At 39.0% G+C, this 233,200-nt stretch overlaps 3 protein-coding genes across 9 annotated transcripts in view; 1 reads left to right on the top strand and 2 right to left on the bottom strand.

Annotated features, from left to right (window-relative positions):
* The window catches only part of LOC308391642 (putative flavin-containing monoamine oxidase A), a gene marked incomplete at both ends in the record, with an annotated part of 52,427 nt that extends 51,433 nt beyond the window's left edge, over window positions 1-994 (bottom strand). Inside the window, 2 exons of the mRNA XM_080874300.1 lie at window positions 674-761; window positions 877-994. Of these exons, the coding sequence (XP_080730426.1) occupies window positions 674-761; window positions 877-994 (206 nt within the window). The remainder of the gene's footprint in view (window positions 1-673; window positions 762-876) is intronic.
* A 5,618-nt stretch (window positions 995-6,612) lies between these two features.
* Window positions 6,613-31,546, top strand: vsig8a (V-set and immunoglobulin domain containing 8a; the record flags this gene model as incomplete). Its single annotated transcript, XM_080862284.1, has 7 exons — window positions 6,613-6,715; window positions 10,309-10,484; window positions 12,910-13,114; window positions 14,927-15,079; window positions 15,739-15,861; window positions 18,050-18,191; window positions 28,651-31,546. 7 exons carry the CDS (start codon window positions 6,613-6,615, stop codon window positions 28,865-28,867), a joined length of 1,119 nt encoding a protein of 372 aa, XP_080718410.1. The 3' UTR covers window positions 28,868-31,546.
* On the bottom strand, window positions 29,254-226,130 carry vav2 (vav 2 guanine nucleotide exchange factor). 7 transcript variants are annotated; one of them, XM_080861482.1, is made up of 29 exons: window positions 224,807-226,130; window positions 169,101-169,217; window positions 89,896-89,954; window positions 80,290-80,358; window positions 72,083-72,188; window positions 69,792-69,890; window positions 67,097-67,165; window positions 65,333-65,433; window positions 53,583-53,682; window positions 51,432-51,527; window positions 48,093-48,161; window positions 47,872-47,958; window positions 47,193-47,281; window positions 46,965-47,097; window positions 46,564-46,578; window positions 46,157-46,266; window positions 45,907-46,008; window positions 44,364-44,452; window positions 43,714-43,727; window positions 43,542-43,560; window positions 41,743-41,870; window positions 40,002-40,073; window positions 39,806-39,861; window positions 39,415-39,531; window positions 38,767-38,854; window positions 38,509-38,632; window positions 34,742-34,831; window positions 34,116-34,270; window positions 29,254-31,946 (listed from the first exon to the last, which is right to left on the bottom strand). In XM_080861482.1, exons 1-29 carry the CDS (start codon window positions 225,008-225,010, stop codon window positions 31,899-31,901), a joined length of 2,625 nt encoding a protein of 874 aa, XP_080717608.1. In that variant the 5' UTR covers window positions 225,011-226,130; the 3' UTR covers window positions 29,254-31,898. The 7 variants fall into 7 exon arrangements, with proteins under 7 accessions (XP_080717608.1, XP_080717609.1, XP_080717612.1 ...); XM_080861483.1 differs by having other exon boundaries at window positions 47,193-47,278; XM_080861486.1 differs by lacking the exon at window positions 34,742-34,831 and adding an exon at window positions 37,714-37,755 and having other exon boundaries at window positions 224,807-226,129.
* Between the last annotated feature and the right edge of the window lie 7,070 nt (window positions 226,131-233,200).

Genomic DNA, 233,200 nt, shown 5'->3' with positions numbered 1-233,200 from the left:
AGGGGTGTTTATTTGTAGATAGATAGATAAATGTAGTAATTGTTGTTCTAGATAAATGTTCAGTAGTAAACTGTAAGAATACTGCTAAGAAATCCTGCAATACACACTTTGCGACTAGTTTCTCTGAGACTTTAACCCTGTAATCTCAGTATTACATTGCATTACATAAACAGTATCAAGTAACCTCATTCACATCAACCAATCCTATCCAAGGGTTTTCTTATAAGTGGGCATCTGCCAGTACCTTAGCTGCCTGTGTTAACAACATCATAATCTAAATGCTCTGTCTGTACCGTAAAGATAATGTTTCCGTAAGCAATGCATTCACATATATTCACATATATTATTCTTTACATGATCATGGGAAGCTGGAGTCAGTCCCAGCTCTCATTCAGCCAGCATTTGTCATTGTCTGTGCTGTCAGGTGTCAGTGATAATCATTGTACAACTAGGCCATTCAACAATAGGCAACAATCTGTTGCAATCATTGTGGATAAATTTCATTTGTTTAGCTAAGGTCTTTTCTGGGTAATCTTCCAAATCCCAGTGACTCAGTCGAAACGTCTCCCCTTTTTCCAGAATAACACATTTGCATTTGAGTCATGTTTACTGTAATTCTACTCCATTTCTGTTTCTACCTTCAGTATTAATGTATTTATTTGATCAACATTACCTTCCTACCCATTGCCCTCCAAGGTCCCAGCAATCAACACCACTGGCTGCTGGTAACTTGGCAGTCACTGTGCGCCCTCCCACCCGATCTGCATGACACAACAGTCATAATTCTGTTATAACAGAGCAATAATTTTTGCTTCATTATATAATTCTGCATTACAAGTTACCAGTTGCCTTTAAATAGCATGAAATTTTACAAACCTTTCCCTTCCAGAATCAGTATTTTCATACTGGCGTCCCTTTTTTTAAGCCAATGAGCTGCACTCAGTCCAGAAAGTCCAGCACCAACAACTATAACGTCCCAAATTTCCGCAGTCATAGTTACTTTCTTTAGTGCCAACTTAGCGTGTGCCGGTAAACTGAGGATTCAGACACTCAAATCCAGCCTGTATTCCCTTTTCTTCTCTGTATCAATTAGGTTATCTTATCTTGCAAAGCCTGGGCGGCTTTCATAATAGTGCACTTTGGAACTGTGAACAAGTGAGCTTGTGACCTAGTTGGCAAAGAATCGGCTGTGCAAATTCCAGCAAATAAAGCCAAGAGAGGCGTTTGATTCTTGAACAGTAGAGACATTGTCAGATATAACATCTTTGTAAGACCATGGAAAAATTGAGGCAAATTTTCAAATATGAATCTTGGAACATTCAAACATACATACATATATACATACAGAGAATGGAGTAATCAGTTGTAAGTCAGAAGGAGAATTGGCACTATAGAGCAAGAGCAATATTATGCAAATAAAATGTAACTTTGAACTTGGAGAAGAATAGATAAGAAGACTGGAAAAGACTTCACCCAGTTGCTGGAGACAAAACTGAAGGGAGAGAGTCCCACAAACAAGCAGCAGCTGAAAGCAGCTGCAATGAAGTCCAAGCAGAACATTCCAAAGGAGGAAGCAGAGTAATATTTGGGGATGTCCATGGGTTCTAGACTTCAGGCAGACACAGACTGAGAAGGATTTTCATCCAGTTATTAAAAATAATCCTTGTGTTAGTTTGACCAATTAGTTTGGAGTCTCTGAAAATGGGGGCCTGAGTATAAAAATAGATAATGCAGTGCATTTGTTAAAACCCTTGAATTAAACATGAAAGTTGATACTTCAATTACATCTTGATTGTTGGATTTAAAATCCACTGTGCTGGTGTACAAAGGCAAAATCACAAAAACTGAGTCATTGTCCAAAAACCTGCAGCTCTAACTGTATTATCTCCATATAAATGTGTACAGGCTTTGAAGCCATTCTCAGTGTGAAAAATAAATGAGTAAAGAAAATTCAGTCAGGTCGAGGGCACAACGGTGTACTCTGCAACTTTTACGGTTTGTTATGAAATAAAACCTGATTCTTTCTGAGTCTCTTTTCTTAGTTAAAATGACAAGGACGTTCAGATCATTATGCAATAAAAAGGACTGCTTAAAAATGACTTCTGAGGCACAGCAAGTGAAAACCATACCAACAAGTGTGTGGAACAAGAAGGGCTTGCATGCCTGTACAAACAATGAAAATTCCTCTTGTTCTGGTTTGGATCTTATGTCTTTGAGTCCATCTGTCTCCATTTGTGCCAAACCTCATATGGAGGTGTTCAGAGTTTCTAATTACTTAGCCAAAACCAAAAATCTGGCACATCGTTTGCTCTTATTTTCATGGCAGTTCTTTATTTTCCTTTTAATTTTATTTTGTGGTTAGAATGATCACTGCTGTCTTAAAGCAAGTTCTCAGAAGACTGGAACAATGAGCAAATAAATGAACAGTTCTAATGGCTTTATTCCACACGTTTTTATTTCAGTTGTTTTCATTCCAAGACAACAAAATTACCCAGACAATAAAAAGACCCAGAACAAACAGTTATTTGTACCTACAGCAGATGACAAGCATTTGTTTAGAGATGTTTTTGTGTCCCTAACAAATGTAAATTAAGGTTCCTCTTTGCCTCTTTTCACTCCCTTACCAAACAGCTTAACAAAAGACAGGATGTCCTCATCACTTCACATAATAATATTGCAGAATAACTTTAACTATGTACACTGATGTTCTAAAATCTTTTTTGTTTTTGGGTTTGTTTTTTTTTGTTTTTTAAATTTTTCAGCCATCTGTCCAGACAAAAATTCCTCTTAACTAAAACTGACCCCTTTTCAAAATAGTTAGCAGTGTGTGAAGAAAAATTGCAGATTAGTTTGACACTGTGTAGCATTTTCAAATTAATGGCTCAAACAAAAACAAAGGATCAAGGGTTGCATGGCCTTTGATAGGGCAGCGTTTAATTTGATGAATTGATAGACATCAGAGATGCTGTCAATGGCTTTTTCTTGATGTTGTTACTGTTCGCTTATTCATGTTTTATAATTAGTTCAAATAGTTTGACAACTGAAACAGAAAAAAGTAACCAACTTTATTTTAATATAGCGTCACAGTGTAGATGACACTAGAGCAGGAGGAAACTGAACAGAGATGTAATATGGTGAATGTTTAATCGCTCATCTTGTTTTTTTGATCATTAACTACCTGACAGTAACTTTGGATATGTGAGGGTCAAGTGAAGAATGCCTCAATCACACAGGTCTAGTGACCACTGGTTGATGAGAAAAAATATGTATTCCCCAAATGGTTATAGTTCATTTAATGAAGATTATGTGTGAGTTTAAAAAGGAAGATCTGCAATCATTCATCTTTCCCCCTTTTTATTCCATAATTGCGTTGCACATGTGCAATGACAATAAAAGGCTAGTCTATTCCTGGGTGTTTGGCTCCTAGTCTACTCTTTACTTCATTACTCCTTTCCCTTCCTGTCAAACTTAATACTGTCAACACTTGTCCAATCATCTTCTTGCCTGCCTTGTTTGAGTCAATCAGCCTCCACTCTGTGTTTTAAATCTGTCCTCTTCTTCATTCTCCTTTACAGGCTTCGTGCAACCCATGTCCACGTCAGTCAGAGCTCCATTCAAGAATCCATCTTCATCTTCACCACCACGAGCAACTAGAATCCTATAACCACTGGCATTACATTTTGTCATAATGGGTCATCAGAGTCTAATTGCTAAATACATCAATTTTCTCCAATCGAGAGACTTCCGGTTTTGACGAGCATGGGGTAGTCACACTTTCCCTTAGCTCCCACAACTTTTAGTTATTTGAGCGAGCCCGCCTAACTTATTTTTTGAGGCAGATATCTTGATGGTTTGGTGAAGCCGTCGGAACATTTGATGCCCTGCCATGTCGCCTAAACATGCGAAGTCGAATGGCAAAACAACCGAATGCGTGGCTGCTAGCGTTCCTGCGAATAACAGCACTGCTAGTGGAGCACCATTCGGCTTTACTGGTGGAACTAAAAGTCAGCTTTTTTGACGATGTGAATAAAAAGCTGGACGGACTACAGAAGGCATCGGACAACCATGGTGAGCGCCTAGAATCTTTGGAGGAAAGCGCCAAAACGCTCGACCAGCGCCTTGCTAAAGTGGAGGATACCTGTGAGACACTACAGGTCACTAATGAAAAGCTGAAGGCTAAGTTATCGGACATGGAGTCGAGAAACAGACACTGCAATGTCCGCCTTATCGGCCTTGAGGAAGGGATTGAGGGTCCACAACCCTCACAGTTGTTGCAATTTTCTCCAATCATGTTCAATTCTTTCAAATGATCTCTCCTTACATGTTCCTTAAGTATTTACAGATGAGTTGGATTCTTCCATCCAAACTATAGGCTACCTACAGCTAACCACCAAAGCAATCACAAGGTTTTTGATTGGGCATCCTCATTGCAACCAATTTCACTTAGCTGCTAAATAGCAGCTGTTGAATAGCTGATGACACTGTACAGCTCTTGTGGTGGGCTTGTAGATAAACACTATTTCATAAGGATTTGGTCAGATGATGACAAAGGTTTCTACGGAATAATATAGGAAGACTAGTGTGGATGCAAATTTTGTGCAACTTATTGCAAACATTTTCTACAACTTTTTGTAGAGATTTAGACATTAATATCTCATAGACCTTATCATTTCCTTTTAAACTTTACATGTTTAAGTGTCCAGTGAACTGTACCCTACCAATCAAAACCATCAGTCAGATTAAATTTCCAGTAATTTCTATTGCAGCAGTACCAATGCAACATCTCACCAACCAAATAACGGTGTACTAGGGAACTGCTCTGTATCTATCTGGAAACTATTCTGCATAAATAGCATATTATCATACTGGTACTTACTGAGTGATATGCAATGCTGAATCTAATCTAACTTCATTGTGTCCAGGTAGATTCCAGAGGAAGTCCTGAACAGGTTTCGTAAAAGGTTCACATTAAAGTAATTTAGAAAAGGGGAGCAGTGACAGTTTCATGCTTTTAAAGCCCTTAAATGTAATTTCTTCCCACAAAATCCAACCTATTTCTAGACAAGTAATTCCTTTTTTAAAGCAGTTACTCAGAAAACTTTACAGTGCATTTTCAAAGTTTGAAATGAGTGGGTGTGCAAGGTCAAAGAGAAGGTAAGCTGGGCTTTAGATGCTTTTTCTCATAGTGTGCTTTATCGAATAGTGGCCATGGATAAAATGACTTTTTAAAACAGGCACAGAGCATTTAAAATAGCTGAAAGAAAATCATATATACATTTTAAAGAAATGTTATATATGTGTCCCCCTAAGACCTGAACTCTTTCATGGCATGTATTTGTAATTTCTCTTTGCTATTTGGGCTGATTGGGACCAAAACAAAGAATTGCCTGATTTTTTTTTTTTTTTTACCTCATTTTTGTTTCTGAGAAAAATGAGATCCACATATGTGGACATTGATTTTAAATTTCGACAGAACAGTAGCAGTATAATGTGCTCGTAAGTGGATATCAGGGCCTTGTAAAGCAACATTTAATATTTTGGTCTAGACAACCCAAAATGTGATGTCCACATATGTGGACGCCAGGTCCTTCGAGGGTATAGTACAGTTCACATAAAGCACTTTATCCTCTGCCTCTAATGTGTTTTCTTCATGTGTCTGCTGAAGAGTACCCCACCTTTTCTTGTAGCAGACACGTGAGCTTTGCAGGGTTTTTTTAAGGAAAGAAAAAAGAAAGCAAATAATAAAAAACAGTTTTTCATCACTTTAGACGTCAGGTACTCTTTTTTTAATAGCTTTTCATTTGAAACCATGGACATTTGACAAATGGTAGGTGTTTAGGTAGTGTATACAATAAATAAGGTGTACAGTAATTGTGTGTTTCCAGGAAGTTCTTTTTTGGGTGGTGGTGGTGGTGAGGTGGGGGGGTATAAAAACAAACCAAAAAAATCAATAAAAACACATTTTAATGGGTAATAGGAGAGTGAACAGAGACAGACAACTTGGACAAAAAACACACAAAGCTTATTGTAGACAAAGCAGCAATTTGTGGCAGGTGATTTGCTTTCAGTGGAGTTCAGCTCTCTTCAAATTAGCACCCTGAGTTTCCCAGCCATTGTTTGCTCCTTCAGTTTCCCTTGTTTACAGAGAGATTGTATTGCATTGTTATTCAGCTGCCTGGACACTGATTTCCTCAAGGACATTTTGATTGGTTTTCTAAAATTGTACATAATTTGTATTCATTAACTTGTGATTACAAAAGGAAGAATGGAGGGTGTTGAAAGCAATATTAACAGCTGAATAGCAATATCAAGGTAACCTTTTGTTAAAGTGGTCACTATCCAATCAGAAAGCTTTATGGTAATAAGAAAGGGCTACAGGAGGAGCTCACATTAAAGCAAGAGCAACAGGTATCACACTGCTGTTGTTCCTTTGTATTCCACAGATAGATGCGTGTGTGTGTGTAGCACCTCCATTCAGGTAATATCAGTATAAAGTATCTATATGAATACTTAATTTTTTTTTTTTTACATGTGACGTATAAACTATATATTTGAGGACACTGTACTCATTATTTTGACCAGCTACTAGCGACTATTTTAAAAAGGAACAGTATGTTTAAACTAAGCCGCTCTCAGTTGAGAACAGGATTTTACCTCAGCTGCCCGCCCTGGCTCTCTGTGTTCTTGTTATGGGCTGCAGTTTTCTTGAGCCCAGGTAAGTACACAGACTGAATTACATGAATCTACCTATGCATGTATAAATGGTAAATATGGTGTATTTATCTACTGCATAATACTGTTTTAGAAAAACTAACATTAAGTAAGGCATATTTTTATGGACAGTAATTGAGACCTTCACATCTATTCTCTATTGAAGTCTGCTGAGACATAGAGCTCAGTGGTGTTAGTTTTCCATGTTACCATGGCGCCCGGGCTGTCCAATCAGAGATTACGTTTGGAGATGATTGTTGACTCCCTAATGTTCCTGGGACTCACATATGTGCAACGTTTGTGTGTGTGTGTGTGTGTGTTTTTCCTTTTTTAGGGTGCGGCTCTTATACTGGGCAGCTCTTCTTATTTTGACTGAGAAGTATATTTAAAGTTTATTTTATTTTACTATAGACAAACAGAATTATCTGAAATGTAGTTTATGTACTTTTTCCCACTAAGCACTTACACTTGTGGTCAGAAGTTCACATACACTCATTATGGGTATGAATATCATGGTAATTTGTTTTGGCTTTTTAATGATTTATTTGAACTCTTCTATTTCTGGGTTGTAATGATTATATAGCATGCACCTTTAAGAATTTGTGTTGAGGGGGGGGGATTTCTGTAGCCCACACAGGGTCAAACGTACACATACAGGGTCAAATATATTCATACATTCACTTAAATCTTTTATTAAGTGGTGCTGAAGGCTCTAAAGTGTACTTTAACTAGCAAGGCCAAGCCCTACTAACTTCTCAGTAGTGATCATTATTGACAATGACTGGTGGTTTCTCTTTGCCTACATAAAACATGTTTGGCATCACTCATTGGACTGACAAATATCATGAATTATGAGAAAGTCCAAGGAACTCAATTAAGATCTGAATTTACAGAAATTTGGAAGGTCTCTTGGAGACATTTCTAAACAATTACAGATTCCAGGATCATCAGTTCAAACAATTGTACATAAGTACGAGGTATACAAGTGTGTCATCCAGGGGTGACGCAGCATGAACTGGAAGCTGCTGGAACGCCACTGTCATTTGGCCAGAATGATAAGGTGTGTTTGAAGGAGTAAAGGTGGGGCTTTTAAACCTAAAAACACTATACCAGCTGTCAAGCATGCTGCATCATGCTCTTGGGCTGTTTTGCTGCCAGTGCCATACAATACAGAAAGGGGATGGAGTAATGAAAAATAACCATCTTCAGATTCTTCAACTCAAATCAACAGATGATTGAAACTTCGACAGAAGCATGACAATGTTCCCACACACACATCAAAACTGATTTTGAAATGGATAAAGCAGGCTGAAATCAAGCTTCTGGAACAGCTTTGCCAAAGCCCCGACCTTAACCCTATTGAATATTTGTGGACTATGATTAAAAGCAAAGTCCATTTAAGTTGCCAGGAAACAAACATAAATAGACTACAGATTCTAGATAAAATCACAGATAAATTTTTGGGATTTCATCTAGAAAAAGGGGGGGTTTTTTGCGGGTTTTTGTTTGTTTGTTTGTTTTCACCTTTTGCAGCTAATTCAAAATGTTTGCATACCACAAAAGCCAGTTTTTCTTGTTGAGCTTGAAAATGCTGGCCTTGTGACAGAGCCAATACAATGATGCAAAGCTCTTTGAGATTAGTTTTGCCAAGAACAGCATAGAGTTACTTATTCTCTGAATCTCATTTTTCTTCTGGAGGGCTGCTTTAAAAAAAAATGTAACCAGTGTTAAATATTTCTTAATTTAATTTGTCCAAGTGCTTTTCATATCCCTTTGTGATATTTGGCTAAAACAATTATGTTTTCGTACTCAGCCTTCCTTTAACAAAATATCCTGAATCATTAGATGTGGAGACTGTAAACTGTGGCCCAGTAAGTGTGAAAATAGGATATTTATCACTGACAACAAAAATAAGGATTAGATTAGAATCAGTATGTGTGTAATTAATTTATTTTTACTTACAACTGGCACGGCTGTAATTAAACAGCTAGCCGAAATTTCTTAATTCTTTATTTATTGCAAAACAATAGACATGGAGGAGGCTCTGATGAGAAATCAATCAAATACAGTTGATACACGAGATGATAAAATAATAAGAATATGTAAACATATCTATGTAAACCTTTGGGAATGTAGATATTACTAAGAATAGGGTTTGTTGCAAAGATTCCACAGGAGATGGATAGAGGATGTAGTATGTAAGTTTTGTTCTAGATTGTCAAATATAGATATTATAGATGTTCTGCATTGTTTTTTTTCCCTGTTAAAATTGTTAATATGTCTCTTGGGCAGGTGGAGGGATGGGGAGTAGTGGCAGCCTTGAAAGACAGAGAGTGACCTGGTGTCTTTCCAAAGTTGTGTAGCTGCTGCACAGAATGAAGTAGGGTGATCAGAGCTAACTAGCATATTTTGTACACAATATGGTAATATTTCTGATATGAATCTAGATATAACCTTTTTTTTTTTTTCAAGTGAGTTCTGTGAAGTACTTGGTGTTTGATTCCACAAGTTGGCACCTGATGATGATGATGATGATGATGATGATGATGATGATGATGAAGCTCAGTTCTCATTTAGTTTTTAGGGGTTTTTTGTGTTTTTTTTTTTGAGGAACAGATGTTTATTAGTTCTCAAGATGCAGAAGCAAGATCCGGGACGATAACTGCAAAATTAAGTTTTGACTGGATGGATGATTTGAGTTGCAGATATTCCAGAAAATGTCTGCTTCTCATGCCATTGCCTCTTGATGAAGTAGGAGAATGAGAGCAGGATATTAATTTGAGAAATATGTTGCAGATGTGTGATACATTTTCCATACAGTGTACATCAAATGTTAGAGTAGAAATAGATGGTGCAACCTGTCAGTTATTGTTGCTGTTAATGTTTTGAAACAATGCTGTTTGGGTGTCTGACGGGAGCATGATTGATCTGAAACTAAGATGTCTTTACAGACTCTTTGATCTCTGACTTATCTGATGATTTAAGACGTCTCCATGATGAAAATGATTAAAAACATAGTGCTTCTTGTCCTCTTTTGTTTTTGTTTGATTGTTTTGCGTTTTTGTTTTTTGTTTTTTGTTTGTTTTTTTTGGGGGGGGGGGGGGTTGTCTGTTTAATTCTTGTTGTCTTTTAATTCTTGTTGTCTTGTTTTTCTTGTAGTATTTAGGAATTATACGGTTGGCAGCAGGACGAGTTGAGATAACTGAATATAATTTATTTTTAGAAGATATTGATGTTTTAACAATTGGAATTCAGCCTGTGATGAATAGTGGTAGATTGATCCAATGCTCAAGGTCATCATTTATTATTTTAAGTAGTGGAGTGAAACTGAGTCCAACCAGCATTGACAGCCAAAGGAAGGCATTGATGCCTGAGTATGTGATGTGACCTGTGCATTATGGGATTGGTAGTGTATTGTCTGCTACATTCCAACTGTGACTGTATAGGAGGAGAGAAGATTTATTTCAGTAAATTGAGTAATCAGAGATTTTTTTTGGGGGGGGGGGGATTCAGAAAGCTCTATCGTCTAATGCACTACCTTATGATGTTTATTTAATGTTTGCATTCCTTTGACGCAAGTGTTCTGAATGTTTTAAGATCTGGGATACACGCAAGGCTTGCAGGTGACATCCAAGGGCCCACAGACCATCCGTAAGGCAGAGGGAGAGAGTGTGACCTTGGGATGCAGCTACAAACCAAGCCCTCGTGACACTGGGGAACTTGACATTGAATGGTCTGTGATCAGTCCAGACACCACACAGAAAGATCAAATGGTAAGAAGTAATGTGAGATCGACCCAGACAATGCTATCTATAAAATGCATACAGGATGAATTTATTAAATTGCAGTATTCAGAAGTTTAGTTATTTTATGCCATTTCAAATGTTTGGAAACATTTGGTAATATTTTGGGTCTATGTACCAGTTATTTTTGAGAATATGTTCTTTGGGACAGATTGTTCCAGTTAAAAAAATCTACAGTTAAATAGTTCCACTGTTTGCTTATTATTCGTTAACTCTTTCAGATTTTATTCTTTCATGTTAAAGTTGAGTCATGCCTATATTTTCGCATGTCAATCTGACCGGCTGCAGCACTCAATAAAAAAGACTGGCATGCCCTTCACTGAAGCACATTGAATGTTGTCTCCATTTTCCCATTAAATTATTAGTAAGTCACAAATGCATTTCCAATAATAGCATCTGAAATTGTTAGCAAATGATTTGAACACGAAGGTCCATGAAATGAAAGAGTTCAACATCTCTCCCCATATTCAAACAAAGGTTCTGAATACAGCTAAGCGAGCTTATTAATGTTGCTGTTCCTGTTACTCATCACCACAGCAGATCATCTGTTTGAATCTCTTCCTGCCCTCTACAACCTTACCAGCCACTTGCAAATCTTCTCTCACCACACCCATAAACCTCCTCTTTGGCCTTTTTCTTTTCCTGTCACATGACAGCTCCCGCTTCAACATGCTTATCCCAGCATACCGGGTCTCGTTCCTCTTCACATTTCCAAACCAGCTCAATCTTGCCTCTCTTACTCCGTCCCGCATCTGTCAATCTCACCTGAGCTGTTGCTCTGATATACTCGCTCTTAATCCTGCTTATCATTTTCAGTCCCAATGCAAATCTTTGCAATCTTTAACTCAGCTGTCACCATCTCTGATCCACATAGGAGAGCTGTGTTAACTACCATCTTGTACACCATCCCTTTTGGTAGCCTTTTGTCATTAATCACTCTATTCACCACAAACTGCATGCACCCCTAATTAGGTGTCAAAAAAACCACTTCGCAAAACAATCCCTAAATCTTTTAATGTATTCGGATTTCACATCGTCTTTTTCTATTCTAAATCTCATGTGGTGCACAGTCTAAACTAATGTTCGTTCAAGGAGACTGGAGAGTTGATGAACTCTCACTACCTTTTAATTTCACAGGAATTAGTTGTTTATCCCATTTGCCTTTTAAATTAAACAAGTCATTAGTGTTTAAGACTCGGGAGAACGTTTTTTTCCCCCTTTCATCTCTCCCTATGCAAAGTCGATGCAACGATTGACTAGATCTACTATGTATAATGTACCAATATTAAACACATTGTAAAATTGTGGTCTAAGTCAAAATTGAATGTGATATATTGTAGTTTAACGTATAAAGTAGTAGAGGCTTTGCTCCTAATTGTAAACTAGTAGACCTATTTATGCACATTTCCAGCTTCATGTCTTTATTCTTGTTCTTTACTAGGGGGTGGTTTTTGCATAATTCACAGTTCAAAATAATCATCATTTATCCTCTTCTGGGCTTTGGTACTGATTTTAGTTCTGTCTAAAAAAAGCAGTTTTAGTTTCTGTCTCTTTGAGCCCATTCTTCCTTTTTGCCAGCTTTCTTCTGACTGCCTGACAAAGGTTTGAACAGCTGGCAGATGGAGCTGGATCTAGAACTGTGACTGAAATGATGGATATCTTTTTTGACTGACATCATACATAGCCAAGAGTAGAAAAAATGTGGAGCACATATTGCATGACTTTTGTGTGTGTGTCTTATAGAGGGTACTTTTACTCAGTGACCTCATCACTTTTGCCATGTTTAGTGAAAAAAAAGGAAACATCTGAAAATAAGGAACAAACAATAGGTCCTCTGTAAAGAACTTACAACCAGCTAATGAGCACACAACTCTAATATCTGACCAAAAAGTGTATATAGATATGTTCATGTGTGATCAAACAATTTTTCATTTACAAGTCTTGCAAATGGGAAAAATCCTGTCATCCATATAAAACCAAAACCTGAAAGCATTAATTTTGATTTGTTTCTCTTTTTGATGATGTGCAGATACACTACACTTGGTTCTTGGTTAAATGAGGAAAAAAAATCTAACTGCATTTCCATTTCTTACTAACTAGTTATTATGCCTTTTGGTGCTTGGCAGGTTTTTTTTTTTTTGGTTTTTTTTGCTGCTCCCTGCTGTTGCTGGAAATGAGACTGATGAGTGTTGTGAAACTGAGCCACAGTAAACGTGCTTTAAAAGTAAAACACTGAACTAAAAGAGATTTTTAGAGACCCTCTGAGGCCCAGATTTGGTGGTAATTCAACCAACCACTCATGGTACATTTAATTTAAGAAGACTGCATGTAACATTAACACCATTTCAGTCAATTGCTGAATTACGCTTATATTTGTCTTTATTTTTTCCATCAGCTTGTATCCTATACCAGTGGCACTAAGTACTTCTTTGGTAACCATGCATTTGAAAAAGAGCTCAGCTTTGCTGCTGGTGATCCCTCGATGGGTGACGCTTCACTGTCGATTGCTCTGCTGTCACCTGCTCACACCGCTACCTACCAATGTAAAGTGAAGAAAGCACCTGGAGTGGACATGCACAAGATGTCACTGGTGGTAATGGGTAAGACCAGGCTTTAGGTTGCGTCTCGCTGCATTATTTATGTCCATCACCTTTCCAAAATGCAGTGTTCTTGGTGTTTAGTACTTCAGGAGGCACCTTTTCTATTTAAGACTTGTCATGTCATAGTGTGATTGAGGATGGAGAATGCTAGTGATATGGTGCAACAGAGGCAGGTGATCCTCTGCAGTGACCCCCTAAAGGGAGCAACCAAAAGAAGTAGTAGTAAGAAAAAATTATTCATCTGATGACAAGTGAGTCCCTAAATTTGTGTTAAATGGGCCGATTTGATCTAGTGCTTCAACCATTTAATCTGCAATAAAGTTTCCCTGCTTTGTTAGAACATGCATTTTACTCCTTTTTATAACGCATTACAAAACCGATCGCTTAGAACTCATCATTTTTTAGAGTCCAGTAATCAATTGCGGGATAGTGAATACTTGCATGATTGAATTACACAATCTGAAATGAAGGTTCACTTACTAGCTTTCTCTGGACATCAGTCTTCATCAGTAGATGGAGTTTGCTGAGAATAGGCCGGTGTGTTTGCAATTTTACAAATGGAAATGAATGAACTGAAGGAAGATGGCTTTGTCTAAAACTAATGACACTTCACTAAGAGCCATTTGTCAGTGTACTGAATCTTAAAGTTTGCCAGTTGGGAAAAGGAACTTACTTAGTCAATCTCATCTATTTTGAAGACTGAGCAGTAACTGCGGTGGAGGACAGTCACCTCGCTGCCAGACTTACAGTTGAGTATGGTATTAAATAATGTGTCTCATAATGGAGCAGGTAATTGATACAGTCCAACTCCCTCAGAAGTCCTGTAGAATCTACATCCAAAAGTCTAAACTGAGAGTGTACACCGTATTGTACAACTGTACTGATGAAACATTCTTCAAAAAATACAAGTTTGCAAGCAATCTCGCAGCTAGGTCTCGGGATAGGAAGGAAAAAACATCATTATTGTTTTGCAGTAATGTTTCAATTTAATAAAACATTTTTTTGGGTTTAAAATGACCTGAAGAACATAATCTATCCAACCTGGGACCAAATTACCCACCTATATCTACCACAGCCTGAGTTATTTCTCCAATATTTTCCAAGAAGCATTTAAGTGTTCTAAAATTCGAGATAACATCACCTCCCTCCTCAATGAAACATACACATTGTTAAATAAATATCCATACCACACTCTTATATGTCAGTAGATAACCCATAGCTATTTTCTTGCTGACAGCAACACAAGGCAGTCCTGAGAGCCAGCAATTCATTTTATAGATTAGACTCCTTGTGCGATCGTGTATAGCATAAGTCGTTTGAAAAAAAAATATCTGGAGAAATTGGGGGACAGATTTTTGTAAATCTTCTTTCACTATCTAAATTGTGCAAATGTGCAACATGCTCAGAGTATTGTGTAACATTTTCAGTCTCACCCTAATGGGTAGCAATTTCGACCCTCTCACATCTCTTCACAACAAGATGGCATTGGTGTCTAAATTGTTCAGCCTTGCCATCATTAGCCATCAAGCTTTAACTCCATAAGGATTTGAAACATTAATTTGTCTTGGAGATGTGCTTTTTTAGGGTGATTCATAGATTTTATAGCATATCTGAGTTGGAAAACAAAAACAAGAAAACCCTCTGTATTGTTTGTATATGTGGCAAAACTCAGTCAAAAAGGTTCCCCCTTTTTCATCCTAAAGCTATAAAGCTGTGCTGTTTTATTTCTTTTTCTTTTCCCTTTCCTTTGAAGGGGAAAGAAATAGAATGGAAATGGCAATGGAAAATTATCCATTTGTTGTATGATTTCAGCGAAGCCGTCTGTACCTAAGTGCTGGGTGGAGGGAGGGGAACTGATTGGCAATCCTGTGTCTCTGCACTGCGAGTCTGCAAAAGGCTCCACTCCTTTAAAATACACATGGAGGAGAGAAAGAGCTGGCTCGATCGCTGATGGAGCCGCACAGAGTAAGTGTGACCTCTGCTGATGTCACAATGATACTGCACATCAAAGAGAATACGTGCATGCTCGAGAGTCTATGTATGTGTATATGCGTGTGTTGGAGGTTTGGAGGGGTGGGGGGCAGGTGCCTTGGGACTGAGGCACTGTATCATTTGATGCTGTGTGAGCAAAAACTCAATGAAAATCATTTTCTTTGTGAGCGTCTATTATTTGCTAACTTTGTCACCTTTTTTCCAAAAAAAAATACATTTTTTTTCATTGATTGCTTACATGGCAAAAGTCCTGGGTGGCAATATTTGATAATAACATAAACCCTGAAGTTTTTAAAGCAAGACTATTATAATGGTAGCATTTTACCATGTTACTTGCATTTCTCCACATTAGTTCTCACTCTACAACTAGAAACATTTCCCTGTTCTTCCCAAACATATTTACTGCAAACTACATTGATCAGTGCCTTATATAAGCAGGGAACAACAAACACACTGCTTGCATGCATACGTAATGAATATCTGCTCCAAACCTGCATACTAATGAGCTTCATGTTTTTAGTTTTTTCATGTAGAGATGGCAGTTTGATCAATTTTCATTTGAGCGCCTTATAATGTACAGTATGTATACCCTGAATTAATCTATGCTTGTTGGCACGTGCTCATTTACCCAGACAGTGTGACCGGAGAGCTGAAAATCAGCAACCACTCAGAGAGCTTTGCAGGGATCTACCTTTGTGAAGCAAACAATGCTGTTGGAGTAGAAAGCTGCACGCTGAACCTGAAAGCCAACAAACGTAAGAAAGCACGCTCACACAGACTGCTTGTGTTCACATGCATGACGGATGACGCACACATCAGATCATGAAAGACGTGGATGTTCGAGTTCATCCTCTTAAATCTCCTCTCTTTGTAGCTGTGCCAAAATCTCCTCTTTGCTGTGCTTTTCACACACTGTAACATTAGTGTGACATTCCTTTTATGCTGTCTAACGATGATGGGAGAGGGACGCTTTCCTTGACAAGAAAAACATTTATTCGCTGAAAGTTTTAGCCTTCTGTTTTTCATCGCTAACTTTTTCTGGTGTTAAATCACACAAGTGTAAAGTTATGATAATTCTGCTGCCAGCAGGTCTGCAGACCCTGTTGGCTGTGTACACCGTAAAATATGTGGACTAATTAAATACAAGCAGAAACGCTAACCAATTTTAAGTGAGATGCCTTAAATGAGGGCAATCTATGTACAGTAATACATCTAAACAAGACAGATATGAGGGGTGTAGCAGAGCAGTCTCACAGGCAATGAATCTGTTGACAGTGAGTGCACCAGTGGGAAGTACAGTCTGTGTTACAGCCTGCCAGTACAGATGAGATCATCATTTAGTTTAAGACTCACACAACCATCTGCATCCGTTGGATCCATAGCACGAGTTTCTCTTTGGGCCTTATGATCTTTGGAGCAGGCTCCAATGCATCTCGTCAGGTCCAGAGCCCCTTGAATAAGTGCTTAGATGTTAAGCTTCGAGCAGTGAATCATTCATAGTCATTCATTTTTATTCCAAGTGCAGGCTTCTGTCCTACACAAGAAGTGTCAACCCTTAGGCTCGTGGCCCTCAACCAAGGATTTGCAGCATAATTAGTGGCATATTATGGAATAAATGCAGGTAGAAACAGTATAAAACTAGCAGTTTTTAACTGCCAGGAAATATATTATTATACATTCATGCTTTTACATCCAAGTCTCAGGAAACCTACATGTAGTTTTCATTGGACTATTGGCAATGGGGATATAATTTAAAGCACAACTGTGTTCTCCAGTAAACTTGAGATCAAAAATTTCCTGATCTGATAACAGCACTCAAAATCTGACAGGCATTGATGTCCCAGCATGATCTGACAATGTTTCAGTGTGCAATAATGAAACATCCATGATATGGCTTTGAGGTGTTTTGGGCCCATTGTCCTGCTGCAATATGAATCCTTCTCCACAAAGAGTGCCAACCACAGGCTGATGCATGCCACGTAGCATATCTCTATGAAAACTGGAGTGGTACTTCTTCTTGGTCAGGGTGAAAGTAAAATCACCCTACTATCATTCACTGTGAGCTTGATACACTGCAGTATCATTCTTTCCCCTGTTTGTCTCCTTTCACACACCTGTCTGCTAACACTACAAATCTCAAGCATCCACCATAAAATCCGGATATATTTCATCCCACACCAGGAGTTGTTTCTCCTCCTGAGAGGTGGACTGCTACTTAATGTATTGATCTTTGGATGGTGTGCTTACTTTCGGTGTGCCTGATCATGCTTTGAATACAACTGTTGCACTTTCTGCAAAGGATTCTTGAGTACCATGCACCGTCACCTTAGAAACCTTCCGCTTATCCATTATTTGCCACAGAGAGAGAGCCCTTCTGTGTTTAGAATAATAATTTGACTTGACTTTTTCTTAGCTATGCTAAAATACTGCTACAGTTAAACAGAGTCAGCAATATTCTGCTGGAAACCCAAGGGATTGCCATGTTTATAACAGGTGAGCGATGGCTGTAAGTTAATTTACTTGAAAAAGCTTCTCATGAGTATATCAAGTATATCAGCCAAGCACTTTGCATGTGTTAGTGTGTGAAAGGAGAGATGTGTTGGAAAGCATTTTGTAGAGCAGGAGTGATATGCAAGTTCAAACCATTTACTCAAGAAAATCAGAAATTCATAAACCATTTTCAAGTACAGACAGACACAGACAGAGTGAGGCCCATAAGTAATTGGATAACATCACAGTTTAGCCTCTGGTGTACAGAGGCACAGTTCAAATCAATCAAGATGTGACTGAACTGTAGACTTTCCGCTTGGAAAGGGGTTTAACAAAAGTATGACAATTAACTGTTTAGGAATTACAGTTTTTATACTTTTATTTCTTTGGAACAAGATGTTAAAACAGAACTTCAGGATGAATAATTTTATGTTCTTCATACTTATTTTGCAGCTCCAAACAGAGCTGCTGTGATAGTTGGCACCATTGTTGGTTCCCTGCTCCTCATCTTTATCTTCCTGGTCTTTGTTGTGCTTCTGTACTGGAAGTTGAGCAGCAGACGTCGCTATGAGAAGGAATTTTCCAATGACATCAGGTACAGTGCAGATGCAGCAGTGCATTTTAAGATGATGATGATGGGCAGATAACTTACTTTCCTAAACTTCAGCTTCTATTAGTGCTGAATTTTACCAGCGTGCTGTGAACATTTGGATAGTACATTGTGTGATGTACGTTTTGTTTTTTTTTTAATCAAAACCATGACACCAACGGCAGAGCTTTAACAGGCAGAGAGGCAATTAAACTGTAAGATATTAAACAACACACATCAAAGCCATTCAGATAAGAATAGAATATAAATCCCAGATATCAATTAAAACCAAACAAGAAACATGCAAATACAACAAAAGTATAGGGGGGGAAAATGACATGACACTCCATGTGGTAACATATCTCTTCTCCACCAGAGCTTTTTTAAAAAAAAAAAAATGTTATGATTCTTTTTTTTGTAATTTAAGTGTTTATCGAAGTTATGCATAAAATAAAATGTACAGTATTTGATGGCTTCCTTTGTTCTAAGACTCATAGACAGTAGTCTGGATGACCGCCATCACTTCAAGTACTTTTCCTTCACGCAGATATGAAAACAAGAGAAAGAAAAGGAACAAACAGAACACAACACACAAACAAAGAAACATGTGTACAGATAGATACAGTTTGTAACTATATACATCCAGAGACATGGCAATTGAAAAGCCAACACACTCAGTAGCAGATGGTGACATAGCATTAGTACATGTTATTATAGAAAACAAACAAAATAAACAAACATTTAAACAACCATTCCTTCAATGATGAATATCAGCGATATCAGGCCTTATAGAACTCGTATATAGCGGAGCCATTTTCCCCAGTGTTTTACAAATTTCTCATACTCAAAATTCACTAAAAAAGCAATCTTTTCCATCTTATAAATCTCAAAAGTTACATCAAAGTTACATCAGTCCAGCTATTTAATGTTGCTGGATCCTGTGTTAGCCACCTTTTGGTCAGTGCCTTTTTACTTGCAGCTAGCAGCACACCAAGTAAGTATTTATCTATACCCTTTATATCTGAGGGTACATACCCTAAAAATATGGAGTTGAAATCAAAGGGTAAATATGTACTAAATATGTTTTGCATCACTTTATGGACTTCTCTCCAGTAGTTCTTAATATTCTTACAATCCCAAAATATATGATAGTGGTGTGCTGTTTCGTAGCCACAGTTTCTCCAACATTCACAACTTCCATCATCATAATTCCTTCCACATATGTGATTTTGTACTTTTCCAATATAAAGAACAAATGTTTTGGCATTCCTCTTCTGTAATTGCCAGACCTCCATCTTTCTTCTATCTTTCCTTTATATACTTTGTTGAATAATTGCTGAGATCATGAAGACTTTTGTATATTTGTGAGATTACACCTTTCTTAATATCGGACTTATAAGCATTTACAAAGAGTTGGATAAATGCCCTCGCTGGCTATTTGGTTTTTAATGTTTCGAGTATAGAACTTTCTTAACTGTAAGTATCTATAGTGATCTTGGTTTTCTAAATGAAACGTTTGCTTTAAAGTTTGGAAACTCATAATTTCATCTTCCTTTACAATATCACATATCGATGTAATTCCTTTATCTATCCAGTTTTTAAAACTAGGGTCTATTTGATTTGGTGTGAATTCCGAATCATATGCACACCATTTTAATATTTTTATATCCTTCTCCAGCTTATTTTCCTTTACCACCATTTTCCAAACCCCTAGTGTGGCCTTTACCCAAGGATTTCTTATTTTGGAAATGGAGTCCTGTAGATTTCTATCTGCTAGAACTGCCTGCATATGCATATTGGTTATTGTTTTGCATTCAATTTCCTTCCATGCCGCTACATATGAGGGATCGCACCAGTGCAACACTGCCCTGATCATTGCTGAAGTATAGTATTTTTTTAAACATGGTAGGCCCCAGCCGCCGTACTCTTTGGGCAGTTGCAATGTTTTGTATCGTATTCTGGGTCATTTCCCTTGTCATATAAATCTAGAGATCGTTTTATCCCATTCAATAGAATCTTTTTGATTGATCTGGAGTGGGAGGGTCTGAAACAAATATAAACATCTTGGTAAAACATTAATTTTGATGGTTTCTATTCTAGAGCTTATGCTCAGACATGGGATATGATTCCATTTTGTAAGGTCGTCTTTGACTCTTTGATATAAATGGTTGTAATTTTTGTCATATAGTTTTTTTTTGTATCTTTAGTAAGTGTTACCTTCAGGTATTTAATTGAGTCTGTGTTTCATTTCAGTGGATGTGCTTGTTTGAGCTTTTCAGATGGACTATAATTGTAGGGAAGGGCCTCAGTTTTACTTAGATTCAATTTATATCCTGTTATTCGGCCAGTGTTTTTAAGACAGTTCATTACCTCCGGCAGAGACTCCTCAGGTGTTTTTAGGAATAAGAGAACATCATCGGCATAGCATGCTACTTTATGTTCCACCTCATTTATTGTAACACCCACGATTTTTCTGTTTTGCCTTATATATTGGGCTAGTGGCTCCAGAAATATAGCAAAGAGAAGAGGAGACCAGGCACAGCCTTGTCTCACTCCCCTCTCCAATGTTAGAGGTTGACCATTAATCCTAAACCTTGCAGTCGGGTTATCATACAATGCAAAATGTTATGATTCAATTCCTGTTCTCCACATTCATCACTACAATGCCGATTTTTTTTTCCCAACACCTTAAATTAAGGTGTACACATGCTGACCTTATAACTTTTAAAACATACAGAACGGCAGGGGATACCACAAGTGTCTGGAGCAGTTTCTCAGATCTGTCTTTGAAATATCCTCCACGCTACACCATTAAATTTTTATTTATTTTTTTAAATAGCAAACTTTAATGCTCAATCTTTTGCAATTTTGTATTTGTGATTTAGTAGCTTAGGGGACTACATATTCAATTGTGTTCTGCAGCCTTTTGTAATTATAATTTAGAGAGCTTTAATTTTGGAAGGAATGTCAGACTTCCTATTTGATATAGAGAAAGCCTGACAAAGTGCAAGGTAATGTGATTTAAAAGTACTGTTTTACTACTAAAATAAAAACAGAGAAACATGTGGAACATGGTTGCATTTTTCAAGCAAAAGCTTTTAAAATAATATTCTTTGCTTCATGGAGGATCAGTACATAAGATCACCGACTTCTGCACCCTAATTATAGCTTAGGGTAAAGACTAGAAACAAAAATTTTATTCCATTGATTGCCTTTTTTTTGTGGCAGATCATAAATGGATAGCTATTGAAAGAAAAAAAATGTTATAGCAGTGAGTACTGGTGTATATAATGTTTAAATCCCCAGTACGCCAAACACAATTTGTCTGTAAGCACACAGATATTTTACTGAGTGAGAGAAAAATCAGGCACAGTCCACTAGATGTGGTGTGACAGCTTCTTTTCTGTTCTTATATTTGAGACAGGTGGCCCAGCTTGCGCCCAGCTTTGCGAATGCCAGTTTTAAGGGGAATTTTGGTAGATGTGAATTCTTTCTAACACAAAAGGATGTATTTTAGCCCAAAGTCTGATCAAGGTTTATGTAAACATATGTGTTATTTTAGATATCACCACTGTTAGAGGTTATATTTTGTAGGTAATATACAATCCACAGAATTGCATTAAGGTTTGGACAGTCAAAACACAAAAATTGTCTTCAGCAAATCCCAAGGTCTCCAGTGGGGGTAAGATCCAGACTCCATGGTGGTAAAATCCATGTATGAAAATAATGCTTTCTGAATCACTCATTCACAATTTCACCTCAGCGAATCCAAATTCGGGGGGGTAAAACAAACCACAACTTGACGTAGAACTGTTTTCATGGGTGACAGTCGTGCGTTTGGCCCATTTCTGCACAACCTGCTGGATTTCTTTACTTTTTTGCTTTTATCTTACCTGATAGCCTAAAGGCTTTCGGGTAGAAAGCCCCGAAGGCTAACTTCCCCCGCTATTAGCGTCAGTCAATCCTACCTCCAAATACATCATTTCACTGGCTTGAAAAGATTTTGTAAAACTTTGCCATCCTCTGTAACTCTCTGCAGATTTCAAAAGCAGAGGATGTTCAAAGTGCATAATGTAAGGCAGTATTAAACACTGGCATGTAAACCATCTAAAAGCACTTTTAAAGAAAAGCAAATTATTTAAAGAAAAATAAAATGTGTCCCACAAATATTGAAATAAATATGCAGAGAATGGAGTTCAATACATCCATCCATTTTTTGCTTATCCATTCAGTGTCATTCATACTCCTGTTTAGAATCATCTAACCCTATTGACTGCATGTATTTAGATAGTGGGAAGAAGCCTGAGTACTCAGAGAGAGCCAGTGCAGATACAGGAAAAAATGTGAACTCCACACAGAAAGGCCTCAGCCAGATGGTGGATTCAAACCCAGAACCTTATTGCTGTGAGGCAACAGCCTGGAAAATGCTTGCTAAGATTTTTCTCAGCATATTGTCCAATATATTGAAGGATACGCTAATTTCCCTGTCTACAACATTTTAGTGGGATTCAAATCTGGACTTAAACCCGGCCATTCCATAACCCTCCATTCCTTCTTTCTAAGACCTTCCTTGGTGGACTTCTTAGCCTGTTTTGGATCATTATCCTAAGGTCCAGCTCCAGCTTTTGGACAGATGGCCTCACATCATCTTTAAGCAGTCTTTGATGATGCAGAATTCATGGCTAAATCAATGACTGCAAGCTGTCTGTTCCCTGAGGCAACAGAACAACTCCAAATCATAACAGCAACATGCTTCACAGTTTGTACAAAGTCCCTTTCCAGAAAAGCTGCCTTTGGTCTGCGTCAAACATGTCTGCTGTTTAAAATACTTTGGAGCTATTTTTAAATCCCATGAAAGACTCACAGGCATCAACAATGTCTTTACGCAAGGCCTTAGAGAGCTCTTCAGATCTTGGCACGATGACACCATATACCTCAGCAGCAGAGAGAACACCATGCCCTTGATGTCAGAGGTTTAAATAAGACAGGTAACTCTCTTCTAACGCGTTTACATTTCAAATACATCAACCATGCACAGGATGTATGTATTTTTTCACATTATTACCTATGTAATTCCTGTTACATTTTCTTGGGGGGGTTTTTTTGTACTTTGGCAGGAATGTTCAAAAAAGGCTTTGATGTCACTTCTGGTAGGCCAGACCATACAGTTTTCAACAGTATGGTTGGAAATGGGGGCAAGTTTTGAAAGTTTTAATCCAAATCTTGTTTGTTGTCGCTACCTCTAATTTTCCCATTAATTACATTTTTTAACCTATAGTAGACCTCTGCAAATTGCGAATCCTCTCATTTTTTAGCCTTTTTTTGTGAAAATATTTTCATGGTTTAAAAATCCACATGTGAGAAAATCCAATTTGTTCATTTCTGGGTCATTATTTTTAGTGGAGTTTTCTCCCCTGCCCCTGGAACAGTGAAAACTGTGTAACTAGTTAAAAAGGGCATGTGGGACACCAAGCGCAGTGCTACTCTAGGGGCAACGTTCTGCAGATGACCTCATGTTCTGACATCTCTGAAAGGATTTCTCCTGTTGCAAATAAACATTGTCTCACCAAAAAGACAAAAAAAAAGAAAGAAAGAAAGAAATGTTGGAGTTGTGGTTCATATGCAGTTGAAAACAGCCCACATGCTTTCAAAGTAGACATTGAAACGAGTGCAGTGTCAGTGTGGGAGGACAGTGTTGTGCACAGGAGACAGAAGCACTTCAAGCCACAATACTTATACACGGTTTTCCATATCTGTGACATACTGAGGTTCAACACGTTTCACATGAACAAGTCATCAGAGAGAAATGCTAATAGATGGAAAATGGCAAAGCTCTAATAACTTGAGTGATGACAACTATAGTTAATGTCAAATCCACTGGGTACTTGAGTTTTCTGGATAAAAAGTAAAGAAAGCAGCTTGAAAAGTTCAGATTAGTCACAGGGAGAATCATATGAATTAAAATAGTGACTCAGCTCTCCATCATGGCCAAAACATGGGAGATGTAGCATTTCACACTGAATCAAAGCACTGGGAGCACTGCTGCTGGACAGATACTTATGACTACAGTGATCCTATAACTGAGGATGAAATTGGTAGATTGAACAGTGTGACTTAAACTTGAAAGCAACAGTTGCTTATTTAGACATCAAGCAAATATCACGCAAAACCGTCATGCATTTGGAGTCAATCTACCTGACAAAAATACACGTCAACCTATTTATCGGCCTGCAGGGGGCTGAAGCCTGTCCAAGTTGACTCATTTGATCCAGGCTTAACATAAATAATCCTAGATGAAATAATCCAGGCTTCAGTGTGTAAAGCAGTGTTACATTAATTACAGCAGCTATAAAGAAGTCATTTTAAAAAGAAACAAACCCTTTGTATAAAGATTTTTTTTTTTAAAACATCAAAAAATATTATAATTATACATTATTATGCAGGAAGAATGAAAATGAATAGAAGCACAGAAGAAAACAATAGGTATGAATCCATTAATAACTTGCAGCTAATTCTGTATGCAGGTTAACAGTTTTCAAATCAGCCTTTATATAAATTATGAGCGAAATGGTTTCACTAGTAGAATAAAGTAGGTGTGGGAATACCTTGGAAATAAGATACTAATTAGAGTTTAATTAAACTAGTACACATTCAGGTCAGGGCAGTTTTTTTTCCCCTCATAGGATGCTACACCCAACACACACAAGAGCCAAACTTGCCCAATTTTTCCATTTCTGCTAAACCAGGATAAGTTTATTCCCTTTACCGACAAAAACATGAGTCCTTGGCTGGCACAGGAGAGAAGAAAATTCCGAATTCGATAGGTGTAGGATGTTTTCTTTGACAGAAAAGCAGATTCCAGCTGGTATTTCAAAGTTACATAAATGCAGAATGCAAAGTAGCTAAGCTTGGAAGCTGGCAGTGTTGACGAGGAGAGATTGTATGCTTCTGTATGCTGTTGTCAGTGTTTGCTGGTTGAAACCACCACCAGAGTGAATGTTATGCTTTAGTAGAAGAGGAGAAAGTTAAAGCAAGGTCTGCTGTGAAAGTAGGGACCCCTGGGAAGAGCCTCCAAACAGGCAAAAACAACAAAGATCTCTGCTTTTACCTACAGGGAAACATTATTTTGCTCGGTAAATAGTGTATGTCCAGTGTGTGTGTGTGTGTGTGTGTGTGTGTGTGTGTGTGTGTGTGTGTGTGTGTGTGTGTGTGTGTGTGTGTAACAAATATATAGAAGGCAACTAAAAAATAAGACTGCTATTTTTCATAAATACCACAATGTGTTTAAAGTGGGCTGTACTAAAACACTTTACATTTTTATCCCATTATTTCTTCCAAAATGTTTTCATTCCTTTTATTTTTGATGAATGCAGAGATATAACTGTTCATATCCTTCACAATAAGCATAACCCAAACCACTGACAGTAATGTAGGTTACATTACTACTTTAGCCACTAACCTTATAAGCCTAAACAAATGTTGAGGAGATTAAAAAGCTAGTATTTGCAGCATTGCCTCTTATATATTTTAACGCTGATATTTCAAACTGAAACAACACACTGAGCTTGCCAGTGTTTCCAAATAGAAATAAATCAATTTAGGATCCCAGCACAAAAACTGTTCAGTAATAATGCTAACAGCCCTCCTTTCCAGAGCACTGCATTTGCTAAATCCAATGGCAATATTATTGTTCTGTTCTGATAAGAGAGGAGCCTTCATGTGCAGTGTTTTGTTCTTTGTAGCTGCTGCTACACTGGAGCTGGTTAATCTATGGCTCGATGTGCTTGCTCTTGTAAAACTACTGACATACTAAACATATTGGAATATGACAATTCTGATATGTTAAAAGCCTTCAAGGTTAAATACAAAAGCTGTAGAACATTCCAACATAGACATCTATAGTTTTTCGTTCCATGTTGGTTTTTGAGCTATGATATGCAGACTGCTCCAAAGTCTACACTTGCTGTTCTATCCATCTGTTTTGAAAGTACAGCCAGACCAACAACTTGTGTTGATTTGTTTTGGGCCAGCAAAAAAGCCAGTATTTAATGATTCTAGTGGAGTATTGGTTTGGACTTTATTATTGTTCACAGGTGGTCCTTTCTGAAGGAAATAATGTCTGAAAGTTCATTTGATGCAGTGGCTTTCCCCTTTGAACGTAAAGTTAGTGAGAATTTGGTTGGATGGGGGCATATTCGCCCAAATAATAAGCTTATCTTGAAAATAAAGCTAGATTCATACTATGAAAGCTTAGCAGTTAAAGTGGATCTACAATCCATGCATCCATTCATTCTCTGCCAATTCTCTAATTCAGTGTTGCAGGAGGGCTGGAGCCTATATCAGCTGCCGCTGGGTAAGAAGCAAGGCAAGGCAAGGCAAGTTTATTTGTATAGCACAATTTAACAACAAGGTGATTCAAAGTGCTTTACAGAGACATTAGAAACAAGAACAAATAAAAAGCATGATTTAAAATTGATTAAAACAAGCAAATAAACTAACTAACTAATTAACAAACAAACAAACAACAGTATATAAAATCAAAACAGATAAAATCAGAACAGTAGATAAAATCAGTAGTTAAATGTAAGTTTTGAAATTTAAGCTTAAAGTGTGGATTTGGTGCTTTATTCAAATGCAGCTGAGAACAGGTGAGTCTTCAACCTGGATTTAAATAAACTGAGTGTTTCAGCTGATCTGAGGCTTTCTGGGAGTTTGTTCCAGATATAAGGAGCATAAAAGCTGAATGCAGCTTCTCCGTGTCTGGTTCTGACTCTGGGAACTGATAAAAGACCGGATCCAGATGACCTGAGGGATCTGGATGGTTCATACTGGGTCAGGAGGTCATTGATGTATTTTGGTCCTAAACCATTCAGAGCTTTATAGGCCAGCATCAGAACTTTAAAGTCTATCCTCTGACGGACAGGCAGCCAGTGTAAGGACCTCAGAGCTGGACTGATGTGGTCCACTTTTTTGGTCTTAGTGAGGACTCGAGCAGCAGAGTTCTGAATGAGCTGTAGTTGTCTGACTGATTTTTTAGGTAGACCTGTAAAGATGCTGTTACAGTAATCAAGCCTACTAAAGATGAATGCATGGACTAGTTTTTCCAGGTCCTGTTGAGACATCACATCTTTTATCCTTGATATATTCTTGAGGTGATAGTAAGCTGACTTTGTTATTGTCTTAATGTGTTTTTCTAAGTTTAGGTCTGCATCCATCACTACACCCAAATTTCTCGCCTGGTTTGTGGTTTTTAGATGTATAGATTGAAGTTCTCTGGTGACCTGTAATCGTTTTTCTTTGGCGCCAAAGACTATTACCTCAGTTTTGTTTTTGTTTAGCTGGAGAAAATTGTGGCACAACCAGTCATTGATTTCCTCAATGCATTTACCAAGAGCCTGTACAGGGCCTCGGTCTCCTGGTGACATTGTGATATATATTTGTGTGTCATCTGCATAGCTGTGATAGTTTATTTTGTTGTTGTTTATAATCTGTGCCAGTGGGAGCATGTAGATGTTAAACAGAAGGGGTCCCAAGATGGAACCTTGGGGAACTCCACATGTGATACTTGTCTGCTCAGATGTGAAGTTACCTATTGATACAAAGTATTTCCTGTTTTCTACGTATGTTTTGAACCAGTTTAGTACAGTTCCTGAAAGACCTGACCAGTTCTCCAGTCGTTTGAGTAATATGTTGTGGTCAACTGTATCAAATGCTGCACTGAGATCCAGTAAAACTAAGACTGACATTTTTCCACTGTCTGTATTCAGACATATGTCATTGAACACTTTGGTCAGAGCGGTTTCAGTGCTGTGATTCTGTCTAAAACCTGACTGGAAGGCATCGTAGCAGTTATTCTGTTTTAAGAAGTAACTGAGCTGTTGAGAAACTGCTTTTTCAATGATCTTACTTAAAAACGGGAGATTTGAGATCGGCCTGTAGTTGTTCATTTGTGTCTTGTCAAGATTGTCCTTTTTCAGTATAGGTTTGATTACAGCAGTTTTTAGTGATTCTGGAAACACACCTGATAATAAAGAAAAGTTGACGATCTGTAACAGGTCTGACTCTAAAGTCTTTGAGACCTTTTTGAAAAAACTTGTTGGCAGGACATCTAAACAGCAGGAGGAGGAGTTCAGTTGACCTAAGATGTCCTCCAGGGGACAAGCAGGGGAAAGGCACTCTGAAGTCAGAGTACCCAGAGAGAACCTCCCCTATACAGCCAGAAAATATTTTACAAACAGTATTTTTTGTAAAAGCCAGATTGCTTATTTGTTGCCAGTTAGAGGACTCTTATAACTCTCTTCTGTTTTGGACTAATTACAGTAACAAACCAAACATGTTAAACTGTAACTTCAAATAGATTTTAGTATTTCAGTTCAAATAATCACCCGTTTTTGCCCAGCTTCTGCATTTACTGTCTGTAGAGATGCTCCTTTAACTCCCTCTATTCCACTTTTATGTCAAACAGGGAGGACGCGCCACCTCCTGACAGCCGCCCCGTCAGCCGTCACACAAGCCAGAGCGCCAGTCAGCTCCCACAGGTCACTTACTGCCCGGTTGATGGCACTGAGGTGATGTCGTTGAATGAGGGACTCAGCCACACTCCTTCCAGCACCAGCCATGGACACAGGCCGGTCAAACACACACCAGCAGAGTATAACAGCAAATATGGATATGCAGTGTGACACTCAGAGCGAGCTCAATTAAAGAGAAGTTTCAGGACAGTTTGAAAACTTGAAACTGAAAATGTGCAATAGTGGCAGTCCTGCCGAGACTTTAATTAACTAAATTCAAAGCTATGCACTGTGAGCAGTCTATGATAACATTGTTCAATGTGATTGCTTTAAGATAATCTTAGTAAAAGGAAGTTCTGTTATTTGATTGGCTTGGATATATTAGATTGTATCCTTCAACATTTAGGTGGATGTCTATAAAGCAGATCATCAAAATATGTAGCTATAAAAAAGCATTAATTCAAGAAATTCACTCTACTGTGGAATTTGGAGATTGACGTTTGGGTGTTTTGTGACGCAATTTTGCAATAAAAAAATGAAAAGAATCCAGTCTCAAATTTAAACCAAAAGAAATATTTATTCATGATAGATCTCATTTGGAAATACTCAACCATCCAAAAAATGTACACGAGTAAGTACTTATTTTTTTCTGAGGATGAACTGACAGGAGTTGAAATATTAATAGCCACATGCAATGGGTTCTTGTCCACTACAAAAAACAAAACCAAAACAAAAGAAAAAAGTGACTACAGCTGATGTCCCCCAAACCCCTTATTCCAGACAAAAAGGAGGCTTCCTGTGTGTCCCCGTTACACAGTGGTAGGACTTTGTGTTTTCCAGGGCATTTGGCCTTTGGAACAATTCACATCTTAGACGGTTACATGTTTAGAATCTAAACATTTTGGCATCCTCTGCTCCATAAGCCTTTGTGAACCAGCCAGAGCTGATGTGCTCAGTGTTTGCACTTTACTTCCAAAGGTTTTTGTTAAGTTGGTTCAAGCTGTAATGACTGACTTGTGTTTTTGACCTATTTGCAGCAAGAAAGCAGTCTTCATTATAAACATCTACATACATTCAAATTTTAGCAAAGCCTTTTTTATTGGTTGTGTGCTGAATCAATACAATACCAAGCATGACCTCATTCACTGCTGCTGCTATTTTTAGATCACCCTGTGTGGGTCCTGTTCTATCCCCTTCCACTCTAACTCACACTAGGTCTCCCACATTGTGTCAAAATGGCAACCATTCAGCTTAAGAGTGCGCAGCCCCATGATGTCAGGAACGCATATGGCTGAACTGATGTGCTGCCTCTGGGCTTGAAAACTGCTAACTCCTAACTGCAATCTGCCCAGCGACGGAGACCTAACTCTTACCACCAGTGATGGCTGGGAAGTTGGGTTAGTTGGATACAGTCACATCCCTACTTTCTGCACAATTTGAGATCCATGGTAAAACTACAGAAGCAGACATTGTGAGAATAAAATTAATAAAAGCAGCAGCACTTTAAGTGGCCCACGGGTGCACAAGTACATGACCCTGAAGGAGTCCTTGATGTTTAGCGACAGAGTCAACTGCCTTTCAATGTCCGCATATATCAACATGGTAATTTTTTGGAAAATGAGAAGACTGAAGTGAAAGCCTTTCATTAAACTGTAGATCGTGTTCCATAACAACTGAACCCTTTAAAAGAAAGAATTGCCAAGGTCAAATATTTCAAAAACTATTAATACCTGTAAAATACTAGATTCAGAAAGCTGCCTGGTACATTTGTGCTGTCAATAGAAAAACTGATGCCAGCACACTGTGGTGTAAATAGCTATAAATCGTGTATGGCAGGAAGAAATGAGTGGAAATAAATGGAAACACTAAGCACCGCAACCCTAGAAAATCACAAAGCGATTAAGTACATCTTCTGTGGTTTAACGTCTATAGCACACACAGTTTTTCTTCAGATTAAAACACTGATATTAGTCTGCACAACACGAAAATAATTTTCACACAGGAACATTTAAATTAAGGGGGATACAATCCCATCACCTGATCAACTCTTTAGAAAACAGTAAGGCAAGGTAGAAAAATCACAAATCAATTAAATCCTGTGCAGACACTGAAATACAGCTAAATTTGGCTTTAAATAATAATAATGATAATAAAAAAAATTCTTGGTCCAGTTTAAAAAAAAAAGAAAGAAAAGAAGCATGATTCTGTGCAAGAAAAATCACATGAAAGTTTTCCCTTTCGTATCCATCTGACTGACGACTGACTTGTAGACTGTGTATGGCATTGTGTTGGCTATAAAAAAAAAAGAAAAAGAAAAACACATCCAGTGAGTTCATCCAGCGGCCATTTAGGACATAAATGCCTCACCCTCTTGTTTTCGGGGGCTCAAGCTCCTCTTTTAGTGAAGTATTTTTGAGCATGGCAATGTTCTTGAGTGGCTGAAGTTGAGGTTCAGTAAGCAACACCCATTCTTCAAAGGCACCATACTGTACATTGGTCTGTGTGTGCGTGCGTGTGCGTGTTTATGTGGGCCACATGTGAGCACATGCATACATGGAGAAGTAAAATCAGTCAACAAAGTCGATTCCCTCCACTGGTGTCAGCCCACAAGGCATCACCATGACAACTAAGGCAAAATCTTTCAACATAAAAAAACACAGCATCTTTTTCTTTTTTTTTTCTTATTTTAGGTTTTCGGATCAGATTCTTTGCTTAAAATCAACTCCCCACAATAATCATTAGTAATGATGATAATCTCTATTCAATAAATTATCTATACTGTACAATTATTTCACCTCGCGTAGACCTGCAAAAAAAGGGGGGCCTTTTTTTTTTTTTTTTCAAAGTAAAGCTATCAGCAGTCAGTTTCTGCTGTGTCCTCAGTCCTCAGTAAAGTCTCTGCAGAGCACACAGAGGCTGACAGACAGCAAGCCATTTTTTCCTTTTTTCCCCTGTACAGAAATTAAACAGGACATCCAGCAAAGACAAAAGCTGATGCATAATTGAAGATAAACAGAGTAGAAACACTCGCTGAAAAATGAGTATCCAGCAAAACAACAAAAAAAGTTCTTTGTTGGTTTTTTTGTTTTGTTTTTTTTCCCCTTGTGTTATTTTCCTGGAGAGACTGAGTAATTTTCTCTGAGAACAGTAGATAGAAGATGGTTCCTGATTTAAAGGGAGCCAGACCAGCAACATCTGAGCCTTACTGCACTCCTTCTTCATCCACATAAGTTGAAGGAAACCATCCAATCTGTAACATGAAACAGTAATTATCAGACACACACAGTATTTTACATCAACCAGTATAAACAAAAGATGTTAATTGGGTTCATTTATATGCTTTTTTTGTTTTGTTTACATGCTGTGAATCCATTGGATGTGCACCACGACTACATTAGGCCGAGAGCTCTCGGAGCTCTTTCCTCTATATTATTTTGGCAGAAGATGTGCGCTATTTTCCGATAACTGCACAGCTCAGCAGCAGCCTTGCCTCTGTTCTGAAAAAATACTTGAAGGCTACTTCAAATGCTACTTCAGCTGTTGCTAGGCTACGACTTCTCCTACTTGTTAGAATTGTAAAGCATGTACTGAACTAACAGAGATAATAGAAACACAAAGGTTGTATTTACAGCAACACAAAGACATCCATTAATACCTGTTGAGGTCTGTATCTGGGTATGTTTTGTCAAAAGAAAATCTCATCCTGAGTCTCTTAATTTTCCTGAATTGGACTGGGTGTTAAAATGCTGAAATGAGGTAGTTGAAAGTAGCAGATGTCTTAATTTAAAAAGAGAAGCAATAATATTTTATGTGCTCAAGTTAAGTCGTGATTCAATTACTAGCATGTGCACTGTCCATAAACACAGATCAGCACCATGCATATTGGCTGAATTAATCGCTGTGATGCCTGTGGTGCTCCACATGAATGTTAGGGTTGGCGTGATATGTGAAGATTTCAAAATAGTCATTTTTAATTCAACAGCAGGGGAATGAAAATATATTTGCAGGGACCACCGCATTTCATGTGCACACGTGGATTAAAACAATTCATATTTTGCCGTATTCTAGTTTGAAACCAGACAGAACCAGCTAGCCAGGAAGCTACATTAAAACAAAAAAGCTAATAGAAACCTTTCAGCTGTAAAATGAACAAGTACTAGTAAATGATCAAAGTACAGAACCCATAATATGTAATGGGTCTTTGTGGAGAAACCACCAACCAAATGATAATCTACTTGCTGGACACAGAGTCATGTCGACACAGAACTGGGAAGTCAAGCTTTTCTTGGGTTTAACACAGCAAAGGAAGGACAATGAATACTCATCAGTTGCACTAGGTTATTCACCTAGGTCAAATCTTATTCTTATAAATATCAAGAATGTAAAAACAGACATAAATTAAACAGCAGCTCTGATGTCGTCACTAATAGCCACTACATTCAGCAAATCATCCAATTACGGTGGGTATTTCTTCATAATGTAGAAATAAATAGCATCTAATTTTGGTGAGCTTGATGTCTTTCTCATACACAGCAGCAATCAAGACACTTCAGCTCACTTCATGAAAACTTAGAGGCTTTGCAGACCAGATTTGCAACCAGCTAAAGTAGTTGACCTGGTTATCATAGTATATGATACACAGATTTCAATGTATTTGCTGTACACACTGCATTAGCAAATACTTTTTTTTTTGCTGAGTTCTACCAGGTGTAGATGTGCTTTTTTTTTTTTAAGTCGGCACGTTTCGGCTTTCATCAACTGAATACAGATTACCTTTTTTACCACTTCTGTTCCATCAAGGTCATACATCACAGAGAGACCAAACCAAAGAAACTGCGTGTGCAGGCAGATGGTTTCATAGGAGAAAGTTAAAAGCGTATTTCCATCAATCCACACGAGGGAATAAAAGTAAGGTGGGGAAAACACAGATAAAAATCAAAACTAGACTCTGGCATTTTTACACCAGGCTGTACAGCAGACTGTGGTAAGGTTTAGCTTTACAACCGCTCAAGTTGTGTAGATCCTCTGGCTCCAAAGCACAACTCTAAATTTACAGCCTAATAGGGAACGTTCCTAAAATAAAATGCTGACATCACATTCCCTTTTACCGCCATCCTATTAAACTGGCACATTTCCCAGCAGCTAGTTTTTGTCTTTCAACCACATCTTTTTGTTTTGTTTTTTCTTTTTCCCCCGGTATCACTGGTTAAATTGTCAAATGTATCAATGCACTTTTGGGGACATGCTTTCCCTGAATTTCTCTTTTGCAGATCTCTAACTTAATAAAGCTAACTGGATACATTTTTGATCAAACTCAAAATATTACAACATTAAGGTATTTAATCCAGTGGTGGCTTTTATGCCTTGGGTCTGATCAATTTCCCATCCACAAATAAACACTTTACTCATAGTTACTTACTCTTCCATTGGCTTCTCCTTTCCACCAGCCCTGGTCTCCACCGATCTTGCTGTAGATTTTGACAATGTCGCCTTCTCGCAGTGACAGCTCTCTCATGTCTCGCGCTGCAAAGTTATACCTGGCCACTGCTGTGCTGACCACTCGAGGTGTAAACACTGAAAATTGATAACAATAGGAGTTGAGCCATAGTTAATTAACTTAATGGCACACCGCTGAATTCGCAACAAGAGTTATTATTTACTGGTATTGATGAATATTCATGTTTATGTATGAGGGTGACGGTTGTAAGACGAGGTCACACTGAACATAATGGTAATAATTAGTTGTGAAGAATGTACAGAGGCGAGATGGTCCGGTCAGTTTTCAGCGTGACACGCTGTAGCCACAAAATGACAAATGAGCAGGACAACTTGTTTCATCACTGGAGAGGAAATTGGTTTTCTTTTCTTGATTTAATGAGGAAATGTCATCCTGAGAAGAACTACAGTGTTCTTGTTAATGAAAAGAGTGCCACAGAGAAGAAGTAATGAGGTCGAGGTACATAGGCTTATTATGTAATTACAAGAGATGCGGCGCGAGGACACAAGAGAGGCAGCGGGGGAAAGGAAAGGATAAGTAGATAGTACCTGACCAAAAGGGGGCTTGGCTCTGAGAGGAGGAGAAGTTGAGGCCCTGTGGACTGAGGAAGGAGAAGTTGTAGGATGCACAGGTGGCTGCTGAGAGGAGGACAGAGAGAGAGCGAGACAAGGGAGGAAGTAAAGCTGGAAAATGTTTGAGGTGAACACATGCAGAGGCGAAGCCAAAGAAGCAGAAAGATAAAAAGATTTTGGATTGAAGCTTTGTGTGCCTGTGCGTTCGGTTCTCATTATATTTAATCTTAACCATGAAGGTGTTGCAATTTGACTGCTTTAAGAGTGTGAATTTATTTACAAAGTCTCAAACAGAAGCAGCGTGGGAACTCTGTTGTTTTTTAGAAAGAGTCTGTTCTGTTCCTATTAGTGACATTATTATTCAGTATTACACCAACCTGCAGAATAAATTTTGGTGTTATGTTTATTTAACTGTACAATTTACATTATATTATATTAAGAAAAACATATAATGTCACTAATAGGCATTACGATGACAGCCCAACTGAAGGTTGGATTAACAAGACTTCATCATTTGTGACAACTGATCAAATGCTGCTTTCCATTTTTATGCAGACGGCACTGTTATCTATTATTTACAGTAGTGAAAGCCTTTAAATAGCTGCAGTCTGCGTTTCATGTTGTTCCCATTTAACTCAACTTAAATGGAGGAAAATCCAAGGTCATGCTATTTTCAAATTAAGAGAAAGATAAAAGCTGCTAAAAGGGCTGAAAGTGAAATTATCACAAGATATTAGTATTTAGTATTATGCATTGAATTTTTTTATTTAAAAAGGAGACAGAGAGCTAAAACTTACATTAAGATTCTTTATTTTTTCCCTCCAGGCAATGAATACGCTGCTCTTTATGAACACACTCAAGAAACACCTAAAGAAGCTGGACACTATACCAATGTTCCTCATGTTTTACTACCATTTTATGTTAAACTACCATCCAATTGGTTGTTTTTTGCTTTTTTTTTTAAAATATAAAGACATAGTTTTACAGCCTCTAATTTCTAATATTTTAAAGACAGAGGTGTTGATTATGCTGCTCTTTTTTCTGGAATAACCACTTTTAAAGGATTGAAAAATTAGTACTCTTGTTCACTGTGATATCTCTTGGAGATACACTGAAATTTATTTGAAATTGGACCTTTTTTGTTCTTGATGTATAATTGCACATGATCTTGATTTTGTGCTTACTCACTTGCACTTTGTGTCACTTGTGTGTATAAAATCTCTGCAGCTCTCCATGCCAGGTCACACTTTATTTGATTTGATTTTTTCTCAAACTTATTTTTCTCGAATAGATATTTACCTGAAGGTCTACAAAAAGCTAATAATACAGAGTGTGACAAAGCTCAAATAATCTCAAACAGCTTTTTTGATATTGAGATCACTCAAATGGCCTGCACAGCCACCAGATCCGTCACAGCCACCAGATCAGTCACCCTTTGGGATATTCTGGGACAGGAAATTCCCATTGTGAATATGCATTTGAGAAATCTGGAGCAACTTTGAACCAAAAAGGAGGGGCCAACCTGGAACTATGTAGCAAAGGAGTTAGCACTGGCCACTAAATCTATAGAAAACTGACTGTCTTCCTCTTATCTCTGGATTTTCCTGGACTTGGAACAGAATTCCTTTTTTGTGGAATATTAGACAGAGGGACCTAAAATTGTTACAACTTGTTGAAAGGATCAAGAAAACAGTAGTAGTAGTAAAAGGTGACATCTTATGAAGCTCCACTGAAATTCACATGAAGCCTGAGCTTTTTGTTCTTAATATGTCATTACGTACGATATCGATGTCGTGGGGCCTGTGTGTCACGTGTGGTTAATGTAGGGTCCTATTATTACAGGGCCTTTACGTTACAAAGCGCCTTAAGGGGGGCTGTTGTCATGATTTGGCACTACAGAAATAAAACTGAAGTAGTTGTGCTATTTATTTTATATAAAATAAAATAATTATTTTATATAAAATAAATAGGGCAGCTATATAATATAATATATATTTTCCAGCTGCTTCAATTGTTGTTGATTTGACTTATCAGAAAATGTCTGTGTGAACTCCATAATAGAGTTTTCCAGATCGAAAAGTAAAAGTACGTGCTTGGAAACAGTCAAGGATAAAACAGAGGAAAACCATTATTAGCAAAAACTCCAGTTGTCTCCATCCGTGTACAACTTCAGCCAAAACAGGAGGAGAAATGATTTCACTATACTGGCCAGTTGGGTCTTTGTGAAGAGCGAACAAAGTGAGGCCAGTGTAGGACAGAAGCTAGCGCAAAGACACAGCCAGTATTCATATAGTGTAATGGCCACGAAGGGCAGCCAATTCAGTCATTCCAAAGGCTGGAGTTAGCTGACTTTCTCTTTGTCACTCTCTTTATCATTTCACACTGCTGCCCTCCTACTCTGCCCAGCTGCCCCTCTGGCCTCCATCTTTTTTTTGTCTGTATGAGTCATGAGAGTCACTGGCCTTGGGAAAAACAGAGGACAGGGGAAGACAAAGAGAGTGGGAGGAAGTGTGTCTCATTTATTTTACCCCCTTCTTACAGTATCCACAGCCACAGTGTCATGAAATTGAATTTGTACTGGACCAGTGTATTTTGGTAACAGAGAGTGAAAAAGGTATTTTCATAATCGTGCATTGAAGCAGGTAGACATTATTTGACATGCAATGCTCCTTCAGTCTCCATGCAAAAACACTGACACTAGCATTTGAAGATGTCTGTGCATGTCTCGTTAGAGCTTTGGGTGGTTCCACTCAGCTTCCAGTGGGCATTACCCAGAGCTCATTAATGGAAATGAGGTCTGTAACATGAGTCAAGTGGTAGAAAAGTTAAAGCCACAAGTCATAGTGTATTTAAGAGTCAAGTCCAAAGCCAACCACATGTGATTTTATATGGGAGAGACATGGCACTAAAAAGAATCCTGAATAGAAATATCTGAATAAATCTTGTACCTACTACTCCCTCCAAAGGGCCAACCGTCTGCTTTATAATAGCTGAAACAGAACAGACAGAAGTGATTCCAAAATCTATACAAGTTTTTTTTCTTGGCTTACTGCATCCATAATGTAAATTAGTCTCGTATTTGTTCAAATGCCCTTGCGGGATCAACCAGATATGTTGATTCTGTTGGCACACTGGATTGAAGTGGAATTTAACTCTTGAAGGTGCTGTAGAAAACTTTATAAAACTTAAATATCATGAGGCAAAGTCACCTTTTTTTTATTAGATTTTTCTGGTTATTTATGCAGCTTTTTATTAACGTTGCGGCCGTCTCCTTATTCATTTAGAGAGGGGCTTAGTGTTAGCCTGAATAAACTCCCAGGTGCTGTTACGAAGATGCCTGCCAAGGAGTGAAACTTGCTTCTAAAAGAATGATGGATATTTTATCTGAAGATGTTCTCAAAACTTAGCTTCATCAGAACCACACTGATAAGCATCGTGGTCACTTAATCTATACTATGAAGCCACATATTAAGTTACTTGGATTAAGTTATCATTAACACGGAAGGACAAACATTAGGGTCTCTTTCACAACCGATAAACATCAAACCTTGCTCTGCCAAAACGCTTACTGACTATCATTTATCAGCTGGCTGTACTTAGCTGTTCATTGCTCAAGGATCTAATATGATTTTCTGGTACTAACAGATTGTGTTGTTTGCAGAGTTTGGCTGCTATGCGGTATCAGAATGGCTGCAGAAGTGGAAAGTAAAGTATTGGAACAGAGAAAAATTCAAAAGGTTTACCTGGTGAGCGTGTGTTGGCCCGCGTAAGCGAGCGTTCTCTCGACTTGTAGGGGTATTTCAGTGTGGTATCTAACAACTTGAAGCTTTCTTTCAGCGAATGAGACTGATAGTACTCCACAAGCTCCTGTAAAGTAACAGGATACAAAAAGGTGAACTTTTCTGCTTTCACATTGACAACAAGCTCCTATGGGTGTTTCTGTGTTGGCAGTTCATTAAATGACCTTTTTTCTTTTTTTTAAACAGTTTAATATGACTTACCAACAGACTTTCAAACTTCTTTGCCTCGGTGATGTGTATCCAGCTGTCTTTTTCAATGACTTTGATGTGCTTTACTTCATCGTTGAATCTGTAAAGAGAAATCACCAAGAACAGATGTTGTTTTTCCACTGTTATCGATTTTCTTTATCCATATCTTGCATATTACTGTTGAGCCTGTATTCTCCTGTGCCCTTAACTTAATGTGTTCTGCTGCTCCACACATTTCTTTTTCAGTATATCTGATTGAATAAGATGGAAATTAAGTATTTTTTCTTAAAGTTAAGACTTCTTAACAGATTTGTTTACTTAATTATATCGAGCCTGGTCCCCACAGTCACTCATCACCTGAGTTAGACACAAATGTGTAAATGTGCATTCCCTTTCTCAACCCATCATTATATGACAACTCCAGTAAAGAACTCGTGGATTTTTTTTCCTCTTGAGAATGCATCGTCTCATTGAAAAGGCACAAAAAAGGAAGGATTAAAAAAAAAAAAAAAAGCAATTACTGAGTAGTAATTAGCTGGAGCTAAAAGATGCACAGAAAAAGCTGACTAGGGCTCCCTGTGAGAATATTTATTCCCCATGAGATATGGATAAAAACCTTCCCTTGACATTTTCCTCCCCTGTAAGATCTGAAATACTCACTTGATGCTGATGGCGAACCTCTCCGCCTCAGCTGTCCTCTCTCTGATAAGGTAGGTCCCACTGCAGTGGGATTTTAAAAGGTTGTCTGCCTGCTGCCGCTCCATGTTTCCTGCAAACCTACAGAAAAAACAAAATTTAGAGGTCACTGTTTTTTTTGTTTTAAGTTGTTTCATCAAATGACACTCTAAAAGCTTTAAAAACACTTAACTTCAATCACCCATGTAGTAATTAATCTTTTGGTTAGGGTCAGCTTGCTTTCAATTGAACCACTGCTTTGAGATAACGCTACAGTTTAACATTAACAGATCTGCACTAATTACAGGATATTGACCTTGGGCTAATGGTACCTTATAGTGCACAGGCCCATTAAATGCACAGTTATGGGTCTTACCAAGGATATCCATAGTAGTCTGCATCCCTTGAGGACGACCGGCATGACTGGAAGGGCTGTCGCACATAACAGACACCGTTCATTAAAGAACACAGCACAGGACTAACTGACATGCACATGCATAAACTCGTCCACTCTCAAATCATACACGCTGTAATCAGTCACAACCCACTTTACAGGTGTATGGGTGCATTACCTTTGGGTCCAAACAAGGCTTTACATAGGAACTGGGGAAAAAGCCGCTCTTTTGTGTCTGTATCAGCTTTCCCTGTAAGACAAACACAAGGTAAGTTTATTTCTAGATGTGAAACAAAACTGTGCTTACTTCAGGCAAAGAAATACTTTAGAACATCTGTGGAAAAAAAAGGGAAAATGGGTAATATGTAGTTTAGTGTAGATACAGAAAATTTGGAAATCCTAAGACACACTGAAAAATTTGTAGGGTTTATAGAGGAAAAACTAAAACTAAGAACTATATTTCCTCCTTGCAAGTAATCATTGTTAAGTAAGACTATATTAATAAACCAATATCTGAAGCAGAGATTCTTTAGTTTATTGTGTATAATGTGAAACAGTGTTACGTTGGTGCCTCCTAGTGGTGCCAGTTTATCTGCACTGGATTCGTTTTGTCAAAATTTAAAGTAAAACATTTCTGAAAGACGATGTATTCACTTGGAGCTAAATAAATATTACACGCTATGCATCATATTTTCGGTGCTAGATGTTGTATGTACAAACTTTCCCCATCAAAGTCAGACAGAGGATGAAATGACTCCATCTTATGCCTGCAGCAATCGATTTTAAACTCTGCACACCTGCTGACATCACACTGAGAGATTAAACTGCCATGCTGTAGAGGGATAGCCTACTGTTATAGCTAAGATCAATTAATGTCATCAGAAAGTTGCCCAGAGTCACTTCAGGAAAAGCCAGCCTGATATTAGAGTCGGTGATTCAGCAGGAATGCCAACAGTTCCTGGAGCAAACAGTGTCACAGTTCCTATCATCCAGACTAATTCACTGCAGAGGATCCTCCAGGTCTGCACGTACACCTCTTCTAATGTTCAGCTAAAAGTGATTTATTTCCATTGGTGAAGGTGCAAAGAAGTCTTTAACTTCCTCTAAGATTTTAGAACAATTTTAGGCAAGCGTGGCTCAGTTTATCATTCAAACACTCTTTAAAGTATCCTGTGGTATTTTAGTGAGACGCACAAGCCAAAGCGCTATTAATTTAAACTGACAAGGTGACAAGGGGACTCTGTTTACAAGATGTGCGCTGGAATATGATGATGATTTGCAACTACAAGAAAAATTATCTTTTTTTGTAGCATGGGGGGAAAGAAAGCACTTAGGGATTTGCCTACTCCACAGCAATTTGAATTAAAGGCATTTTGGGGTATGTTACTGTACTTGTTCACCACCAGAGGGATAAGATTGATAGTGCTTTCTGCAGCCTGGTTAGAAAACATGAAAAGAAATGACGGAAATGGCTCCAAAGGCAACAAAACGCTCAGTAATTAACACATATATCTTGTTTGTTCAATCAATACAAAAAAAACCTGTGTGTGTAAAAACTAATCTACAGTTTTACAGGAGGTTGTGTGCTTAGACTTTAGCTTTGCTGATTATAAGACTCCACCAAAGTCATTGCAATTGTCCAATAAAACAAGGTTTTTGTCCAGATCCAATAATAGCGATCCTATATGCTAACTATTTCAATCTGGAAGTGCCGGTATTTGAACAGAGACAGAACCTTGACTTATGTTCTACACTTTCTATCTCACAGGTAAAAAAAAAAATTGAATTTAACATGAGAATCACTGATTCATTTCAAATCCACTATGTGAGGTGCTGTGCCAACATCAGCTGTCTTACATAACAAGCTGCGTGTGTCAAAGTGAGGGATGGATTGATTTAAAAATGATTGACTACTCTACCTCCCACCATGTGATATCCGGGTCTCCCTTCAGAAGCTCGATAAAATCTCCTGTTTGGAAACAGAGAGGGGTCTTCCCCGGAGGCACCGGTGTGCCATGGTAGTTCTTCACTGCCACCATCTTAGGACCTGCAATAACAGTCAGTGTCCAGTACATTACCGCTTCCAGCTTCTCACTAATAAAAAAGTCCACTGACATTGAGAAAACAAAAGCTGTAGAAGAGTTGTGAAAGAAACGATCAGATTCTGCAAGTGTATCTCTACTGTACTTCTGCATACTCTACTAATGCATTTATATTGTGAAAAGGTTACTTTTTTGTAATATAATAGAGAAAGGTAAACTTTTACATATTATATTTTCATTAGCTGGATTGGAGTATTGATGCTTATTGACAGACTTATTGGCATATTTAATTTTGGGTTTGCACTAGTTACTATTCAAACTATATAAATAATGTGTATCTCGCGTTCTACTTCGGTACATGCAACCACAGTCACAGGCAAGACTCCTAGCTTGACAGTTGTCCAAATGATAGTCGACTCCCTCCACGAGGACGTAACACCACACAAGGTCATTGCAAAAAAGCCTGGCTGTTCAGTGCTGTATCAAAGCATATCAATGAAAAGATGAACCGGCCGGGAAGAGTGCCTTCACAAGAGTGTCAAGTCCACTCAAGAAGAGCTTCACACCAAGTGGACCGAGGCTGGAGTCAGAGCATCAAAAGCCACCACACGTAGACCTCTTCAGGATCAAAGCTACAACTGTTAAATTCCTAAAATCATGCCACTCCTGAAACAATGGAAAACATCAGATGCATCTTACAAGTACCTGGTTTAAAGAGAAAAAGAAGTGGACTGTTGCTCAGTGGTCCAGGTTTTCTTTTGATTTCAATTAGAATCAAGGTTCTAGAGTTTGGGTGAAGGATGGAGAGGCACACAATCAAAAGTGTTTGTGAAAACCTCATGCTAGAATTCAATCTTTGATTATTTAGGGTGCCATGCCATCTGCTGGTGTTGATGGTTGCTGCTCTACTCTGTACTATCACGTAAAAATTCAATGCAACCACCTACTAGAGCGCTTCAGGTTTCCACCTGACAAAAAGTATGGAGCATATTTCCTTTTTCACCAGGAACTAGGAACTCCCACCGCGCCAAAGCTAGTATTTATTGGTTTGCTGACTGTGATATGCTGGGTTTGACTACCCAGGCAACTGACGTGACCTGAAACCCCACAGAGAATCTCATCTTCCTCAATCAACAAACTGAGGAAGATGAGACACCTGAAGCCAACTATTAAAGGAATCTGGGCTTCCCTAACAGCTAAGCAGTGACACAACCTGATCACCACCAGACTACGCCAGACTGATGTAGCAATTCATGGTAAAAAAGCCTCAACCAAGTGCTACCTTAACAGAAATTGTTCATTTCTGTATTATACGTCGTTTTTTTTGATTGATCACAAATAATTTAATAATTTCAGATGCTGGAATTCTGATAATTTTTTAAAGCCACAAAAAAATCGGTATTAAACTATAATCTAGCTCGAAATAGTTCACTTGTGATGTGAACATGTGATGATACAGAATACATTAAAGTTTACCTTTTTAAATCCAATTATAGGAAAACAAAATAAAACCTTTTCACAAAATTCAAATTTTTTTAGAGGGATTAGTATAGGGTTAGTATTGTTGCTGCAATGGCGCTATCCACTAGATGGCAATAGAGAGCCGTGCTATTTAAGCACAGCTACAGCCAAAACAAAGTTGACAGCTGACAGAATATTCAAATGTTAGCTCTTACCAGGTGATAATCCAGGCTCCTACACAACAGAGACAAATATCTGATTATTGATATTGTTAATAAGTAAGCAAAAAACATCACCTTTTATCCTTTTGTGGTAATTATTCAACAAAGAAAGATGGTGACAATTAGAGAAAGCTGTTGTATATTGAGTGAAAAAGAAACTACTCACCAAGTCAAGAGGATCTGAAAAGAGGAAATATTGAAGATTGTCAAAGAAGATTCACAAGAAAATATTTCACCAAGTGGATCCATCAGCACTTGACATCAGCATGCCAAAATGTACAGCATAGCTTCATGCAGACCATTTTTTTAAGCTGACTAACAGCAATGTAGTATGACTGGTTTCCTGTGAGCGTTAAACAGCAGATAAAACTGAAAGCATCAAACTATATTGTTACAGTCCTGCTCTGTGGTCCTTATTATACACACACTAACTTATTTTAAGAATTTATTTGATTAATTATGACCTTCGACTATCAAAGAACTTGATTGGTTCATACTGAACCTCACTCAGCAGTTATTAAATTGGCTCAAATTTGAGAAAATAGGCCACAATGATTTTCTGAATTCATGTTGAGTAAATATGTTGTCAGATACTGCTGCTAAATCCACTGACACAATAAAAAAGCCTGCCTCCCTTTTACTGCTGCATAAAGAGGCCTACAAGCAGGACAGGGGTCATCAAATTACAGCAGTCATCATTGCATGTCCGTGACATATGTCACACAGTTTTTATTGATCTATTTTTATCATTTGCTCACTACTTGACCCTCACAAAGTCATCTGAATAACATCTTCTATTAAAGAGGAAATACCTACTTATTTTACAAATGGTGATCACTTCTAGACACTCTTTGTGAGCTCCTGTTCCACAGCGAGAGCAGTAGTAGCCCTGATAGAAGATGCCCCTTGAGGACAGGCGCGCGCACACACACACACACACACGCACACAGAGAAACATGCACTTTAGTAATGCAAACAGGAAGTGGCTGAGACACAAATTAACCTCCTGTAAGAACAACACACAAGGGGACCTGCTGCTTGTTCCTATAATTGTTCCAACTGCGAATCCACATCCTCCATCATTCCCGTTCTGTAATTCTTTAAAAATCACCAAATCAACTGGCTCAGTTTAAACCGTGTACTCCTGAAGTTTATTTGTTACGGGTACTGTAACACTGCATGCATCGCACGCTGCCAAGTTGAATAGTAAGTGCCATAAATCACGATGGGATCTGCTGGGACTGCAGCAGTAATTAGCATCTAGCAGGAAGAGAGAACGCTGGTCCCTGCTGCCATCGGCTCTGTGAATTTAGGTCAGCAAAGCCACGCAATTTGTGGGTCAATACACAGAGTGGGGTTTAGCCGGCTGACTCTAATAGAGGTGAAAGTGGTGATTCAGTGACACGGGCTATCCCACTGCAGACGAGCAGCATTCTCACATGAGAGAAGGTGTACTCAGGAACACTGTGGGTGGTGCGGGGCCGGGAAATGTTTAAAAATAACATCCGTCAGCCGCAGTCACACTTACTAGAATATTTTCCAAGGAATGCTTTCACACTAATGACGGGTTATGCGAGCCAAAAACATATTCCCTCTGTGATTTAAGTCTGTTTGTTTGTTCACTACCAAATGCTACTTAAATTATTTATTTTTATATTTGTACTGCTGTAGTGTATACTCCACTCCAAGGGTATTTTTTTTCTCCTCTGTTTGTGGTGTACAGAGTCAAAATTACAAAAATTGTGTTGTTGTCCAAATACTTACCTAACTGTAATAACTTTTGTGTGCTTTTATGAAAAAGTGAAGCCAACGTGGGAGTAGTTGCAAAAGGTCTCCTGGCAGCAGTGCTTCTTTGCCAAAAAGACCATCAGCTCCCTGGTTTTGTGTTCTCAGTAAACACTTCCCTGATCATTTTATTGGGCTCAGTTGCTATTTTCATGACACTCTGAATAAAACATTAAGTCTATTTTGTAAATTATAAGTCAGGGAATCAGAGAGGAGGATTATCCAGGATGCTCGTTGGTTAACAAACTGTCAATCACAAGTGATTAGCCACAGAATGTCCTCTGTTTCTGCTCATCTGCTGACACATGTGGTTTCAAAACACCAAGATGGTGACAGTGAAAACATTGAACTTCCTTTTTTGTGCATCATAATTTATTAATAATTCTGCCGTTGCATATTTTGGACATACAGTGTCTCTGCTTCATAAAGTTTGTCTGGATAAGTAACACATAAAAATGCTGTTGCTACCAAATGCTGACATAACAGTCACTAGAGAGTCTGGAATAAGGATGTATTCGGTGTGCATTATTAACGGCACTAAAGATACCAGCGCTGGGGTTGTCAGGGTCATTACCTCAAGAGCATCTTGCAGGCTCGACAGTTGGTATTCTTATCAAATGTGTGCATTTCAAAGTTGTGCTGATTAGCTGTGGCTCTCTCTGGCTTGATGTTGGACCTAGATAAGTAAATAATATGGAATTAAATAAACCAGTTAAACTGAGGATACCTAGGATTCTTTATTTTTTCCCATGCTACTGAAAAATAACATGGCAAAGACAATTAGTCTCACATAAAATACATTTTATCCAACTAGTCATACTCACATGGCCATATCAAATTGCTCCATCCACTTCCTCTTTGTTTCCTCAGTTTTGCAAAAGAACTGGAAGCCCTGCTTCCCTTGCAGATGGATCAGGTAGAAACCATAAGACCACTGGTGAGAAAAAGTGAGTGTTGAACAGATGGCAGAAAAAGGTTTGTGGATGGCAGACCGAGATAAGAAAGAGGCATGTGATATCAGCAGTTCCAACAAATATATGGTCAAATCAAGTCAGACCTAAAAGATCATCAACATGCTTTAGCAATTAATTGGATAAGACGCTGGTCACAGACTCAGACTGTGCATATGCAATCAAGGTATTACATCCCAAAAATCACCACAGCCAAAACAAAAACAAAAAAAAAGCCACTATGAGAAGATGTGTTAAATAAGGGGATCATTTGAGCTTACCATTTTTCCACAGGACTGGTAAGCATGCAAAAAGAAAGACACCAGAGAAAGACCCAGTTACACATGCAAACATGTACGCACGCATGCAGATCCAAAAACAAAAAAGCCATGTTAGACCGGATGCCCAGTGCACTGCAGTACGTTTTCATGAATCCTAAATGATCTTCATTGCATTTACATGATTTTACAAGCACGAATGAACACAATGCACGTTTGACACAACAGTGTATTACCCCATCTGAAATCACATCAGAAATTACCATCAGCAAGCTCCTTCAGCTCAAGGGCAACATTTGTAATGATTACACATGCCGCTTCATCGCCTACACCGGCCGGGCCACCTTTACAAAGATCTCACTGACGAAATTGCTCTGTCTCATTTCAAACCGTGATGTTCTTACCTTTTTCATGTCTCTGTTGTTCGTCGGGTCATCCGACATTTTATGATTTTGCAGCTCAATAATCTCTTTGAGCTCATAGCTATAGCCTTTCCTCTTGCAGACAATGACCACTTTATCAAAGAGGAATATATACCTGAAGACAATCATACATTTTTATTGAATATTGGCAGCGATAAAATGTTGCTAAAGGTTATTATAGTTTAGTTTTACTATAGAACTTGGACTCACCGGTCCTGTTTTGTTCGGTTCGTAGAGGAGCACACCTTCAGTTCTCCATCTATCTTTGGCCTCCCGTACTCCTCCAGCTTCACCTGCTGCTTAGGTTGCAAAAAACAAACAAACAAACAAACATAAAAAGCAGCCTACTAAACCAATGGATTCTGCAATTTTTAATAAATAATTTTGCTAGACTTTTAATTTCAGAGAGAATTAATATCCACGATAAACGATGATTCTCCATCCTCCCTTTGACTTTTTTCCAAAGTCATACCCAGTGGCTACATGTATAAATTATTCAGAGCACTTTTACTGTACGTATTACTGTATATGTGGCACATGTACAAACCAAAGCTGAATACTGACTTGGCATATCAGCAAGGAACAACAAAAGAAGTTGTGATAGAGAGATAGAAAAACGAGAAAAAAGGTTGGTGCTACACAAAATATTAAAGTGAGCAGTTTGCAGTTTACATAAATGAGTTATTAAGGGAATTATCATGGCTGAGGATCATGGAAGCACTTTGAAAGATAGAGGTGTTCTGAGGAGAGACTAATCATTCTGTCGAACTTCAAAAACACCTGTTGATAACATGCCAGTGTGTTGGCATGTATATATTAAAGAACAACCTTTAAAATGTTCTTAGCTGCTCAAAAGATAACAAGTGCAAGGAAAGTGTGGAGTACTTACAAGATTTTCTATTGAACTTTGGAATTCGCTGATTTTTTTCAGTGTCTCATTGTCTCTCTTGACTTCATTGATGTACATGGCCAGGTCCTGGAAGAGCCAGACATTCTTTCAGGCATCTGCTATTTCAAGCTGTATTTACAACACTTGAGCAACACAGTGGCTGTATGTAATTATGTAGCTTTAGCTAAGAGGGTGATTCTGCAAGATTTTTAAACACACACCTGCATAGCCTCCAGAGCCTCCTTCAGTTGTTGTCTCTCGGGTCGGTCAGTTGAGTGACTCAAAAGTTCCTACGGAGAGATTATTTTGTTAGAAAAATGTTCTTGTACTTTGAGAAACTGTAAAAACCAAACTCCAATGGTGTGTCTGTTTGTCTTGGCAAAATTTGACAACTGCACACTGCAGATCTGAAATCATTAACAACACATTAAAAAGTACACTTTAAAACTTGAGTGCAAGCGGAGAGAGCAACCAGCCAAGTTCAGCTTGTTTTTTGCTTTACTAGCCCCTCCCCCTCCCCCAGCCCCAGATTTCTGTTTTGTTTTTGTTTTTTATGCAAAGAACTAAGATAATAATGTACACAATTAGACTGCATTGCAATTTTGTTTTAGAGCTGCTTTCGAGCTGTGTACAATACAATCTTATGACTGGTTCAGATTTTGAATTCTGTCTGATTATTATCTAAAAAAAATAATCAAAACTAAGCCTGAGGCAGTAAAGTTTCTGCCAAATGCATTTTTCTGCATCTAACATCAACAATTTTAACTTGCCTTTCTGGCCAGTATTACTCCAGTTTAACAAGTTACTTTGTTTCTTTGGTGTCTTTAAGTTAATCAAATGTGAAAGGTAAATATGCAAGTTTTCTTGCTTGCACTTAGGGGTAAAGATTTGCCTGTGGTTTGGTAGGCTGGTCAGCATATATGCTGGTTAGCTTGATAAAGTAGAGATTGGTCAAAGTTATGTTGTAAAACAACCTGCTACTCATAAAGGGGTTTACTGTTCAGGTGCTAGGAAATAACACCGTATTTAATAGTGACCTCCACATTAATGCCAGCAGAGCTTGGTGACCTCTGAACACTAATCATTCGATCATGTATTGCTAAATGTTTGTGTAATTTTTTCCCAAAAGTTTACTGAATTTTAAACAAAAATATGATGACGTGAAGACTGCAGCGACACTTAAAGTATTAGGAAACAACTTTATTATGTGACCAAGTGGTTCTGGCTGATTGGTTAATTGGGTAAGCCACAGCCCAAACAGGTTCTGGACTGAATCACTACAGATTAATCGTTTTGAGTAATTGAATCTCAAAATTACACAGAAAAATGCCTTAGTAAATATAAAAATAAAGTAAGTACAGGAACTTTTTAAACAAAAACACAAATATGAGTATGGCAATCTGTGCAATACCAGTTGGAGAAGGGAAACCCAGAAAGATTCAGCGTTTATTAATGGCATGGCAACTTGCCTTTACAGCAGCCCCTGTTACTGCTCCATAACCCAGTGTGAAACAAGGGAGTCAGTTAGTTTTCATATTTAAAAATTTTTTTAAGTTTCTGTTTATTTCATTAAGCACTACAGTGATGTTTTCATGGTAGATTTCACTGCTGGCAGGTACCAGCATGGAGTTAAAAAGAAGTAAACCATCTCTGTTTGAGGTTAGCAGTATGAAGAGACATTAGCTGCTAGCTGCATAACCAACAATAATTTCCAAACTATCAGCAACTGCTAGGATTACTTAATGTGCATGTGAGGTTGTGGGAAAATAAAAGAATAAAACACTGTAAGCATAAGGTGAAAAACAAGTCCGGATGTAAATTAGGAAATAACCATAGTACTTCATTTAACTCATACTAACATACCCATAACATAACCATGGATCATCCGTCTGATATTTTGAAGCTATTATGCTATTACACGGACGAGATCCCCTGTTTTTAGGTCTTCCAATTTCAAACTAATAATGAGCTTCAATATACGGGGCATTTTCCTCACTGGCTTTTCATGCCTACTTCAAATATTATCAGCAAGTGATTGACAAACAAAACCAAGAAAAAAGTGCTTTCATCTGGGCTCCACCTGTAACTTGTATTATCTAAGTAACCTTCTGCTCCTTTAAAGAAAGAGGTGCATTACATTTGCAAAAGAAAAACAGTTGTACTGCAAAACATATACAGCAAAATGTATAGCACAAGATCATGTTTTAAGTTTTAATTGTTGAATTTGCTCTATGAAGTTCAACTATCATAAAAGAATGAAGAAAAGAGCCATGCACAGTATCATCAAATAGGGTTCACACTCTTGAGATGATATCTATATAACAACAACTGTAGATGTACCCTTCAGCAGGACTGAACACGCACATACCCAAACCAAAACAAGCCTTGTCAGTCTGACATGCCCTGAGGCCTCAGTGTGCAGCAGTGTTTTACTGCAAAGCTGCAGGAAGCAGTGAAATGGGGTGTATTTAATCTGATTATTGCACGGTTGATTTGACCTCAGTGGCTCAGTGCCACTCCTGCAGGGGTTCGATTCAAACTAATACAGATGCCACGGCGCTCTCTGTGTGGACCTACAATCATAGCACCTGACATTTTTGAATTAAAGGACACAGAAAACTCAACATAAACGATTAGTGAATAATGTGCAAAGGCAGACACATCAATGAGGTGTATTAAGTTAAAGTCCACAAAGCAATATGTGTTGCCTCAGTGACACTTCAAATAACAGCTTTTTAAAAGGGCAGAAAAGAGTTTGTAAAATAGGTTAATGTGACAAGGGTACAAGTCTGGAAAATCATAACAACACTGACCAAATCCAGACAGCTGACATTGCCATTAGACACGGAATAAAAGAGAGAGGTGTTATGCATCATTTGAAATCAGAGCAGAGATGAACCATAGCCTCCCTGACGAAGTCTCAAGAAGAAAATCTTACAGTGAGGATCTGCTTTTCGGGATGGAAAGCTATTAACTTTCTGAAATATATACAGCACAAATCATTGAACTCTGAGTGTCAAAAATGTCACATACAAAGTTCTTTGAAGTGGGTGCAGCATATACTGTATTTCAAGGATTTAGCAGCGTCTGAAGCACGTGCTGATGAGTGGTGATTTGACTTCGAGTTAGACTGTGATGCCAGATTTGGTCAAATCAAAAGAAACCTGCGTATTCCTTATTTAGCTTAGCTTAAGTGTAGAGTCAATTGCGCCGAGAGTGAAAGAAACAACATGTTTACTGAAATCAGAAAACACCTTTTTCATGTCTCTGTTGTTCGTCAGGTCATCTGACATTTTATGATTTCTTATGGAAGAGACGCATCTTTTCCCTGCAGAAGACGGGGTTTTTGCACCTCAAACTATATCTGAAAGTTAGCAACATACACTGGCTGTGCCACAGAGACATAGCAGCACAGATGTTTGAGATAAACTTTTGAAAGGTAAGAAGTTAAAAATAAAGCACGTGTGTATGATATCACACGGCTATTTAGCCAAAATCTTAATGACATTTGAATGAAACTGTGTAAACACATAAACAGGTTTTACAGATTTGGATTTTACCTTTAGTAGGAGGTGATACTTCAGCACCCTCTGCATGGGAACTACCAAAAGATCTTGGAGCTTGAACTTTCCTTCTTGCACTTTCATTGTACATTCCTGTGGAAGAGTGACACAAGCAGTGGCACAGTTATTACATGTTGCATAATACAGCATTGTAGATTTCCTACAAACAAGTATTCATTTGTTGTTTAAGAATACACTGTTGTGTTGCTGCTGTTGCTTCCACACATTCACAGGGCACTCCTTTAGCAATGAGGCCGGTTTATTCTTTCAGGGCACAAAAACTCTGGTTGTGCCAGCTATTTGTGACACAATTACGCAGCATACTGAGAGAGGACATCCTCTGACAAATGAGTGCATATCCCTAAATTCTCTCTCGGCTCCATAAGAAGCGCTCTTTTGTTAGTATTATCCTATAAGGTTCCCTCACAGTGGTGTCTGTGTACATCTTTGTTCACTCGGTTTCTTTAAGTGTGCAATATCAGCAAAGCTTATCCTGTTTTACAAACAGTACTTTTCTATACTGAGCCAATAACAGGCTGACTTAGCCTTTTACAAAGCTCCTTTATTTTGAATGGGGTATCTCAGTTACTACTACCCTGTGTAGCTATATGTATTGCCTTTTGTGCTCATCAGCTCTAGGGCCCACTTGTCCTCCCATTCTAACTGCAAATGTGCTTTAATCCCGCTCTATCCTGCATTCCTTTTCTAAGGATTTTCAGTCTGTATAACATCACAAAATCATAGCAGCATACTGAGGGGGAGATCTTGTTGTATACATAGATTCTAAAAATGTCCCAGATTTACACAGTAAAGGTTCCTTTTCTCTTGTTTCATCTTTTCCTGTGCACAAGGAAATTTAACAGTACAACCAAGATCCACCACAACCCCTGTTTGGTTAATATTCCGTTTTGTTCAGTATAACAAAATGTTCTGAATTTTTTAAGGCTCTAGGGGCAAATATGCAAATTACATCTGACTTCATTATAGGTTCTGCCTAACAAAGGCAAAGCTTGGCCCCACTGATGAATTTATTTAAGTCATTATTTAGTCATTGTCATTGTTTATTCAACAGTAAATTTTACTTTTGAGTTGGGCTTTGATTGAAACGGTCATATTCTAAAGCAGCTTATTTTGTTGGTACAACTCTTCAGAGCATGTACTGCAAGTCTGGATTGATATAAAATTTTAGATTTGAGTATACTTTCTAAAAGAAATACTGCATCACTTTGTCCTTTTTCTGTAGTTGGCACACAATGAATTTGGTAGTAATGCAATACACCGAAATATGTTTCTCTTCTCCTGTGGTGTTTGCACATGGTGCATGGGCAAAACACTAGCTAGAATGCCATATCAAAACAGGTGGACAAATATCCAGCTGCTGTAATATAATAATGTATCTCCACACACTGGTGCCAGGAGTCAGCAGGAACATTTAACAATTTGTAAATATAATTTTGCTGACTATCACACTCTGGAACCCGGTGAGCTTTTTTGACATGGTGCATTAACCTGTGGAAGCAGCCATTAGAAGACAGGCACATTGTGGTCATAAATGGATGGACATGATCAGCAAAAATACTCAGGTAGGCTGTGTTTTTTTTTTAAATGACACTCAATTGGTACTGTAAGGGGTCCAAAGTGTGCCAAGAAAATGTTCCCCACACCATTAGTCCACCACCACTAGCCTTAGCTGTTGGCACAAACAGGATAAATCCATGCCATCTTCTTTTTGAAGCGAAATTCTGATCCTGTCATTAAAGTGTCACAGCAGAAATCCAGACTCACCAGAGCAGCACATGGTGTGGTCATCTGATTTAAGGTTGGTCACATTTTGGATTCAGAGAAGATGTTGCATACCTTGGTTGTAACATGCTTTTTTCAGTTACTGTTGCCTTATTATCAGCTAGAAAACAATCTGGCCATGATCTCTGCCCTCTGGCATGAAGAAGGTATGTTCACCCTGACAAATGCTACTCACCACATATTTTTACTTTTTTGTGTCATTGTCTGCAAACTTTGGAGATGGATGAGTGGTAAAATCCTAGCAGAGCATCAGTTTTTAAAATACTCAGACCAGATAATTTGGTACAAATACAACACCTTCTGAGTACGACATTCATTTTAAACGTGTGTAGAGATGAATGTTACCTCTACTTTAATCCTGACATCTTCCCGTGTGGCTATTAGCTCGTCCAGTTTCTTCTGGGCATTCTCCATGTGGCTGCAGTACTGACCATAGATCAGCAACCTGGGGATGTGAAAAACTAATTAATCCAGTTACTCTGTTACAACTCATCCTCATTAAGGAATCCACAGAAGAAATATGAGGAGACTGTATAAAAATGTTTACAGCTGATACTCTCAAAAGAAATAGTACAAGGACACAAACATTTACAAGTCCCAGAATAATCTTGAATACAACAAAAGCAACTTTTTGAAATGTTAGGCTTTCTTATTAAAGCTTTTTTATTTTTAAGATCATGACTACATCCACTCACAAATGTCCCACTGTGCCCTTAGAAATGCTGGAGGTCCAAATAATAAAACATTAATGTTTTTAGGAGACAGTTGAGATTATAATTTGCATATTTTTGCTCGTCCTCAGTGAGGCAAAGAGCAAGTGGGCCCATAAACCTCCGTGTGGTGTTTGCAGTCTAAAAATAAGAATTAATAAGGACTAATAAGTCTTGTGTTAACATCTAAAATTACGAGATTTATAATATCTTTGTTAAAACACAGGTAAAAAATGTCTACAATTAGCTGTAAAGTAGAATCTTTTGGTAGTATATGGACCTTCAGGCAATGTATTCATTTTAAGTTTATTAATATAATTTGGGAAGTCACGTTAAGAGTCATTTAACACTAACGGGTACAGATAAATGCATGTGTGAATAAATGTATTATAATTAATGTATTATAATTAAAAATATATTCACATCCAAGGGAAATATTTGAAGGGGTGGCATGCTCTTGCCAATAAGCTATAATCATAGCGTACTAATGAAAGTCAGGGCTTTATATCAGTTGGTTTGCAGAGCTCCTCTTATCAGTGTGTGAGGGGAAAACAATCTTTTAATTTTGAGTAGTGAGGATATGAGAGCTGAGTTCATTAGATATTACAATGGGACACTGACATAGATCTACGGGTTCAGCTGGGAGGGAGTTCAAAGTCATCTTGCCTGGAGGATGCCACTGCACGTGGCAAACATTCTTTGCACTTACTCAGTCAAAGTAGGGCACTGGCACAGGCTGGTATAGTGCAACCCACCCGCACAGCTTGGTAGAGTTGGCACATAGGCCTCTTAATCTGAATCTTAAGCGAGCGAGGCGGTGTAGAGAGCTGGCACCCTGAAGTCTAATCAAGCCTCTGATAGCTTTGAATAACAGGCACTAAAAACAGACCATCCAGGGAACTTTGGTAATGATGCAATCAGGAAACAAAACTGGTTATGCATAGTGACACATATTATGTATTTATTTTATATTTAACTTAAGGTTAACCATTTCTATTCATGTTTTTTAATCAATAAGGATACAAATCTTTGGAATGACAAGTCTGTTTAAATTGTCATTAATGGGTATTTCAAAAATTCTGCATGCAGTGTTCCCAAAACACAAATTTCAAATATTAGAGCAAAAGTCTCTTTTAAAATGATTAATTGCTCTCTTCCAGTGGCTCTAAAAAAAATTCATGGCTACAAAACTGTTTTTCAGTTATGCAACTTATGCCAGATGTGAAACACTGAACATCTTCACCTTAAAAGCAGCATTTCTGTCAAACCCATTCACCATGTGATTATCCTCTGCTCTGCAGAGATCAACAAGAGGTGATCACTGGAGTTTTAACTGGAGCTCAGACAGAGGTTTGAATAAGGCCCCCTCCTGCAGGCTCCAGCTATGGTTAAGCCCAGGGGCCTGTTCTTCGTACCGCGCTAAGTGAGTTAGCTGGATGAGATTGTTGACGATTTCGCGTGATCCTGGATCGTTCGGTTCCCCGAAGCCCATCCGGGACTTGCTGTCATAGCAACAGAGCCGTAAGCGTAAACCTGCTGGGGAGCAGGTTTACTTTATGTAAACAGGATTAGATCGCGGCCACGCAGGTATGTCCGCGTCATTCATACGAAAGCAACAGCGATATTCCACCACTGTTTCACCATAAATAAATATTATCAATGTAACTAAAGATAATGCAGCACCTGATCCTTTTATTGATGTCACACAGATACATACAGGTCATTCCCTAAAAAAGGGAAATGTACTATTAACATTCTATTACATGTATGTGATTATTACAGATGTAATTCATATTTCAGAGTAGTAATTGTAAATTACTTCGTGTAATCAAGATGAGAGACCACGGCTATAAAAGCGAAGGTGGATTTGGGAAGCCTGTCGCAGTCATATCCTGTCCGTTTACGCGAGCAACCCATTGCGGAAGGTGCAAGATTGATAAGGAGAGTCCTCAGAATTCAGCGTATATTGCGGGACAGACAGGATCCTTTAGCTCAGCGCGACAGTGTGCTCATAGAGAGATATCGATTTTCCCGTGAGGGTATTATTCACTTAACCAACTTGTTGACGAGGGGGTGCAGGACCACCACCTGTCTTTTTTTTTGCGCTGCCCCTTTTCTTGGTTGCTGTTATAAACAAACAAACAGATTATTCCAGGGTCTCTTTCCAAGAGACGACAAGCAATATAAGTGATAAATATTACCATTCTGTAGAATATTCTTATATTTCACTTTTACTTGTTCCCATGTTCTAGTGGGTCCTGTTGTGGCTCTAATGTGAAAGGGGATATAATATAACATATTATAATATAATATAATGTAATATAATATTGGATAATATGGTGTGATATGATAAATCTACCCTACTGCCTACTGGTGTTGGCCAGAGGGGCCGATGGCGCAATATGGCAGCCTGGCTTCTGTCAGTCTGCCCCAGGGCAGCTGTGGCTACAACCGTAGCTGCCTCCACCAGTGTGTGAATGTGAGAGTGAATGAATAGTGGCATTGTAAAGCGCTTTGGGTGCCTTGAAAAGCGCTATATAAATCCACTCCATTATTATTGTTATTATTGAATTACTTACGAGTTTGATTTGTCAGCAACTTTCTGCCAGCCCTCTCTCCTTGCTTTTGCAGCCTTTGCAGTGTTCCCTTGCGTTTTAATTAAACTCTGAAACTCCTGAAATCCCTCACTCAAGAGTTCTTGCTCTGCTGCCGAAAAATACCGAGCGCGCTCCTTCGACATTTTCGCCGACCAATCAAAGGGTTGCCGATCAATGTTTCTACTATCGATGCGTAGCCCCTGTTGGGCCACCCAGTGATCTCACATTACTTCATCCAGCTATACTAATCGTCAACAACAGGTGTGTTCGGGGAACCGGAATAGCGAGCTCAGAGTTAGCGCGATGATTTGGTCTTGGATGTTTCATTTGATCTTGGATGTAGTAAGCGACGTACGAAGCACAGGGCCCAGGGCTAACAAGCCCCTGATTAAGATGTGATCCACACTCTGGGAGACAGCTCTCCTCAGCTCTGGCTCCTCTTTGACGACACAGTGATTGAGATTAATGGTGGCCTTGATCAATTTTAAGACTGTGCGATATAGTGAGGACATAATGGTACGTGCCAGGTCACAAATCTTATAGTGAGCTATCAGCTCCTAATGGGACATGAAGGAGTTTGTAATAGCAGCATACGAAATGATGCGATTTAACTTCAGTATGGAAATTATAAGAAATGTTAAAAAACTTGGTGAAGATGAACAAAATGAAGAACAATGGTGGCTCTTTAAGTTATGCAGCAAGCAAATGTGGCTACACTGTCCTAAAGGCTAGAGCAGGGGTAGGCAACCTTTCTAATGGCGAGCGCCATTTAAAATTTCCTCAGAGGTCAGTGTGCCATATGATTGCATTAGCAATAAATTTAATAACGCTCTATATGAACAGTTACACACTATATAGAACCACTTTATAGAATGATATTTGTTTGCAGATGTTGGCAGCTATCAGCGAATAGTTATCAGCTATTTTGAAACAAAAAAAGACTTTTTATCCATAACAGTAAATGAACTGTACAACAGAAAATACAAATGCTATTTATGGTCTCCTCACAAGAATGATAAGAAAAATAAACTGACACACATGTTAATGTGATCTCTGGTCTCCCACTCAGAGACACAGGTCTCCAAGTGTCCAGCATTCAGACCTGAGGACACTCATGTGAGAGAAAATCTGCTCACACAGATATGTAGAGCCAAATACTGTCAATAAGGCCTCTGCAATGTTCTGAAGACAGTTAAACTTGTCAGGTAGTGATGTCCAGCAGGTGAAAATGAAAGCTCCATGAACACGCACAGCTGTGGATTCCAGCTGCTTCGATGTTGCATTAACTGGCATTAACCCAGCCAGTTAATGCGAGACAAACCCAGCTGCTCATTAAAGCTTTCTGGTTTGATCAGAAAAGAAAACATTGGTCCATACACCTGAAAGTCCCAAAAATGCATTGTGTCTCGAGTCTACGGATGTATCCGTGTATTTCCGTGGTGCTGATGCTGTGCTGAGCGGAAAGCTCCTGAAGCTTTGAAGTGTCAGAATGTGGAAAGCTAGCAACGTCCCTCTCACCAGTAGGTGAGTTAGTAAGTAAGTTATTTTTTTTAGCCAATTACAAGTGGAATCTGGTAGTTGGGGCTGTTAGCTAAGATACCGTCAACTAATGTGTCTATGCGAGCTGATTTGCACCGCTGGCCCGGCCATTAATTTTTTGATGCACCTTCTCAGATTAATTCACTGTGTGTCGTGCCCAGGGCTGGACTGGGACAAAAAAAACAAAAAAAAAACAGCCCAGGCATTTTGACTAAAGACCGGCCCACCAGGTATTAAAGCCATAAAGCCTTTGAATGAAAACAAACGCTGTCTTGTTGGTATACAGGGAGTGCAGAATTATTAGGCAAATGAGTATTTTGTCCACATCATCCTCTTCATGTATGTTGTCTTACTCCAAGCTGTATAGGCTCGAAAGCCTACTACCAATTAAACATTTTAGGTGATGTGTAACTCTGTAATGAGAAGGGGTGTGGTCTAATGACATCAACACCCTATAGGGCTTTGGAGCGTGATGTCACGGGGGTGGGCGTGGAAAGGATTTTGGCCCGATCCGCCATTTTGGGGGTCTAAGTAAGGAGCGAAAGCATAGCCATGGTTCGTACTTGCTGTGTGGTCGGCTGCAATGTTCGATCTTACGACCGGCACGGGAATAAGTTTCGATTGTCTTTTTATGCTTTCCCAACCTGGAAGCAACATGAAGGAGCTCATGTATCGGATATTACCAAACGAAGGCGTCTAGCCTGGATAGAAGCCATGAGACGAGCTGATATCAAGTTCTGTTACGTCTCCAGATATATCAGCTGGTGTGCTCAAGACATTTTCATTCCGGTAAGTTCTAAATATGTTCACATCACACTTTATAGCTGAATAATATAATCGTTGGTGGTCTCGGAAGTTATAGAAATTGCGATCAAACATAGAATGGAGTGACTTGACTTGACTTGCACACACAGATATCCCCCTAAAATAGCTAAAACTAAAAACAAACTAAAAACTACTTCCAAAAACATTCAGCTTTGATATTAATGAGTTTTTTGGGTTCATTGAGAACATGGTTGTTGTTCAATAATAAAATTATTCCTCAGAAATACAACTTGCCTAATAATTCTGCACTCCCTGTAAGTATGATTTCTATACATTTTACATAAGATAAAAACTTTGGTTGTAAGCTTCAGATAATTATTTAATAACAGCCAGACATTTTAAGTGAGAATGAGAAAGTATTTCTTTGTGCCCCCCTCTCCCTGTTAATGCCCTACCTGCCCCCCTGGCAAAACTTTGCTAGACCCGCCCCTGCACAGTTACCAGCTGTCAGCTACTTAGAAAAAGATCCTGGTGTTATTTGTCTCTCAGAAACAGTTCAGAACTTCCCTTCAACTCATTCATGTCACCTAAAAGGTAAACCTGTTTCTCCATCACCTGTTCAGCTGAGGCACGTGTGCCTAGGGTTGCCGACCCCTGGGCTAGAGCTTGCTTCTTTCTCATTTTTCATTTTTCAATCCATGGCCTTAACCCTCTCAAGGCAGGCGTTGCCGATTTGCAACAGTTAAAAACTAACAACCTGATTACCCCACATACATATTTTATGAGTTTTTTTTTACTCAGAAGTACCACTGCGGGACTTGGTTGTGCATTAGCAACAAAAAGTTTAATTTGAGCCTGAGAGGGTTAATAAACAAACTATTCAATGAACAAATTATGTTTCTCTCAGAACAATAACAAGAACTAAGTGAATGAAAGTGAATTAATGAAAGACTGATTTATTTTCTCGTGTGAGTCAATTTAACAGAAGGCCATTCTTCAGTGTGTGGAAGTCATTGAGACTATTTTAGTTACGAGCTTTTGCTTCTGCTGCACTTTTATTTTATCTAGGCCACCTGTCCATTGCCAAGTTGCTTGAGTTTAATCTCAGTGCACCTACTAGCCCTCCAAAACCCTAGCTTCACATCACGTTCATATTTCTAGGGTTGAGTGCTCTTTAGGGTAGTGTAGCGTTCTTTGGTACAAATGTAATTATACAAAGCTTTAATGAAGTTTATGGAACTCAAACAATTTTTAAAGCTTATTTTAACAGGTAACAAGGAACAGTGTCAAATGACCCATATGGAAAAGATATATATAAATCTTATAAAGTTTGTATCTGTCTTGTGTGAAACTTGTATGAAAAGCATATAAGAGTGAAGACAGATATAAGATCCCTTGAAAAATTATATAATGAAACTTGTATGGTTTGGATACTTACTAAAACAATATATGAAAGTAATGAGAAAGTGGCCACTTTCATGAGTAAATCACATATAAGTTTTTACTATTTCTTTTCCATATGGGGAGGTACAATATTTTTGCTATTTTACAATTACATTGCTATATTTCATCAGCCTGTTTGTGTTCAGTATCATGAAAAGGCAACCAGTTACATTCTGTATGTATATAAAATAAAATATAGGGTGCTGTTATACAATAAATGAAAAAAAAATGTCTATATCTATTTTTATGACCAAAATATCACCCCAACAATCACTAAATCTCACAAAAACTATATTTGGATACAACAAAATAGCAAGCTTTTTATCTAAACTGTGAGAGGCCAATTGAAAGTGTTGTCATCTTCTTAAACCGAGATCGTGAAACCAAACTGCTAGTGACACACAAGTACACTGAAGCATCCATGCAGTCTTCTCACCCAGCCAGCTCTAATTAGTCTGTGATGTGGTGATAAATACGCTCAATGCTTAACCACGGCTCTTAAGAAATTGCTGAAAACTGGTGACAATTCATTACTAACAGTTTACTAACAGTTTTCGACATTCAAGCACAAGAATTTGTGCTTGAATGTTTACACACTGATGAATACTGTGTTGTGGTTGTTTGTTTTCCTTCTGTACAGATTTGAGGAAAAACCCGATCACCTTCTTTTAGTTGCTCCCTTTAGGGGTTGCTACAGCATATTATTTGCCTTCATTTCACCCTAACCATAGCATCCTCTTCTGTCACACCAACCCTCTCCATGAATCTTCTATGCAGTTTTCCTCTTTTCCTCCTACCTGGCAGCTCCATAGTCAACATCCTTTGCCCATTATCCCTCCATCCCTCCACTGTACATGTCTGACCATCTCAGCCTTGTCTCTCTAACTTTGTCTCCTAACTGCTCAAACTGAGCTGTTCCTCTTATGTACTATTGATGAACTGCATGCTTCATTTGGCAAACATTTTATGGCTGGCTGCCCTGCCTGATGCTACCCTCCCCATTTAACTGGGCTTGTGAAGTACATAGGACTATGATTTTTTTTTTTTTTTTTTTTTTTGGGGGGGGGGGGGGGGGGGGATGATATCAGATATAACATCAACAACTTTTATAAAGCTGATTACAGCGAGGGAAACAAGAAGAAGAAATCATCCCAGTGGTCAACCACAAAGTCTGCAGTGTGAATAGTTACCTTCCACTGAAAAATAACGATATTTCTATTCATTAAATGATCGTTTGGTAAGTTTCCCGCTATGCCATTAGCATACCTGCAGGATGCAGTAGCCCACGCAAGGAAAAGGAAAAAGATAGATAAATAAACAGGAGTTTGCAAGTGCAGGAAGAAACTTCATGTTTTTATTCTTTTAAGTGCCGGTGATATTGCCCTGCTGTGCTGGCCTCTTCTGACGCCATCGTGCATGTTATCTCACAGGAAATGCAATTTTGAGTAGATGTGCTCTGAGCCTTCACCCCCCACCCTTGTGGAGCCCTGCGAGGCGAGTCAGGCAAGTGAGGAAACCTCCCAGCAAAGCAGAAGTGACAGGCTGTGGAACTAGCTAATATTCTCTGACACATGGCATTGGGACCCTCTCACCTCTACTCAACATATCCAGCACACAGCAAATGGAGGAGAACACAGAGCAAAGACCTCCACTAAAGAGCCTCATAGCATGGCCATGATTAGGCACTGCATGGATATCAGGGAGTCAGATTACTCCGGAAATGAGTTGGGGAATGTTGCAAATGAGTGCATCAACAAGAGGGCACTTAGATGCCCATTTAGTTTATAGAGCTTCCTCTGAGTGTACTTTTCCATTCTGCCTGGTTCTGACTGTTTAAGAATTGAGCATATAAACCAGTGACATTTTCAGCATGGCATTCAGACCAATACAAAAAAAAAAGCTTTTCATCTTTGGCACCAACGTGAGGCAAAAAAAACGATACAAGCACATTGTTGTAAAGGTCACAGGGACTTACAAGCATAGATAACCAAATTTATTATGCAAAGCCAGGTCCTTAGAAAATTGCCAAGATGAATGAAGAGAGCGTTGCTGTGTGAATAAAAATCCCCTGGTCACTGTTGTCTATCGCCATGGCGAGACAAGACACCACTGTGGCTCATAATGAGGACGGTCTACATGTCAATCATAGTGAGAAAGTCAAGGCTTCTGACGTAAAGGTTCCTCAAATCAAATGAATGGTCTTAAAATAACCCAGCATCTCTTTTGTGACAAATGTTGGTAATGGTAAATAGCAATGAATCGTATGTAATTAGGAAATCTGTATATAAATGGAGCGAAGCAGAAGCAGAAGTTTAAAAACCATTTACCAAACAACATGCAGATTGTATAGTGCTGTGAATAGGCATTTGTCCCCTGTCTGGTTTCTTTTTTAAACCTGAGTAAATAGAAAATGCAGTTTTAAAATGATGATCTTATGTATCAAGGGGAAAAAATCTATCCCAAAGGTTTACTTTTTCACATAGGGAAATAATAATTGGTTGTTTTTGAGGGTTTTTTTTAGACATTTAGACATGGACTTGCTGGGATGTTTCAGATCATTGTCCAGCTGCATAACCCAAATGCTCTTGAACTGAAAGCCTCTCCTTAAGAATTTTCTGGTAGAGACAGAATTCCTGGTTCCATCAGCTTCACAAGTCATCCAAGTCCTGAAGCAGCAAAGCAGCCGCCTGCCATCACACCACCACCACCACCACGTTGACACGATGTTGTTTTTATGAAATGCTGTGTTAGGTTTATGCCAGATGTAACAAGACGACATTACTTTTTCACAAAGGGCCAGGTAGATTTAGATATTTTTTTCCTTGTTCACTTAAATTAGTTAAATTTGTTACATACAAACAAATTTAAAAAAGAAATCAGCAAGGGGGCAAATACATCTCCAACCTATCTTGGCAAAAGGGTGCCTCTCCCTAAGCCTGGTTCTGCCAGAGGTTTCTTCTGGTTAAAAGGGAGTTTTTGCTTCCCACCGTTGCCAAGTGCTTGCTCAAAAGGGTTCGTCTAATTGTTGGGGTTTTCGCTGTATTATTGCAGGGTCTTTACCCTACAAAATAAGGTCCTTCGCTTTGACTTGGTTTTATATAAATAAAATGTGTTTATATAGTGATCCAGTTTAAATAACATTGAACTAAATTTAATTTTTACAGCATTGTATGTGCCCCTTTAATGCCATTCTGTTTGTTCAAAAGAGTGGAAATCTTAGTGTAGAGCAACATTTGATTTTAGTGTCATGGAGCTCTTTGCTTCAACACAACATTGTCCATCATACAGCATAGCGCGTACAGACAGGTTGATTTCTTCCCAGTCTTGTGTGAAATAAATTGACTCGCCTGTCCAATGTTCCATCCAACACTTTTACAATAAACTGTAATTCTGACTGTGAGACTTATCATCTTACAGTGACCAGTGTTACAGGCACTTTAATGGGTAGGACAAGATTCTTCTTCTTCCTGTATATTATTATATAGTATATTATCCAGTATTGATACAGATGGAAAAAAAAAAAAATATATATATATATATATATATATATATATATATATATATATATATATATATATAAAAACAAGAAGCTTAAACCACATTTCCTCAGTAAACAATACAATTGGTGTAACTACAGATGTTTCCAATGAGACTTCCCTTCCTGTACTTTTAAAACAGCTCTACGTGCCTCCACAGACGTCTGATCACGTGACAACCTCCCCTTGTCCTTTAGTGACCTATGGCCAGATTAAGTTTTCCAACCATTGCTGAATCAGACCAGGGAGTAAGATGAGCTTAATGAGGATGGAGAAACAGTAAGACTGTGGTTGCATGTATGAGGCTGAGGGAGACAGTATGTGCCTGTCTCTGTCATTTAACAGAAATACAGTCCCTTATGTCAAACCGATTTTATGTTACATGGTCTCTTAAGGCTTAAAGAAGAGGCCCGAAAAAAGCCTATTACCTATGCAAACTGATGTCACCCAGAGAAGTGCTGTGAATGTTTTCGGTTAAAAGCATCAGAGAGGAGGGAAAAGTATCTGTGCTATCACTGTGCAGAGGAATAGAAAATGTACTTATGGACGCAGGGACAGGTAACACATGCGGTGCATTGTGTGACTCGCTTTCACGCCGTAATGGCTGTGTTATTCGCAAGAGCGCCACATCCATAGCACTGTATGGAATCATAAATGAGACCAGAAGCTATCATCATTACCATTAGCTATGAAGCAGTCGCCTTAGCGGGGATCATTGCTCCCCTCAGGGATGCAAATTATCCACACGTTGCTCCACAGCTGGGCGAGATTGAGATCATCTGAGAGAAAATCCAGTTTGCCAATAACCCCCAGCTTTAACTGTTCACTGGGTTTCATAATCTCCACACTGCTGGAAACACCTTCTCATCAAGTCATTTCCGTATTCATTTGTAAAACATTATTTATTAAACCAAGTGAAACAATGAGATATTTGGCAACAGCTCTGAATACTGACTGAGACCTATTTTCAGAAACAGAGAAAATTATTTTTACTGCCCTTGGGAATTTGTTTATGATTTGCTTCAAACAGATATTCATTTATTAAGATATTTGTTAAATGTTTAGGCAGTTTTCAGCTCTGTTGTTTTTAAATGTGAATATATATCCTGAGCACCTGACAGTAGAAATCACAGAACAGCTAATACGTGGGTAAAATAGATAGATGGTGGTGGAATAAGTGGAAAGACTAATATAAAGGAATATAATTTGGACAAGCTAATGCAATGCTTTGAGTATACACTCTGATGGACAACAATGGTGTACATGCTCTCTCAGCTTTTTCATTAAACCGGTTCATTTTAATCGACTTCTTCCTTGAACACTAATCCCTTCAATCCACTGATCCGTGGATCCTCAACGTGATGCTGCTTCCTAAATTTGAAAGTAAAGGAAGAAAATGCCACAGCTTCTAAACTATAAGTGGATTTTAACACCCCATGCACAGAACACAGAAAAGCACAGGACGTCTATGAACAAACACAACACAGCAATGTCCGGATACCAACCTTTCTTTGAAGTCGAGAAAGATCTTCCCCAGGCCGCTTCCTCCACTGACCATGTTCATTTCAATGGCTCGCAAGAGAGCAAAGTGGACTTTGATCACATCCTAAAGGAAAAATAACAATAAAAAGTAGAATTTCATCATCACCCCCAGCATGAAATATTGACACAAGGCTGGACGGATCCATGGTTTCACGTTGTTTATGATCCTACAATCCAAATGTTGTAGCTGAAATTGAGACTCATCAGACCGGACAACTTTTCCAGTCTTGTACTATAGAAAATGTAGTGAGGCTGTGCAAATTGTAGCTTTATTACAGTAACTGATCTTTTTTCAAGGTTCATTGTATTCGGAGGTGCTCCTCAGCATTCATTGGTTATTACGAGTGGCTATTTGAGTTACTGTTGCCTTGCTCAGCTTGAAGCAGCCTGGACATTCTCTTCTGACCTCTGGTATGAACAAGGCGCTTTCTCACAGGCAACTGCTGCTCACTGGATATTTTCTCTTTTTCAGAATATTCTCTGTAAACCCTAGAGATGGTTGTGTGTGGAAAAAAGCCCACCAAATAAGCAGTGTCTAAAATACCAAGACCAACCAGTCCAGCAGCTAATAGCCATACCACATTGAAAGTCCATTAAATCACCTTTCAGCCCTTGGTGCTCTACTTAAACTTCGGCAGGTCTTGACCGTGTCTACATGCCTTAATGTGCTGGGTTGCTGCCATCTGAGTGGCTAATTAGATATTTGCATTAATGCTCTGTCTGATTTTCAGCTATTTGGTCCTATGTGAAGCACTTCAAAGTGCAACCAGGATGAAAGGTACAAATAAAGTTTAATTAACTGATACAAGAACTCATCTTGAAACATTTAGTACACATTGTTGCCCTCTCTATTAAACTCTAATTAGTTCAGATTGCTAAGTGAAGATATAGTTGAGAAGTTGTATTTTTAGGAGAGACTGAGAACACACTCCTTCTGAATGTGATCATCTTTGCTATTTAGGTTATGTTGCCTAATTGCCAGAAAGCTGTGCGTCTATGTGGCTTCTATGTCCCAGAAAAAGAGAACAGAGGAGATCAGCAGTATAGACCTTTTTCACAAAGGTGGCTAAACATTTATTGAATATTACAGTTATTTAACATATTTTATAACCCAAGATTATTCGACATTTCTCGTGAACAAGCAAGTATGAATCCCTGCTACTTTATCACCACTTTCAAATCTCCATAAGCAGTCTGCAGCTCTCAGACATAATGCATAAACCTGGGAGAAGCTGGGCAATACTGTGACACACATTAAAACAAACACAATGAGTATTTACAGTTCAGGGCCAAATTAAACTATAAATACTCATTATAGGAGAGACTCAAATAAACTACAGCTGCTTTGTGTGTTACAGGTCAGCAAAACAGTGTGACTCATTAACATAATTTAATGCAACTCTGTACCACATGTGGTCCAGAGTGCGTGGTGGTATTTACATTTACATTGGTGTACATTTATACACCAATGAGGCATATTTTCTCGGCAGGAATGTTGACTGTTTTCTACTCTGGCCGTGACGAAAACACTGAGCAATGACAACACACTCAGCCCGAAGCAAAGCATGAATTTTCACAGCTTTGCACCCTTAATATACAGAAAATATAAACAATAGATCCCATCATTCTTTCAGCCATCCATACACATATCGAGTTATTCGCTTGGTGTGAAACGCATCCAGGTGTGCCGCACTGGCATTATGTTGTCTCGTAGAGTGGTTACTCACCTCCAGGTTTACAAAGATAGCCTCCATGTCCTGTGGACTCAAGACTTGCCTCAGTGGGATCATGTAATTCTTGAGGAAAGGAAGAAAAAAAAAAAAAAGAAAATTGGTGATTTTATGGGGTTTTTTTGTTGTTTTTTTTGAATAGCCACAGATTTCCCTTTTACAAACAAACAGTATAACTGGCATTTTCTCTCATGTCATGTGTGAACAGTTCACAGATCTGTGAAAATGACCCACAAAAATATCAGGCTGTGTTATAAAAAATCCTTTTGAGGCCTAAGTGTGCAATAAATACATACAGCTGTTGTTTACGAAGCCCACTTATGCTTAGAGAGGAAAAAAATATGCTTTTTATTTCTCTAACGCTGCTTTATGGTTGTCACATTTCATCATCATAATGATAACAAATAGATCAACTAAGAAGCAACGCAAAGATAACTGGGTTTATTAACCCCAACTCAATTAAGCTTAACGAGTCCTCTGATCATAAGAAGGTTATTTATTCTAATTTAGACTTGTGCTGGTCTGGTGTGGGAAACACAGGATGCACATTTAGTTTAATGAAATTAGCGGAGCGGATGATTTGTGGCGCTCCATGAAATCGTGAATGAAATCTGTCAACGCGGAAACTGATGCGATACCAGCGCCGATCTCAGCGATGGTTTATTACTACACCGTGAAAGCTCAAACGTACGCGTCAGGGTGTGAGGGTCTGAGTCTTTGAGCACAGAATGTTTGTTTTTGATTTTCTCGGTAAACGGTAATCATACTTTGTAAAATGTTGTGTGTCCTGTGCTTCGCAAACTTCACGGCTCATATTCAGAAGACACACCGAGACTTTAGTCCTGGATAACTGTGAGAATGTTTCAGTGTCATTCCCTAATAAGCTAAAATGAATTGTGACCAATTGTGCTACAATTACGTGAATGTAGCGTGAAAAGTGAATGTTTTAAATATGCTAACTCAATTAAAGAAACCGTGTCAGCAGGGAGAGAGTCACGGCTGTTTCTAGCTTTCTGTGTTACATCTGCTAAATATTATTATTATTATTGTAATTAGTCAGACAGACAGACACGTACCACAAAGACACATTATACAGTAATGTGAAAAAGTCTTGAATCCACTTTTTTATTTTTCATTAGGAAAATCCAAAATAGGCGTAGTGATTTATTGAAACACACAAACATAAACAGAAATATAGAACATAGGGGAAAAACAAGGTTTGTACAATTCTGCTGAACTTGACAGTCAGTATTTGGTATGGCCAAATTTATAATTCAAGACAGACAGAACTCTCTTAGAAAAGCTTTCTTGTAATTCTTTTAGTCTTTAGGATGTTCTCAGGGCTTCTTGCAAGACATTTAAAGCATTTAAAAATGTTTCTTTCTCAGTTAGGCCTCCTGGCATTCTTTTGTTATTTAGGTTTTATTAGGTTTCATTTATTTTTATTTTATTTTAATGTGGTTCTTTTTTAATATTGTTTACTAGTTTTTCTAGATTACTATTAACAAAATGTCTAAAGATATCATTTTAAACCATTTTTTTGCCAAGTTGTCTGCTATGTGCAGACAGCAGTGGTTCTCGAGTTAGGTGTCTTTTTAATGCCTGAACTATTTTTTGCTTTAGTCGTTTAAGTGACTTAAATAACTATTCAAATTATTTTGAACGTCAGTCAGCTAAAAGGACTGTACTAAAAACGTCACTGAAAAAGACAAAAAAAAAAAAAAAAAGACAGCCACTGTCCAAAGAAGAAACACTTGCAGAAAAACCTCAAGACCTGTTGCTGAAGACCAGTAAAAAAAAAACAAAAAAAAACACACACACACACACACACACACACAAAAGAAACAAAATAGAAAAAAATAGAAAAAATAGTCTGGCTACCTGCAAAGAAAATATAAAGAAATGAAAGTGACTGTTGCACAGCACTACAGACAATAAGAAAATAATGTGCAAGGGTAGGAGCAGAAAAATAAATATAACCTTTTAAAATGTTCTAGTGGAATAAGTGAATAAAATAAAAGTAAAATAAAAACTAAAATTAATACAAATGAATAGCTTCACTTTTATTGTAGTATATTCCCTTTGTAGGCAGCAAAGTATTAATCAGTTTTTCTAAGCTTGATGTGAATAAGTCACAGCTAATGTTACAATGACCTGATATAATTACTGTGTTTAAATGTAATCACAGAGCGGGCAATCTTTGCAGCAGAGCCTTGTGAATAAATATAATCCAACGCTGCTCCCTTCTCTTTGCCAGAGATGATCGTTCTCTTTCATACAAATACTGTGTGGAGTAAGAACAATCACCTGTGATAAACTTCAACACACAAAGAATAAAACACCTTTAAGGTGGGTGGAGAAGCATGCATATAAACAAATTTTATGATTAATTATTTCAGAAATATTTATTTTTCCCCGACACACATAGAGTATGTTCTCTCATATGTGATGTGTACTTAAAGGCTTAGGGATCAGCGTCATCCTTGAAAGCTGAGATAATAATAATCATATTGATCTACGTCCATGACACTTGTGTTCAAATATATATGACATTTCCATGCTGTGACCTGGCCCAAAGGTCTGAACCACCAACAAAGAAGTGACAAAGGAAAATTCAAGCATTGCATGGTTGTGCCAAAGGGAAAATGCACGCTTATCAGAAACTCAAATAGAGCTGTATTTGTAAACTCACCTTCTCAATGTCCTCTAAAGTCTTGTAGTACTTTGCTTCAGTTTCCTGAATCTCCACTAAGCAGCAGTTTCTCTTGTCATCTTCTGTCATACCCATTTTCTGCAGTGAGAATCAGATAAAATAATCAGTGACGACGATCACTTTGAACAGTTATAAACTGCTAATTGTTTCAGTTATTATTTTTTTATATGTTACTAAGAATACATTAAAGGCTAAAATAACAGGGTCAGCATCACTAGTTTGCAATTTAAAGGACCACACAATGCTTTGATGTTTCCATCAAATTCTGCAACACTTTATTTCAACCTGTACTTGAAATTTTTTTTTTAGAAATTTTTGTATAACACTACTGCTATAAGAGCTGACTGTTGTTTTTATGAATTCCCAACTGTATGAAAAGCAGACTTATGACAAAGTGTTTGTGTCGTGTAATCCATCAAGGCCGTCGACTTGCGTTATCAGCAAGAGATAATGCAGTGCAGTCTTCCAATACAGTCACTTTTAGTCAATTTGCATGTAAACTCCTTTACTCTGCAAACACAATGAAATACTGACAAAATGAATTTAGACTTCATCTGACAGTTTACACAACTTATAGTCAGCTGTGCTTTCCTTTGCCAGGATGATCCACCCTTCATCATCAACATCTTTTTTTTATGTAGCCTATGATTTTTCCACACTTAAGAAATTTTTTAAAAGCTGAGACAGTAGGAACAAATCTCCCCCCCCCCAAAAAAAAAAAAAAATCTAACCCCCAATTATTGTTGTTTTTCTGTTAAAACAAGCAGAAATAAATGTAAAATTAGACATGTTTTGATACATGCTCGATAATCCAGAGAAGTGATTCTGTTCAACTGCAGGCAGCTGAACAGAGTTTTCCCCACAGGTTTCCTCAACTTTACAAACAGTGGTTATGTAACTATTGTTCATAGGGTTGGGGAAACCTGCAGTCAGCTGAGACTGGATGCGTGATGAAACGTTTCTCCCACTGAAGGCTATACATCCAGATGAACAGAATCATCCTTCTGGGAATGATTTTTTTTAATGTATCTGATTATGTCAAAGATAAATTTCTAAATATTTAGCATAGCTGGTGCCATGGCTAGAGATGGTGATGACACTGGCTATGACAGAAGGATGCAAAATAATGAGCGTTTGAGCGTCACTGTATGTGTGGGTTAGCTGGTTTAAGAAGACATGTGTAAAGAAATGTACATGAATCCAACGTTGTCAAGGCAAAACAATGCAAGCAGGCATGCTGTGATGGAGCCAGGTTAAGATGTGAAAAAGAGTCAAACTTCTACAGAGGGCCTGATGTCTCCATCTTCAGATGTGTATGTATGTGCATGCTTTGTTGAAAGAACAGTATACTGTAAGTGAGAAACCCTGTTGATCATGGTGAAACACACCCACACACATAGGCTTTGTTTCCATAGATTTTCCTTTTTTATGTTGTAGTATGATTATGAGCACCCTGAGGAATTAATAGCTAAGCCATCTGGAGTAGATCTGGCTGTTGATAACCAGTGCTGGTAATACGAAAACTGGCACTAACAATGCAAAAATACAAGTCCAGGCCTTAGGCCAGCACAGGATCAACCAATCCGAGAAGTAGGGTTCAAAGCCAGCAGCATATTGTTTATTTGCTTTAGTGTGGCAGCTGGCGATGCTAGCTGAAGTCAGCACTGCAGTCACAGAGCTGAAGTCACTAGCTCTGAGTCAGACTGAACCAGATGGGGTATCGTTCACCATCGGTCCAACGGTCAGTAACTTAATTGGCAGATCTTTCTCTTGGGATGCTAGGAGTTGGTTTTAAATAAGGTGGTGGAGGGAATTTGCTGACAGGGTGTTGTGAGTCACAAGCACAGTGGCACTCACCTGCATGTATCTGATCTGCAGCATGAGAAAAGCAGAGCAAGTCAGAAGTAAAGATTTGTCACTGATTATGAAAGAGACATCTGCTACAGTTGAGTTTAGAGACACGATGTCATGCAGATACCGTACGACAATGACAAGGCCGACCACAGAAATAATCTAAAGCTAGTTAAAAGTGAGTGGGGGTGTTTCCTCTGGCACTATTAGTTCATTGCATTCCTGTAATGCAATTCGTTATGGTAAAATGAAATCATGCAAAAGAAAATTCTTCCAAAGAGTGGGGAGAGTTGCAGTGATTTAGTCATAGACCGTCACGTAGCACATTTGTACAGTATATTAAAAAACAACAACAAAAAAACGCAATCAGTAATTGTGAAAAGAAAACAAGTCCTTAATGATCAAACAGGAGTTCTCACCATGGGTTGTCGTACTTCCACTTTAATGATGTCCTCATAGATGTCGTCCCCATCATCCTCGCATGGCACACAGTCATAGATGTCATCCTCACCCAAGTCATGTTCACTGGGGGAAAACACATGCACTTTAGATGAACAAGTCCATCTAACCGCCAACCTTCAAAACCAAATGATAAACGGTCTTTTCTCACACCTCCCCGTCAAACTTCTTTGAGTGCACAGACCAGGTGAACTAGCTTGTTATCCTTAACAAGCCCTGCCTGAAGGATACTAGTGATCTAGGCAAGGGAACACAGAACCTGGTGTTCACAAAGCTCCAATAAGTTATGAAGTGGCATCTCTCTTTAATGTATTTATGTTGTTTTGGCACCCAGCTAGCTCACTGACCTTTAATTAGGCAAGCAGCCAGCAGAGCACCGACAGTTACTGTGGAGAGGAGGATCTCCTGGGAAAGATTCTCATGCTCTGTGAGCCAAGACTGTGTCTCCCCCTGCTCCGTATAAGCAATTATTGTTTGGGAAACTTATTGAGGCGGCAGGGATCCCGCAGCAGGAAAACACTTTGGCAAAGGGCCCATCTCGATGCAGTTAATAAGAAGGGAGCTTTAAGTCGCAAAAGGGAAATAAATGATTAAATACTGTAAATAAATAAAGAGAGTTGCCTGCTAAATAACAGAGGGCAACTGTTTGAACTTGCTCGCTTGTTTAAACAAAATTCCATTTACCTAGGCTGTATTCAGACACAGGGAGCGTAATGTTCTTGTATTACAATAAGTTGCCATAGATTCAGCCAACTTCAGTGATGAAGCCCTTTCTTTTATAATTAGTTTAGAGCATGATGAATAAGCTGTTAATTACTGTACTTGGTTCTGAAGGGTGCTTTGATCGTGATTTCTAAACAAATATATGGACATTTATTCATGGTGAACATGGGAAATATCATATGCATCTAAAAATATGTCTGTGTTATTAACTTTAATGGTGGTCTGACTCCCAAAAGGGATGCAAATTTAGTCACTAAAGGAAAAAAAATGATCTTAATTGCTTCCACGCTCTGTGCTGAACTCCAGTTTCTGTGAGGGTTGACAACCAAGACACACAAATGTACCATCCACCTCCATCTTTTGTTATAGTTCCCAACATTCGCTGCCCTGAAATCTTCGGGAAAAGGACGCCTAAGGTTGAGGCTCAGCGAGCATCCGCTCTTTTTGAATGTCCTTGAGCAGAACACCAGCTCAGGGGATGCTGTTTTGTACTCTGACCTCTCTGAGTGAGAACAAGAAAGAAGAGGGTTTGCTCTTCTTGGATGAATGCTGCATCCTCCAAGTGGATGTGCATGTGATCCCTAGCACATAAACCTGCCTGTTTGTGCATTCTTGAAGCACAAACCTCACTGCAGTCTGGCTAATGGGGGCCATAACCCAGCTGCCGTTATACCAAAACAACCAGATCCAGACCACAAAATCCTAATTCCCCTTTAAGATCACTGAAATTGGTTATTTTGTTGAGCTTTCATAAGATTTATTAATTCATGCATATTTGAAAACAAGATTTTGTAGCACAGGTCTACAAAAAAAAAAAGAAAAAAAAAAAGAAATCTTGTTTGTAGGTTGGTGGATTCCATCCACTGTGATGTGACCTTCTACACGTGCCATCAAGGCAGTGGCATCCCTGCTTTCACTGCTGTCAGGGGAGGGAAAAAAAAAGCGAAGTGAGAGAAATGCCCTCAATCAAATATGCAGCTTTACCGTAATGCTGGTGCTCAGGTGCGTTTGAAGTTTTAATTGAGGTGACTTGGTTCACTATCAGCACTGCGCTCCATCTTTCTTCATTAAGTAAAAGTGTCTCATGTTGAATACTGAGAAGGCTGCGTGGGAGGACAATGGCCACCTGATGCTGTCCCTTCAGTATCTCCTCTCTGAACTTTGAGACTACAGCACTCTCCGCAGACACAGATGAGCACCATGACAGAAAGGCTCTTTGGAAAGCAGGTAATTCACATATTTTTTTGTTTAATTCCTCAGACAGAGCTTTATATGAGGGAGGTTTAGTGCAGTGACATGAATGTTGCCTGTTAAGAGATCGAATAGGAAGTTTGTAATATCTAGTTCGTTTTTATCTATTAGAGAAAGCTTGGCTCACTGGAACATTTGTTAACATCTGTTAGCTTCTTCATCTCTCTTAGTTATTCAGTTTGTCACTGATCTTTTTTAGCAAGCAAGTTCAAAATGTATGCATGTTCTTATTAATGATTAATGAGTAATTACTGCATTATACTGATGAACCAGATGCGTAACTGATTATGAAAGCCAAACTTTTCCTATTTCTTATTTCGATCCATATTCAAAACATCATGCCAAGTTTTACTAATATGTGTTTTACTTATATGCCAACAGATATACAATATTTTATCTTGCTTGCATTTAGACAACCAATATTCATTATGATATTTTCCTTGTTGATTATAACAGATTGTTGCAAAATAGCATTGAGACAACATTGGAAAGGAGGTGTTTTACAACCGTTGTCATATCATTAATGTTAAAGCAAGTAACAAGTAAAGTAAATAGCAATCATTACCACACTGCTGAGCATTTTTCTGCTGGGAAATTTTGGGTCCTGGAATTTGTATGTATTTTCCTTTTGAAATGCACCACCCACTGACATTGTTCAAGAACAAGCACATCCCCTGGGGGAGGATGCTGCTATAAAGGTTTTACTAGCACAGGACACCACAAATACCTCCTCAGAACTGCTTGAGGAACACAACGAAACAGCCCAAGGCATTGATCCAGCCTCCAATCTCTGCAAATCTTAATGCAATTGAGAGGACTGGGGGGTACAATCCTGAGCCACAGAGGTCCTGCCTGACAAGACGCAAGACGTGAAGCATTGGCTGCAAACGTCCAGGTGGGACCGTCTGTGCTGTTCTGGTCCAATATAAGCAATATACCCACCCAGCAGATGGTTTTAATGATGTGGCTGTTCAACATAGTATGTGTAGTCAATCAAATCTGTGTGTGTATACACTGTGGGTATGTGTGTGTGTACACACACTGTTAGAAAGGGAGAGAGCAAGAAAACAGTAAGATCTTTCTATCCAGTTTAGTAAGTCACATGAGAATTATACAGCTTATTTCTTTATACTAATAAAAATTGCATTTATGTGCATGTGCACATGTGTAACCATCACAGTGAATGATTAAGGAATGGAAGTAGAGGACCTAAGGACTAACAAATTGGGTGTGATTTTCTCTCTGATTACACAGTGACAGGCTAAAGGCTGTCTAGTGTGCTTGCATGCAATTGGCCTGCTGTAATGTGCTTCCGGCCTTCAATGACATAGAGTTAACATGGGGGTAGTAGAATGTGACTCATCATATCTGAGCTACTGAGCACATGTCTCTGAAGGCTTGGCTGCTTTGTGTATTTTTATTTAAATTTCAAAAGTTGTTTTTCTTTGTTACTGCTTCAATATTCTGCTCCAGCTCTGACCCTCCACACTGTAGCTACTAAACTGCATTTGTGCAGTTCAAAATCAGAATAAATGGGGCAGTAGTTTAGCTCACTGGGATGTGGGAAAAAAAACCCTGTGGGATTGGCACATATACCACAGAGGAGAGCAAAGATATTGGGGCAAGGTACTATAAATGGAACCTGGAGCTTTCCTTAAGGTTTAGGGCCACAAATGTGCCTCGCTGTAGTACATTCACCGCATTTTGATAATGTGCACATGAGCAGGGAAGGTTTCACTACACTGCATAAAATACTGCATCATGGGGACACTAATATACTTTGGAAATGTATAGAAAGAAATCTTGGCTATATATAAAACATTAGTTTGATGGAAAAAACTGGGAAAGCACCTGATATCAACACCCTCGGGCACAGATTCTGATAACCTTAGAGGAATCAATACTGTACTATTTCCAAAAAGGCAGCAATGCATATGACATCATTAATAGCACAGTTTCTCTCCTTGATTGTAAAGATTAAAAGATGATAAATACTATTACTATGTAATACCAGTCATTTAGAGGCATGATGCTACTTAATACCTTGCATTAAGAAAAAGAAAGAAAAAAAAACAAACCTTAACTGAGCTCACTTCATGTTATTGACTTTTCATGTCAACCTGCCTGAGGGATTAATGGAGCAAAATAAAATGCAAAAGAGTGACACAAAAGGTTTGTGACAGTGCATGCTTCGGAATGGAAATCTATGTGTTCCTTTCGCAGAGCAAGAGTCCCTTGGCGACTGTGCCCGATCCACCCTGATTTCATGGTTTGTCAATTCCAGGATGGAGTCATTCCAGATGGGAAGAACTCTCAGCTAAACGATGTGAGGACTTGACTTGAGAAGGCCAGAGGGGAGAGGCACAAAGTTTAACATATTAACCTGTGAGACCTCAATTAGGATGAAGGCTGACCTCTATCTGAGTCATACAGTATACTTGTGGAAACAGATACAGTCCAGCAGAATGCCAAATCATCATATACAAATAAACCATAAGTGCACCTATCAGGGAATCTCCATTCCATTCATTTGCACTGAACATTTCTGGGTTAGCCCATAATGACTGCTTAAAGTATCATTTGACATTCTTCCGCCATAATATTGTAATTATGGAAATCTTCTTGCGACAAACCGTCACATGCCTAAAATGACACATGCAATTTTCAGGTAATCGAGAAGTGGGCATCACATGTCTTGCCGCCTCACTCTACTCCAGCAGCGCCCATCAAGCAGTATTTGCGGGGGTGATAATGTGCCTGATGTGAGCTCTCTCTCTCCTTGTGTGTTATGTGTAAAAAAGGGTAACTTGACCGCTGTGACGTGACGACGTCTGCAATTCATGAGTAAAAACAACTTCAGCCAAGCAGACACGAGCTCTTTTTCATGCTCACTGCGTTCAGGAGAGACTTGATCACCTGCAAAAGCTTTGACAATTGTGAATTAGGAAAAAAACATTAAACACAATCGCTGAACTTCACCAAGTCATAAAAGGTTGATTTCATTCCCACATGAGCGGCCAGAGCAGCCGTTTCATCTCAGCCGACATAATGTCAGTTTTTAAAACTCAAGTCAAAATCCATTTTTACAGACATCGGTCAAACGCGGTTAGCACCCACCAAACTTAATGATGCAGTTCTATTGATTTCTATTGTTTGCTGTATTATTTCTGTTTTACTTTTCCCACACAGCTTTTCTTTTCCACACTTAATATTTTTGGTGACAATATTGCAGTATTATTTCCTACATGCTGTTGTTTTTATGACACCATATGTCCTGCCATTGCACTATTTTCCTCCACTGGGATGCTTGTTGCACAGAATAGTTTTACATCCATAAAAATTATTACTGCGGGAGGATTATCGCTGTCCTCTCTCTCACTCTCGCAGTTCAGTCACGCACCCGTCGTAAATTACGTGCGCATCAATATTTCAGACTAATTAATAAGCCTCTGAGAGCAGGGTTATTGCTAGCGTGGCCTATGTGCTACTGTGTCCAACTGTATTAAGTGAAGGACATGCTGATGAATCAATTATGCTTGTGTCCATTGGTGAAACTAAATGCATAGATGTTCAGTGGAAAAGGTCAAGAGCAGCTGCACTAGAGAGCAGCATGATTAATTTAATAAGACCCAGCCCTCTGGACCTACAGGTTACACAAAGAGCAAAGTGTTACAATACCACTGACCATTTCAGGAAAAAGAAAAGATTAACTCAACCTGCTGCCATGGTTACAGAGGCTAAAACCCATCAGTGGAGAAAGGACATTTTGGAGGTTAAAAGTTAGAGGCAAGACACTAGTGCAGTCGATAAGTGTCATAATGGAACGCCTGTGACTGTTTGCTGTGCTGGGCTATTGTTGCTACTGAGGTACACGCTGACTAAAACCAGCGCATCTTTCAGCAGTAATTTCAGCAACCTGGACAGTGCACACCACTGTCATTTTTCAGGTGTATTTAGAACCACGGTAAACACAGGGAGCATTGAATAAGATTGAATTTTTTTTTTATTATACACACACAAAAAAAATTGTTTCATGGGTTTCATGGCATTACTCCACAAGTTTTCAAATTCTCTGGTTAAAAATCATGCGGTATCCTGATTAACCTCAGGAGTTCTTAGGTAGGCTCCAAACATGTTTTTTAAGTTGTCCTCCCACACACAGAATTGAAGTTTATAAAGAAGAATGTGCGGAGAGAAACGCACCAACCTCGCTCACGCTACACAGCATGAATACAGAGATTGGAGGGAGGCAAGCCCACAAAGTGGATAAACTGAAAAAAGACAGGCTCAATATAACAGTTCAGACAGTCTGACGGAGTTTTTCCTGCTGTTTTCTATTTAAATAAATGTTTATTGATATATAAAATTTACTGTTCACAAAAATCATACCCAATTATTGATTTGCAATTAGATTTGCAGGGATCCTAATGATAATGTTAGGTGTTAGAAATAGCTGCTGCCATGCATAATGGTCTCTTTTCCTGCTGCAAGCTGTTGCACTTTGTTGGCTGTCATTTGTAATCCAACTTTTTCTTTTTTCTTTTTTTTTCTTTTATCTCTGCCATTGTTCTTTGCTCTGTACTAGATAAGGAGTACAATTTGTGTGCCAATCTGCGAGCACACTGTGTTATTTTTAGAAAGCCTGCATCCACGCTGTCCTTTTCACCTCACGCCATATCTGTGCACCTTGGCTCTCCCTCTGTGTCTCACTACTTGAAAACCCCTTCTCTAAATAAATGGAAAACAAAAAAAGGAAAGCAGCCTCTCACTATGCTCTTTTTCTTTTCTTTTTTTTCCCTTTAGTTTATGTTCTATGGTAAAAGCCCATGTTCCAAGTTTTCAGGGCTTCATATCTGGAATTAAATCCATTACTAGCCTTTTTGGCTAGCCCTGCTCTTCTGGTGCATGAGAAGATGCTAAAGGATGATTATGTATTCAGCGGGCATATATCTATAGCTCGCATGCTCGCCTTTCTATAACTCGCTCTCCTCCCTCCTATCTATCTGTGATAAATGACACCATTCTCAAAGCCTTTAACTAATTATTTTCCATTAATCCGAGTCAAGCGGCTGCTGTCATCGCTGCCAACTCTGAGCGCATCTTTCACAGACAGAAAAACCCACCAACCCACCTAATATGCACCAAACCAGGCAACCCGTTACTGAAGGAGGTATAGAGGCAGCTAAACCTGGAGTGATGTTGGTGTTACTGTGGCAACAGGAAGAGTGACAGAAGGCTCTATGCGTGTGTAATTAAGCAGTTAGAGGAAATTGGCAGAAGTGACAATCACAGTTCACTTTTAAACTTCGCGAGGTGCGTCACAACCGACAGGTAGAGAACTGTTACATAGTCAGATCCTTTTTTTTTTTATATAACCGGTGGTGAGCCTATTCAGATTAGAAAAAACAATGTAAAACTATACATAAAAATGGGGGTAAAGAACAAATGAAAAACAACCATATGCTGTATATCACTCATACTTTAGTAGATGCAGAAAAAGCTGTTGTTTGTATATTACTTATCTGTTGCAACATAAAATTATAATGAAAAAACTTTATACTTTATAACTTTATAAATCTGAATATTTTGAAACAATGCCTAAATTTTTTTAAAGAACCTGGCATCGCTATACAAATATATATAATCCTGTAAAATAGTCAGATGTCTATTCATATTAATGTACAGAATTCACCTGCTTGCTGCTACTACTGCACATTCACCCAACGTATATACACATATATATATATATACACACATATATATATATATATACACATATATATATATTACATATATATATATATATATACATATACACATATATACATATACACATATATACATATACACATATATACATATATATATATATATATATATATATGTGTAATATATATATATATATATATATATATATATATATATATATATATATGTAATATATGTGTAATATATATATATATAATGTTCTTCCTCTACCACAAAAATCTAAATTACAGAACTCAGTTTCAGTCTACATTTCCCCCTGGTTGTCCATGTCCTACTCTTTATGTAGGACACCCTCGACTGAGTTAGCGTTTGCTAGGATATATGGTGTTCATGGGTACATTTAGGGTTAGGAAAAGTCTTCGGAGAAATAACACAAAGTCCCCCTAGGTGATGAAAAACAGTTTGTGGTGAAAAGAAGACTTACTCTGCCAACTCCTCCAGGCTCCGGTACACATCATCCTCATTCTCAGCAGTATCCTCCGATGGAAAAGGTCTGGCACACACGCACACACACATATGCAGACACACAAAAACAAACAAACAAACAAACAAAAAACAGAGAGTGAGACAGAGTACAAAATGCTTTATCACTGCAACAGCTCAGTGTTCCAGGTAGAAAAATAACTAGTCAGAAACGTCATGTTACATCTGTCAGGTTGCCACTCTTTGCTCCATCATTTCAACAGCACAGGGGCAGAATCTATTCAACAGAGGACCCCATCAGTCACAAACAACATTGTCAAAACACATCAACATACTGCTACTGGCTGATAAAAAAAAGAAAAAAAATCTGCCATCTTCCACCAGCCAACCTTCTCAGGAATTCAGGAAGGAATACACTATTTTTTCTTCAGATGGCTAGGCAGGTGGCTCATATATCCTCTCACAGGGTTTTTGGACAGCTTGTCAAGGACCCTCAGGGGCAATGTAAGGGACTGACTATGAAATACAAAAAATGACCAACCTGAATGCAACCTTCACTGCTTACACGAATCAACTGATCCTATGCTGAAATTTCCCTTTCCTGCAAACACTGTCAACAAACAATCCTCCAAAGGAGTAGCAGAGCATAGAAGTGGAAGATTAATTAACTAAATCAATAAACAGCATATCTTTATCTCCAAGATTTCTGCCAACTTTACTCTCAAATGCATGATCAGTGTAGATCTCAAACGACCAACGCTGTTAAATATCCTTTTTTACCAAGAGCAGATTGTGACTGCTGCAGATTATAGCCTATTAGCTTAATGCTGTGCACAACTGAAACCCATTAAAGTCACTGAGGTCATGATCAGTGCTAATCATCAAAACACAAATGGCAGAGAAACAGTTTGTGTATTATTACTACACACACTCTATACCCTAGGACAAACAGTAAACCTTATGTAAGTCTCCAAATCCATAACACTCACGTTGTTTTACAGCTTACACAAATACTACAATTATTATTATTATTTTAATACAATGATAACAGCTTTTAGAAAAGTAAAGCATGGTTTCTTTTTTGGTTTCCCAGAAAAAGCAGAGCACCAGAATTGGACCTTGGACCTCCATTTTATGCCACTGTAAGTGATTTCACTTGCAAGGTATCCCATTTTAGTTTCAGGTGAATCGCATGTTATTCCTCTTTCAACATTAAAGCCGTTCATATGTGGTAATGAGGTATTGTTGTACAATTATGAGGCAATAAGCCTCACTTCTCTGTTTGCCTTTTTTAAAACACTGAGAGTAGAATTAAAGCAGTTAACTCTACTGACATTTATTAAGTCATTTTCAGTTCACTTTTAATTTTTTAATTCTCTAACTGCTGCATCATTTCCCAAATCTGGGATCAAGTATTTCTCAGCTCGTCGTAAATGAACAAATAAAGTGGTGGTTATTTTCATGTGGGAGAATTTAGGAATCAGAGCAGAGCACAAAAGGGACAGCAAATGAAAAAGATGTCACTGTCAAGACTGAGAAGTGAGCTGGAAGCTGATGTGGACTCTTCAGTGATGATACAAGACAAGACCTTCAAAGCTCTCACAAAAGCCCTCTCCTCTCCGTTAGCGCACAGCTTTGAAATCCTTTGACTGTGTTTAATCCTATGATATGATCAGAAGAGTGAGACTCAGTTCCATGCCCTCCTAAAAAGCCAACTGAAGTGGACTGCGTCTCTGTAAAGCTGTGTGTATGTGTGACACCAGTAATTAGCCTTTGTGTAATTAGAACATGTCAGCCATCAGGGTAATGAATGCTCAGCTAGACAGTCAAAGGTCAACTAACACACACGCACAATACTGCATGAGCCGCTTTGGTTTATTTATTCTGCTAACTGTTCCATGCTTAAGTGCTGTAACTTTATTAAAACGCATATTTTCAAAAGACAATTACAAGTACTACTAACACAAAAAACTGCCTCATCTGATTTATGTTACCTTCTCGCTAACTGTTATGAAGCACACAGGGCGCTTTCTCCGGAGTGCAATAACACACCCACATCTGAAGGCCCCCTCCAATGAAATGTGCATTATATTATAAGTTATTAATGGAGTCCCGCAGGGCAAAATTTAATTACATAGTAGTTTGTGGAGATATGCACTCGTATCTATCACCTCTGTGTTGTTTTGCGGAGCCAAGCTCTGTCCGGTGCTGCTGTTTTCATTTCTCTTAATGGTGCAACGAGGTACAATTGAACTATGTTCATAATTTCATCAGTACACCTCTGATGAGCTGTCTCTTGGCTATTCAGTGCTAGAAGGGAGGGGGGGGGGGGGGGGGGGGGCTCGATTACATGCACGGTTTCCAACTTTCATGCTTTAGGAGTGCGACACCTGCTTTCAGTCTTTGTCTCGCCTTCTCAAGCTGCTCAAACTAATCTCATTGCAAATAAAGCGAAGCCTCGGAGCGCATCCCTGGTGAAGAAAACTGCTACATGTTAAACAGAGGTTTCAGAGGGGGAAGACTGAAACAATTCAGCACCAACTGGTCTCCAGACTTCATAGAAAATGGTTACTCGAGGAGCACATTACCTTTGGAAAATGATTACAATTTCATGTCACTGACTCTTGCATCATTCACCTCATTTCACTGTTTTACTCCAAAATGTAAAAATGCAATGGACACCACATTAATGGGAGCTGGTGAATGATTTGTGTTTAGAAAATGTTAAAGATTTGTGTTTTGCTTGCAGATATATTTTTAATTTTAGTTTTGCCTGTGAATGCATCACATATCTGCAGGAGTCTAATCATTAGTTAGTGGCCATCCACACTGAGTCATGAGCTTCATCACAGCTGTCCAGATGTTTTTCATTTTACTTCATTTTTTTGTTGTTATCCAAAAAGAAAATAGAAGAAGAAACCTTACAGCAGTAAGACCTGGGGTCCCTGCATGCAATGTTTCTCCTGGAAGAAATTCATTATTAAGCATACATATATATGATGAAAAGATGTATCAAATGTAGAATTTATATATATATATATATATATATATATATATATATATATATATATATATATATATATAAATTTACAAATTTATTAGACCATCACCCAACGTAACATTTATGTCACAGCTGCACTAAATTTACAGTTTAACTAATTACAAAAAACATATGTTTCTTTAATGGTTAACCCACCAGTATCTGCAGCCTCTTTAACCCAAATGTATCTATAAAGCTAAAATATAATTATTGTTGTTACCCATGAAGTTACTGTTAAAGCACTTATGTTTGTTTGTTTTGTTTTTTTACAGTTTTGCATCCCTGAACAGAAAAATTAGTCTTAATGCTTTTATGTTATGCTTGATTCATTTTTGACTTCTCAGTGTGCCGACTCAAATTTGGGTATAAAAACACAAATTCAGTTCAGTAACTGCTGCAAGTTTTGGTTTTAATAAATACATTTTTCCCAGAGTTCTAAAATATCTGTGTTGTGTGTGTTGTTGTTTTAATTTGAATAAGAGGTGCTCTAATAAATTTGTTAAGCACTGTATACTATATGTTTTTTTGTATTTATATTTTTTCTCATTTAAAAGTACTTTGAAAAGAGACTAAAAGAGATTCAGTATTTTTGTAATTGTAGCCATGTATAACCAATGAATTTGGTGTCTTTATGTGTTTTTGCCTACTTTTAACCATTGAGGTATTTCTTTTTTATTTATTTGAATGCTTTTTTACTTGAATTCATAGCAGGTGAATGACGAATTGGATGATTCAACTTTTAAATATTATAGTCGCTTTTGTTATTTGATTTGAAACATCCCATGGTCAAACCACAAGAGGTAAAAAATCTCTTTAAGCACAGATAAAGCATTGTTTTGCTTTGGTTTTTTGTTTTTCTTACTTAACAATTTTCATAAATCAGAGTTCTCATCTTACACATTGCAGCTCTTCTTCCTTTCTCACTGAATTACATTACTGTAATGAACCCCAATGTCTTTGTGATCATGTCTAATTTATTCCACACTCTTCTGGTGTAATGGGAACTGTTAGTGCAGGTGTCCTGTACAAATCCGCAATGAGCCAGTCCCATTGATCCATTATTGTCAAACAGCAGAACAACAGTGTAGATGTTGTGTGTGAAAGCAGCTCAAATGGTCAGCAATGGAAGCAGTTTCATGTCCCAGGACACGGCTTCATTTCTGCAGGGGTCGATAAATCGCTGGAGCTCCAGCAAGCTTCCGCACTTTGCTCACTTTGCTACTTATTGTACCATGCTTGTCTATAAATCTCCCCATTCTCCCTGAAAACCCACTGCTACAGTTTCATTTCCTGGGGAGGGGCAGTGTGTGCAATCAGCATGTGAATAGGAGGGGTTTTTTTTTTCTTTTTTTTCTGCAGAGCTGGATTCACAGCGCTTACAGAGAAATTAGCACATGCAGTACAGTCAAATGGTATATAAGAAAAACAGAAACGGGCATGCAACATGATGACTGTGTACTAATAAGCGTGATGTTCAGTGGTGTAAAGGGGCACAAAATAAACACAGTTAGACAGACGAAGTGTGTTTTACTATTCCTTATATCCTAAATAACAATAGATAAGTTCATAAACTAATACATATGTCAACAGGCAGATTTTGTTACTTTTAGACAGATGCAAGAACTTCCTGCTTCCCTTTGTTCTGTGTTTATGCTAAACTAAGCTAGCTAGCTATATTCTTCAGATTTTTAATTATCATAGAATATACATCAATATTCTAATGCAGTTCTCAGGAAGCAGAGATGGAGATGTCATCACCAATTCCTTATTTAGAAAGCAACTATGCTGTTTAGACATTGTTACACACACCTCCTACCATCTTTGTTCACCTGCTCTGTCTCTTCTCTCTGTCGTTTCTCCCTATAGCTGACTGGCTAAAGGATCTACATCTGCATGTAAAGAGGGAGAATGTTGGACAAATTTTCACTGCAGTTTTTTTTTCCAACCTTTTGTATCATGTCTGGAATTTAAGAGGAAACTTCAAAAAGAATGCCTCATTTTGCAGATTTTGACCCAAAACAAAGGGTTAAAAATGTTATAGTCTAGTTTTGGTCTCAGTTGCTTCTTCATTTAGCATATCTCGCAATTTTTCTGTAAGTCTTCTTTCAGGGAAGCTCGTTCTTATCCTTTGAGCTATACTGTAAATGCTTATCCATGAGCATGTAGCAAATTTCAAACAATGATTACAGAGTCTGATTTTTATTTTTGTTTATTACACTGATTAATTAACTCAAGTCAAACTTGGGTTTTGGTGATCTGAAGAAAGACTTTGGGTAAATCTGATGAAATATTTGTGACTGCCTGGAGGGAAGCCATAAAACTTTCAGTTTTCAAACTTCTGATATGATTAACCAAGATAAATAAATCTTTAAAAAAAATTATCAAACCAGGGCTTCTTGGCTTGTTAGGCAAATGTGCAAACCACCATGAAGCCACTATAATATTTAAAAAGTAAACATTCACAAATGTAAATACATTGCATGTGACAATATCACACTGGAGGATCATTATATTATGTCAACTTCCTGATCAGATCAGTCTATGTGGTGATCTGAGGTGTCCCACACTCTATGACCTGATCCCTCAGAGGCCAGGAGATACTGTACACTCAAACAGCAGGGATCAGTGATGAATTAGGACACAAGCACAAGCGGGTTGAAGGTTACAGTAAGAGGATAGTGTGTGTGGGCGGTAGGGTGGCTGTCTGGAGGGGGCTTGGGGTGACAACAGGGCAGAGGATGATGCAGGCTTATACTGCAGATAAGCCGTAAGAAAGCCAAGGTCAACACGTTTGACACACAAAAAGATGAGAACATGAGGCTTAAAAAAAAAAAGAGGATTTGTAGTTTTGTTACTGAAGAAGACAACGTCAATCATGAAGGCAAGCAGAATAAAATAGAAAATAAAATGGGACCAGTTAAGGTTTTAGTGCTAAAAATATGTTGTAGGAGAGGGTTAAAATAATGCATCATCACATTTTAAATTTTGTTCTTTGCTAAATTGTCTGTTATGTGTAGAATTTGTTCCTGTTTCATCATTTGAATCTATGAAAAATGCCACAGATAACCACAATGCTTTTTCATCAAGGTTCTTAAAGAGCTATTAGACAAAATTTGGCAAATCTCAGTGCTGTGTGCAGTGTGTCTGAATAAAGTGAATGAGTGAAGGACAAAAGAAGAAGTGGCAGACCTAAAAAGTATCTACAACAGACGAACAGTATGTGAACGCCATATTCTTAAAAATAGGAAAATGTCCAGTAAAGACCTGACACAGGGCCTGAGAGATACATCTAGCCCTTCAGTTGGTCTGTCTGTGTGGAGGAGGTACACAGAGATACAACAGTGAGTGTCTACAGATGGAGGCTGTCATGGTTTGGGGCTGCATTTCAGCCAGTGGTGTTGGGTATACTGTCAAAATCAATGGAATAATGAATGTGGAAAAGTCCCATTAAAAATGTAAAACACATAAGAGCACTTAATGTCCTTCAAGTTGCATGGAGAACTATTCCTGGAGAGGAAATACAAGAACGGTTCCCTAACAGAGTTCAGGATATGCTGAAGAATAAAGGTGGTCATACCAAATTTAGATGTTCAGGCTTGTTAGAATGATACAAAGTCAGTAAATTCCATAAATGTTTAAATGTTCAATAAATCACTGCACCTATTTTCCATTTCCAAAATTTAAAGAAATGAGAGGTGACTATAGACAGAAATTACACCAAAGGAAAATCAGCAGGTTCCAGGAAATGTGTGAAATCCTGAGTGATTTTATCCTGAGTGCATTTCTGTGCAATTACGTGTCTGCATGGAGAAATAAAGCCTTAATGCCCGACTCTGGCTGGAATGCTGACACAGAAACAAAGACATGAACTACTGAGCTCTGATTACAGCGAACAGACAAGATCAATGTGCTTCAACAAAACATCAAAGTCATGCCTGTGGCAATGTTATCCAACGATTAACACATTGAGGAACTTTCCAATTGGTCTACAGTTCAATGCATTGCCACAATGTGCTGTCTGTGAATGCACATTTAAGATTGTGGAGTTACCATCTGGACATCGAGCCCTCCAATCTGAGGAGCCTAAGCTGGAAAAGAGCTTTAAAATTGCTCTCTAAAAAAACCCCTCCATTCCACAATATTCTTCTCAATCCAATTTCTAAAACAACCTTTCATGCACTGCTTGTGTTTGTGTGTAGCACAACTAATTCAATCCAAATATATCAAGTCAAAATCCAGTCAAATAATGAAAGGAACTTTGTCAGGATTTTTTTTCTTCTTAATGTCTTTTCTTAATATTGAGTCACCTATTACATTTTTTTTAAATGACAAAACTGATGAAATCCCTGTTTGTGCTGTACTTGAGGGGAAAAAGAAAATCAATGGTTTGCTACTCTGATAGTTCATTTTAATATTCACCTCGAACTCACCTGCGAAATGTAAATTTAAGTCACCACATCTACGGCTAGCATTTAGCATTAATTTTCTGCATTCTGGGATTTTCTTTTCTTTTTTTAATGTTAACTATTCGGCTTTAGAGGTGGCCTGAAGAGTTAGCTCTGAGGGAGTGAAAACAGTGTGCCACGATAAATCCTACCACACTTATCGATACAGCTTAAAAACCTGTAAAAATAAAAAGGTAAAAGCACATCACAAGTATGCGACTTGCTTTTGCTTGCACTCCTCACTGCTGAAGCTTGAAATGTTCTTGTGACTGTCATATTCAATAATTACTTTTCAAGTCATTATATTCTACAAATTTACCATGGATAAGAAATATATTCATATATACATACTTGCTTAAACTAAATATATGACACAATGCTAATAACAAAAACAAAGCGCTGACTTAGAATCGAGACTAAGAAATATTTCTAAAAAGCTTGAGGAGAAACAAAAAGACTTCTACTTGAGTGATAATTTATTTAACTGAAAAATAATAAAATAATAATATTAAAAACAATTAACTCTTTATTATCTTTGCAAAAGTTTAAAATTGTCATTTGCTTTTCTGAGAATAGATCACGTTAACATAACAAAATTTTAACAAGCATCTTAGCAGTACTTTTAATTTCCAGCCACTTATCAAGACAACACTTTGTATTATGCCATTCCTCTTCTGACACATTTCCCTTAGGATTTAGATGAGTGTACTCTTTAATATCAATATTCTTTTGTTCTGGCCAACAGTGAAATGTGACCCTACTTAATAAAGTCATTTTTTAGTCATTGTGATGAAGTTCTCATTTGTTTTGCTGGGGAGCAGACTAAGAGGTCAGTACTTACTTTTAGACCAAACAGCTCTGGGTTACTAAAGGCAAATACCTACTGCTTACCTTTCAAGCTTTTCTTTTCTGTCTGCTTTTACACTACAACTACAGTAAGATGTCTGAAGTGATATAATTCAGAGTATGCATCGATTCCTAATTTTATTCTCTTGTAATAGTTTTTTTCATCCTGTTCAGGTTCCCTCTGTATTTATCCACTGCCTGGTTGATACCTTGCAGTAAGTTAAGGGGGACTGTAGTGAATATTTTCATATTTCACTGAAACAAAAGTAAAGTTTAATAAAGCCTGGGTATTCAAAGTGCTGTTGTTAAATTTATATTAAAGTAGACTAAAGTCTGGATCAGTCACATCATGCCTACATCACCCAAAGTCACAGTTATGTTAAGAAAAGACATAGGGCAGAAGCTAAAATGTCTTTAAAAACATAGCTATAGAATCTACGATAGTCCCAGTTATAGCAGAGAAAAGAGGTACGACCTCCAAAACTATCTAGAACTGTGACTTTAGCATTGTGGCGGCTGATCAATCAGTTAAAGGGCAAACACTCCAAAAATAGTGAAACTCAAAAAACTGAAAAGTTACTAAAAGTAAAATAAGTTGAGAATAAAAAGTCCTGTGATTTACAATGAGGTCAAATGAGCATTGATTTTGACACCTCACAGCAAAATGGTCAGCATGCACAAGCAGTGAATTAGCCAGCAGTCAGCGGGTTATGTTGCCTTTATTAATGTCATGGGACCTGCTTTCTCTCTGTCACTCTCTCGCTCCCTGTTTCCTTCCCCTCCCTTCATTTCCTGGCACAGCTCCTAACGGCTGTGCTCCATCAACTCATTACTCAGACAGATAAAATGTCTTTTTATGTGTTGCCGGTGAGCCACCGAGCTCCAAGCAGATCAAGCAAATGACGAGAACTTAGGAGCCCATTCCAATAAATGGGGAGAACTCTCTCAACTTCGCCATTACTTGAGACTAAAAATGACTACTCTTGCATGGAATGAAGTATTCTGACTGCGAACGACACAGCGCTGTCTGAGTGACAGATGGGAATGTATTGTCAGTCATTTCTGTCCTGCATGATAATGTGGAGGTTGAATGCTGCTGCTAATTGCCTAAAATGTAAATTGAATTTCAAATGAGCAGCAGACGTTAATAGCTACATCCATTTTAAAATAGGCTGGTAAGAAAATGTGGAATCGTTCCAAATGGCTTCTTTGACGCTGATATTTGGAAGTCCTTCAGCTGTCTAAAAGACAAATGAGAGAGAAATGAGACTCATACCTGATGCCTTTGATTTGTGCAATGCTGTGGTGGGAGATCCTCGACAGAGCGGAGATTACCTGAAATAAACAAAGACATGAAACGTTAGAACAATTAAACTACAAATTTCTTTCATCTTTGCTCTTATGTTTGAAGACCTCTAATGAACTAAACATTCAGTTACAGTTACGGTAACCACAGATTACAGTAACTGACTCATGATGTCATCTTAAAAGGCTGTGATCACACTGAATACCAGAACACAACCAGTTTGTTGACTTGCCAGTAACCAGTTTTGTGTCCCTTAACCTTTGATTCCATGAAAATCAGCCATACGTCTCTGTGCTGCATGTAACAACTCTGTTACAACAAGCCTACTTAGTAATACGTTTCACTAAGTAGTAAACCATATTACTAAACACTGACTTATGGAGTGTCCTTGAGCACAACATATCTGAGATATGGGAACGTGTGGCCTACAGGCTCCTCGCTCCCTATTTTCCATAAGCATCTTCTCTTGAGCATTTGTAGAATGACTGTAACTCAGGGGCAGTGCAGGTCATCTGCTAACTGGAAGGTTGGGGTTTTGATCCCTGGCTTCTCCAGTCTACACACTGAAGTATCTTTAGACAAAATATTGAACCCCAAGTTTCTCTGTGATGTTCTCATCAGACTGTGAATGTGTAGGAATGCTAGATAGAAAATGGTAAAAGAGAAAGTGTTGGGTGATTGAGGCATGTTGTATAAAGCGCTTTGAGTATACAAGTAGAGTAGAAACGCACTATATAAGAACCAGTCCATTTACCATTTCAGTGGTGTCAGAGGAAAAGTTAGAACAGTGCTCCATATTTCAACTTTTGTTTTTGTGTTATGGCATTTTGTTGTGAAGCACTTTGAAATGTGCTTTACAGATAAAACTTTACTTATTTATTGAATTTAAACTATACCAGCTGGCTGTGAAATGCTTTGTTTTCATACCGCTACACCTTTACCCCCAATGTACAAGGCTGTGTCCACCACTTTCTGTAAAACACAAGCATCACACACATTTACGGCAATCTTTTTTTCTTGCAATACATTCTGATATGCTACTAAGAATTCACCATTAAGACATCTTCATTGCATCTCTGCATAATACTGTCGAAAGCAGTCTTCTAACACTAAAGCAGCTCCAGGCGGCTTCATTATACTGTGTTCCATTTTTGTTTCTTGTTATGCACCACGTAATTATTCTAATAACAAATCAGAATTGAAAGTCTTTATGATTTATCATATAAGCGATTGATCGTTTGTGTCCATTTCGATGGATTTTAACAGACAGGCTCCAGAAAGAAAAGAAAAAAAATCAATGGCAACAACAGAAAAAGAAAAGTAAAAGACACCAGAGGGGAAGAGCCACTCGCATTTACATCGTATATGCTGCAATTAAACAAAACACACTCCTTGCAGCTCCTCTGTTCTTTGAGGGTGATTATCGAACCCCTCTCATGCGTATGCAGCACCACACAGGACTGTGTGTAAACATAATGCAGGCCACCATGTTAATAGTAACATTCAAAGACATGCGGTGCAAAGCCTCAGCTAGGTGGCTGGCAGCTTTTTTTGTAAAGCCTCCATACTTTAGCTTTTTAGTTTTAAACGCTCAAATGTGTCTGTGCATGCATTTAAGTTGATTTGTTGCTGCTTATGAGTCACACGCAAGTGGGCTTACGCTAAGGACTGCAGATGGTGCGCTTGCAGGCCCTACAGAGGCTAGTTCAGGAAGATGAGGACCACCGCCCCAAAACACACGCACACACACAGACACACTCACACACAAAAAAAACACAACCCCCTGTCTCCTACGCCTCATTACCCACTCCTGGGTGTATTTCGGGTTGTAACACCGTGGCAATGCCAGATGTCTCCTCGACAGGGAGGACAAAATTGTTCCTTGGCAGGTGTGCCATCGACAGCGTCTCATCAAATTCCCTCTTCTCTAAACACACAATGTGGCACCTCAACGCCTTTAGTATTTAACATTCAACTTGAGCACATGTTAATGGCTGTTATGAAGCGAAGACCATCAATTTCGAGCTGTGGAGTGCTTGTGTTGAAGTGCTGTTGTCCACTCTCTCTATTCAAGGTGTTCTTGTCTTTAACATAATCAGTTACACGGAGTGCATATATGTCACATTCATTTACATCAAACCACTCTAGAGGGGGAATCCCTTTATTCAACCAGATAATAGGAGGTTATTTCTCTGAGCTGCTAAAGACCTGCGTAATGGAGTGTTTTGGTCGTGCTTAATGGTTTCAACACAGGGTCAGTCTAACATTATATACCTTCTTTACATATAGATTTGCAATTAAAGGAAATTAAAGGAAAGATACTGCAGTGTTAGGCCACCACATGCTGCCTGACCAGCTTCAATTCAAGTTGCTGTTGAATGTCTCCATCAGTCTGCTGACAGGCAGAAGCATTGTTTTAAAAGATCCCTAATTTAGTATTTTAATCATGATGGTGGAGATGTCTTGCTTCTTTGCTGAAATTTTCACATGGATATTCAGCTTGTTAGAGATCTGGCCATTGTCTTTTTACTCATCTATACGGTGTTTTGGTGATTTTGCCAAGGTTGCATAATCAGAAACGAGTTGTTATGACTGCAGGACGCAAAGGGCAAAGCTTCAATTATTATGGCTGATTATCACCGAAAAGCCTAAAAATGGCATTCAGGACAGCATTAGTTTGTTTACAGGATAAAAGCGATTACTGAGAACAACTATGGATTGAGTTTTCAGAGACAAAGATAACAGTATGCCTTCTATAGTGTGAAGGTCCCCTTTATGAAGAGACTAAGGGATTATATTTTTGTTTTAACTTGACACCTATTTGTTTACTGTAAATAGAGATGGAGGCAAAAAAGGAAAAAGAGACAGATAAAGATGTGGAAAGAAGCAAGGGAGTAGATAGAAAAGATTACTATGTGTCTTTGTTTCAGGTGTCTGTGTTTAGGGTATTTAAGAAATCACTGAGGATAAACCCATTGTGCTGCTTGGTGGCATTTTGCCCACTTGGCAAAGCTGCAGGAAGGGAACGCATCTGGCAAACTGCCCCATCATCATTATTGAGGGGTTTTTTTGTCTTATGAGCCTACATATTCTTTGTTGAAGGGTGAGAGACAGATGACAAAATTTAAAGACAGAGCAAAGACAAAAATGTAAAATGCGAATGAAACAAGAGGATGAACGGGTGTACGCGCTTGGCATTTAATAGCAATTAATATTTCATGCTGCCTGCCGTGATCAGCTGCACTCAGATCTGGCTAAACACAGGTGCCTCGAGCCAGGTTTGCCCAGGTTCAAAGGATAGCAGAGCCACTGGCTTCGAGCCAGAGAGGTCACAGCAGGGCCAGAGCCCGTGTGGCCTGAGGAGAGTGTGTGCCAGCACTGAGCATGCTAGTGTGACTTTCACACATCACAGGGTAAAGTCTATTAATATTAAATCTCAAGTTTCCTCAACATGAGGAAGTTTGTTCTCTTTTCTTAGTTCATGTTGGCTTCACACATCATAATGCGAAAAATATGTTCTCAGTACTTGGAGCCATGGCAGCTCGTGACTCACGCTAGCTTTGGTAAGAAATGCTAATTTGCAATCTGTTTTCAGGGCAGCTGAAGGAATGAAAAACTGTTCGCATGTACTGCTTATAATGAGGATTACGCTTCTTATTAATCTATTTAACGTACAGTTATTGTTTCACTATTGATGTCAACACATCACAAAGCTGTAAGACTATAAAAGGAATACAAGGGATACTGAAAGGATAACTTCAGGGGAGCATCCCTTTAATAGCTGGTCTTTTTAAAAAACCCTTTCTTTTTCTTCTTCTCCTTCCTTTTTTTTAAGAAACAGACTTGTTTTATCTTATTTATAAGGTTACTGCTTCCAGCCTTTGCTCAAAGGTTGCTTGTCAGTCTCTCTTACTTTCTTCTCTTTGCCCATGTTTCTGTTTTCCATTCTACCTCTAATACACTCTCTTCAGCCGCTTCTGATCCTTTAGTTCAGTCAAAGCCTTTGAGTCCACGCACATTATTAATTCCCCTCTCATCTTGTACTCCCCGGGGGATCCTAACTCTACTGCTCGCTAGAGAATAAAGCCTCTTCTGCCCCTCTAGGAATATGGAAAATACAAGTCACACGATGGAGTAATATTGCAGGTTTTTAAAGCCCCGAAACCATGATCTCACCTTTAATCAGCACCCCCAACAAGCCTCTGGCATTCCCTAACCCATGGGTGACCCTTATTGTCAGACAAGATGAATGCAATTGAGGATGCACGTTAAGTCTCACAGCCTCAACTTGTGCTCACGGTTTTCTGCGCATGACCGAAATGTAACGTTTATAGCCTGTTTACTGCATAGGAAGGTGCGTGTGTGTGTATGTGTGGAGGAGAGAGAAGGGAAGGATGGGGGAGAGGGGATAATGGTTGCATCTGTGGACCGACGGGGCGAAGCCAAGTGTTTGCAAACACACCGACCTTACATGTCTCCAGACTCGCCACATGTGGCCTGTGTCCCAGCTGGGCGCCAAGCGACACCGCATGCGACCACCCTGCAGCCAATCAAAAGACCTGCACAACACGGGTTCCCCCTGGCAACCGGGGCTCGACTAAATTTGCATGGTCATCAGTTACCGCACTGATCAAATCAAAACTGCAGCCATATGCTATTAACAGTGGGAGGGTGTGGCTGTGATTTGATTAAGATCTGAACACAAGAAGACAGTCCGTCACAAACACACGCACACCCCTTTGCCAATTATATTTAGATCTGATGAAGTTATGACATGATTATGTGTCTGTGAAAGTTCTGATTATACCTTCTGCTGCAAATCAGTGCAAGTATTGGAAGCTATCCAGCAAAGAGGAAGAATTAATTAAAAATTCAGGACATTACTTTTATTTTTCTCTTTTCTCTCACTGGGCTCCTGCTCAAACAGCTAACTCCCTAATAGTGTGATATATTTATGAAGGATTCACACTTTGATTGGACAGCATTGCTATGCTCATGCCAGTCTGCCTAAGTTGTAGGCAAAAACCAAAAGGGGCACAGAGTGGGAGAGCTGAGAACAGATGGCTGAGTGGGAACCCTGTGTGCCCATCAATAATAGACACACAAAGTAGGGAAAGCAGAGTCTGTGTGTGTGTGTGTGTGTCTCCATCCGACTGTCCCACTGCCACTGGGAGTTTCAGCATTTTACAAACCTCCTCTTATCCTCTGCCTCCCATCCTCTCCCCACCTCTGCCTTTGCCTTTTTGTTCTCTTTTACATTTTCTACACAATTCACAGAAAATTCTCCTGAAAAGTAGGGCTGCCACGATTAGTCGACTAGTCACGATTACGTCGACTATCAAAATCGCCGACGACTAATTTAATAGTCGACACGTCGTTTGACGCTTTGTAAGATCCCAAAAGACGCAGGATGAAGTAGTAGGATTTAACAGTGTAATAACGGACTGAAACAGAAGATGGCAGCACTGCATGTACAAGGATGCCAGCTGCCGTTAAACCCCGAAGAAGAAGAAGCTGTGTCCCAGAATTCATAGCGCAGCCCAGCGCAGTTTCCAACAATGGCGGCAGCTAGTTAGTTTTAATATTACTCTTATTATTCTTTCTGGGTCACAAAATAAACGTTTAACATATTTTCAGGCGAGAATGTAGCTGTGTAAACCTCAAATATCTGCTCAGTTTATCAAGACACCACATATTTTCAAAAGCGCTCCGACTGTTACCCACTAGCTCGATAGCGAGCCGGGGGCGAGGCTAACTAGAGCCGTGAGAACACCGGACTCCCAGCAAATCGTCTTCAAACCCACCACCGTCTTTCGCTACTCAGGTTAAACATATATAAGTCACTTAGATAACTTAAAAATGTTATTGTTTGGCTTTTTTAGTATTTTATTTGTTCCTGAGTAAATCTGTTTGGCTGAGATTAAAGTTGAAAAGAGATTAAAGATGCTCGAGAATATACTCCGGTGTCCTGTTATATTTTAGATAGCAAGGAGTTTATTAAACTCCACTGAAACAATCTGCAAATTTCATTTAAATTTGATAAACTATCATCTTGTCTTTATTTTTAGTTAGCACATACCTTAAACGCTTAAAGCTGTAAGCTAATGATAGTTATATAAGAGCAGATGCTGCTAGTGCAATAAGCTGTACGTTTTACGTCCAGTGGATGATGATCTGATTAGTCGACTAATCGCAAAAATAATCGGTGACTAGTCGACTATCAAAATAATCGTTTGTGGCAGCCCTACTGAAAAGCTTCCGTCACGTATCCCATATATGAGCGATAAACACCAGTGTGCAGCGTACACACACATAACTTAAAGGCCCAAAAGAGTTGATTACTTTTTTTATTGCATAAAGGCTCTGTGTACACAGGACAATAAAAAAGGCGATAAAGAAGAAATAAGTTTACTTCAAGTCAAACATCCAAAACTACAACTGAAACAAACTATATAAATAGAAATACTATGGAGGAGGAAAGGGCATTAAACCAGTTATAAATCAAGCTGAGCCCAACAATATTGGGTAACAGCCTAATTAAGCAGGCTAGAAAGTAAACACTTATTCTCAGCTAACAGAAGTGCACTGATGGCAATAGTCTGCTACAATCCATACTCTTAGGCAGAAGAAAGCAATACAAGTTATCTAAATATTTAAATGAAACAAGAATTCAGAAACACATCAACGATATTTCTGTATATCAAGAGTATTAAGAATGCCTGTACACATGCTTTTTCGCGCAATTACCATTCAGCCAACCATGTTAAAGCGGCGCAACACATTCAGTCAATACAAGTTGGAAGCTTCAATTAATTTCCATACCAAACATTAGAATGATGGAAAACATGATCTGACAGTGGAATGTTTGTTGGTGCAAGATTGCCTGGTTCATCGCGCATTCCTGAAAATGCTGAGAGATACTGTATCTCTCAGCATTTTTCACATATAAAGAGTAAACTCTATAAACAGTTAATGATGTGAAAAGCAACAACAAAATATAACCAACCGTTCTCTGGCCGAAAGTACCTTGTCAATAAGAGGTAAGATAATTGCGAGACTGGATGGTGCTGATAGAGTACCTCAGTTAACCACTCTGTGCAACTCTGCTAAGTAGATAAACATCCCAGAACGCACATAATGTCCAACATTGAAACAGATGGTTGATAAGAGTTGGAGACCATGTCGTGTTCCACTCCTGTCAGCCAAGAATACAAATTTGAGGCTGCAGTGGTCAAAGGCTCACCAATGGTGCGTGAAATGTTTTCTTGGCAGTCTTTGGACCTGTTAATACCAATCAATCATAGTTTAAATGCCACAGCCGTTCTATGTATGCTTGCTAACCATGTGTATGGACATGATTTACAATCTTTTCATGTTTACGTCCAGCTTGACATCAGATAATTTCACAAAGCAAGAGTCATCTTAAAAATCGTACATAAAAATGACAATGAGTGTACTTCAGTATTCTGCCCAAACTCCAGATCTACAGCCAATAGAATAGCTTTGGGAGGTGGTAGAACAAGATACTGGGGGTGTGAATGTGCGGCTGATAAATCTGCAGAAATTATGAAGTTAAACAATCAAGTCAACATGAACCAGGATCACAAAGATTTATATTCATTGTATATTTTGTAAAACTATTAAAAAACAATAGTAACTGAGGTAGTTTTGAGGGCATGCTTGTACAAAATATAAAATGTTGGCTCTGTTTATATTAAATCCTTACTTCTACTTTCACCATTCTCCAGACCCACGAATCATGGGCTGTATTTGACCAGCATTGTCTTTCTATTCAAGGGACATCATGACTCACTGTGATCAGTCTCAAGCATCGCGCTAGAAATTACTGAATGCCATCGGGAGCTAGGCCTGTGTAAATCCTGATTGCAGACAGATTGGCACTTGCCACACTGCACTAAATCCCCTCAATGTGGACCTTCCAGCTGCTTGATTACAGGGGATTTTACTGGGTATGTCTGTGCAAGAAAAGCCTCTGGCTTGGCCTGCGGGTCTGAAAGAGTGCTGCTGCTGACCCTAAGGACCCCAAGCACTATGGATGCCAGACAAAATGGCTCTAAGCTTTTTTCAGGGTAGTTAGCCCACACATGAAATGCACATCATTCCTACCTATCCCACTGACTGAACTTAATATAACACAGGTAATTCTGAAGGTTTTTTTGTCTATTTTGAAATGCATATCCTACCACCACCAATGAACTATTGATGTAAAAATGTACCAACAAATCAATTTTAGAGCTTATTTAGGTTTAAGGACCTCGAACATCGATTCGATCTGAACCTGCGCTGCTTGAAGGGAAAAGGGCAACAGTGGCTAACATGTGCAAATTATACTCAATAGATCGTTTTGGCCTGGTCAACACCTGCCGATGTGCTGCAGCCATGTCCATGACCTGTCCCATTTCACGCTATATCACCAGACATGTGCCTGCTCGCTTGTGCGTGACTATGCCTGTTTTGTGTATGCTGTACATGTGTGTATCAGCACACACACACTCAAGATGTGTACACATTTTCCTCCTTTTTCCCCCCTCTTTCTTTCACACACAGTAATAGAAACAGCTCAATGCTGCACCAGCTTGTAAATAATGCAATATTAGTGAACAAGAGCAGAGAGAGGGGCTTAATGGAAACTTATCCAGAAACTGAAAATGACAAAAACAAAATAAAATTAAAAAAAGACCCAGAAGAAACTAATTTATTGTTGTTGTGGGGCTGATATGCTTCACAGCTAAAAGAACAGAGGACTTGGGCACAATTATTTTTAATAAATTCAGCTCTGTTCAGTTCAATTTTAATAATACCAGAACAACATATAATCACAACAACACTCAGGGAACCTGAAAACAAGTCCAGAATTGTGTTAAACATTTACAATAAAGTGGACATAAGTGTTAACATGGTAAAATGTCTTTATCTGAGTTTATATAAAGTAAGTAAACCACAGAGGCCAAACCACCAAAACAAATCATATAAAAAAGGTAAATGGACTGGTACTTATAAGTAAAGTGGTTTCTTACTACAAGCCTCGTCCACCCATGCACACGTACATCCATCAAAGCTTTTCAGTGCCTGAGCACTTATAACCTGACATTCACACGTTGTTTTATTGGGGGCAACTGGGGGTTTAGTACTGTGCCCACAAGCATGCAGGTTGAAGGAGCCAAGGATAAAATTGCCAACTTTCTTATTAGTAGATGGCCCACTCTGTCTCCTTACCCACATTTACAGGAGACACTATGGATTGATGGTCTCTGAGTGCAGCATTTCTTTTCACCTTAGACCAACTTAAAAGGTTTAGTTTAAAAAGAAAAAAAAAACAAAAAACAGAAAGGCCGCCTAAATGACTTTGCATTACTGCTGTATAAATCTGCACTTAACCTGCGTGCTCCAAGAAGCATAGCAACACTGATCATACAACAATAGCAGAAAAGGTGCCTCTGCACTCACCAGAAAGCACTCAATCAGGACTAATATTCTTGCAGCTTACTTGTTGCAAAGCCAGACCATTCATAATAAATGAGGAGGGAACGTGTTTTAGAGTATCACAGCAGTGTTTTAGCTTAAGCTTGAGCAAGAAGGTATGGGGGTTTTGGGAATGAGTGTGTGGCGAGAAGAACTTGAAGACATTTTGGTGATTCTGCAGAAAGAGCCAAACAACAAGCATTCGACTGAACATCCCAGCAGAGCAGGCTCAAAAATGCCTTGCTATGTTAACAGATGGAAGTTGAGATGTGATCAGTAGGTGCAACTACGTCAGTGGCAGTCTATGGTAGCCATGAGAGGTCAAATGTACTGCAGCTTAAGAAATCACTAGCAAATAGAAAACTGCTGCAGAAGCATACAAAACACAAAAGAAGCTGAATAAAAATAAATGGAAATAGAAAAAAACCCTCACAACCCTGATGGTCCTGTTTTAAGCCTGCCCCATTGCAGTCGTTCACATTTTTTTGATTTCTGTCACTTCCCCAGCTGGTCCATCAGGTTATTGGGACACCAGAAACATTTCTGTTGTGTTTTGTGAGATTTTGTTGTTGTTTTTTTCTACTTCTCTTGCATTTTATTCAACTTCTGTTGTAATGCTTGCTTTTGCAGTATTTTTCAGTTTGCTGGTTTTTTTTAAAGTTGCATTTCGTTTGACATCTCAGGGCCACTGTAGCACAGCAGCCTCTCAGAGTAGGACTGTACACACTGCCACTAGTGGGTAGGTGAAAATAAAAGACAATGCCTTAACAAAGTCAGGAAAAAAAAATCATCTCTATTTATAGAGATTCTCTTTATCTGATTTATTGTTGTTAGTTTTTTTACATAAAAAGATTCATTCTAAAAAAAATGTCACTTTATGAGTATCATAAGGAATATGTGAGGATGTCAGTGACATTAATCCTTCATAAATCCTTGCCCAAGAGTTGTGTGATCTATCTCCAAAGATGTCAAACCAGTTTTTTTAAAGATTTGTTGCATGAAAATTTACTGAAAGGTTAATCTAACGCTTTGGTGGATGAATGATAAAGTAAAATATGTGACTGTATAAAGCCTCGGTCACTTGTTGCCCAAAGGGTTCAATTAAAGAGGTGAGTAAAAAAACAAAAACAAAACAAAAAACAAAACAAAACAGTGTATCACCTCTCAGAGCATGAAGGCAACAAAACAACAAGTCTGCCCTCAACAAATTATGGATGACACCTACTTTTACACTTGTTTGACTAAAACAGCTCTTTGGGACATGCTGTCAAAACAACACATATTGAGAGCGAGTGATGTAGAACAACCTTCCCCCTGCTGAGAAATACTTGAGTCAAACTCAGCTGACGCTTCTGATGATCTCAAAATGAAGTAAAAAGCAACTGTGACTGAATGTGAGAAAAATGATTTTAAAAAAATATCTCTGAGGCAGATTTGAAGATTTTACACATGGTAGGTTATCAGTGGATCAACCTTTGCCTTGCCTGCAGCTCATCTTCGAGACAGAAATAATTTGGCATTTATTATCAACAGCTAACACAACAAACAAAATCTTCTTCTCGTGGTCTTCTCGCATACTGCTGAGGAAAACTCCCACCCCTCCTTTAAGTGCTGAAAGGACTCAGTTAACACAAAAATTGAACAGGAAATGAGAAAATGTGTATGTGAGTGTAGCTGAGGATAATGTGCCTGCTCTGGCTGGCCCGCTTCTTTTTTTTGTCTTCCTAAAAAAATGTGTCTGACATTTGCATGCTAGAGTGACTAAACCCCCTGCTGCGAGGGAAATTTCCCATGTGTTATGTCATGTTTCGACTACTTTCATCAGCTGTTTGTAGGCTATGAACTGTCCAACCCACTAGGTCGTCAATGACATTTTAATCAGGGGGTATGTGCATTTGGGGCACTCTGTGACAGAATGTGTCATTAAGAATAATGTCTTAATGTCTCACAAACAGCTGCGGGAAAGATGTTGAGATGCAATAGAGTGCAATGAAGTAAAGTGTGTTAAATCACAGGCACAATTTAAGCAACTACGATTTAAGATGTTCTACTATTTAAAATGAGTGATATTATCATACTGCTTGAGAGACATGTATTTAATTTAATTATATCCACTGTTCAAATTTAACTATTGCTGCAAGTTTATTTTGTTAGTGATTATTGGCTTTATACTTTGCATAGCTGGAAGTACAATGGCTCCTGAAGAGGAGGCAGACTCTGTTTTGGGGTCATCTTGAAGAAAGCTGGGCCCAAAACGTAATTATTTGTCTTGGAGAGAGCGTATGACCCAAACTACAACTATTATTGCATACTCTATGATATACACACATCTACGCTATTTGCTAGAAAATGGATGTAAAGTTTGCATTATGTCTGTGACTGTCTGAAGCTCCTGATGTTGCAATTTTTATTTTTTTTATTTTTTTTCTGCTTGTCAGATCTATAATCTGTTTAGTCTGCTGGCTGTTTGCAGAGCATTTCCAGTCAAGATGCCATACAACACTGTCTGGCTCACAACTCAACAGCAAACAGCTGCTGCCTTCAGCAAATCCATTGGTTATTACACAACCTTTCCTCCTTTTTTTTCAGCTGCAGTGGAATAACAATGCAAGAGAATTGTGCTCCATGCAAGTGTAAAATAACCTAAGAACATACTAAAAATTTTAAAGAAAAACAAATACTGCTAAATCAAATAATAGGAAGATTAAAAAGTTCTAATGATAAAGTTAACCAGATAAAACTCTACGTGATTAGTGATGATGCACACTGACATGTGAAGGGGGGGGGGGGATCTATCTCCTGTTGGTCTTTTACTGTAAACATTTCATTTTTAAAATCATCTTGTAAAGCTGAAGTCATTTTGACATGTAAACAGCATTTTCAGTTTTAGTCGCTCTACACGCACATCGGAGTTGATCCCTGACACAGAAGCAGCGTGTAGTGACACAAGGGTTTAGGGCTTTAGAGCAGGATGTGGTGATAAGGGCAGACTGGGGATCACTGGAGGAAAAGGGATTTCCCATGATGTGATGGAGCTGGGCTGATGGGTTAATACTTCCACACGGGCCTTATCAAACACAGACACCTCAGTACATGTGCGTGTACGTATGCCCGTGTGCATGTGTGTGCGTGTAAATGTGTAAGCAAGACTAAAGGACATGATGGTCCAGTAGGTTTCGGTTTGACACAGAGTACTGAGAGAATGAATGGGATTAAACCAACAAGCGTAATCCAGCTGGCCTGTGGGATGGAGGTCTGCCCACTACCCTCTGCTGGAGGAGATAAGAAAGCTGGGGGAAGGCGGGGCATGGGCAAAACCCCCACATTATGCAAACATCTGAACTTACTGCAAAACAGAATTGATTTCATAGTCAAGTGTTTTGTTTGTATTGTGAATACTTGATGAGGGCAAGATGCTCATGGTTGCTTTTGTATATGTTAAATGGTGAATCCAGTGTTTGTGGAATAAAAGGTCCCTGCATCTTTAATCTTTGTGGAAGTGCATTGCTACATGACTGGAATACCCCTTTAAAAAACTATATATGTGAAAAAAAATCTCAAAAAAATACAAATATATAAAATAACAAACCACACTACAATAACCAGAAGGTGCCAGTATTACACACAGAAGCTCTATGTCACGTGCCATTAAACACCAAAAACCCCATCCAAAGTTCAAGTACAGCTAGTATATCCAAAGTCCAGCACAGTCATTTAAGAGCAGTTTTGAGAGCCAGTACAGGTCTTCAAAGAATGGTCAAATAGTGCCCTGATAATATTGAATATTTTTTATTTTAAGTTATCTTAAAAAGTGAGTGTACAACTACCTTCAAAGTGATCAAGAAAGGTATGCATTTGTGTGCACATATCCACATTACTGTCCACAAATGAACCAGGATAAAAAGCTTACACACAAAGCCACATCCCAGAAAGCATGCTACTCCATATAGACTTGGTGTGATGGTAACAATAATATAGTTTACGCAACCTAATAATATACAGTAGATTTCTTTGCCATCTATGATACTTCAATGAATACGATCAATCAAAATAATTCTATAACTATATGCGCATGCCTTCATCGGCACTCACGCTAACCTATACTACAGATTCTTGGAGCTGAAGCAACTTCAGGGTTTGAAGCTTATTGGTCTCATTATTCATGCACAAATGAGCAGCCTTCGCTGGTCCGACTCCACATCCCATCTTGAGAGAAGTGGTATTTGCAGATGATGAATCATATGGCAACCCCCTAGCTTTATATTCAAACTGGTTGCCGCGATACACTTTTTTTTTTTTTGGCCTTTTCCTTGAACTGTGGCAAAATTAATTTCTCTCTAAAATTCTTATCACACTCAACAATGTTTACCCAGAGGAAGAGCTGCATGTAGCCAGGGCTCCCTTTATATTCAACTAATACAAAGTCAAGTGGAAGGTATTCAGAACCACTTCAGGGAGATGATAAGATGGGAACTCTGGCATCTGAGACATGAAGGAATTTTAATGGCATAAAGCTTTTATTCCTTTCTTTACTGAACCGTATCTTGGCAATGCAACAACAAAGCATTTGTATACATATCAGGTGAGACAACGTCAAAAGTAATATTTTTCTTTTCACATGTTTCAAATGACATAAAAGCTGATATTCTCATGTCTTATCGTACCATATATGAAGTACATTTGTCAAAAAAAAACAAAAAACAACTGGCTGGAAAAACAAGTGAGATCAAGAGAAAACAAGGCAGAACAAAGTTAAGATAGTTTAGTGTGACACATGCTTTTAGTCAAGCGGTGACAGAAGAGCTGTGGCTGTTACCTAGAGGGCTCATCGCAATGGCCAGCAGGATTTTTCCATGGGAGCAGTGAAAGTGACAACTGGACAAAGAGCTTCCATTACAGGCCCTGTCCCCTGCGCTCTGCCACTATTAAGACCCTGTCTGGGGAACACCTAATGCTGCTGACAGATGAAGAGGAGCACAAGGCAACGGGGAGCAATCTAAACTATCGGAGCAGATTCCATTCACTGCTGTGACCACATGTCAAAATAATACCGAAAGAAAAACTGCCAAAGTACAGTGTGGTTATTTTTGTAAGTGCTCTTTTCTCCTTGTCTTTTTATCACTGTAAAACTGTGACATTTAACACTTCCTATCTACAATGACCTCTTTGATAAGCCAATAAGATCAAAGTTTACTATAACCTCAATCTGTGAGATACCTGCAATATATTTTAGCCTTGGTAATACCATGAAAAAAACAGACTTCATAATGAATCACTAATAAATGGGAAACTGCTTTATGGGAAGTTGCACATGAATCATGTCATTTGTCATGATGGAGATCCTGATCATAACCGCACATTAATGGCTTTGCAGAATGGAGAACTGCAAGTGAAAATTCAGGTTGAATATGAAATAATTGTTGGTGAGCACAAAAAAGGCTACAACATTGTGCCAAGAGCAATGACAATTAGAGTCTCACAAAAAGCTGATAAATGGAATAGGGTCAGGCCACGAACACACAGGAAATGACACACTTTTCAAACGCTGTGACAAATGAGGCAAGAGTATAATCAACAGGAAAGAGAGAGACCAGAATGAAATACAAAGCGGTGTAAAGCACTTTAACCATTAATAGCTCACAAAATAAATTTATTGTGGTGTACGAACAACATATTCAACGAGTTCACAAACAAATCTAGAAAGCATTTACTGGAAAATGTATCCTGCTGCATGCAATAGAAAAAAAGAAAGAAAGAAAAACAGCATGTGAAAAAAGCCTAAAAGCAGACGAAAACGTTGATTATGCCCTAATATCCAAAAATAATTTCCATGGGGTCAGAGGCCTCTGACAATACAGTATCTGCCTCGTGGGTGCATACGGCCCCATGTTTGTAAAAGAAGTCAGACACTAACCACAAAGTTTACAAGCTCTTTTACTGTCTGTCAGTTAGTTATGAATACATTGTTCCTGGTGAAAATGCCGTGTACAAGTCAACATGGTGTGTATATAAGAGGGCCAGCAGAGGAGGGAAATAAATGGCAGGGTTACATGTGGACATGGGAGAGCGCGTTTAGCATTTAGAAATGTGTTACATAAAATAAACTACACTAACCAACTAAGGATGAACAATGAATCCTCACCCGGCACATTTATGTTAAAGATCCATTGGTGATATGTGCAAATATAAAAATTACAGTTCTCTCGTGACCAATGTTGACAACAAAGATGTCAGTATACAAGATTTATTGCCTAAAACTACTACAGTACGAAAACACAGGGAAGCTCTTTTCTTCAGGGTCTCCAAGGCCAGAACAATAAACAAAACACCCCCCTTTAGCTAGAAATCAAAACCAAGTACTCACTAACCAAAAACAAAATACAATGGCTGAGCTCCCTGTCTAACCAAACCAGGAGAAAACAGTTGAAACAAAAATGGCAGAGAACCCCTACCTGCTTCCACAATGACAAACTAATTATCACAATAAGGGCACACCTTCGCTCACAATAAAAGAAAGAAAAACCAAAGTTCACAGAGGGTAAGTTCTCACACACATACACACAAAGGCCCGCTGCCCAAAACTCTACAGCTCACAGCTCTGGCAAACATGGGGAAAATGGCAGTGGGTTGGTTGGGAAAGGCGTGTTCCCCTTAGAGGTGGACTCGGGGGATGCCGCGTCACTCCTCGAAACCTCTGGTCAGCCTGAGGTTTGTGCTGAGGAGGGGGCGGGGACACCTACGGTGGTCAAACCATTGTTGTTTTTGCTTATTTTTCTTTGCTGAGTGTGTTGGTCTGTGCGGTGGTCTATCCTGTATAACCGATCTACTCCTACATGTTCACGTGCAGCGTGTTAGGATACTTTTCCATGTGAAGTTGTGGTAAAACATTTTTTACTGGAAAAAAAAAGAAACAATCTTGTCTGTGTGCAGAATTCACACTGACAATTTACAGGTTTTCAGACTGTGTATTGAGGCAGCTTTTACCGGCAGCACAAAGCGAATCTTAAAGCAGCAGCACCGAGGAGGAGGCACATCTTTCATATGAGTATAACAGGTGTCAGGCAGAGAGACGAGGATGTCGGAAAGTATGAACTGAGGGTGAGATAGCTAGTTCGCTATCATCTATAAGATAGATTCCATGGCGTGACATACTGTGAGTGGCAGTTTACATTGTTGGAAGCAATTCCAACAGATTTTTCTGACTTCTTATAATTTAAATTTTATTGCATTCAGAAAATCATAAAGGCTGAATTTAATGTAGTTTGTTTAATGTGCATTTGTACTCAGAGTAATCAAGTATTTTTATTTTATTTTATTTTTTTTTTACAAATAACACTAATTTGGACATGTTGTCATCACATAATGCATTAGTTCTAGTCATGTAATTTGACAGCAAAGGAACAACTGGGTTTGTGACCTGACAGGAAACACTGAACACCTAATCACACCATGAAGGCATGAAAAAAGATAAAAGAGTGTCGTGCTTTAACAACTGTATCACACCATCAAAGCAAGAAGCAACTGGGAAGCAAATCCGCCATGGGCGAGAGTGTGTGCACAGTCAGGAGGGGGTTGTTCAGGGTGACAAAGAGGGCATGGGGTGCTTTACATTACCAGAGATATTGCAGTGACAGGCTAAGCTTCAAACACACGCTGTACATCAAAAGTAAGTTGGGATGGAGGAAACCCTGCATTCACATCACATCAAAAAAGGAAAAAAAACCCTGTAAATATGAGCAGAGAAATGGGGGGATCCCACCTTTCTTCCTGATGTACTGATAACTGTTTTCTGCCCTTCTGCCTTTAACTAAAGCACAGGTGTCGAACTCCAGGCCTCAAGGCCCGGTGTCCTGCAGGATTTAGATGTGTCCTTGATCCAACACAGCTGATTTAAATGGCTAAATCACCTCCTCAACATGGCTTGAAGTTCCTTAGAGGCCTGGTAATGAACTAATCATTTAATTCAGGTGTGTTGACCCAGGGTGAGATCTAAAACCTGCAGGACACTGGCCCTCGAGGCCTGGAGTTCGACACCCCTGAACTAAAGGAATAAATTGATCATACACACACACACACACACACACACACACACACACACACACACACACACAGTTGAACAATACCACAGGTGTGATTTGGTTTTTGATTTCTCCATCCAGCCAAAATACCACAAATCAATGTTCAAAGTAAATGAGGAGTGGGTGCAGGCAACGTCAGACAGAGAGAACAAAAATTGTGTTACTATCTTGCATTGCAGTAAACATGAAGTGTGGGGATCATGTGTGTTTCCAGGAACTGAATACATTTTGGTAACAAGTTAGGACACCTTTGGATACAGACTCTCCTTACAGTGTTGCATATGCACAAAGGAAGGTTGAATGTGTAGGAGTGTATGTTAAAAGATGGGAGGAGGCTATTCTTGGGTGAGATGATGTCGCTAGAGATTTGACAACCCACAGCTACGCTTCAAAAGGACTCATTTCTTATTAATGTCCGCTCTGAAGGGAGACAATGTGTTTCTGGGCGGGGCAGGGGGGGACCATAACACTGTGTGTGAGTGTGCGGCATGGATATGTGTTTACAGTTGCATGGGCGACTGTTTGTGCGTGTGCGAGTTCCGTCATTAGTCTGTATGCGACAGATCAAAGAACGGCAAAAATCCAGAAAATAGTTAATTGGGCTCTCTTTGTGCTGCCGCTCTTTATGATGTCCCACACAACACAAAGTGAAAGATCCCACTCAAGGCCCCCAGAGTTCATGAACCGTGAGCGAACGTCACATCAAAGCGGGCGATGGCAGCGGAGAGAGTGTCATGTCACATTGGACAGAGGGGAGGTTGGTGCCTGTTAACCTTTCAGGATGGCCAGACGCATCAGCCAACACTGGCAAGTCTGTGTGGTGTCACACTTTCAAGTCCCCCAACCCCTCCCCCAGTCCTTTTTCTCTTTAGTCAAATCCCACCCACCCCCAACCCCACCACCTTCCACTTCACGCTGAATATTTTCACATTCCCTGACTCTGAAACCACTGTTAACAGCCCGTGCGACAGCGAGAGAAACGGGAGCGCTGTATGTGTGATGTGGTTGTACCTCCAGGCTACGCCAAGCAAACTGAGCTTGTCAGCCAATGTGAACAGACACCAAAAAAAGAATAATGCATGCTGATGAGGGTGGTGCAAAGGGATAGGGCTGGGGCTTGGAAGTTAGGTGGCCACCATAGCAAGGCTCTACACTGGTGAATAATTCCCTCTCATGAGGCAGGTTTATGCCTCTCCATGTCACTCAGAAACTCTATGGCATTTTGTTGTTGCCACAGCTGAGCTTAGATCTCTGTTTTCCTACATAAAGAGACACTCTTTCGCCTGCTATAAATTAGCATTCTAGCCTTATTCCACTTTATTTTATTGTTTTTATTTATTTATTGGTTCTTGGAGTAAAAAAAAAAAATGTTTATGATTTGTGAGCTGTAAAATAAGCAGAGCACAAAAATAGCAGCTTTATTACTGGAGATTCCAGCTCTATCAAGATGCAGTTTTGCTTCCTGGCTAACATCACAACACAAACTATTTATTGCTCCATTATTAATGTAATAAAAATATTGTGAAATATGTGATCGTATCTTTGGTTATGTGGATTAAAAAGCATTGTGTATCATCACCAATACAGAACTCTGTCTGTGAAACGATGTGAGTCATCCATCTTCGTTTACTTTTTCAGGCACCTTCAATTAAAAGGTACATGAGAGTTTACATGTGGTGTCAACCTTGGAAATGCAACTAACAGAAAACATAACTTTTGTAATCACATTCTCAGATATGTTGTATTATTTTGTTATACTGCAATTTATGGTTAAAAAAAATATCCAAATGCATTTTAATACAGAAAAAATTTAATTATTTGTTTTAAAACATACAAAACAGGCAAAAAAAAAGCAAGTTTATTTTCTTCCTTTCATTCCCCGATTCAGAACCCAAATCCACTTTGCCGCTGAAAGAGATTCATCATGTATCTGCCAAACTGTTTGAGCCCTGTTTGTTGTGGAGCGTAACACAGTAGAGGTGAAGCTGTATCAAGGGAATGTTTTCAGACAGTTTGCCAGGTTAAGCAGAGTGCGGTGAGATAAGTGCAGGAGTTTGAGGCTCCATACGGCTTCTGTGGTTGAAGTACAAACACTCACCATGGCTTGCAGGGAGCTCACTAAACAGGATGTGGGTAGTGCTTTTTTTTTTTTGTGTTTTCACTTCTTTGTGTGCACTCGAGCATGTGTGACAGTATGTGTGCTTGCAAATTTTCATATGAGTGTGTTTGTTGGTGAGAGATGTGTGAGGAAGAGTCTTAGACAGATACAAAACAAACAGAACACAAAAGGGATTCATTGCTTTTTGACTGTTGATTCCAAATATATGGGATCGACTACAAAAAAACAAAACAAAGAATGATGTATGCTTAGCTTTCTTAGAATAGCATTTATATTTCAACCAAAATCATTGGAAAATGTTGCTGCGTGTCTCCTAGGGAAAATCAGCATGTGTGAACCATTCCAAGACTCCACCCTAGACAGAAATCTATTAAAAGAAAGAAATAAGGTCACAAACAAAAAATGTAAAATAATTTAAATGTGGATTTATTGTTATTAATTTTTACTTCAAACTTCTAGCTCTCACTACTACATCACATAATAAGGCCACACACAGTAGTGCTGTAACAAACACCGCACTTGAACGCCTCAAGAGATAAAATGGGTGCATTAGGGCAAGCTATTCAAACACAAAAATCCATTCTCCATACATTCTGGATCGGTCAATGTCCTGAGATGGCATTCATTCTGTAAGTGATCAATAAACACTGTATAATACATCATACAAGGTGTTCAGTGTACAGTGGCTCGCCTTGTCGATTAACTGAGGAATAAGACTTAGAGGTGGAAAACCCCCGATATCTCTGAACAGTTCTACACTGCAACGGCTACACAAATGTATGTAATTATACACTTGGTTTTGATATCCGAGTACATGAATTTCTGTGAATGTCAATAGGCTGTATATTAAAGATGGAGGTTGCCAACATGGCATCGGCCATTAGTTTGTGACATAATGTTTAGGAACTTCAAATTTTGCCATCTTATTTTTTGTTGTTTGAGACAAAAGTCTCTCCTTGCTGGCGAATAAAAAAGATTGCAAGCTTCTTTCATTTACTGTCTAAAATCCTTCAAAATGTGACCTTGTTGTGCAAAAAAAGCAAAGCATGAAAAAAACAATGACAAACTGAATGTTTGACAGTGTCAAATGTGTCATGTACCTTTTGTGTGTTTTGGCGGCTCTTATGTGTTGCAGACCTTCTGGGGCTGCAACACAACTTTTTCAATAACCATTTTGTGGATGTTACACTAGTTGTCTGGTAGAACAAACCTGAGTTCAGCTACAGATTTCACACTTCAAAGTGGCCTAGTGAATCAACCAGTGTGAAAACTTTTTATTTTTCATTTATTCTTATTACAGAGGAATTTATAGCAATGATCTATGAAAAACTACCTTTCCCTTTGAGAGCTTACAATATCACCTACCTTTTTAACATCTTTCTGTATCATGCACTCCGTGGCTTATGATAAAAAGACCCAGGTTTATCAGGATGCTCACTCACATGTAAACAGGCTGTCGTTCTTGCTGCTACTGCTGCCAGACATATGTGCTCTCGCCAACTGCCTCACTTACCCTAATGAAAAACAAACTCTGTTTTGCACTAGAGGGACCATGGTTGAAGATTCTGAATTAGGCAATTTGTGGCAATGCACAGCACAGCTTCAGAAAGTGACAGCACTGCAACAAACTAAGCTATTTTCTGTAATTGTCACAAAGAGGGTGAAAACTCATAATGCAATCCCAAAAGTGAAAAACACCTGCGGTGAAAATGACATGAAGCTCTTAAACAGTCCTTTTTTTCCCTCATCATCTCTCTTTCAAATGAAAGCAGAGCAAGGTTAGGTCTCAGTAAAGGGAAAAGACAGTCTTTACTGATGTGTAAGTGTGTGATAGTGTGTGTAACTCAAATCTAAGCCACAGGGACCTCACTAAAGGAGGAATGAACCTCTTCTATGTGGAAATTGGAAGCATTTGGGGGGAGGATTCCCTTTATTCTGCAGACAGACAGAATGAGAGAAAGAAGAGGGAGCGAGAGAGAGAGAGAGAGAGAGAGAGAGAGAGAGAGAGAGAGAGAGAGAGAGAGAGAGAGAGAGAGAGAGAGAGAGAGGGAGAAGGAGGGAGAAGTGACACATCACAGCTTCAGACAGCTCACTATGTCAGCTGAAACAGACAGGCGCTCATTATGGGTCTCCATTCAGCATGTCTCACCAGGGACAGCATGGAGTAGACTGGGGGAGGGGAGTGGACACAGAAAAGGGGAACCACAATGTGGCTTTTTTCCCCAATTCCAAAATGAAAAGATGCAGAGAAAGGATTCCTAGTGTGTCAGTGACATCAATGAAAGAGTGGTACAAACGTCAATTGGAATAGGAAAGAGAAGTACCACACCAAACCTGATTATACAGATCATATTCTAAACAACCAATGTTTTGAATATACACTTGCTCATCCTTACTGCCAAATAGGTGTATATTTTCAACTTGAAACTCAAACCCCCACTAAGGTGATGGAATATAAAAAGAGCCAAACAAGTATGCAACCCAAAGTCCAATAACTTGGTTGGGTGGGGCTTGTAAAATTCATTAACATCAGGCAATTCAGGATCGTAAATGTACTGGATCTTCTATAGCACTTTTCTATTCTACTTGAACACTCAAAGCACTTTATATAAAATGACTCATTCTCACACACTCTCTTTAACATACAACACACCCTGATGAACACATCAGGATCAACTCAGGATTTTTGCCCAAGGATGGCAGACTGGAGCAGCGAGAGATTGAACCACCAACCTTTCAATTAGTAGATCAGCTACTCAGCTTCCTGAGCTGAGATAAAGGTGGTTGGGGACAAGGTCATTCAATCAGGATCTAGGCCCTTAACTAGAGAGTCTCACAGGTCCCCCTTTGGAGAACTTTCCAGCAAAACAGCAAGTGTCATCTTTGTTGTCACAACTCTGTAAGAGGTCTCAATCATTAATGCAGCTCCTTTTTTGTATGAGAGAGATATGATGTTCAGCTAAAGACAGATTTTGTTTTGGCCTTGTCATGGGACCTTATTGGAGTGAATTTCTCTCTACAAGACCCACTGTCATGCTTACGCTTCCTCTCTGTCCTTTTTCAGACTCTCTTCCAGGCACAGTGGAACAGTTATCACTTCACCCTGGCTGTATCCAAAAAAGAGAAATACTTCCTTTCTTGGAAAGATTTTTTTTGTTATTTTTTGACAAGAATACAAACAGAAAAGCAGGTTCACAGCACAGTCACCAGTTTTGTATTTTTTTCCAACAATAACAGCAGCGGGACTTTAAACGGGGCTTTCAAACCAGGGAAAGCCATTAAGCTGTCAGTTGTCACAAAGTGCTGGAAAACTCCCGTACCCATCTCACCTGTCTTATTTTATTGCTAAACCATGCTCTCTTCCATAACGTCAGAGCCATTAGGGGACACAGGAAAGACCATAGAATCACTATTACCTCCTGCCATCATCTTGTACCATTTAAGATCAACAAAGAAGCGTGCACATCTTAATAATGTAAGACACGTAGCAGCAGGGCCACCACAAAAACAGGGCCCAGCCATCTCCCCTAATCCTTGCCTGGGTTGAAAAGCCATCCAAATAAATTATGAATTATTCAGTTTGGTTTACTGTGTTGAATTCTCAAAACCAGGCCGTCTGCTTTGTTTTTCATTTTTCACACGCACACTAGTGCTACTCAAATCCACTTTTACTGTCCACTTGGGGGCATTTTTCTTGAGCATCCCTGCTCACTGCTATCATGCATGTCACTCAGAGTTTTTCACTGTGAGGTGAAATCACAACAGCCTAGAGTGGACAGGACAGCCACGCACATGAGCACGAAAGTTTGCAGTGCTAAGCATGCACGCACACACAGGCAGAAAAAAGCTTTCTGAGAGGTACATCCAATTGCAATGTGTTTGCGCACACACACCCAAGCGCAAACACAAAGTGACAGTGACACTTTCAATAACCTTGAATCTGATGGATGTGGAGGAATCTGACAAGCACTTCTGTCATATACAGCAGGGCTTGGAGACTACTCAGATTCAAGACTATTACCAGTCTTCTTATTGAGTCTCTGGAGTAAACTGTAAGATCACAAAGATACGATTTGATTACTCAGTATTACATGTATATATGTCTTTTGCCAAACACAGTATAGCCAGTGTGTCATCCTTATGTGACTTCTTAGTTCAACATGCATGTCACTGCTACAGGGAAGGCATCAGGATGATATAATCTGGCCAGGAAGCAGCTGACATGACACCAGCGGACAGGTCTGGCAACCACAACGGCCTCCAGAGAAATTTAGAGGAGAGATTGTATCAAGTCAAGCCAGTTGCAAAAATGTTACTTTTTTTTTTGCCCAAATTTAGAACCTTGAACCTAAAACAAATCTTTTTATCAAGATTATAAGTCTAAGCATGTTTCTATTAAAAAAATGTTATTTTATATCTTTGGATGAAGTTAGGAGAATAGCATCCTCAAAACAAGCTGACTAGCACATTCTGAGCTCATATTTCAAAGATGGTATGATGTATGTGAGGGCACACATAAGCATTTACCTTTGATGTAATTTTACTAGGTTCACGTCTCATTTAATCCAGCAAATCATGAAAAAATGTTTTTGCCAACTGCTTGGCAAAACCTGCTGGACATCAAGTCCAGTGGATTAATCCAAAATATCTTTTGGAAAAAGCTGCAGTCTGTAAATGGGGTTGGCTGCGTTGGGCTGTTTTTATAAGTGTGAATAAAGGTTATGGGTAATGGTAGGCTATTAACACCCACAATCAGTAGCCTGAAGGTTGTTGCTCACTAAGTTTCTGACCTTAGGCATGGCTAACCTTTTCTCAAGAGGGATCTAAGGACAGCAATTGATTAGTTGGTCAGTTTATTTCAAATGCCTTAGAGTAGTGAATTCAATACTGCTCATGGAGATCTGCGCAGTTAAAATGAACTCGAAGCATTACCAAGGTCAAACACATTTCCCACCAGCTTTCTAGCTTGAAGTGATGAGGACCACGGTCAAAGCTGTGATAAAGGCAGACACTGTGAGCTGCAGCATGAAAGGAGTCTCATGTGCTGTATTGTATCTGACAAGAGAAGGTTTTAGTTCAAGTGTCCTCACACTACTATACCTTAGGGTGTAAACGCACTCACACTTATAAGCAATGACCGGCTGATCTCTCGTGTGTATTTCCCTAAGTGAGCAAGCGTGTTTAATTTGACGAGAGCTACAAGTGCAACAGGTCAAACCTGTCTGCCTCCATCACCCAGCCTGCTTCCGCGTTTTGACTGTCATTCGTTTGACTTTCATTTTGCTTTAGGGAAGTGTCCACAAAGCAAAGTTAGGAATTAAGATTTTTGGTCAGCTCCATTTCTTCGATACACAGTCAATTTCTTTGCCCCACCATTACTGTTTTCATTTAATGTAAAAGGCCTGCACCTCAGCATCTTTAGCTCCCCACTATTCAAAGAAATTAAAGTTCTCTGGTAACTGCTTTAGCATTCTGAAAAGCATCTTTTACAAGCTTTACCTTAGCAAAACATGAAGTAATTTGTTTAATGGTGGGGTTTTTTGAGGGGACACAAACAAGACTAAAAGGCAGGGTGAGCTATTACCATAATGTGTTTTCTCCTGTTATTGTCCCAAGGGAGCACTCACAGATTCCATTGAAAAATGGCAAGAATGGAAACCAGATATCTTTCATTACAAGAAGAAGAAGAAGAAGAAGAAGAAGAAGAAGAAGAAGGCTACATTTGGTTGCCTACAACTCTAAAATCAAAGCGATCATTTGCAACAACACGACATGTTTTTGGCAGCAGAGAGGCTTTAAATGACTTATATCCCAGATATGATGACAATGCATTTTTAAAATATTTAGTAATTCAAATACTACATTAGCTTATATGTACCTGGAAGAAAAGGACTGACGTAACATTTGGATAGAAGGAGAAGGGGTGTGCCTAAAGAAAAGTGCCACATGAGGAACAGCAGATGGAAGGAAACATAAAAGCAATAATATAAGGTTTCCAGGCCGATGGGCTACAAACCATTTCAATTATTTTTTTTTCTCATCCTATTTTCTCTACTCCCACCCCCCACCCATATCGTCATTGTGTTGTTTCTCTCTCTCCACCAGAAAAAATAAAAGAAAAATAAAAGATAAAAGCAGTTGGTAGGTTTGGTTTGTTTTGTACCTCTTTGATAATGGAGTAATGTGTATCCCGATCAGGCAGAGTCCAGGACATACTATCTGTCAAATAGGCACAAGCCAGGGCAGTCATGACTGAGTCGGGCATGTGAAAAGAACAGCAGCTGTATTTGCCCTACCGTTTAAGCTCTGGGCTGTGCATGTAATACTTGCTTCCCCTATTGTTTATTCATTGCTTCCTAGACCTCACAGAATATTGAAAAAGAGAAAGAGCAAGGGGTGAGATGATTGCTGTTTTTTCTTGCTCGGTGACATTTCTGCTCCTTAGAGAAACACACAGCACACAGCCAATTGCTCCAGGCAAGCTCCTCACATGGGTTTGGAGTTTGTGCATTAATAGGAGACAGTTGAGTGCTGGTGACACTTTATAGTGGCGGGCCCTTTGGAAACAACTCATAAAAGGGAAAGATGGATGGTTTTATCCAGAGTGCAATAGAAGAAACAAATTAAAACATATGTCAGCTTCTTGCGGATATGCACTCGTTCTTGATAAATCACTAAGTCTTATAAGCAATTCCATTGCTCAGGAGTTCTTTGTTTAACCCCCTTGTGTTATCATAGTCACAGAAGGCTAAAAATTGCGTCTGTTTTGTTTTAAATAACTGTATATGGAAGAAAACTGTTAAAACAACAAGCTAAAAACATGCAGCCTTTCAGGGGAAGTGCAGTTTTTGGCTTCGGAGAGTTCCTAAAAACCACAACGATGGAACTTTTCAAATATTCCTAGAAAATTAATGTTAATGACATAAGACATAAAAAAAAATACTGATACTTTGAAATCATCAAGGTATACTCTGATTATGTTCTGAAATAGAAGATGAAATAAGACATAGCAGAATAAATCCAGCTCTGGATCCACCCAACCCTCCACCTGTGCCACTGTAGGTGACCACGGAGCTTTTAACATGGCTACGAAGGTCAAAATGAGACGCGTGCCATTTTACAGCAGCAGTAATCTTTTGTAGATGACTAATTCATTCGTGAGGGCATTTTCCCTACTGATCAGAGGGAGTAAAGCACAGATAATACACCCAAGTGCTCCAATTAAAGGCTCATCTGATGGAGTACAAAAGCCAAACAATTTAAGGCTTCGGCATTGTTCTGAAATGCGACAGCTTCTCGAGATTTCTAGATGATTCCAGTGAAGTAATGCTAAAATATATCAGACATAAAACTTGTGTAAAGCCCATTAAAGCCTTTGTAGGCAGTTATTGAGTGCTTAGTGATGGCTTTGGCGTGCTTGATGCCCTGCATAATTTAGTGTGAAATCGCTATCTCCAGGCGAACACAGGTTTCCGAGCCAAATAGTATTATCAGACCCTTCCAAATAAGCTATTTCATCCGCCTATCAATTGATTATATATTTTTTAGATGTTTTTCATTCAAGTGTTTGTCTTTGTTTTTTTCTTTGTGTTGTTTTCCCTCCCAAAATTGGTATAAAGGGTAAGGAACATTTAAGTTTCCCTTCTGACGACAAGCATCAGTTTAGGAGGTTTAAATGCCTGAAAGATATTTTACAAAGGCAGCTGTAGTTGTGGCACACCAAATCTTTTTATTTTTTATTTACTGCTCTATTACAGTGACATACTGCTCTTTAAAGCAGAAAAGGGCTCGAGGACATTATTGTGAGATTCTACCGACAAAACATTGATGTGGAAGTTCAAATACAGTATTTATAGACTTTCAAGTAACTTCCTGTAACATTTCAAACTTCATTTATATAATGCTTGGAAGAGGTAGGGAAAAAAAATCCTTATTCCTTATTTCTTTTAATAAATGACAAAATGGCAGAAAATCCAGTAAGATGACTGACATCCTATGGTGCTCTGAAGTTAGTGTGATGCATAAAATCCAAAAGTCAACTCATTTTTCAAAGTCAGACAAATTATGTGCATAGAAATTGTAGCCACTCCAACTTCAGCCTGCTGGTGCTGCTTCATGAAAACAATCAAGAGACGTACAGCACACTCCACTGGGCTCCCAAAGACAACAATTGTGGCCAAAAGAAGAATCTAAGTTAAAATTATGTAAAAGGAAGAGTAAAAATATAACGAGCACCTACACAGCTCTGCTGCTCAGCTCTCAACTAGCATGACCTGGTCAGAATGTGGTACAGCTGGGGCAAATACATGGCTCTGAACGTGTAAGGCCTTCTTGCAAATCCTTCTGGGTTTTACACCAGTGGTGCTGAGGAGTGGAGGCTAGGACTAATTGGCAGGTTGAAGCATGAGGCAGTATACTCATAAAGCCCGACCCGATCCCGTGGAAAAATGTTTAATTTTAAAGCAGACAGGAGAGCATGCTTCAGTGGCTGCTGACAGGGTTGCACTGCAAAAAAAAAAAAGCAGTCTTAGTAGTAACCTCACATGGCTCTACTTCAGTGCCTCTGACTTGCAAGTTGGCAAATGCACTTACAGCACATGTAGACACAAACATTTACAACTTGGTGAGGTCCTGTCATTGCACTTTATGGATTGTGTGCAAGTCAGCTAATGGGCTTAAAGGCAACTGGGCTACTGTACAGTATGTATGCATAAGAGCATATGTATATGACAGGTCTATGGTCACAAATTCTCCCAGCCTTCCTCTAGAGACCCAGTGCTGACAGAGGGAAAGCAGTAGACAGAAGCAGCTTTATATAAACAGCTTTATATAGTCAGTGAGGCAGCTGCACCAGTTGTTGGCATATTCTACTGGGACATCATACTGTATTAAAAGAAAATAGACCTCTGTCCTCATGTGTCTGTATTGCAAGAATCATCAAATGCTGTTGATCAGGACACTGGATGTTTGTTTTGTATGTTTCATTCAATCATTTATAGATTAACAGTCATTTGTTTGTTCTTCAAAGACACACATTCACATTTACTATCTACAGCTGAGACTGATAAAGGAAAGAACATTTGATGAAGATTAAAAAGGTAAAAAATCTACTACTGTAGATTGAAAGTCACCAGATTCCCATTACTGTTATAGTTCATCATGTGCATATGAAATTTTAATCATCCTGTAAGTGTTGAGACATTTCACTCAAAAATGCTGATATGAACCTCAAAGGATTAGGATCACCAAAGTAATCTGGATATCTCACTTCGAAGCCATGAATATCTGTATCAAACTATGTGCCAATACATCCAGCAGATGCTGATGCATATTTCTCCGGATAAATGGAGACATTTTTCCAGTGGAACTAACGAAAAACTCTGGAGAGATTCTGATTAATCTTGAGGAGATCATCAGTTAAGGTTTATACCATGATCAAAGTTGCTGTTAATAAGAGAGTAAACCCTGTAGTTTGGTGTACATTTTAAAGACATAATTAAAATACTTAAGTTAAAAAAAAAATCAAGTATTTGAAACACACATTTACTACTCTACAGTATACAGAGAGCAATAAATGCTTTTAAAAAAGTTATTTTTCTTCTGTTCCATTCATCAGGTCGGTATTTAATATATTGTGAAGTCTGGATGATTTGCTCTTCACCATGAGACATTAGAGGGAGGCTGCTGACACATAGTGCCCTCAAAGCTTGGCAAAGCAGCTTCTGCAGTCATGCTTAATGAAAGCATGACCTTAGCTACAAGCCATTTACCCTCAAGGGAGCCCTCCCACGGGGGCAATGCAATAGCAAACCAGGGCAGGATAAGAGCTCATGAGTCCAGTGCCTGAAGGACCAACCATTAAAAATAAATGAAAAGTAAACTAAGATACGCCACCTGTTGAGTGAAAAGTTTGCCCAAAAAACAAAGAGAGCCACACTCTGTTTGTACAAATCACACTGATCAAACAGTTTGCAGAGAAAAGGAGCAAATACACGAGGGAGAGGAAAAGCTCAATGGCAGAATTTCTTCTCCTGAACACACTTTTAGTTTTGCGCTGGAAAAAACAGAGACTTTAATTTATTGGAGCAGAACTTTTGCATTTGCATTAAAAAAACAAAACTTTCTAGCTCACACAACATGCAAAAACAGCTGTCATGTTAACTTGCAATACAAAATACAGAAAAAATACAGAATGATTTCTACAAAAATGGAAATCATATCAACCATTACCTTTAAAGTGTTAAGTATGTTTCTGCACATAGATTTCACTACTACAACATAATCTCTATTGCTTGTAGTTCTTTAGCACTGTGTCAGTTCACACTATCCTTAAAATACTGTACTGTATGCCACAATGCACTTGTGCCAGTATGTTTCAACTTGTAAATAAAAATGTTCAAAATGTGAGCTTTGAGTAGCTGCAATAGGCAGACAGCCTCCAAACAGGAGTAGGTGAAAAGAGCAACCATAATAATGATGATATCCACCACCAAATACGATGAAGAAGAACAGAAAAGGACAGAAAATGTCTGATGACCTCCATGCAGCATGATTAGCTTTGTAGTTTATACAGTATAAAGGGATATCACTCTGGAGGCAATTCATCAAAGGCCATCTAAACCATCACTCTGAGCCGTGCCCTCCACAGTGGGAGGGGACAGTATCTCAGTGGAGAAGCCTGGGAGCAGCTGGAGTTTGAACAAAACAAATTATTCAAAGAAAATGTTCCATTCCAGGTTGGGGTTGTGAGAAATATTGAATTCACTGTGAAAACACAATTTTTTCGGGGACCATAAGTCTCACAGTTTGGGATTAAGAGTTTTAAAGTTGCCAAAGAAAAACTTCTAAAAATTGAGCATTGAAACCTGAAAACCTGAAACCAAATACAGACACCAAAAAATCTATAATAATTAGTTTCACATCCACTTTTTAAACCAGCATTTTGTGACCATGTGACTGTTTGTTTACTCTTCTGTAGAACGTGCCATGATGGTGGATTTGTGTTACATTCGGTAGATTGGAAGCAATCTATTCCGCTATGACTGATTGTTTCATTATGCACCCATGATTCAAATCCAGCATTAAATGGATTCAAAACATGCATCAAAGCCACACAGTAATACTATAGGAAACCACCATATATAAGGCAGCATATTTGTGATGCATGTAGCACACAGACACACACACACACAATTGCAAGCTACAATCTGGCCAATTTCAAATAGCAACAGGCACTGTAGCAAATAAGCTGACACAAAGCATGAAAAACCCTTGGATTGGTCCAAGCACGATCCTGCACACTGCCCTGGAACATGCCAAGCTTCCTCCGTGCTAAAAACCTAAACATTCCTCCACTCCTTTGTAACCATGGGGAACCTTTTAAATCACCCTCTGGTGTGTATAGTTTACAATTATGTGATCTTATCAAACCTAAATTCTTTTTTTTAATACATTTTTTAAAACCCCAAACTTTTCAAACTTTGAAATGCAATTTGGTGCGTGGGTCAGCGCTCTCTGACATCCGCATGAGCGACAGAAAACCCAAACAGCCGTAAGGGGTGTCTGGCCTGTGTCCACCCCTGTGTGTCTATCTCAGTGCTCCTGTTCTCTCTCGAGTCATCCTTGGCTGCTCCACAGGGGGTGTCAAGATGGAACAATTCCCTCAGGACTGATGTGCTTTCGTGCAGACTGTTGGCCCCCACATTAATAAGAAAAGATGCGGCTGAACTGCTCCCATCACTTCCAGTACAAAGAACATAATTAAGACACAACTGTTTCCAGTTGAACAATGGTTTCCTTTTTCCCCTCAAGAGAATAGCAACTGCTCCACTCACCAAAAAAATAAGTAATAATAATAGAATAAAAAATGAATGCACAAGACTTATATGCAATAAACAAGTCTGGTAATGTTAATTTTGAATGAAATTTAAAGCATAGTCACCACCAAAGTTATCACCAGTAGAAACTGAAAACAATGATCACAATTCTCATAGAAATTAATCCAAGGGCACAAAATGGCACATAACTTAGCTCATTGTAACTATAAGATAGATATTCCTTGCAGAAGGTTATAATAAGAGATTTCTTATCTTTAAACACAGAAATCAACCACAGGTTTTGGTCAGTTCTGCAAAGAAACAGTAATGTGACCATAATAAGAGAGTCTACATGAATATTTTGGGATAAATTAGGTTATTTCTGACTTTGGTGATATCTGTACCACTCTGCCTGATTCATCCAGCCGCCTCTTCTTTGGTGTCTGATAAGAAAAAAATCTGTGGCCCATTGTTTCCTTTTATCCCTTTACTGTCTCCTCCCTGTCACTCACCCTGGGCATGAGAATGAGTTCTTATCTGCTGTGTGTGTGTGTGTGTGTGTGTGTGTGTGTGTGTGTGTGTGTGTGTGTGTGTGTGTGCGCGCGCGTGCTGGTGGGGGGTCTGACCACCGACACGCACAGATATAAACACACATGGGAACAGCATAACAAGCAGAGACGTCTGAGAGATGGGCCACAGAGATACCATACAAGCAAGCAGGAATACATTAATAGTAAAGCGAGATGACGCATGCAATATTAATCAGGGCATTATCAAACATCATTTCAGATTGCCTCTCACATTGTTGAGGAGCTGCATAGAAATCTATACACGTCTCTTGAATGGACCTGAAGTGGGTCTGTGTAAGAGGTAATTAAGTTTAATTGATGGAAAATGAAGTGAGATTACTACTGGTAGAAGTTTGCCAATATCCAGTGTTGGAGAAGTGCGGCAAGTGGGCTATTCCCACAAGTAAACATGTACAAACATACATACGCCATCTGTGAGGTTACATGGGGTTTACTTCAGCACTGCCATGGGGTTAAACTGTTCAAATGAAGCAGGAAGGCAGAATGTTCCGAAGGTGTCCTGTCCCCATAGAAACACACACTCTCTCTTTCTTGCGCGCACACACACACACACACACACACACACACACACACACACACACAAAACAGCCAGGGATATAAGGCGACTAATGCTGTGCAGACTGTAAATCCCTTCTGTTTCAGTCCTATACATGAATATAGTGCACCACACATTATAATTTTTGCTAGCCATGTTATAGGATCATGACAGTCATTGAGATGCAGGCATCATCTTTTACCCACCATCATCACTAAATCAATGTCATCTTAGTCTTGTTACCAACACATGACCAGTTGGATGCAGTGTGTGTGTGTGTGTGTGTGTGTGTGTGTGTGTGTGTGTGTGTGTGTGTGTGTGTAGGCATCCATCCATTCATCCATGCATCCCATAAGTACGGCTTATCTGGGTCCAAGTCTAAGCAATTACTAGGGCATTTGACTAGGCTGTATCCAGGAAGTATCCTAGTCAAATGACCTAACCACCTCAACTTGCTTCTTTGAATGTGGAAGCTCCGTAACTCTACTCTCAGCCCCCCCTGAATGACTTCCCTCCTCGCACTTATCTCTAAGAGTGAACTCGAATGTCCTTCACAGGAAGGTCACTGTCACTACCCACAGCTCTTACCGAGGACAGGAACGTATTGATCACATAATCATTGACTATTACATTAAGAAGCAATACCACTTTTGCTCATAATGCAATATTGACGTAAGAGGATTACAGATTGTACACTAACAACTGCAGCTTTTTTGTTTAACTGCGTTTCCTCTCACAAATACGTATACGCTGATATACAACAAAGCTTAACAGTTCACTATGGACTTTCTGGCCCTGGCCTGCACTATCAAAACAGCTTGCTTTTATTCAAAAGCCCAAATTTTCAGGTCAAAGTTCACCTAAGTTAAGTGCTAAGAAGGATTTACTTCAACCGCACAGATAAACCATTCTGATGTATAAGATGTTTAATCTGTGTCTTCCTGATGCTGCTGCTCTGGTGCCCCCAAGCTGCGCGTGGAGGCTGTCAGGCCACATTGGCTGGTATTTAAGTGAGTCAGTGTGGGCAGTAGACCAGCATGCTGTACCTCACACCTCAGAGTGTGCATCTGCTGGAAGGTGGCGACCAACAGTAGCAACCCCAGACATACCAAGGATATGAGAGGAATCACAGGGAGGCAGCTGCTCCTTATCACCAACATTTCTAAGGGTCAAGCTGAGTATCTCTGTCGGAAGGCTCTCACTATGTTATGGTCACGGATTGGCTTTGTATTGGCACCCTGTTAAAATAAAATGCATTTGTATTTGCATTTTGCATGCAACTTCTTTTAGAAATAGAGGAAATCAGAAAGAAGCCAATGTGAGTCTCTGCATTCAGATCGGAGTCAAATATTTTATTGCTTGGCTGTTTTTAATGGCACTGCAGTATCGATCCAGTCTGTCAAATCACACATTTACAGGCTTAGCATGCTGACCCTGCTGATTTCTAAAAAAAAATAACAGTTTCTAAGAAATAAATCTCACAATTCTTCAGTTAGACACTCTTCCATCTAAATTGTAGTTTCAATTATTTTCTGTGAAAAGTGCCCATTCATAGCACCAGAAATTTCAAAGCATTTTTATGTAAAAAGAAAAAAAGATGTGCAAATAATCAACACCCGATTTTAATACTAAGGATCCCAACAACTTGAACACTGTGTATGAGATCCATTAACTTTACAGCAACTAAAACATTCTCAGTAGATAAAACAAACAAGTGTAATATAATGCCTCATGCTCCAGCACTCCACTCATATCTCCACGACTCAAGTGGCGTGTTTAAACGCTAACACAGTCTCGTAAATAATTACATCAGTTTGATGTGTCTGGAGGGATTTTTTTCCAACCTGGGGTTATTTTAAATTTTTGTTGCCTTGATGTGAAGCTGATTAACTCAGTTCACTCCATGTACAGCCCAAAAGACCCAATATGCAAACAAACAGGGCCGTGAAGTGGTTCACCACATGCAGATGCCCTTCAGACAAAATTCTAGGCTTGTTTTCTTTTCCACTGCATACAGTTGGATGCCTTAATTTAAACTCCCAGAGGTGTGGACTCGAGTCACATGACTTGGACTCGAGTCAGACTCGAGTCATTAATTTTATGACTTTAGACTTGACTTGAAAAAATGTTCTAAGACTTGTGACTTGACTTGGACTTTTACACCAATGACTTGGGACTTGAATTGGACTTGAACCGGTTTACTTGAAAAGACTTGATATTTTACCCCAAATATAAAATTTAACATGCATATTATATAGAGATTGAAAATGTGACGTCATTCACGGGTAGAACCGCAAAGGATTCTGGGAACTCGTGGCAAGCGGTACTAGCGCACGCAGGCTTTCAATTAAAATCAGTTATACAGCGATAAAAAGAAACACAAGAAGCCGTTGTATTATTAACTGCAATAGCCGGTCGCATGACAGCCATGGGAAGCCGACGGGTAAAGAGATCGGTTGTTATCGGATTACCTCGTTGAAGAGAAATTGTTCGAGCCATGTTTCCGAAGTAACAAAGAGGCGACGGGTGGCCTGGATTGCAGCCATTCAAAGGTCAAATATAACATCCCAGAACACTCCAGCTCACAGGTTAGTCTGCTCCAAGCATTTACACGAAGGTCAGTGTTTTTTAGTAGTTAATACGTCATTTTCATAACATAATTGGTGATATAGGTTACAAGCAAGTCTGGCGCTGAACAGAAATTGTCGCGCTATGCTCCTTTATTTATTGTGCATAAATAGTGAATTGTCCTGACACAATATTGCGTTTCGCCTCTGTTATTATGGTACACTGACAAAAACATATACTTTTATTCACAGGATAAAACAGGTTTTTTGTATCACTAATTGTCCAGTACGATTACAGCATACAGTATTATTGTCACTGCTACATTTCTGTGATGCTACCAGAAATTATTTCCACTACTAATTAATTACCGTTGAGCTCAAAGGTCCTATTAATAAACGGTTAACGAATGTGTATTTATGACGACGATTTGTGAGACTGGTAAACTTATGATACGTACGATGGTCTTTACTTTCTACACGGTGCATTTCAAGGTCCTGTACCCATCCGTCGGTAAACTGTACCTGGGCTTGTTGCAGTGACCTGAAGTTACTAAACTTCATGAGTGTGTGCACTCACTCCAAGAACCGTATGATTATAAATATGCATATAAATATGCTAGGATGAGATAGCTGACTTCATCTAACTAGCAAATGTTGTCCAGGCTACGTTGGTGATGCAGTTTTTTTAATGTGTATGATATTTTTGTCATGCGATTTTAAAGCCGGTCCTACAACCGCATCCAAGAATAACATGCAGCTTATCTCAGAACTGTCGGTGAAAATTATTCTTGGAGCTAGGTTTAATTGAGCTGCATTTTAAAGAGGTGCAATTTCACAATTTGTGTATATTTTCTAAGTTCACTATTTTGTCATGTGTTGAGAAAAACACAGATTTTAAAATTACATGGTCTAATATTTACATTTAGCATAACTGCAACATTATTTTTTCGTTGTTTTTTTTTTTTTAAAGACTCGAAAGGACTTGAAATTCAAAGTTTCAGACTTGTGACTTGACTCGGACTTTTACACCAGTGACTTGAGACTCGACTCTGACTTGCCTGACATTACTTGAGACTTGACTTGAGACTTGAGGATAAAGACTTGAGACTTACTTGAGACTTGCAAAACAATGACTTGGTCCCACCTCTGTAAACTCCACCAACCACAGGATACAACAGTTATAAATCCAAAACAACAACAAAAAGCAAACATGATGTAGAAAAAAAACAGAGAGAAGAGACACCTCGACTGCTGTTTTTTTCAACTTAATATTACAATACTCTATTGTACTCCTGTTGCTTTGGTGTTTCTGAAGGAAGCAGATGAGAAACGATGTGTGGTTTTAAGTCAAGAGAAGGATAATTACTCTGATAAGTACTTTAAGAAGAATAGTTATTTTTGGAATAAATTTATTAACTAATGTGTGCATGATTCATGTAGAAATGTGAGCAAATACAGCTAAACACGGAGAGAAAGCCAGGGTAGACATTTGGTGAATCTGTAATTGTTGTTTAGAGTAGAAAGCCATTTCTCATTTTGTATTTGTTATGAACTTTTGTCACTCCCATAGTTGTTAATCCTCTATGCTGGGGAATATTTTTGTTTCCCTGCTTGCCAGTATACAGTAGCCTATACAATTACTCCACCAACACACACCAGGTATAGTGTAGTATAAAATATGACAACATAACACATGATGAAAACACGAGGTATATGCTATACTCTCTTTCATCCCACTCCTACGGAGATCCTTTTCTTCCCGTCAACTCTCACAGGACCCTAAAGAGTCATTTCTCCAATCTTTCAGAAGGCTCGGCTTGAAAGGATCCCACAAGAAACTGCCGTTTATACAGTATATATATTCCATTTCCATGCCTTCAGACTTATCGTTTCCTTTTACTTCTCCATCACAGAGGCAGAGGAAGTAATTTAGCAATGGAATATGGAGAGTGTCGGCCAGTAGGAGATAAAGATGCCTGCGCCTCTTCCCCTGAGGGAGGGAAGGACGGTATTGCATTTTTCACACACAGACTGTGGTTGCTGCCACGAGAATCTGCTGTTGGTGGTAAAGACTTATACTGTTAGAAGTATGAAACTTTTTAAATATTGCACTTTGTAAGCTGTCATGTCAGAGCTCCCAGCTCCAAAAGACCGTACGCAACATGGCTTTACCCAGCCGACTGCCAAGGGAGGTGTGAGCAACATGATGTGAGCAAACTTGCAATGGACTAACTCTCACACAGTGCTTAATATAGTAATAAAATTGTTTTTAAAAAAACCCACAAAGAGAGATATAGCATGAGTTTACAATATCTTAACATGAGAAAAATAACTGCCCCCATCGTGAAGTTGCATGGCTTAACACCATCAAAATACAGAGACTTGAAATAAAAGGAAATAAACTGGAGGAAAATCACTGGAAGTTTTAAGATCCATCTGCTCCGGAGCTTTCGCACAAACACAGATGGTCAGTGCACACATTTCTAGCCAGCAGAGACAGATGATGTCTCTATGGTCACTGATTGTGACAGAATGTGTGGACTGTAAAACTAATCCCCTCTACAAACTTAAAATATTTAGAGAGATATTCAGGATTTTTTTTTCCACTTATTGAGAAGCCAATTTTCACCTCAGTCAGTACAGGCAATATTGACTGTTTGCACAGCCTCTGCGTTCATCCCTAATAAACAGGTAATGTAGTAGCTTCACAGATCTGAAAGGACTGCTTAATTCAAGGACACTTTTTATCTGTTAAATTCCTTCAGTTCATCTTCTTGTGTCACATAAAGTAAGGATTTGCTCTGATCATGCTGAAAATATGAAGTTTTAGATGCTTGTAGTGTCTTTTTTCTGCTCGTGCTTCACCTTCATATGAAATCAATGAAGACAGCGCAATATGATTTTGGGGTCCTAGTGAATTCAAACCCTGAATATCGGCATGGCTTTGAGCTGCTAGAAATGACTGCGGCATTTCTGCGTTAAAGAGTTACAGCTCCTTTATGATAGCAAAATAGTTGCTTTGGAGCCTGGAAAATGGTGCTATAATGACACCGAGTAGTGCAGGGGAAGAGAGCCTTACTGCTAATTGATCTGATATGAAGCGATGGGCCTCTGTGTGTCTCTGTTGTTCTAACTGTGAGATAATCACGATCCATTTCCCAGTCGGCCATCCAGGGCAGAGATGTTGCATCCTAATATAATCCATCGAGCTGGCTTTTTGTCTGGTCAGATAAGTGCTGTAATTAATTACATTAGAAGGAGAAACTTCATTAGACGACTGTGTCGCAGCTTCAACACACCTCAGACTGAAGAGCACATTTAGGGCCCAAAATCTCAAAGACTTTTGTTTTCCTTATCTAGAAAAGGAGATAATGCTATATCTTTAATTTGAATGTTAAAAAATCACCAGTTTTTTTTTTAGGACACTCGCTCCCTCTGCTTCATAACGCTATTTGTACCCTGAGTTTGTTGCATTTAGGTTCCAGGGACCGTTGATTGTTGTCTCCCAATAAATGAATTCGACAGAAATTAGCATTCACTTTTCAATAATCGAAATGTTTCTGGGATGTTAACAGATTTTTTCTGCTTCATTTCCTCACTGAGGAGGATGAAGCTGATGCGAAATAAAGAACTATAACGGATCAGAGAATAATGTATGTGTGTGCGTGTTTGTGTGCACGTGCGTGTGTGCAAGTGTCCTTTAATCTCCTAGGACCTGGCATCCACATATGTGGACATCACATTTTGGGTTATTTAGACCAAAATACTCAATTTTGCTTATATTATACAATTATTATACTGCTACTGTTCTATTGAAATTTTAAATGAATATCCTCATATGTGGCTCTCATTTTTCTTAGAAACAAAAATCAGGTAAAAAAAAAAAATCTGGTAATCCTTTGTTTTTACATTCATCGGGTCCCAATATGCCCAAATATCAAAGAGAAATTAAAAATGCATGCCGTGGAAGAGTTCTTCGGAGGTTAAAGAACACAGCTTCATCTCCCCCTACAACTTTGCAGAGAATTGAAGACTAAGGAATATGGCATGGGGCAAGTATTGTGGCTTTTGACCTCTACAGCCTCAAAGAAACCTAGAAAGCTGGAAAATGCTTTATACAGACACATAAGTCTGCATTTTATCTGCAGACTGAGTGAATCTTGAATGTGTAATTTGTCTCTAGGAGATCTAGACAATAAAACGATACCCGGGACAACTCAAAAACATCATCATTTCTGTTTTTATGTTATCAGTTTAGCTAACAATAACAGAAACCCAATGAAAAGGCACACAAGAAAATTGATTTGTAATTATTTTAAGTGTCTTTAAAGCCTCTGCAAATCCATGCAAACTACATCCACCGATGTTTTTCACTAACTTGTTCTTCTTTTATTCGTATTGGTACCCAGATTTCTGTAGCTTGTGTTCATAGGTAGCATAACGTATGGATCTGAACTGTTCTTTTTACAAGTGGCTATATCTGTATGTAATACAGTCATTGCCAAGTTATCAGCTAATGCTGGATGGCTTGGTTAGAAAGCCTGATTCAGAAATACACATATTAAAAAATACTACAGCTTCACTCACCAAAACTAAAGCACAGACTTCCAGTTAAAGGACTGTACCACACAGCAAAACATAATATTAGTCAGACAATTCATTAAAAATGACCTAAAGGGCACAAAGAGCACACACGTGGTAGAAAGGTCCAGTCTAACGGCTCAAACCAGTGCCCATGAAGCCGAGCAGGCTCCAACTGCCACTGTTATCACACCTAGAGCTTTCATTACCAGTTAGCAAAAGCTCACCTAGTTGTGGCCATATACTATCCACTATGTTTAAACTGCACCAGTAACAATCGTGCTCTCTCAGGATAGTTTCACTTTGCGATTCGATTGGCTGGTGCTGGTACTAGAATTTCAAAAGGCTTCTCAACTCTTCTTCCCAGCACAAACAAAGCAAAGAAAGTGAACCATAGTATCACCCCATTCTAAGTAAATGAGAAGTCTGGAATCCATATGTGCTGTGTCCTTGAAAACGTTAAACATAGCACTAAAAGAATCCCCAAGCACAACAATGCACAACTGCTTATCAACTATAACAAATATATATGTATAAACACTACATCAAAATACAACAACCAGCAAAGATCATAAACTCAGTTTAGGTGTAACCAAAATGTCTTGACCCTGAGCAGAGACAGCACAATAAAGCAACCACTTAACAATTACCGCAGTCTGATGAACTCACAGGACACAGGCCTTTGTTCTGCACTCACTATATTAATGACAAGGATGCACAAGATAGATCAACAGCTGGACTTGCAAAATCAATAAAATATTCAGCCTGCAGCTCCACACTCAGCTGAGCAGCATAGGTGTCCTAGTTGCTTATTCAGAGGAGCAGCAGCATGTTTGTCCATAATGAGCTTCCTCATTAAGGTATGGAGGGATGGACCGGGAGACCGACTTTGTGTCAGAGGGCAGGTGTGTGGATGCGGAGTAAAAGCGAGGGAGAGAGGCTGCAGATAGGTGGGTTTGGTGCGCGTTTGTGCCGTCTAGCTTTGGCATGTTGTATTGTGTGAGCAAATGTTTGGACTCGCAACAATTTGGAGGTGATTAGAGTTAGCCCAGAGCCAAAACACTGATGCTGGACTACATGAATGCTCCAAAGTCTGCCAAATTCTGTGGTCCAAAAAACTATTCCACTCTTCTTCTAGTAATTGTGTAATAAATTTAGCCTGTTGGATTCATTTTGCTTGTTTGTTTGTTTAAGGCCACACAGAAGCTTTCTTCTGTCTGTCCTTGAGATATATAGCATTAAAAAAAAAAAACAACTCTACGGCAGGGGTCCCCAATCCCAGTCCGCGAGGGCCGGTGTCCCTGCAGGTTTTAGATCTCACCCTGGGTCAACACACCTGAATCACATGATTAGTTCATTACCAGGCTTCTGAAGAACTTCAAGACATGTTGAGAAGGTAATTTATCCATTTAAATCAGCTGTGATGGATCACGGACACATCTAAAACCTGCAGGGACACCGGCCCTTGTGGACTGGGATTGGGGACCCCTGCTCTACGGTAACAAGCAGGACTTTAATGTGTCAATAAACCTTTAAATAAAATCAGGTATCATTTATTAGCACTTGTTATCACTCAGCTTAAATGCTGGTCAGACCTTTCACTCTGTTTTTATATCTAATATAATGACAGGTAAAATGAGGTAAAAGCATGCATCACTGACTTTTTTCTTCCCCTCATTTACATTTAATGGCACTTCTATTTCCTGTTCAATATTCTGACTTCCCCTCACATTCTTCCTCAGTCTCTTTGTTTACACGCGTTTCTCTTTGTTTCACTCGCTCTTGTCTCTGTTTTTGGTACCCCCTTTCCCCTTCATTCTGACAGTCAGTCTTTTGGGATGATGTAGGGGTTGAGAGAGAGGGCGGGGAGTCCAGCAGTGAGGGGGAATCGATTGCTAAGTGGTGAAAAGACAAGCAACCAAGTGGGGCTATATACAAGCAAAATTACTCTTGCAGCAGTGGGGGAGCATTTGGAATACCGTCCTGCTAAAAACCACTCGACACAATGATATATACCTACCCATAACACACAAACAGCATTCAAGGACAGTTTTACCAGTAGGAGAATGGAATGTGCAGCATTGAAGACAGCAGAAGGATAAATCCATGAACTACAAGGGATTTGTTTTTTCCCTTAAGCATCTCTGAGCTAATACACAATGCAGGTTTACGTCAGCCAAGCTTAAAAAAAAAAAAAAAAAAAAAAAAAAAAAAAAAAAAAAATATATATATATATATATATATATATATATATATATATATATATATATATATATATATATATATATATATATATATATATGTGCATGTCATATTCAGACAGACAAAAACCAGCAGTAATCCAATGAGAAAATCTGACACCTCCTACGCAGTTATAAACAAGCAGGTCAGAGGTCAAACCATCAGAGAGCAGGAAAAACCTGCTCCACTCTTCAGTCACATTTTCTGAGGCGCTGAAAGTAGGCTAGCAAGGTCTATAAGGGATTCCAAGGCTATCTATAGTGAGAGTGTAATGATAAGCCACCATTTAATAAACTCTATTCCAGGAGGTCTTACAGGGTGGATTTCATAAGGGAAATTAGTCGTTTTGACCACAGCTCTATCTGCTTTTTGCTCTCTGAAGAGGTTCTCCTTTTGTGCCTCAGCCACTGTTTCTTGCTCTGTCACTTTGACGTATGCAAAAGATCATTTTTATTGAAGTAAAAAGAAAAAAAAGATGGCACTGCATTTTCCCACTTGTTACAGGGCTGGTTCCTTCAAAAAACGAAGAAAAAAAAATCTATGTACTCTATATACGCATTTCACTACTACCAGGTTTTAGAAATTTTAAAAATCCCTAAGATATTCTGTAACAGTAATCTTACAGGCAGCACTTCTCTGCCTGGCTCTTAACAGAACTGCCAAATAGTCTCTCGTAGGTTTACAGTAGTACTAATTTTACATTTTTGAATACTGGAATTCTAAAATATGCACAGTACTTATCCCTGTTAAGTAAACCAAGAGAGCCAGGGTGAGCATTATCCTGTAAGACTGCATTCATGTATACAAGCACCATAGAGTCAGTTATAAACTAGAAAACACAGCGGTTATAATTAACAAGGCCATCTTCCATCAGCCTCGAGCAGCAGACAGTGAGTGCTGACGGACACGGTGTCTCTATTTTAGATGTTCGCATCAGCAGTTTCAGCGCTTTGTGCCAACGTTGCCAAGCATTTAGCTGCAAGACTTTAAAGGGCTTTTTTTTAAAGATGCAAGCCTTCACTACCCAGAACTCTTTCTTTGTTAAAAATCAGTGCAGCAATATTCTGTTATAAAATCTTTCTGTCTGTGCATTTGTTTGTCTATTTGTCCCTGAACTTGAGTTGAACAACCAAACTCGTGGGTAAATCTAACGCCCCTGTAGGATCTTATCTAAATAATATATTACAAAGTCATAATGTTCTCTAGCAATCCAACAAAAAATGGCTAAATGTCCCATTTTAGTATTTATGCATCTTTAACACTTTTTGGATGAATTCATCATTTTAATTTCACACCAAGAACATCTCATTTACAGTATTACCTTAAATGCAGAGTGATAGATTATTACACACATCACACTGCTTGCCAAGTACTTACCAATGGACTAAAATGACCTATTTTCAGTATACAAACAACATTATTAGCCATTAAGTGTATCAGTTTGCCAACAGGAAAAACAGTTCAAACAGAACTGGATTGAGGGCGTATGTTAGTTAGCAAAATGTACTTTCTGTTAGCAGAGTCGTTTTTTTTCTAAGGCTAGTTAGCTTATGAAACACTTTGGAGCTACTGGTTTTAATTCATATAAAAGTTTGCAGAACCCAGTATTCATTACAGCTGTGTAATTATGCATCACACTAGTGCCAATATTCATTGCCAGTGCAGGAAGCTAAGTGGTCAATGCAATGTGGACAGTGGAGGTGTGGAGGTCAGGGAAGTAGATTGCAGTACATCAGACATCAATGCAGAGATTTCAATTTGTGTCCCACCTCATCCTTTTTAATGACATCAAACACGGGTCATATTGATTCGTGTGCATATAAGATGTACATATAAATATGGGAAAAATGACAAATTTCTTGGAAGTACCAGATTTGTTCAGTTAAGCACCACCAGCAGGTTTGTGGGTTAGTGAAATTTTTCCCAGATGGCTTTTGTAAAGTTTGGTGATTTTAAAACCACCATCATCTGGTCAATATGTTCTTTTGTAATACTTGTGCTTTTAGGGTTTGTTAGGGTCTTTTTTGTTGTTGTTTTGTTGTGTGTGTGTGTGTGTGTGTGTGTGTGTGTGTGTGTGTGTGTGTGTGTGTGTGTGTGTGAGTGAGTGAGGGGGGGGGGGGGGGGGGGGGGGTAGCTGCCTGATGTTTCAAAACCTTGGAAATAGGAATGTTAATGGCAAACGACCTATCTAAACGTCGCCATAGTTAGAATAATCAGTATTGTAGAACCCATCGGCATTCTACTCTTGTGTCAGTTTAAAATAACAAAAGTTCTGCATTCATATCATTTTGTCCAAAATAATCCCAAGTGGGACTTTATCTTCCAAATATTTTCTACATGAATTGTGTGAACAGCAGAAGCGTTGGCAGCAGGCAGGAGGCTGTTTTGTCGTCACGGGACCACTGAAAGCATAAAAATAAAATAAAAAAGAAAAAAGATTCACTCTCAGGAGCTTTGTTTGAATCATTCCAATTAGAAATGTTATATCTCCTGGAAGACGAGGCTGTGTATTTCAGCGTTAGAGGTGGAGATGGAAGTACGTCTGCTCTCTGACAGTCTGGTGAATTCCAGGTAATCCCAGGAGGAAGAGGCACAGGAGAAACTGAGACTTTCAAGCTGACAAGAGTCAATATGGGATGCTGTCTGCCACCTTGACAGGTCACAGCTCTGTTCTCCACAGCCCAGAGATGGATGTCAGGGAGAAAAACTCACTAGATTTAGATGGCTTGTATATAGAACTAGTGTCAGTATATAGAGTAAAAATTCAAAAGTATAAATAATTCATAATTGATCCCTAAAAGGTGGAAGAATATGATACCTTGGGGTTTTTTGTCCTTTCCTTCCCATTTGGCTAGACATCAGTGTTATTTTGGTGTTTTAATTTGCCTGCATACTGCAGGCCTCAATTAGCTGCAGCAAGATGCACCTTAATAACAGAGGCATTGTTGCTGCTTGGCATCTATAACCTAACTCTGACACTGAGCACAGATGATGTTTTAAATGAGGAAGGACATGCAAAAGAGAAAAATAATAACAGCAGGTGTTGATTGATTTGTGTTTCCGTAGCACATTGCCACCCTGCACCAACTTACATCAAGCAGGCAGCAGGGCGGTGATGGCATCATTCTGCCGCACTGGTTTGGCAAATTGTGGCCTGCTACAGACGCACAGTGCTGCCCTTGGGTTACAACAGTGTGCTGAACGTGTTTTCCTGCCAATGATTTGCTGTCCAGTGTGTGAGAAAAGAAATTATGTGGCTTCTTTGATTTACTTTGATTTTCTTTTTTGTTCTTTACTTCAAATCTGACGACAGCCCCTCGAATACAAATCTGTTCTTCCATTTTGTTTTGTTTTTCAAATTTTACTGAGCTACAGCAATTTACAGAAACACCCACGAATGTTTGCAGGGCATCTTTTTGCAAAGAGAGTGCGGTGACCTTGGACACATACAGATAGAGTAGTTATAGTGTTGACAACTTTGTAAGTTTTTTTCTTTCTTTTTCTGTCTCCTTCTAGCGTGCTGACCCGCAGCTGTCTCATGACTCATCCTGTCCCTCTGATTTGTCTCTGATGTGATGGTGTGATGGTGCATTAGCCTCACCGCTGTGTTTGCTTGATGTCATGTCCTGTCCTCTATGCTGCATTACATCTGACTCCGCAGCGGCCCATTAGGTCTTACCGTCTCCCACATTATATGTAATGTGAATCTAGTAGTGCATATCAGTATCAGTCTGTGTCGTAGGCATTCTGTTTTACACCTGTGATTAAGCGACGACCCTCATTAAAATCCTTTCTTGCAGCAACGACAGCCAGAGCCCAGAATAATGATGATCGCATCTTTTTTTTCCCCTCCTCGCCCCATTCAAGAATTTCTAGAGCTCTATGTGAACAGAGATAAAATATTTAACAAGAGAGTATCACAAATAATAAAATGGAGAAGGAGTAATCAGCTACACATGACAGTAGTGAGCCGTAGTTATGAATAATCCCATTTTATCTGATCAAAAGCAAAAAAGGACAGAAAAAAATCTTATCATTAAATAGAGGTGGAAGCAAATAATAGGCGTCATTTTGGCACAAGTCAGCTGACTGCTACTTTGGCCATCTGGCTTGGCAAATTAAGGTAGATAAACTCTGTTGAAATTTTCATCACCTTGGAATTTATTGTAATGACAAGGACTGAATGAGTATGAAAGGACAAATCCCTTTTTCATGAGTACTTCTACATGTAATCTATTCAGCCACAGTAATCGCTTAATACCTTTCTAAAAACCTGTGCTGTATTATATTAATGATGCCCCAGAGACAGGGGCACTGGTTCAACAGAGGCAGGAGTTGTAATAGTGCCAGTTAATGAAGCTGAAAGGTGTCTGCATCAAACACATCTCCAACTTATTTCTCTCCACTTCCTCTTTGTGTCCCCTACTCTCAGTTTGGATTAGTATCTTCTAATCACCCAGTCCTTACTACAGAGGCTGGCATCGCCTCTTTTGTTCTCGCTGTGTGGCGACATTCATACCATCAACTTTGTTTTCATTAAAGATCAAATCAAAAAAGTGCCTCCGTAATAAATACACACTGAGTGAATTATTGCCTTCGCCCATGAGGAGAGACGCATTGTGACAAATGAGATCTGCTAAATGCGACAGAGACAGTGGACTAAAAGGTCTGTGAGCCGTCTGGTGTCTGTGGTGGATCCGCTCAGTAGGAAGGCACCCTGGAGGGCTATTTGACTGACTTATGGAGATTGATCTTCCTCGGACTGATGCTTAGAAAGAACAAAGCAGGTGAGGCATTGACTTGTACTGGAACTTCAGGATCATGACTTTATCACTGATCTATAATGGATCAAAACCTCAAAGGAGGAAAAGTAAGCTACATGTAAAAAAAAGAGTAACAATAAGAAAGTGGGAAAAGAAAAAGAATGAGCATAATTGAAAGTGATTACTGTAGACAATAGATGTCTGTGTCGCAGATTTACAAGGACTATATAATGGTTTTGTATGTTTAATGCAATAAACTGCAAATTGCAAATTATACCCTCAAGACATCCAGTAAATGTCTAGATTGGTAACCTACAGCCTAGCTATGCTACTTGTTTTAATATCCTATAAAAATGAACTTTCAAAATTGAACCATAGCTGAGACTAATTATTTGTCGCTGTGAATGTGCAGCCCCCCACCCCACTTCAATATTGAAACTTTGAGACTGTTTACAATCACTCGGCTGCAGTTAGTCAGCCCTAAAAGTTGACATTTTAACCATGAGTAACCCTGTGATCATCTTCTGACATCTTTGCAGCAGGAAAATCGAATCATCTGTCACACTGCCAAGAATGACTTCTGTCACTGAAGGTCACGGCGAGGAGCGCAAAAGACGGCTGCAAAAAATACAATCTTAGGGAGTACTAACCAACACGAATAAACGCAGTTCAAACTATTTAGACTGCGTCCAAAAAGAGACACTGAAAAAGAGTGAGTGACTTTCCAGAAACTCACTAGAATCATGAGACATATATATTAACAGAAAAGGGGCTAGAAACAGGACATCTGGGGGTTTTGCTTCCTAACTAAACCCAGATGATTGATGCAGTCATAAAAGTTCTGCTTTGAGTACCCGTTATTTAACCGATCTATCAATCATATGTACCCGTGAACAATATATTTGAATAGATGTAAATTATTGGATAAATAAGACAAATAAACCCCTTTATGCATGATGTACAAAAGTGTATTTTTGATTTAAAAACATTAAACGTTCTACACTTCGTCTAGAATGTCGATAACATGACAACAGTGTCAACTGCTGTGTGTGTGTGTGTTGCTGTGTGGTACACCTGAACACGCGATTTCTTACTGAGATGCAGGGCAATGGTAATTTAACTGGAAGAGCATGTTCAGGTGTTTATTGAAAAAAGATGATATCCATCCCAAATGGGGAAGACACGGTGGATTTTAAAGCATTTCCTCCATCGTACATCAAATTGATTACCATTCATCTCAGTGTGAGTGAGTGGAATAGGCAGAGAGCTTGCACTGCATCTTACACACCCTAAGCGATCGATTCGGCCATAAGCTGACGGATGGGGGAGAAAAACACAGAAAGGGTGGCGGCTGGGAGCTTAATTGCTGAGAGGCTGCTTGAAAAGACAACATGCCTGGTACAGTTGGAGGAAAAGAGAGATGTAAAAGAACAAAGTAAAAAGTTGGAGGACATTAAAAACTGCTGAAGCTTTTAACCAGGCCTGCAGAGTGGCAGCAAGCTAGCCACTCCATTAGCGCCTGTACTAAAGCACTAATGACTGTGAAGATGTCACATAGCACACCTTCACACCAGGAAAAATGTGCTGCTGTGTAATAGTTACACTGAGCAAGATATAGACTTCAGCTTGCAGATGGTGGATTCAAAGCAGAAGGCAACATTAGGACTAATTTAAACTGCGCGCTAAATCAAATTGAGTCTGCTCATATCATTAGCCTAGAGTAATTGCAATTATACAACAATTGTGCTGTTTATGTGATTGTGTTCTAAAATGTATACACACACACACACACACACACACATATATATATACATACATACACATACACACACACACACACACACACACACACACACACACACACATATATATACATACATGTATATATACACATATACATACATATACAGACCCCTGCACGTAGCGCTGTTCGATATAACGATATATATCGGATGACGATATAAAAACGTCTATCGTTTCATTTTACGCTATCGTTTGTTTCGTGGTGTCGAAATAAACTGAATCACGTGAAAAAGCAGATTATTTACGGATGAGAATTAAAAAAGAGCCGCCAGGTGCTAAAAAATAAACCTTAGGCTCAAACGTTAGAACAGGCTTTCCCCCGCAGCACGCTGTGTAATAAATACTCACAAAGAAAACGTGGCCTTTACAACTTATGTCTAAAAATGTATAGTTTCATGCATCGATTAAAACACTCGACTCCAGCTACATGACGCGCAGCTGGAAACACTTCCCGCAAGACGAGCTGCCCGAGATTCACAGAATTTACAGAAAATGTTACATTTTTATGTAAATTTTATGCAAAATGTTATCGGGACGATAGAATTCTTATATCGGGATATGAGATTTTCGTCATATCGCACAGCCCTATCTGCGCGGTATGTACCACCGGCAGATAGAGGAGGTGGCTGATATCCAGAAATCCTACCAGTGGCTGGACAAAGCTGGACTGAAAGACAGCACAGAGGCTTCTTCCCCTTATCCAAGCCCTGTGGCAATTGGAGTCTATTCCAGGACAGGTACTACCTGGACAGGTTGCCAGTCTGTCAGAGAGACTGCCAACCTTTCACAAACCTTTCACACTCCCAATCACCATTTAACCTAACCCCATTTACTGCATGTCTTCGAACTGTGAGAAAAGGCTGGATTAGCCTATGGAGAGAACCCACACTGACACAGAGACAACATGCAAACTCCACACAGAAAGGCCCTGGTCAGACGGTGGTTTAAAACTCAGGTCCTTCTTACTGTGAGGCAACAGCAATGATGCAGCAGTACCTGATGCAGCTTATACATTTAAATTATTTAATCTGTTAACAATTTAAAAATTCATTTATTAGACTGTTGTGTTTTCAAACTGTAAAAGAGCAGCTTTCTAGTCAAACAGAAAGCTGAACAGAGTGAAAACACAACAGGAATAAGCCACTCTTGGGGGTGGGGGAGTGCATCTTGTTTATCTGGACTCTTTGCCCTTGTGCATCTGTGCTTGATATTCGCTTAATCACCCAATTCTCTTTGTGGGACTGTACTCGTCAGACTTTTTCCTTTTCATCTTTTTATCATCTCACTTTCCAGTCTCTCAGCTAACATTCATCAAACATAGATGGCTTGTTTCATGCTACATCATTAGTCTGACTTTACGCCCATCTATCTTTGTACTACTTCTCTTCCTCTCCCATCTCCCTCTGTCTTACCCAAACAGTTTGACTTGATTTAGGTGAACAAGGCAGGCCTGAAACAGACAGCTCAGAGAGCTTTTCGACTTTGCTGTAAATCCATTATTCAATCACATACATTCAATTAACACGGCGTGGCCAGAGCACCATCTTGGAATAACATCGCCTGATAATTAATGGAGTCATTATTTTAGAAGAGACCACTCTCAGCAGCTGTAGATTGGTGGTTTCTAGTCGCCATGATGATAAACATCTGAGGAACATGATCATATGACTCTGCGTGTGACTGGGATTGTAATTAATGAGCCTAAACTGACAGTGTTCTACAGGTATATCCATTATTTTGCATAACTGTATGCTCTAGGCAGTGGGTTTAAATAATGTGTTTAAAAATGCATGTATTTTAAATCACAGTTAAAAGCTGAAAAATATGTGCCCACCAGCTATTTGTTTTCAGGAAAGCCTTGCAGGTGTGCGTGCCTGAGGCATGGTGAGTGCAGCGATTTTTTCTCCCCCGGACTGGGCCATGTGTCAGCTAGCGAAGGGATTATGGTGGCTGCTCTTGACATGATATCATATCTCAGGTCATAAAAAAGAGAAACAGAGTCCCCAGCTACTCATAATGTAGAACAAGGAACAAATTGGCCTCAGTCAACACTTCCTGCTCACTGCAATCCGTCAGATTATATCATGGAAACAAAGATAATTTCCAAAAAGGCGTGTGTCATGTGTGCATGTTTAATAAAGGAAATAGTTCTTGGGAGAAAGACTTAGGGGAAAAAGAAAAGTGGCAGAAGAAGTTAAGTTGTGATGCTGCACACTGGGTCAAATCTCAGAAAGGCAGAGCAAATCAAATCAAATCACATCAAATCACTTTTTATTGTCACATCACATGTGCAGGCACACTGGCACAGCACATGCGAGTGAAATTCTTGTGTGCGAGCCCCACAAGCAACAGAGATGTGCAAACACAACAACACAAACGAGCAAAATACAAGAATGGCCAACCTGAAACTAATAAATATATGTACAATATATAATAGTGTATGCATTTCTGGATGTGTATACTAAATATTTTCCTACGTGTGTGTGTGTGTGTGTGTGTGTGTGTGTGTGTGTGTGTGTGTGTGTGTGTGTGTGTGTGTGTGTGTGTGTGTGTATACACATTTTTACAAATTAAATAGTAAAAAAATAAAATAAAATAATAATAATAATAATAATAATAATAAAATATATAAAATATACAGAGTTGAATATGTGCAAAACAAGTGGCATTTATATACAGTGTGGAGTGCATAATGTTGAAGTTCCAGTAGTGAAGCTGAGGTGTCTATGACGAGGGAAATTAAAAAAGAAAAAAAGGAACTGGAAAGGGTATTAAAAGTTGAGTTTGCACGGTGCTCGATTAAATATTACTGATTAACTGGACAATGTAAGCACTCTGAGGCTGTGCAGGTGCTAAGCATGTCAAGGAGAGAGCCTGTTGGTTTGCCATTGTCTGGTTTGTAACAGCAGTAAAACATATACTCCTCCATACTTCTAAACACCCAAGCTGCCTTTAAAAATGCTAAAAATCATGGAATACAGTTTGGTTTTGTGTTAATTGAAATTCTCTGTGCTTCCACTTTCTGTCTGCCTCCCTCTGTTGAGATCCTACAGAAAAAAAGTTTTCTCATTGGTACAAATAGAATTGTGAATGCTCAGCCTTATGTGCCTCACAGCAGACAGCAATGCTTTGATGCACATACTCCAAAAAACAGATTGTGTGCGCTGATAAATCTTAACTGTCAGACTGCCTGTTTGTGTCTATGTGTCTACTGTTTCTTTCGTCTCCAATTATCATAATATTCTCAATTACAGTATTATTTGGGACTTACTGCCATGCTGTTCTGCTAATCGTTGAAGCTTAATGTTATACAGAGCCTAAGCCCAGACTGCAATCAACATAATCTCCAAAAATATGATATTGACTGGGGCCATTAGGGTTTCTGTTTGACACATTTACAGATCATAGTTTAATCTTTGTAGTTTTATCTCCCTCGCCCATACAGCCAAACCCACCGTCCCCTTATACAGTACAATTATTATTCCCTCGCAAACACAACCTCAGTGATCCATTATCATTATTGCATGCACGCACAACACCCTTTCCTCTTAAATAAGCATGCAACAAAACAAATAAAACAAATAACCTCAGCAAATCAATTAAAGAGTGCTTTGTTCATGACTGTCAGGGTATGCTTGCTTGTTTGTTTTAGTGCTGTATTACTCTAATAGGTCACTGAGATTATCTCGCTATCGCGGGTCATTTATGTGTTAATCCTGAATCAACACGAGCCCAAAGAGGCAGTCAACATGCAGAAGGACTCAGACTTACTTGACTAGTTACACAAAAGCTGCAGGCATAAATGTAGCAGGTCTTTCTAAATCCACTAACACACTGCATACCAACTTTTGAGCTTGTAGTTCAAAACAAATGCTTTTTTATATGCTTCCATAACGTTTCCACAAGTTTGTGATAAAGTTTTAGCCTTCGAGCTCCAGTTTCAAAGGAATAGTCTGCAGAGTCTACATTGGAGAATGATTCTGGCAAGTTTGCATACAGGGTATCCAACTCTATTCCTGCCTTTATATAGACAGATTCAAAATATATTTGCACTCAAAAATACATATTTGTGAGTTTATTTGTTGTTTCTTCTTAATATTGTCTATCAACTTCTTTCTCACTGCTCAGTTACTATTAATAGCGGACATCCCCTTAAGAAGACAAGGACTGCTTTCCTGTTAAATCCAGTGCTTGTGTTTGTTTGATACCAAAAATAACTGTTTTACATTCAAAACTCGGTGTAGCTACTGTGACATTACCATTTGGCTTGTAACATCCCATTTCAAAAGCCTGGAGTGTAAGAATTTGTGGATGATGCCATGTTCATGTTTTGGAGGGAAAAATGCCCATAGAAGGACTAAAAAGTGGAGGGCTAGGTTATTAGCCAAGCCTTCTTGCAGTCTATGGATGGGTAGTGGTGCATCTAGCAATAGACTAGCTAGTCAAAAACTGGAGGGCAGATTTTCTTGAAGGGATATTTTTACAAAGTTGTGCAAAATTAGCCAAGACAAAGCATCCACCTGTAGGTCAATTCAGCTGTGCCCCAAATTGTGGTTGACTTATAGTCTTATAGTCTGCACACACAATTTAAAGACTGTAAATTTTAAAAAAAAAAAAATCACCCCTTCAGGATAAAAATTGATGAGACCCATTGTGAGCCAACCAGTCGACAGCCATGGCATGGCTGGTGTCATTAAAAAGCAGACATGTCTGAGAAAAACACGTGATTTCCACTCCCATGTGAAACCAGCTGTCAACAAACAGCCGTCATCGCATGCAGCGTGATGATGGCGCATTAGGCCCTCTGGGAAAATGCAATAAGAGCGATGACCATCACAGTTATGCGGGTGACAAGGGCACAACGGATTATACAGCTGAAACTATACTGGCTTGTTTCCCTGAAGACAGAAGTGGGGCTGAACTTGGTACTTGCTCTCTGACAAGGACATGCCCCATGTGGGAAGACATCCTTCCTGTACTCCTGGGGTACCATTACAGCTTTCTAAGACAGAACCAGGACACTGACTGAATGTGCATTCATATAAACACAGAAACCTAGAAACGCAGCAGGAAAAGCTTCACAAAGGAAATAAACTTAATGATATACCGTAAGTGGCTGGACTTTTGCACCAGAGATGTCAAAAATAATAAAGGTAACTTAATTACCTCTTAAATGTTATCATGTAACTGCTTTGCCACACCTCTTCGTGTGAACTACTTCCAACCTGTTTTCAGATATGTGTTTAAAGGTCCTTCTGATAAAAGTAAAGAAACGAAGGAAAAAAAACACATTAGTTAAGGCTTCCAATAATGTTTTGATGACAAGAAGATTGATCTAAAAGGATCTTTTCTTGGGGCTGCAAATTATAGCCCGCCATTTATTCCCATTTTATGGTCCTGCACAGACAATGGCTTTTTTTGCTCAGGCACAAAGAAAATATATAAATGAAAGTAAATGAAAACAAATGCTGCCACTGTGTTGTGTGTTTAAGCCTGAGGTTATCGCTTCTCGGGGAGATATTTCTATTCATCTTTATGCAGGAGGAGCCTCACAAATCACAATCTCACACAGGGCAGCAAATAAACAGCCAACACAAATTCATTCACACACACTGATAAGACCTGCTCTTTGTTCTCATAATCTCCAAGATCCCACAGTGTCCAATCTAATCAGTATTTAAGTTATGGACTTCATAAGGGTGGCGCTGAAGCCAACAAGAGCTGAGTTTTATGGAGGACAAACAGGAGAATCAAAGTTTAAACGATAGCGTTCTACTTCACAGTAGGGCTATTTAAAACCTGTTAATAAGTGCGGCTTCTTCGTTTTGCACAAAAATCATCATCTATATTTAAGCAAGAATATTAGAATAAAATGAGGATCTTGGCTTTTCATTAACCTCTTTGTGCAATTGTGACATCTTCCTCCCTGATTACTTCCGTGCCATCGCAATATAAACGCACAGCTACTCATGTGATGAGTGAAAGACACGCACACGGAGGCGAAAGCTGGAGCATGAAATTAAGCATGATTGTTTACTTGTATTCAGTATGGCTGAATCAAGTTCAGCATGCGCACACAAGCGTGTCTCCCTCTGTTTAATATATACGCATCTGTATACTGCTGTATGCACATGTGGACGTGCCTCTGTGCATGGGCAGTCGCATTATATGGAGCATATGCTGTCCGGAAGGCAGTGTCACTGACATGCCTCTCGCCATAATCTGTCCTCTTGCTTCTGCTTTGAGACTGACCCTGACAGAAACAACTTCCCACTATCGTTTCCACCCCTCTCAGATTTAGGCTACAGAGTCAGACCTCTTGCAAACCCTGCCACCTCTACTCTAACCTTCCTCAGAGTCAAAAGCATAAGAGGGATTCCAGCTGAGGAATTCTAGGAAAGGTTAAAGACAGCTAAATTAGGATCTGTAACTGGCAATTTACAGGGGCTAGTGTTAGCTGACAAATCTGTCAGTACACTGTCAACCCGAGAGGGCTTTACTTTAATCAGCATCCCTCTGTTAGATAGTAGGTGGCTCTGAGAATCCCTAAAGGTTTATCCTCTTCAGTCTGCTCAAGAAAGTTGACTTCTGTGAAGGACACAGAATCCATCCATCTATTCCTTTCTATCTTCTTCTCTTATGCAATTCAGGGTCCTTCAGGGTCACAGAGGGCTAGAGCCTATCCCAGCTGGCAGGATACACCCTGGACAGGTCAAAAATACAGCCAACCATGCACACCTATTAAGCCAACCCCATTAATTGCATTAACTGTCGGATAAAGCTGGAGTACACCCCCACAGATAAGTGGAGAACATGCAAACTTTACACCAGCCAGATGGGGGATTCAAACCTGTGAGGCAACAGTGCTAACCACAGTACAGACAATCCATTTCACCAGTGACCATGTCTCTCTCCTTTGGACAAAGAACCAATGTTTGAAGACCATGGATTTTTGTGGCAGCACCACTTGGAATGATTTTTCCTCCTTCAGGCTACAATGCTACTCAGTGCTTTTGCATGTTGCTTCTATCAGCTTTTGAGTTATTATCCCTAGGTTATGCATTTAAATTACTTCAGACCTCCCTTGAGGTTGTGCCTAACGCTATGCTGAGATTGAAGTATATGTTTACATTCAATAGAATATCAATATCAGGTCAAAGTTTTTATAGGACAAAGTTCCGTTATTGTGACTAAACATTAAAATGTTTGTGTGCAAAATTGTATTTTATATATGACTAATCTAAAGTTAATATAATTAATATAAAGAATTACATGAACATTTTTTATAATTACTGAAAATGTATCTTTTGTGCAGCATGGAGAGCGACCTTTGTAAAACGTGTAATCAATTGATAACCATTTTTACATTCCTGCTAACACTGTAAAAGAAAGAGGTGAGAACAAATCCTTTTTTTAGCCTCATTAAAAGCTCCACCTGCCAGCCCACGATTAGCATTACGGTGCTAATTGTCTGGTACTGTAGGTAAATACAGCAACATCGCCTCTGCCATCCACTTCTAGTCTCATTATACCACAAAATTAGAAGGCCAATTACAGGGCATTACCTTGACAGCAGGAGAGCGGAAACCTTTCCAGTGTTAGATTACACATAATAGTACCACCCTGTTAGCTTCAAAGGATACAAAGAGCAATCTACGTACCATAGATGCTATTAGTTCAATGGCTCAAGCCAATTAGCTTTCTAAGCACAAAATCACACTGTTGAAAGTCTGTTGAAATTACTCATTCCTGCTAAATAATGCAGCTCTTATGAAACACTGGCACAATAAAACTGTGTTTAGCACTGTCAGATCACATCAAGAATGCTCCTCAGTTAAAACTCCCATAATCTATAGACATGCATTTAGGTATCGTAGGTAGGTAAACATCCACATGAGAGGCACAGTTACTGTACAAGTTCACAGATTTTCTGATTTTCTCTCACTTAAACAAATCTATGCTTGATTGCAGTACCAGAAAATACAATAATATAAAACTGTTTAAGTTCTGCAGCTTGCTGAAGATAATCTAACCAAAAGAAGAAGACATAAATAAGAAAAAATGACTGGACTGCAATGATGAGAGAGGTCACTCATGGTGACCAAATTCTTCATTAAATCACCAGTTGCAGGAATAGATGGACTGGGAGGTGGTGGACAAAGCAAATAGGCAATTCAGAGGGAGACAGAGAGCATAGTCAGGTCCCCCGGGAGCACTATTAACAGACAGATAAGATGAACAAAGGATGATGTGGCAGCTCTGGTCAGGTGAGGTCATATGGAGGACAACAAAGACACCCTTAGGCATAGCAAGTATGCATCTCAAACTGACTGAAGTACGATCTTTGCCCTCTGCCTGGGTCATTTAAGCTGTTGTATAACTTGAATGTGTTTATTTTGCTGTTTCATCATTTTAAAACCCATTATACTATCTAGGTTACATTTTTGTGTTTTTTAATATCTGGTGTATCTCATGTGGTTTCATATTGCTGCTCAATAAGATAAATTGTTTTACTTTCAAGAAGGTTAGTGAGTAAATTTTAGTTACATGCTGTAAGCCACACTGGGATTTATTCCCCTAAATAATGAATTATGCATTTATTTGTTGAGCTTTTTTATGGTTTTCTCTCGATTGGCTTCTTTAACCAAAACTTCAGATAATGCAGGTAAAACCAATCCAATTTTCTTTCTGGGCCTCAGAGTTTCAGTCAAACTTTACTTTTTCCTTTAACTTGGAAGTTCATCTTACCTCAGTCACTGCGATTGGCCAAGTCCTTTAGCTTTGACACATTACTTTTACGTGGGGGATCAATTTATAACTGCAAGTTTAAAAAACTTTGCACCAATCATGTTATTGGTGACACTGGAGCTACTGCATGATACCTTCTGTTTTCTTTTTTATATTCAGAGTCTCTGTTCATTTAATAGTAGTTCTGCCTGTGGTTCTATAATGCAGTCGAACGATTATTTACTCCAAATCACAGCAAAAAATTAAGTAATTGAGCTGTCAACCTAATATTTAGCTTACAGTTAATATATGGTAATGGCAATTTTATTTATATAGCACATTTCATTAAATTTAAACCCAATGTGTTTGACACAGAAGATAAAAACGTAACATTTATGCAGGTTTAACAAAGTCTCGAGGCAGTGAAAACACTAAAACAAAGCATGGATATGAGGGAGGGTTTTGCAGGTGCAGATAATAATAAAAATGGGCTGAACATGTGCAATTCAGACTCTTAGTGTACACAGCCGAGTGAACAAGCGTTTGTGGGGCTGTTACAATATGCAGCCAGTGCTTCTGTTACACAACATTTCAATTCAAAAAGTCACGGTAACCCTAAAATCCTTGAACGGACCATAAGCTTTGCAAATAAAATTGCACACGGAAAGACCATTAATGCCACCAACATGAGCACACATGTGCACCACCTGCATAGCAATGCCTTTCTCTCTCTCTCTCTCTTTCTCTCTCTCTCTCTCTGCATTCAGCTGCGCTCATACTGTAGTTATTGAACTGACAGATTGTATCAGTGATCTATGGCTTGCTTCAGCTGCATCACCTCTAGCATTTTAAAAATCTCACTGCATGTTTTCCTTTCCATCTGGCCAAAGTCACACCTCCGCACAGCTAAAATCATCCATTCCCTGATATACATATGCACTGGTTTATTTTCTCTTTTTCATTTTTTGTTTAATTTCACAACAAAGACAGCCGAGTTAATCTGCTGTAGACAGATAAAGTTGTGTCACCGCAGATCAAGCACTAACAGAGAGGACCTGCACCATTTTATGCGTGTGTGTGTCTTTTTTGGGGGGTGGGAGTCTTAGTGCCTATCTGTCAGACCCTGATAAATGATTCCATGCTAAATATCTCCTCTAAATCTGCCTTTATCAGGCATAGAGGCCCGTTCAGCCCCACCATTAACATTGCAATTTATGGGACAGCTCCCAGGCTCAACAAATCAATTCCCAAGTGTACCTGGCCAATTCAGGCCAGATTAGTTGAAATTAGGCAGGGCAGGTTTTAATAATACATTTGATGATTACTGCAGCAATGAGATATCTTTGGTCACGCCTTGTTTCACACTCTCTGCTGATGGTTGGTAGCTTTAATAATGATGTCTGATGCAGCATTTTCTTTTATAGTTTGTAGTGCTTCAGAGCACAATAGATTTAGACTTTACGGCTAGTACTCGTACTCATCAGTATTACCTTTATGAACCCATGAATACCAATAATAAAATGAACTAATCAATTACAAAACGCCCCACCATATTGTCTGTGTTTGCTTTATATAACAATATCAGAGGAGGCTGCTTTGTGTGGCATGTTTCTTGAATCTGCCAGCTCCTATTTACAAAAGAAAAGATGTTGTCAGTAAGAGGAAGACAAAAACCTATCTGCCACCTCCTCAACCAGGATCCTTAGAAAACAACCCAATGCTTTTGTTGATTTTGAATTCATTTGTGTCAAAAACAACCCACTGGAGGCCTTATCTGTGGGTGCGAGTTTTTGTGCATCTAAGGAAAAACACATGTATCTCAGTCAGAAAGAATGAGGGGAGGTGGCTTCCTTTTTTTAGTTTCTTTGGCTCTCTTTTGGCCTTGTATCATCTCATTTATTTTCCTGTTGCATCTCACCATTACTCTCTGCCTGCCTCTAGATGTACAGAATTTATACAGATGGGACAACCTGGAGGTGGATGGCATTTGTGGAAATCAGACAGTTCTGTGCAGTTCTGTTAGACCATTCAGATACATTACAATAAATCTTGCACACATGCTAAGACGGTTTCCTATAAACCCCTTTTTTAATGCTTTAAAAAAAAAGGGGTTTATAAAGTTTTCCAAAAAAAAAAAAGACAGATGTTTCAAATACCAGATTTTCAGATACATTTTTAATCCAACTATTTTATTTCATGTAATCTTTATTTATAAACGCAGTCACATTACAAGAGACCCATTTCAGGCAAACATATTAAAATTACAACGATCAAAGAAACAATAAAATACCTACAACTGTCTAATGTGAATTAGGCTAATAAGCACAGCAGGTAGAGTGCAGTCAGTACTCTGTCGCCAATGTAGTTAGTCTGAACACAACACACAGGCAAAATAATGAACTGGCTTAAGAGTGGATAAGATTTCAGTGACCATTGTTTTCTCTAGTTGACTAGAACTCTACATCCAGAAACTTAACAATAATAAATGATAAAGAAGAGCCAGACAAGCTGTGAGAAATGATTGGCCTTTAAATGGGAAGATGGTACAGGGCTCTTTAAGGTTAAGAATTTTCTTGACCAAGCAGGGGCAAATTCAGAACATCAGAGGCCAGGGGTTATACAAACAGAAAGCATTCCTTTGTTGGCAGGAAGAACGAGCAGATGAGGAAAAGGCAACATCCTCTTCCGTCCCTCGCTCAAGTGAAAAGTCCAGAGAACTGTAAATAAATTTCACCACAACATCTCCTCTCCCCGCAGAGCTTTCCTCTTGCGCAGCACTTTCACACGAGATGACATGTACACACAGTGCTAAAAAAGCACTCAGACGTCAGCTTGATGAGCCAATGTGCATACTTCTGTTTGCACAAGTATTTGTTTGTATGAGTTTTTGTAAGGTTTTGCACACAAGAAACTTCTATTAAGGTCAAGGGCTCGGGGAAAATGAGGGATAAAGAAGTAAAAAGGCAAAGATGAAGAAGAAAAAACAGAAAAAAGTGTTAATGTGAATCTGCAGCGTTTTGAGATGTGCGCTGTCTCTTTGTTTCTCGTCACTGTCAGCGAAGTCTGTGTCACTGCTGTCTTTAGCATCCAACATTCTCAGTGAGACAGAACTGCTCCTAGCAATCACTCTGACACACTTGATAGCCACTAACATTATTAACATCATGCCTGTGCAGCATATCAGCATGCAAATGTTACTAATCCATTTCCCACTGCCGAAATACTTATCATAATTAGAAAACACTTGGTCTGACTGATAGGACATTTAAGCTTACCACTATTCTCAATATATATACCTTCTACATGGGCCTCATTTTCGGGTTAGGGTGATTTTTGTGGCAGAAGATGTACAAATGTGAAGCATTATTACTAATCTGAACTTACTGTACCATAGGAGAATTTGCAACATCAACTACATTATTAATATAACGTTACTCATTTGAATAACTGTTTTGCCTGGAAAAAACATTTTAAAATGTAGAACTTCCTGTTAATTTACATACAGGATGCAGCAGAACTTAAACTAAAATAAACCTGAACACTGTATTACACAAGATTCCTCACATTAATGCGGAAAAAATAAATGTGAAAATTATACAATGTGACAACAGTAAATAGTCTAAAGGTTGTTTTAAAAGGTACTCCTCTGAAAAGATACTATGGACTCCAAGTCCACTGTCTTTAGAGACCAGTTGTTCTTAGAGAGCAGATGGTAGCTATTATTCTGATCCACAGCCACCTGCTGCAGGTTCTGGTTAGACTGACTTTCCAGCTCAGAGTGCATCTCCAGAGCACAACAAGGATGACCACACCAGCTGCAAACAAGAAAGGTGGAGTTTGAGTCAGCCCGACCACAAGAAAGTCTCCAGAGAGCCACAACAGCAACTCCTCAGTCTGTCAGCAGGACAACAAAACAAAGGCTAGGGATACCTGACTAGAACTTTCACAGTAGTAAGGTTTGTGCACTACAAAGGTTTGCAGATTACTTTTTAATCCACTGGGTTTGGAGAGTGTGTATATGACCGTTCTAACTTTTGTAACAACCTCCTCAAAAGTATTATGCCTTCGCCCTAAACGGTGTAATGATTGTGTCATCCTTAGGAGATGGTAACTTCATCTTCACGCTCCAGACATTTAACTAAGAAACAAAAAGCAGCTGAAAGACATTCAGGCTAATTCAGCAAACCTGGTATACAGGACGATCAGAAAGTGTGTCGAGGTCATTCAGCGGGATGCTGAGACACCAGTGTGAGCTTCTTCTGACATACAGCTTTCCACATGGACATAGCTGCAGTGGGTCCTGACCTCTGGACAAGGGCCAGTTCCTACCCTACCTCAATATGCAGATTTTCTTAGCTCAACTGACCCAGGTCGGCCCCCTGCAAACACATGCAAAATGTCTTTGCAGCAATTTCTAGCTATACAAGGGCTACTAATACTGCAATGCATGCCCAGTTCATTCTTACCATGAGAAAAAGACAACATCTCGGTATAGAAATGCGTGATCTAGTGCTGTTCCGTTCAAAAACACTTTCAAACATTCTCACAACTAAGATCATAATAAACCTGTCGCATAATTAGCTATCACAGTTGTTAGAATGAATTACAAAAAAACCTTAGCCCCATCTAAAGGGACTAAAAGGAAAAGACCTTTAGTCAGCCTCAAAACCCTAAACTTTATGAATAAATCCTCACTCAACTACTTTCAGCAGAGCACATTATGGGGTGGGGGTGGGGGGGGCAGGAGTGAAAGAAGTTATGTAAAAGAAACAAGAAATAAAAGGAGAGATAGCACCACAGCACAATACTCAAAAACAAGAAGTCGGGACTTTGAAACACCTAAAAGCGCTTCATTTCTCAGAGCTACAATCTCATTATTTTCCCCAACAGTGCCTCAGCATATAAGGTGAAATATTACTGCATTTTAAATCAAAGCGCTGAGCATCACAAAGGAATCTGTGCTGTTGTTCAAGACAAATGAAAATAGTTCACATAGCAACTCTGATATGAGTCTCTGAATAGATTAACTTTTCTCTTGGTTAATTTATTGAACATTTTAAAAAAAATGTGGGAAGGGTTCAGGTTTGAGTTAGACGGATATCCCAAACTTTCAAACAGTAGGGAATTTCTTCTACTTCCAGCTTAGTGGCAGATGAGTATTAGCTATCATACTAGTCCTCAGTAATTAAATTTCTAAATTGTGCCATTTTTGCCCAAAGGAAATGTGTGGTATTCATTTCAAGAAGGAATGAGCTGAGGTCAGCAGTAGGAGTTTCTGTTCTACTGAGGCTTATTGAAGACTTTACGACTATGCTAGCAGCTTTGGATGGCTTTGCTAGTGTTTCCTGGTGTCAATGTTAACATGCTAAAGCACAGAAAATCTATCTAATAGCTAAGGCTGAGGTGAACATCATTCATATTATAGGTGCCAAAGAAGCAAAGGAGTGCACAATGTTGATGGTAATGATGTTGACTTATTAAGCTGTATTAACTAATGAACATGACTGTGAGAAAAAGAGATAATTCACTGCAAAAAAACAAACTCCAAACTCATGGCTGAGAAGAGGAAAAGTCATAGTAAAATGGTAATGGTAAATGGCTTTACTAGTCCCTAAGGACCCCAAAGCGCTTTACACATCCAGTCATCCACCCATTCACGCACACTGGCGATGGCAAGCTATATTGTAGCCACAGCCACCCTGGGGTGCACTGAAAGAGGAGAGGCTGCCGGACACTGGCGCCACCAGACGCTCTGACAACCACCAGTAGGCAACGGGTGAAGTGTCTTGCCCACTTGACCGAGACTGTCCAAGCCAGGGCTCGAACCGGCAACCTTCCGATTACAAGGCAAACTCCCAACTATTGAGCCATGATCGCCCCATGGTACTCCCAAAACCAGCAGGATGGCATTCCACACTCATTCCATTTGAGATATTCCAGTTTGGGCCAAAGCAATGGAAAGAGTAATACCTGCCATGTAACTGTACTGAATATATAGGCACAATGACTTGCATTTTGTGAAAAAGAATAATAATAAAAGTGGGTTTTAAAGAACTTCCTGTCAATATTCAAATGTCCTCTCAAGTAATTTTAGTCTGCATATAGTGTAAGGGTTAATTCCTCCTCCTTTTGTTTCAGCTTCCTCTTGCAAACTGCCACATGGTGTCAAATGGTAAATTCTTCAACTCCTAGTTAGTGTGCCTACAAGCTCCCTATTCTCCACCGCTAACAATATACAAAGAGACCTTTCCTTGTTGTTCACACACTAACACACACTTGAGGCTACAGACATCATGTTCGCGACAGCTGAGTCACTTGAGTCACATTAAATCTTGTCAAAAGCAGTAAGTCAGAGAGTGAATGGATGAATTCCTTCCTTCCATATGAGAACATATCACTGCAACCAAATTAAATCCAGCTACTTAATGTGCGTACAGCGTGTCTGTTTCTGTTGCGCTGTGCTTTCCAAGTCTGTGTGTGCCCCTGTGCTTATGAGCCATAGCATCACCCCTCTGCCTCTGCTCTGGCTACAACTTGTGCAGTGTGGATGCCTGGGGAGCGAGATCAATGCCACAACTTTCACACTGAGGGGGAAAAAGGAAACAACTCTCTATGGTCCATCAGACTTTTCTGCACTAGAATGACTTTCCATTTCTGGGAGCACGGCTGAACCTACAATAAAAAAAAGAAAAGAAAGAATGATCCGGCCTTTTCAGATGCTGTTAGGTTTCCCTCAGTGCAGCACCGAATGAGCTCAGAAACCCTTTTGAAAACAACAGAACCAATACTGGAAAAGCCAGAAGGAGGTGATATATTAAACTGCCAACAGAACAGTGCAGCATTGCTACTTGTTCCCTTTCTAGAAAAAAGAACATGTGAGTGGCAGAGACTTGGCTTTAGGGAGCCTCTGTAATTTCTTTAGTTTCTTTATAATGTGCACACTAACAGTGCAAGATTTAGTAGAGTTGTCTCCTTTTCTTTTCGCAAAAGACTGAATGCTTGGATCGTGTTTGTGGTTTCTCAGTACAACCTGCATGTAAAAGAGTTCCAATGCATTTTATTTATTTTATTCCAGCTACAGTCCAAAGCTCCAAAACAGGGAGTCACTCCAGTTTCAGAACATGAACTTGTTTTTCTTTTTTTTTCCCAGACTGTGAGGATTGTCTACAACCATCTCTCTGCGATGAATACAATCCAGTGTGACTATTAACTGCATGCATGTGTCCACACAATGCTGCAACCACACACACAACGACCACACTGTGTTAGTCAGGGTGGAAACATGCTGTACCGGGAAGTCTGACTGTGCCAGCGAGCTAACAAAGTCTCCAGTGTGTGTGTGTACGTGAGAGAGTGTGTTGGCCTTCTAAAAACACTCTGGTGTCCATATTGAGCAGTGCTGCAGGTGTGGGCAGTCGGCAATTTCACTTTGACCTTTAATATTGCGCACAGCTTGGCACCTTTGGCTGCATAGTGCAAACCCCACTGTGCTGAACTCACCAACCAAATGCGTCTCCATCTAAGGAAATTGGACTACATGAATAACTCTGGCTGGAATTTTTTATACCCCACAGAAAGTGTGACTGCAAACTAATAACTGCAGGGGCTACTTGGAGTTAATTTTGGAGGGTCTTGCCTTAAAGTCCATTCTAAACTTCAGTTGCAACCACCTATTTTCATAGTCTCGCGGTTTTCAGGTTTTGGGGTGGGGTTTTTTTTTTTTTTTTAGCAATTAGGACACTGGTGGCTTGAGGACACAAACAGTAAAATTGTGATGGGCCAGCAAACCTGTTTTGTGGAGTAAAATCATTGGGCTTACTATTTAATAAAAGTATGGGGAAAATAATGTTAGGCTTTTAAGCGTTTGGAAATAAATCTGGCCTGGCCCCAGTTATATAACGAGTCAAACATATACAGGAAAAACTGTTTTATGCAGTGTATGTAGAAAATGAGAACATACAGAAAGCCACAATCACACCAGCTCAGGCTCCAGGCTCCCAAGGTAAAAACTAAGGGGATTATTGATTGTTACCATTAAGGCTGACACAGGTCCAGTCTGGCCATTAGCTTTCTATCTTCCCACCACTGAAACCACTCTCCTTTATCACAAAGGGCACTAAGGTACCCAGCTGAGTGAATAAACTCCAACCACAACAGGAATGATAGCAATGTCACTCTTCATTTCAAATCTTTTTTCTTTTACATTCTAGAATCCATCTTCATCATCTCTTTAAATGCATACCTCCAACACTGGAGTTTTTCAGACATTATTTTCTCCAACACTTGACCTCTGTCTGCCAGAATTTTCGTCTCTATGCCTGCCTGCGCCAAGTCTGCGACCCTCCGTTCTCTGCGGGTGTCCTCTCACGTCATCACTCTATCCGTCTGATTGCGTAGTCAGATGACTTGTCTCATCGAGCTCACAGAAGCCTGGAGAAACCCCCGCTCAAAAGGAAATTCTGAAAAATGTTTATAACATTTAAAATACAACCTTTTTTTTCTGAGCTTCCAATAAAAGCGCAAAGAATTTTGAATAAAATCCCAAATTACTGTTTAAGATGAAATCATAAAAATAAAAAAAAAGACGCAACTCTGAAGTCAGTGACTGACATGTTTGACAGGATTAGTCTGTTTCTGTCCCTCACTCCATTTCGGCCTCTTTTTTTTTTTCACACACACCCCCCCCCCCCCCCAATCCTAATCCTGCTTTTCCCCCTACTTCTCCTTGAGCTTGAGCCTTACAGGAGCATCCAGAAGCAAACTAATATCCATTCTCTGAACTTACTGCTCACATCGAGCCTGTCTCCTTCCCCTTTGTCAAGCTTTCACCCTAATCTCCATAATGCAGTCTCTGGCAGGAGCTGCTGTATGTGCTTTGTCCAGGGCTGGGCCCTGGCTCTGGGTTGATGAGCAGGTAGCTATATGGGCACTTTCTCTGCTGGTAATTGCAGCCAAGGCAGACAGAGCACAGCATGGGGGAAAGGCGTGTAGGTGTGCATACACACTCACATCCAAAAGAAGCTAAGAATTATGTTCAGGAGTGTGTCTCACTACATCAGATATGGAAGTAAATGTCAGAAATGGGCTTAGACTCCTGAATTAATTCATCTTTTCTTCAAGTGTGACACATAAAGTAGCATTTAATAAAATTAAAAAAAAAAAATCCTCATTACTAATATTTCTACAGAAAATGTTTGCAATGGGAATATTTGACTTGACTAATTTTAGTCTTTTGTTTCATTGCTTTAGAGAACTCTGGCCCTTCATGAGCCTACTTTGACATTTCTAAATGCAAACTGCAGTGAACTCTAAGAGATTTGTGGAATATTAATTTGAAAACTCACACACTGTTCATCTACTGGAAAGTTTTTTAACCGGACACTTTTTTTGGCCTCCACTTATCTAGTGGGAATTTGGGAATCAACCACTATTTTATTCCTGTCAAATTGTCTTATTATTGGCATTTCTCATAGATTCAGCTAAAGAAATGCAAATAAATTATCTGTTCTTGTGACAGGCTGCTAGTAACAAAGTGCCTAAAAATACTATGTTCTTTGTTAAGTTTTCTGTTATGTTTACACACAACATTGGTCCCTTGAGTTAGATAGATTTATTACGCTTAAGGCTTCAGAGGTCAGTGTTACGTGGTTTAACAAACAAAAAACACATTCCTCTGAAAATGGTCAGGTACAAGGAATGGACTAAAAATAAGTGGAAAAAGCAACCTCATCCAACGTCTGACATCCAAAGAAAAGCTTTAATAGACCTTCAGAAAGCCTGGAGAACTATTGCTCAAAAGCATGTTAAAAAATAACAACAAAATCTTTCTGGAAACAAAATATTAAAAAAAAGATGTAGTGGTGGCTTGAGACTTTTGCCGAAAAAAAGACAAGCTGCACATTTTGCCATAAAAAATATTTTCATGTAATGAACATTTAGATTTTGTAAGTACAGTCTTTAGTCATCCAATCAAGCCAAAATTTATTTATTTATTTTTGGTTCCTGAGCCACTCCATGTTCCCTTAAGAAAGGGAACTTTTAGCTTTACCAGCACATCATGCAGTCCACCCAACAAGCCACATAAGGTCTGTGCATCTTTGCTACCTACAACAATGCCCCCGCAGAGAAATGAATGAACAGAAGCACAGAGGAGGGAATCAGTTTAGTGGTCGCTGCAGGGGGCATTTATAACACCTGGCAAGCTACCCAGCAGCACACAATAAGGATCCTGGCTGCTAGCTTTTTATCAACCATATCAAATTACCATGTGCCATGCTGAACACAAGGTACACCCACAGGTAAAAACACAATTATTTTGACCTACATGGATTAGAGGTGAGACACGGGTGGGGGAGAGGCAAGTGGGAACACTAGAATCTGGGAAAGAAAAAAAAAGAAAGACCATCTTGACCATATGCTGCAGAATCTGGCAGAGAAATGTGGTAGAACAGGAGGAAGGTGGTGTATTAATGGGATTAGTAAAAGGTAAGTGGGCTTGAGCATCTTGCCAATATCAGGCTGTCGCTATCACACTTAAATGTGTTGCTGTGACTTTCTATAATACATGCCGCAGGTAATGAGAAACTATGTCATCCACTCAGTCTAATTTCCATTTTACAACCCTTTGATAAGGGGAAATCAGAGAGCACGGGCTCCAGCAGAGACTTTATGGCCCTGAGCTTCAATCTGTGTGCGCATGTTTGTGCACAAATGTGCGGGTTTCAGTGTCCACCTACACACACTAGTGTGTATATGTGTGTGTGTGTCCTTCAGCACTTTGTGTTCCTGTTGATGAACTGGACCGTATAAAAGGCAATGACAAATTTAATGGCTTCCATAGACAGCACTGTTAACGTTCCAATTGAGTGAAGTGTTTTTTTCCACTTGTACAGTCATGCATGTCTGACACAGTGACTTTTTTTTTGGCAAAGCAAGTGATAAGCCCAAATTTAAAGTGCTCTAAATCTGTGCTTTAAATAGTGCAGAGGACTTGAGTTCTGAGTATAATTTTCTTTCTGGTCTGAGATTCTACTGACTTATACATTTGTCCCCAGAGATCAGAGGTTGGAGTGACTGCAGAATCCCTGAGGGTTACTCTTCAATGATACTAAAGGAAAGCTGATATCTAATCAATAGGGTGCAACCTTGCAAGAATTGTCTCTACTCTTACATATACAAATAGCCAATCATAAAAATATTTTCTGAATTAAATCTTCACTTTTAGTAATAAATCTGATCTTTGATTTCTATGTGACATGTGGGACAATGATGTCTTAACAGCGACCTGACATGCACAGTTAAGAAGAGTCCGTGTAGCTACATCTTTTCATCTTGTGTATAGTATGTACTTGAAATGATAATTCTCATTTAAAATCATTTAATTTGAAATATTAGATGTTTATATAGCCGAGATCTTCACTATTAGACCCCAAGCCGAACCCCAATGACCGACTTTTACTGTGCATCAGTAAACACGGGGTCCATTAACGCTGGTAGGATGCAACTAACTGGAAAAGCTTTTCCTTTTATTGGTGCCTCTGTCCCTTTATACCACTTAATACTGGTGTTGGAAGTGCAGAGAAAGAGTTTTTGCAGTTTTCCTAGTGATCCCACCTTGTTAACAAACAAATGAATCATTTTCTCTGACACACACTGCCATTCGTTAAACCTAATGGCTTTTTAAAAAGTAGCTTATTTCTCCTGCTTCTCTAAATCTACCTTGACATTCTGAGTGCCAAATGTCTCCTGAAATAATAAGGTGCTGAGTCATTGTTTATGCCATAACACTGAAGGTTTGGGAAATAATCATCAATTTGAGAGCAAGTATGTCACAATTACATAATGGAAAATATATATTGAAATCCAGTTTCAAATAAATATGATTTATATGAGCTCAGTGGGCTTGTATTTTAGTGCCATTTGTAAGTAATCGCTGTAATGAAGGGGTGAAAAATAGGACAGACAGCAGTTTTGGTGAGGTCTTTTTTTTTCATTCCAGTGACTATACCTCAGAGGATACCTGTCCATCACAGCTGTGCTTCTGAAGCCTCAGGGGTGGAAAAATTGGGGGAGGGGAAATAATGAGAGCTCACACCAGCTGCGATGAATTCAAGCAGCCTTGCTCTGTGGGGGCCCTTCCTATTTATCCCCTTAGTTTAGTCGTGCTGTGCTCCAAGACACCAATCTCGCAACAAGGACACACCCTCCAGTGACCAATGAATCACAGTTCGAACGCGAGAGAGAGTTGTGATCACACCTCAGCAGCCTTTTGGGTACTGAGCAATGCATAACAGTGAGCTGAGAATCTTCAAAAGGGCCAGGCTGAACACGAAGCTTGAGCCAAATCAAATCTTTTCTTTTTCCCTGTCAGTTTCTTTCTAGCAGCGTATAGTAACCTTCACTGCCACCCAAAACAAAAGAGGCCAATTATTTCCACAGTGGGATTCACACTAAACCGGGCTTTAAAAGTTCAATAAACGGTTTTAAAACAGCCCATCACTTTGCTTTTTTTCCTTCTCCCTTAGCGTGTGGTTTAAATGACACTCCTACTCAATGCTGTCAGAGGAAGAATAGTAGCAAAATAAATTGCAGAGGAAGAAAGGAACAAAGACAAAACACTTAAGCTATGTGAGATATTGCCACTGATGCAGAAAGGTATTGTCGCTTTAGTTTCAGCATTTGAATAGCATTAAGATTTTCTTTCTTTCTTTGTGATTGCAACAACAGAATTTCATAAAACAAAACAAAAAATAAATATAGTTTCAAGTAAGCATCGTTGTCACTGTTGAAGAGAATGTGAATTCAACATGAATTCGTGACAGAGTTTCTTTATAACTACCTGGTGCTAACTTAGTTATTGACTAATAAATTAAGTAGACATCAACAGTTCCACATCATTACTCAGTATGGTACTTTCCTGTGGATGTTTTTGGTCCTAGCCTCAGAATCATTACACCCCTCCGCTGAACCACCTGTTCTGACGGGTGTGGCAATAACGAGCTGCAGAAGTAATGAGGCTGTGGGAGTGTAGCACGGGAAGGAGAGACAGAAGGGGGTCTAAACACATGAAGAGGGAGGAAGTTTTCATTTATAATTAATGTTAGGAGAAATATCATCAGCACCGTGGCATTTACAATGAATTATTCATTTCTATCTAGGAAGCTTTATGTAAAAACTTGCAGTCGGGGGGTCTTGATGGACAGTCGGTGAAGAGGGATAGCACAGGGATGGAAAGAGCAGCCACAAACCTGTCTGCTGAGGCAGGAGGGAGTGTTTTCACTGAAGGTTATAAGGATAGATTCTTTCTTCTGGGAGCAGTAGGGGTAATCCTGGATCAAGGGATATTTTGTTGGTGGATAGGCTGTGGTAGATGAGGAATTTAGATCAAGTAAAAGCAGAAGTAACACAACGCATCCTACTAATGCTGAAATATCTCTATTATGATACTGATGCATTACATGTAAGTAGTAATAATCTAACGTCAGCATAAGCGATCTTTCTTTTAGGTTCTTTTAGGTGATAAAATGTTGCATAAAACTTCAAGGTGAAGATTTCCCTGTAGTTCCCACGAACAGTTAAGGCAGCAAAACGCCCCTGTTTGATGCTCAATCTTAGCCAATATACAATATTGAGGTACTTTTTGTGTGACTGTAACTGGAAGCTAAATGCTAAAGAATGCCAAGAAACATCAGAATAATTTAAAAAAAAACAAATCTCCCCCCCCCCAGAGTGTCTTAGAGATCAACTTTATCATTCAACTATAAGCACAAGTGATTGCACTGCCTCGAAACTAGCCCAGTTGCACCAACAAACATTCACAAGCATATATTTTGCAAGAAATACAGAAAGCCTTATCTCCTTCACAAGGATGAGGTAACTGAGAATGTTAGCTTTGAAAATCCACTTAGTCCCTGACAGGTAAAGGACAGTTGCTGAGGATGGGGCCACTAATGGAAGTTGACGCATTCACCCGAGTTGCCAACATTGGCTACTTGACCCTTAAACCTCCCTCTATCACTTACTACACTCTCTCCAGCCTGAACCTGACAGGCACAGATCACAACCCATTTCGCAGTTTTGTGAATCAATACCAATAATGCACCAAGCATGGAAGCCTGCACACTAAGTGGAGAATTCAGCCTTATATAATTTCCATTGCTAAACAAAAACACAAGCTTTCAGCGGATAATTAACCTCAGGAACTTCTTTGTAACTCCAGCTTTGGTGAAAATTAAAATAAATAAATAAAAACACCTATGATGTCAGAGCAAACACATTATATGAATTCTCCAAATGCACAATAACTTTCCTTCATGCACATGAGTTGTAATGTTAGTGACATTAAGCAGCAAATCAAGTCTTACCTATCATTTCTTTTACTCAAATCTACTAGAAATGAAGCAAAATAATTCCATAAGCTAGGCAATTTCTGAGTAGTTTAACTTATCATAACAAAATAATGCACAGAGTACATGAAATGCAGCAAGCCTGCTAATACAATGAAAACAATTGCAAAGAGCTCCTAGGGTTAGAATGTATATTTTATACTGTATGACATGTTCACAAACTGGCTACAAATGAGCACAAGGGTGTGTAACTGAGGTTAAAACATACTTCAGTAAATAGCATTCAGGCAAGTGGCCAGCAGTGGTTGAGGCACGTTCCAGATGTTAGTAGCACTGGGCGTGGATGCTAAGCAACTAGCTATTTTCAGCCACAGAGCGCAGAAAGGAAATGAAAGGAGCAGAGTTCAGTGTGCAGAGATTTCAGGGCAGCAGACAGGGTAATCAAACACCGCCGACCATTGGCAATCATGGCGTCCCGACACAATTGTGGCTCGCCTGCAGCTAGCTAAGTCTTATCACAACACACTCACAGTGAAAGTGGTGTGAGATGAATGAGTGGGAAAGGAGGACAGTGAGGAAGGGAAATCAGAAAGGGGTTTATTGCCAAATGTTGAGCAGGTTTACAACATTAGGAAATTGCTGCGGTGCTTCAGTGCAAACATAGTGTTCATAAATAGCACTTAAATAGACATGAAAAAATAAAAGTAGGGATAAGAATTAAAAGTGCTATGTAGAAAGATATGTGCATGAGCTATACATGAGATATATACATGAGAATAAGAATTAAGAGTGCTACGTTGAAAGATATATACATGAGTGCAGGTGGTGATCAGTGCCAAACATAGAATGATGCAGTGAACACAGCGTAGGGTCATGTGTTAGTAGCGGGAACAGTCATATGGTTATTGTTCATCTGTCCAACAGCAGAGGGGAAGAAACTGTTCTTATGGCGAGAGGTTCTGGTGCGAATGGACCGGAGCCTCCTGCCTGAGGGGAGCAGGTCAAACAGACTGTGTCCAGGGTGAGAAGGGTCAGCTGAGATCCGAGCTGCACGCCGCAATGTCCTGGAGGTGTACAGGTCCTGCAAAGATGGGAGTCTGCAGCCAATCACCTTCTCAGCAGAGCGCACAACACGCTGCAGTCTCTGTTTGTCCCTGATAGTGGCTCCAGCGTACCACACGGTGATGGAGGAGGTGAGGATGGACTCGATGATTGCAGTGTAGAACTGCATCATCGTCCGTGTTGGCAGGTTGAATTTCTTCAGCTGCCTCAGGAAGTACATCCTCTGCTGGGCTTTCTTAATGACGGAGGTGATGGTGGGCTCCCACTTCAGGTCCTGGGTGATGGTGGTACCCAGGAAGCGGAATGAGTCCACAGAGGTGATGGGGGTGTCAGTCAGGATGATGGGGGGGAGTGGGGCTGTGTGCTTCCTGAAGTCCACAATAATCTCCACTGTCTTCTGGGCATTCAGCACCAGGTTGTTGTGGCTGCACCAGGACACCAGACGTTCAACCTCCCTCCTGTAGGCAGACTCATCCCCGTCCGAGATGAGTCCAATAACGGTGGTGTCATCTGCAAACTTGATTAGCTTGACAGACTGGTGGGTGGAGGTGCAGCAGTTGGTGTACAGGGAGAAGAGCAGAGGAGAAAGAAAGGCTGCTGGAAAAAGGAGCAGTTGGTACAAATGAAATGGGGAGACTGGTGCGTGTTTGTGCTGGGATTCCTTCACATTACTGCTCTCCATCTGTTTCAAGGTTTGTATTGTGTATTTGACATTAGATTAGGCTATAGCCTCCGATGCTGTCCAAATATCTGTGCTATCCTACTATGAAATGTAGGATTTATTCTAAAGCACATTAAATTCAAGCAAATTTCAAGCATAAATACTTTTCCAAAGTTCTAAAGTGGATAATTTAACTTGGTGGAAAATGAGCACAAAGTTACTGTTAGCACACTGAAAAATGTGCTCGCTGTCATCTGAATAACCCTGCAAAGTGGTATCTGATTCATATAAACACAAACTCACACTGTGTCATGTGTCACTGTGTGGCAGACAGGCTTGTGGACCCAGAACACAGACACAGGGCTGGAATCACTGGAGCTTTATTGCTAAACTTCCAAGAATACACAGAACTGGCAGGTAGAGCAGGGCGATATGGCCAAAAACATTTATCACGATATATATTTGAAAATTTGCGATAACGATATAACCGACGATATAATTGATGCGAGACAAAATACAACTCCACAACATTACTAGCGCAAAAAGACAACCTTCCATTTATTTTCACTTAAACAAGAAGCTGGTTTTTATGTACATTAAAGCTTTATAAAAATGTAACAGTGCAAATGCAAATTCCTTGCTGAAATTAACCAAAAGGCATTTCCAGTAGAAATGGGCTGACATATCCTGAGCATAACCATATATAATATCCACTGAAGTTAAAAATAGGTGCTTTGCAACATTAAACTGCAGTGTGCAGTACGCATTTTTCGGACCATAAAATGCACGGGATTATAAGGCACATTAAGCGAAACAAAGCAGTCAGATAAATCAAACTTTATTAAACTCATTCTTCTTGCTTCCTCCACTTCTGTACCATTGATTCATTAATGTTGAATTCTCTGGCAGCGGCTCTATTCCCATGTTGTTGCAGTATATTAATGACTAACCTCGTATTGTGGATGGATTATCTCAGTTGTTCTCCTGACTGAAGTTTGGTCCGTTTACAGCATCCTGCCATGCGATTGCATTTGTCTCTAACCATGAAGAACCTTCACGTTAACTTTTATAAGTGGAAAAGTGTTAGTGTTCGTCCTCCAGCTTCACTGTTTATGTTATGCTAACATAGCTGTATCGCTAGCGATCACGTAGCACATCATTATATACCAGCTAGCCCAACTTCAGTAACCCTACAAACATCACTGCTGTTTAGTTTCCTGTCTTCATTTATGTTGGAAGTGATAGCAGAGCTGTACGTTTGATTTTTTTCAGAAATCTCTCGGTCAGAACATGCAATATCATGCTTAGGTAACTAGCGAAACTAGCGAGCTAACTTCCGCTAGCTTCCTGCTAACTTCTAACTCCGTTAAATGTAATAACTTTTGTTTTCATGGATGCCTGGAAGTTAAACTTTATAGTTACACCTGGTAAAGCAGCAATGCTGATCGTTTTATTAAAGATGAAAGAATTTAGACAGTTTTTAACTCTAAGTGATGCTGCAGTGTTGTTTGACCTGAAAGATACGGAGTTTAGGACCCAGATTACTCCCAGATTTAAGAGCATCTTAGTCCGACAAATATGACAATAACAACGGCCGCTTGCATGTTCTGCAAAAAAATGTGCTTTGTTGTGTATCTGACGGACAAACACCAAACCAGTTCCACATCACGGAAGTTGCACCATTTTTACAAACCAATTCTGGTTCATCTGTTTCACTCAACAATCGGCCATGTGCATATGAAAACAAAGGCACTGCGCATGCGCGTTTTACTCCCATTCTATCGCGATATTTCATTTTCCTATCGTTGCCTAACATTATACCGGTATTACCGTGAACGGTATAATATGGCCCAGCCCTACTGGCAGGTACCAGAGCACATTAGCGAGAACCACTGAACAGAACGCCCACACAGCATTGCGGTAGATTGCGACGAGGAACAGAGGGAAATGCAGCTAATAAATAGACACAGGGAATGAGGGCAGAGGGGAAACACCCGGGGAACACGGCTGGGTATAATCTAATTGACAGACAGGGAAAGGAAAACGAAACATGATGCAGCACACAATGATGGACAAGTGACTATCAGAATAAAACAGGAAGTACGAGAAACATAACAAAGCTGAAAGACTGAGAGACCCAGCGAGCTAGAGACAAGAGAAAGAGCTAGAGAGTTAGGGACAGGAGTGGGAGAGAGAGGGACACTGAGAAACCAGAAAGACACAGAGAGACAGACAAAGACAACTGGGGAAACAAAGGTAAATAAACATAGAAACAAGACTGACTTCCACAGGAGATGCCGAGGACAAGACACAGAGATGAAACAAAGACATAAAAGGACCCTAATATCAAACAAGACACCATGAACTAGAAATATAGATAAACTCAGAGACACTCAAAAGAACTAAAGTCAGGACTAAATTCAAAGCTTGAACTTAAATTGTCTTCTTAATGCAATGGTATGAAACCACAACAAAACTCAAAACACTAGGTTAAAAACGGGGGACCATGACGTACTGAACATCCACTTTCCATTCAAATGCAGCCTACAAGTGAAATTCACCTTGACACTTCACTATCAAGTCACTGAGCATTACTTTTATAGCTTTACACTTCACAAGTCCCTCAGTCATGGATCCAAGGCTATTTCAATCTAGAAATGGATCCAAGCAACTCTGGCTGCATCTCAAATAAATGACGCCATTTCCTTTAATGAAGACAGCAAATCTGTCAGAAAGCTTCCTTCCTCCACTGCTCTCCAGTCACACATGGAAAATTACCAAACTGTTGATAGATGGTTAACAGGTGCAGGCTAATTATGCTAATCATGGCAACAGCCAAATAAACTGATTACCATGTTCATTTAAATGACAGCAATGTTCCTTTGGTGGCTAATTAAAATAGGTTGGGAGAAAGGATCGAGGCGGCTGGGTTCGGATGGAGGGAGGTGTTTAAATAAAAGCGTTCTCTGGGGTCTACTGTAATAAGCTGTATTTCATTGGTTTAATGATGTCATAATGAATTTCTAATGATGGGGGATGGGTTAGAGCGCAAAGAATCAAAGTGTGGCGATATGTGCATGAAAGCATACAAGGGCTTCACAAAACAAGCGAGCATAAGCCGAAGTTGGATGTGGCCAAAGGTGTCTTGGGATGAAATTACTTTGATTATTAAAAATAAGAAAAGTCGGTAGAAAACATCGAGTTGGTTATTTGCTTCATCTGTTTCAATACCAGCCCCGCTGGAAAACGTAGCGGGGAGGTTTTGGAGGCACAATTACTTTGTAATAGCATTGGGCTCTTTTGGCCTTGAATCTCTCTGCCTGTGACCTGCGGAAAGCCATCATTAGAGGAAGAGATGGTGACCAGAGGCCAAGGGAGATGAACTCTGGGTCCCCTGGCAGCAAATGTGGAGGTATGAAAGGTGGATGGGGGCTGATTAATGTTTATAGAAGCTCTGCCACCAAAAAAAAAAAAAAAAACCCTCTCCCCAAACCCATCTGGTTTAATTCCACTCTTAAATTATAGCTTTCACTGTAGTTCCAACCAACCATTAGGGCTGTACTTAGCAGAATGCCCTGTTTGTTACTCTGATCCCAAGCATTTTCAACAAAAATTAGTACAGAAAGAAGGGAAGAATGAGATATTTTCACTGTATCCTATTCACATATTTAGGACCTAATTCATAATGTCCCATTGTTCTGTATCAGACGTGGACACGACATTTTTTGCGTCAAGGTAACAAAAGAGGATGGCTCATATAAACTGCAAGAATAAAACGTCCCTCTTTATCTTCCGTTTATGAGGCATGCTCACTATTTAAATGTATGTCACATTAGTGGGGATCTGCTCAATTCAATATATTATAATGTGATGTTTGGCCCTTAATGGAAAATCAATAGTGAGACAAGCCTGCCACCACTGAGACCATACAAAAGCAATTTCTAAATTGACATATGGAGGGCCTATGTGATTGATTCTGACTGCCGTTGGATTTTAATACCATTCACTGAAAGCTCATTGACTCTCAGATATCGTCTTGTGGTTTATCTACAAACTGCCAAATGAGTCCTTGTCTCCTTTAACTTTCCTTTCATTCCTTTTTTCCTCTTCTTTCATTGGGCCTATATTTTTCAGCCCACAGCAGGATGAGCGAGCGTGTTTAAGATCTGGAATTTAATAGATTAATGAGTAGATAACATTCCTCATTGTCATCATTCAAAAATGATGTAATATAGTTTATTCATACATCACCTCTACAGAATATTCTCCAGGCTTCAGTATAAATACAGCTTTTTCAATCAGCTGAAAGGCTACAGTATTAACATCACATAAACATGTACCACATAAGTCTTGGCACAATGGCATGAGCTGCCACCATCTAATTTATGAACATCATGCATTACATGCAGCCTGTTTTAACAGCCGAAAAGAAGCCAAGGCTCACTCTGTAGCCACACACGGTGCAGTCAAAGCTATTACATCTTCAGCAGCTGAAACCAACACGATATGTTGACCATGGCATGATTGTCTTGTTATACAACAGACACACTAGAGAAAACCATGGTTGCAGACTAGTATCTGATCAAAATTATTATCACAGGGCAACCACATTTTTTTTCTAGCCAAAGAGGTTGCCATCCCGTTTTTACTTTTTGACTAAGCTAACCAGCGAGAGATGCATGGAAAAAAGTCATATTTAAAAGCAGTGCTGTATGTTGATATTTTTAATGATATATAAACCTGGAGTTAAACCAGCTGATTTGATGATAAATTTTTTCAGGACCAGATGAAAGAAAGTAACCAGAAGTGTTTTCCCCCAGGTATGTACAACAGCTGGGTGCATCCTAAGGTATTCCCAGTTCTGGTAGAAAAATATAATCCCCTCCTGAGTTTTCTGGATCAACAAATTGGTAGAAGTGCTAAGATCATCTTCAAAGAAATCCTGATTTGATGTTAAACCACCTCGAGTGTTTTTCTTTCCTAGATGTCTGGCTGTCAAGCCAGGTACAAGGAGCCAACATGTAGCTTTGCAGTCTGCCTAAATTTTCACATTTAGGAAATTCCTCTGAGGGTCTCTGGTTAACCACTAAATACGTTTTTAAAAGTCCACTTTAATATTGCACAAAACAAATGTTCATTAAACTCTTCATCAGCTAATACTATGCACAAGTGAGTCAGACATCTTCACTGTTGGGCCAACACACATATCCCACCTTACTGTAGGCACAGATTGCAGAATGTTAGGAAAGAGTATTGCACTTAACTCTCGTCACTTAGTGACACGAGATGAGATTGCTGACCCTGAGGTGCTACACACCAAATGCTCAGCTGAGCTCTCAGCTCCACAATGACAGCTAATGTAACCAGCTGACCAGTTTGACTTTGAACTACCTTTAAACTCATGCAAGCCTTACAGGCATGCTGCACTATAATGCACATGTCTTCTACACATGCTTTTCACATTATATTGAGGGCAAAATGAGTATTCATAAGTTCCAAACAAGCAGTAGTAACAGCAGAAGAAAAACGAGTATCATGTGATAAACGCAGCAAATTCCACATTTCAAAGCTGAAAAATGTCCAGACTCAAACTCCAGCCTGTAGAACAAGATCTAATCAGAAAAATGCCACATCTTGAATGTTGTAGCCTGATTGATATTATCAGAAACACAAGCAACATCATGTCTCTAAGTAGCCAGCGCAGTTAAAGTGGGCAGTACTGTTTCTGTCCCATGCAATGTCAAAGGACATTTTGGAGACTAAACAGCTGAACATGAATCCATGTTTTGTAATGTTTAACTCACCTTGCCAAAGTCTCTGACATCAAAGAGGTCGAACGGGTCAAAGAGTTCACTGTTACGGAGCCCAAACTTGTCATGACACACCTTCAGAAATGTCCGGATGTTCTTCAAACACAGGAACTAAAACCAGAAAAAAAAAGGAAATAAATAATATCATTTAATTATAAATTCACAAAACAATATGAAAGCAAAAAAACAACAACACACTCACAAAAAAAACACATCTTGGACTCATTTAGGTGTTTATCAACATGACTAAACAAGAAGTATGTTTTCCTTGGAAACATGTTGTCAGTTTAATATTATAATTCAGTGCCACAGCATTCTTGGAAATAGATAATTTCCTGGTTAATGATGGCCAGGCTGCCCCAGTTTATCCCTTCCCAATGTGTTTGTGTTGGTTTTCAGCACCAAATATGAAACTGATGATTGCTTCTCCTGAGTTTGATGGGCTGTTCCTCAGACTGAAATAAGGAGTGCAAAGAGAGGAGACAAGGTGTCCTTGGACAAGCCCAGCAGCAAAGACCTGCTCCGAGGTACACTCGACCTGATGGCTTCTGACATTTACCTCATACTGAAAGGTCTCAAAGAGTGTCCAACAACAATTACACAAATTCCTTTTAAAATGCCATGTGCAACTTACAAATTTTACAGAAATGTGAATATTCCAATGTTCAGCGTATATACAGGTAGAGACACAGTCTTACAAGTCCATGCAGTTAATGATGTTGTCTCTGAATTGCTAGGAAAGCATTCAGCTTCTTAATCTGTTCATTTTTTTTATATAAAAAGGAGGACCACACACACACACACACACACACACACACACACACACACACACACACACACACCACCCCCTCCACAAAAAAGGTAGGATTTAAAAGTTGATCTCAACACAATGGCCCATTTTTCTCCCATTTTCCCTTTAAAAAAAAAATTGATCCAATTAAACACTTTTTTTTAAATTGCAAAAGTGCACACTTTGTGGTTTTTGGTGGGGGGTTTAACCACAATAATATTCTAATAGCATTAATGCTACTAACAGTACAGTCAAGAAGACTGGTAATTGAAATTCTAGTATTTTATCTGTGACCTATGGGCAATGGACCATACAGTTGATTCATACACCTTTGCTAACCAAATTCATCGACCTGTTATATAAAGAGTATATGCATAAAACATCTCTAAACTACACACTTTAAGCAAGATCCACTGATGCTGTAACGTAAAACTACCCTGCAGACCGCTAAACTACCCTGGCCAGTATGCCAGTCTAAATTAATGCATGACAGTCAGGCACCCTCTGTTTTTACACTGGCAGTAAAAAAAATAAATAAATTGCTGAACACTGTTTCAAGATCACAAGTTAGTGATCTTGAGACTGAAGAGCCATTTGGGGGCAATGGTTGGGAACCTACAGCAGGCAAAGGATGCTCATAATAAACTGCATAATACCCTCCTGCCACGAATATTGATGGTCTCAGTCCCCAAAATACGCCATCACACAGATAAACCTTGAGGGCTGAGGCACAGACCAATAACCGCAGTATTGAAATATTAATAAGCATAACTGCCTCCCATCTACCATCTTTCTGTGTGAAGAACAAATTACCTAGCATGCAAATCCAGATGCTGCTTAGATATGCCCTTTCAATTTTCTGCATGCAAGCGATATAAACTGATGGCCATGGAAGCAGAAAGAACACACAAAAGGAGACATAAATGAGTGAGTATGTATGAAACAAAAAACTTGATTGCTTTGATTCTAGTAAAAGCGTTGACAACATACTCCATCTTTGTAATAGCTGTTGGATAAAACCAGTAAATTAACCAGAAGCCTTGCAAGTCACACTTGATGTCTAGTTAATGTTAAAATCCTTTCAAAGGCAGCAACAATAAGCTCCAGTGGGTTTTCAGGTGCAGTATTATCCATTTTCCAGGCACTGAGAGGTGTGCATTGTGCCTTTCTGCAGCTTGATGAGCTATAGTGTGTCCTGGTGCTGCGCCTGGTCATCACCTTCTTCAGCCTTGGTTTTCACCCTGAAGGGATTGGGGGGGGGGGTGTTTGTTTTTGCAGAGCACATCGTGTTTGTTGCTATTATCTCTTTGATAATCTTTCATCTGTCAAGTATTTCTGGCATTTGATGATATTTCAGCCAGCCTCTCCTGGTCAACAGTGAGAGCCCTGCTGACTCATTCTCATTCATGTGTGCACATCTGCTTAGTCCTGGTGTCACGGGTGTGCCCCCGTAAGAGAGCCACACTGGCCTGTGAAAAGAAATGCAACTGGCTAGCAAGCCACAGTGACATTTACAGTTCAGCAACCAAGGTTATCCTGTCTACAGATCCACACGTGCTGTGAATGGGGTGAAGAAAAAAAGCTTATTTTCCCAATTCAGATAAGAAAAGGTAACATTTGCTGGAGTGGTTTACAAACGAGAGAAAGAGAGAATCTACAGATATGGATCAGCAGGCGGGAGATGTGTCTGACATTCAAATGTATATTTGGCGATAAGAAAACCACTGTAGGAATAAGCACAGTTGCTATGATCGAAGTTAAAAATAATGATAAAAAAGTAAATAAATAGAATACATATACTTTTTCTCCTAGAGTGGGAAGAGTGGGTGCACTTGATAGAAAACAGAGTATGGTCATCCCCTTAAGCTGATGTAGCCCTCAGCACAATCTATCAAGTATTACCTCAGTGTCTGGAACAAATTCAAGGCAAAGCACAGAAAATCCTGAATTTTATTTAGAGGGTTGCAAGTGCATCTCGCATTGAGACACTGATAAAAAAGAAACATCAGAATTTTAATTAAAATTCACCAACTATGTATATTTTATTAATTTAAGGAGAATTCAAAGTTACATGAACTCAGAGCAATCGTATATCCATCATTTTTAACGTTTCCTGCACAATCTGGTGGTACTGGTCGTTGAATAATAATAACACCAGCAATCACACTGGTTGAATATAAGTGTCACGTTAGCCATGCAGTTCTGTTTGTGTGTGTGTGTCTGCCACCAGATGAAAGACTGGAGGACAGTGCTTTTGTTAGCCACTGATAGCCTTCCCCATGTTGTCGAAATATTGAATGGCGCAACAATCGGAGAAACTGTGAAAACTCTTCTGAGCAAACAAAAGACTCGGTGTTAAAGGAGGCAAAGAATGTGAGTTAGAGCGAAACCCTGGGCAGGCATTCACACCATGGAGAAAACTTCGGGACTTGAGTTTGTTGAAAAAGCGGCTTTACGTTGGCATTATTCCCACCAGTCAGGTATGTAACAAAATATAATAATAATAGAACTAATACAAGCAGATGCTTTAGAAACTGAAAATGTCTTGTGTGTGGGAAGCCTGAAGGTAAGCAGTCACTTTAACTGTCTGGAACCAGGAATCTTTGGTGTCTCAGGCAACTGTATTAACCACTATAACATGGAGCCACTACCAAACAACATTACCTTTATGCTCTAGGGCCTCTATGATAAGCATCTGTCACTATTTTCCAGCATAGACTCATTAAAGACATATTCACTGATTATGAAGTCTACTTCCAAAACTTTACTAACAAAAAGAAGATAACTCCCACGTGTGGCTGTATGACTAAAACAATGGCTGTTATCGTGCTTGTTCTGCTGCGTGCACCTGATGTCTAAGAATTCTTCAAACCTACAAAACACTCTTTTTACATGGAGAAAAAAAAAGATGGAAATAGAGACGTGGTATTTTGCATAAATACCTCCCCCACATACCAGGAAAAAAAAACGCAACTGTGAACAAACAAATGAGCTTGTGTGCATTTCTGTTGAGCACACAAGTGTGTTTATTGTTTGCTTTGAGTCTTTGCCACCTGAAGGCAACGTGGTGTCAACCCAGTACTCCTCTTACTTCACTTTAGTTTGAAAATCGTGCTTCTAAAGGTGTTCAATCTAGAAGCAAGTTCAGTAATAATCTGATTCAGGCATCAGTGCAAGTATTTCAACTAAATCACATGTTTAGAAGATAGAAAGTGAAAGTCTAGGAGCAACGGAAAGTGAAAAGCAAAACAGATATGGCAAAGTTAAATACGATTTTTGAGAAAGAGAGGGAGAGAGATGGGATGAGGCTTTTTACAAGGTGGTGTGTGTGCACCACTGGAGCAATGTTCTGATTTTGACTTCTCAGTCAAACAGCAAACAGCTCTTTAAAGAGGCACACTTGTCAGGAAGGCATGGAGGAGTGCCGAGATAGAAGGCAAGAGGAAGGAGAAAAAAAAAGGAAAAAGTCAGGTAACAAAGACCCATCACATCCTTGACAAGCCCTTCCACCATATCACCACGCTACATCACACAGAGAATAATGCATTATTCCTGTGGGAGGGTGGTCCTTATCTGCACACACCCACTACATGCTCATATCTAAGAAGATACAAATTAGAACTTCCTCCTGGAACCGCACAACATCAAATTAGAGAAATGGGATGCAGAAAAGTGTGCAAATGAATATGGAAGGAGAGAGGAAGTGTAACAGGGAACTGTGACTTGTTTTTTGCTTCCCCCCCAAAAGAAAAAAAAAAACTAGCTCTTTGGTGTCTGGGAAAAGGGGGAATGAGGTGGGGCAGATCACAGCCCACGGGGAAGAAATAACAAAAAAGAGAGGAGGTTGTATGTAAGGCTTAGAATTTAGAAGAACTGCTTCCAAATTGATCTGATCAGAACCAGTTTCCTGAATCAATTAGCCCCTATCGCTTCACAAATTAGATGCAAATTTACAAACAAAACATTAGAAAGAAAGAAAGAAAGAAAGAAAGAAAGAAAGAAAGAAAGAAAGAAAGAAAGAAAGAAAGAAAGAAAGAAAGAAAGAAAGAAAGAAAGAAAGAAAGAAAGAAAGAAAGAAAGAAAGAAACTTTGTTTCTGGTACCAGATGTGTCTGGCAAGAGTTCCCATTAAGCAAAGACAGTGACATCAGTGAAACCAAAACAACAGTAATAGTATTTTATATAAATCTAAATGTATTTTAACAGAACCATTATGATATAACAAAGAAGAGAATACAGTTTAAACAAATGAAAAAAAGTGTATGAAGAAAAAACTGTTTCTAATAAACTTGGCAGTGTATGCAGCAAGGCACATCTAACAAGTCCAGGGTGCGTTCAAAAACAACGCAATGCAGTAGGTTGTTCAGATAAACTATTTTGTCCAGACACGATAACAAGCACTAGGTATAGCTTGCAGATAAGGTTGCAAACACAGTATCGTGCATTTGGCTCACCTTATTTCCAAAGGTAGTGATTATATTTTCATTTCACTAGAGTATACTTTTCACTGTTGGACATTTTAGAACCGTTACCCTTGGGGAAACATAACTTTACCAATACATGCACTTTCAGAAGAAGAGCAATAATTAGCACGTAAAGCAATTGAAGTCAAATAAGAGGGGAACTAAATGGTGAGAGGAGAGGAGAGGGCTTTATAAGCAGCAGACTGAGGTGAGTCAGATCAGATCATCAGATACTCAGACAGTCAGTCACAGAACTGCAGTCAATGAAAGAGACTGATGCCTGTCTGGGAGCTGGGAGCCCCATGTTGTGACTAGAGGCTGTGAATCATTCTGTATCTTTACAACAGCAGGAAGAGAGCCATCAGCAGGTGAGGGAGAGCAGCAAAAAGGAGCTCAGAAAGACTAAAGCATAAGGCTGACTAAGCTGTCTAAACACACACATTTGCACACCTACCAAGATGCACGTGCATGCATCCAAACGCAAAGGTGATCATGGATCTCAAATATTTTGTTAATGATGCAAGCAAGGGAGGCAAATGCTTTCTGGTAATGAGTGGTCTATGCTTTGTAGTGATCAGCACTCAGTCTTCCCAAATATGCCTCATCCAAGTGCTAAACTCGAGACATAAAATCTCCATTACACCAGCTGTGTAATAACCCCATTCAGCCTAAATCACTAGCCAACAAAGGAACAAGGTGAGGGGAAAAAGAGCTTCAAAAATTCACAAAACATTTCTACCAGATTGCTAGTGCTGTGAAATGATAAATTAATATTTGTAAAATATTTGACATATATTACTAGATTTAGTAGATATTAATAATATATGATGGATGGTTATGACTATAACCTAAAAACAACCAGAAGGGTCAGACAAAGTTAATACTTTCAGCCTAGTACAAGCAGCATAAGCACATGCATGTTACATAATGCTCATAATTCATAATTCTCAGCGCTGTATTCATTTGCACATGCTGTTTATACCAAACATTTTGAGCCACTCATTAGCAATACAAAACAATGCTCTTTTTTCTTTTTGCACATTAAAACACCGCTGCAGCACATTCACAGGCAGACTCTGGTCAATGATCTACCAAAAGCCTATTTGGCAAATCACAAATGCACGACAGAGTAAAAGTTTAACAGTTTTACTACTGTTTATGTTAACAGCTGCCATCTAAGATTGGCAGTTGGGGTGTTCTGACTTTCAGAGTTTAAAATTCAACCTGAGAGGCTGTTCCAATTGAAAATGATGATTTCCAACTACAAGTAGAAAGAAACTGAAAACCAGGAAACACCCGGTGTCAGTGGTATCTTTATTATTACTGGTTATTTACCTAAAATAAAAGGTAACAAAGAAAACTGATATATTCTACTTTAGTTAGAAAACTTGCATGCTGTTATTTTTAATTGACTGCTCATATTGGGTATATAATTGGCAGTCTTTAACAGCTTTTACATCTAATTTTGTAAAGTCACTTTGAGGTGATCTCCAGCTTGTTGTGTTGAGCCATTTTTTAAATCCCATAATTTTCAGCGTAATTACCAGTTTAGCAAATTGCAAAGATATTACATCGCTAGCTGGCTTTATCAAAAAACTACTTATCTGTTATGTGGAAACTGAATACCAAATAGTCTTTAGCATTTGCCCCACAAATTATCATGAGGTCTTACCAGTGTCAACGCCAGTGAGTTAAGCTCTCATTCTTGTCAGGCTATCATGTTGTATCTATTCTCTTTTAAATGCGCAAAAAAGGAACAAACAAAATCAATATGAACACGAGTGCAAAGTTCCTCTCTGTGTTCTTGGGACTTCCTTATTTGTGATCAATGTCTGCTTTGATGAACATTAAAAGAGCCAATGATTCATCTGAGTTTCCAGGGCTGCAGACATGCAACGGATGCAAAATGAAAGTTACATTTAAAAATAAAATTGAATAAATGCATTAGGAATACTTGGACAATATGTTTAAGTAAACCATAGTTTTATCTCAAATTGCAACAGTTTTTCCAATCCACACCCTAGTGCACATGGCTGGCTGAGCTATAGTAAGTACCAAGCTAATACAAGGGTGGCACGTGCCAGGTGACACTAAGAGTGGATTGATAGGCACTGGGGCTCTTTTGCTTCACTTCCAGGTCACCCAGATGTTAAAGTGAATGAGGAGACAGGCCCTGCTCCTGCAAATTAGAGAAGAGGACACTGCATGAATAATTCATGGCAATAGTATGCAAATGTGTTAATCTTATCCTATTACCCCTAAAAGCCTGTAAGCAGGGAAGGATTGACCACAGTTTTAAATCTTGTACAACCCTTAGCAGTCGAGGCAGAACTGCTTCGTTAGTGAGGCTCACGTGGCCCATGTTAAAATATGGAAGTTAAATAGGCTACGTACATTTTTTTAGTGAGGTTAATCTCCATTACAAAGGAAGATAATTCAGCTTAGAGCATCATAGACTCCAGTGGAAGAAAGTCACCACAGCTGTAGAGCATAATTTAATCAAGTCTACCTTCACCCTTACACTGGCTACTCATAAAAACACAAGCACTAACACTGGGTATGAGATCAGAAGCACACAGTGTGAGGAAGAATGCATTAGTTGCACAAGCGTAACAAGCCATCAGTAACATGCTTCCCACATGAAAGTAGTGAACCTGAAGATAACAACAACAAAAGAGTCATCTTCATGGGAATGAAAAGCCTTTTTCAATGGGAGAGAGTTAAAGGTAATGTTGAAAAAAGGAGGAATGGTGTGTCTTAACGTACTGTACTTTCCTCCTTTTTACCTTTTGATGTGGAAATGACCAACGCTAGGAACAAAGAGCATGCTCTCATGGATAATTATGTGGGAAAGGAAATGGGACCTTAACTACAACTTATGAATGAGTTAAAATTACTAGTAGCAGTGCAAGATGGGATACTATTCTTTATGGATTATCACGTCATTATGTTAATTTTATATATAAAAAAAGATAAAATTCCCCTCTCGTTCATTTGGGCGGTCTATCCTTCGAGCTCAGGTCCTGTACCAGAGGCCTGGGAGCTTGAGGGTCCTGCACTCTTCTGGAGAGTGATCTAGGATGTTGTTCCTGGGATCTGCTGGAGCCACTTGCCTAGCTTGGGAGTCACTGCACCTAGTGCTCCGATTACCACTCGGACCACTGCTACCTTCACCCTCCACATCTTCTTGAGCTCTTCTCTGAGTCCTTGGTACTTCTCAAGTTTCTCGTGTTCCTTCTTCCTGATGTTGCTGTATCACTATGGTATCACTATGTTCATAACAGTGGTCTGTTCAGTAGTCACATGGTTAACCACTCTCATCTAGACTGTTGCATGTATATAACTATTTCAAGAATTGTGATTTTATAGAGAATGAAATTAATGTTTTTACTGATTCCTTCACTAGAACTACAGGTCAGGTCTTCCTCTGGAACATCTCCTGAATGGACTGCCACAATTTTTGTACATATATTCTCAAATCCCAGATGGAGCACTGCAAACAAAGTCGGCAACAAGAAGAGAACTCCTTAAAGCAGCAATGTGCAACAATGAACACTGTTGACAACTGAAATGCAGGGCAATAAAACTGAAGTTTATTGTTGGAACGAGAGGCTCGTTCTTTGCTTTCACCTGTATTTGCAACCAGCTCAACTTGTATGTGCCTTCAGAGTTAAAAACTTTGTATGAATATAATGATTGGCATCAACACAACTTGATTATGAAGTCATCAGCACTGTCACTTTGCAGTGACAACTCTGCCACTGATTGCATTTGTCACAAAAATTGCTCAAAGACTATTGCAGAGGAAATGAAAACACATGTGATTGGCGCAGAGCTGACAGAGAAAATGGAAATGAGTTAAGGAACAAATGCATTTGCCACTTAATTCTACATTACCTGAATTTCCTATTTCAGATTTTCTTCTTAACCTCCCAAATGTGATTCAAACAGATTCAAGATATGTTTTCTTATATTTTCTTATGTTTTAAGTTTCAAAGAATCAGGCAGACAGGAGGCTTTCTTCCTCCTTTCTGCAGGTGTTGTTCAAACTGTTTTACGCGTATGAAAAGTGTCTTCTCAATACTAAACCAAAAATCTAACACAGGCCAAGATGTTCAAACATCTTGGTGCATTATGCAGCCCTCCAGGTACAATCTTCTCTTCATATAAATACAAATCTGTGTTGTATCTAAGCAACAGGCCATGTTGCTGACCCTCCGGAGAGGAGTGTGTGTTTGAGGCATTAGCTGCAGACTTAAAGCTTGATGAATGTGTGGAGGAGGTCCACCGAGAATCTTAGACACCCATGGATCAATGGCCAGGTAATTTATGACACGAGGCCATGGAGAGGAGAACTGCATCTATTCTTTTTCCCCTGTGAGTTTCCCTCACAACGTGAGACTCATTGCGGTGATTTAGATTCACAGTAAGATAAATTACCCATTAGCTCTCTCCACACAAAACAAAGGCTCAAAACAAATACTCATTTTAAATGCATAGTTTAGACAAAATGATCCTAACTTAACCGAACATGGCTACATTCGTTAGGCTCATTAAGTCACTGCCTTGTATAATATGATGCAGAGCTGCATTTCCTTAAGGCTGACTCAAAGAAGGCTGAAAAAATAACTATGAATTGAAATCTGTATAGACTTTTTTTTTTCCCCTTCCATTTTTTTTTTTTTTTTTTTTTACATAGCACACATACAACGACTTTAACATTCTCTTAACATTTCAGATTCATCATAAGTAACTTAATTAAAAACACTTCTGTGGCCCCAAAACAAATTATGCTTGTAGTGAAAAACAGAATCAGATACAGATGAATCATATTTCACTGGAAGCCAAAATCACCATATGAGCTTCTGGCAACCAATCCGAACAGATGAGAGTGTGAAACACACTGATAAGCTTTGATATGTCTCTATATTTTTCCAAATTACAGACTGTTAGTCACACATGCAACGAATCCCAGAATAACAAAAGAAAAAAAGGAAAAATAAATTGCAGAACTCTATGCAGTCATGTGTTCTCTATGATCATCATCAAGCATGGCCACCTATACAAAAGCTAAAAATTTGGCAGTTTTCTGGTCTGGAGCATTCAGGTATGAGTTAACACGAAGAAAGCTAGGTCAGAGTGTGCAGAGAAATGTCAACAAAAAAACCATCGCAGACTCTATAGGCCTAAGTTAGCATGTTTTGTTTTTTAAGAAACACTGAAAAAGTATGGATTGGTAGGAGAAAGCCTATTCTCTCTAAAAAGAACATGGTTAAATGGCTTAGGTTTGCCAAGTTACATCTGAACAAACTACAGGACCTCTGGAACAATGTCCTTTGCACAGACAAACACAAAGACAACTTGTTTGCCTGCAATGTACAGAGGCACGTTTAGAGAAAGCCAAACTCGATATATCAGCACAAACACCCTATACCAACCATTAAGCACACTGGTGGTTTGGGCTTTTGCAGCTACAGGGTCTGAGCACCTTAAAGGCACTGATCTCTCTGAACTCCTCTTCATTCCAAAGTATTAGAGTATAATATGAGGTCGTGTGTTGACAGCTAAGACTGTCTTATGCAACAGAACAATGACCCGAGTACACCAACAATCTACAACGGTGGCTGAAAAAAAACCTGTTGCACTAACCCAATCAAATTCCAGACCTCAACACTATTGAAATCATGGGCAGGAGATGGAGAACAAACAATGTGAGAGACTGATAAAATCAAACAGAAAACTATTACCTCAAGTTATTGCTACTAAAGGTGGTTCTACTGTACAAGCTACTTAATCATGAATTGTACTTAGTGTTTCACAGGATTTAAGTTTTGATTTTCACATGGCTGCAGGTGTATTTGAGAACACAAATGTCAAACAAGGTTTTCTCAAAGATTAAATAGTCCTGTACTATTCCTTTTGCAGACTGGGGCAGCCAGGGATCCACCAACCTTCCAATTAGTACAAATAAAGAAATACATTATGCCAAAAGTCAACAAGCTAGTGCTGTCTATTTGTCAGCTCTTTGTTTAAGGAGGCTATCAGGTACACTGAGGGGCTGCGGCTCTGTGCTCTAGATGCCTGTGATTATCTCCAAGGTGACTAATGCTATTAACATGGAGAACAGCCTGTTAATTATCCAACTGGCTGTGGGACCGAGCTCAGCCCGCTTCAATCATCATACAGCTTAGATGTGACACACAATGCACCAATCAGCCAATTTACAGATTAGGTGATTGGACGGGTGGATGCTGTAAGATATAGTTTATATACTATCAGTGATATACTGGACAATGGTGACCTAAAACTGCAATGAGGTGTCCATTACCTAGGAGGTAGAGCACGTCATCTACTAATTGGAAGCTTGGTGGATCCCTGGCTGCTCTAGACTTTATGCTAAAGTAACTTGCACTACATAAGAAGCACTCCCGTTACAACAACAGGCTTAACAAAAAGCTGTCTGAACAGCAAACAACTCGTTCACATAATGCATGCATCTAATCAGTCAGTCCGTATCCAATGTAAATTTATATTCTTCATGAAAAAGCCATAGAAAAATATGGTACTCATATAGTGCTTTTCGACTTTATTTAAGCACTCAAATTGCTTTCTTACCACAAGCCTCATTTATCCATGCACACATCCATTTTTTTTCTCTGTCTCAGTGCGATTAACCTAATGCTCACACACTCACACAGATGCATTAGGGGTAACTCAGGGTTTAGTATCTTACCCAAGACTAGAGGGTCCGAGGATGGAACCATCAATTCTGGTATGCGAGCTGTTGCTCTATATAAAATACCAGACCTTCAGCATCCATTATACTTTTTTCCCTTGAAATTTCCAATGTCTTTATTAGGATAATAGGAAATAATTACTCTCAGCTTAAAGTCACACCTATTTATGATTGCCCAACTTTGATAAATAGATTATTATTTAGACTCAGCAGAAGGAAAGGCGCATTGCTTCTTACTGCAAAGTATTTTTGGCCTCTGCTTTGCCCATTACCGTCTGAATAAGGACTGAATATTAACAGCCTTTTCATTCAGACAGAAAGATTGCTCCTGATAAACACTGAGTGTTGTTTTCTATCAAAAATGTATATAATATATACATTTTTGATCTATATGATGTCCGGTTTGCTACTTTAAACAAAGTTATGTCACAGAAAAAAAAAACTAACATTTATAAATATTTATAAATATTACTGTAACTGTAACTTGTATTTTTCACTTCTACAGTTCCTTTGTATAGTCCACCTGATCTTATATAATATTCTGTAATAACAGCGTTTATTTATTTCAACAAATATTAAAAGCAACGTGACAAGTGTCAATACAAATTAATCACAGTTAGCTTGGATTTCAAGAGCTGCTTACAATCCTATAATTACTGCCTACATTGAAAGGGCGTTATTTCTTTTTTGGGGGTGGCTTTCCTCAACTTAGTCACGCAACCATCAGGCCTTAATGAAGCAACTCTGTTTACACTTTAGCTTGACAGCTTAAGGTCAGTGAATCCTGTCCTCTGTCACAATGTATCACAATGACATCAAACTTTTTTGGCCCTGATCACCCTGTGTAGTTGAGTCAACAACATTATGTATTGGGAGCACACTTCCTGTTTACATCTCTGCTGCAAATTACAAAGGAAAGCTTGTTGGCACTGTCCCTCACAATTAATCATGAACAACACTGTCACAGCGGTAAGAAAAACACAGACAAAAAAGCCCTTACAAAGCATGCAAGTCATCGCCTGCTATGTTTTTATATATTTCTGAGCTTTGCTGCTTGAGAAAACCCGTCACTTCATGACAGTTAATTATCCATTTACACTGCTCGTTCTACATTATCAAAGGAAACAGTCATAAGTTATCAACAACTGTCTTTATGATCTTCGATGCTCCATTCCAGTTAAAATTGAATTAACTTTTTGCATATCTGTGATCCACCTGTCCTGGGTCCTTCGAGGTAGACCGGAGCTAAATCTGAGACATCAAAAAGCAGACAGCAAAAGGGCTTAACTTATCTTTTTTTTTAAACACAGTCAGAGCAAGAAAGAGAGACGTCTGGAAGAGTAAAAGAAACAAAGAGCCTTGTCAGACGGATACAGCAATGGTGGATAGCAAGGCAGGATCAAACGTCCAGTTTCTGCCGGTAATCCTCCTAAAGAGGAGAAGCAGGGGAGGTGGGAGATAGGGCAGGAGAGGTGGAACGGAGAAGAGAGGAAGCTGGTTGCTGTGCCACGGAAAGCAAATGTTACTGGCTTTTTCATCCAGCAGGCGAGGCGACGCCAGCCCCTCCACAGCTCTCCAGACTGTCTGGCACACGGGCCACAGGAGGAAACCTTTGGAAAGATCACAGCCCAAAGCCTCAAGCGTGGAAAGACTATGTGTATATTATGTGTGTGTGGGTGTGTGTGAGAGTGAGAGGGAAAGAGAAAGAGAGAGTGTGCATGGCCATATGTAGCTGCTTATGCCTTTCAGATGTAACACTGTGGCTGTCTCTTAATTGGAGGCTTTAGCCCACGTACAGTGTCTGTAATCCACAACATGGCAGCAGTATAAACAGACCCCAAAAATACAAGGTTACACCTCTTTTCATGGCTCAAAAGATATGAATATGAGTGGTCTATTTCTGTACCACTGTATGGGCGCAGTGCACTTCATGTGAAATGCTATAAAATATTTCATGTTAGCTTTAAAAATGTACCAGAAACAGAACATTAAGACAAATCAATCTCTTTCCTTCACATTTTAACAGCTTCTACAGATTTTTCATGATCACACTTCACCATGAATGTATGTGCATTTAAAATACCAATCTAGTTGAACTTACATGCATTAATCCGGTGTACAATGACTCAGTGTACACTCAGTGTAGACATGGATTGACATATGCTTCCATCTAGATTACATCTTTCTTTTCCTCCAGTTAAGTACTGCTTATTTCAGCAAGACAGTGCTAAATAACATTGATCATCAGCAATAGGATGGGGCAGCTGTGGCTCAGAAGGTAGAGAAGGTAGAGTTACTGATCCAGGAGTGCAAGTGTTTGTACATTTATGTGCAAAAAACACTTATGTGCATGCGATTAGTAGTAAGAAAGCGATTTGAGTGCTTGAATTGACTAGAAAAGTGCTACTTAAGAACCAGTCCATTTAAAAGATTGCACTCTAAACCTGCCTGTCTTCATTCGACAATCACCGGGAAAAAATTATATTGAGTCACAAGCAAAAAAAATGTTTTTTATTTCTTTCCTTTGAAGTTACTCAGGTTCTGAGGCTTTAACCTGGCTATGCTTCTTTTTCTTATTAACTGCTTTTAAAACAGCAAAAACTGAAACTATCACAAATGAACACCCAAGGCATTACATTTTTTTGAGAGAATTGTTGACACCTCTCTCTATAACCATCAGAAACATTAACATTACAAACGGCTACATAGGCGCATTCAGCTGTCTTACAACAGAGGCTCTCAGTGACTGACACAAGCCCTCTCCCCAAAAAATGATTCTCCTGAAACTAAGTGACTCTGTGGCACTAACATGCCATTATATGCTCTACAATTTACTGCAAACTAGCACAGAATTAAATTTCAGCCAGTTTTAAATATTATTTTCATCAAATCCATTTGTGCTGACCCTCAAAAATCACAAAAAACAGAAATCCCAGAGGAACTGACTGAATGTCTATGAAAAAGGAATAGTTTAGTGTTATTTAATTGACTGATGCATAACAGAAGTATGGCCAAGAAAATGAAAGCAGTGAAAGAGCAACACAGCCGATCGCAAACTGAGAAAAGCGATGCTATGACCTATGGTCTCAGAAGCATCCCTCAGGGCAGAGGTGAGAGAATCTGAGAGGCAGAAGCAGCTTGATAAACCAGCTCTCTCCACTCCATCTCCCACATAGCTGGACACTGCCTGCAGCATATCTTTAAAAATAGGAGGGAGAAAAAGCTGTCACTTGGATTTAGCCTACTTTTCAACATGTGCATTAATTTCAAAGCAGATGGCAAAAAAGGAGAGTGGGTTGAAGGGAGGGGCATCTCCTAAGCTGTTGAATGACAGAGTGAAGTGCTTCACATGAAAGAGGGAACGGAGAGTGTGGCGACCTAAGAAAACAGGGACAGAAATTGTTTAGAGGCACATTACAGCCTTATCATGTAAAGATGATATTCTGTATCGTTTACTGCTATTAGATGTCAGCATATCCAGCTCAGGTTAGCAACATCAAAGGAGCAAGTTAAGATAAGATAAGATAAGATAGAACTTTATTAATCCCTCGGGTGGGTTCCTCTGGGAAATTCGACTTCCAAAAAAAGCACAGCAACGACCAAAGTTACAGTTACAGAACTGTTATATATATATATATATATATATATATATATATATATATATATATATATATATATATATATATATATATATATATATATATATATATATATATATACATACACACATACACACACACACACACACATATATAAATACAGAGACAAATATAAATAAAATATACAAAGGGGATAAATAGAATAAATAGGAATAAAAATAAAAATACAAGTGAATTGCACATTTCAAGTATTGAGTCTATTGCACTGTTGACTAGTTGTCAACAGTTGTCAACTAGTTGACTAGTTGTGTTCAGTAAGGAACTCACTGGAAGTATTACTCCACCAAACCTTTTATTGATCTGTGTATCTATATTTCACTTATAGGCACTTATCATCTAAGCCTGCCAGCGAGATTTGCGAGCTAAAAGGATCCAGGTATAAATCAAAGATATTTTCAAAAAAGGAATAAAAGAAGAGCAATTGAGAAATACATCTTAGTATAGATACTAGAGATGGACCGATCCGATATTACGTATCGGTATCGGTCCGATACTGACCTAAATGACTGGATCGGATATCGGAGAAAAATAAAAAATGTAATCCGATCCATTAAATATCACAAAAGCACCTCACAAAACTTGCAACACGCCGTAACTCACCTCAGAACGTTAGCACGTCGGAGCAGTATGCATCACGTGATAGAGCAGCTGTGGCATGCGGGACCTGTGGTCTGGATAGCATTTGGAGCTTCGCTAGCAACCCGGCATTTCATCTCCGACAAAGTTATCCCCGAGAGAAGTAAAGCAAGTGTGTAAGTCCATCTCTGAATGTTTGTAAAGCATTCCTGCGTTAAGCTTAACGAGCGACTGCCTCTCGCTCTCCGGCTGCTACTTCAATCGTGAAACTGCTTAAATGATCAGCTGATCGGCTTTTCTGTCGCAAGTCCGTCTCTCTTGTTTGTTTTTGGCCCACTTTGCACCAGAAAGAGGAAACCAGCGGCTGAACAACAGCAGCACGTTTAAGCTTGATAAGCTGTTGTTAGAATTTATTTAATATTTCTTTCTACACCAGGATCTTTTTCTACGTAGCTGACGCTGGTAACTGTGCAGGGGCGGATCTAGCAAAGTTTAGCCAGGGGGGCCGTAGGGCATTAACTGGGAAAAGGGGGCACAAAGACATACTTTTCTTTCTTATTCTCATTTAAAATGTCTAGCTTTTAATAAATAATTATCTGACACACAAAGTTTTAATTTGATGTAAAATGAATAGAAGTCAATTACTGTATATAGTGACTATTAAGTCTAATATATATACCCTAGTAAGCTATAGTACTTTTTCCTTTGGGAAGGTACCATCTGTGCAGTCTGCAATTTTGTTGAAGAAAGATGTTGAATCTATTTAATATTTCTTGAAAAATAATTGATTTCTGTGCATTTTTTTTCACACTGCATCAAATTAAGGTTGATTACGTCGATTAAGCATCATGAGGTGGAGCGTGAGGGGTGGTTCCCTATTTTTTATTTATTTATTTTTGTTGTTGCTGGGAGTTGGAACCCTATTAGTTAGGTTGCTTAATATTTATGCTAAGTACTCTTTAAAATACCAGAATAGGGAGGATGGTGTAGGTTTAAGTTTATTAGATTGATCAGTATTGCTGAACTATGAAATATTTTTTTTGTATACAGGTATAACAGAATAGCTTTAGTGTAGTTGTTGTTTTAAACTTGAGTATGAACTTGCAGACTTGCAAAATGCAGCAAGATATTTTAAAAAACAGTTTTGTTGATTAAAAAACACTATATCGGATTCATATCGGTATCGGCAGATATCCAAATTTATGATATCGGTATCGGTATCGGACATAAAAAAGTGGTATCGTGCCATCTCTAATAGATACATCTCTAAAGAGAAACATCCCCTGCAGAAATTGCCAGCAGTAAACAGCTCAGCTATAAAGATCTCACAACCCCACACAGCGCTGATAAAACTGTTCCTATAAGCTGGGAGCAAGGTGAAGCAATCAACTCATCTGCAATCAGTCTATGTGTAATTAATTAACATGCAAGCCCGATGAGAGTTAAGCCTATGCACAGTCAGTTTGGTAAATCATATTACAAACAAGCTGTCCTCAAGGACAATCATTAATCATAAGATCAGCCATCATGACGAGTGTCCTTGAGGCATCTTTCCAACATGTGTTTGCTGGTCTGAATTACAGGCTTACCAGCTTCTCTAAATGCTTCCATAATGAGGTATCAAAATCAACACACCTATGGGAATTTCCTTATGTATTCATTTTTGAAAATTGCTAAAGCATGTTAGTTATTCTCATACACTGTTAAGAGAGGATCTGTCTGCTTCGGAGAGGAAAGGGGCAATGAACTCGGAGAAAGAGCATGGAGAAGTGCATCTGATGGGAGAGATGAAGGTGAAGAAATCGGTTTCTTTGTCCCAATCTAAAACAATGTGACACCACATCCAACATGCTATGAAAACCTGAGAGAAAGAGAGGAACTGAGAGCAATCTTAAAACAAACAAATAAGCCTATAAAGTGATGCAACTGTCTCCAAAGGCAGAAAACAGCTATACTCTTTAAGGGTAGAAAGCTAGCCAATTGAGGCAGAAGGCCCACAGGCAACAAGTGAAACCAACTGCAAACTGTGCCATCACCACAAAAAAGAAAAAAGAAAGAAAACAAAACAATTTCCATCTTCACTCACAATAAAACCGACTTACTGTAAAATTCACTTTCCTACATAATTGTTAGGAAGCAACACACCTAAAAGAAGTAGATTACACTGGCATGTGTATTCAAACTAAGTAGACTTACAAATCTGAATAGGTCAATTGTACTTTAATCAGCTTACAAAGATAAGAAACTCACTCTTTTGTAGTCTAAAGGTTCTTGTCAGGGAAAAAGGTCTCTGAAGAAAAATAAGCTCCACACGATCTTCTATGACTAACCAAATGTTTGATTCGTCAAACCTAGATTGATCTGTGCACAAAGATGCAACGAAAAGAGGACAGTTAAACTGAACTGTGCATTTTGAACGGCCAGAATTGTTTCTTGGTTTGACCCAACCCAAAACCAAACAAACAACAACAAAAAAAAAACACCTGATAGAAATAATGTAATAAGATGACCTTTAAACTCTTGAGCAAGAGTTGCCTGAAGATTTCTGCATTAAGATCAATAAAATGTCATTTTGAATAAATTCCTCTCCACTTTGCTGAAAAGCTTCTACAAAGCAAATCATCAACAGTACATAGCAATTTAAAAATATAAATAAATAAAGAAAACCTGATGCAAAACAATATTGCTCTTCGAGCTCTGACAGATGGATGTTGGCATTCTCTGAATAAACCATGATGAAACAATAATTTCCATCAACCCGCTGTACACACTGGGTGTCACACCACCAGCTAAAACTGGAGCTGCAGCGGGTAGATGTGGAGAGAGGCAATTATTTGGATACTGTTGTGAGAGAGTGGGAGTGTTAACAGTCTAATACTATTTGAACATGGATATGGTCCACTCTATTACATGCAGGGGAGCAGGCAGAGTAATGGAATATTTGATCAGCACAGAAAGCACAACAGCTCAAACACTCTGGCTATAATATCTAGATGTCAGACAAGTCAACCATCTTTTCTTTTTTTTCTATTTTAATCAACCTGATGTAGGGAAACGGAGAGAAAATTTTTATTGAGCATACAGTGTGCGTGATTTTTTTTTCCTTTTTGTCTGGCCAGATTTGCTTTTTTTGCATATAAGGGACCTGAGGAGGTGAAAGAAATAAGTTCTCACCAAGATGTTCCTTCTCCTTTCCCATTGATGTGTAACATATCTGACAGGCTGACAGCTGATAAGAAAAATAATAAAAAATCAACTTGTTTACTGAGGTCCTGTTACTTGCCTTACACCATCCACTCATGCCAGCGATGACTGGATGATATGGTTGAAATCTACAGTGCAGTGCAAAAGTCTTGAGTTACTCCCATTTATTTGTACTTTGATAGGAAAATGGTAAAACCTAGGATATTCCAAAGAGCTTCTCTGTCAAGATGATCCTACACTGCCTTAATAATGCTGAGATCCAAGTTCCCGTGAGGCCACTCCATGACTGACAGGGTTCCACTGTGTTTTTCTATCTAGGTTTGCTTTTACTGCATTGTCATGCTGAAAAATGAAGCCTTTTTCAACAAGATGACTTCCAGCTGGAATATGGTAGATCGAAATCTAATGGTACTTCATTTACAGTTCCATGAACCTGATGTAGGGATGAATTTTGACATGATCCCCAATACTCTGGGGTTGCATTTAAGCCCCAAACTATGACAGAGCCTTCAAAGTTTGTCACAGACAGCTGTAGACACTCTCTGATTTTCCCCTCATCCAATCTCTATACATATTGATGACAATTTGAACCAGTTTTTTAAAATCTGGATTCATCTCTCCATAAGACCTGTTTTCAATCCAGTTCTTATGTAATTTGGAATACCTCAGCCTTTCCTTCTGGCTTCTTTACAGGCACCGTTGCACTGAAACATTTCTGATGAGGCTTCCACGAAGAGCAAATGAATCAACTGAAGTGCCAAACATGTCTCTCAGGTCCCGTGTCGGGGTTTTGATCTTTCCTTTCCTATTCCTTAAGGTTATGATTTTAAGATACTGCTCATTTGCTATATATGTTTTTAGGCCTGACACTTATAGTGTTGTCTTCCACTTGTCCAGTTTCCTTAAATCTTATGAAGAATTTTAAAGGACACACTTCATACCAGGTTTTTGGCTAACAGCTCAGGGAGACCTGCCTAATGTAGTATCCAAACTAACTCAAAACAGCTAAATAATGGAAGTCCTTTTTTTTTTTTCTTAGAATAAAAAATAAAGCAAGATTTCACACTCAGCTTCTTAACATTAGCAATGTGTACATGAACCTCTCACTTATCCGCATACCCAAATACTTCTATGCATGTACGCTTTCAATGGATCTGCTATTAGATGAAACAAAAAGTCTAAACAAAAACGAATTAACTATGTTTTTAAAATGTAATATAAAGGGACTTGTACATGCTATTGGTAACAGTAATGAAGTAAAATCTCCCTTGTGACTGGGGCTATTCAGGATAAAAGAAAAACAAAAAAACAGGTGTGTTTGACATCACAAATATCTCATTGTCTGCTCAGCCTTCACAGCACTTCCCGACAAAATTCGGTGGAATTTTCATACCAGGTTACCTCACTATTAACAGACACATTAGCCATTTGAATAACCTCCTGTGCGATCTAAACAAATCAGACATAGTGAGATTCACATCCTGGGTTACAACAGCTTTTGGATGCCTATTAAATGAGTTCAAGTGACTGAGCTCATGTTTTAAAATCAGATTTAACCATACAACAATCTCATCTTAACCATGTGCCTGCCCACACACAAACAGACAATCACTAATATTGTTGCTAGGATTCTATAATGTAAGGGTATGAAGAAAGAAGAAATGTCATGTCATGGATAGTTTTTGTTCATCATACTCACATACAAACGTCATACTCATCATTACTTGGTATATTTACAAACGCACCGGTACTTCGAGGTACATTAGCGCAATCTTTTTCAAGGTGTCTTGGTGGTTATGCCACAATTCTTCTCTGTAGTGGCTGTGTAAGTTGCTCCAGTTTCTTAGAGTGACTACACAATGTTGACATCAGGACCCAAAGGGGCATCAAATATGTTCCAGAACTCTACTAGTTGTAAAACTAGCTCACTATGACTCTTGCTGTTTCTTTGGGCTTGTTGACACTGCAGAATGATTTTGGGACTTCCTGGTGGTATAAGCAGATAAAATACTAAATATTTAAAGTGACCAAAATGTTTGCATAGCTGTGCTTGATCTTCAGCATCAGCCACTGGTAACTGGCAGTCAGAACAAATGTTATGTTCATCTATAAAAATGTGTCAAATGTTGGCCAATATGCATATTGTACACTTTCATCAATGAGAATAACCTAATTTAAGTCTTGGCTTCAGCATCTTGGTTCGATTTTTAAATAATCTAATTAAAATTCATCTTGTGCGACTGATTAATTTTTTTGGGCTGTCTGCCCAAATTTCTAAAAAATGTCTGGAATCACTGCCCTGAATGCCCTGTCTCCAAGTGTGATTGAGTGAGTGTGTTTTGTCTGCCTTTGTCGTCAAGTGTGTATGTGCATACAGATCTGTCCACACAAGTACAGTATGTGTGTCCAATGTGATGTGACTGACTGAGATAACAAAGGAGACAAACGGTCCATTTAGCATTATCTAAGACTTTATCGCGCTGACTAAGAGAAAATGTATACAGGCAAATAAACCCCAGATACTATCTCAATATAGCTACACACTCCACTTGGCAAACTTTTATCCCTCTTTACACGTGGTGCAGACACAGCCCTCAAGGCGACTCTACTCTTTAATGACTCAATAGAATGGTCGATATACTACGGGAACATGTAAACTCAGGTGAGCTGAGCTGGCAAACTGAACATAGAGTTTAGTTTATAGCCCTCATTGTGATAGTTAAGGTAGCAAAACCTGAGGCAAAATGCTGCAAAAGATCACCTCTACAATTTAGAGATCAAGTGCACACTATGACACTTGAATCGGCATACAGTCACAGCTTCTTTTTTTTAAAATTATACACAAGGAAATATGTTACGTATGTACTAAATGGTTATCCACAGTGTCTCAACGTACAACCAAAAGTGAGGCTCTAACCCCAAGTAGTACCAACTATACCATGGGATTCTCTGTGTCATCCAAAATATCAGTACAGTGCCAGACATCCACACTTCTCACTAAAGGAATGAGAATAAAATGTAACTGAAAAATACAAACACTAAAGAGCAGCAAGTGAATACTGGAACCAGAGGAAGATCTTTTGTCTTGAATGCCTTTGATTCCTTGGAAGTAAAGAAACACAGACCAGCCAAGGGCCAAATATAGCCTACGTGCCTACATAAAAAGACTGCATGCACCGTATTGTACAAAGAAAGCTATTTTTAAAAGAACTATGTGAATGTGGATACCTCGGAGCATGCTTTTCTCTAGGCTTTTTTCACTCTGTCCAATATCAGCAACGAGAAAGCCATTTTCCCCTCTACAGTCAGGTTTAGATTGCTTTCAATTCATTTTCTTATCACTATATCCAGTGGCTGGGTCTTTGATCTGTGCTAGCGTCTAAGATTAGCAAGCTAAAAGCATGTCAAAATAATTTCTTACATTGCTTCATCACTCCTGTGAACTGAACCCTGATTTTCATGTATCTGGCCTACATTAGGATGACGGATCTGAGATGACATCCATCGAAGGGCTTCAGTACAACGTCATGGTGACGGTGGTATATTGCACTAAGTGACTACAAGGAAAGCAGTACACTGTGTTCATAGTTACAGTTAATTTTGTGAATCTTATCACTGGCTAAAGAGTTGTCAATCATAAGTCCTTAGTCTGTGACCACACCCCCTGATAATCCTCCAATGACAGTTTCGCAGTCAGATCTGCTACTGCTTTGTTACATCTGGTTTAAGAACACCAAGATGATGATAGTGAAAACCTGCATCTCAAGGCTTCAAAACAGGAGTTCACAAACCAACCGGTTACATCACAGCTACAACCATTTTTTATACTTTTCAAACAAAATGTCTTCCTAGGGAGCGAGACATATCATAATTGTTGAGCATAGCATTTTTATATTTATTTCTATGTGGGTCAAAATGCCCCAGCTTGGCAGATGCAGGTATAAATGGTCTTTGTTTTTTATCCCACTTACTCTAAAATACACTATACAGTGGCTAAGCTCATTTTAGAAGAAGTCATGAAAGAAGAGATGGCCAGAGATTGTCTGACTTTAACAGATCTTAAGTGCAAAATAGCAGTAGAGTTATCTAAATCAACAGAATTGCAATCAGCAAGCGATTATAAATTAACTGTAATGTTCTCAACTATGAGGACTTCTATGAAAGACAGACAGTCATCTCCATATTGGCTTAGCCTAACAGCAGGAAGATAGCTATTCGCTGATAAAGGCTTGCAGTAATAAGAATCTCCATTACAGCAGGCTTTTCTCTCCAGGAGGTTAATGACAATTAGATGTATACTACTGTCCATCCATCTATCACGCGGCATGAAGTCAAACAGTTAACCTTAAGAGCTCTATGAGTGTGTCTTCTTTTTTAAGACACAGAGAAACACAAAATCTCAAAGTCATTTACGTGGTATGGTGCGCAGATCAAGGCAGGCAAATTTGATGGTTATACACATACAGCAATCCTAGGATTGCTGATGTGCACATATAAAAAATATACATCCCAGGTAATATCTTTTGATGACCAAGGCTTCGTCTTTTCTATGGATTTATGCTGAACTTACATATTCAGTCCTACTAATCTTTTTTTTATTGCAATGAACTGCAATAAGCATCCATAAACACAGCATCTTATACTTGAAGCCAGAACTCTTGTGAACTTCTATTTTGATGCTAATTACATAGGAAGTCTCAGGTTTCTCTGCAGCAGCCAGTCATTATTCCACTCAATACTGCACATCCAAAGGCCATCACTCACAAAAGTCACAACAGTCACTAGCAAATTAACTTCCTGATGAACGCAGTCACTGGACAAGCTAATTCACCCATCATCTAAAGGAATCACAATTTCCTCCTTTACTCCTTTACTCCTTTCTTATCCACAATTTCCTCAACTTCCCAGCATCAAACTGGAGCATTCAGCTTCAGACTGTTCCATTTTTTTGGAGCACAGACAAGGTTCATTACACTTCGAGTAACAGATAGTTAAATGCATGTTATTGTAGTTAATTAAGTACATTTGTATGGTTTTAATTGTTAGACAATTGGCAGAGGGGAAGGAAAATCTGGGGAAATATGAAGAAACATAAAAGATGTGATTGTTCATATTGCTCAGCATCACCCACTTGGGCTGTTGTTTCATATTGCACAATCTGAGATGCAACTCCAGGGCGCAATGCCTATTGAGTGAGAACATATTACAAACCAGCATGGTGGCACGCTGTTTACTGAGGAAATTACACATTATGCCGCTGTGTCCCATAAGGAAATTATTCAATTACACTTCCATTGCATTTGTTGATTCGAGTTTGCCTGAAAATGAATCTTAATGGCAGTTGGGAATAAAGCATTAATAGAAGTAAAGAGAGGAAAAAGGAAAAGGAGAAGAAGGAGAAGAAAATGCACAGATGGAGGTCAAGTATCTTTATTTTTATGTTGACTTACAAAATGTGACTAGCGAGGGGAGATTTACAGAGTGGTGAAAGATGTGGAAAAATAAGTGATGCATACACTTGTGGAGGGGGCTAAGGGATGATAAGGAAAGATGGATGGATGATAAGGAAGATGAGCAAAAGTGTGAAAGAGTAAATAAATGGAGGGGGGGCCTTATTGGTGATGTTTGTGCTGTGTGACAAGCCATGGAGCTCCTGTTCTCAGCACTTCACTGAAACATTACACTCGACTATGAACCGGATCTGCATCGCTATGGGAATATTAACCATCTCTCAGGTTTTTCAGGAAAGAATTACAGAGTTTTTAACTTCGTGCCTTAAAGCAAGCAAGATGAGCTACTATGCACTTAGAAAACTTTCAGAACTTTTAACATTTTAATGTTTAAACAGTTCTCATTTAAGAATCTAGGTCAAAATAAGGCTGCTGGTTTGGCCACTGAAATGAGATACACAGCAGTTAAAGCTAAGAATGTACTTCACCATTCTTAGTTGTTTTATTATATATGATTTTATTTTTATATCTATCAGCTGCAAAATAACCTGTACAAAAATGCCTTATCTAGTTTAATAAGGCCCTTTTCTCAAGCTAACAAATAAAGAGTTCACCTGCTATTGCTGACTCTGGAAATAAGTATAACCTTATATTTTGTTGGTAGTGAAAACCTTTGTGGCACACTACGTCCTTCACTAATAATCATCAAGCTGACACAAGCTGATCTTTGGCTACGTCCACACTAGACTGGATAGATTTGAAAATGGCATTTTCATCTGAAAACGCTCCGCGTCCACACTAGCGCTTTCAGTCATTTTCACAGAGTTGTGCGTCCACATTGTAATGGCCGAAAACGCTTATGTTCCAGTACTGGACACCCGTCCACTCTCTTAACACATACAAACACGCAGATATTCCCATATATTTGCTAATATTTTTCTGCAACACATAAAAAAAAGACTTATAATAAAATAGATAATATATAATTATATAATATGTAATTTTCATTTAATCAGTTGTTGGAAATACCAACACTGCCAGACTGGCAAATAACTAATATCAGCCTGTCAGTAAATCAGAAGGACTGACAGAAATCAGAGGAAACATAGTCCTTAGCTGAACTGTTCAGCTATGAACAATTCAAACACATGCATATTCCTTCTGTTTGTTACTTGTTTATTACTAATGTAAAACCTCCTCCAACTAAATGAATCAGTATTTATTTTACTTTTATTCTCTGTATCTAAATTTGCCTTTACAATCACTATTTTTGTTACATCCAAAGACTCGAGCCTGCAACCTACAAGTTACTGATCAGCTGCTCTAACCCACAGTCTTTTATTTTTTTACTCAAGTAACCATGTATTATTTTTAGCTGCTCTTCCAGATATAATACACTAGATCTGATCCTTGTAGGGAACCACCAACCACCTGCAAATCCACAGCTGTTTGCAAGATTTTCTTCAACTACAATATGCTGCCACAATGAAAACTTGTCTTTGTGACACAATATACCTTGGTAAGACTAAAAATATACCATTACCACACAATTTTGGATTTTGGGAGGTGAGGTAAGGATTTTAAATACTTTCTGGGATTGACTGAGGGGCTGATTGCTCCTGAAAACAATGCTTGTTTAAAACCTGACTGGCTAACCTGAAAAATTTACCCTGGCACGCTACTGGCTTGAGTGTTACAGCAATTTACTGTTGTACTTAGTGTAAGTGATTTAGTACCATAGACATGCTGAAATGGCCCAATTTGTCTGGCTTTAAGAGTATACCCACCACTTAAGCCTTGACTGAACTGTGCATTGTACTGTGAACGTAGTGGTTTGTTGCAGCTTAGGAAATGTTGCAATAAATCCATTCTTCTCCTTCTCGTGGCTCTTGCCCAGATATCTGGATGTTGCTAAGCTTTAACAAACAGGCTCCCTCTGCTATCAGCCCTAGTTATCAGCCCGTCACACTGTATGGGGAAGATAAATCTAGGCAATTAAAATTTAAATTGCTATGTGCAGTGCCGAGACTTCCTTCTTTCTGTGTATCTCCAGATCTCTCTCTCTCTCCGGCACTTGGCTGGAGTGGTTCAGACTGCTTATGTCAGGAACAAAAACCAGGTGTAATCCTGGAAACTGCATCTCAAACACAGAAACATCTCACTTGAGAGGAGATTTTGGGGTTAAAAACCTAATAAAAATCTAATGACAAAAATGTAATTAAATTGCATAAATAAAATAACTAGTAACACCTCAGTGCAACCAATATTAGATCAAAGATGCTCTGGAGGCAAGAGACTTTTTTTTTACCCCAGACAGCTTTTAAAAAGAAGTCCCACAAGGCTCTTCAGTCATCTTAATGGAGCAGTTTTCCCAGCTGGCCAGAGTAACCAGCCAGTCCTCATTTGGTTAGAGAAGCTCTGAGACGGGTCAGAGGATGAAAATAGCAATAGCATGTAGGGTAATTCAGTACCTCTGGCAACATCAGAGCAACACCTTTCCCTTTTCTGAAAACCTGGATCACAGCAGTGGAGAGAAGAAAGGTAGAAGTGATAGAGACAAAAGGGTTTTGAGAACAAAGAAGACAGCTCCACGTGACAAGTGCTCCTTACTGGTTCTTGTGTAAATGATAGGTTGAGTCAACTCACTTGTGTAGGGACATGACTGAAGGTAACTGCTGGAGCCAAAGACGAAAGGACACTTTTTTTTTTTTTCATCATATCTGTATTTAAGCTACAAAAACCTGACTCGCACTTGTTTTACCTAACCTAATCCAAAGTTTAAAGATGACTGACTGTAATGATTCCTTCTTTTAAATAGTTTATTATTCATCTCACTCCACTGACTAAATAACTGATTCAATTTGTCACGAATCATCTGCCAGTTGATTCTAGCCCTAGTAATGAAAATCTGAAATCCATAGTTGTTAACAATATTTTAAAGTGAAATATTGTTAAAATCTACCTCCTGGCTGAGTGATATTAGTTGGAAAGCTACAGGGTACAAAACGGATTCCTGACTGTGGTTGATCCTGCTTGCCAAAGCAGATGTGTCTCTAACTCGCTGATCAATTGCAATGGATCTAACACCAGGGGTGCTTTCACTGATATCAGTGCACATATTGACAAGGTGTTGGATCGGCATCGGGAGCCAATTCGGGCGCAAGAGTCAACATTATTAAATTGTTGAGGGTAATGCACATGTACTTTGATGAGGGTATTAGAGTTACTTAGAGTACTTGAATAAATAGGTCTGAATGGTTTTAATGGGTGTGAACTCTGCCTTTTTAAACCAGTCTGCTTTGAAATTGTCTATTTGCTCCTTTGTAAATAGGCCAGAGGAATAAAACCCAAGTTAGACATTACAGCATTTTTAGAACCCATACTCATCTCTCTCTCTTTCTCCCGCTCTCTCTCTCACACACACACACACACACACACACACACACACACACACACACACACACACACACACACACACACACACACACACACACACACACACACACAATTGCCTAAAAGCCTCAGGGAAGGCAAAGCTCCGACAATTTTCATGCGTCCATTTGCTTTAACTGCTACTCCATCATCACAAAGACAATCTTTGATCTTTGATCCATGACAATGGTTTGGCCTTTCCTTGTCCCTCCTCCTACACCCTGCCCCTTTACACTGTATCCATCTATGTGGAACAACAACAGTAACATCTCCCTGCCAGAAAACAGCAAATCCAACACAATGCAGTAGCTGTGCCCAGATAATGCAAATGACCAGATAAGAATTAGAGTGATAACCTCACACCCATATGAGCACACACACACACACACACACACACACACACACACACACACACGCGCACACACACACACACACACACACACACACTACTGCCGGATGGTTTGCATCTTTAAGATAGGTGCACCACACAGGGCCCACATGAGGCAGAAGATATGAGGATGATGAGTCTCAGACATGTGGTGGGGCTCTGTTATAATTGAAGATCTTGTCCACCAGCTGGAGGAAGGGCTGAGAGTGCAGGCATGACTCAGCTGCAAAGGCCACGCCCAGGAAGAAAAAGCATATGCAAACACAAGAGAGTCATTGAATGAATGGAAGCATGCTGATCAAAAAAGAGACATCCCTCATTTTTCACACATTGCTCTGGCTTCGTGATAAATCCTCATCCAGTTTGCAACAATCCATCTTTCTAATGGTACTACTCTCTTATCCAAACTGCTATGGAAATATAATCCATTATATCAGTTCGGTAGCAGAGGCAACAGTGTTTGTACTGCTGCGTATGTGCATGTTCACGTATGTGTCGGATGATGTGTACTCTGTGTGTGTCTTTGTTTGCACAATAAAGCAGAGCAGTAAAGCAGAGCAAATGGTTTCATAAAGGCCACTGTGGTTCAGAGCTCTTCCACCTGATTTAGTTTACAGGCGCAGATGATACATACTACCATTACCGTTAATATACAATAAAACGCAGATCATCTAAAGTGGCCCAGAGGAAAATGAATCAAACCTGAAAAACAATTTGACTGAGAACCTTCACAGACAATTTGAGTGTATATTTTCCTTTGTCCACTAATCCTTCAGAGGAGGTCTCTGCACTGCACTATATAGCACTCTTGCCAATCAGTGAGCTACTGAATGCTAATTGAAAACAAAGTGTGTGCTTTTTGTCACAGAGGCAAATCTGTCTAGGCGTGACTGCCTGTGTGGTACCCTCAATTTAAACATGCAGAACTCCCAGCTTGAGTTCCCTTATCTTATCAGAGCCAAAATAAATAAATAAATAAAAAATAGGAATCGAGCCCACACCTTTGCAGATATTTCACTCCTGCTAGAAGAGTTTGGGTTAATGTGGTTTTATTTTTTTCTGCTTTGCTGAATAACAATCACTCAAAGCTTTCTGTTCTTAATAAAGTGGTCATACATAAAAGGGCATTATCATGAAAAACTTAAATAAAAAAACTAGTAATACTGTCAGAAAAAAAAAAGAAAAGTAAAAACTAAATGAAAATCCAGGCAGTTCAAACAACCTCAGCTACAGAGAGGGGATTTTCCCATGAGCAAGCAATGCAAACTTTTACAGGCATAGTTCCTGTATACCAGCTACAGTTGAAAAGAAATGAGTAAAATGAGCAACTACCCTAGACACAAAATCAGTTGTGAAGCTTCCTCTGGCTGTTAGTCGACAGAGACAGAGAGGGGAAAGACCTCCCTGCCCTATAAATAAACAGCACTCGGTCCTGACTTCCTCTGCACTCATGCAAAAGAACCATTACAAAAGCCCGTCTGCAGTGCTGAAACTCACGGGTGACCAATAAACTTGCATACCCATAGGGATAAGCTTGGTTAATCACGTCTGAAAATAAGTTCTGAGAGCAAAGAACACCACAAGTCGCACTGCTGTCAACAAGCTGACCATCTGTCCTCACTTCTATGATACAGGCACGGGCCTGGGTAAGACTGAATTAAAAATAAGTTCTAAAATAAGAGGTCAAATAATCACTAATTTAATTTAAAATGCGGCAACCACCCAAACATCACTGTAAAATAACTGAAACGTCATAATATTTCAATACTATAACTTTTATTGATTGGGGTGGCTTGCTTCAAAGAACCTACTCAAACACAAAGATTAAACACAAACACAAAGAATTTCAAACTCGTGCAGCTAATCTGTTTGTGTTTGATTTGTTTGTTTTTAATAACCTTATTTCTGTGTTAATAATCTTATTTCTGTGTTAATAATCTTATTTCTGTGTTAATAATCTTATTTCTGTGTTAATTCTAATGGTCTTCTACTATCAAAATACTACAAAGTCTTTTTTAACCAAAGGAAATATCAAGTTTAGATGCATGAACATTCCTTATCCCATCCATTAGGCTTCATAGTAGAGTTACATCACAACTTCCTCCCAGTGGAGTTCCCTTGGTCACTCAGGGGAGTGTGTGTGTGTGTGTGTGTGTGTGTGTGTGTGTGTGTGTGTGTGTGTGTGTGTGTGTGTGTGTGTGTGTGTGTGTGTGTGTGCATGTTGTTGGGGAGGTAGGACACATCCCTTCCAGATTCCAACCCCATGGTTCAGCACGTCAACCTCTGCATCCCTACCAAACCGGAAACTGCCCCTCACCCCTATCCCTCCTCCCTGTTCGTGATTATTTTAGGATTACTTTAGAGGCTCAGCCATTAGATGTTGTTTTTCCTCCATATCCATTAAGAGACTTGTGCCTGCAGCAAGGGGACATGACTGGCAAGGAGGGAGTCACTCAGATAAAAGAAGAAAGGCACGCTGTGGGAACTCCCTTATTTATAGCTTATAATAGAATAAAGAGGGCTTCTTAACAAAAATGAGCAGATCTGCCTAATTACCTGCAGTGAAGTTACTGTAAAAAAAAAAGTAGCAGTGATGCAAGGCTCAAGAACCTTGTCTGATTACTCCAATTTTTGGTCATCAACAAGAAAGCAAGGATTTTTGTTAACATTATTTATCTTCTGACTATAGTTTTAATTGAATAGCAAGTCCTGGCTTTATAAGTACCTAAATAACATCTTCTGCTGCCAAAATAGTTAAATGTTTCAAAACCCAAAGATACAAAATACTAAATGTTGAATGACTTCAGAAAACAATCAAACAATTAAAAAAACTTATCAAATTGTACTTCATTTACATGATGTTGATTTAAACATTTCCACAGCCGGTACGCAGCAGAAAACCTATTTTCCCTGAACATAATAACAAGCAAGAAACCTACTGCAAGATGTTATGTTCATTTCCAACTCCATAATTGTATTCTTTGACTCTACAAGCATACCTTTGCAATATTCACTGTTCAAAATATCCTTATTCATCTTCTACTGAGCGAAAATGCAGTGTCTCAGTCCATGCATTGAAACATGTTATAATAGCACCTCTTCTCTTCTCTTAGAAGCAACAAGGGGATTGGCTGTCCTTCACAAACAAAGGACTGGAACAGGGCTTATGTGGGGTGCCTGTGCTCACGCGTGAAAGGACATTATTAAGGACATCTCCTCTCACTGTTAATATTATGATACAAAAATAGAAACATTAACGTCATTTTTTTAACCTTTGTCTATGATCATCCACCATTAATGTGTGGATAGCAATTTCGAACAAACTTGTATAACAGAAAAGAGACTATGTGGCAAAATATCTCAAATGTAGCTGCTGTAAAATGCAAGTTAGTTTAAATTCTGGACTGAAATCAACAATACTTTGCCTTCCTTTCTGACACTTCACTCGTTAAACAAAACAAACTATATTACATTTTACTGTATATATTTCCAGAAGGGCAGACACTAGTGCTGAGTCATCATCCACATTTAAATTATTCATTAAACCTTGAGCCGGATCTGCCCGGTCAGGCTTTCTGATCAATTTCCGCGTCTAACTGTGTCGTGAACAGCGTGCCTGCTTTCCTTCCTTTAACCAACAGCAACCAATCATCACGTTTACTTTCAGGCTTTAAACTATCCATCACAATCCGACACCATGCTAGTGATGTGCAGAAATCTTGAGCCACCCCCATTTCTTTGGGTTTTACTACCAAGGAATCAGACTTTTTAAGTGGTGTAGTGCAATAGCTCACCCGGCTTTGTGAAGGTCTTTCAAAGTCTTTTCTAAATAACTGGCAACTTTTTTCCACTTGTATTTAGGCTAGCCCTTGCACATTATCGTTTGTCACCAGTCACCAAACACATAATCTGTTCCCATTTCTTTAGTTAGATCTAACAGCTAAAATAATAGTTTGACAGGCATCAAACGAACAGTATCTGAGATTCCTGTCCTTAAGAAATAGGAAAAATTCAGTAAACTCGACAAGAAGACCTGAAAGATGTGCGTAGACTATTAAATGTTCCTGACGACTATTTTAAATAATTACAAGCTTACCTAAGGTGGTTCAACATAAAAGTGGTCATGCCAAATATTGACTTTAATGTCAGTTAGAACTGTGTTTTTGCCTTTTATAGTTCATTTTAGACTGCATTTGCATTCATGTTTGGACATGTCTGAATAAATTGGTGCAACTAGCTCCCATTTTCCTAGCAAAAAGAAATGAGGGGTGAATAAAAATTTTTGCACAGCTGAAATAAAAAGATAACTATGACTACGTTTGATATGGCTTTATCTTAAAGGAAGTCCATACTATGTTTATATTTGTTTTAAAGAGGCTGTATTGTAGTTCTTAGGTATGTTTTGCTGGATGAATTAAAAATAAATTAATCAACAAAAATAAATCTAAAAACATCTTAAGTTAAAATAAATAAATAAAATAAAATAAGATTTAGAGGTGGAAAGCAAAGGGTTGATAATAACTTTAACTAGGGTTAAGATTTACAGAAAATAAAACTCTGTGCATGGGTTAACACGCAGAACTCTCACGTTCACCCTGTCAAATGTCAGTATGCTATACTCACTCTAATCTAATTGGAGTGTTTGAGTGTTTTATGTGCTATGTAATGAATGACAAACACACTACACATCACAGGGGGATGTCCTGCAGAGGAAGCAAATGCCAACACATTGCTTTAATATTCAACAAATGAACAGTCAGATCTTTCACACGAGCACTTTGGTTGAGCCAAATAAGATAGAAATGCAAAATAGACAACAAGCCCACACTTGATTTGCTAAGGGCTGCAGTTAGCCTTAAACAAAGCACAGAAGAGAGCAGAAGTAAGGTGTGAATGGTTTGAAAATTTCCAAAACCAATAATACCTCGCTTTGTTCTTAAACTTTAATCTGTTACACTTCTGCCACTGCGACCGGTGAGTGCTCGAGCACCAGGCACACACAGCTGAAAATGTGCACTTACTGTATATCTAGAATTGCATAAACTCCCATTGTACCCTTTTAAAAAAAATGCATGGTCTTATTTTAAACACTGCTGAAGTTAGAACCAGAAGGCATTGCTGAAGAACAAAAAGTCAAATCAGCATCCAAGTTTGTGTAGTGGCGGGCTTACTTACACAGTCAGCACTTATTAATGTTTTTGAGAATAAACTTGAAAAGGTGGTTTGTGGTTCACACTGACTCTATGGACCACATTTATGACTGCAAGTCATCTAGCTGGCGTGTACATTAAAACCCTGCAGAATTTGCTTTGATGTAATTCATAGTTATAAACTAAAGGTTAAAGAGCTGGGATAGATTACATATATTTATTTTAAATAAGAAAAACATCCCATAAGGTATAGAGTATATAGAGTGTCCATAATACATAATCCCACCAACATTCTGTTTTCCTCTTACAATAAATAAATATATATTCTGAATAAAAAGCAATACTTTGACTACACTTTCTGATGGGTTTCATTTATAAAGCACTACTGTTGAAGCTTTCAATCATCTGCCATTTATTCATATGCACACGCTAACCTCGGCAGAACTGGTTTCAGTTGCCGTGCACCCTTCAATGGAAAGATTTGCTTCCGTGTAGCGAGCTATATTCCCCTTTGAGATCTAATCTAATCTAATGATTTGTGTACCCCTTTTATTATTTGTTGTTTTTTGTCTGTTAATTGGGTTCTTGTGAACATTTCTTGCTCTTGGGTCTCCCTTGGAAAAGAGTCTTAATGAGACTAATTGATTAAACAAAGATTAACGAAAATAAATGACCACTGCGGCATTCACTGAAGTGGTCCTCTACCCCACTTAGGTTCGTTATAAATTTGGCAGGTTAAAACCCCATCATCATCTAAATTTCCCCCCCTCACAGATACATTTCTTTGACACCTTCTGTTCACAGTTCCACTTGTCTGCCAGACACACAGTTTCACACCCCAAGTTTGGGTAAAAAATTAAATTAAATTAAAAAATGGTCATGTTACACAGCAGGGGGTGAGCTGTGTAGCTTCTTTGAAGCCCTGAAAATGAGAGAAAGTAAGCACATTCAATTTTTTAATGTTTTTTGAGATCATCGTGCATTTCCAGACTTTAAAAAAAATTATCAACACTGACCTTCTGAATGCCCTTAAAAAGCTATTTGCAGTGAGTTTATCTCATGATTTGGTTAGTGTGAAATCAAGATTTTTGTGTGAGGTATGATTTATACCACATTAACATACACTTGTCAGCCAGTAAGAATACTAATGTCATAACAAACAAGCAATAAACACTTAAGCTGTAAATAATTGAAAAACCCAAGAAACCTTCTGAGTAGTTATTAAAAATGACACTTTCCTAACTGCACACTATTCAATAACAAGTGAGCCTCAGACAGCTGTAATGACAGTTGTGATCCTTGCTATGTGCAAGCCAGTAACTGACCCAGTGATTCGTGGTAGCTGAATAATTTAGGGAGCATATGCTGCAGCGAAGAGTAAAGGCATGCAGTAAAAAGATTTTTCTAGGACGTTCTACCTTAATCAACAGTTTTGGGGACACAGATGTGTAAAACACAGCGGTGTGACTATCTCTGAACATGTTAGCTAAGTTTGAAGTTTCTTTGCCCTGGGCCATTGCTATAGAATGTGCTCCTAAAACCACATTAAGCCAAAATAGCCAATTAATCAAGTGTATCGTTAAAAGTCAGTATAAAACCCAATGGCAGGAAATCCTGTGTTCCCCATCACATTATGTTGTCTAGCAAGGCATCCTATTGTTTTTCTCATTACTGCGCTCTCATATGCCCTGAGGCATTAGGAACCTGGCATTAAGTAGATGAGAAAATGGAAATGTCTTCTTTTATTCTGCTAGTTTGATTGCACTTCTGAAAAGAAAAGTTCTGTGCAGAATCCCGTTTGTCCTCAGATCCTTGTGAACTCTTAATGAAGCACTTCAAGTTTTCAGTGGCTGTAGTGTTTATGTTCCTGCTTCTCTCAGTCTCTTTGTTTTTGCTTCATATCTCCACAAGACGCAAAGCAGAGCAGGTAATAATTGCTGTTGTCTCATAACCTTGATAAAAGTACACCTGCCACAAACAGCTCTGTGAAGAGCTGATTTGCTGCACTTGTGCATTTTTCATAGCTGCCATAAAAGGACACTCGTTTTGAAGCTTTATCATTTCTAATGGTGACTAAATAGCCTGTAATACTGCTGTCTGGATGCAGGCAATTTGGATCCAAAGCAGTGAATGTACAATACAAATCTTGCAACATGCGTATAAAGAATGACTGCCATATTAAAAGTGGATCCTCAATTTATTATTTTTTTGTTATCTGCCCATCAACTAAGAACTATAAATTTAGAGTTTTATGTGGTACTTTTAGATCGGAAAACTGTACATTTGGGAACACTTGTAAATATTTGAATATTCTCTCAGATCCCCTTAACCAGGGGTAATGTACAAGTACTCAACTTAAATATTTCAGTAGTCGTTCCTTTGCTGGCCAGTGATGGGAGCCAGGCCTCCTTTAATTAATGGAGGAGGAAGCACAAACGACAGGACTGTCAGCAGGGGTGCAAGGGGCTGGAGGCCTCTAACATTCAGCTGTCTGGTTTTATGAAGTTCTTCACAGAGGAAGTTTCCTTTGTCACCCTGAAAACCTTTACCCCCACTTATTGGCTCTTCTGGCAGTGTCAGAAATGTGGGGTGACAGGCAAACATCACCCTCATCCAAAGCTCCTCAGGGACTAGCTAACACATTTACAATGTCTCACATGTACTGACACCTTTGAGCACATAGGTGCTTAAAGAAACAGAGATACAAAAATACATTTGATTATTAAAATGGAGACGATTAAATAAAACTTTTTTTTTTTTTTTTTACTCATAGTTAATCCTTTTCACATTCATATTTGAGTTTTATCTGAGGCCAGGAATATGAGCAGGCTTTTGGTCAATCTAGTCAAATCTGCAACTTTTGTAGTCAGTGCATTGTGTGGGAGCCATGCACAATCTGATGGTGGTGCTACAGCACATGGCAGTGGATCACCAAAGTCAATAGCATCCATCCTCAGGGAAATATAAATCTTTGTACAAAATTTCCTGGCAATTCATCTTAAAGTTCTTTAGATATTTCAGTCTGGACCAAAAAGGTGGACCAGCTGACTAGCAGGTAGTGCCATCCATCAAACCAGCCGCTAGCATGGCTAGAGGTTCTCACAAATAAAAGCTTCTACTGGGCTGTCCTCAAATGTGACTCCAACATCAATGATCTCAATATTCAACCTTTGAGCGACAAACTGAAAAAAAATGCAATACGACTCAAGAACACAACATAGTATTATTTAAATGGAACTGTCTGCAGCACAAGGTGGTTAAAACCACACACATAACAGGATTTCCAGCGGATAAGAGCAATATTTACATGACCAAAATACTGAGACATGTAAACCAGCAGACTCTTATGGAAATTAGCTCAAGTCACACCACACAACTAGTGTGCTCTGGAATTGTAAATGCCATAATTAAATAATATTAATCCAATCAACCTTATTATTCATGAAAACCAGCCCCTGTATGCATGCTGAAAATAAATGACATGTTTAAATAACATGTTTTAGCTCAGTGGTGTACTATTTTGTTTACTACTACTACCCAACAAAGCCATGACTGACAGCCTGAAGCCCTAAGCAGATTTTTAGTTATCAATCAAAGCTGGGGTTTAACAATGCTGTTTTCTCAAAGGTTGCCTCTATGATTACACAAATTAAATTCCAGCAGGAGAAAAATACATCAGTTCTGCCAGTCAAACAGCCAATCAGCAGTGCCATTCAGTCAACTGGTTAAAAGTAAGCTCATTTAAGCCAGCGAGCCCTATAATGATCTCCCAATAGTGTCATCACTCGTGCTGACATTTAAAGACAATTAAATACCTGCGTCTAAATCCAATATGCTGTTTGGATTAAGTGGGAACACACTTCTAACAAGGCAGAACTTGGCTATAAACTCTATAGTCCTCGAGGATACTATAGAACAGTATGTGTATCATGTGCATGCACAACACACTAATTGGTATTCTACGAATAGCGGACCAAATAATTTGGAGAATGATTTGGAATAAAAAACCTAATATTTAGTTTTGTACCCGCTTAAATCTTTTATTTTCTCCCGACATGAAATGGAACAAAGATAACCCCAGAGAATGGGGTGTAGATCAACATGTATAACGAAAAGGAGGTGTATGTGGGAAAGATGAATGCCATCACGCAGTGTCGTTTATTATCTCAGAAGCCTGTCTGAAGGTTGTGGTCAGGGAAAATGCTATCTGCTACCACCCCCATATTCCACTGTCAAGGGCAAGTCATTTTGGAAAAACAACTGAAGAATGAGAAAGAGGAAGGAGCAATTCCAGAGGCAAAGAGGAACAGGTCAAACTCCACATACATTTAGTCTTAGCTAAGCCAAGTGCAATCCTGAAACACATTTTATAATAAAGCCTACAGCCTTGGCAAGGAAGGTGTTCCAAGGTAAGGACAATAGAAGGTTTCAGGAAATTTATCTTGTTGCACAAGCCTTTTCATCCAGTTAATGAATACATGATGGAGCACACAAGGGAGGCAACGACCCAGACCAATGTGAATGCAATGAGCTAGGATGTCTAAAACATGGTGGTTAAAGTTTAACCCTGGTTAAAAATAAATACATTTTTAACGTTAAAAATCCCACAGGACGATACTCACTAACTTTTTGTTGCTCATTATTCTTTCGTAACAGTAAAACTGAGCAACATTTAGATTTGGGATTGGGTGAAGAACATGTAGATGTTTAGTTACGTTGTAGTTATCTGGATCTTATAAACAGAATTACGCCCTTTTGAATAACCAAGAGTTAGAATTTAAGTTAGATACAGCTTTGCCTATAACTGTGTAATCAGCGCAATTAAACAGTGTCAAGTTCATCCCAGATGGATTATGTACAAAGTGAACAGTATACTGACAATATTTGTTAAAGGATAGGCTATAATAAAGTCAGGAATGCAAAATGTCGGCTCCAGTAGACTTTTTGGTATCAGTTAAGACCAAGTTATCAAATACCTTCTTTGAAAAAAACTGCCAAAGGGGAAACTATTCTCTAAAACCCAGCTTTAATACCCCAACAGGTTCCCAACAAATTAATAAGAATTAGCATTTCCAGTAGCTTAACCCTTTACGACCTACCATAGAACCAAGTCCACCAGAGCTTAGCTTTATATTTTTACATGCTGTAGTGTCATTTTTGGGAGCATTTCAAGTTGCTAGACATCAATACAACCGTTACAGCCCACATTTTAATAATATGTATGCATTAATTTTTTTTTTAACATATATTTCTAGTTAGAGAAATTTAAGAGGCTTATCCCTCAAAACTGTAAATACAAAAAAGCTGCACAAAATAGTTTCCAACCACAGGAAATTTATTTTGAGTGTCTTCATAGTTTTTTGCAAAAAAAACAGCATGTGCATCAAAATAAACTATGTCCAGCAGTGCAATTTAGGTTCCAGAAACAATACAGAAAAGCATAAAGTCAAACATAACTTTTAAAAACAGCAGTATAGGCTTATGAGGCCCTGAAGGAAAAAAAACTACATTTTCCGCAAAAATGACGTCACTTCCGGTTCCGGGCAGGTAATGGCGGACACGCGATAGTTCGCACTGATGTCTATTCCAACGTAGGAAGTGTTACAAACAGCTGATCGGATCGACAAAGCATGTTTCTGGAATATGCAATTTTTGCAAAGCTATGTGTGGACGGAAACCGTGACCTAGGACAAGCTAATGGCATAAGATGTAAGTACAACTCCTCCGGTTTCAAATGCAAAAAAAATTATTGCGCTAGCTGACACCATATGAACTACAATAATTATTGGCATGATGTATGCTCAATAACGCAGGTAAGGAAATCTCATAGCGTTTCTCTTACTGGAAAATGCCACGTCCCGATAAACAGATTTCTGGTACAACAATTATTCTACCCAGTATCAGAATATACAATTTTTTATGTATGTATTTTTAAAACTTGGCCTTTGCCACAATTACCATAACAGCTACTCTTTACCGCTATACAGCCCACATCTCTCAATAAAGCAGACATGGTAAATAATTTACATGAGATTGGGGAACTGTATCCCCAGCATCCAACCACTGTCTTGACATGGCAGGAAAGAGCAGAAACAGAAACAGACACAGCTGAATGAACAGGCAAATATTAAAGTCTTACAAAAGCAGAAGTTTGTCCACCTTATTCCACAGCTCTAATTCTGGCTATAGCACCTGCACTGCACACTCACATAAGACCGGTGATGTAGAAAACCTCTTTGTGGCATGAGTGCAGGTCTTTTAATGATAGAACTACAGGACAGAAAAATTGGGGATTTTTCTTTTAAGATAACTGGAAGCTTACAAAATAAAAGCTTGAGATTTAAAAATGAGTGCGAAAACACCTTAAAGGCTGATGACTCCTCTGGAAATAGATTTGGAGGATACCATGATGGAAATTTAAAGAGGAAAAGTAACACCTTTTGCCCCAGTCAGAGAAAGAAAATTATACATTTTGCACAACACTGAACAGCTGAAAACACCCACATATTCTTCTCAGAAATCAGCGAAGTTATGATAAGAATGCAACACTTGCACAGGGTTTGGTAGGATAACAGCACAGTGTCCAGACTCCAAGTGCGCAATCTGAGCCAAGCATTGTTGGACTCAGCCGAGGTGGGAATGGGTGCGTTCTGAACTCTCTGTTCTCTGTCCAGATGTTTCTTGTTGTCTGGCTAACTTGGGGGGAAAAGGGAGGGAATTATTCAGCTCTTTCTCTCACTCACTTTCTAAGCCACCAAGTGCTTATGCTAAGTAGAAAGTGGGAAGTGGTGCATGTCCTCAGAAAAGGAAAGACAAAAAAAAAAAGAAAAAGAAAAATGGGGAAACAGATAAAGACAGATAAATCAACCATGTCACTGCCAACAGAATTTCACAGCCATGTGTGTGTGTGTGTGTGGGGGGGGGGGACAAGCCCATAATAACATACAACATATAGGAGGCACCCATAATAATCAAGTGCAAATAAGCTCATTGCCTCAAACGATTGACTCTGATAAACAACAACATAAGTTTAAGTTCAGAACAATAACTGACTTCAGCTAACGACCTGGTTAAGTTCATTGGCTTCTGATTTATAGATGTTAACAAAGGAAAGAAAGGAATCAGTACTAATCAGTGTCTTGCTAACTACAGGTAAAGTTACAGTGAAAGATAATTTCACAAACAAACATTGAGAATTTGGTTTTGCTTAGTACAAAACCAAATTAGTACAAAGACATTTTTAAGAAAAGCTATTGACAACTAAGGGACCACCACAGTGCAGTTAAGACAAGTCTTTGTCTGCTAATGGAGGGTAAGTTGACCAGATGAGCGATGCACATCAGTGCGATGGATATGCTCAATTTGACAAGAGAAAGCCACTAAAAAGGTTCCTCTCAATCTGATTCTCTCTAGCTCTGCATTTTTTGTCCCTTTGTTTTCCCCAGCAGCTTCCGCCATTAATTCCAAATTGTTTAGCCTTCCATCTTCACACTCTGCTGCTTTCATTATGCTAACACCAAACTGGTGGCAGCTTTAATGTTTTCTTTCACCTCTTTAGATGGGATTGAGGACGCTCACCTGCCTTTCTTGCAACTGGCACTTATGAGAAATTGTTTTTTAGAAATATCATCAATCAAAGGACGATAGGATGACATGTCTGTGTTGCAAAAGCCACAGATATAGTCAATTTTGTTTGAAAGACAGAAGGAGAACCAGTCTCTTTTTTCACCAGCTAAACCATACAGTATGACTATACTTGCGAGAGTGATGATAAATGCAAAAAGAAGTGCGACTTTCAGAAAGCAAAAAAGCAGACATTAAATAAAAAGGCTGGAAACTATAAAACATTATTTCATCATGTTATGCAATGACTAACCATAACCAAAGCACAGCCCCAGAAGTCTTATTTTGCAGAAGTTTGAATTGCACAAATGCACCACAAATGTCAGTCTGACACAAAATGCATTATCTGCATTAAAGAAAACAACATGCGACTGCGGACTAAATATAAATACAAGTAATAACAAACAGCTCTGAGGAATTTATGTGAATGTCGCAACACCTTACAGTCCAACTGTATTCTGTCTCCTTTGGGCCTCGTGTGTTAGTTCCTGTCCCTAAAGCCTCTCTCATATTTCCTGCATTTCCGAAAATGTTATAAATCCCGCAAGATAACTTCCAAGGCTAATCAAAAACTATGGATCAGGTTTTCCTGGTCTTTGTTAAATGTGACAATTACAGTTTAATTTGTATGCAAGGCAGCAGCCCAGTTGTGATACATTAATATGAAAAAAAGAAAAAGACTAAAGAATTTTAGCGTCTCCAAACGCTGGTTTAAAATGTTCAGAATACAAATGAATGTCTGCTAAAGACAGACATGTTCTACTTTTGCTCTCTCTTTTCCACTGACCAGTGGTTGAACAGTACAACCTCCAACTGCACAACCTGTTTTAGTCCCTTCTGACAAGACTGCCTATCCTTGAGCATAACACTGGAGGCGTTCTCTTCCTGCGTGATATTATTAGATTTGTCTCTTTAAGCTTGTAATCACCTATCTGACTAATTTCATGTGTGGGAAACTGGACCAAATCCAATAACAAATTTTAATCCGCAGGCCCAGGCTCACACAGTGCAGTTAATTGGCGATGTGTTCATTAGTGCTAAAAAGACCAGATGATTAGTAGGACAAAAAGATAATATGTAATATCATGATTATTCCTTATTTTAATCAAGAAAACTGCAAATACTTTGTGAGTACGACTTATATACATATATACAAAAAATACATTTTCATTTTTATATAAGGAAAATGGGAGGGGCATTTTATACTTCAGGCTTATGAGTACTAACATAAGAGTGATACATAAGGGACTAAGCACTTAATTAAAAAGCAAATCAATTCACTAACCAATCAAGCGCAGCCCTAACAGAAATACTGTATGTTCAGCTGATCCTGATAGATAAAAATAAAACCACGTTTTTGAGAGATTATAATTGCAAAGCTGAAATTATGAGTCACGAAGCCATGCAACAGGAAATGATCACTTCCATGCTCTACAGCCCACAACACACTGTTCCACTTTGTTTGCATGATTAACAAGAGACTCAGCCGTGGAGAAGATCAATAAGTTTTATGGGACAGAGTCTAACATTGTAACCCTACCTTTGTGCCCTTCCTGTTCCAGAGCTAATTATGTGATATGATCAATACGCATCACTAATGGGATATTGGCGCTTCTTGTGGCGATTTCTGTGGCAAAGGCCTGAAAAAAAGTCTATAGACAGTGAAACTTTAAACACCTCGCCTCTGTTTAGCTGCCACCCAGTGATGGTGTGAGGTGGTAATGAGATGTGTGCCCAAAGCAGGAAGTGGAAAGCAGTGCATGTCCTGCAACCCAGCATGAAACAGAGCAGTTCTACCTCACAGTAACTCAGATAAGATTTCTGGCAATGATTCTGTTCTGACAGCAGCTCAACATGCAGCAGGCTAATGACACCAGCTGACAAAGCAATACGAAAGAGATGTTGCATCTTATATTTCAGTATGCAGTGTGATCAACTCATACAGCATAATGAGACATGTAAAATATCATATATTATAAGTTTTTATTCCCATTCTTTTCCATATGGTAAGACAGACGCCATCAGATTAACAACTAAAGACTTGATTAAAAAGAAAGATCTTCAGTGTCCGGGTTTCATCAGAAGAACTCCAGGGGAGAAATTCAGATATTCAGCCATCTGGCTAACCACTACAGAGGCAGAACTATGGCCTCCTCTTTCTCATTTCTCTGTGGAGTGATGGCGCCCAGCAGAGCATGGCTGGCTCAGAAAAGATTCAGGCGCCATTCCACTGCATGCCCGTGTTAATCACCCCCAACAACCACCATGAAGATGGAGCCTCTTTGGAAATCAGACGGTGACCATAAGGCTGCATGATCTCTTTGTCCATCTCTAGTGGAATGGCAAAACTGGCAATGTGTTGTCTGGGAGGATCTGGCTTCTCAAAGTGAAATGCATCCCTAAAGGTTAGTTAGGTAAGATAATTAGAGAGGATGCCAACAGAATAATTCCTGTCACCATAGGATTCATTTTCAGACAGAAGGATTTAAGGTAATTTTACTGTCAGTTATAAAAATGCTCTCAACTCTTGGGACTAAAATACTCTTGACAACAATTGCGGTAATCTGCCTCTACATGACATCACTTGAGTTCTCCCACTCAGTCAAAGATTAGGTCAACTTGGAGTTCCCCACATAAACGTTGCACTCACAATTCAGACTAAAAGCATTCCCCGAGGAACCCAAAAGAAAGGGAAAAGAGGCATATCATTGTTCCACATTGTTTAGGTGGAGCAGTTTTTGACTGTGCATGATAAAAAAAACTTAGAAGACTGGCTGACTCATGCTCAAGCAACTACAGAATACCAAATGTCGGAGGTGAAGCATAGCATTGCAGTGCAGTGCTATGAAAGTTTATTACTTTGCATCATGAAGCATTTGGTATAGTTTCAACTACTACAGCAAGCTAACAAGGTGGGTTTAAACCATTCTTACCATACATTCCATGCGGACCCCAAATGAGCTAATCAAAAGGCAAAGAAACTACATTCAAACAGTCAAGAAAAAGATTTATTACAATCCATATCACACGATACGATAAAGCACTGAATTCTAACTTGTAAAAAGCAGGCCTCTGCATTACCGATTTTCTCTGGCTATGTAAAAAGATAGCCCTTTTATAGCCCTATGGTGAAGCATATTAAACAACCATGAGATGCTAATCTAGAACTGATATAAAAATCCTCCCATTTCTTATCCACCCACAACACTTCATTTGCCTGTTTGTTAGTCGTGTGATCAATCAAACTGAGCGGCGAGATTAACACATGGTCACATCCCTATAACACACCTATTCTGGTGATTTTAGGACTTTGAAATTGAATACGCAGCCCCTGATATTTCTGCAGCAGCCTTTCCACTTGAATTGTCACACACACATTGCCCGCATTCAAAAAAGCTGAGTGCTCACAGTTTGCATTTGGATGCATACCATTTCAGCCCTTATAGTTCAGGGGAAGGGGTAATGCTGTGTATCAGTGAAGGAATAAAACTGGACTCTATAGAACAAAATTCTTAATTGAATTTATAACTATGATTACATAATACCGAATAATACAGGATCATGTGCAGCATTTCATCTTTGTAAAGTCCCACCGTATTGTAGTGCAGTGGTTTAAGTGTTGCAGTTATTCCAGGAGGTTTGTTATGGAGGATAATTTGCCTCTGGTAGGGTCTTCCTAGGGTAATTGGACCACTGGTGAAGAGCTAGATGGAGAGTGATCCCTATGATAACCTAAAGATCAAGTGACCAATTTACCCTGCCAGATCAGGTATACCAGGTCCCGTCCTAGGTTACTAGTCACAGGGTCTGCTCTTCTGTGTCCCCACCAACCACAGGATGAGCTTTAGGGGTTTGGTGTCTTGGGAGTTCTGGTACCAGTTTGCTATACAAAGACTGGCCTGTGTTCCACTTTGGAGTTCCCCAGGTGAAAATTGAATTGGATATATTTGTAATCTCCCCTCAGTTTGGTGCCTGTATTTTGGGGTTTTTCCCAATGAATGAGAGGACCCCTCCCAACAACTTCAGAGCGCATTTACACCCAATGACAGTTCAGAGTGCACAGCCTTCTTGGAGTCACTGGAATGAGGTGTTGAGGTTCTACATGGGGACTCTGTTGCCCTACTGGGGATCTTTAACATTCACATAGGCAATGACTGACTGACCTGGAAGGGTGTGATTGAGAGGAACAGCCTGCCTGAGTGCTGCCCCAAGCAGTGGAATTTAAGAGTTTGGTGGCGTTATTCAAAAGTGAGAGAGTGAGGGGAGAGTGGATTGCAAGACTAACAAACAAATTTGTGTAATCTGTTGTTGTGAAGAGGGAGCTCAGCATAAAACCCAAGCTGTCAATTTACCTGTGAACCTATGTTCCTACCCTTTCTACCTAGGGCACAACCTCTAGGTAGTTACTGGAAGAAAGAGATCACATATACAATGATGGCTACGATGGCTAGGCTCTCCCTTAGCGATAGGGTGAGTAGCTTGGACATTCAGAAGGAACTCAGAGTAAAACCGCTACTCCTCCACATCAAAAGGAGACAGGTGGTATGAAGACATGACTAGGGTGCCTCTTAGACGCCTCCTGGGTGAGGTATTTTGGGCATGTCCTGCTGGGAGGAGGCAGTGAGGCAAACCTAGGACATGCTGGAAAGATTACCTCTTCGATGGCTTGGAAAGCCAGCCCTAGATGAGCTGGAATAGGTAGACCCAAACACAGATAAGTGACAGAAAAAGATGGATAGATGGATGGATAATATTTATTTATTGTTAAGTCATATTTAACTCTAGATTTAAATATTTTAATGTCAGTTTATTCCCTGGAGTGACTTTTAAATGTTTGCGTTGTTCTGTAAGTGGCTTCATTACCACATTCTATTACAGCTGTGACTTCAGTTATACACAGTACTTGCAGATGTGCCAAGCAGCAACCGCATAAGCAGCAGGCCCACACACTTACAATGTGTATACATGTGACCATTCATTTGCACCTAATGAATATTGACCTCAACTACTATGGCATTTATTCATCTGCTGAATAATGCAAGTACTTAACTGTTTTCCTATTTATGACTCTCCTATGCTGCTATGCATTATTTCTCATGCAGCACTGCAAGTTGTATGCTTTTACTGCCTCATATTAATTTATTTATGAGAGTCTATAGCATACAGTGAGTTGTTATCCAATTAATGACTGTGAAGAAAAGCTCACCTTATGTGTTCCTTTTGTATGACTGTTCTTTTAGCTTTAAGCTATGTTTCAGAAAAATAATAAAAAAAATCTATCTCACAAAGAAAAAAAAAACTAATTGAGGGGTTTTTTTTTCCATCTGTGTCCAGTACTGTGCAAATGTCTTGGGTCACCTCTCACTTCTTCATATTCTGCCTCCAAGAAGCCAGACTTTCTTGCATTTTTTAAGTGGTCTTGATCAATAGTTCTCCAGGCTTTCTGGAGGTTTTTCAAAGTTTGTCTCTGCACACTGGCTGCTTTTTCACTTATATCAATCCAATCTTTGTACCTGACCATTGTCAGATACTTTCATTATTTGTAAATCCATAAACACTGACCTTTCTATTCACTCAATCATAAAAACGGCACCTAAAACAAGCAACAAGGGTTGTAGTTTCAAAGTAAACTATTTTCGTGTACCTCAGTTGCTCCCTTCATTTGCTAAATGTCATGCATTGTTTAAGTCAGCCCTGTAAGAATCCCTTTTGGGCCATTAGCAATATTCAGTTGCTTTTGTTTGTACAGCTGACGCATGGATTAACTTTAAGGCAATACATCTTTGCTAGCTCAGAAAAAAATTGTCCCAACTTGAAAAGGAACAGCTGGGCTGCAGCAAAATTTTAAATGGTCTCCATTTGTTTTTAAATTTGTTGCTTCTGTTTCCAAGTGAATGCCTGCTTTACAGAACAGCAGCCCAGGGAAATACTCAACAATAAAAACTTATTTTGCTGAGAATGAGGGATAATCCTAGCATGCACAAATGTATTGCTCTATTGCTGTCCACTCTGCTATATTGTCTGAAATATATAATACTTTCAGAAGTATTGTCATAGTTTTAAACAACATTTCTATAGTTCTAATATCACCGTTGTTAAACCACAGGTGGTGCAATATTACTAAAACAACATGGTCGTGACCACAAGAGTTCAACCGCCACATATATGAAGAAGAATTACACTTGCAAACGAAGAAAAACGTCCTGGAACTGATTCCATTCTTAATCTGACTTCAGGTTGATAAAATGCCCACATTTGTTAAGCTCCTCACACAATGACTCCTTTATCAAATCTTTCATTCACATTATCTCTGACACTACAGGCACTGGCAAGGAGGAAAAATGACCCATAGACAACGCTGTTCTGAACAAATGTAGATGACTGGCTTAAATGTTTCAGTGTTAATGACATATTTGTGGGAGTGATACTCTTGATAACTCGAAGGATGATTACTCAGCCAGCAATACTGTTCTGTGACCCTTAGGTAATCTGTTCACATAATTAAAAACAAGAATGACTGTAATTATTTTCTTTGTTTTGTTTTTATATCCTGCAGCTGCAGCACAAGATTACCTGACAGTCAAAGAAAAAAAAAAAGCCAGGTTAATGTACATCAAAGAGAAGCAACAATTGTTAGTAAAATGCTTTACAGCTTGTTAGTGCCGCACCAGTTTGGGCTGGTTTAAGTTGGGACGTTAGCTACCACTGTGTCTGTTTCATTCCTATCAGAACTAGATATTGTAACTTTTTTTATTTTTAACTAACAAGAACAAGATTTAGGTTCCACAAAAACAACAAGTACACTGGAATCTGTATCCAGTTTTGTGACAGGTCGAGACTAAGGCACGTCCAGTCCCTCCAGGAAATACATAAAAAAAACAAAATACTGTTTATAGGTCAGTCCTGCAAATGTCAGCGCTCAACCCACACAGACGTTAAAATTTTGAGGGGAATTTTGTGACCTCAGGAGTCGGATCACCTTACACAAAGGTTAGAATACACCGGCCCAGACCCATTCTCTCCTTGTCAATCCCATTAGCTTCCAGGGGCACAGTCTCAGCTGTTCAACCCAAGACATATCCCTAATGAGTTCCATTAGCAGTATTACCTGCATCCGGCGAGCGCTGAGGTCATGGGGTCAACAGTAGACCTAACACTGAGATTAAATTACTCCAGAGGGAGAAAAGGGTGGGTGGATAGGTTACTACCCCCCTACCCACTCTGGCCATAAACAGAGATTTCAGAGTAGAAAGTGCACTGACATTTAACATGCTGTTTGGTTCATACACTCCCGTTGATCTCATTTTTAACCACGCAGATCTGAGACAGGGCAATAAGTGTTGTAAGTTTGACCTACAGTGAACAATGAATGTATACTGTAATCACATGACTGATGAAGACAAAATGAAGCAGGGTTTGATTAGGGATTTCAATGCAGCTGTCCAGGTTTTGCCATGTCACAGAGAAGGAGCACAGAAAAAGAATGACAGATGCAAAAATGAATGAAGAAAAAGATAAGCAACAAACAGATTGCACAGGAAGTACCAAAATAACAACACCCTAGTCTGATGTACTACAACCTCTTTTATAGCCTTTTACCACTTTTCCTGCCCCATTAAACAGGTATAAAGTAGAAGAATGCAGATATTTTTAGCAAACATTTTTTTGGTAAACCCATTGTAGTCTTACAGATTAAGCTACATGTGCAAATCTCAGCACTAAGGAAAGGCTCTTAAAAATAGACATAAGCAACAAATTAGCTTACATATTTTGGATCTCATTACAGATAGCTTTATGTGAATTTCGCATGGTTTCCCCTATTTTGCCCCAGAGCACTTAAAAAAGAGATACTTAATCTAAAGTGCACCACTTCCTGGTTACAAGAAAGAAAAAAAGAAAAAAAAATCTTGTCTGAAGTAGGGCTGCCACAAACGATTATTTTGATAGTCGACTAGTCACCGATTATTTTTGCGATTAGTCGACTAATCAGATCATCATCCATTGGACGTACAGCGTACAGCTTATTGCACCAGCAGCATCTGCTCTTATATAACTATCATTAGCTTACAGTTTTAAGTGTTTAAGATCTGTGCTAACTAAAAATAAAGACAAGATGATAGTTTATTAAACTTCACCGAAACAATCTGCAAATTTCATTAAAGTTTAATAAACTCCTTGCTATCTAAAATATAACGGGACACCGGAGTATATTCTCCAGCATCTCACACTTCTGATAATCAGCTGTCTGCTTGACGTTTATTCAGCTGTGTAAAAACTATAACTTTAATCTCAGCCAAACCGATTTACTGAGGAACAAATAAAATACTAAAAAAAAGCCAAACAATAACATTTTTAAGTTATCTAAGTGACTTATATATCATGTTTAACCTGAGTAGCGAAAGACGGCGGTGGGTTTGAAAACGATTTGCCAGGAGTCCGGTGCTCTCACGGCGCTAGTGACCTAGCCCCCGGCTAGCTAGTGGGTAACAGACGTCTCCGAAAACGTCGGAGTGCTTTTGAAAATATGTGGTGTCTTGATAAACTGAGCAGATATTTGAGGTTTACACAGCTACATTCTCGCCTGAAAATATGTTAAACGTTTATTTTGTGACCCAGAAAGAATAATAAGAGTAACATTAAAACTAACTAGCTGCCGCCATTGTTGGAAGCTGCGCTGGGCTGCGCTATGAATTCTGGGACACAGCTTCTTCTTCTTCGGGGTTTAACGGCAGCTGGCGTCCTTGTACATGCAGTGCTGCCATCTTCTGTTTCAGTCCGTTATTACACTCTTAAATCCTACTACTCATTCCTGCGTCTTTTGTGATCTTACAAAGCATCAAACGACGCGTCGACTATTAAATCAGTTGTCGACGATTTTGATAGTCGACGTAATCGTGACTAGTCGACTAATCGTGGCAGCCCTAGTCTGAAGCTGAAGATCCAACTGTAAAGTCCTGCGTGCAACTGTTTAACACAGCATAGAAGCTGTTTTTTCTCAATGAAAAGTGGCTTTGAATCCTCTTATTTGTATGAAATTTCATTGGCCGGCATCAGTCTGTGAGCCCCTTAAAAAAAAAACAAAAGGATGTCTTTATACCACAAACCTCTTGTTGTTTACCCCGAGTCTACCTAGTTAGCATCAAACAGCATCTAGAAAAAGAAAGTTCACAAAGCTAGCCACATACTTTCCAAAGAGCTGATAGAGACAAAACAGGACCTACAAGGTGAATGAAAATACAATTTGTCAAGTGGCGAGAAAAACAAATAAATGCTAGGCAACTAACACGTTTTCCACATCAGCTGTTATCCCTGTGTCTGTTATTTATAGTTATTTCTAATCCTAGCAGCAAAAACATTTCAGTCAGTTTTCTATAGTGTGATTTTTAGAACCGGATGAATGATGCATAACACCAATATCATGGTAATCCAAGTTTGCAGGAATGGCAGAATTAAAAAAAAAAAAAAAAAAAAAAAAAAAGAATTCAGATCTGATCCGGTTACTTTCCATCAGCAGCCAATATTTCTGGTGGGAGCTGGACAAAGAGGAAGAACCTCAATTATGTTGAGTGGAAGCAGCAGGCTCTGTGTGGGATCTGGAGCCCTGCAGAGTACTGAGAAACTTCAGTGCAGCTCTGCAGGCTCCCCAGCTTCAATACTGATTGAGTCTGAACACAGGTACTGTAACATACTTACAAACATAATAAACAAGTGCACGGTCACACAAGGAAACAAAAGCACAGCAAACACACACATACACACACACACACACACACACACACATATATCCACCTGCTCATCCCATAGGCATTCACAACTAACAAAAAACAAAAGAAAATAAGAAGTGAAGAGAGAACTGCAGAACACTCAAAAGGCTCAGTCTCGTCTTTCAGACACCGCCTGAGGCATTGGATTCTGAATAAGTACACTTTGAGCTCTGAAGCATCTACAGACACCAGCGCTCATTAGCCACCCGTTTACAACCTTGAGGTAAAGGCAAACAAATGCTGAAAAACACAATTAGGAATTCATTTGACCACATAAATGAAGGTCAGTTTCACAGTTTCCTTTTAAGAACTACTCCACCTCCTCTCCTGTCCACAAAGGGGAAGAAAGACAAAATCAAACAATATTTAATCCCCCTTGGTCATGCTCTCTTTTGGTATGTAACTCTATAATTGCAAATCTGATAACAGAAATATTAATGAGGTTAGTGCCATGATGTTTAACCACATACACTAGGAATCAAAATGGACAGTGACAAATTAGTTTCCGAGTGTGTATTTGGTCCTGTATGTTATCGATTAAGTTAGCACAAGTGCACCATTTTTGTTTTAAGAAAACAGCTAGCTTTCAGCTGGGAGAAAAGAGGGCTTGTCCAGTTTTTGGCAGCTTATTGTGAGCACAAAAATATACAATAATATAGCAAGTGATTTTATTACTGAGAGTTTTTTATTTATTTATTTATAATGTTTACGTTGTAAAGCTCATCCTGTTGCCTATTACCAGAATATATAATTAAGAACTATACAAAATTTGTAGATCTGTGAGTTGAAGATGAAAGCTGCCATTTCAGCATGCTCAAAGGGTCCGGGCTTACATACACCGCTCTGTCAAGAGCAAAAGATGGAATTTGCAGAAGCGTAATCTAGAAACCAGTGACTACTGTCTGACACACAGCCATGAGCTGGCATCCCATGTGCCTTACTGTGAAAAACTCTTGAGCCATCCCGTCTTTCTTTATATTTTGCTTCCAAGGACTCAGACTTTCTTCTAACTTTGTAGTTGTCGTGAGCAAAAGCGCTCCAGGATTTCTGAAGGTCTTTTAAAGTTTATCTTTGAACATTGGCTGCTTTTTCATTCATTTTCAGTCCAGCCCTTGTACCTAACCATTTTCATAGGAATGTATTTTTGTTTGTTAAGCCACTCAGTCACTGAATAATGAATGAATAAAATAAACATAAAGAGGTACCTAACACAAGGGGTGAAACAGTGTTGCGCCTACAAGCTAGAAAAAAAAACCAATTTCAAATTTTGTCTTTGGTCTTTGCTATTAGCAACATGTTGCAAAAACACATCATTTGTTCCCACTTCTTTAGTTGAATTTCTGAAAAATACCAAAGATAATAGGTTTGATGTCATTTTTGCACCAATAAGGTGACTCCCCCAGAGCTATTCGCTGAAAACCTGGCACATCTTAGCGCGCAATGTGGCCTTAAAAAAATTGAGGAACGTAGGCAAAAGATGAAGAGGATAAAAGATCAAGTATCTGCTGCAGTAAAGTCTGAAAGTTACCGCCTTAAGAAAACAAAATCCATCAAAGACACAGGACCTGAGAAATATATCTGCCCCTTCGATTGATCCAGTATTCATCATCAGAAACGTTTTCAATGGAAGGACGGGTGTCAAGAAACTAATCTTTAAAAAGGGAAGCAGGAAAAAAAAAGGCTGAAGTAAGCCAATTTCTTTACTGGAATAATAATAAAGAAAATCAGTGGCAACAGGTCTCTGTTTTTGCCTTATATACTTCACATGTTTCAACACATCACTGCACCTGTTTCCCATTTTACTAGCAAAATATGTAAGAAATGAGGGGTGGCTCAAGACTTTTGCAGAGCACTGTACAAGTGGGTCAAATGAAACACACGTTCAGGAAACTTCAAAATTTTCATCTTAAGACCATGAAAGCATCATCAAGTCATAACATACAAGGTAGAAAAGCACACTGAGTGGAATTTCAATTGCAAATTCATTAACTGTCGACATGCCGTGTTTTGTGAAAAAATTATGACCATCGTGTTTCTACCAGGAATTCTCTTTGATGTCTGCAGAATGCACAAAAGCACCAAGACCACAAACCGGGATCAATGCCAAACTTGAAAAGCATTATTGTGATTAGGCTCTGTTAGCAGTAGAAGTAATGGATCAATAGAAAAAGGAGAAACACATACTTTGTGTCTTTATGTTCTTCTTTCGCCATAAACCACCTTTACGATGCATCGGCTCTACACCTACTACCATGTGTTGAGGGCGTCTTAACTAAATGTTAGAAACTAGTTATATTCACAGACAAAACTCAATTTCAAACCTATCAATCACCGCTAAAGTTTATCCACTGGATACAAGAGAAATTTTGTACTGAGCAAACAATATAATTGCTCTGCTTCAGCTCCTCTTCATTTGGTTAAGCCACTAACTGTGTGTTCTCGGTTTTAAAGCACGTGAGCTTTGACCTTTTCCTTATCATAAATCACATACTACTGTTCTGCTGCCAGGATTTTGTTTAACCCAATTTGTCACCGAGGACACCACTTTCACCCTCGCTGCAGATTCACTCAGTGGTACTGGGAGCTCGGGATTAGTGGGCGGATCAAAGCATGCCATCCAAGTCTCTCTCTCTCTCGCCCTTGTAATCATTGAACCCAGTAGCTTCTGGAGGTGATAAGTTAAGGCCGCTGTTGGTTACCAGGCAAAGAGAGGGGGATGGATAGCGATGCCACTAGCATTTACTTTCATTGATTAATATGTAATTCTTTCTTCTGTTAAGTGTTTATTGTCTTAAATGGAAGACAAATAGCTTAAAATGTCCACCACAACGCGCAGAATCTTACATGACATTCTTGTTTTGTTCAACAGTTGCAAATGATCCCATTTGATAAGCGTGAAACAGAGACAAAAGTGGCATTTTTGCTCCGTTTGAAAAATACACACATACACATACACACTTGCAAATGAATTCCTTGTTGATCTGGCTAACCAAATTATCTTTTCCTGATTAATCAAGGACAAAGAAAGGAGTGTTTACTAGAAAACAGCACCCAACACAGACAGAGCAAAAAAAGCAGACAGACAGACAGTAGACCCACACACACATTCACACATTATTATGACAGAAAGAGGTCACAGAAGTTGTGCCAAGCATATCAGACAAATTTGCTGTCAGTGAGGAATCGCTTCCTAACACAGCTATTAAAGCCCGCAGGTATGACAATAAGAATAATCTAAATATGTCACAGTGCCAGTGCCAAGACTTCTTCACCATGTGCAGCGGAGGCTGTGTGGTATTTCAGTGCAGACATCAGGGTGAATAAAAGTCAATAGACATGTTTGCCACAGAGCACTTCTACTCCACCACCGTGGTCATGTAAACTTCCTGTGGCACCCGACACTTCCTCTTATTGGCTTTGGAAACATGAATGAGCTGAAGTGCAGAGGGAGCTTTACAGAAGCAGAGGCGTGCAATAGCTACAGTTCAAACCTCTAATCTCATTGCCATGAAATCTTGGGTTTCGTTTGAGTTTAATTACATACACACGGGGATACTTCTCTTTGAGTCTCTTCCAGTTTGCCATTTCCCTTCAACTTGAGACAGGTAAAAATTTAAAAGCAAATAGTGCAGCATCCTTTTAAAACTGCTACCACCAGACAAATGGTGTATACTAAATCATCAACCATGGAAGAGCATCACTCTAACGTTCCATAACGTTCCTTTTACTTTATTTAGTGTCCTCGATTTTCTCTTCCCTAAGAAGCTTATTATCTTTGCTCACTTCTGCACAGAGTTAGACTGTCTAGATAACACCCAATTAGCACCCTTGGAAGTGAATGTGAAGATGCTCTAGCTGCCAACTGTATGTCAATTTCATTGGGAGGGGGGGCTGATACTTGCATGAGCAGAAATAAAATACTGGGTAGATAAATGTTTAACCTTTTTAGGGGGAAAAAAAGAAATGAACGGAATTGGCTTTTAAGTGCTCCTGGAGCCACCAGCAGAACAGCTCATCATCAACCTTGAGGCCTATATCACCACATGGATCCAGGTGTGACACCTCCAGAATAAGGTGTTAGTGGGCATAATTGCATTATTTTCTCCACCTGGGAAAAACTAAATGAAGCTTGCATGTTTTAACACACAGAGCCCACCACAGTATGTGTTTAACTGCTGTATTATCACAGATACACTGATAGAATTTTTTTACTGCGCCAAGGAATGGGCTTGTTGTGACAGGAAGGAATCTCTGGATCAGCTGGGGAAATACAGGCAGAGAAATGTACAAAAAAAGCTTTCCAAACAATCAAGGAAAATCGTGGAACATCTCAGTGGGAAGTGGCTACCCAGGGAATCCCAGGGTGTGGATGTGTAGCAGCGTAGTGCATATAAAAGTTTGCCCGGGGGGCGTGTAAATCAAAGCCACCACTTGGTCGTTTAAAATGTATACCGAGGCGGACTCACCTGTGACATCTGGGGTCTGAAATTGATCTCCTTCAGGTCCACTGATCCTGGGGAGAGATTGTGCAACATCTGGCACAACAACACCCCATCACGCAGGGCCTGTGCCAAGTCGAAGACGGCCGACGAGGGCCACACAACCCGGTGGTTCGGGGGCAGGACCTTGCAGTCTATCAACCACCGTCCGCATTGTCTCCACTCCTCCATATCTTTCTCCGAAGTCTCTCCTCGCAAAATAACCTGGTTCTCGAACTGGCTCAGTGCGAGCAGAAAAGCGTTGTTTCACGGCGCACGAGCAGGCACTATGGTTGATTTCCCACCGGCTCCGGGTGTCTTGATTATTCACTATGTACGCAAATCAGGCAATTTCGCAACTTTGTATTATTCGCAGTAGGTCAGCTCACAATATCCCCATGTCCAGGCGCATGTCAGCTCCCCTTTCTCCTCAACGTGAAGGCTCGGAAATGACTAAAATAATAACAGGGATCCACTTCGGCAAACAGCGACGATGTAAGCAGAAAACGGAGACGAGCTACGTGAATTTTCTCCTCTTCATTCTTAAAAAGTTTCCTACTCAACACATATAATCCAAAGAGCGTAAAATGTTTACAACAGAGACAAACAAACCAGCTGGATACAGCAGTTTGTCATGTATCGACTTCACTAGTGTTTCACATTTCAGTGAACCAAACACCACGGGCTGCTGTGCAATGTGGGGAAAGCGGCTTTTCAAGTCTCTGTAGACGATGAATAAAAGCACGGAGTCACCCTTCGCATTTGCATTTATCGTTTCCTTAGTACTCTAAGCGTAAAAACAAGGACTTCCACTCAGTCCCAAAAGCGAAAGATAAAAAGAAAGGGATAACAGACCAGACTGTCTACAACCCTTGGTTCAATCTCTTTTCACAACTGTCTAAACGTCGCTCTCCAGCAGCGGAAACATGTCCAGTCTGGGAAACAAAAAAGGGGGACATCTGTGTTTACATGTATCCTGTAAATGCAACTTCGCCTCGCGCCTTTACGCACGCCCAAAAACAGCGCTATCAGTGTGTCCAGCTTAGGTTTTCTCTGATTTTTGCCTCCCTTCCGCTCACGTCCTTGCTCTCACGTCTCCCTCTCCGTGTTTCCCTCTCGGACAGAGATGTTTAGAGATCCCAGCTACCGATCGTAGCTGTTCAAATCTGAAAGGAGACCAGGCTTCAGGCTCGGTATTGGCCCAGGAGTTTGAACTTGCCCCTATGTGCTGATTAAGACACGTAAAGTTAAAAGTCGGGTAGTTTGCTTTAGCAGCTCCACTCTTAAAAGAATTTGGGTTTCAGGGAGTATTTTTAAACTAAGCGTTAAGATGCGCCCTCTGATGGGTGAAGCGCACACTGCAAGGGCCATTGGCATAAAGGGGATATATATATATATATATATATATATATATATATATATATATATATATATATATATATATATATATATATATATATATATATAGATATAGATATATAGATATATATATAGATAGATAGATAGATAGATAGATAGACAATTCTTATGTTTGCAGAAGCTTTCCGTGTTATTCTGAATATGCCTGCTAGTTGTACTGTTTGAATTTTCAGTTACTGTTCAGATGTTGACATCCTTCATTTCTGAACACTACATTTTTTTTATTAATTCTGATCCCTCACCAGAGTAAGAATGAAAAGCAACATGACTAATGCTATAACTTTTAATTTGTTCTAATCCAAATCTAGGCGATTTATGTTTGAGTCTTACAATCTGAACACTTTTATTCTTTATAACAGTAACACAGAGCCCACACAGAGGTGGACTCTTTCCAAAAACTCTTTGTGTCTCTGAAAAGACTTCTTACAAATATTCCATTAGTTTGTTACGCAGAGAGGAGCGGTGAGAGAAACATCAGACTTCACTCTATCTTAACTGAAGTAATTGTTTTATTGTCTCTTGCCAACATCATGCACATACAGACAACAACTTCCCAAAAAGGCCCCCAATCCATTTCCTGCTCCCTTTAAACACTCTAAAGACCACGCCTTCTCAATACAGACTGGCCTATAAAAGAGCTGCAATTGAGGCAAGCCTCCTCTTTACTGGGAAAACAAGATGGCCACCACAGAGGTAATCTGCAAAACACTTTGTTACATGAATGCTTCCGAACATAGTTAAAGTGTTACAGTTGGAGTAAAAGTAACATGAAAATAATGAGTACATTTAATTTTCACCTAAACAAAATGTATTGTCACTAAATGTCTCACACAAAAGTCCTTTTGGAGCTTATTTTCATGTTGTTGGGCCGATTATTCAATGCAGTCCTTCCACACAAGTACACAATAATAATACATCCATCTGGGTTTGGGTCAGGGTAGAACGAGTTTATGCAGAGAAGCCCACACCTCCCTCTCTCTGGCCACCTTCCTGAGTTCATACTGGAGGAACATAGTAGGGTTCTCAAGCCAGCTGAGAGATATGGGTCTGCCATGGAGCCTTCTCCTGGTAGGACATGCCCAAAACACCTCACCCAGGAGACATCCTAGCGGTTCCCATATGGTTTCAGCATCTTGGTCAATTGCCGGAACCACATCAACTGTTTCCTTTATTGTCAGGAGCAATTTGGGAGGGTCTTCTAAGACAGAGTAGTCTAGGGTGAGGGGGCAGACTAAGAGTGATCCAGAAAACTGTTTTTACAAGAAGAAAACAAAGGGACATGACTACCCTGCCTGGGAAAGGGTTACACTTTAAGGGAACTAGGCATAAAAATGTATATTTATGTCCATAGTAGTGGGGTCTCTCACTCTCTTGCTTAGTTCCTGTGGCTGGTGGTATTGGCTACATTTTTAGACTGTGAATAGCGATGCATGAACAAAAGCAGTACCAAAGCAGGCTTTTGTGGTGGAGCCATTTTTATAGACAATTAGGTCAGAGGTTTTCAGACAGCATTTACCCACTTCTCAAGCCAAAAGCACTTAATGCCTTTACATGTTTAAGTAGCAATTAAATCTACAAGTTGTTTTATAGTGAAATAAAGATAAACAAAGACGCAAGCTCTTTTGCTTCCCCACGCCTCCACAGAATCTAAACAGTAACTGAGAGGGGTTAGAGGTCAAAGAGGAAATAATATGTAAACTTTTGGTAAGGAAGTTTGCACTCACTCTAGGGAGCTAATAGAATAGAATAAACCTTTATTATCCCACGGATGAGAAATTTTGGTGTTAAATTGTGTAAAATTTGGTATAAAATTAAGTTGTTATCACACCTTGATTTGGGAACTAATAACTAACTAAATGGTAAATGGATTGTATGTGGTTTAATGCTCCTCTAGTTATAGCAGACATTGAAAGCACCTACGCTACAAGCCACCGTCATCCTTCCAGAAAGTCCTGTTTTATTGCATGCATACAGTGTCATTCAGCTTGACACACATTGGAGACATTTTTTAGTGTTCACTGCCTAAGAACACTTCATCATGAAAAGTGGATGAGCTCGGGTTATGTACTTTAGTAAATTAATGTAATTAAGGGAAAAATGTATTTGCTGGATTATTGTCAGTATCCACTAGAGGTGGGAATCACACATTACCTCACAATAGCACACTGATGATATTCTGATGCAGTAATTCTGTGGTATTTGACACTTTGCAAGACAGAAACTCAGTGTCTGTGTAACTGAAGAAGAAAACATACTCCTAAAAAAGCAAGAGACTGTAATTATCTCTAATTTGCTGCACAAGAGTGTTAGTGTGTGCATATTAACATTATTCTTCAATTTAAATAATATGTCAGTTGGCTAATATGATCTTCTTATGTTGTTATGAAGTAGTTTCTGAGTAAATGTCAGGAGAAACCATTAAAAATGTCTGTTTGGTTTATTAAAAATGCTGATTTTTGGTGACTGTGTGTCTATGATCAAAACAAGAATCAATTTCATACAATGCAGTTTTGCTATTTATTTTTTTTTATTATTCCATTAGCCAGTCTACAGTCATCCTCAAACAACATCTAGCAGTTTGTAAAAGGGCGACTTCTGATTCTACAAAACAAAAACGGCGGATTAGTTTAAAGTTAAACAATTTCTTTATAAAAACCCACACACCTACCACTACAAACCACATTTACCATGATTGCAAATGCTCAAGGCTGAAAAATGCAGTTGGCTTGTCATAACTTGTTCAGTAATGGGTTACCTGTTGTTTCTGGGAATGCAATAAAATGTGTTTTAAAAGGAGTTCACAGTACTTCGAAACGACCAGATTCTGAACATTGTATTTAAAATCCAGCACAGATGTAAACAAAGACAGCAAATTAAATTTTGAGTACTCCAGTTTCAGGATCCTGGTAGCATGCATGTTGGCTAACCGTTCCATAACTTTCCACAGTCGACAGACAAAAACTGATTTGCTGGTGGATATGGCTTTCCTCAGTTTTACAAAGACTGATGGCCTCACCTCCATAAAATGAGACGACATGCTTGCTACTAACCAATCTCATCGGTTCTGTTTCCAGACACAGTGGGCAGCTTTTCTCACCAACAGGAAAGAAAGACAGCAGTTTGTGTGCATAGTAAACATTTAACCTGGCAAAGAGACAGATGTTCCCCCCTCAAGAACTGATGGAGTCAAAGCAAATGCAAAATATGGTCATGCATGTTTAAGTTAGCAATTCAGTCATGTACTATCACGTCAATATATTTTATTGTTTCACAGAAATAAAAAAACCAACAACAATGTTTTGGCTATGATTTGTCATTTGATATATATTTTGGGTTTGATTTTGCTCCTTTCTTTAATTGGGCAGCTACCTTTCTCATTTCCATATCCTCCCACTCTACCGGAATGTTCCCCAATGTCATCTTCTGTTAATAAAATAATCACAGTTGATCAATTAATCTCTTAATTGTCACCAACCTCAATATGCCACCTGTTTCTTGTTAAACCCCCTTTGTCATGTCTCATTACTTTATCAGCTCAGTCATCATTGCATCTTCCCACCTCCACATTCCCACAGGGACATAGCACATTTAGCCAGTTTGTCTCTGGGCATATATGAGAGAAGTAGAGCAAAACCTGATTTCCGGTGCTTCTTTTGAAATTGAAAGATTTTAAAGATTGCACAGCTGCTGGCTCATACGATCTTAAATCACCCATATAGAAACCGGGGATGGCTTTGGTTTTCAGAAGGCTTGAGATGACTTCTTTTTCTTTCTTTTTTTTTCTTTTTTTTATATAGCAAATTCTGTGCAAGTGAGCAGTTTAAGGCACTGGAAATGTACCACCAGAACAAATTATGTTTTTCCTGTTTGTTTAAGAATTTGGAGAAGGTAGTGAATTCTCATAGTATTCTCCCACTGTACTATCCATGGTGCCCTGAAAGCAGTAAAGGCTGACATGGACAGAATTTATACTAACAAAGAGCAGCTAAACAGAATTTTTCACAGAAACCCACCATCTCACACACTTCTTGTCATCTAGCTCCCTGTCACTGAAGAGTAAGGACTTTATAAGCTTCACCTTTCTTCCATCTGCAGCCATGTTTACCTCATAAAGTGACACAAGGGCTTTGACTGTTCACAGATTAATGGAGATATCAAACATTCCCATGGTAGCTGCAGCTCCATAGACTGTATCAAAAAACATGGACATATCCACAGAGCCATCACTTATTGGTTAATGAAGTCTAGGAATAGCAAAAATATAAACATTTGTCACTTAAGTACAGGTAGAAGTACAGATATTTGTGTGAAAAATAATCTGGCAGTACTGATTCAACTTCTTTACTCTTAAGTAAAAGTGAAAAAGTAGAGGCTCTGAAATGTAGTGAGAGAATAAAAATGTGCAAACCTAACTGAACCTTGAAGTGAGGTTTAGCATGTGGAGGACCCTACGATCGGGTGTAGCAGTGTAGTGTGTGGAAAAGAATTAATTAGACATAAGTTATAATAATTTCTCCTGTGTAATCCAGTAGACTTTTCTTTCTGTTCAGGCTATGCTGGTACTGCTCTGAGATTTACTGCTCATCGTGCATTCAGACAGCTGAATTTAACAAAATTATAACCCCTACACTGTATAAAGCTAGTGTATCCATAGAATTCAGTGAGTAAATCACCAGTTTAAAATTGGTAATTTATAACTGTTACCCCGTTACGTTGACCATGAACACCACAGCTGCTCTGAAACAGCAACCATAGATCATTACTGCAAACTTTACCAAAGTCCTGAAAATGAGCCATTGTTGCCCGCACTAAACTGCCTTGTACTGTATTTCATTACAATCTTTGAATAACAAAATGTTTGTATATATTTGTTTTGCAAGATGTTCCATGACATGAAAATATATAACTGTCGTCAAAGGTTTTGATACTCATCATAAGCATGAATGTCATGGTAATTTTTGCTTTTACTAATTTCTTTGAACTGTTATTTTTCTAAAACAGAATAGTTGCACAGCATATATCTTTTATGAAAAAAACTGAGTGTATAAGTTTAAATGTATGTTGGACTTCAAAAGTATACATACAGGCTCAGCAAGCTGCACCTTAGCCAGATGGTTTTGGTTACCATGAACAAGTTTGTGGCATAACTGTGGCTGGACATTTGACCACTCATCTTGGCTGAATTGGTAAAGTTAATTTAAATTTTCAGGGGGTTGAGGTCAGGCCTTTAGGAAGGACATGCCAGAAGTTTAGTGTTATCCTGCTTCATCCATTACAAAACCAGTTCTGATGTGTGTTTGGAATTGTTGTCTTATTGTTGCTTTAATTAAAGTTGAAAAAGGTATTCTTCTTTCATTATTCCATTCACTTGCTGTATTGTACCATTACCAACGGCATTAAAACAGCACCAAAGGAGGACGCTATCACCACCATGCTTGACAGCTGTTACATTGTTCTTAGATTTGAAAGCTTCACCTCTTGACATTGTGGCCAAATAGCTCAATCTTTGTCTTGTCTGATCATAAAAATGTTATCCAGAAGGCATTTAGTTGGTCTATGTGGGCAGCTGCAAATTTCAATCAAGCTTTAAGGTGTTGATTTAAGAATAAGGGCTTCTTTCTTGGTCACCATCTTCTTAGTCTATAGCACTGTAGAACTTGCTTGACTCTGGACACTGTTGCTGGTGTTCCAGTAGTTTCCAGTTCATCACATCGCACTTTTACGATCCCTGATTTGTTACTGAAGATCCTAACCAATTTCCTCTCATCTGAGTGTTACAGTTTGGGACTTCTTCCAGATTTTGGCAAAGTGGTAATACAAACTGTTTACCCAGTTCCTGTTTTTTTTTTTGTTTTTTTTTAAGTAATTAAAGATGTAGTGCTGTACAGCTATTCCGCCCTGGATAAAGAACAATTAAGAATCCGTTAAAAATCCCAAATTACAATGACATTCATGCCCATGATGAGTGTAAGTAAGCTTCTGACCACAACTGTGAACTTCAGGAAGACATCATGTATAGATCAAATATCTTTTTGCTAGATCAAATGAGTGGAACGGCTCTTTTGCAACAGGATATATGAGCTCAAGGCACACATTCTTCTACATCTTCTATATACAGTGTATGTGCAGACCGCATTTCTAATAAAATAATGCATCACAAGTTTTGCCATCCCCATGGGAACAGCTATCCTGCTTGAGACATCAGTGTTTGATTAATAGTGAATTAATTGAACATCTTTCACAACTACATAGAGAAACATCTCCTTCTGGTTGCAGACTTTGCACTGATATGGAAAGGCAGGCAAGATGGACTATGTGGAGGATAAGCCTCAGTAGTACTGTGCCTTTTTGGAGCGAGAAAAGGCTCTGTAAAGATGCTCTTTCTAAAGAGCAAATATATGTACTCAGTGGACATTTGGAGATTTCATACTTTGTGGTTTTCTGATCTTAAAAGCACTTTCTTTGATGTACTTCCTATCTGCAAGAAGCATCAGCAGAAAAAAATATAAGACTGAGTGTTAATGTGAAACACTTCAAACGATACCATTATATCAGATCTGCATTTAGTAGTTTGCCCCCCATCTTACTTGGCCCAGACAAAGCTTTGTAATCTTGTATGCAACACAGTCCATATAAAAATATATGAGCAACAAAACTGGACACTGAAAATATCCTTTGTAAAATTAATTCTGTGATGCACAAATGGTCTTTGAGTTTGGCCTTTGGGTTCTGAGCCATGAGATCACTTAACCTTTAAGGACTGTTTGAACAGTTCCATCAGCCTAAAATATGGCCTATAAATCTTTAAGCAGGGCATTTTTTATGTGGAGGATAGTGTTGCTATGCTCTCTCAAATTCCTGAGAGAGAGAAAAAAAGCAAGACAAATGGAGTCCTGGGATTGATTCTGAGAAGAAGAAAAAATGACTTAATTTTGGAGGATTTTTTCAGTTTTACTTCTTAAA

The sequence above is a fragment of the Rhamphochromis sp. 'chilingali' genome, assembly GCF_963969265.1.
Source record: "Rhamphochromis sp. 'chilingali' genome assembly, chromosome: 2".
Classification (NCBI taxonomy): domain Eukaryota; kingdom Metazoa; phylum Chordata; class Actinopteri; order Cichliformes; family Cichlidae; genus Rhamphochromis; species Rhamphochromis sp. 'chilingali'.
Note: the sequence above shows the minus strand (reverse complement) of the source record. Positions and strands in the feature narration are given on the sequence as shown.

Coding starts and splice junctions, on each gene's coding strand:
- vav2 (XM_080861482.1), bottom strand. CDS start 225,010: ATGGAGGAGTGGAGACAATGCGGACGGTGGTTGATAGACTGCAAGGTC. Junction 169,218..224,806: donor TCAGACCCCAGATGTCACAG/GTGAGTCCGCCT, acceptor TTCTGGTTTTAG/TTCCTGTGTTTGAAGAACAT. Junction 39,862..40,001: donor AGCCTTGTTTGGACCCAAAG/GTAATGCACCCA, acceptor TATGTGCGACAG/CCCTTCCAGTCATGCCGGTC.